General features: G+C 41.5%; 1 protein-coding gene across 2 annotated transcripts; it reads left to right on the top strand.

Moving 5' to 3' along the window:
• Positions 1 to 141,136: 141,136 nt before the first annotated feature.
• On the top strand, positions 141,137 to 273,771 carry COMP (cartilage oligomeric matrix protein). Of its 2 annotated transcripts, none has more exons than XM_089652604.1 (19): positions 141,137 to 141,276; positions 163,923 to 164,005; positions 173,349 to 173,400; positions 180,887 to 181,062; positions 186,555 to 186,692; positions 205,690 to 205,764; positions 206,179 to 206,331; positions 211,814 to 211,918; positions 219,041 to 219,148; positions 220,149 to 220,308; positions 222,013 to 222,131; positions 226,190 to 226,242; positions 232,440 to 232,633; positions 232,770 to 232,948; positions 241,333 to 241,381; positions 254,112 to 254,308; positions 267,407 to 267,579; positions 271,389 to 271,528; positions 273,471 to 273,771. In XM_089652604.1, the coding sequence occupies exons 1-19, from the start codon at positions 141,210 to 141,212 to the stop codon at positions 273,521 to 273,523; spliced, it is 2,274 nt and encodes a 757-aa protein (XP_089508730.1). In that variant the 5' UTR covers positions 141,137 to 141,209; the 3' UTR covers positions 273,524 to 273,771. The 2 variants fall into 2 exon arrangements, with proteins under 2 accessions (XP_089508730.1, XP_089508731.1); XM_089652605.1 differs by lacking the exon at positions 141,137 to 141,276 and adding an exon at positions 159,017 to 159,034.
• Positions 273,772 to 288,358: the final 14,587 nt, after the last annotated feature.

The raw sequence follows: 288,358 nt of genomic DNA, 5'->3' as shown, positions 1-288,358 counted from the left end.
CTGTGTCCCTCAGTAACAATTCTGTGTCCCTGAGTAACAATTCTGTGTCCCTCAGTAACAATTCTGTGTCTGTCCCTGAGTAACAATTCTGTGTCCCTGAGTAACAATTCTGTGTCCCTGAGTAACAATTCTGTGTCCCTGAATAACAATTCTGTGTCCCTCAGTAACAATTCTGTGTCCCTGAGTAACAATTCTGTGTCCCTGAGTAACAATTCTGTGTCTGTCCCTGAGTAACAATTCTGTGTCCCTCAGTAACAATTCTGTGTCCCTGAGTAACAATTCTGTGTCCCTGAGTAACAATTCTGTGTCTGTCCCTGAGTAACAATTCTGTGTCCCTGAGTAACAATTCTGTGTCCCTCAGTAACAATTCTGTGTCCCTGAGTAACAATTCTGTGTCCCTCAGTAACAATTCTGTGTCCCTCAGTAACAATTCTGTGTCTGTCCCTGAGTAACAATTCTGTGTCCCTGAGTAACAATTCTGTGTCCCTGAGTAACAATTCTGTGTCCCTCAGTAACAATTCTGTGTCCCTCAGTAACAATTCTGTGTCTGTCCCCGAGTAACAATTCTGTGTCCCTCAGTAACAATTCTGTGTCCCTCAGTAACAATTCTGTGTCTGTCCCTGAGTAACAATTCTGTGTCCCTGAGTAACAATTCTGTGTCCCTCAGTAACAATTCTGTGTCTGTCCCTGAGTAACAATTCTGTGTCCCTGAGTAACAATTCTGTGTCCCTGAGTAACAATTCTGTGTCCCTCAGTAACAATTCTGTGTCCCTCAGTAACAATTCTGTGTCTGTCCCTGAGTAACAATTCTGTGTCCCTGAGTAACAATTCTGTGTCCCTGAGTAACAATTCTGTGTCCCTCAGTAACAATTCTGTGTCTGTCCCTGAGTAACAATTCTGTGTCCCTGAGTAACAATTCTGTGTCCCTGAGTAACAATTCTGTGTCCCTCAGTAACAAATCTGTGTCCCTCAGTAACAATTCTGTGTCTGTCCCTGAGTAACAATTCTGTGTCCCTCAGTAACAATTCTGTGTCCCTCAGTAACAATTCTGTGTCTGTCCCTGAGTAACAATTCTGTGTCCCTGAGTAACGATTCTGTGTCCCTAAGTAACGATTCTGTGGCCCTAAAGTCTCTCTGGCCCTAACTCTGTCCCTAATACAGACAGGTCTGTTTCTCTTGAATGACCGCAGGCTAATGGAGAATTGTAAGATGGCCGCAATTTATAGCTCCACCATTACACAGTGCTGGCTGGCTGGCTGCTGATTGGCTAATGCGATCACATGTCATGAATGAATGCATTATGGGTCAGCGCGCCTTGTCTGCGCGCCTGTCAGGAATGCTTTCAGCACTGGTGGTGGGACTCTCCTGCCGTGTGGGCTGCAGTACCAGAGCTGACCAGCGGGTGCTCTCAGCACTGGTGGTGGGACTCTCCTGCCGTGTGGGCTGCAGTACCAGAGCTGACCAGCGGGTGCTCTCAGCACTGGTGGTGGGACTCTCCTGCCGTGTGGGCTGCAGTACCAGAGCTGACCAGCGGGTGCTCTTAGCAGCCAGAAGCTCACAATCAGCCAAACCTGGGGCTGATTACAGAAAGGTGTATATAAGGCATGACCAGGCCTGTGCTCTGCTCCTTGGTGTATGTTTCCCCATGTGCCCCTGTATCCTGTTCCTAGTTCCTGTGAAAAGATACCTTGTTGCCGACCCTATCTGATCCTGATTCCTGTTGACCGTCTCCTGTTCTGACTACTGGCTCATCCCCGACCATCCTTCTGCCTGATCCTCTGTACTGCGCTGTCCGTGAGTTACTGAACCCGGCTTGTGACCTTGACCATTCTCTGCCTGCTCCTTTGATACCTTGCTGCCCGCACGTTGCTGACTTGGCCCGTCTGACCACGCTCACTACTCTGCCATCCATCCATCCTGCACGGATCCAGCCGTACCTGCACATACCTCTGGCGGATCCCTCTATCGCTAGCAGGTGTACTCAGGGGCCGCGACCTGGTTCCTGTCTGCTCCAAGTCCATCCCCACCATCAGGGGCCCTGGTGAATAGCAGACTGGGACTTAGACTCCGCGCCCTGGGGAATCCTGCCCTGAGGACCGCTAGAGGTACCACCAGGCAGTCGTTACAGAACCCTACGGCCGGCCTGACCATTCCACCTCTCCAGCCCTGACTACGCCTGTGTTCCTGCACCTCCTAAGATTAGTGGAAGGTTAGTTTGTTCACTGTGCGTTTTATATATATATATCTGGGTGGCTAATAACCTGTATTATATTATACCTGAGACCTGCGTTTCCCTGTGTCAGTCCGCACCTTTCTGGTCATTCCTTGATTCCTGACAGCGCCTTCCCAGAGATCCCCGCTCCGTCGCCACACATGTCGCCGCCATTTTTGGGAAAATTCGATTCGTGCATCCGAAGTTGGCTAATTTTCGGATTCGGCGCGAATCGAATATTTCCCAATATTCGAAACGAATTCCACTTCGCCATGTTCGATTCGCTCATCTCTAATAGGGATGTTGAAATCTCCAAGAATAATAGTGGGTAGCTCAGAGGAGAGAAAGAAGGGTAGCCAGGCTGCGAAGTTGTCAAGAAAGCAGGACATGGGTCCAGGAGGCCGATAAATCACTGCAATCCTCAGAGAGATTGGAGAGAATAGCCGGATGCAGTGGGTCTCAAAGGAAGAGAAGGATAGAGAGGGAGGGTTAGGGAGGACTTGGAAGGTTCTCAGTGGTGACAGGAGCAAACCAACCCCACCACCTTTCCGACCATTGGGTCTGGGTGAGTGGGTCCAGATGAGACCTCCATAGGAGAGTGCTGTGGGGGAGGCAGAGTCTGTTGCTTGGACCCAGGTTTCAGTGATCGCTAGGAGGTTAAGGGAGCGGGAGACAAAGAGGCCATGGATGGAGGTGAGCTTGTTGCAGACCGAGCGGGCGTTCCTGAATGCGCATGAGAACGAGAGGGTGTTTTTGGGGAGCAAGGGGACAGATATAAGATTGAGGAGGTTGCGGCAGTTCACGGAAGAGAGGATCTCTTGTTTGTAGGCAAAGTAGTGGAGGACCAGGGTTCGGGGAGATATCCCCAGAGGTTAGGAGAAGAAGAAGGGTGAGAAAGGAGGCATGGGAGCGGGATGTATATGAGCGCATATGTCTTCCAGTTCTGGTGTTCAGGTCAGCAGGAGAGTGGAGTATCAGGTGGAGGAGATGAAAGCAGTAATAGGGAGATGGAAGCAGTGAAGGTGAGATGTACAGTTGTTTGGGTGGAGCAGAGGGACAGAGAAAAGAGATTTTGGGGACGCAGGAGAGAAATATGAAAAGGAGTAGAGAAGGCATTTCCAAAGGTAAACGGAGTGGGAGTCGGGTGTGGAGAAGAGTTTCCCCGGGTGCTTGATTGCAGATGGTCCAGTGTGCAGTGGAGTTTTTCATAGTTGTGTCTTCCTGCAGCTAGGGTTGTCATGCTTAAGTTCGGTAGAGTTCAGTTACGTGTCTAGTGGCCAAGGGTGGTACTGGCCCCAAGGGATCTATGGCGCCCGGTGCCGGTGTAGAAGAGTAGTGGCATAGTTGGAGTCAAGCTACAAGTTCCAATTTCTGTAAGTTCTAGATTGTAAGGTGAAATTTGACTCGGGGTGGTGAGGGATGGATGTCAGCTGTATCCACGGGGGGTAGACAGAAAGGCCGCATCATAATGAAACATTGAACATGCCTGACATGGTCATGATGTAGTGGTGAACAAGACCTTACTCGCCTCTAAAACTGTCAGTTTTCTGTTTTGGAGTGTCTGGACAGGAGACAGAAATATACACCCAGTAATCCACTTGTCTGTGAACTTACCAAGATGCTTGGGGTTCAGTCATTGCCATACTAGATTGTAAGCTCCAAGGAGCAGGGACCTCCTAACCCTCTTGTATTGAACTGTATTGTTGCTGTATTGCCTTCCGTTATATTGTAAAGCTCTGAGCAACCTGTTGGCGCTATATAAATCCTGTATAATAATAATACTAGTATGTCAAATTAAGCACCTTTTGGAACACGAACCACTGTACTTCGCCCCAGTGGAGTACATTAAGCTACAACTAATGCTCTAATCCATCTTGTGCATTGGCATGCATGCCACTTTGAACGACCTAGGAGGGAACACCTAAAATTATTGATCATAGAAATATCAGATTGCCTTAGTGATCAGGAATAATTTGTTTTCCTGCTAAAACAAATTTAATTAAAGGTTTTTGGCTTTTTCTGGGTCGAAGCTAGGGTTCTATGGAAGCCGGTTTTTATGAGGGATTTTTTTGTCTTTTGGTTGAGCTTAGTGAATATGTGTTCTTTTTCAAGATACCTATTCAAATATTTTTGTTGCAAACAGAAAAGTAAAATTACATTTTGCTTTTTCCTACCTTGCCTGCTTGTTAAGTTAAAGCCCATGCTGTGTTATGGTATAACTGTTTGTTAAAACATTCTTGTTGGTCTTGCTAGAAATCTTGTGAACTGATAATTTTCCTGTCCTGATATCAATACATAGTTATATGAAAAGTATAGAACCACACCAATTTATGTTATAGGCAATAGGAAAGGTAAGGAGTTCAGTAGTTGTTGTTCCTGTGGTAAATATGGAAAAAGAGTTTAACTTCTTCCTGCAGGTGGGCTTTAACGCCGAGATGCTGCATATATGCAGTGCTATGTAAACAGTTTTCTGTTACCAGCAGGGAGCAAAACGTTCCCAATGCATACTTGTGATCGGGAGCTTTCAGATCATGTGACTGCCAATCACAGCGGTCACATGATCAGAATGCCCAACTCCACCTTCCAGCATTTAGAACATCCTAAAGTGTTGGGGTGGCGGCAGAAAGGGGTTCAAAAATAAAATGAATGCAGCCATGCAGGGGCGGACTGACCATTTGGAAACTCGGGCACTGCCCGAGGGCCCGGGGTCAGTAGGGGGCCCCATGAGATGCCCCTGGTACCTTTTTCATAGGCTTTTTTGAGTTTGGGCAAGGACACAGGGGCCCCATGATCCCCTATTGCCCGGGGACCCCATGAGTTGTCAGTCTGCCCCTGCAGCCATGACATCTAAGGACTTGTATGCCTCATTATAGTCAATCTTTGCTTTTGGGATTAAATACACTTATACTGGCCACTTTTCATAGATGTAAATTCAAAGAATGATGTGCATGGGATCTCGATAAAGAGCATTCATTTTTTGACTTTCAAAAAAAAAACAACTGAATACAAACTTAACTCTAAATTTGTAAATTATGATGGACTTTAATACTGCAAATGATGGTAGACAGATTACACGTAGGGTGAATTTAAACTTAAAGTGCTAATAAACCCAAAAGCAAAGATTTATTATATTGCAGCTTACCAATTCTTAGATGTGATGGCTGTATTAGGTTCCTTTTGTAAGCTTTCTTTCTTCTATTTTAATCTGGTGATCTAGCCAGCAAATTTTTTTTTTTTCAGTGCACAAGCTCTCCAGCAGAATTGATCAGTTTACATGGATGAGACAAACCAGCTGACAGGGGTGATTAAAATGATCAGCTTTTATTTATTCATGTAAAACCTTTATCCAAAAAGGAAAAAAAAATCTTTGTGTGCTGGAGTTTGGCTTCAATTTGTTAGTGTATCTAAATCTGCAAGTTCATTTAGCACCACCCTCCCCCCAAACTGACAATGCTGCTGTTTGCCGTGCTTCCTGTGCACATTCATCCAGAGTGAAAGCGTTTTAATACAGGTCAGATCAGATCAGGTTTAATACAGGTCAGATCATCGAGTGAAAACAGAGCGAAAAAGCCAAAGAAATGAAAACTGATGCAGCCACCGTATCTAATGATTGGTAAGCTGCAATATATTACATATTTGGTTTTGGGTTTAATACCATTTTAAAGGTACTCTGTCATGTGAGAATCATGGAGATTGTCACTGTGAAATTCATCTTTTGAAAATGTTAGTTTCCTGGTTGTTGCATTGAGTTATTATTATTATACAGTATTTATATAGCGCCAAAGGGTTTGCTCAGCGCTGTATCTGGAACCAGTATAGAGAAACAATTTTGACACTCATATACAACATTCTTGTTCCGGGTCTGTGACTAAAGAACTAAATCGAAGAAAAGGTAAATGTGAAATGCTGTACTCTATTGTTTCATATGTCAGGGAGCATTGTTTGACTGAACCCCAACAGCTCTACCACAAAATGACTCCACCCCCCCAAATAAAAAAAACAAACAGGCAGTGGCCTCCATTGAGAAATCCAGGGGAAATAGAAAAAAAGAATGCCAGATGGTCGATATAAGAGTCTATTTTCATTTATTTTATTTTACAAAGGATAATTTCACCTTTGGGAACACATTTCACCCATTTTAAGGGGGGGGGGGCTGTAACATGTTCCCACTGCTGCAGCTGCCACCCGCTGCCCCCTCTCATTGTGACGGCAGTACGGGGGGAAGTTCCCTGTACAAGCTGTCACTTTTTGAAAACAGCAAGGCCATGCAGGGTTCTGCGCATGAATTAACTACAAGTACTGACATCCTTAGTGGATGTCGGCTTGTAGTTCTCAATGAACTACCATAGCGATGTTGCGCACTGTGGTAGTTCATAGGGTCTTGCTGTCAGTGTAAGACTGTGTCACTGTACTATGTATGAGCAAACACCTTACACTCACAGTCTGCAGGAGCCCTGCATGGCACCAGTGATCTGCTGATCACTGGTGCAATAGTTTCAAGGCTCCAAAAAAAAAAAGTTAAATGCACAATTTATTACCTGCAAAAAATGGCCATTTATTATTATTTTTAAGTGAACTTATCCGTTAATTGGTAAAATTCAGATAACAGGAACATATAAGGTAGCCAATCATTTATGGGTGGAGAGGGGCAAACAATTCCCTTTCATCGGGGTAGAAACAAGACATATCAGGAATCATGGTAAATAGGAAACAAATTAATCAAGGACATTATCCGAAAATTGAAAAATTAAAAACAGAAAAACTTGATATTTATGCAAAAGAAATATGTAAATAATATAGAGCATATAAAGCAATAACATGCCAAAAAAGAGAAATATGTATATATAATTAAAATTAATAGGTGTGTGTGTAAAAAAAAAAATAAAATTACAGTATTTAAATACTTTAATTTTAAATCATGAGTATAAAGCAATTATCAGGATATCCAGTAGAGGTCACATGTATACCCAATCATTCAGGCACTGCCTATAACTTGTAATAGATGTCTAAAAAAGCTCTCTCCGTTTGTAAGGTTGGACTAGTTATTCAACTGAATACAAATGCATCTATAAAAATATATGTATGGATAGAAAAACACAAAAAGACCCCTAATATTCCAAAATAACCACTTAACTAAAATTGTAATGAGAATATGGATAGTTAGAGTTGGACACACTTTTAAAAAGGGTGTTAGAACTTAAAGCAGGGATGCTCAACCTGTGCCACGTGGCGCCCTGAGCCCTCTGATGTGGCCCTTGACCTCAAACCAGAGAAGAACATGTTTGAGGTTAGAAACCCATTGATCGTGTTCTGATTTTGCCGACCCACCATCCCAGAGCATCAGAGTGCATCGAGCCAGCTCTGGCAGCCGAGTAAGCAGGCGACCATAGAGAGGACAGGAGCCACAGAAGCTGAGTTTCCTCTGTAGCACCACCTCCTGTCCCAGGCAGAATGATATCAAGTGCACTTCACCTGGGACCTTTCTAGCAACCTGGAGAGCAATGCCAGCAGAAGCCAAAAGTGAGTATATTAAACGACATGTACACTGAGCTTTTGCAATGAGCATATTAGCACGTATAAAAGGGTTAACTACTATAAGGCTGCTTTCACACTGATCCGTGGGTGCAGCACAGTGCACTATGGGGTTTTCCACACCCCCAAAAACACAAATGTAAATGAGTTCTTACTGTTCTAAGCCTCCTATATGGTTGCCTTCACACTCAATGCAGTGCACCTGTGGCTTTCCTGCAGGTTAGCTGTGATTTGCTATAGACTTCTATTATATCTTGCAGGTGTGGTGCACTGTCTGAAAGTGCAGTAAAAGTTCTGCATTCAGGAGTTTTGGTGCACTTCCAGAAAGTGCACCAAACCCACAGGATATAATAGAAGTCCATGAGTTAGTGCAGCTAACCTGCAGGAAACCCACAGCTGCACTGCATTGAGTGTGAAGGCAGCCATATAGGGGGCTTAGGACAGTAAGAACTCATTTACATTTGTGGTTTTGGCAGTGAAAAACCCCATAGTTGAACCCCCCAAGGGGTTACAATAGTTACCCTGCCCCATGCTCCAGAGGCACCATGCAACCTCCCTGTCACACTCTGTTTTACACTTGAATGAAGGACAGCATATACAGGAACTGATCCTCTCCATTTTCCTCCTGCAACCTCTGAAAGCAGGGGCATAGATAAGGGGGGATCAGGGGGGTCTGAACACCAACCCTGCAGCCCTCGAAATTTCCACTTGCCCACAAGTGGAAATAAGGTAGGGGTGAGCAGCGCTCGGACTAGAGGTGTGTGGGAGGGGCGGCAGTGACAAGTAGCAATCTCCTGTATGGCTTTTACTAAAGCAGCTGGAAGCCGTGGGAGGGAGAGGAGGAAAATTAGCTTCCAGCCGCTTCATTGAAAGTCATACAGGAGATTGCTACTTGTCATTGCCCCCCACCACGGCACAGAACATACCTGATTGTTCAGTTTTCTTTGTGCCCCCCCTCGCTGTGTTCTTTTCAGTGCCAGCCCCTCCCTCCATCCTCCGTACCAATAGGAGAAGAGGGGAGAGAGGCTGGATCTGCTCTGCCTCCTCCTGTGCACGCCTACACTCCAGTCCGTGCAGCTTTAAAGGATGTGTGGGCGGAAAACTGAACACAGCAGCCAACAGCTCTGATGCATCTGACTGAGTGATGTGAGTTCGACCTTAGATCCTTCCACCCCATCCATCTACCCATTCCTTCCTTCCCCTCCTCCCTTCCTTCCTTCCTTCCACCCCTTCCTCCCTTCCTTCCACCCACTCATCTCTTCCTACCATCCACCCCTTCCTTCCTTCCTTCCACCCACCTTCTTCCCAGTGCCCAGCCCCTCCCTCCATCCTCTGCACCAATAGGAGAAGAGGGGAGAGAGGCTGGATCTGCTCTGCCTCCTCCTGTGCCCACCCACACTCCAGTTTGTGCAGTTTTCCTTCCACCCACTCATCTCTTCCTTCCTTCCACCCCTCCCTTACTTCCTTCCTTCCACCCCTCCCTCCCTTCCTTCCACCCATTCACCCCTCCCTTCCTTCCTTCCACCCATTCACCCCTCCCTTCCTTCCTTCCACCCACCCCATCCTTTCTTCCTTCCCTCCATTCCTTCCTTTTTTCAAGGGGGAGAAGTTGGTGAGGGGTGGGTGGGGAGAGCAGTAAAATAGAAGCTCAGCTGCGAGCTGAAACCCCACCCCCCCCAACAAAAAAAAATTATCTACAGCCCTGTCTTCTCCTCTCCTTCCTGCCGGCACTCAGGATATTCACAATAAAACATATTAAATTCTGAACCATTTCATTTCATTGTGGTCCATGACCAGTTACCAGATCACTTAAGTGGCCCTCGCTCTCAAAAAAGTTGAACATCCCTGACTTAAAGAATACTTGAATAAGAGACCACTATCAATTTTTAATTCTTAGAATTGAAGGAAAACATTATTCCTTTATTTCAAAACAGGACATCAAAACATGTGAAATGTAACCAATACAAACCTCCAAAGAGTGGAAGGAACAAAATCTAGTTAAACATTAAAAATATACTATGTTGTTAAAATAGGACATTTAGGGGAGTGCGCATGCGCGGCCGGCGGGACGGACATGCAGAGCTAGAGCTCCGTCTCCCCGTCGGGTGACACGGCAGTCCATCCACAGATCCCGGCCAGCACAGCACCATGAGAGGGCCAGGTCCCCTCGGCAACAATCCCCAGACCCGGCTCGGTCGGCGGCCGGTGGTAGGTGTGAAGCACAGGGAGCTTCAGCTCCGTCTCCCTCACAGGCCTGACAGGGGGAGTGCGCATGCGCGGCCGGCGAGACGCTCGTACAGAGCCAGAGCTCAATATCCCTGCCGGGTGATACAGCAACCCGACCGCGGAACTCCCGACAGCACTACACAGCAAGAGGAGTAGGTCTCCACGGCAACCCCCACTAATCAAGCTCCGGCTCGGTCTGCATGACAGGTGCAGGGAGCACCCACCCTGTCTACTCCATAAGCCAAGCAGCAGCCCGCCACTACTCTCAGATTAAAGTCCGCACAGCGGCCCGCATAAATAAGGGAGGCCCCACTCTAGGAGGCACCCCCACTTGACATACCGCACCATGGTCAAAGGGGCACCCCGACACCAGGCTCCACCGCAACATAAACCTATAAAAGAGGCATTGGCAAAAGCCTCCAAGGTGGCCACCGCTGCAAAGCAGGACAGAAAACAGGCCACAAAGTCTTATGCGGCCCTACAGGCACTGCAAGACACACAGCCCAATCATCTCAGCACGTCAGAAGGTGAATTCGAAATTGATCAAGACACCCCTACACACGCTCCGATACCTGACCTTACACCCCCCGATATACTGACGCGATTTGAGAAAATGTTGCATAAAGCTTTAAAACAAACCTCCGACCGTATTACAGCTACACTGTCCAGAGAAATCCGCGAATTAGGACAAACCACAGCAAACCTGGAACAGAGAGTGGATGATCTTGACGCCTCGTTTCAGACACATGTAGATGATCTTGATCTCTTACGTGACGAAAACGCAATGTTGCTGACACGCCTCGAGGACTTTGAAAATAGGGCAAGGCGCTCAAATTTACGAATCCGTGGCCTTCCAGAAACGATCGTCGATATCCAATCAGCAGTAACCGTGCTATTCCAAGAGCTTTCGCCAGCCATCCCAATCGAACGTCTAGAAATGGACAGGGTCCATAGGGCATTAGCCCCACGACGCTCAGATGGCCCACCACGTGACATCATAGCTAAACTTCACTTTTATCGCACAAAAGATCAGCTCCTGCAAGCAGCCCGCAACGCAGAATCCCTGCAATTCCAAGGTCACATGTACCAACTGTTTCAAGACCTTTGCCCAATAACCATTGCGAAGCGTAGAGCTATGAAACCTCACCTACAGGAGCTTCAGCAGCATGCGATACCATATAAATGGAGCTTTCCCTTCGCAGTGCGCTTCCGATATCAAACCCGGGACTACTCTTGCAAAACCCCAGAAGAACTACTAGACACCCTACGGAACCTTCAACTGCACCCCCATTCAACTTCATCAGAAAGTACCAAACGCAGATCCACATCTTGCTCGCCCACGGAAATCTCATCCTCCATGCTCTGCTGATGGTCAACTTGGTGTTTACAAACGTGGGCGTTTTTCATCGCCAGGCCCTCCTCCGCAGGACACCATGGACTGAGCCACGTCCTTCACCTTCCACCAAATCACACTCCCGGGACTAACCATCTTTAGGCCAGCGTTAAGGTCATCACTAATGGTACACACGTTCCTGACCTCTAGCCCTGATACGGACATTATGTGTTCTTATACTGGTTCCCAGGTCTAGTTTGGCCTCCTTGTTTCTCCTTCTTGTTGTATATCCTTGAGAACCTTTTGATTTCTGTACACCCTGGTGACGCTATTATATCTTGGATGCCTCTTAGATTGCATACGGGGACCCCAGCTCTGACGGCTTAGAGTGCCACATCTTTTCTTTCCTGTTGGATTGCTCTCACACCGGAAGCCGCCTGAGCTTAGGACCTCTTAAGATGTTTGAGATTGGATCTACCTACTTCTGTTTGGGATCTCATTATTGTACCTTTATTTAAGCCGTTGTCTTCTCTACGGTCCGTGTACCTGTGCACTCTCCTTTAGCCCCTGTGCTATTGCCCTTTTTTTAATAGCACTTGGGCTAACACAGCTCCCCGAATCACCCTGTTTTTTAGGTGTCTCCGGGGAACGCCTCCCGGGCCCAAGATGGCCCCACACTCCCTCTCCTTGGTACCTCTCCCTGTTTATGTTCCCCCATCCCTTCCTTTATTTGGCTCCATGACTTCGCCCTGCCCTCTAGACATTCAGACCATCCTACATATCGACTACCAGCCTCATCCATGGCTAGCAACACTTTATCATCTAACACGCCACGCACTCTCCATATGGGCCCCTTAAATATTCTCACCCTGAACGTTCAGGGCCTCAACACGCCGCAGAAGCGCAACAAAGCCTTCCGCTCCTTTGCATCGCTCAAGGCCCATGTAGTCTGCCTGCAGGAAACTCACTACACCCCACACTCCACTCCCAAGTCCTTTGGCCCCCGTTACCCATAGGTTCACACAGCCTCAGCCACGGCCAAGACCAGTACTCATAGCCTTCCATCGCACGACACCCTTTACATTATGTAATGAAATTAAAGACCCTGAGGGCCGTTATCTCTTGTTAACAGGACAACTCCTAGATGCAGATGTTACCATAGTTACATATTATGCCCCAAATCAAGGTCCCCTACCATTCCTTTCCCATCTACTGTCGGTTATAGACCACCATACGCGAGGGACCCTGGTTGTCTGTGGAGACTCAAATTGTACCTTATATCCCTTTCTTGACAAATCTCCCCAACCCTCCCCCCTTCCTACCCCCAAACAGACCCTTCAAACTGTGTTACAGCTTCATTCCAAGATAGATACCTGGAGGGAACTTAATCCAACTAAGCGTCAATACACTTACTATTCACACCCCCATAAGTCTTTCTCTAGGATTGATCACATTTTCATAACCGCCAGCTCCTTCTCTCGGCTCTTGACCTCTGAAATACTTCCAATCCCTTGGTCTGACCATAGCGCCGTATTCACCTCCATGGCATCCCTAGCCCCATCCTCGTCAGAACCCGCCTGGCTCATCAACGATAATTTATTAGCAAACCCAACTCATTGCTCAGAAATTGAAGCAGCTATTAGAGATTATTTATCATTAAATCAAACTCCTGATATCTCCCCTCTTCTCCTCTGGGAAGCACATAAACCGGTTATACGGGGATTCTGCATTAGTAAAGCGTCTTTTTTAAACAAAGCAAAACGGCAACGGCGTCTCTCCCTCGAAAGAACCTACAACCAATCCCATCAAGCCTTCCAAGCGACCCCTACCCCAACAAACCGTGAAGCTTTGGAGATAGCACGATTGGCTCTCGACCTATTTCTCACAGATCAGGCGGAGCTCTCACTTCGTAGATCCCGCCACAAATACTATACAAAAGCAAACAAACCTAATACCTTTCTAGCTCTTTCGATTCGCAGGCTTGATCAGATTACTAGGCCTATCCGAATCCGCACCTCTTCTGGCGACCTCACTAGCAACCCGGAACGCATCCTACAAACCTTTCACAAGCATCTTTCTCGACTTTACTCTCCCTCCTCACCTTTCGACCCCACCCACGCCAACGCCCTTCTGGCTCCCATTTCCTTCCCCACACTTTCTGAACACCAATTAGCAGCCCTAGAGCAACCCATCACCTCAACTGAAACCTTAAATGCTATTAAAAATTTAAAGCTCCGCAAACGTCCAGGACCAGATGGTTTTTCCGCTACTTATTACAAAAAATTTGCCCATCTCCTAACGCCCACCCTCACAAATGCTTTTAATGCTATTCTATCGGGCCACACCTTCAATCCAGAAACAGTGCAGGCTAATATCTCAATGATCCCAAAATCTAACTCAGATGACACACAATGGTCCAACTATAGGCCGATCTCCCTCCTTAACATTGATATTAAAATATTAGCCAAAATTCTCTCTACACGCCTCAATATATGTATAGGTTCTATAATCCACAATGACCAGGTAGGGTTCATCCCAACTCGACAGGCCGGAGATAATGTCAGGCGCGCAACTCTCTTGGCACACATTGCCAAATCCCGCAATATTCCCACCTGTCTCTTGTCCCTGGACATCAGGAAGGTTTTTGATACGGTTTCTTGGCCATATCTACACTACATTCTGAGCCGTTGGGGCTTCGGCCCACATATTTTAACTTGGATTTTTTCGCTATATCGAGAGCCTTCGGCCAGAATTAGATACCTAGGACACAGGTTAGCTCACCTTACAATTTCCCGTGGCACGAGGCAAGGCTGTCCTCTTTCCCCCTTACTTTTTGCTTTGGCCATAGAACCACTTGCCCTCCTAATTAGAGCTAATCCGGATGTCCGAGGACTTGAGATAGGTGGCTCTCACCACAAGTTATGCCTATTTGCAGATGACGTTCTGCTATTTCTCACTTCTCCTTTGACTTCCTCTCCTGCCCTCCTCCTGCTCCTCGAGAGGTTTGGAACACTCTCTGGTCTGATAATAAATCCCCGCAAATCCATGGCTCTTAATATATCCCTCCCCCCCTCAGAACTGGCCCACTTGCAACAGATTCTCCCTTTCCCTTGGATGCAAAATCATATTCCTTTTTTGGGAATCAAATTGACCCCCAATATATCAGATCTGTATGCAGCTAACTATTCCCCTATGCTAGCGCACCTTACCGCTCTAATGACTAAATGGTCCTCTTTACCACTCGCTTGGCTAGGCAGAATAGTAGTCGTAAAGATGTCGATACTACCAAAAATTTTATATTTATTCAGAGTTCTCCCAATACCTGTACCTCCACATTATCTTAACGTACTTCAACGGCGCATCTTCTCTTACATATGGGGCACTACTCGCCCCCGTGTGCCCCGCTCCACCCTCTTTCGCTCCAAACTCAACGGCGGTCTTGGCCTTCCCAATATTGGTAAATATTATCAGGCAGTGCACTTAGCTCAACTGCCAAAATACCATGCGATCTATGAAATTCCTCAGTGGGTCGTCCTCGAATCTATAGATTGTGACCCCCTGTCTACGGCTAACTTACTTTGGCTTAGACCAATTGATCGCCGTCTGATAATGAACCCCATCACCTCTCACTTCCTATCACTGTGGGACAAAATGAAGACTCGCCATCATCTCCAATCACTGCATAACCCCTTACTCTCCTTTCTTAAAAACCCAGCTTTCCCCCCAGCATGGTCATCATCACACTCATTCAATCTCTGGACCTCTGCTAACCTACTTCGCACACATCATTTCCTACTGAGGAACAAATTCAAATCCTTCACTTCATTACAAGAGGAATATAGGCTCCCACCCTCCAAAATATTCCGATATTTACATACATTTCCCCGATATTCTGTTGTCAATATGCTGTCTATTGCCTACAATTATTGTCTTTATGTTTTGATACCAATAAAAAGTTTGAACAAGAAAATAGGACATTTAACACAGATCTTTGTTGCAGATCAGGGACTGTACTAATGTAACCATTAGGCTGCATTCACACCTGAGCATTTTGTGGCGCAAAGCTCGATGCTCCAAAACACTCAGGGGGAAAAAAAATCAATATTACTCTATGGAAATGGTTCACATCTCCACTCCAAGTCACCTGAAGCAGAACGTCTGAAGCTCAAAAAAGCTTTGGAGCTACATTTGTAGCTCAATTTGGGCAGATGTGCATGTTTTTGGCACGTTTTTACTTCCATAAAAAAAAATAGAAACGCGCAATTTACGCGTTTGTGCGTGTTTTTTGTGCGATTTTCTGCTCAAATGAAAAAATGCTAAATAAAAAATGGTAATAGTATGTGAATAAATAGATGCAAAATAAATACACATATAAATGAAAAAAAGTCATGCTTAATAAATCATAAATAAGTAAATAAATAATTAACACCTATCCTTAAAAGAAATAAATGATTATTATCATTATTATTATTTATAATAATATTAATAATAATAAACACCCAGACAAAAAATACATTATTAATAAAAAATGGTAATAATAATAATACATTCCTGTTATTATTTTATTACTTTTTTAGGTTTTAGGGTTAAGGCTATGGGTTAACTATTATTAATATACTAATTTACTATTACAAGTATTTATTTATGATTATTTTTATTTATTTGTGTATTTATTTTACATTTATTTATTCATTATTATTATTATTATTATTATTATTAATAATGTATTTTTTGTTTGGGTTTAGGTGTTTATTATTATTATTAATATTATTAATAATAATAATAATAATAATGTGTTATATTTGTTTAGGGGTAGGGGTTATTTATTTATGTATTTTTTAATACCTAGTATTTATTTATGATAATGTTTTTACTTGTATATTTATGTTACATTTATTCATTCATTTTATTATTATTATTCCCTAACAAAAAATAAATAAATAAATAATGAGAAAATAATAACTAAAATACCATAAATAAAATAATAAATAATAAGAAAATAATAAATAAAATACTAATCCCAACTCAAACCCAATCCTAACCCATTACCCTAACAAAAAACAAAATAATAAAAAATGAATAATAATAATAACAATAATAAAAACTAAAGCTGATGGAAAAAACTAAACAAAAGAAAAAACTAGCAACAGATTATATTTTTCTCTATTGGCTAATAAGAAACATCAAAGTTCAAAAACGCCTAAAAACACTGTATGAAAATGCACAAAAACACGCAAAAAACGCTCGTAACAAAATAGGCAAAAAACTCTGAAAAATGCTACACTCAGATGTGAATGGAACCTTAAAAAACACCAAAGAATTAGTAGGTAAAACCCACAGTAAAAGCTGACAGTTTGGTCTTTGTAAAGCGCTGAGCAAACTGTTGGCGCTGTATAAATCCTGTATTATAATAATAATAATAATCATGTAAAAGCATCAGAAAAGGAACATAATTCATGGCAAGGGTAATCATGTGCATACCTTAGATCAGTGTTTCTCAACCTTTTTTCAGTGAAGGCACACCTTAAAATTATGAACAAATTCGAGGCACCTCATTCTAAAATGAAAAAAAAACTAAACTAGTAGTTTTACATATTGCAGCGACATTGATACATGTAGGACACCCAACGTTAGAGGCGATGTATTGCTCCAAGGAAAATATACCTTTAAACTGACTAGCATTCCAATGTTCCTCTTCTCCATCAGTTTCTTTACCTCAGTCAGATAATGTGACCCCAGTGCTGATGGAGAGGGGCAGGGTGGGGGCAAACAAGGATGCTGTGCAGGCACCCAGCATTCTTCATATCAACTAATGCCATCATTGGTTGTTGAACTAGAACATCATAATGGTGCACAATAAAAAAAAACCTGTGACTTGATTTAGTTGATTTACTAAAACTGGAAAGTGCCAAATCTGGTGCAACTCTGCACAGAAACCAATCAGCTTCCAGGTTTTTTTTTATCAAAGCTTAACTGAACAAGCTGAAGTTAGAAGCAGATTGGCTAACATGTGCAGCTGCTCTAGATTTTGCACTCTCCAGTTTTAGTAAATCAACCCTTTGTGTAACTAAAAACAGGCTTGATCCACCTACTGGCTTGTATACAATATTTGGGCAATTTTTAAGCATTTTGCCAAGGCACCCCTGAAGAAACCTGAAGGCAACTCAGGGTGCCTGGACACCCTGGCTGAAAGAGGCTGCCTTAGATGAATGATGGAAAAGCTTCTTATCGAACTTTAAATATAAAGGTTCTTGGAAAGTGTTCTAAATTGTAGAGAAAGGATGTATCATTAGAGAGAATGAAAGAACAAATATGTCAGTTTACATGTCTTGATCTGCAACTAATGGATCTGTTTTACATGTCATAATTTAGCAACTGTCAGTGTTTAACTGGATTTTGTTCCTTCTGGTCCCTTTAGTAGGGATTAGTCAAACCTACCCAAGTTCATTTCAAGGCAGGTTTGGCAAACAATACAGAAGTTTGGATGCCAAATCCAAATCCCACTGAAGTCAATGGGAGAAAAATGTTAAAAAAGAGTAATGAGGGCGTGGCTAGCACATGGCGGTCTCCGCCCGAATCGCACACCTACTGAGCGACATATCAGACTGGATGTCACTCCACTTTCTTAAACTGAACCTCTCCAAAACTGACTTTCTTGTCTTCCCCCCAGCCCGGACACCACCCCCCATTGACTTCTCCGTCACATTTAACAACGCCACCATCAAACCCGCCCTGCAGGCCAGAGTACTTGGTGTCATTCTGGACTCCATCCTATCCTTCCAGCCCCAAGTCCAATCTTTAACAAACTCTTGCAGACTCCACCTCCGCAACATCGCCAAAATACGTACGTTCCTAACCCCAGAAACCACTAAACAACTCATCCACTCCCTCATCATATCATGACTCGACTACTGCAACTCCCTCCTCACTGGCCTGCCTCACCGCTGGCTATCCCCGCTTCAGTCGATCCTGAATACAGCTGCCAGACTCATTCACCTTTCTAACCGCTTCATCTCCGCCACCCCCCTTTGCCAATCCCTCCACTGGCTTCCGATTGCGCAACGGATCAATTCAAAATCCTAACACTGACGTACAAAGCTGTCCACCATACTGCCCAGTACTACATCACTGACCTAATATCCAAGTACCGCCCAGCACGCACACTCCGCTCCTCACAAGACCTCCTGCTCTCTAGTTCCCTGGTCTCCTCCTCCCATGCCCGCCTCCAGGACTTCTCCAGGGTGTCACCCATCCTCTGGAACTCCCTGCCCCAACCCATCAGATTATCACCTACTCTCCTCTCCTTTAGGCGCACCCTGAAAACCCATCTCTTCAGGGAAGCCTACCCCACCCCCTGCTAACCTGCCGACCTCCTCCACTCTTCCTACCACTCCATCCCCCACAGCTATCTCCTCCTGTACCACTATCCCCTCCCTCCTAAATTGTAAAGCTTGAAGGAGCAGGGCCCTCAATCCCCTCATGTTTTGCATTGTATTGGTATTGTTCTGTCACATGTTCTGTCCCCCTTTGTAATGTACAGCGCTGAGCGAACCATTGGCGCTTTATAAATACTGTATAATAATAATAATAATAATAATGATGAACACGCTTCTATTGTAGCTCTGTGCTGGCTGAGATCCGAACCACTAAGTCTAGCCCTGTCAGTGAGCAGCTTCCTATGCCGGGGGGACAGGAGACATTATTTTTTCTGCCAGCACTCTTATTATTCGCTCCTTCAGCCAAGTTGGCACAGCCACAAGTCGGAACAGCCAGACCCTCCAGCTCCAAGAGGACTTCCTTCTCTGTGGCTCAGCCTATGAATGATGCCATTCTAATCCTGCATCCATGATTTCAAACAACAGATCGACACAGTTGAAGAGCGAGTGACCACCTTGGAATCCTCCACCTCTGCATGACACTCGGTTAGAGGCACCGGAGGTGGCCCAAGCTGCATACCACCGCCATCTCTTCAATATCCAGTTCAGAATTGATGATGGTGAGAAAAGGAACTGGAGGAATAATCTTCACCTTCGGTAAATCCCTGAAGAGACGTTGGGGGATGATCTACGCTCTACCGTGGTGGCAATCCTTAAACCCCCCCCACCAGAACTGTAATTAGAAAGGGTACATTGTGTCTAGGGTCCCTGACCCCTCCTTCATCTCTGGCAGATCCAACATCCTCTCCTTCTCCCAGAGATGTCCTATGCAGAGTGTACTTTTATTGTGTTAAGAAGGAGATTCTATGCAGAGCCTGGTCCAAGGGGCCCATTGACTTTGATGGAGCTGCTGTGCGGGTGTACCCAGATGTCTCACAGGAGACCCGCATCAGTAGGGCATGTTGCACCCCTTATTGGGAGTCATTCAGGAAGCCAGGGCAACATATTAGTGGGGCCATCCTTTCCACCTTATCATGCAGAGGCAAGGCTCATCATACTACCAGACCAGCTTCCAGCATTGTTCTAGTTCCTTGATTGTCCTGCTGTCACTGTGCTCAACTGGCTGGACTCCCTTCTGCGTGCAGAAACAGCAAATTCACATCCTGAGAGACTGCAGAGAACCTGCAAGATCTCAAACCTCCAGCAGCAAGACACCGAAACACACTCCAGCCTCCTCTGAAGATTGACCATCTTGGCTCCATTTCCACCCCATCCCACTGTGTGGAGTTGATCTTCTGGTGTGTCATGGCGAGTCGTAAATTCATCACAACCTAGTCTTTTCAGAACCTGAACCCTTTCTTATGCTCTTGTCATTATACTGCTTCTTTTCTGATGTTTTTCTGCTCACTTGCGATGCCTCCCTTACCTATTTAGCTTGTATCTCCAAGCATGGGCGGGCTTCCATCTCTACATGCCCTGCCACAGTCTACTCCTGCCACTCCTTGACCTCCCTATAATCCTTGGGATTGTTGGCTGGGGTGTGGGGCTCACTGTGCAGACCACCTATACCTAGCTGGGTGATGGTGGAGATGTGTACTGATCTTACTGACCATGCCTTTTGACATACTGCTTATTGCTTTATCAATCTAGCTTTGTTTGTTATCTAGGTTTGAAATGACCCTATTGCCCATCTGGCTGATGGTCTGCTGGGTCCCTGGTGGTGTGTGTACCTGGCGGATTGTCGGATGCTCCTAACAGTGTGGATAATTATGAGGCGGCTGGTTGTTGCCTCATCTTATTCCCTACCAGCAAAGCTCCCTGCCGTGTGCATTTGTTGGGGCCTTGTGGGTTGCTGTGGGCACCATTGGGGGCCTGGGCACACCCTACTTTCAACTGCTGCCCTTTTGGACTTAAAAGTATCTGTTGTAGTACCCAATGAGAGTACTGCTAATGTTTGTGCCATGCACTCCTCACAATTTTTGAACAGTTCATGTTCCTGTTTCCCTCTTAAAGAAAAAAAAACTGTTGTTTGTCTTGTGTTCCTGTTACCTTAAGCAGTGCATATACTGTAAAACATTCCTGTGCATCGGACCCTTGGTCCACACATCTCTGCTGGTTTGATCCCAGACCTGCTGACAACCCCTTGATAGGGTTTTTCCTCCAAGGAGTACTGTTGTGCTCAGTATGGGAACTTGGTTTGTGTTAACCTTTAAAATACTCCATCCTTAATCCTTTGCTCCCTATTCCTTTTGGAGTACCCCCCCTTCCATTCTCCTTTCTCTTTTGAGGGGACTCACTTTCTTTGTCTCCCTACTACTCACTTGCCCCTCCCCCTTTCACCCTCTTTTTTTCCTCACTCTTCATGGTGCTACTCTTCCCTTCCTCTCCTCCACCTTATTCCCTTCCCACCCTCTCCCCTTCCACCCTACCACTTCCCCTCCCTCTTCCTTCTCTTCACTCCACCTTTCCCTCCTTCCCTCTGACCCCCTTTTTTCTGCCCCCTCAAATTTACCTCCTTTAATTTACAGGGCCTTAGTGTTCCTGAAAAAGGCACCTTTCTGGTCTGAAGAAAAGCAGGATGCAGGTGGCCTTTCTCCAGGAAACTCACTTTAAACTTGACTATGTCCCTAAACTAACCAATAGAGCTTTCCTGATGGCCTTCCACAGCCCTTCGTCTATATTGAAGTCAAAGTGGGTAAGCATTTTGCTAGCTAGAACAGTCCCTTGGTCTCTCAGTGCATTGTAGCAGGGCCCCCATGGCCGCTTTCTATTTGTTAAAGGCAAAATAGGTGATCTTACAGTCACTTTGACAAACGTTTATTTCCCCAATGTGGATCATCTCCCTTTTCTACAAAGCTTGGCACTGGTCCTGCTGGAATTTATGGAGGGGACTCCAGCCCCTGATGTCTCTCAGGGTAAGTCCCATCCTTCCATATGCCCGCCTGAAAGGCCTTATAGCATAACTTCATCTTCTACAGTTGGTCGACCCCTCTTTGATCAAGGATGGAGCACATCTGAAAAGGGAGAGAAATTTACAGGTGGACGCCCTGTTTGCCAGCTTTCACCACCTTGGGAGTGCTCATAAGGCTAGTCTAGTGCGCTCAACCTACAGCAACCTTCTTAAAACTCGTGAAGCTGAAATCTCTTTTCTTCGACAAAGTGAAACAGAAGTTGGCACGGTCTCAACGTATGAGTTTTCTAATAAACCTGACACTCTCCTGGTGAGGGCACTTCACACCCTTCTTCTCAGACATTCAATCCTCATATCAATTCATTAACTACCTCAGATTCCGTGGCTTCTGAATTCCAATACTTTTATCATGACCTATACAATTTACAACTGACATCTACTCAGGATGCCGATCATGTCCTCTCCTCGGACATATGCTCCTACATCTTCACCGCTGGAATGCCATCTCTCCCTCTCTCTGTTAGAAAGAAGTTGGACTCCCCAATTACAGAAGAGGAGCTCAGCATGGCACTTTCCCAGTCTAAACCGAAGACGGCACCGGGCCTGATGGTCTGACTGCTCCTTTCTATAAGACCTTCTTTGACCTGTTCACTAAGTGTTTGGCGACCATATTAAACTCTCTAGTAAAGAGGAAATCCATGCCTCTCGACACCCTTAGCGCATATATTTCCTTGGTCTCCAGGGATGGCAAGGATCCTGCTCAGTGTGGAAGCTATCAGTTGATAGGATTGCTTAACACCGACCCGAAGCTGTTTGCGAAAATCCTTGCCAACAGGCTACTTCCACATATCCCTCAGCTGATTCATAAGGACCAGGCGACATTCATCTCTCTTTGTGAACCACAGGAAAATACAATACGTGTCCTCAACTTAATCTACCCTGTCAAGACCTCTAAGAGCCCACTTATTCTGCTCTCTACAGATGTAGAAAAAACATTTGACAGGGTACGCTGCATTTTATGTGAACGACTGTTGAACATATTGAACTTGGGATCTCCATGCTCTGGTGGATTTCTGCTCTCTACTGGTCCCCCTCCACAGCTGTGAAAGTGAACAAGACCAGAACTGAAATATAAATAAAGGAGGTGCGAGCGCCTTAAATAAAATAAACCAAAAAAGCTGCTGTGCACAAAAAGGTAACCAATAGTACCCTAAAACATAGATAATAGACAAGGAAGTGCAGCGCTGGATTAAATAAATCGTCCAAAAGACTCTGCGTATACAATCAGTAAAACCACCAAATAAAATAATTCAATCTAAAATCAGAAATTGGTAAAATCAAAAAGTTCCAATGTAAACAATATATAAAGTGACTCTCCTGCTTAATGACTCTGGATCCGGTATCGATGCAGTAGTGGTAATGGTAATGTGCACTCACCGGACGCGCATAATTAATGCGCCTTATGTTATAATCCAGATGTCATCAGACAGGTATTATGTAGATGGACTTCCCTCTCAGAGAGGGTGGGTCGTCAGGTTAGATGTTATGGGGTTGGTAAAGATGGTCCTCGTCCTTTAAAGCTCCTTTACATTCAGCCTGAAGCAACTCTCTGGATATGCAGATCAACCCTCAGGGTATGGCAATCCGTCCTAGAGTAGTGGGTCTGCTGGTTTACAGATCTCCCCCAGGGGGTAGGGACAAGGAAACTCCCATAGTGTAGTAGTTATAAACAACTTTATTGTGATAATAAAGTGATAAAGCGAGCGCTAAACTTAATTGATGGAATAAGCAGCTGAACACACTAAAAGGTGAAACACAATGCCTTCAGATAACAGAGTAAATATTGGTGCAGCGCTAAAGGTTGAACAAAAAGCCTAATATATGTCTTATAGACGCATGTATGAGATAAATGCGTTAGGATATATATAGTAAACATGAATAATAACAAAAGTACACTGGAGGTGAACGAATGAATTAGTGTGTGAATATTCATGAAAAACGCATGATCCTGACATGCGTAGAAGTATTATAATGTCAAAATGTCTTAAGATCAAGTATAATCTTCAAATAACTTGTATGGAGTCCCAGAATGTTATTTCTCCTTGGGATGATGTAATAAATATACAGAGTGCGCACTTACCAGATGCGCTAATGGAAAGCGCGTTGTATATTGTACTCCTGGTATGCAGGGGTCCCTCAAGTATGGATAAAGGTGCAGCCTGGGTTAAAGTGGCCGTCGGATCCCCGTGATCCGACGGCTTGACGTCAACGGCTTACAAGGGCTCCTCCTTAACGCGTTTCAAACTCAACGTTCATTCTCAAAAGGGGTATGCCTGTGTGCAGCCTGACGTCTAAATGCAGCTATTTATAGCATCAGAAAATTTGAAAAAAGCGCCAAAAACACCCAAAAAAAACAACAACCGTGCGCCATCTTGCCGAATTCCAACGCAAGTGCGCATGCGCGAACGAACGGGCGCCATTTTGCCAGAGATGAAATATCCTAAAGATCAATCGCAGCATGAATGTGATGCTGCGCATATGCAGGCGCAATTTTCCTGTAGTTCACAGTGAAAGAACTGGTGTAAGGAACTGTATGACAGCATTCCTTATTAACTCAATGGTACGAGGAAAAAAATGAAAGAAAATGGGACTATTGGAATTAATCTTATTGTACAGAGCCAATATAAATGACCTGGATATTATGAACATGATATGTGCGCCATGGCAAATTAGGGGTACTTACACACATGCGTGCGCCATTGTCAAAACCGTGCTCGTACTGCGCACGCGCGAACGCCATTTCTCCTAAGACAGAATTGTAGCAGTACAGACGGCTATATACCAAAATTCAAGATAATAAAAAACCTGATAAAACTCGTATGGGGACAGTGCGGTTTTATGATGTAGTACTATTAGGTACTCATTGCACTTACTCAAGAGGTGTCCCAGCCGACACCAGCATCAACAGCATAACAGCAATCACATAAACGGGCCTGGCTATTTTTGTTCTCTTGTTTTTAAAGTTTTTTTTTTGCTTGTGATGGCAAATATATTGGATACATTGTATATCCTTTGTGGACTCCTGTCATCTGTGGGGCGGCTTGCTTTGCTTAATTCCCCATTGATGTCAGCTGCTCGTTTCCTGTGAGTGAATATTTAAGGAGGTTGAGACGTCTCACATCTATCCGCTCCGTGAGGACGTCGATGACGAAACGCGTAGGGCGGAGCTTGATTGATGTGACGTCATTACGTTTTTGGCTGCCAGCTACTGCGCATGTGCTGAGTAGCCAGGCTCGTTTATGTGATTGCTGTTATGCTGTTGATGCTGGTGTCGGCTGGGACACCTCTTGAGTAAGTGCAATGAGTACCTAATAAAGGAATTGGTTTTTATAATATTGCACCATGAAGTCTTTCTGTTTCTCTCGAGTGCTTGGCATTTCCCCCCATGGATACGTTTGAAGGTGGTCCTTTATCTATTGGAGAAGTGGATTTTCGATTAACTACAAAGTTTTTCATCCTGTTATTTCGATCGATGAGGATCGGTGTGTTGCAGAGTTTCCGTTTCTGAAGATATATTTATGGATGATCTGCCATTATATTATCAAGGTTTTTTGGTGAAATTTTTCATATTTAGACACTTTTTTTGCACAAAAGTTTTTTGCACTTAAAAGTTTTTTTATATATTTTTTTTTTTTTGTGGTATTGGCATATATATATTTTTTTTCTGGACTTATGATTTGATGATTTCTTTATATATATTTATATATTTATACACATTTACTAGCGCAAATTATTTATTTATTGGTACACTTTTTATATATGGTGATTTTTTGCAGCTGGTACACTATTAGTAAGTTATATAATTTTGACCATAGGCGCTATTATTAATTTTTCTTATTTTTAGTAATTTCTCTTTTTAGAGGGATTTTATAATTGGCAGCCATGGATATTTTTGGATATATGGAAAAAAGAAAAGTTGATCTTAGTGAAGTTTTCAATCCCATGGGTATTTCAAATAGTATGAATTTAGAAGAAAATTTCAAAAGTTTAAAATATCTTTTGGAGAAGCAAATTAAAATATGGTGGGATGTGAATACTTTGGAACTCTATTTAAAAGAGAAAATTACTCCCAGGAGGTTGAGATGGGATATACCTGCCAATGATGGGATGGATGATAGAGAATTAGTAGATGAGTGGTTTCAGTTTTTTAACCATTGTGAAAGTAGTTTATTGGAATTAATTATAAAAAGGCGACAGGTTAAATTGAGGAAAGTAGACTTTAAAATTAAAGAGCTGAAGGATGTGATGTTACCTTTTGCAGATACCAATGATTATAAAGATCGATCAAAGAATTTACAGGATCATATTGTTAAAGTCGATAAGGATACTAAAAACAAAAAGGTTAAAAAATATAAAAGAGACACTGAAGATTATAGGAATAATAGAGTGTATAAATGGCAAGATAAGATCACTACAGATGGGTGTGACTCCCAACTTTCTACACCTGAAAAAATTATTATACCTAATTTAAAATCCCCAAAGGTTAATCAAACCACTATATCTCCTCCTAAAAAAAAAGTGACATTTCAGAATTCTGGCAATAGAACACCTGAAAATGTTCATGATAAATCACCTCATCAATATGAATATAGTGGTAGACCTTCAAGAGGTTTTTCCAACTATAGAGGTCAAGGTGGATATAGGGGTAATGGAAATAGGAGAGGAGGTTATCAAAACCAAAATTTTTTTCCATCGAGGGGGGGTTTTTCATACCATCACCGGGGGTGGAATATGGCACCAAGGGGTTACAGACCACAGGAGAAAGATTGGAGAGAACAAGGGAATTATGGCAGAGAAGAGGGAACAAGAAATACAGAGGCAAAAGAGGAGGAAGGAGACAAAAAGAGAATAATAGGGGCAGGAATCTATAACTTGAGTGATGTTATTTTTTCTGAAAGAGAAATTAAAGTTTTGGACCTTGGTTTGAAATATATACCTAGGATGAATTTAAATAAATTCGATGTTTTTATTGATTTGCAAAAATTTGTGAGAAAACTTAATATTAAAAATTTTTTTGAATTGAATAAATCTCAAGGAAACAATCCTACTTCATCTTCTCATGGTTTTCAAAATAGTGGTTTAAAAAATGCTTCTACATTTAACCCTAAGATTTCTGGTAATGCTTTTCTGGAGGTATTTAAAAATATGGTAGAAAATGAGATTAAGAGTATTAATGTTAAAAATTCGTACTGTATTCCACCAGATATAAAATTGGGTATTGAGGATCTTGAAAAGAGAAAGAATATAGTAATTAGAAGTGCTGATAAAGGGGGAAGTATTGTTGTTTTAAATAAGAATGACTATGAAAAAGAAATGGAGAGATTATTACAATCTGAAGATACATATAAAATTTTGCAAAAAAATCCCACTAAGAAACTTAAATTACTACTTAAGTGTATTATCAACAAAGGAAAAGAGTTGGGGGTATTAACTGAAAAAGAAGCAAAATATTTATTGATTAAACATCCGAAAATACCTACTATATACTATTTACCAAAAATACACAAAAATAAGGAGAACCCACCGGGGAGACCCATTGTGAGTGGGATAAATTCTTTATTTGCAAGAGTTGGTGAATATGTTGATACTTTTCTGAAAAACATTGTTATGACAAATAGGGCTTTTCTGAGAGATGGTGGACATCTTATTAACATCCTTAAAGAATTACATAATGTTGATAATTGTATGTTGGTTACTATAGATGTAGAATCTTTATATACTAACATCGATCAAAATGATGGAATTAATGCGGTAAAATGGGCCCTTAAACATAAATCACTCCTGAAAAGATCGCAGAGGAAATTTGTTGTTGAATTACTTGAATTTGCGATGAATAACAATTTCTTTTGGTACAACAACACTTTTTTTCAGCAATGTAAGGGTGTTGCCATGGGAGCTAAGTATGCTCCCAGTGTGGCAAATCTGGTAATGGATAAATGGGAGGAAGAAAGTATTTTCAATAAATGGCCAGAGATGGCGCTATACAAGAGGTATATTGATGACATTATAATGGTATGGGATGGATCCAGAGAAAAGCTCGATTCCTTTATGGAATATATTAATATGAACCGCTATGGATTGAGATTCACTGTTATGAGTGATTTTGAGCAAATTAATTTTTTGGATCTGGTCCTATATAAAGATAATGGCCAAATTTGTACCAAAACTTACTTCAAGGAAGTGGACAAAAACAGCTATATACCTATTTCTAGTGGACATCATCCAAATTGGTTATATAGCACTCCAAAAAGTCAGTTTACCAGATTAAAAAGAAATTGTAGCGCTAACAAAGATTTTTTCGATCAATCTGAGGTGTTAATTGAAAGATTTATAGAGAAAGGGTATGATAAGACCTTTTTGATTAAAGAGAGAAATTTGATTAGTATTAAAGATAGGGAGACGTTTCTTGGAAATAGAAAGGCTCATTTGGGATTTGAAAATAATGTACCCTTTATTACTAACTATAATATGCAATACAAAAATATTGAACGAATTTTTAAAAAATATTGGCCCATTTTGTTAAAAGATGATATACTAAATAAATTCTTATCTAAAACTCCTAAATTCATTTATAAGAAAAATAAGTCTCTTAGGATGAAACTGGCTCGCAATGTCATCGAACCCCCAAAAAAGTTCGATCTGTTTCCAAATTTAAATGTTTTTTTTCCTTGTAGGAAGTGTAAAGTTTGTAGGACTGTAAAAGTTGGTAATAATAAAAAAAGAAAGTCATTCTGCTCCTCATTTTCCAAAAAAGAATATGATATTAAATCCCTGATTACATGCAATTCTACACATGTGATTTATGTTTTAGAATGTCCATGTCATTTGAGATATATTGGGAGAACTGGGAGATGTTTAAAAACAAGAATAGGCGAACATATAAGAAACATAGTAAAAGGATTTGATAAACATAGTGTATCCAAACATTTCAAATTGGTACATAATTGTGATCCGAGCTTACTTACCTTTTATGGGATCGAGATGGTAAAACCCCATTGGAGGGGCTCGGATTTGGTTAATGAGATTTCCAAAAAAGAGACGTTTTGGATTTATGAACTAAATTCCTTGCAACCATTTGGGTTAAATGTCGATATAGATATGAATTGTTTTCTCACAAATTTTTAATTTTTATGTTATTTTAAGTATATTTTTATATAGGCAACTGTTTAAAGATGATATATGGGAGATTGTATGCTTTTTGTACAATTTTTGCATTATTTTTGTATTATTACTAGAGTTCCCCTTTATTTGTGTTTAAAGTGTTACTGGCCCTTTAAGTTCCCTTTTTATAACACAGTCTTAGAGGGTGCTGGCCCGTTAATGTATTTATTTATTTAATTTATTTATCATTAGTGTTTTATTTAAATTTCTTTTTATTCTATTTTTGTTCTCTTGTTTTAAAGTTTTTTTTGCTTGTGATGGCAAATATATTGGATACATTGTATATCCTTTGTGGACTCCTGTCATCTGTGGGGCGGCTTGCTTTGCTTGATTCCCCATTGATGTCAGCTGCTCGTTTCCTGTGAGTGAATATTTAAGGAGGTTGAGACGTCTCACATCTATCCGCTCCGTGAGGACGTCGATGACGAAACGCGTAGGGCGGAGCTTGATTGATGTGACGTCATTACGTTTTTGGCTGCCAGCTACTGCGCATGTGCTGAGTAGCCAGGCTCGTTTATGTGATTGCTGTTATGCTGTTGATGCTGGTGTCGGCTGGGACACCTCTTGAGTAAGTGCAATGAGTACCTAATAAAGGAATTGGTTTTTATAATATTGCACCATGAAGTCTTTCTGTTTCTCTTGAGTGCTTGGCATTTCCCCCCATGGATACGTTTGAAGGTGGTCCTTTATCTATTGGAGAAGTGGATTTTCGATTAACTACAAAGTTTTTCATCCTGTTATTTCGATCGATGAGGATCGGTGTGTTGCAGAGTTTCCGTTTCTGAAGATATATTTATGGATGATCTGCCATTATATTATCAAGGTTTTTTGGTGAAATTTTTCATATTTAGACACTTTTTTTGCACAAAAGTTTTTTGCACTTAAAAGTTTTTTTATATATTTTTTTTTTTGTGGTATTGGCATATATATATTTTTTTTCTGGACTTATGATTTGATGATTTCTTTATATATATTTATATATTTATACACATTTACTAGCGCAAATTATTTATTTATTGGTACAATATTAAATGTTTAAAGCCATCTGAGCTGCTACATTGCATAAAATAAAACAATCTATAATATAAATGCATAGATTGTTTTATTTTATGCATCACTTTTTTCATCACTTTTAATGCTATCACAGGAAATGCAAATATCTCCTAAAACTTCAATGGGCATTGTCATATATTCTTTTTTGAGAAATCTGGGGTCTATAAGACTCTAGATATCTCCTCTGCCCTTACATTATCTAATCTCACCAAGATCGGTGTGCTCAGCTGCTTTCCCAATTTACAAATGGCGCTGTCTATACCTAGAAAATTGTATAGTGTATGGCCAGCCTATGGGGAGGAATATAAAAATGGAAAACTTTCCTTCATATGTGACTGGAAAGCAGTATCCAATTAAAGATTGTATTACATGTAGAACTGAAGGTGTTGTGTATGCCCTCAATGTTCTTTAAACCTGTGCTTTAAACCTGTTTATATCCTGCAAAACTGAAGTGATGAAATGCTCGTAGCTTCCGACTTCTTAGACAATAGAGATGATTGGCACCATTCCGTTCTCCAATCAGCTCTATGGTCAGCTGGCAGAAACACCAGCTGCATTCTCAGGTTCCACCTATGGCACGGGACTTCCTGAGAAGGCCGTGGAAGGCAGAGGGGGAGGTATAACCACTCAAAGTACAGTGATATACCAGTACGTTGCTGGTCCTTGTTTGGTGTATATGCTGTTATTTGTTTTTATGCAGCCTGTGGACTGAATGAAAAAAAGAGAAGAAATCTCTGCCAGAAAAAGTGTGTGGTATGCCCACCATTAGAATATACCGTTCTGCATCCACCCACTGCTAATGGTGGGCACACATGAAATGTTCTCCTTTTGTCATTCAGCCCATGGGCTGAACAAAAAAAAAAGAACCTAATAGATTCCTCTATTCACATCGGGCGATGTGGATGAAGAAATATATACCGAAGCATAGGGGTCATCCACCCACTGGCCACCCTAGGCCCCCATGCTTCGGCTTATATGCTTTTTTAACTGCAGATGAAAAATCTCATCCAACAGTACTGCACACATCTACTTATATATATTCTGAGAGCAACCCTGTTGCTGTCAGAATAAACAAGTCAGTGCTGCAGCTGAATGACATTCCTGCAAAGAAAACAGCAATGGTTAACAATAAAACAGTAAAATCATAACAGTAGAACAGTAACAACAACGGCAACAACAACAAAAATGACAACTATTTTTGGTTTTTAAAATTTTAATTTTTTTTGTACTTGTACATTTTATTTTATTTTTTTTCCTTTTTTAACTTAAACTTACCTGTGCAAATATGTACCCTATACTAATACCCCACTAGTGTGTGGCAGCAACAGAGCAGTCCTTGAGGCAGAGACCAGGTTGGCCAGGACAGGAGGGACAAAAAAAGCGGGTGTCATGCCTAATTCCATGTCTGCTACAGACACATCTTTTTTGGGGTGTCCTTTGGGCTGGGGTACCAGGAATGGCATCAGGGAAATGCCTCTCATACAGCCGGCTAACTGCATCTGTGTTGGGGGTTTGGGCCACAGCACCTTCTGGATACAAATCCTTGCAATCAAGGGCTTAAATATGATTACTGGTGTACCGAAGGGCAATCTGCCGCTATATGGGAGGGGTGCTAACTGACGCTATTGCTATCTGAAGTCACCGGCGACACTAATACAGTGATCAGCGGGGGGTGATCAAGGGGTTAAATGTGTCCTAAAATGTTCTAACTGTGAGTGTGTGCTGTTTTACTAAATGTGCCCAGAGAGAGATCATCCGATTTAGGCCGAACATCACTGGCCTAAATAGGATGATTGATCTCTTGGGGATCAAATCACAAGCGCTCCCCCGGCCCAAGAAAACTGCGTAAGCGCAAATTACGTATATATATATATACGTGATTTTGCTCACCTGTGCTGCCCTGCAGCAGTATTTTTGCTATAGGGCGGTCGGGAAGCGGTTAATTTTTATTTTATGCTTTCTTATTTATGTATTGTGTTCTTGGTTTGTTATATTTATTTTATTTTGCCATCTGTTATTCTTGTATTAAAAATTTTCTATATATATTTGCTGTATTAGATGAATCACTCAGTCATTGTATTAATATTGATCGAAGGTGAGTTGTATTATGTTTTTTTTGTTTAATTTCTTGTTGACTGAGTTGCCCTATTTACTTTTCTGTGGGGCCGGCTGCTTGGTCTTCAAGAAAATGCCATACAAACTGGATATTCAGTCATTAACAAGTGTTATCTGGACCTATAAAGTCTGTTCTTACTCACCAGCTTCCTATCACTGATGAAGTCACGTGGTCTATGATGCAACGCGTTGGATGGTGTGGCGATACCAGCTGCCATCTTTGTTTACCTTTATGCTTGAATAGGGCTATTAGCCTGCAGCTCCATGTGAGTGTATATATTTTTATATCTATTAATCTATGTCCAACTATTGTGTATCAAAGAGGACCCCTACTTTTATATATCCGAGTGAAGGAGGATTTCAACTGAACTCAAGTTGACCTATTTAGGTCAGAATTGGGAGGTAAGCGCACACTACTCGTGGAGGTGGACACAGCGGTGTTGGAAGTAGACATTTTGAAGAGTGTGTTTTCACATATCATGGATTGAACAGTATTTCCTTGGGACTCCTATATATAATTTATATGCTCATCTTATTTATGTCAATATGACTGTATTTGTTATATGTTGTTGCATATTGCTTAGGAGGGTTGTTATTTGGGTATCCACTTACCCTCCTTTTCTTTGCACATTATTTTAAAAGATTATTATTTTGTTTTGTATCAAATCACTATGGTTTCACATGTTTATAACACATTTTTTATATTCACCTAGAAGGGCAGCCGGGTGTTTGTTTTTTATTTTTATTCCTTGAGTTAGCACTTTATTGGCTTATATTTTGAGGCTATTTATGGTTTGCTGAGTAATTTATTATTGCCCTGGGTTGTAATAATGCAGGGCTCAGCCGGGTGTTTATTTTATGATTTATCTATTATTATTATTTTTTATTAGGTGTTGAATGTTTTAGCGCAACACGTTATATATATTTATATATTTCTATTTATATATATATTTCTTTATATTTCAGCTGGGTTTGGGAACAACTGTTGGTGTATGTGGCTTACACAATTGGAGTTAAAAGGGATTCATTCATCCTTCCTGGCAGCGCATTTGATCTAATTTTTTCATTTCTTTCAACTACCTCTCCATAGCCTATCCCCTCTCAAGTCTATTATGAATGCTGCTGCCAGGATCATTGACCTTGCTAACCGCTCATTGTCTGCCACAACTCTCTTCCAATCCCTCCACTGGCTTCTGATTGCCCAGCAAATTTAATTCAAAATACTAACAACAACATACAAACCCATCCACAACTCTGCCCTGAGCTACATCACCAATCTTGTCTCCAAGTATCACCAAAAGTGTCCTCTCCGCTCTTCTCATGATCTCCTGCTCCCTTGTCTCCTCCTCCCATGCTCAACTCCAGAGCTTTGCCAGAGCCTCTTTCATCCTCTGGAACTCTCTACCTCAATCTATCTGGTTATCCCCTACTCTAGCTGCCTTTAGGCGATCCCTGAAAACTCGTCTCTTCAGGGAAGCCTATCTTGCCTCCGAATAGACATTTTTCATTTCCTCAGCTCATTCCCACAGTTATAACCTTTTGTACCACTTGCCCCACCCTATTAGATTGTAAGCTCTTATGAGTAGGGCCCTCTTAATCCTCTTGTTTTGATTGTATTGTGTATAAGTCCTGTATAATATTAATAGTAATAATTACCAGTAGTTGTTTCTTGGAATCCCTCCAGTACTTCATTGCTTAATTTAACTTGGTTATGCTATTGCTGACCTAGATGTCACTAATATTTTACATGACATGACATTATCTTTTCATTCCAGCTGTTTACGTTCTGGCAACCTTTGTGACTTGTCTGATCTTTGCTAAATAAATAAAGGAATTATAAAAAAAGTAATGGCCAATTTATAGGAAATAGGCAAAAGAGTGTTAAAAAAAAATGACATGCGGAACAAGACTTTGACCTGGGAAACATGCACCAATGCAAAAAAAAAAGTCTTAAAAATTCTGATTGGTGGGAAACAGAAATGTTTAAAATGTTTTATTGACAATATTAAAAATGAAATGAGGGATGCATTGATCATGCCTGTAAGGTGTTGCTTTTGTTGGTTGCATAAAACCTACTACAGAAAAATTGACATTTACAAAGAAAACAAAAACCTTTAAATTGTTGGAAAATTACAGCTTCCGCTTTACTTCTGTTTGTAAACCAGACACTTATCCTAGAATAGGGTCTGGTATAGATGTTAATGGGGAACCTCACAAAAAATACACACCAAAGACTTATTCTTTATGAGGGTCTGGCATTGATGTTAACAGGGTCCAAAAGCAAAAAAAAAAAAAAACATAACATGGGTTTCCCCCAAATTCTATATACAGTAGTAGCATAATTTGTATGCTCTATATTTATAAATTATTTTTGTAATCTAGTTTTTGCATAATGAACAATGCCCCTGGCCCAGTGGGGGTTTTATCTGAATGTGGAAGCTCTCTTTAACAATAAGAGGGCACTCAGATACCACCCCAACCCATGTGAATGAGTAAGAGGTACATATCTCACTTCATTAACAAAAAAGTGAAAAGTGAATAAAAACAAATAGAAGTCTTTTAACAAAAATTAATAAATAAATAAAGGCCCACAATCTAAACCCACCATCAATCACATCATCAAGCAAATCACATCAGAATGAATGACAGCTGCTAAGCCACTGAAAGAAAGAAATCCTACCAACATGATTGTCTGCCATTGACTACTCACTTACAAATGACAGATCCAGAGGATGACAGCTGAGTATAAACAAAGAGTGGGTTCTCCTGTGTGATGTCATTGACCAAATGTATATTATGGTCAGTTCTTTTCCTTCTGGCCCTTTGAGGTTTGCATTGGTCACATTGCTATTTTTACATTTTTATGTCCTGTATAGAAACAAATGAGTAATGATTTCCTTTCTCTATAAGCAATTCCTGCAGCATTCACACACAAATCCTTAGTGCAAAAATAAACATAAAAGAAATAAATGACATGTGTAACAATAAAACAAAGAACTCACTCTATATTGCCATCAGCATGTTGCTTCTGAGCTGTGCTGCTTCAGTGTTGCTAATGTAGTACAAGCATGTGTGTGCTTAATGACAGGTTCAGTAGGAGCAGGGCAAGGAAGAGGAGCACTAATCAACCTAACAAAATAATAAAATAGAAATGAAAGGCAAAACATTTGTGTATACATATAAAAACATTATACAGTAAATACCCTTTGTTCATCTTTTTATAAGTGATCACATACCCTCTGTTCTCAGCTACATAGGGGAGGAGAAACAGCAGCACACTAATCTTTCCAGTGAATGGCTGTGCAGGAAAACTTGTTAGCAGAAGTCTTATCATTGGAGGAGAGCAGGCTGAATTTCCAGCACAGCCATTAAACTGTCCAGCTAAAAACGTACCTTTTCTTGGAGCGGGTCCGGTGTCACCCCGTATAGGTTGCATGCCGATGAGATCGGATCCATCCTGCAGGGATTGTCGGCTTGAATTACAACTTATCTTTTTGTGGAGCGGGTCCAGTGTCACCCCGTGCAGTCGGTGTCACCTGGTGTGGGATGCCACTGTGACAGAGAGTAGCTAGCAATATATTTATTATAAACATTTATAGCGCTGACAATTTATGCAGTGCTTTACATATTGTTCATTAACATCAGTCCCTGCCCTCAAAAACTCACACACTAAAATCCCTATCTCTTATACATACCTAAACATACAAGTTTGTTCTCCTCCTTCTGATAATAAAGTTAAATGAAAATAAATGAATACATAAAAAGTGTAAAAAAATGTTTAAATAAAATAAAAAAAATTAAATAATGTAAACTCCCCACCCCCCATTCCTCAGTGCATACATGCAAATGTGTACATAGATCAGACACGCATATGTAAATAGTGATTGCACCACACATGTAGGGTATAGCCACAGACGTCATAGTGAGAGCAATAATTCTAGGGTCTAATTCTGGGGCAGCACAGTGGCGAAATGGTTAGCACTTCCACCTGGAAGTACTAGGGTCGTTGGTTCAAATCCCAACCACGGCACCACATGCCTGGAGTTTGCATGTTCTCCCTGTGCCTGCATGGGTTTCCTCCGGGTATTCCGGTTTCCTCCCACACTCCAAAGACATGCTGGTAGGTTAATTGAATCCTCTCTAAATTGGCCCTAGTATGTGTATTTATGAATGTAAGTTAGGGACCTTAGATTGTACACCCCTTGAGGGTTAGAGACTGATGTGAATGCATAATATATATGTAAAGCGCTACGTAATTTGACAGCACTATATAAGTACCTGAAATAAATAAATTCATGATTACCTCTATAACAATATCCTGTAAAGGCTTTTAAAGTGCCACCTATGAAAAACATTAGGTACCGTAGTTTGTCACTACGGGGATACACAATGGGAAATTTTGACGTTTGATATCTTTTTACTTAATAGAACATAATTTGTTATATTTTATTAAAACATTGGGTATTATGTTGTGTTTGTGTACATTAAAATTCATATAAGTGTACTTTTTCCTGAACATTTGCATATGATAAATGGCTGCACTAATAGTGTGTGACATAAAAATAAATTACAAAAGCCAGCACATTATTATGCAGGGCCTTTGCTTTGGGACAATATAAAATGTTTGGGAGTTCCAGGTAAGTTTCTAGCAAAAAAAAAAAAATGCTGATATTAAAAGTTAATTCACTTGGAACATGTTACACCTGTATTTAGGGTGTAACACGTAACATTCCAGCTTTTCCCCTTCCCCTGTGATAGCGGCCGGGGTATCCTCTACCTGAGCCTGCTGTCACATTTAAAATCGGTGAAGTTGCGCGGGGCTCCATCTGCACAGTTGCATCATTCATTTATAGCAATCTATGAATGAAGAAACTACAAGTCCCATAGTCCCAGGCTACAAGCATGCCGATCAGCCCGCTTGTAGTCCATTAACAAGACCTTCAGCTTTCTAACAGAAAGCCAGTAAAAATGTACAGGAAGAAAGTTGGAGGATTATCCACTGATTGCCAGTGCAATGGTTTGCAGACTCCTGCAGGAAAAATAATACATGCACGATTATTTTCTGCAAAAATATGTACAATTATCCTTTTTACCCTTTTCCCTTAAAGGTGAACTTAGCCTTTAATGTGTGTGAAAAATTTCAAGTAAGCATTGCACTACTAAATAGATAATCAAATGTATCACAGTGTACAACACACAAGTGGAAGGAAAGTGAAAAATTCACTATCCTATATCATGTACTGCTTTTTCACACTGTGGTGGCCAGTGCTTGATAGAAAGTATGTTCATAACAAACAATTGTCAGTTGGGGCTACACGCACACTTTTCCTGTACCTGTATTTTCCTACTCACTGAAATTCAGTTTCAACTAAAATTCATTCTACATTGTACTTTACACAGCTTAAGTTAACTGGAAGTCATTAAGTACTAATTTCTAGTGCTACTTTTTACTGGAATTGGTATTAGAAGGAATGAAAATGCCCTGAAAAATATTTAATGGAGCTGGAAACTTTCGGGACATAATGTCCCTATGGATAAATCAAGGGATTAAATATTCAAAAAAGCATATGCAATACAGTGTAATATTTTACAGGAAAAGGCTGGAGCATTTTTAAAAAATGAAAATTAACTGCTACAATTTATACAGGGAATGTTTTTGTGTAGATTCCGATAGTTCAACAGAATAAAACTAGCATAAGGCTAGTTTATTAATTCTTTTGTGGACATTACTGCAGATAACATTTGATTGGCATTATTATTAAATAAATACATTGATTTTACTAAATGCTCATTTTCTTTTCTTTTTTTAACTTAAAGCAGAACTAAAGTCCCACTTTCATAAACTGTGAGCAGGAATTTGCTTTATTGCAGAAGATAGAGAAAGAGAAGGGGTGTGATACAAGAGGTGCCATCATCCCTGGAAAATACAATTGAGAAGCCCTCTTATGGATGGGATTTTTAAGGCATGGATTTTATCAAATAGTAGGCTAATAAACAATTTAAAAGAAAACAATTTTTATTTATACAATCTTAAAAAAGACATATGAATTACAATGTAAAATATGGCGGTATCACCAAAAGTGATTTTGCAGGTAGGATGTAGAGATAAGTCATGCATATGTTTGCACTTGACGCATTTCGAGTCCAATCACAATCTCTTCAGAAGCGCTCAAGAGGCATGACACATTCGCCATACAGGGGCAGGAAGGATAGGAAGAACCACCAAAGGGTTAAAAACATTGATTTTTGTGAATGCAGACAATAGTTTCATATGCCTCTAACAGCGAAGATGGACAAAAGGAAGAGAGAAAGAATAGGAAAAGACAAATGCCGCTCGGTCACCTCCTGGAGGGCCCCGCCACAACCACGTCATGCAGCCATGATGACACCTTATCTCAGCAGATCTGTCATATACTCCTAGAGATACTTTTTCCACTTGGGTCCTTTTGATGCCAAGTTACCATCAGTAAATACTAAGTATTCCTGGTTATCTTTTGCACCCCCATACCATCCCAACAACATTGGTGACCAGACAGACTATTCATATCCCTTAGTGTGGTTGTGGTGGGGCCTCTCCAGGAGGTGACCAGGGATCGGTTGTCTTTTCCTATTTTTTCTCTCTTCCTCTCATCCATCTTCGCTGTTAGAGGCACATGAAACTATTGGTAACATCAAAAGAATACTATACCTACAGTGAAGCATGGTGATGGCAGCATCATGCTTTGGGATTGTTTTTCTTTAGCTGGAGCTGGGGCCTTAGTCAAGGTAGAGGGAATTATGAATAGTTCCAAATACCAGTCAATATTTTCACAAAACCTTCAGGCTTCTGCTAGAAAGCTGAACATGAAGAGGAACTTCATCTTTCAGCATGACAACGACCCAAAGCATACAATCAAATCAACAAAACAATGGCTTCACCAGCAGAAGATTGAAGTTTTGGAATGGCCCAGCCAGAACCCAGACCTGTATCCGATCAAAAATATGTGGGTGATCTGAAGAGGGCTGTGCACAGGAAATGCACTCTGACAGATTTGGAGTGTTTTTGCAAAGAAGAGTGAGCAAATATTGCCATGTCAAGATGTGTCATGCTGATAGACTCCTACCCAAAAAGACTGGGTACAATAATAAAATCAAAAAGATGCTTCAACAAATTGTGCACACTTCTGCAACCGTATTATTTTAGTTTTTTATTTTTAGTTCCCTCCACCAGTTTATACAGTTTATAGGTCACATTAAAAGTGGAAAAAGTTCTGAAATGATTTATCTATGTCTCATTTTGTTTACATCACAGAAACCTGACATTTTAACAGAGGTGTGTAGAATTTATATATCCACTGTACATCATTGTTTTCCAGTGTAACTGGAAAGAAGTATCTGCAACCCTTCCCTTGATAACTGGCTTCAGGCTTTTTACCTCTTTACTAGTGTGTAAAAAACACATAAAAATTGCCTTATCAATAAAGTTCCAATTCTAAGCACAGTGACCAATATCCACCAGTCAAAAATTGCTTTGCTGAAATAAAACCAGCAAAAAAAAAGAAATTCTGCTTTGCTGCTGTCTTATTGCTGTTATAAACTATCACACAGAAATTTTTGATTGAGTAAAGCCTTACCTTTAAAGGTCTGTAAAAACAACTTTTAATGTTTTACATTTTACTTTAACCACCTGCCGACCGCTCACAGTAAATAGCGAGTGTGAGTGGGTGGCAGGTGCAGGCACAATCACGTATATGTACACTATACTGTCAAATGTATTGGGACACCCCACCAAATCATTGGATTCAAGTGTTCCAATAACCACCTGATAGGCCACCTGTTCAATAAGTCCATCCATGAAATTTTCTTGCTACTAAATATTCCATGGTAAACTGTTAGTGGTATTATAACAAAGTGGAAGCAACTGGGAACAACAGCAACTCATCCACAAAGTGGTAGGCCACGTAAAATTACAGAGCGGGGTCAGCGCATGCTAAAGTGCACAATGTGCAGAAGTTGCCAACTATCTGCAGAGTCAATAGCTAAAGACCTCCAAACTTTGTGTGGCCTTCAGATTAGCACAACAACCGTGCATAGAGGGCTTCATGGAATGGGTTTTCATGGCCGAGCAGCTGCATCCAAGCCTTACATCACCAAGTGCAATTCAAAGCGTCAGATGCAGTGGTGTAAAGCACATTGCCACTGGATTCTAGAGCAGTGGAGACGTGTTCTCTGAAGTGATGAATCACGCTTCTCTGTCTGGCAATAAGATGGACGTGTCTGGGTTTGGTGGTTGCCAAGAGAATGGTACTTGCCTGACTGCATTGTGCCAAGTGTAAAGTTTGGTGGAGGGCAGTTATGGTGTGGGGTTGTTTTTCAGGGGTTGGGCTTGGCCCCTTAGTTCCAGTGAAGGTAACTCTTAAGGCATCAGCATACCAAGACATTTTGGACAATTTCAATTCTCCCAGCTTTGTGGGAACAGTTTGGGGATGGCCATGTTCCAACATGACTGCGCACCAGTGCACAAAGCAAGGTCCATAAAGACATGCATAAGCGATTTTGGTGTGGAAGAACTTGAGTGGCCTGCAGAATCTTGACCGCAACCCGATCGAACACGTTTGGGATGAATTAGAGCGGAGACTGTGAGTCAGACGTTCTGATCTGACATCAGTGCCTGACCTCACAAACACAATTCTGGAAGAATGGTCAAACAGTCCCATAGACACACTCCTAAACCTTGTAGACAGCCTTCACAGAAGAGTTGAAGTTGTTATAGCTGCAAAGGGTGGGCCAACTCAATATTGAACCCTCCAGACTAAGACTGGGAAGCCATTAAAGTTTATGTGCATGTAAAGGCAGGCTTCCCAGTACATTTATCAATATGGTGTATGTAGACTGTCTTCTTCTGGTTTTGGGGCGTGCATGCGCACATTCTTTGCTGATCCATGCCGTGACTGGACACAGCATAAGTTTGGCAGCTGATTTCAGCCAATGATTTTGGCTGAAATCAGCTGATCGTCTGTGTCCAATGACACACAGACACGACACATTGTTAGGCACACAGCTAACCCCTTCATTGCCATTAGATGTTAACCCCCTTCCCAGCCAATGTCACTAGTACATCGACAGTGTACATTATTAGCACTGATCACTATTAATGTCAGTCAGTCAGTCACCAATGTCATTGGTGTCAGTCAGTTAGTGTACCTCCCAGCCAGCATCACCTAAAGCCAGATTGCCCAGCACACTATCACAGTCCTACTTTAAGTTGTTAATCACTGCCATTACCAGATGATATTCTAACCACCCCTTAATAATGGTTGGCAGAATTAGGGAGATGTTGACCTTGTTCTTATGTTGTTTTTTGTTTTGACTGTTTTAAGTTGGAGTCAGGGAATGCCCAGAGGCTCTGTTTTGTAACTCTACTCTACAAAACTAATAAAAAGGATTAAAAAAAAAAAAGTAGCTCAGTACTGAATAGCAAAAAATGCTCTAGTCATGAAGGGGATAAAACTTTCCGGAGGTCAAGGAGTTAAAAAAAATGTCTGGGGGGCGTGGCTTGGACATGGCAGCATGAGAATGTTTGTTTGAGAGCTTTGCGGGGATCGCTGCCTGGACACTCAGTCTAACCCGTTCTGACTTCCGTGACACATGCCTGGAGAGAGGAGACCTTAGTCGGCACACAGGGGACCCTTTAACAAGGAGATCACCCACTAACTTTTGCGGCAACACTCAGTGGGATTGCCGTCTCCGTCTGGTGCCTCTTCTCTAAAGATGGCGCTGGTGAAGTCTGGCCCAGCCGCTTCCTAGACCACCAGGAAATCAGTGGCCTCCCAACCCTCCTCCTCAGCGGCTTCTCCGGATACTTACCAGCACTCTTCAGACTACCCTTCCTTGCTGTCCGGCCTAGATGTCCCGGGAGATCCAGCTTCTGACTCGCTGTCTGCCACTGACCTTCGGGCCTTGTTGGCTGACCTCCCCTCCAAACAAACGTGCAGACTATGGCGTCTTCCATCGTTACTGCCCTATCCAGGGAGATCCATGACCTCCGTCAGCAGATGGACACAGTAGAAGAAAGGGTTACGGCCCTGGAGTCCTCCTCCACGGACACTGAATCCCGCCTTACGCACCTGGAATGGGCCTGCTCCGATTACCGCCATCATAGACGTTCTCCTGCATGTCGACGACGGAGAGAACAGGAGCAGGCAGCATAACCTATGTTGTGGGGCATTCCAGAGGCCACATCAGGCTTGGATCTTCGCCCAATGGTAGCTGCCATCCTCAACCAACAACTCGGTAAGCCCCCTGTTGAGGATCTGGTGCTATACTGGGTACACAGGGTGGGTGGCCTTCGGCCCTCCGAGGCTAACACCTCCCCAGCCCTACCCAGAGATGTTTTATGCTGGGTTCACTTCTTTGCTATTAAAGAGGAGATTCTTAGACAGGCTTGGGTGAAGGGGCCTGTGGACTTTGATGGCGCAGCAGTACGGATATACCCAAATGTTTCCCTTTTGACCCATGAACTATGCGGTGCGCCCGCTCCTTGATACCATCCGTGAGTCCGGTGCCACATACCATTGGAGCCATCCCTTTCATTTCATCGTAGCAAAGCTAGGTGCATCTTTTCCCTTACATTTGCCCGAACAGCTGCCTGCTCTTTTTGACTTTCTGGAGCAACCTGCAGTGGAAATTCCAAATTGGCTGGATCTGATCTTTCAGGCCTCCACCTCTGGCCCAGTGCCTCCACGCCTGCAGAGGATTCGCCGAAGCCATTCTCAAGCTCCGAGATGTGACCTTCCCAGACGATCTCCATCCATCACGGAGGACTGATCCTACCATTGGTGACTGTGGTCCCCCTCGGGCCTGCTACTTGTGATATCTCTCAGTGCCCTGTTTTGTGAGTGCAGTCCTCTGTGATGCACATGTAGTTTACCTGCGTCGCATGTCCAGCAGTCTGGGGTGCTATTGCCCCCTCTGCTCCTGGCTTGGTGACAGCCCTTTGGGGCGGTGGGCCGCATGTGCTTTGCTTCCAGATGTACCACTACCTCCTGGGACTCGCTGAGCATTTGGCTGCTATTGTTCATGGGCCGAGGGGCCAATGTTTATTCAAGTTTATTCATGTTTGTTCTTTACCTTGTTCTTATGCTTATTGTCTACCTTCACCTATGTTTTGACACCGCTTGCATTTTGGGGTTTTAGGGTCCGATCAGGGGACCAGGTTGGTCTGACATGGCCCTCCTGTCGGATCCTGCCTTCATCACCCTCTCCCCCAGATGTGTTCTTCTCCTGCTGGGATGTGAGGGTGGTAGTACATTTCGACACTCCTAGATGTTAGTGGGCAGCTCTTTTCTCCCTCTTCCTGGCATGATGACCATTGGATTATCTATATTTACCATGCTCCATGTTGTATTTTTGATGTTCCTCCTCTATATATGTACCATACATTGTCTGGCGAGTGTCGGACATACATTTCACTTATCCATATGTGTCTGGTCAGACTGTCCCTGGTATCTCTCTGTTTTTCTGTTTCCTAGTCCTACTACCCCCCAATAGGGTCCACCCTAGCGGTTGTGCTCTTGGGCATTCTGTTGGGAATCTGTGTGAAATCCACATATAGTTTGCCTTTCTCCTCTCTTCGTTCCCCTTCTTTCCTTTCCACTCCTCCTGGTCTCTTCACTTAGCTTTGGTTCTTCCACTCCCTCCTCTCTTTTTTTTCTCCTTTTTTTCCCTTCTCCCTTTCTTTCCCTCCACTTTCTTTTCTGAATCCTACCTCTTTCTTCCCTTCCTTTTTCTATTCCCCCCCCTTCTCTCTCTTTTCCCCCTCTCCCTTTCTTTTTTCTTTTCTTCGTTTCTTTCTTACCTTTTTCCCTTCCTTTCTTACTTCTCTTTTTTGCTTGTTTTCCCCCTTTCTCACCTCTTTCCTTATCTCCTTCTTCTCTCTTACCCCCTTTCTTTATTTGTTCACAGCTTCTTTTTGACTCTCCCTCCCAGGACACTCCCCTTGGTTTCTTTGTGTTTTCCTTCAGACGCTTCCTGCAGTGGACATGAAAACCATACAGATTGCGTTTCTGAACGTCCAGGACCTGGGTGTCCCTGAGAAATGCTCGCTGCTCCTCCTGGATTTCAAGAAAGATGGGTCAAAGGTGGCATTTATACAAGAGACCCATTTTCAGGCTGATCATAACCCAGGCTCTTCAACCAGGATTTTCCCACTGTATACCACAGTCCATCGCCCATTTCCAAATCGAAGGGGGTAAGTCTTTTTGATTGCCAAATCGGTTCCTTGGTCTCTTTCGGCGGTGCAGTGGGACCCGCTTGGACGCTATTTGTTGGTCAAGGGTAAGATTGGCCAGTTCGTGTTTACCTTCGCTAATGTGTACTTCCCTAACGTCATACACCTTCCTTTTTTGAGGGGGTTGCTTCCGATTCTACTAGATTTCATGGAGGGTTCCTTAATTTTCGGTGGAGATATTAACTTCGCACTTGAACCACATCTGGATGTTTCAAAGGGTTCTTCCCACCTCTTGTTTTCCTGTCTTAACCATCTTAAGGCTGAATTGCATCTACTGCATCTAGTTGATCTGTAGCATCTCTCTCATCCAACCACGAGGGATTACTCATACTTTTCAACTGTTCATCAAACGTACTCTAGGTTAGACTACCTCTTCATCCAACAGAAGGACCTCCCCAGGGTTCGATCGTCACATATTGGCAATATCACTTTTTTCGGACCATGCTCCTGTATTTCTGGACTTGGCCTTTGGTCAGAGCGTTCGTAGCCTCCCTTCTTGGCATCTGAATTAATCCATTCTCGAATCCCCTGGGGTTTGAGAGACTATTTAACACTCGCTCAGGGAATATTTTTCTTTGAACAATACTTTGGACAATAACCCCTATACGTTATTGGAGGCACATAAGCCAGTAATTCGGGGCACGCTCATGTCCACTTCGGCCAAACTGAAGAGGGAGGGCTCCTCCCAAGTGGATTCCATTTTGGCACGTCTTCATATTTTGGAGGATGCACATAATGCCAGTATAGCTAAGACACACCATAAGGAGATCCTTCGGCTTAGAGAGGAATCGAATCTCCTTATTTTTCATAAAATCAAACAGAAACTGCCATGGTCCCATCATACCATATACGAATATGCTAATAAATGAGGTATTCTGTTAGCTCACGCCCTCTGGAGTGCTCGTACTTGTACTAACATATCACTTCTCAAATCAGTTTCGGGTAAGCAGTTGTCCACTTCTAACGATATGGCCCGGGAATTTTATACGTTCTTCCAGAATCTATACAATATCTCCGCAACGCCCTCTCAAGACACGCCACGCAATATTCATCAGGCGATACATTCTTATTTGTCCACGTCCGGTATGCCCTCTCTGTGTGTGTGAGGAGCTGCAGACCCCGATCTTGGATAAGGAACTGGGACATGCTCTCTCTCTAAGCCTAAGAAGAGTCACGGCCATGTACTACAAGACCTTTCTTGCTTCCTTATCCTCTCCTATGCTGGCAGCGTTTAACTCCCTGGCACAAGAACATCAGATTCCACCTGATGCATTACATTCTTACATCTCTTTGGTGCCGAAGGGAGACAAAGATCCTGCTCAATGAGGTAGTTATCGCCCGATTGTGCTCCTCAACACGGATTTAAAACTTTGTTCAGAAATCCTGGCTGAAAGGTTATTGTTTCATATTGCCAGTTTGATTCACAGAGATCAATCAGGCTTTGTTCCTCTTTGGGAGCATAGAGACAACATTCGGGTCTTGAATTTGATACACGTTGCGTGATCAGTCAGATCCCCTCTTCTGCTACTTTCTACTGATGCTGAGAAAGCATTTGATCGCATTAACTGGCAATTTTTTGAAGCAACCTTGGCCCATATTGCACTTCAAACTTCTATGCTTCACTGGATTGCCTCTCTATGCTCTCATCCGTCTGCGTCGGTTATCGTTAACGAAACTCGGTCTGCCTTCTTTCTAATTCCCAACGGTACACGTCAGGGGTGCCCCTTTTTCCCCCTGATCTTTATTTTGACTCTGGAACCATTCCTTTGCACGATCCGGGTGGATAATTCTATCTCTGGTTTCCATAAACCTTCTGGGGAGCACAAGGTTGCTGCGTTTGCAGATGACCTAATTTTTTTTCTCACCAATCCCCTTATCTCACTACCTAATCTGAGCATTTGGGGAATATGGAGATCTTTCTTTTTTCAAAATTAAGTCCTCGGCCCTGAACGTATCCACGGAGCTCTCTGTTTTAGATCGTATCCATCCATCCTTTGCCTGTCACTGGTCTACTACCTCAATTAGGTACCTTGGAATTAATGTTATGCCAGATCCCTCCCACCACTTTGAGGCGAACTTTGCTCCTTTGCTTTATCAGTATCAAAGAAGACCTTCTCCGTTGGCAATCCCTCACTCTCACCTGGTTTGGTAGATGCAGCGCACTCAAGATTACAATTCTACACCTCGTTCTGTATGTCTTACAGGCTCTCCCCATCAGGATCCCTATATGTTTCTTCAGGAAAATTGATTTTTTTTTTCGTGCCTTTTTTTGGCCCCGAGGGGGTCTTCGTCTTGCCTTTCGTGTTTTGACTCTCCCCAAATCTTCTGGGGGGGTTGGTCTGCCAGATATTCACTCCTACTACAAGGCCACCCACCTCGCTCGTTTAGTGGATTGGCATTGCCATGGCGAGACCAAACACTGGCTTTCAATGGAATTAGAGGATTCGGCTGACATGGCCTTGAGCCTCCCACGGTTACGTGTTCCCCTTCCTCTCGGGCTGGTAGCTTATCCAACGCTAGGCGCTACCCTCGCAGTTTCTTCGTTCTACTCACATCTCCACGGTGCCCTCTCCTCATATTCCAATACGGGGAAACCTTGACTTTCCATCAGGAAATGAAGACCTCCGTTTCGCTCATCTTGCAGCCTCCGGCTACTACACCTTGTGGACTTTCTTCACACTTCAGGGGGTTTGGTTGCTACTGATGCGTTTAGTGGACCCTCCACTGAGTTTTTGGAGGGGGTTACAGCTCCTATCTCCGATCACTCTTACGCTCTTTGGGAATTATACGTAAGTTGACTCCTTTTGAGACACTCTGCCATAAGGGTGAACCTGTCCGTCATAGTCTTTCTACCATCTATTCCCTCCTGATCCAACCTGCTTCTGACTTCGTCCCCTCATTTCTCTCGCACTGGGAGTCTGATTTAGGAAGATCGTTTACTCAGGCTCAGAAGGAAAGGATCTTGCTTTTTGCTCACAAGTCCTCTCTGGCCACCAAAATTCAGGAGACTAATTATACGCTTTTGACGCGTTAGTATTGTGTGCCCTCTACCCTTCATCGATTTTCTCCCTGATGTTTGTTGGCGTTGTGGAGTGGAGAGTGGTACCATCTTCCATGTCTTCTGGTGGTGTCCGAAGCTTCAACCTTTCTGGCAAGAAGTGACGGATATTATCAAACATCTTACCTCTGTAGACGTATAGAACGATCCGGCGGGCTGCCTGCTGCACCTCTCGGAGAGACCTGTCCCCATCTCTTGGAAAACTGACCACCCTCCTACTCTTTCCCTGTGGTTTTCTCAATGAGCTTAGGGATATGGAGAACCTCACTGCCACCCTTTATGATAGGGAGGAGGCCTTTCGAGACATCTGGTGCCCCTGGCAATATTATGCTTTCACAGAAGCTTACCTGGTTGAATCTTCCCGTGCTCATTGAGCCTTTCCTTCTTTCAGTTGCTCTGATCCAACTGACCTGGAAGGGAGGGTGAATCGATGCTTGCTCCTTGTGTATGTTCCCTTTTTTTTTTTTTTACTCTCTCTCTCCTTCTGGCTCTTTGACTGCTTGTTTCCTGGCTGCCATAACATTGCCTTTTGATCTTGCTCTCCTTTTCCCTTCGTTCTCAGGGAGCTGATGGGCCCCTTTCGCTGGATCCCTCTACTCGCTGCCTTACTCATTTTCATCTTTCTTTTCTCATATTTTCTCTCTGGTACTGGCTGGACTCGTTCTGACAGTGATTTTTTATCCTCTCAACTTCATTGTACTCATTTTTCTCATAAGTCACTTTTGTATTGTCTGTTCATTGCCTTTCATCCCTTTAGGTTGATTAGTACTCTACTTGAACCCCAGAAAATCCGATGCTCTGATTAAAGTGTTTTTTTTTTGTTCTACGTACTTTTGACAATTCAGTGGAAACCTACTGTTCTCTTTTTGCACTTTTATACACAGTTGATTTCTGTAAAATATTGTTGTATATGTTGCCTATTAACCTGTTTGGTTCTCTTTGCCTGTTAAAAATAATTTCATAAATAAAGAATTATAAAAATCAATTTCTTTTTCGACAATTTATGTTCTGTTTTTTTTTTTTTGTGGATGCTACATTAATACAATATTGTGTTAGAGCCAATATTGTCACAATTAACCTTGGAGAGTTATTGCTTAAGAGTTTCCTACACATCTTTCTAAACAGCTCCACAGGCTGAACAACAAATGTTCTGACATTATTGCAACAGATATTCACTTACACCCCGGTCACATCAAACCCTACTTTGAAATCGTGCGACTTACAGTGAAGTCGCACGATTTCAAAATTGGATGACATGCCAATTTCAGGTGCGATTTGCAAGACATCTGATACAGATGTCTATGCAAATCGCACCAAAAGTAGTGCATGTACTACTTTAGAAATTGGTGCAGCTCCGACCAAGTCGGAACTGCACTGATATGACCGCTCTAATAGTGGACAATAGGCTGCGATTTGGCATGCGATTTGCAAATTGCATGCCAATTCACACCCACTGTGACCGGGGTCTTAAGCTGCTGAGAAAGTTTCTGTTTTGACCAAGGTGTCTAAAACTGGGTAGACAAATAGCCTGATTTCATTGTTGAATTATGCTACCTGGAGTTTTGGAAGCTTTCTTTTGACTTGTTTGGTTCACTGCAAAATAATGCAGCCTCTTGCCTGTTAATGGCTGAGTAGAAGTGCATTAATTTATACTTAGCTACCCTGGTTGCCACATAATAAATTATTTGTTAAGTGCAGTAACCCATGGTAACCTATAATGTTTTAGATGATGAATGCCAAATAAATACAAACTGGTTGTTTTGAGTTGCTGGTTTGTGCACATTTCTCTTTTCCTTAACCTTAGGTTCACACTTATTTGGATTTCAGTGTGTTTTCCCGTTTTGCAGAAATGCACTACAGTCAGGGGCAGACTGACAACTCATGGGGCCCCGGGCAATAGGGGATCATGGGGCCCCTGTGTCCTTGCCCAAACTCAAAAAAGCCTATGAAAAAGGTACCAGGGGCATCTCATGGGACCCCCTACTGACCCCGGGCCCTCGGGCACTGCCCGAGTTTCCAAATGGTCAGTCTGCCCCTGACTACAGTTCATTTAACATGGCTTCTTATGGATCTGTTTCACATCTGTGCGTATTAAGCTGGTGGAAAGGATCAGGAACTTTTTTTCCTGCAGCAGATTGCGTTTTGCATGTAAGAGACTCCAATGGACCCGCAACAAACATCAAGTGTTGCGTTTTTGATGCGTTTTGCAGGGGCTTTTTTGCTAATAGGAAAGTATTACAGTTCCGTTCATGTAGTGCGACATTGATGTGACTTTACCCACTCTAGCACTCAACTAGCATCAAAGTCACATCAAAGTAGTGCAGGAACGTTTAAGAGTTAGGGTTAAATGTTAGAGTTAGGGTTAAAGTTAAATGTTAGGGTTAAAGTTAAATGTTAGTGTTAAAGGCTACCCCTAACTCTAACATTTAACCCCAGCCCTTAACCCTACCATGTGGCTTTGGACACATGAAACTTCATGCACTACTCTGAGTCAATTTGAGTGGCAGAGTGTAAAATTGCATCAAAGTTGCACTATATGAATAGAACTGTCATGCTTTCCTATTAGCCAAAAAAAAGAAACGCAGTACATGGCACAAATGCACGCTCAAAAACACACAGCAAAACACATCGGAAAAATGCATCAACTGCAACCTGCATAGATGTGAATCTAGCCTAATGGATACATCTCAATGTGTATGAATAGCACACATAAGCTGTATACCGAACATAGATTTCAGATTTGTTTTAATAGCACATGCTGGTAACACTTCAGCTTGGGTAAAGGAAGGCACATCAGCTTTCCAAGGAAAATAAATGGATGAAATGAGCTCACCCTTTCAGAACAAGCTGTGCTCTGTATGACCTAGAGACAAGCTGTTTTTCCTATTTCATTCATTAAAGTGTGATTTTAAAAAAAAAAATAAAAAAATGCTTTGAAGATTTTTCACATGCTGGCCTGAAAAATGTGTTAAATGTTGGGAAATGGACTTTATCATGCTGTATTTGTATATTTGGAGACATGCAAAAGTGTTTCTAAAAGTGTATTGTTCCTTTGTTGTTTTAACCATTAAATGTGAAAAAAATATAAAATTAAAAAACACATATTGAGTCTATTTATACATTTTAATATTTTTACACAAGATTTAATACTTTACACCCAGAATTTACATTTTTCAATGAAATTTGATTAGAAAAAAAAGTGTGAATCTTGCTTAAAAGAATGTTTGGGTGAACAGACCTCATTACAAAATATGCCACTATGGGCAGAATGGTGGTAAAAGGAGGATGAACATAAATGTTAGCACTCACACCCCTAGAATAGGAGGAATGATAAGAATGAATAGTATATTAAAAGTTCTGCTCCTGTAAAAAATTTTGTAAAAATGTCTGCTGTCAGGGGAATAGATCACAGATGGGCTTTGATATGCTAAATAGTTACACATTTCACTCTTCAGAACAGTCTTAGAAATAGAAAGACTACTTTTATCAATTATCGATTACAGGGTTTTAAAATGCATTTTAATTTCCTTTGTACAATCACAAAACAAACCCACCTTATTAAATGTCATGTTCAAGTGTTTGAATGTATCCAACAGTCTTGATATCAGCACTATTCCAGTACCAACTTGATAGAAAGGTAACCTCATATTACGGAAAGACATTCCATATAAAATATAAATCCATCATCCAATCACAATGCTTATTTTAAACTTTTCAACTGACCTCTACATATCCAAACCTTGCAATATACCACATCAACGCCCATGGAGCAAATCTTTCTATTTTGACTACACTATTATTCAAACATCCATATTTACAAGTGCTTCACATGTTTGATTGTTGTACTTTGTTCTTTGTATTGTTAATTGCTGTACAATGTGAATGTACTATATATATATATATATATATATATATATATATATATAAAGCACTGTGTAAATTGACAGCACTATATAAGTACCAGAAATAAATACAACTAAATAAATAATTGCTTAACATGTTACACAAATAGTGGCTTTATTTACATGATTGACTTTACCCTAACTAGATAATGACAGCATCAGTAGGCATGTAAGTAATGTAAGATACATAAATAAAAACTCTACACAACAAACTGCTTTCAATAGATCAACTTCATCACATTTTTCATCACATACGACACAAAAGAGTCCCCTATGGGATGCTTTTTTGGTGATAGATTTTCATTAATGAGAAAGACCCCTGATGTGTCTCACCTTCCCTACACTGAAGCTAATAAAGTGCAGATCACAGGGGACTTTATTTCTAGATTATATATTTTTTTGTGAATGAGTAGGGGTACTTTGTACTCCTATTCATTCCCTCACCCACATCTTCAATCTCTCCCTCTCCTCAGGCACTTTCCCCTCCCCTCTGAAACATGCACACATCACCCCCATACTTAAAAAGCCCTCCCTGGACCCCAATGACCTGAACAACCTCAGACCCATCTCCCTGCTTCCATTTACATCTAAACTCCTCGAGCGCCTAGTCTACACCTGCCTATGCTCTCACCTCAACGACAACAACCTCCTCGATCCACTACAGTCCGGCTTCCGTCCCCTACACTCCACCAAAACTGCCTTACTCAAACTCTCCAACGACCTGCTAACCGCCAAAGCTAATGGCCACTATTCAGTGCTCCTACTCCTTGACCTCTCTGCGGCCTTCGACACAGTCGACCACCCCCTCCTCCTCAAAAAACTACACTCCCTCGGTTTCAGAGATTCTGCTCTCTCCTGGCTCTCATCCTACCTGTCACAACGCTCCTTCAGCGTTAACTATAATGCTACCGCCTCCCCCTCACTCCCCCTCTCTGTTGGGGTCCCTCAAGGCTCTGTCCTCGGGCCCCTTCTCTTCTCCATTTATACCTCCTCCCTTGGCCAACTCATACACTCTCACGGCTTCAACTACCACATCTATGCCGACGACACACAAATCTATCTCTCAACCCCCCACCTCACCCCTTGGTCTCAGCCCGAATCACACACCTATTGAGCGACATATCAGACTGGATGTCGCTCCACTTCCTTAAATTGAACCTCTCCAAAACCGAGTTTCTTGTCTTCCCCTCAGCCCGGATACCACCCCCCATTGATTTCTCTGTCACATCCAACAACGCTACCATCAAACCCGCCCTGCAGGCTAGAGTACTTGGTGTCATTCTGGACTCCAACCTATCCTTTCAACCCCAAGTCCAATCTTTAACAAACTCGTGCAGACTCCACCTCCGCAACATCGCCAAAATCCACACGTTCCTAACCCCTGAAACCACTAAACAGCTCATCCACTCCCTCATCATGTCACGACTCGATTACTGCAACTCCCTCCTCACTGGCCTGCCTCGCCGCTGGCTATCCCCGCTTCAGTCGATCCTGAATACGGCTGCCAGACTCATTCACCTTTCCAACCGCTCTGTCTCCGCCACCCCCCTCTGCCAATCCCTCCACTGGCTTCCGATTGCGCAACAGATCAAATTCAAAATCCTAACACTGACGTACAAAGCTGTCCACCATACTGCCCCGAACTACATCACTGACCTAATATCCAAGTACCGCCCAGCACGCACACTCCGCTCCTCACAAGACTTCCTTCTCTCTAGTTCCCTGGTCTCCTCCTCCCATGCCCGCCTCCAGGACTTCTCCAGGGTGTCACCCATCCTCTGGAACTCCCTGCCCCAACCCATCAGATTATCACCTACTCTCCTCTCCTTTAGGCACACCCTGAAAACCCATCTCTTCAGGGAAGCCTACCCCACCCCCTGCTAACTTGCCGACCTCCTCCACTCTTCCTACCACTCCATCCCCCACAGCTATCTCCTCCTGTACCACTATCCCCTCCCTCCTAGATTGTAAGCTCGAAAGAGCAGGGCCCTCGATCCCCTCATGTTTTGCATTGTATTGGTATTGTTCTGTCACATGTTCTGTCCCTCTTTGTAATGTACAGCGCTGAGCGAACTACTGGCGCTTTATAAATACTGTATAATAATAACAATAAGGTAGTATCTGGGGGCCCCCATTTCCTATCAGCCCAGAAAATTTACATTTTCATTTGACAGATTCTACTTCCATTCATTTCAGTGGAGCTTGGGTTTGACATCACTTTTAAGTTTATCTGACGCTGACCTTGTCTTGCCCTCTGACCATGCCTGTGGCTTCCATCCCTTATTATGGCTGCCTTCTTGGTTGTCAGACACTGGCTGTCTAGGACTCTGCCTCCAGCGTGCCATAGGCTCTGATGCCCCTGTCAGTTGTTCCAGTCTGCACCTCTGTGGTATCTTCTACTGGTTCTTCAGAGATCTCTTCATCAGTCTACCAGGACCCCTCCCTGCCATGTTACCTGCAAAAACTGATCACCTGTGGACTGGACTCTTGGAACCTGTGCCACCTTGTGCCCATTCACTCCATATTATATTTTCCAGGGGTGTTTGAACCAGAGCTGTAAGGGAAGCCCTCACCACTTCAACCTCTAACCAGGAATGTGATACAGGAATAATGATTTATCAAAATGAGGTCCACATTCAGTCCGTTTTTTCTTGTGGCAAGCAGAAGATTACAGAACTATAGAGAATTTTATATATATATATATATATATATATATATATATATAGTCAGCTTTTCTACTTATCTGACTAACAATTGCACAGTTAATGGAAATAATGTATGCGAGCGCACCTACAAATGTAATATAGCAGCTGTACACCAGGTAACCATAAACCCAATAGAACAATAATATAAATCAATTGATGCAGCGCTGGACAAGAGGTACTATAAGTATGTAAATAGATGAATATAAACAAGCAGTTCATATGGTGATATCAAGGTGACTTCAGGTGCTCTCATCTATTCCTATCCTCCAGGTGACAAGATGCTGTGCGATATAGTGCAGAAGGAATGCACACTCACCAGAACGCACAGTTTAATGAGCGTTTGTATATATATATATACTGATCCCTTGAGGTCATCAGCTGGTCAAGGTGGGGTTTGGAATCCAATGATCTCCCTCCAGTACTACTGAGTATTGTTGTTAGAACATCAGGATGATCCCTCGGATATTGGCCTGTATATTCCTCCTCAAGTGATAAGGACACTCCTTCACCAGCAGTAAACGGATGGCTGTAAATTAATACTCCCCAAGGGAGTCAAAGCAGAGACATCTCCATAGTGTAGTAAATTGGTATTTATTTGTATAAACCGAAGATGAAGATCGATGTGCAAATCAAATGAAATAGCAAGAGAAATCATGGACTGACCGTCCAATGTTAAAGATGGGCGCCGGAGCTCCACGATGCTCCGGCGGCGTGACGTCACGCCAAATCCCCCCAGACGACGTGCGTGTGCATGAAACGCGTAGGAGGAGCCAGGAACGCCGTGACGTCACGCCGCCGGAGCATCGTGGAGCGTTCCTGGCTCCTCCTACGCGTTTCATGCACACGCACGTCGTCTGGGGGAATTTGGCGTGACGTCACGCCGCCGGAGCATCGTGGAGCTCCGGCGCCCATCTTTAACATTGGACGGTCAGTCCATGATTTCTCTTGCTATTTCATTTGATTTGCACATCGATCTTCATCTTCGGTTTATACAAATAAATACCAATTTACTACACTATGGAGATGTCTCTGCTTTGACTCCCTTGGGGAGTATTAATTTACAGCCATCCGTTTACTGCTGGTGAAGGAGTGTCCTTATCACTTGAGGAGGAATATACAGGCCAATATCCGAGGGATCATCCTGATGTTCTAACAACAATACTCAGTAGTACTGGAGGGAGATCATTGGATTCCAAACCCCACCTTGACCAGCTGATGACCTCAAGGGATCAGTATATATATATATACAAACACTCATTAAACTGTGCGTTCTGGTGAGTGTGCATTCCTTCTGCACTATATCGCACAGCATCTTGTCACCTGGAGGATAGGAATAGATGAGAGCACCTGAAGTCACCTTGATATCACCATATGAACTGCTTGTTTATATTCATCTATTTACATACTTATAGTACCTCTTGTCCAGCGCTGCATCAATTGATTTATATAACAATTGCACAGTATTACCCTGCATGTAAATTTTTTTCAGAGATTGTTAATATTTTGCTAAAGGTTTGTGTATCACTACTGCTTGGAAGTTACAAGAAAGGAGTAGATACCCCGAGAATTTTCCCTGATAATAAAAATAGGTATCCCCAGTGCTTTTTTTTCAGCGGGAACACCTCCAGCACTGAATGTATGTAATGGCAAGGGGTGCTGCAGGGTCTATTGATGCTGGCTGCTGGAGGATCTATGGTCACTGGAGGGAATCTATTTTTGCATGGGGGTTTATTGTTGCTGGGGGGGTATTATGTTGCTTGTTAGTCAGTTTTTGCCGGTAGGGATCTCCTGTTGAGGAAGCAGTCTATTCTTGCTGGCTGCTGGAGCGCCTAGTGATGCTGGGAGATCTGTTGTAGCTGTTGGGGGTCTATAATTACTGGGGTGGGATTTTGTTGTGGGGGGTCCATTGTTGCTGGGGCGTCTATTGTGTGAGGGATCAATTGCTGCTGGCTGCAAGGGATCTACTGTATTTTACTGCTTTTCTTGTTATTAACACATTATATACAAATTACTTAGGAAAAAACTATACTTGGTTCTGTATTCTCTAAAAGGGGCAGTATTAGGAGGTGGGTAGGAGGTGAAACCAAGGGACGGTGCTTGGAAGTGGGTAGGGGGCAGGGACAAGGGTGACTCAAAAGTCGGGGTCTTGCACCTATTCTCTTAAAAAAAAAAGCCCTAGGTATCACTGATTACTCTTTGTTGTTGCAAGTGCAGTAATTAAGCTACAATCACCCTAAATATGCTTACTAAGATGTAGGAAGTGGTTGGATATGGTCTGTATTTCCCAATCTCTATCAAGACCCTGTGCAATGTTCTCATAGTAGCCTAATATGAATTCCTTGATGGGTTTTTTTGCATAATGGTTAGCTGGAACAGCTTGTGTCTTCTTAAAAAGCCATGTACTGACCTATTGAAATCCTTCAGTTTTGTACAGGTTTAGTGATTAGGCAATTTACTGCAGTTGACTTTTAAAGGTATTTACTTGTGCTTAGTTTTCTAAATCTATTTCTGACACAAAACTTTTAACTAACTTGTATTTAAGTTTATTGCTTCTTTAGCTTAGCAGACGTTTGACAGCTGAGATATTATGATAATTGTTATTGGATACAAAAAGCAACTCTTAGGCAATTTAGTTTAATAGCTTCCCGTAAGAGTAGTCTGATTTTCAGATGTATTTTTTTAATAATAAAAACCATCATATATTGTTACTTTATGGTTACTCAAAAAACACTTTAATAAAATCAATCTCTGTGCAGTCAATAGAACTATGTGGGCCAGCACACATTATGAATATTACATTTTAGACAGTGGATAAAAGTGTTCTAAAAACTTTTCTTAGGTTTTTTTTTGCACTACTAGTTCCAGACTCTAGGCCTTACTTGTACGTATTGATTGGATTTGTAAATGCACTTGCTGCTAACCCACAGTTCAAGTCACTACACTACATAAAGAAGGAGTGGGTAGGTATGAGTGGATAGTGAGACTTTATGGTTTATAATTAATTTGCTGTCCTTTTTGTAGATCACAATAATGTGAGCAAATGAAAAGGTGATTTAAAGAGAAGAACAACTCATGGGAGGGGAGATCCATAAATTATTTCTCTAGTGTGATAATCACAACGCATTAAGATTAAGTGATAATCATTAACGCAGTGTACTCATTATAACTGAAGGGTTGTGAAATGTAAATACAGCTGGATGTAGGCTTGCCAGTAGAGGTGGCAAAATATATCAGGAGTAAGAATTCTATGAGCTCAGCCCAAACCTTTAGGGTCATATTTATAAAGCAGTGAAACTAACATTCACCAAACATTCACTGCAGGGAAATTTTCAGGTGCATGTTTTTATTGACAGTAATTGATTCACTACCAGTGAATGTTTGGTAAAATCCCATTTACTGTTTTTTAAATACTCCCCTTAGGGATTTATTTTTAATGGTTTGCTTCAGTCAAGTAGTCTCTATTTTCAGTTTTGCTATTTTAAATGGGGCTCAGAGTAATGTAAGCAATGTCAGTGACCCAACAGAAATGACAGTAAGATGTGTTTTATCTGCTTCATAATTGCCAAAAAAAAGAAAAGCTTGCTGATCCTGTTGGAAAGCTTCTGAGCTGGCAGACTTGGCTGGAAGATCCCAAATGTTATGGTGGATAGTCCCAGGTATAATAGATATACACTATATTGCCAAAAGTATTGGTACTCTTGCCTGTACACGCACATGAACTTTAATGGCATCCCACTCGTAGTCCACAGGGTTCAATATGGAGTTGGCCCACCCTTTGCAGCTATAACAGCTTCAACTCTTCTGGAAAGGCTGTCCACAAGGTTTAGGAGTGTGTCTATGGGAATGTTTGATCATTCTTCCCGAAACGCATTTGTGAGGTCAGGCACTGATGTCGGACAAAAAGGCCTGGCTCGCAGTCTCCGCTCTAATTCATCCCAAAGGTGTTCTATCGGGTTGAGGTCAAGACTTTGTGCGTGCCAGTCAAGTTCCTCCACCCCAAACTCACTGATCCATGTCTTTATGGACCTTGCTTTGTGACTGGTGCTTAGTAATGTTGGAACAGGAAGGGGCCATCCCCAAACTGTTCCCATAAAATTGGGAGCATGAAATTGTCCAAAATGTCTGATGCCTTAAGAGTTCCCTTCACTGGAACTAAGGTGCCAAGCCCAACCCCTGAAAAACAACCCCACACCATAATCCCCCATCCACCCAACATTACACTTTTCACAATGCAGTCAGGCATGTATTGTTCTCCTGGCAACCACCAAACCCAGACATGTCCATTGGATTGCCAGAGAAGCGTGATTCGTCACTCCAGAGAACATGTCTCCACTGTTCTAGAGTCCAGTGGTGGCGTGCTTTACACCACTGCATGTAATGCTTTGCATTGCACTTGGTGATATAAGGCTTGGATGCAGCTGCTTGGCCATGGAAACCCATTCCATGATGCTCTCTATGCACTGTTGTATTGCTAATCTGAAGTCCACACAAAGTTTGGAGGTCTTTAGCTATTGACTCTGAAGACAGTTGGCAACTTCTATGCACTGTGCCTATCAGAATGCGCTGATCCTGCTCTGTCATTTTATGTGGCCTACCACTTTGTGTTGCTGTTGTTCCCAGTTGCTTTCACTTTGTTATAATACTCTATGTTTTATAATTGCTTTATATTTTATTCTGTAGGTAGCAATACAAATCTGTGCAGCTGATGTTCCTGAAGAAGTAGAATAACAACGTGAAACATGTCAAACTCTATATATATGAATGGTGGTACCACTTATTATATATAATAACCAGTTTCTAAGCCTATACTTGTGACCTTAAAACTACTAGTTACTACTGTATAGTGTGTGTCCACCACGCTAATCGACATAAGGGTGCAAGATGCTACTTTGAGTAGTAGTAGTTTGTATTTTATTTTAGTTTGAATGCTATTTTAACATTTACAGAAAAATATTGTATTTTTTAAGAAAAAACTTTTTGATGTGGTGCCCATAAAGTCTATGGACTGCAGTCCTATGTGTTCTTTTTTCCTTTGGTTGTACTAGATTTAGGATGTGGCACTAGTTTATCCTGAAGGTTAACGAGCTTCACTTTCACACGCAGTGTTGTCTCATTCTTTTTCACCTATAAAGTTAATTCAAAGGCAGGAAGTGTGTCTCTAGCAGGATCATCAGGTGAAAATAAAAGGGAAAAAAGCCTGTAAAAGTTAAATGAATGTAGTCACCACATCTAAGGACTCAAAACCGTCCATATATAATATAATTTCTGTACCACAGAGGGTAATTAGGTCGTAATGATAACAGAGTACACTACCCTAGAACTTTAGAGTACAATACCCTAGAACTTTAGAACTTTGTCCTGACCAAAATTTAATAGGTAATTACAGTAATGGCTCCATAAAATAAAACAAAAACTGTGTACTCTGCAAGCCTTCAACAAAAGGAAAATCAAGGTAAAGGTGAAACAAAACACTTACAAAAAAGGAACTATCAAATTCACAAAACACAAGTGGATCACTTGATCACTGTACTCAGCCACAATGCTGCAGGTGGGCTAAATGCATGAAGACATAAAAGGAACACTGGTTAATGTCTGTGGTCACCAAAGAGAAATCTGCAGTGTGAGGGGACTGAGCTGGGAAAACTGGAGCAGAAGGAGAAATGCCAGCAGGACTATTTACTGAAGATCAATTTGCAGCCAACCATGCAATGCCCTACTGGCTCAAATAGCCAGCCATGATACAGGAAACTGCTGACTTCCTGAAAGGGATGAGGTTCAGGTTTGCTGCTTTTGTTGACTTTCAGATTTGTGGTCCCAATAAATTTATGTGCAGATTCGCTGGTGAGAATTCTTTATAAACCATAATGCACTGTATGGCCGAGTAGATTTTCTAATGAAAGCATGGTAAACATTTGCTGGAACATTTGTACAAAAAGTCTCATCAGTACATTCAATGACATGACAAAGTCATTTAAAAGTAGCTCAAATCTGTTTGCCTTTAACATTCAATTTTAAAGTGGATGGCCTTTCCTGAATGAAAAATTGCATTCACTGCTTTAAAAATTGGTTCATTCAAGAACAAATTGTTTGTTTCATTGATTAAAAAAAAATCACTGCTGTAGAAAATGAAGGACAATCTTATCCAAGTAGTGATTAGAAAACTTTCTTAAAACAATATTTTGGAACTTTAGAAAGACATACTAGGGGGCTTTTGGAAAGCCAGGCAACTTACTAATAAAGGGGGGCACTGAAGCTTTGTTGGCTGTGTTGTAGGCTGCTGTAGAGAAAGCTGCTGTAAGGAGAGTGGCCAAACTGCATAGGAAGAGATTAGAATCAGTTAGGAAACTGTTAACTTTAACTTTGATTGCTAGCTCTTTGTCATATCAATCCCTTTGGTGCTTTTTTGGTGTGTTTTTTTTTTGCGGTTGCTTTAAGTATTTTTTTTTTTTTTTTTGGCTGCATGGCTTCTCTCTTAAAAAATTAGCTGTTGTTTCAGGGGAATGTTTTGGGGGTTTCATTTTTTTACGTAAAAAAATAAAGCTAAAGCACTCCATACCATGTAACTTCATACTATGTTACTAAAAGTGGTGAGACAGTTTCATAGCATAGCTTGTGATCTTTTGTGCAATCAATTTGTGTAAAATGTTTAACAAAGCGTCAACACAGAGTGCACAGAAACATTACAAAATCACAACTCAACATTCCATAGACAAGGTAATTTTCTATATTTTTCAGATTTAAATAGCAGTAGTATGGTACACACTGGATAGGTCTCATTTGTTATACACATCCTTCATCTTTTCAGGAGAAAAAACCCAAATATTGTCCATATTTTTCACTGTCAAAATGTTTAACATAAAATATTAACCATAAAAAAGGAAAAAATACTTTAGTGGATCCATAGACAGTATTTAAGCCCTTTTCATAGGCTGCATTTAAACACAGGGGTCAACAGTCAGCTTTTAAAGAACAAGTATAGCCAATGGATCACAGGAGTGCAGTTCGTTCTGTACTCCTGTGACCCGTTTTCAGCTCACAGTGGGCTAAAGCCTGCGGTCGGCTGACATCACTCAGCTGGTCTATATTCGGCAAAGATCCCAACTTAAGAGTCAGGATCCACCCAGATGCTTGAGCTGGCAGCTGGCTCAGCCTCTCAGAATCCTGCTGAGAGGCTGAGCCAGCCCCTCCTGCCCCTCCACAGCCCAAGGCTGCAATGAGCAGTGTAGGGGCAGAGCAGAGAGCCAGTGAATGACTCTCTGTTCAATCTGATGGACGTGTCTGGGTTTGGCGGTTGCTAGGAGAATCGTACTTACCTGATTGCATTGTGTAATGTGTAAAGTTTGGTGGATGGGGGATTATGGTGTGGAGTTTTCTTTCATGGGCTGGGCTTTGCCTCTTAGTTCCAGTGAAGGGAACTCTTAAAGTATCAACATACCAAGACATTTTGGAGAATTTCATGCTCCCAACTTTGTGGGAACAGTTTGGGGATGGCCCCTTCCTATTCCAACATGACTGCGCACCAGTGCACAAAGCAAGGTCCATAAAGACATGGATGAGCGAGTTTGGGGTGGAGGAACTTGACTGGCCTGCACAAAGTCCTGACCTGAACCCGACAGAACATGAATATGAATGCAGCTCCAGCCAGTTACAGGGAGTGGTGCCCCTGAGCATGCTGGGTGCTGGTATTTATATTCAGTGAGCACATGGGATCTGGGTTCTTCTTCCTCTTCTCCTGAGAAGGGAGTTCCAGCCAGGGAGGCAGCTGCCTCCCCGGGCACATGCTGCCAGGAGGCCTCAGGTGGGCAAGAACACTGAAACCCAGGGTGCTTCTGAGAGCTGATTAAGGGGGGTGTCTACAAATCCTGCCTGGTATCACAGAGGAAGGTGACCTGAAGCAAGGTCCTTGTGAGTACAGACCATCCATAAGGGATCCAGGGACCTACTATTTAACCCCCTTGATACCTACATAGTCAGCTGCTGGGTGTAAGCTAGAGGGGATACCGGCTGGTGTTCCAAAGAGTGACTGTACATTTAGTCTCTGCATTGCTACAGAAGGACTTTGCTCCAATCTTTGTATAGTCTACTACACAGTCCTACTAAGAGAACCCACAGATCCACTTAGAGAAAGTCGTCCTCAATTGTGAATAGTTAAATTCGGAGTATCTCACTATATCCCTTCTCTATCCCAGTTAAAAAACAAAATAACAACAACAAACACTACAACCCCTAGCCTGATCATTGGATTAATGGGCGGAATTTGTGTGCAACTGGCTATAGAAAATACTATGTGCTTGGCTGCAGGTGAAGATTTAGGGGACAGCCTGGGCTAAATACCAGCAGCTCCTACGGGGGTAGCGCTACAGGTATATAAATCATGACAGGGAGCATACATTTTCCATTTGCTCCAAGGTTTAGACATACAGGATTGGTCCTGCAGAAAAATTTAACAAATTTGCAAATGAGGGCCAGCTGCAGAAAAACTGTGTGTTGAAAGGCTAGTAGCAATGGCAGGAGAAGTTTAAGGTGTCAGGCCAACAGCATTAGTAGAAACTGGTAATGGTGGCAGGCCAACAAGGGCAGGAGATAATAACGATGTAGGTATAATAAGAAAAATTATTTGTTAATTTCAAACGCAGGGAGTTTGTGCTTATTGCACATCCAGGACTTGCTGGTGAAAAAGATCTGCTCTATACACGAGAGGAGGAATATGAGGAAGGATTGGCTATTCTCTCCACCATCTACCCCACATGCTCTAGCTGTATAGCATGCCCACTGCCAGGAGAAAAGGCAGATGTGCCCTGTCTCTCAAAGATGCAGTCCACCGAGTGTTTAGTCCTGTGGATGCAGAACCTGCTCATCCCCTAATAACTGCATGTAAAGAGCCTCTGCCTCTCCCTTTAGGTTTCCCAAACATGGTGAATACAGGGAATTGCCCAACTTTACTGACAGCTATGGAAATAGGGGGGATTGAGGATGTGGTGCTTCGGTACACTTCACAATGTAGTGACTGCATGACTATGCTGTGATGTGCTGCAAACAAAAAGCTGTGTCAGTAATAGGTTTGCACTGCTGACCCCCCCATCAAAAAAAAACAACTTTTTTTTCGTGCCACATTTTTTACTCATTCAGTGGGAGCCAAACATTATGTATAGTACAGCATTTCTCTTTTTGGTTTTGTAAGTGTTTTTATTATTTTAATAGTTTTCTTCCCATGAGCCAGCTAATGTATTTATTTTTTTTATGTGCATTATATTACCTATGTATGTATATGTATCTTATATGTATTTACTCTATTTGTAGAGATGTTATGAATATCCATCTCACTTGAGATTAACAATCTGAAGAAGCGGTTGTTACTGTGAAACGCGTAATCATCACAAACAAGTGTAACTCCATAATGTTTATTCTTTTTATCAGATGAACTGTGCTTTTAATCTATGTTTAATAAAAATTGTTGCAAATTTTTATATAATCACATTTGCAGAGTTGATTTTCCATATACATATACAGGCAGGTCACCTCTGCATACCCTTCTTTTTTGTGTTTTTTTCTCTAATGCAAGATTTCAAACACTACTTTATATGACAGATTCCTTTGCTAGCAGTGGGTGCTGGCACTCACCATGTCAGTTCATCGAATGAAAATTCCCTACCATTTAAATTAAGAGGCAGGGTTAGAATGGCATCACTGACCCAGTATGGCCAAAGGATCATATCTGGGAAATGACATTAACCAAATATGGCTATATTTTTCCATGTTGAGGGTATGTGGCTTGGTATGGTTCAGGCGGGGGAGGTGCACACTTTTCCCTTCCTTTTACTGGACAGGCAGGCTGCATGCTTGGATAAGGGTCTGATGAGAATTTTTGTGGGGCATACCATTCTTTTTTCTGTTGTTAATTGTTCATTTCCAGTCTGATATGAAATTTGGGGAAACCCCACACTTTTTTTTCTTATGTTGGGGCCCCTCATTAACATCTATGCAGCATTTTTTTTCCTTTATAAATGTCAGTTTTGCTGTAGTACATTGTGCAGACTTGCTACTTCTCAGGCAGGTTAAGCACATGTTCTTTAAAGGAATTTTTATATTTTTAATGTGGCCCTTCAAGCATTATCGAAATCGCTGCTCCTTGCCAATTGGAATTCTAAAAAATGTTTTTTACTTTAGAATATGTTCCCCAGGGCAGTGCTCAGCCTCTCCAAGAAATTTGTTTGCAATCCCTTGCCTATTAGCCAAGAAAATATAAATTGCTGTACTGTGATCCTGCCTCGAACCAAACCCAGGTACGTTCAGTTTATCCCTATTACTGACACACACACACAAAAATAGTTCTAAAAAAAAGGACTGTTGGGTCTATTCACATTGTATAAAAAGAATAGTACATAATATGTATCCATCACAATGCACACAGTAATGTAGAACAATTTAACATGAATGACACTAAACACCTTGTAGCCCACCATACTGCATTTCACAATACAGCACTGTATAGCAGTTAATATCCCTCACAAAAAAAGCTCCGTCAGTTATGCCTTTTTCCTTCAACTCCACACACAAACTAACTAATGGGAAGCATGGCACATTTAAAAAAAAAACATTATTGTTCCTTTTATGCCACTCAACCACATTTCGAAGGCCATAAATTTATTTCACGATTGGAAATTGGTTGCTATTGGCAGTAAACGATCCCGTTAGTTTGCCATTTTTACAAACTGTAAACAGTTGGAGTTGATCCAAATCTGAAGCCAATCCTTATTTTCCGTGTTACCCTCAAAGCTGTATGAAAAGACCTTCTCCCTGCAGTACTGTATTTTTTTGTATTTATATTTTCTTTTGCATTGGTACATGTCCCCATTGGCAGTGCTCAATGTCCTATTCTCCTGTTAGCTATTAAAAATGTCTAGATTTTAATAACAGGATTCCCCCCTCATAGACTTCAATGGGATTCACTGCTAAGTTCGGGTTTGCTGAATTTCTAAAAAAAATTTGCCGAACACAAGTCAAATTCTGGAGTATTTACTCATTGTTCAATTACATTTTTATCTGTTGCCAGACTGTTACATTTTGCAACCTTTCATCATATACTATATTATTACTGCAGAGTTATATATCTATAGTTAGATGTAGCATAAACTGAATATTTTAAGAAATACAAACATTCATGAAAGATGCCTTACCTGACCATTTATAAAAGACGTGTTCATAGTGCTAAAAGCAAACATGATCTCAGAATATCTTTATTTGCATGATAATGTGTGATGATGTTTGCAATTTTCAAGTTTCTAATCTTTAATAAACAGTGCACCAACACACAGCAACACATGACAGCATCATGGCCTGCTAGGCTATCAGCCGAAACGGTCTAGCCTACTATTTTGAATAACTGCAAATAGGCTTTAGTTATCTAAAAGTAAACATGAAAATTTTTGCTCTTTAATTTTTGCATTTCTTTAGTTGTTTGAGAAATGCAAATTTGTACAGAAATTCTGAAGGGCCCCCTGCACACTGGTATATACACATTCAAGCAGACTCTGCAATAAATAGGGATGTTTAGTTCACACATATTGCAATACATGTTTAAACTGGCCAACTGCGTCAAAGTAATCCTTCTATGGCCAGTCCTACTCTGCTCTGCCTACGCAAATGCAATGTGGACACAATGCCAACATAGGGGAAAAGACAAAGTGGGGGAGAGCTACCAGGTTCAAGTCTGGCTACTGACCCAACAATACAACAAATAAGATACACCTGTGCTCAAATCCCAATACCTAGTACATGCATTTATCCACCAGGTGCTAAAGGGTGTAACCACATATTAACACTAGAAATTTGTACAGGTGCTGGAAAGTCTGATTGGGACAGTTGCTATCTGTATACTGTATCTCTATCCGAACACTGACATTATATTTGTGTTGCACATCACATGTGATTCCTGCAAGCCATTATTCATTCTATGATGCCTAACTGGCCAATATTGAAAGAAAAGGCAATGCCAAGCTTGATGAATTCATGCAATAATATGGGATTTAAAAGCAGCCTTGCTTTTTCCAGTCTCTGGTTATCCAAATCAAAAACAAGAGCTAATGTTAATCCTCTGCCAAATACTGTTAATAATCTAAGGGTCAAGGGAAGTATAATCCTCCAGAGACATATAAACTTGAAGACTCAGCCAGGATGTATTATCAGCCCACAGGCATATGCAACAAATGGAAAAGCTGTACGGAATTTATTCTGTCACACTAAGGCTAACCACATCTGGTAAAATTTTGACTAGTCTAGTCAACAAATTAATCACTTTTTATGCATCTGTTGGTAAATTTATAGAAGTGTCCAATCACAATCCCTGCTTACTACTGTACTTGTTGATTTTCACCCTATGCAAGCATTCTTTTAGATTGAAAACATTGGTCAAAAATCTGAGATATGCCAGCGGATTCTTGCCACTAATGAGGAGTTAAATGCTTGTGTCAGCCATGAGTTTGATCTAATCGCAAGCTGTTTGCAGTTTTCTTAATGGGCAAACATTTTGGATAGATTTAGCCACTTTGCCTGCTTGCCTGAACCTCCAACTTTTCCAGCAGGAATTCATTATTATAGTGTTAATATTACTACTGCCAGTAAATGACATCTTTCAGCTGCCCACCAGCTTGTTTCAAACTGTAAATAAGCTGATAGACAACCTGGGTGATGTCATTGTCCAAATAGGGCCATAACCATATTTAGTTAACATTAACTGGGATCCCCTTTCCACATTGTCTTCAAAGAGGAGTGGGTGGTGAAGGAACTGTCATTTAGGGCCTATAAATATATATATATATAATTATTATTATACAGTATTTATAAAGCGCCAACAGGTCGCTCAGCGCTGTACATTACAAAGGGAGACAGAACATGCGACAGTACGAAAACAATACAATGTGATACACGAGGGGTTCGAGGGCCCTGCTCTTTTGAGCTTACAATCTAGGAGGGAGGGGATAGTGGTACAGGAGGAGATAGCTGTGTGGAATGGAGTGCTAGGAAGAGTGGAGGAGGTCGGCAAATAGCAGGGGGTGGGGTAGGCTTCCCTGAAGAGGTGGGTTTTCAGGGTGCGCCTAAATGAGAGGAGAATAGGTGATAGTCTGATGGATTGGGGTAGGGAGTTCCAGAGGATAGGTGATGTCCCGGAGAAATCCTGGAGGCGGGAAGGAGGAGACCAGGGAACTAAAGAGAAGGAGGTCTTGAGAGGAGCGGAGTGTGCGTGTTGGGTGGTACTTGGATATTAAGTCGGTGATGTAGTTTGGGGCAGTATGATAGACAGCTTTGTATGTCAGTGTTAGGATTTTGAATTTGATCCGTTGTGCAATCGGAAGCCGGTGGAGGGATTGGCAGAGGGGGGTGGTGGAAACAGAGCGGTTGTTGAGGTGAAGGAGTCTGGCTGCCGTGTTTAGGATCGACTGAAGCGGGGATAGCCTGTGGCGAGGCAGGCCAGTGAGGAGGGAGTTGCAGTAATCGTGTCGTAATATGATGAGGGAGTGTATGAGCTGTTTAGTGATTTCTGGGGTTAGGAAAGTGCGGATTTTGGCGATGTTGCGGAGGTGGAGTCTGCATGAGTTTGTTAATGATTGGACTTGGGGCTGGAAGGATAGGTTGGAGTCCAGAATGACACCAAGTACTCTGGCCTGTGGGGCGGACCTGATAGTGGCATTGTTGGACGTGATGGAGAAGTCAGTGGGGGGTGGTGTGCGAGCTGGGGGGAAGACTAGGAGCTCGGTTTTGGAGAGGTTCAGTTTAAGGAAGTGGAGCGACATCCAGTCTGATATGTCGTTTAGTAGGTTTGTGATTCGGTCGGAGACAGAGGGGGTGAGGCGAGGGGTAGAGAGATAGATTTGTGTGTCGTCAGCATAGAGGTGGTAGTTGAAGCCGTGAGAGTGTATGAGTTGGCCAAGGGAGGAGGTGTATATGGAGAAGAGAAGGGGCCTTGAGGGACCCCAACAGAGAGGGGGAGTGAGGGGGAGGTGGTAGCGTTATAGGTAATGCTGAAGGAGCGTTGTGATAGCTAGGATGAGAGCCAGGAGAGAGCAGAATCTCTGAGGCCGAGGGAGTGTAGTTTTTTGAGGAGGCGGGGGTGGTTGATTGTGTTGAAGGCAGCAGAGAGGTCGAAGAGTAGGAGCACTGAATAGTGGCCATTAGCTTTGGTGGTTAGAAGGTAGTTGAAGAGTTTGAGTAAGGCAGTTTCGGTGAAGTGTAGAGGACGGAAGCTGGACTGTAGGGGATCGAGGAGGTTGTTGTCGTTGAGGTGAGAGCTTAGGCGATTGTAGACTAAGCGCTCGAGGAGTTTGGATGAGAATGGGAGCAGGGAGATGGGTCTGAGGTTGTTCGGGTCGTTGGGGTCCAGGGAGGGCTTTTTAAGTATGGGAGTGACGTGCGCGTGCTTCAGAGGGGAGGGGAATGCACCGGAAGAGAGGGAGAGATTAAAGATGTGGGTGAGGGAGCGTAGGATGGAGGGGGAGGGAGGTCGTAGGAGTTGTGAGGGGATAGGTTCGAGGGGGCAGGTGGTGAGGCGGGTGTCAGAAAAGACCTTGGTGACCTCCTCGATGGTAGTAAGGTCAAAGGTGTGGAGTGTGGAGGGGGCTTTAGCGTGAGGAATGTTAGGTGGGGTGGAGGTCAGATCAGTGGTGAGGCCGAGGGAGAGGGGTGATGAGGGGGTAGCTGTGTGAGAGGGGACAGGTTTGGAGGGAATTAGAGGAGCGGTGATGTCCTTGCGAATTGTGTCAATCTTGTTTTTAAACTGATTGGCAATCTTAAGGGCGGTGAGTGAGGTGCTGGGTGGAGGTGGGGGCGGAGAGAGTAGAGAGTTAAAGGTAGAGAAAAGTCAGCGAGGATTTGAGGAGAGGGTCTTGCTGAGGGTCAGGAAGTAGGCTTGTTTGGCAGCGTGGAGGGCGGAGGTGTATGTGTAGAAGGCGGATTTATAGTGGGTGAAGGCTTGTTGGGATCTGCACAGTACATACATAATTTTCTAACCACTTGCCATCTAGTCCAATATTGATGTTTCTCACATACCTGTATAAATCAGCATATTTTGGTTAGAAAATTACTTGACCCCAAGAATTTTATATTTTCTGAAAGCAAAGGCCCTGTAGAATAAAATGGTGGTAGCTGCAGTTTTTTATGTCACACAATATTTACATAACCATTTATAAAACACAAACTTTCAGGGAAAATGCATTTTAGTGCACACCGACACAATATAATACCCAATTATTTGGTAATAAAGTGTTACCAAAGATGTCAAGATTTAAAATTTCACTTGCCTGTGAAATGACAAAAAAACGACAGTATCTTAAAATTTCCATAGGTCACATTTAAAAAGCCTTTATAGGTTACCAGTTTAGAGTCACAACATGAGTTTTAGACCTAGAATTATTGCTCCCACTCTGCATTCGGGGTATACCTCACAGGTTTGATGCAAGTTTACAAATGTGAGCGAATTTGCATATGCATGTGAGCACCGGGAAGGGGGGTGGCTGGGTTTACTTTTAACTTTTGTATTATCAATATTTATTCTATTTAAAGTGGAACTTCACTCTCTCAGTAACCATGGACTATTTTTAATCCATATGCTGCTAGCATTAGTCAATAGGTAGGAAAGCACATCATATTTACTTGTGTTAAACTTTTTTTTTTACATTTCTTCAGTTACTTCCTGGTTTCCATGCCTAGGAAATCATGTCATACATCCCAGCAGTCTTCAGGAGAGGAAGGAGGGTTCTCAGTTCAGCCTATGCCTGGGCTAAGGGCAGATGGATTCCAGGAAGTAAATGATACACAAATCATCTGCCCTTATTCAGGGTGGCCACTGCCAGAAATGCCAAGGGGTGTTTTTCAAAATGATTTCTCTTGGCAAAATAAAGCATGGAGACATGGATGGATGGGTGAGCTTGCTTTGAATATTAAATGTGCATTAAATAGCATTTTTGGTTTGTGGTGCTTAGATGCAGGGCAGTTCCACTTTAAATTTATTTTGTTTTTACACTTTTTAGTTTATTTTTTGTTTATTCAACTTTATTGCTATCACACTGCTTGGACAGGGACAGGTACTCTATTAGATCCCTGATCCCTCCTCTGCCCTCCAAGGTTGTCAATCAAACTGATACAGGTTTGATCAGCTGCTTCACTGGTCAGTACAAGCCAGATAAACAAACACAGAAACTGGAAATCCTCATGGCTTCCAGCTTCATTTGTCACAAAGGAAAAGGAGGAACAGATGTTCATCTTTCTCCTGTGTGTTCAGCAGACCCGATGGCTTGTAGTGATCCCAGGCTCCCCGAAGGTAAAGGTGGGCCTGGGAAGAGTGGTGGGTGGCATCAGTTGGGGGGGGGGGGCTCCTGAGCCCTGTAAAAGTGGTCAGCGGTTGTAGAGCAGCTCAGATCACTTTTACCGTAAAGCTGATCGCTGGTTGAAATTTTAATACGAGATGCAGAAAATGTAGCTGTAGCCATGATCCTGGTATAACCACTTCTTGTCCAGAATGTATATATACTATATTGCCAAACGTATTGAGACACCCTTCCAAATCCTTGGATTCAGGTGTTCCAATCACCTCCATGGTTCTACAAACATTTGTGAAAGAATGGGTCGCTCTCAGGAATCAGTGAATTCAAGAGTGCTCCTGTGATAGATTGCCACCTGTGCAATAAATCCATACATGAAATTTCCTTGCTGCTACATATTCCATGGTCAATTGTTAGTGGTATTATAACAAAGAAGAAGCAACTGGGAACAATAGTAACTCAGCCATGAAGTGGTAGGTCACGTAAAATGACAGAGCGGGGGGGCAGCACATGGTGAAGTGCACAGTGCACAGAAGTCACCAGCTGTCTGCAGAGTCAAAGACCTCCAAACTTCATGTGGCCTTCAGATTAGTGCACCAGTGTGTAAAAGAGCCTCATGGAATGGGCTTCCATGGCGGAGTAGCTGTGTGGCAGGCGCAGCACCCTTTGGTGCCTAGTGCGCTGTGGCATTAGAAAAATTATGCAATTGTTGTTTCTTTGTTTGATTAGACTGACTTTACTCTGTAATTCCTCCAATGCCGCTCTATGGATGCAGTAGGTTTAAAGAGCACACCGAATACTTTAGTTAACTTCTTTAATAACTTCAATCTTCTTCATATAACTGCTTACAATGGCTTATTTCTTTCATATTACAATGGTTTAACTTGTATTATATTGGGTTGATTCAATAGATTGATAAATTCGTTAGATTCAGTAAATTCGATTTGCTATATTCGATTCGATAAGTTCGTTCGGTGGAACTACAAGTAAAACACACACAACAGTTTCAACATACAGATCTACCTGCACTGCCAAACAATAGAGGAACACACAAGTGCATTAAATACCTATTTGGCCTGCTCTGCCTCCATAAAGCTCTTCTGATTGGAACTGTCTGTTTCCTCTTCTGTCTGGTGAGCATGTGTCTCTAGAAAATCCTAGCAGGGAGTTTTGCACAGGCATAGATGTGAAACTGGCTGGGATTGGTTAAGGCTCTGTACAGTGTGAGGCTGTCTGTGATTGGCTCAGCTCTATACTAATTCTTAAAGGCACATTTTCCTTTTCTGCTTCTGCTAACACAATGAATATATAAATGTCAAATAACAATCAAAGACATAAATTACAGCAATGATTTTGCTTTTGGCTTTAACATGTGTACATATACACTGTACTGAGGTTATTGGCAGGTTTGGTATACACATATATGTGAACCATATTAACAACCTAGGACTGGTCTTAGCTGGCCAGCTACAAGCTGCATTCAAGCCTTACATCACCAAGTGCAATGCAAAGTGTCGGATGCAGTTGTGTAAAGCACGCCGTCACTAGACTCTAGAACAGTGGAGACGTGTTATCTGAAGTGACGAATCACGCTTCTGTGTCTGGAAATTAGATGGATGTGTCTGGGTTTGGCGGTTGCCAGGAGAACGGTACTTGCCTGACTGCATTGTACAGAATTTGGTGGAGGGGGGATTATGGTGTGAGGTTATGTTTTATGGGTTGGGCTTGGCCCCTTAGTTCCAGTGTGGGGAACTCTTAAAGTATTAACATACCAAGATATTTTGGACAATTTCATGCTCCCAACTTTGTGGGAACAGTTTGGGGATGGCCCCTTCCTGTTCCAACATGACTGTGCACCAGTGCACAAAGCAAGATCCATAAAGACATGGTTGAGAGATTTTGGGGTGGATGAACTTGACTGGCCTGCACAGAGTCCTGAACTCAACCAGATAGAACACCTTTGGGATGAATTAGAGCAGAGACTGCAAGCCAGGCCTTCTTGTCTGACATCAGTGCCTGACCTCACAAATGCAATTCTGGAAGAATGGTTAAACATTCCCATAGACACACTCCTAAACCTTGTGGACAGCCTTCCCAGAAGAGTTGAAGCTGATATAGTTACAAAGGGTCAACCAACTTAATATTGAACCCTGTGGACTAATACTGGGATGCCATAAAAGTTCATGTGCTTGTAAAGGCAGGCATCCCAAAACCTTTGTCAACTATAGTGTATATGTATACTGGAAATAGGAAGTCGTTAATTGTGGCCATTTAGCTGAAAAAAATAACAAGACTTTAATGGGGTTTGGATGCTATATTGGGGTTTACAGATTTTAGGCCGGGATCATGGATCCTCCTGTGAACTGAACCCAGGCCAGTCTGCTAATCACTATTTGCCACATTAGCCAGTTGTGTTTTGTACTAAAGACTTTATTATTAAACTTCAGTGTTTAAAGGATAACTGGCGTAATATTAAAGGGGAAGTGGACGAGTCTAATAAAACAAACATATTACTCACCTCCCTGCTGCAACATTGATGTGACACTGCAGGTGTCCCCTGACAGCTCTAACACCGAGTGATCACATGAACACTGAGTTCTCAGTCTTTTCTTCACAGAGAGTGGTGACTGTCAGTCATGCTCTCTGCTCCTCCAGCGCTTACTGGAGCACCAGGCTGGGGAGGGGGTGGGAGTGGCTGTCTCAGTTGCACGCTGAGAGCCTGAGCCATCTGTCAGTCAGGCATCTGGGTGGATCTCGGCATTATTGTCGAGCAGCTCTATGATGTCAAAAGCTCCCTATCGACTGATTCGGGGTAACAGGAGAGCACAAGTATGGATAAAAAAGCTTTGGCCATACTTTTTTTAATCCAAACTTCAAGCCTCCTTACCCTCACCATGCCATTCATAGCACCTAGGATATAACTCAGATTGGTAGGCAGGCTAGACCAAGAGAAGAAGCTCATACTGGGTGGCAACACCATGCCAGTGCTGTACTGCATATATGCAGCCTATTCTTTATAGGCCCTAATGGAAATGCATGTGACCCGCCCAGCTTGATTGTGCTGCCTGGGGTAGGCCATATGTTTTGGTCCAGGTCTATTTGTTAACATAGGTACAGGGTCTGGACAAGAGGTGGGCAGGCCCTGGGCACTGTGGTATCATGTGAGTTGGGATGGGGGCACTATGAGGAGATTGAGGGGAGGGTATTTGTTCTGGGAGGGGGAATGTAGGGAACAGCAGGGGGTAAGAATTGTTCTAGGAGGAGAAATTTAGGGGGAGGGGGTGCTAGGTAATTTAGGGGGATTTGTGTTGGGAAGGGGGGTGGGGAAGATTATTTGTGCTAGGAGGGGGGATTTGGGGGGGTTTTACTAATACATTTTTGTTCAGAGGTGATTTGTGCTAGTGGGGATGATTGGGGGGTATTTGTGATAGATGGGGGGATTGGGGAAGGATTTGAAATCGGAAGGGGGATTTGGAGTAGAGGGAAGAGGATGTGTACCTGGAGGCTGGGGCGGACTGACAACTCATGGGGCCCCCGGGCAATAGGGGATCATGGGGCCCCTGTGTCCTTACCCAAACTCAAAATAGCTTATGAAAAAGGTACCAGGGGCATCTCATGGGGCCCCCTACTGACCCCGGGCCCTTTGGCAGTGCCCGAGTTTCCAAATGGTCAGTCCGCCCCTGCCTGGAGGGGAAATTTGAGGGGTAGAGGATTTGTGCTCAGAGGGGAGATTTCTTTGGGGGGGGGTCATTTGTGCTGGGGGGATTGGGGGGGAAAGATCTGTGCTCGAAGGGGGATTTCTGCAGAGGGGTGAAGTTACATTGGGAGGAAGGGGAAATTTTGCTTAGGGGGTAGGCATGCCAACTAGTGCTCAATGTTTTTTTGTGGGGGGGGGGGGATTTTGCTGACACATAATGATCATACTTCTTGGGGGAAGGGGGATCGGGGAAACATTTGCTATGTTCACCCTGGGCTCTAGTCCCTGCACTGTATGAGCATACCTATAGTTATCATTCTGTGCAATGCATTTCCTTTACAGTAATGTTTATTCAATTTTATTTTACTTTACATAACCATATTTATGTTGCTTCAGGTGACTGACTGACATAAGGAACATTAAAACATTCACTTTTTTGTGCAAATGCAAAATAATTTTTGTCCTTATAATGTGTTTTTAAAGTTAAATTATTCCTTTATTTGAGTGAAAACATTTCAATCATTCTAAATTTATGAAACAATCAGTACATTAAGAGTCTGGATTTTTTTAATCAACAGTGTGGACAGACAGCTATTTTTCAGTTAACTCTACTTACTTATTTTATTATGTGTTTGGGGTTTTCAATTTTGTAATCTTTATCACTCATATTTATAACCTGGCAAATAGCTTGCTTTCACAGCATAATGAGCTGCTACTATTTGACTAGCATCTGACATCATCTTTCAAATCCAGAGTTATTCATAAACATTAAACAGTAATATGTTTCAATGTTTCTACCTTAATGCTAAAGAAAAAACCATTGTAAAGCTGGTGAAATAAATACTGTATTTATGTCAAAACCTTGACATCCAACACTGAATTACAATTCAGTTGTCCATCACATATACAAACACACACTTGGTGGTAGATTCACTAAAATTGGAGCACTCAGAATCTGGTACAGCTGTGCATGGTAACCAATCAGCTACTAACTTCAGCTTGTTCAATATAGCTGTGCATGGTAGCCAGCCAGTGTCTAACTTCAGTTTGTTCATTTAAAGGATAACACCTCCAGTCACACCGATCCCGATTTTGAAATTGTGGGACTTACAGTGAAGTTGCTCAATTTCAAAGGTGGATGACATGCCGAACTGCACCATATTTTGCACTCTCCTGCTTTAATAAATAATCCCCTTGATTTCCTAAAGCTGAGTTAACATTATAGTGTTTTATGAACATGCACAAAATCATGCAGACCTGTAATCTACAACAAGAATTTTTAAAGTAGACCTATACTCAGAAATTACATTTGAGCTAGTTTATCAATCCGCCTCCATTTTATAGGTTAATAAGGTTGCACAGGATACCTTAGGCATCATGTAGTCTCTGCTGGTGAAGAAAAATTAGTGTTAGGTCAGACTCATGATCAGAGACCTAGAGACAGCATCTATCAATAGGGGTTCCTAAGATCAGGACATTAGGATCATATTATTACAATGTGCACCACTTTCCTCGAAGTTCTACCCAAGGAAGCAGGTTTCACTATTAACCTTTGAAGTTACAAAAATAGTTCTTTATTAAGATAACAACCTTGTTTTTAGTCTTACATCAGCTTTCCTGTTATAGAAGTTGTGTGTTTGTTTAAATATGACTGTGTAGTCCAACATGCACCAGAAAAGTGCCCTCAGTAAGCAGCATTAAGCAATAAATTTGTTCTGATGCAGCCCCTGTTTTCATCTGCAACACAATTCTGTGTGAAGATACTACTGCTGAAGTTGTGGCTGTTGCCCAGCTGTACCAACTTAGAGCACTGGAGTGGGAAGGCAAAAAAACCCAGCAATTTCACTGAGAATAAAATTTTTTGAAGGCTCTTCTAAGCATAAAATAAGTCATAAATCATAACCAGTGGGGTGTAGGATTCAAAAAGAGATAAAAAGGTTTGAGTTTTTTATTGGACTTTAAATGTATGTTTTGTACAATGATTATCACTATTTTTGCAGCTTGATATGTTTAGGTTCTACTCTTCAGTTTCAAGTTGTAAAATTACCATTTTTTAGCAAATTACACAGATATCCAAAAAAATACTCTTAGTAGCACCAAATTTAATTTGTATTAGTCTGAAAATGAAATAAAATATAAAACTTTTTTTACTTTATGTCCTTTTTATTAACTGTTAAAATAAAATACTAGTAGTCTGCTTTTCTAATTCAAACTAGCTGTCTACATTGTAAGATGGGTGACAGAGCCAAGTAAATGTTTCCACATTCACAGTGCAAGGTACATTATAAATTATTTTTTTTATTTGCACTTTTTCTTAGTAAGATCTTCTATTTGCTTTTCTTAGTAAGGTTGTTAGTGGAGTACGATACAGATATTCTGTGTAATTACTGCTTTGCTTTTCCACATTGGTCTTGCCATCCTGAAATATCCATAAATATATTACTATATCTCCTTTCTAAGTAGAAGTTATATTCTGGGTATCCAACAACATCTACTAACTGCCAGATACAAGACTTTGAAGTGCATATTATTGTTGCTCCTATGAGAAAATCAGTTATTTAGAAAGATCATATAGTCAACAGATGTTGTGCCTGTGATGGAAATAGAAGACTTGACACCATAACTGTTACAATGCTATGCTACTGAGAGGTGGAAGACAGCTCTTAACATGTTTCACCGTAAACAGCTTCGTCAGGAAACATCAAGGTGAAAGCAGAAAATACAAAACACAAACACTGGACAGTCAGCTAAAAAGTGGAGCTGTGTGGCACATGGTCAGGGGAGGGAGAAGTGGCCCCAGCTGGTGCCAGACCAAGGAGGCAGGGAAAACTCCAGAAGATCAGGTCAAAGGGCTGCCATGCCTTCATAACTAGAGATGGGCTGAAGACCGCTCTGTTCAGTTCATGGTTGAACATTCAAACCTAACGAAGGTTCGCCCGCGAACTTTGAACCGGGACAATTCACTAAGCGGTATCTTACCTCATTTGAGTATGCAGTAAGATACCGCACAGCTACTAAAATACTGCATGAGTTACGTTATTAAGTCATGCGGTATTTTAGCAATTAAAACAGTCTTTAAATTTTCAGCTGTCAGCGGGGTTCCCCAATGATACCCGAAAATAAAAAGAACTGCCGGCAATTAAAAAATGTTATTAAAAAATGGAGTGACTCCCCCCAAAATCCATACCAGACCCTTATCCGAGCATGCAGGCAGGCAGGTCAGGAAAGGGAGGGACGAGCGAGCACCCCCCCTCCTGAACCATACCAGGCCACATGCCCTCAACATGGGGGGGGGACAAGGGCCTCTTCCCCACAACCATGGCTTATCAGAATCTGGAATCAGATTCCCCAGACCCCAGCCCCCCTCTCTCCCTAATATGAATGAGTATGGGGTACATGGTACCGCTGCTCATTCACAAAAAAAAGTATAGTGCAAAAAATGACAGAAGACAGTCTTTGACAAGTCCTTTATTAAAAAAAAATAGATAAAAAAAAGTCTTCTGAAGTAGATCCAATGTCAATCACGATGCCAGCAGCCACAGCAGACCCCTCAAAAAAAACACTCTGCTCTCAATGCTAGCTCTCACCGCCTGACAGCTGAGCCAGTCTGACAGTTCTTAAATACTGTCATGACGTCACAAGGGGCAAAGTCACCCGGTTGACATCACTGGGTGGCCCCATCCACTTGTGGTGTCATCATGTGCTGTGATTGGCCAAAGCATTGCACCTGACCTATGGTCAGGTGCATTGCTTTGGCAAATCACAATGCACTGTCAGGGTGCAGTGCATTGTGGGGCGCAGCGGGTGAACAGCTCGCCAAACACCCTTACCATTTGTGTGTTTGCCAAATCCAGCCCAACTCTATTCGGAACTATTAAAGATTACTTCCCATGAATAGGGCAATAAGCAAATATAATGTAGTAACAGCTTTCCTTTTGAAACAGCAGCAAACATGCATCATCCCAAGCACAGTGATGCCAGTATTAACAAGTTGTTTACTCCATGAGGAGAGTTCAATACCGGTTCTAATATAGATTTATGAAGTCATTGTTTTCTCTGAGTCCATCCAAGTTTTAAACCTATACATTGGATAGGTCTGATAAATCCTTTAGAGTCCCTGAGTCAAAGAATGAGTCCATACCCCTGGAACCATGACTTGGTAAGTGCAAATAGTGTATCATATCCTTAGCAGCATACTTGTTCCTTGGAGCAGAGGGTGGTATTTCCCCAAAAACCCCAGGAAAACTTGACCAGCAGTTAAGGGAGTACCACCTCAGCAAAGCAAACAAAACTAAACAGTGCAACATGCTTACACTAAAATGGAAACATCTAACCACATACAAATCAACTGGGAAACAGTAGAACATTTTCAACAAAACATAAAATTTACATTTGACATTTACCTGCTTACAAACTGAATTGCACTGTGTTCTGACACATTTCTATTGGAGCCAGCATTAACATTTTCTGTAATTTAAAATAAAGGAAAAGCCTGTAAATTTAAATAAATACAGCTACCGCTTCTATGGACTGAAAAGCTACAACTTACTTGGATTTAAGTGATTACAAACTTTTATAGCATTGTTTACACATCACATTGTACGTTATAATAGCTTCTTGCATCAAAGCAAAAAACATTGTTCTGACATAAAAGCATTTAAAGGACTGAAATGGATTGGCATGCAGGGGCAGAACATTGAGGGGCCTCCTTTGCTTTCTGCCCCAGGGCCCAATTTTGTCCAAAATCAGTCTTGTTGCCATCTACAAAATAATAAGTTCTTTATTTTGTAGCATTGAATAAAAAGTAACATATCTGGCATAATGTGCTTACACCAGTGAATAAACAGAATGATGATTCTTTCAGTTCTTAACCTCAAACTATTTTCTTCAATACAATTGCTTGGTGGCTAAATTACAATTTTAATAGCAAAAAAAATCAAAAAAAACACATAAGTGCTATCTAGTGATAATTAAATCAGCAATTGCCAAATCTGTACCCATTTTCAAGCTGACTAGCCTAGGGCTGGTGCTACCACTAGGCAAATTTGGCAGCCACCTAAGGCACAGCCACAGCCAGATCCTCCAAAAGTGCAGTATAGCTGGCCCTGCCATAACATTAATTGTAATTTCCCTGGGCCCCAACAGTGAGTAAGGTGTGGTGGCCAGGGAGTGAGGTTTGTGAGTAGAATGGGTTTTGAGGGGCTAGGTTATTATCAGTGGGAGGGTAGTCGGAAGATCAAATTGCATGCATGTGTGTGTGGGCACAGATAAGGGTTGAGGAGGTTGATGTCAGGTCCCCAGGCTCTCCTGATATGGAGAGCAGAGGGATCTCACAAAGGAGCATAGCAAGGATTTCCTAGAGGCAGTAGGTAGAATATGACCATGGGTAGTATATACTGGAGGGGGTAAGGCATGGAGAAGTATGCATAGGAGAAGAGGGTTTACTTTTGGTGGTGAGGTGTCAAGGAGGCTGAGAATTATGAGCAGTTGGGGTTAATAGTGATGAGGTGATCAGGGGATGGAGGTATGCCAGCAGGGATGGTTAATACTGGTGGGTTCACGTGGCCACAGAGCTTGGTGTGTAAATGTAATGTAAGTAGAGCAGTGGCCAGATAATAAAGGCATGTGAGTGGGGTGGGGTGAGCAAGGGCATAGCTGAGGGTTGTGAAAGCTACTGCCAGTCCCCTGGGCCCTTCTGCCATAGGTCTCACACAGGAGAACATCAAGGATATTCAGGAGACAGCGAAGACACAGTTATAGGTAAGACATATCTCTGTAATGTGACCACAGGACATAAGGTCAGTAAGCAGCAGAAGAGAAGAATGTGAGCTTCCAGGAGAGATGTATTCAGGGAGGTAACCTGTTAGGTCTTTGAAAACTGTTGGGATCCCAGGAGATATGTGTGCAGGAAGGTGAAATTCCAGAGATTTGTCAACTGCAAAGAAAGATGTGTGGTTGAATGTGAGAGGTTGTGAGCAAGCATTTTAGTTAAAGTGGGAAAGGAGAAAAATCAGGTGGTGGAATCTGCAGTAGTGAGTGCTGTGAGTGTGGGGAGGGATTTGGGGAGATGCAGTCACTGGAAAAAGAGGGTTGTAAAGAATGGTGGCAGGTGCAGTGGTGGGAAAGGGTAAATATGCATATGGATATTTTCATGTAGTGTGGCAGTGAGAGTGAAGGGTGGTTGAGAGGGGTATGGAGTGTAACAGAAACATTGTTAGGCAATGGGTGATAGGATGGTGGCACGAGGAGGGTGTTATGGTGGTGTTCAAGTGATGGCAGATGTATTTTTGAAAGCAATGATGGGATTTGTGGAGGACACCACACACATAGAACAAACATCTCCATCCCACAAACATAGAATGGAGTAAGAAGGGTGTTAAACACTTACCTGATGTCTTCTTTAATGTAGATATGGAATTATAGTGGGTGAAGTTGTAGCAGGGCTGGGGGTTGTGGTGGCAGACACAGTGGTAGGTGGTGACAGTGGGATATGGGGTGGTAGTAGGTTCTAAGATCATGGGGGGTGGATGTGTGTCAACAGCAGTGGGAGGTGGCGACAGTTGTTGGAGGGTATACTGTGGTGGTGGTAGGCACATAGGTAGATGAAATGACAGTTGGAAAATGGTTTATCTCAATTTCAACATCACAACTGAACTTGGAGAATATGTCTGCTAAGGATTTATTTGGAATGTTGAAAGGATCTGACTCCAGGTCGTATCTTGGTTCCCATTATACCCTATGATCATTCTCTTTTGTCATTTACCTTTGTCATTCCACAGAAAACAGCTATAATCTCAAATTATTTTAATCTTTCAATCTGAAATTCTACTTGAGAAGACCTATGGGAAAGGTGAAATTGCTATGTTTCTTAAATTTGTCTGCAAATGAGTTTATATTTTGCTTCCCATTATATTCCATTGACATTCCTTTCTGCCATTCACTTTTGTTATTCCATAAAAAACAATAATAATCCCATTTAATCTCAATTTTTAACATCACCACTGAACTTGGAGAGTATGTCTGCTAAGGATTTATGTGATATGTCCAATGGTTCTGACTCCTTTATTCTCTATGGGTATTCCCTTCTGTTCTATTATTCTCTATGGGCATTCCACCGCCCTGTTAAAGTCTATGGGCATTCCATTCTGTCATTCCTTTTAGTATGTCCCTTTAACCAGTGTCCTGCTGGACACTGATAGAAGTCACAAGAATGCTCTAACTACTGATGAGAAAAGGTATTTAGCAATTTATATTTACCAAACTAATTGCATTTCCATATTGTGTGTACTCTGGGAGACTGGATATAGTGAATGTAGGGTCCTGGGTTTGGTAACACTTTAAGGTCACTGTTCGTACAGTGTGTGTACATGTGTATGACTTTCTATTCGTGGTTCTTTTTTCTATTTTTTCAACTTCTAGTCCCTGTATGTTCTCAGTCTATCTAACTCTGCTATCTTACCATGTCTGACATTCCCAATAATGCTGATTTACTACTTCTGACCTGCTGGAGTCCTTGGATCTGATCACTTGCTTTACCTAACCTTGCTTGTATGCTTCCTGCCCTGACCGTGGAAGTGTTATTACCAACATCCCTGATCAAGCAATGGGTAGACTCTTGGCTCTCTCTACACTTGGCACCCACTTTTTGCCACTCACTTAGGTTACTCCACAATTCTTAGCATGCCTTGCTAGGTAAGGGCCCCCGTTAAGATCAGATGATCAGCATTTTAGTCCTGGGGGCACCAGGGTACCATCCCATGAGACTGGGAAAATGATATAACCTAGTTTACCAACTTAAAGTGCTTATGACTTATTGATACTGTTACCTGCAGTGACAGTAGGCAATGCATGAATGTCAGACACTCCTTTGTCAAATACTTTTCTGATGGTATTCCAAAAATAAACGTCAACAATTCCAAAATACTCATCACTGCTGTAACCATATCTACAAGAATGGACAGCTTTATTGTTCAGTTCAACTTGGGAACTTTGTTTGGTCTATATCAGTGATGGCGAACCTTTTTGAGCCCGAGTGCCCAAACTGCAACCCAAAACCAACTTATTTCTTTCAAAGTGCCAACACTGCAATGAAACCTGAATATCGAGCTTTTGGTTTAGAAAAAAACAACTCGTACAGTAGTGCAAACTAATTAACAGCTTTTGTCTTAAAAGAAAAACACAATAACAGAGCTTTCAATTATACAGGAGATGACCAGAGACTGCGGACACAGTACAGGAGATGACCAGAGACTGCGAACAGTACAGGAGATGACCAGAGACTGCGGACAGTACAGGAGATGACCAGAGACTGCGGACAGTACAGGGATGACCAGAGACTGCGGACAGTACAGGAGATGACCAGAGACTGCGGACAGTACAGGGATGACCAGAGACTGCGGACACAGTACAGGGGATGACCAGAGACTGCGGACACAGTACAGGAGATGACCAGAGACTGCGGACACAGTACAGGAGATGACCAGAGACTGCGGACACAGTACAGGAGATGACCAGAGACTGCGGACAGTACAGGAGATGACCAGAGACTGCGGACAGTACAGGGATGACCAGAGACTGCGGACACAGTACAGGGATGACCAGAGACTGCGGACACAGTACAGGGATGACCAGAGACTGCGGACAGTACAGGGATGACCAGAGACTGCGGACAGTACAGGGAATGACTAGAGACTGCGGACACAGTACAGGAGATGACCAGAGACTGCGGAAAGTACAGGAGATGACCAGAGACTGCGGACAGTACAGGAGATGACCAGAGACTGCGGAAAGCACAGGGATGACCAGAGACTGCGGACAGTACAGATGACTGCTGACCTTTGGGGAGGGAGGGGGAGCGGGTACCTGAATTTGACAGGTACCCGCTCTTACTTCCGCAGAGTTTTTTTTTTCATCTTACCTGCTCCTTTATCCAGCCGCGCGCTGTCTTCCCGGCTTCTGTAGTGTGGGCGCTCGTCGGACAGCCGGATGCCCAGTGCGCATGCGCGAGAAGCGCTGCGCTTTGTGATTGGTCCGGCGGCTTCTGGGATCTGTCATGTGTCCCAGGTACCGCCTTACCATTCACAAAGAGCACTGCTTCTTGCGCATGCGCACTTGGGACCCGGCTGTCACGCACACTACAGAAGCCGGGAAGACAGCGCGCCGCTGGATAGAGGGACAGGTACGGTCCCACTGCAGAGCTGAGCGGCCGGCCCGGTATTCTGACATGGTGGCGGTGGAAATACCGGACCGGCCGCTCTATATTCGCTCCATAAGACGCACTGACATTTTCCCCCCTTTTTTGGGGGGAAAAAAGTGCGTCTTATGGAGCGAAAAATACGGTATTCTCCTGGCGTGCCCACAGATAAGGCTCGGCGTGCCACGGGTTCGCCATCACTGGTCTATATCATCATTAGTCTAAAGATGTTCTTCTTACTTGAAGGCTGCCCCGTTCTCTCATAATTCCATGATAGGCCTGGCTTTCATTTCTGGAAAATATTAACTGACTTTGTTTATGTTTAATCTCCTGCTGTGTTTGGATTACTAGGATTAGTTGCAAAAGTGACCTTTACCAGTTTGGAACCAAAAACTAAAGTTCTAGCCACTTAAAGCCTTTGTTCTGCTTAAACATTACAAAGGAATTACGCTTTGAAAATGCATCCAAACCCAAAATAAAAAATTTAATACAGTATGTTGCAGTTACTAGTCCCTAGATGTGGTGGATCCATGTTATTTTTTTCAGATTTTATTGGTGATCATGCCAGTAACACACCCTGCTCACTCACAAAAAGTGTAATAAACAGAGAAAATAAGAGAGCTTTGTTGTTAAAGATTTATTTACACGTTATCATAATATTTACAAGGACAGGCTTTTTCTGTACAAAACGTATTTTGGTAACAACCTTGACATGTGCAGAACACACTGTCAGGGCTGCTATTAGAAACCATGGGACCCCATACCGCCAATCTGACAGCCCCCCCCCCCCCAAAAAAAAACACAGTTTACCATTCTTCAGCTAAGAATGAACACAGTGAGTGATCAGTATTGACCACTCATTTTGTTCATTCAGGAAAGGAAGGGGCTGGTAAATGTGACATATTTACTGGACCCTTACCCCGCTCTCCATACTGAAGGATTCTATTGTGTGCTTGCAAGTGCCATGTCTCCCGTCATGACAATCACCCTCTCTTGCCTATGTCTGATTCTCCCAGTTGCCTGGGATCCCCTGATGGCATGGGCTCAATACAGGACAACTGGTGGTACCCCCTTATCCACAGCGCTGCACACTGTGGTTTACAAAAACTGACTTATTTAATAATTTTCTTCCTTGGTGGTGGAGAGTATTTGGTTAATCCTTAGTATGCAGTTCTTATACTGGGCAAGCAATAGAAAGGTTGGGTTAGCTTTGAAAAGATTGATCTAGGAAGTGATGCCATTTTCTGATTCTGGAAGTAGCAACTTGAATGCACTCCACTATTTGCAGCACACTAAACAACCAATGTTTTAGGCGCCACAAAGCACAAAGCCACTGGACAACAAGCTGATATGAGCACAGAATAAAAACAAAAATGTAGATGCCTAGAAATACAAGCATATACAGTATAAGCATGTAAATTGAACATACAAAATGACAAATACCAGACAGATACAGATTCAAACACTACTACCCAGCTGGAAGAGGCAGGCACAAAAAAAATATAGTGTGGACATGCCATCCAAAAGTCATTGAGTCTTTTCCCAGTCAATGGAGGCATAATGGAATACATCTAAACTGCATGTTGTAGTTTTCAAAAAAGTCAGCTTTAGCAGCTTTTATTATTCTCACCCTAAAAAATACAGCATATTTCTTGTAGTCATATATTATTCAGACTATTTTTGGTAAACTATGCTGTGGTAAATCATATTTTGTAGCAGTTACAAAGTAGTAACATGTTTGTATTTATCTTCCTGCCTGAAATCCTTTGACCTAAAAGTTGAAGGAGCTGGGCAAAAGCTGCATCCAGTCAGATGCAGCCATTATTTGGGTTTTCTGACAACAGCAGGTACCAGCTGTCAGAATATAATAGCTGGTAGTACAGATTCCTCAATCCACATTGTTTCAGCTGGATAAAGAAATAGATTTGTCTTGTTCAGCCCATATGGAAAAGCAAGACCCATAAGGTAAGCAGCCATATTTCATTTGGTCAAGTTTGTTGTGCTGCAACTCCTTTCATATAGTCTAGTGGAAAGTTTCTACCCCTTCTTCTTCTCCTCCTCCTCAAGGGTGCACAGCAGTAATTATTTAGCACCCTTTTGTAAGCCCTTTTTGTTCTCCTCCTCTTCAAGGGGACATAGCAGCCACTTTTTGAATGGCTGCTAATACACCTTTGCTTTGGCCTCAAAATATGCAGTATTTTTTCCCTCCTCCTCTACTTTTAGTGGCTGGGCCCTGGGAGATGTTATTTGACACTAGTAAATAACGAGATTAGATACTTCCACTGAATGATGGAATTTTCTCTTTTGGCAGGTGTTGTTCATCATGATTGACATTGATCAACATCTTTGGGCATGTGATTGACAATGGAAGTACATTGTATGCATGTACAATATACTCAATACTCATTCACATGAGGGCCAGTATCTTATTGTTAAAGGAGGTCCCCAGATTCTGATAAGACCCTCGCAGACATCTAAAACCACAGGGGCCAGGGTTGTTGGCTCATCAGAATGGGATTAATACAGTTATGTTCAAAATAATAGCAGTGTGTTGGAAAAAGTGAATAAAGCTAAAATCCTTCTAATAACTTTTATTTCCATACATACAAATGCATTCGGAACACTAAACATTCTATTCCAAATCAAAACATGAAGAAAAATATATCAAATTTGTGTTGTTCCTCTAAAAAAATTGAAGAAAAGTGAATATTAGACTGTTCAAAAAATAGCAGTGTTTGTATTCTTCTTTACAAACTCAAACATTCACTATATAAACTGAAAAATGTTTGAAGATTTTGCTTTCCTTTGAATCACTTAATTAATATTTAGTTGTATAACCACTGTTTCTGAGAACTGCTGTACATCTGTGTTGCATGGAGTCAACCAACTTCTGTCACCTGTGAACAGGCATTCCAGCCCAGGTTGATTGGACTACATTCCACAGTTCTTCTCTATTTCTTGGTTTTGCCTCAGAAACTGCATTTTTGATGTCACCCCACAAGTTTTCTATTGGATTAAGATCTGGGGATTGGGCCGGCCACTCCATAACGTCAATCTTGTTGGTCTGGAACCAAGATGTTGCACGTTTACTGGTGTGTTTGGGGTCGTTGTCTTGTTGGAACACCCATTTCAAGGGCATTTCCTCTTCAGCATAAGGCAACATGACCTCTTCAAGTATTCTGATGTATTCAAACTGATCCATGATCCCTGGTATGCGATAAATAGGCACAACACCGTAGTATGAGAAACATCCCCATATCATGATGCTTGCCCAACCATGCTTCACTGTCTTCACAGTGTACTGTGGCTTGAATTCAGTGTTTGGGGGTCGTCTGACAAACTGTCTCCGGCCACTAGACCCAAAAAGAACAATCTTACTTTCATCAGTCCACAAAATGTTGTGCCATTTCTCTTTAGGCCAGTCAATGTGTTCTTTGGCAAATTGTAACCTCTTCAGCACATGTCTTTTTTTCAACAGTGGGACTTTGCAGGGGCTTCTTGCAGATAGCTTGGCTTCACATAGGCGTCTTCTAATTGTAACAGTACTCACAGGTAACTTTAGACCTTTTTTGATCTTCCTGGAGCTGATTGTTGGCTGAGTCCTTGCCATTTTGGCTATTCTTCTATCCATTCGAATGGTAGTTTTTCGCTTTCTTCCACGTCTTTCAGGTTTTGGTTGCTATTTTAAAGCATTTTAGCTGGGTAGCCTATCATTTTCTGCACTTCTTTATGTTTTCCCCTCTCCAATCAACTTTTTAATCAAGGTACGCTGTTCTTCTGAACAATGTCTGGAACGACCCATTTTCCTCAGAATTTCAGAGAGAAATGCACTTTAACCAGCATGTATAACATTTGCTGCCTTCCTTCCTTAAATAAGGGCAATAATTGCCACCTGTTTTAAAAAGAATAGAACTTCACACTGATATTATTTTGAACATGCCCCTTTCAATTAGTGATTCAATTACACAGAATCAGCAGCATGCATGTCATGACTGTTGGGTCTGTTGGATTTCTATTACTCTACTACACCTGCTAGTAAATTGTTTGCCATGTAGAAATATAATTTCTACCAAACACAGTGATTGATCAGGTTAGTGATGTCTGACTGCTATTATTTTGAACACAACTGTATGTATATATATATATATATATATATATATATATATATATATATATATATATATAATTTTCCAATTTTCCTTGAAATTTTCCACAGTCTGTCATGTTACAACCAAAAATGTAAATGTGTTTTATTGGAATTTTATGGGATTGACCAACACTAAGGCACATAATTGTGAACTGGAAGGAAAATGATAAATGGTTTTCAATTTTTTTTTACAAATAAATATCTGAAAAGTGTGGTGTGCATTTGTATTCAGCCAAAAGGCGAGCCAGAGTCAATACTTTGTAGAATCACCTTTTGCAATTACAGCTGCAAGTCTTTTTGGGGATGTCTCTTCCAGATTTGCACATCTAGAGAGTGAAATTTTTGCTCATTCTTTTGTGCAAAACATCTCAAACTCTGTCAGATTGGATGGAGAGCATCTTTGAACAGCTATTTTTAAGTCTTGCCACAGATTCTGGATTTAGGTCTGGTCTTTCACTGGCTCATTCTAACACATGAATATTCTTTAATCTAAACCATTCCCCATTGTAGCTCTGGCTGTATGTTTAGGGTGGTTTTCCTGCTGGAAGGTGAACATCTGCCCCAGTCTCAAATCTTTTGCAAACTCTAACAGGTTTTCTTCTAAGATTGCCCTGTATTTGGCTCCATCCATCTTCACATCAACTCTGACCAGCTTCCCTGTCCCTGCTAAAGAAAAGCTTCCCCACCAAATGATGCTGCCACCACCATTTTTCACAGTGGGTATGGTGTGTTCAGGGTGATGTGCAATGTTAGTTTTCTGCCACAAATAGCGTTTTGTTTATAGGCCAAAAAGTTAAATTTTGGTCTCATCTGACCAGAGTATTTTCTTCCACATGTTTGCTGTGTCCCCCACATGGCTTCTCACAAATTGCAAACAGGACTTCTTATGGCTTTCTTTCAACAATGGCTTTCTTCTTGCCATAAAGACCAGATTTGTGGAGTGTATGACTAATAGTTGTCCTGTGGACAGATTCTCCCACCTGGGCTGTGGATCTCTGCAGCTTCTCCAGAGTTACCATGGGCCTCTTGGCTGCTTCTTTGATTTATGCTCTCGTTGTCAGTCAGTTGTCAGTCGCCTGTCAGTTTAGGTGGACTGTCATGTCTTGGTAGGTTTGCAGTTGTGCCATACTCTTTATACTTTCAGATGATGGATTGAACAGTGCTCTGTAAGATGTTCAAAGCTTGGGATATTTTTTTTTATTACCTAACCCCGCTTTTAAACCTCTCCACAACTTTATCCCTGACCTTTCTGGTGTGTTCTTTGGTCTTCATGATGCTGTTTGTTCACTAATGTTCTCTAACTCTAATTTATATTGAAATTAAAATACACACAGCTATATACTAATTAGGTAATTTCTGAAGGCATTTGGTTCAACTAGATTTTAGCTAGGGGTATCAGAGTAAAGGGGGCTGAATACAAATGCATGCCACACTTTTCAGATATTTATTTGTAAAAAAAATTTTGGAAACCATTTATCATTTTCCTTCCCCTTCACAATTATATGCCACTTTGTGTTGGTCTATCACATAAAATCGCAATAAATACATTTAATTTTTGGTTGTAAAATTTCAAAATGTGGAAAATTTCAAGGGGTATGAATACATATAATACATATACACACACACTGCCAAAAGTAGTGTGACATCCCTCCAAATCATTGGACTCAGGTGTTCCAATCACCTCTATGGCCACAGGTGTATAAAATTAAGCACCTAGGCATGCAGACTGCTTCTATAAACATTTGTGAAAGAATGGGTCGCTCTCAGTAGCTCAGTGAATTCAAGCGTGGTACCGTGATAGGTTGCCACTGTAACGGAACCGACCCAGACAGCGCTTGAGTACTTCCGTTAGAATACCCCCACAGCCGACCATACAAGACTAGATGACACCAGTCTGTCTGAACATGGAACTCTTTATTTTAAACTCAAACAGGCTTTTTATACAATACACACTGAGACTGAACACATGATCATATGCAAACGCAGCTATATACAGAAATAGACTTAACACTCTAAACAGTAAGTTAATTAGGTTAGCTAGCTGGGTGACCAAAATGAAAGGTGAATGGGAATTCACACCTAGGCAATGATTTGATGAATTAGGATCTCACTACAGAGCAGACAGTCCGGCTCCTTCAATTCACATGTCTAGTTCAGAATCAACAACCAGGAATAGTCTTCATATGGCTGATAAATATTACTGTCCCATCTGAAGTAATTCCAACCGCATTTTCAGCGTCCATTAGTCACCCTGTGCCCCTGAGAGACAGGGTGACTTGCACATAAGAGGGATATGGGGAGCTGAGACAAGGGTCTTCCAACCTCTGCAAAGTAAGCTGGGTTCCATGAGCCCCCCACCCAAAGTGACTCCCGTCACAGCCACCTGTGCAATAAGTCTATCTGTGACATTTCCTTGCTGCTAAATATTTCATGGTCAACTGTTGATGGTATTATAACAAAGTGGAAGCAACTGTGAACAACAGCAACTCTGTCATTTTACGTGGCCTACCACTTCCTGGCTAAGCGGGGTCAGCGCATGCTGAAGCACACAGTGCGCAGAAGTCACCAACTGTCTGCAGAGTCTATAGCTACAGACCCCTAAAGCACGCTGCCACTGAACTCTAGAGCAGTGGAGGCATGTTCTCTGGAGTGATGAATTACCGTTCTTTGTCTGACAATGGATGTGTCTGGGTTTGGCAGTTACCAGGAGAATGTTACTTGTCTGACTGCATTGTGCCAAGTGTAAAGTTTGGTGGAGGGGGGATTATGGTGTGGGGTTATTTTGCAGGGGTTGGGCTTGGGCCCTTAGTTCCAGTGAAGGGAACTTCTAAGGCATCAGCATACCAAGACATTTTGGACAATTTCATGCTTGCAACTTTGTGGAAACAGTTCGGGGATGGCCCCTTCCTGTTCCAACATGACTGTGTACCAATGTGCAGGTCCATAAAGACATGGATGAGTGAATTTGGGGTGGAGGAGCACACAGAGTCCGGACCTCAACCCGAAAGAACACCTTGGGGATTAATTAGAGAGGAGACTGTGAGCCAGGCCTTCTCATTCGACATCAGTGACTGACCCCACAAATGCACTTCTCGAAGAATGGTCAAACATTCCCATAGACACGCTCCTAAACCTTGTGGACAGCTTTCCCAGAACAGTTGAAGCTGTTATAGCTGCAAAGGGTGGGCCAACTCAATATCGAACCCTACGGACTAAGACTGAGATGCCATTAAAGTTCATGTGCTGGTAAAGGCAGGCGCCTCAATACATCTGGTGTGTGTGTGTCTATATATATATATATATATATATATATATATATATATATATATATACACACACACATACTCAAAGAATAAAAAAGTTATATTTTTGTAAAAATATTGCTCTACAAGTTTTTGATATTTATGCTGCTTAGGCTGACTAATTGAAACCCCATGATATTGTTTTTGTGGGATTTCAATACACATTCAACATTCAAATGTATTATATTTAAGAGTATCAAAACCAAAGGCTTTAGGTTGTGCCAGGGACTCAGGACCGAAACACTCACATATAACATGCCACTCACCTTACTTCTGAGATTCAGACTTTATTCAAACTGATTAAATATAAAAGAGTCAGTACCAAAGGCTTCAAAATGCATTCGGCCTCATCCAAAGCAATATCTAAATGCACACATCCCATCTGGATGCGTATCAGGGTAGAATTACTGGCTTCCAAAACCACAAAAGGTAAAACCATGTTTAAACTTCTGTAGTGGACATACAGTATCAATTTTCAGATGTTAAATGCATGTGGGCAGATTTCCAGCTTTAGATTTTGTCTTCGGGTTCAGGATAAAAGCTACTATTTTGACATTACCATTTCAAATAGCATACTTAGGGTGTATGTCCATATTTATGGAAAACGTCTGTGCAATATACATTTTCCATGTCTTAACCCTTTAAAAGTGCTGCAATTACAGAAAATACCCGGTAAGTAGTGATGAACCAGACATGCCTGGATTTGGATTGGTGAACATTCAACAAACCGAATTAAAATGAACTTTTATTTAACAGTTGTGGGCATTTTCTTAGCTGAAAGTCAAGGGATTGGCAACGAATGGGCATGTGAGATCAGGCACTGAGCTGGGGGACATGAACCAAAGAAAAAAGAAACATTTAATGGGGAGCGGCCATTTAAAAGAAAATGCAGTCACTTTAAATAACATGCTTGGTGGAATGCCTTAAAGTGATACTAAGTATACACTGGTAAATTTACATTATCCCTTCTCTTTTTGTATGTGGATGATGGCACTGTAATTATTTTAATTAAAAAATATCTAAGTTCCTTTTTCCTAATTGATATACAGCTGTCACATGACCTAACTCTTCCTCAGCCTAAATTTAGGGAAACAGTGGTAGGAGGATCTTCTAGCCCTCTGCTACTGGTCACATCTTCAAAATAAGAAAAAAATAGCCTTTGGATTACAAAGTAAAAATAAATAATTAATATCAATAAACTGTTTCAAATTGTCATACAAACATACTGTATATTTATTATTATTTTTTTTCAATAAGTGTGTGTGGACTTCTGGCAATCACGGGCTGTGTCACACCCCTCCAACCTATGTCTTAGAATAACAGGGAGGTAAAGCCTTCATCAATCAAGATGTTATATCCCACCCCCATTGTGTTAAGCTGGTTAGTAGGCATGGAGGAGGAGGGAGGGAGTGGACTGTAATTTACCACTGAGTATATACACTCACATGTGTTACTCTATAGTCACATGGGCTGCTCAGATGTGATAGGGAGAGACTGGGGACATGCACAAAAGCGGAGATGGAGAACAGCAGGATCAACCAGTTTTTTTTACAGAATACAGAAAATGAATCCCACAGTGAATGAGAGTATAAACAGAATGTAATACAGCATTGATTGATAGTTTTTTATGATGTGGATTTAATACCACTTTATAACTGTACATGGAACTATAGAATGCTATGATTCTCGGGGACAGTGTCAATGACACCATATTCTTGCATCATATAAATTGCACAACTAATCATTTACTTTCCTTTTACATAGTTGCTTAACCTACATACCATACAGTAGCAGTAATCCAATATATTTGCTTTCCACCCCAAAAGATATTTGTTGAAGGTAGTTTTCAGAAACAATTGATTTTTTTGTGTAGCAGTAATAAGGTGGTGTCTAAACACTATAACCTCACAGAAAACCTCTGCAGAGCACTGGATGGACTTTGATTTACCAAACATTCACTGTATCTGCAGTTGTCACACAGCTTCAAAACAATTAGGTTTTGGGTGTTGGTGGTGCCCAAATACTGTGACCTGACAGACAAATTCCTACAGAGCACAGAAAGGACCCTTCTTTAACAAACAATGCAATTGTTGCACAGCTGTGAAAACATTGTGTTTCAGTGGTGCCCAAGCATTGTAACTGAACCGAAAAATTCCTGCAGAGCACAGAATGGATCCAGCTTTAACACACTTGTAATATATCTGCAGCAGCCACATAGCTGCAAAAAAAAAATAGTTTTTGGATGTTGGTGGTGCAAAAGCACCAGCCTCTGAAATTTATTGAGACAGGTTCTCCAGTAGTGCATCCTCCAGATGTTTCATCCTCCGCTCCCTCTACTTTGCAACTTTCCAGCAGGAACAAAACTGGTGCAAGCATGATAACAACTCGCCATATTTGTTACTTGCTCAAACAGTGAAAATACAGCTCATCATGCTGTAAAAGAAAAGAAGCTCAGCTTCCCCCAGGTTGTCCTCGTGCCATACTTGCACAGGTTCTCACTGATGACCTTCTGCTGCATATGCAGCCACTTCAGAGTGGCCTGGTGGCAATATCAGATGGTTTGCAAGCTTATGAATCCCTGCTGAATTACACCAAGCTGAACACTAGCTGGTAGGACCCCCTGAAATGGCCAGAAACTATTCTGGCCTGCCTGAGATTTTGTATACCCAGTACACCTATCCAGGTACCACTGCACCACCAAATTGAGGACATGTGCCAGAGCAGACAGAAGGTTGATGTTATTGTTGCACACCACCTATACTGGCACAAGTTGTTATGAGGTTAATCAGAGAGAGCCCCACCAAAACTGGATGAAGGGGCACTGGGAATCTGGGTGGCTTGGGATGTAAATTTGTTTTTACTGTAACAGTTGGGGCAGTGAAACCTGTCTGCTCAATGTTACAGCTGGTGGGGTGGGGTGGGGTTGGCAGAATCATAGTAGAAGCATGGCCCATGCAAACCATCTTTCCTACTGGAGGAGCCATAGGGTAGACCTTTTACATCCCTTGGCATACAATCTTCTTTACACCCACTACACAGGATTCCCACGCAGCAGCCTGCGGTTATAGAGGTGGAAAGGGAGGAGCTGGAAGCATGAGTGTGGCCCTTTAGCTGATGGCATTCTGGTGCTGTTTTCAACTAGTTTGGTGAAAGGTCAGATGTCTACATAATACAAGTGCTACCCAAATGTTGCTATGTTTGATACAGATGGCAGAGACTGCAAATCGCAACAGTTTTGTCTGCTGCACAAATGATGAAAAACACCCACAGAGGTGAGCTCTGAGGAGTGAACTGGGAGACAACAGTGCCTTCATTCATGGAACAGGTTCATCTGGTGGAACAGGTTGGCTGGTCCCTTCAATTCTCTGCAAGCTGCCCCTGGATGACATCCTGCCTAGCTGGGATTGTGCTTCTCCCTCACTTTCCTCCTCTGCTCTAATGGGTACACAGGTATGGCCAGAGACCTCCATGTAAAAAATATGTAGGTGAACAAGAGTGTCCACACTACAGACACAGAGGTTACTTTCAGAGACTAACACGGCAATGAAAAAATTGTATAAACTTTATTAGTTGTCAAATGACATAACAGATACACAAAACATTTCAATACAAGCTTCATCCATCCCCACTATTTAAAGATAACATTGTCTTCCCACATAAAATATTATAGACATCAAAAAGTGATCACGCTAAAGGGGTGGGCGAGTCAGTAAGTAGAATACCTCCTTCCTTACTGGCTTACCAACACCACAAGTAAAAAATAAACCTCCCAGGAGGGCAATGTCTGCTATGGTGGCTAGCATAAGCGCTTAACAAAAGTTAGTATTGCTGCAGTCCTACTTATAGAATGGTCAAAACAGAGGAAAAAACGTGCATGGAAAACATACTGGATAGTCACTAACATAATTTGTGTAATGGTAATATGCATATGGTCTTCTCTAAGTGCTTGCATGTAAGGAGCGGCAGCAGGCAGAAAGTGGAGCACATATAGAGACACAGCCAGTGCAGTATCACAGTGTTCAGCAGTTCTCTGGATCCATCCAGCTATAGTGCTATGCTGATTGGAGTCACCTGTTTGTGAAGCAACTTTAACTACTTGACCTCCAGAGGATTTACCCCCCTTAACCCCTTCACGCCTAAGGGTAAAACAAATCTAAAGGCCTAAGCACAATTCTGCACCGTTGACATGTGATAGCAAAACCGTACATATCATCACAACTACTTTGCACATCCAGGTGGATTATACCTTGATTTTTTCAGGACAAATTGGGCTTTCATTTGGTGGTAAATGGTAATGGATATCTCCTGTTTTTTTTTTTTATTATCAAAGGAAAACTGGCCAAAAATAGTAAAAAAAAATCCTTTTTTTTAATTTAGCTATGTGTTTCTTGTTACGACCATAACCTACCACCAAAGAGCAACCCAAAATAAATTCTCCGGCTCTTGACGATCGCAGCGATACCATATATGTGTATGTTATTTGTTGTTTGTACCCGTAGTACAGCCCAGAAACCATAGTGCGCATTTTGTTTTTGTCTTTTTTTTTTTTTTTTTTTACCTAAAACACACTAACTGACACTGACATTAACACTAACTGACACTGATACCAATTTTTTTTAAATCCTGACCTTTGACCCTGACCTAAACACTAACCCTGGCACTGAACTAGATCAAACCTTGATCTAGGTATTTTTTTTTATTTTTTATTTTATTTTTTAATATTTATCTTTTTTTTTTTTTTTACAAACTTTTTTTTCTTCTCTCTGACAGGAGTTCGAGAGATACAATGTATCTCTCTTCTACATTCATAGAGAGAGAGAGAAAAAAAAAACAAGGGGGTCGGGCTGCACAGTGACTGATCACTGTGATAGCCAATCAGAGGCTATCACAGCGATCATGTGACCCGGGACCGGGAGTCATGGGTCCCGATCGTTAGAACAGGACCCGGTGCTCTCAGTGACACCGTGGTCTCGGTGATGGAAGCGCGCCGAGGGGCGCGCTCCCAACACAAAGACAGGTACGCAAATATGCGGCCCCACGGAAAAAAGCCCAGGTCCGTGAGACCGCATATTTGTGTTACGTCGGCGTCAAGGGGTTAATGACCAGGCCTCTCTTTGCTACTCGGCGCTGCACTAATTCAACTGATAATTGCGCGGTCATGCAATGCTGCACCCAAACGAAATTTACGTCCTTTTTTTCACACAAATAGAGCTTTCTTTCGGTGGTATTTGATCACCTGTGCGCTTTTTATTTTTCACGCTATAAACAAAAAAAGCCAAAAATTTTGAAGAAAAATGATATTTTTTACTTTCAGCTATAAAAAATATATAGTAAACTCAAAGCTGGTTATAAATTTAGGCCAAAATGCATTTTGCTACATGTTTTTGGTAAAAAAAAATCCCCAATAAGTGTATATTCATTGCTTTGTGTGAAAGTTATAGTGTCTACAAATTATGGTATAGATACTGCAATTTACGCCATTTTTTTGCTATACAGCGCTGCACTAGTTTAACGGACAATTGCACGGCCCTTTTTTTTCCCACAAATTGAGCTTTCTTTTGGTGGTGTTTGATTGCCTGTGCGGTTTTTATTTTTTGCGCTATAAAAAAAAAAAGGCTGACAATTTTGAGGAAAAAAAACAATATTTTGGACTTGCTATAAAACATGTCCAGTAAAAAAAAATGTAAAAATCAAATTTAGTCATAAATTTCTGCCAAAATGCATTCCGCGACATGTCTTTGCTAAAAAAAAAATCCAATACGTGTAAATTAATTGGTTTACATGAAAGAGATAGCGTTTACAAATGGCGGGAAAGATACTGTGATTTTTAGTTTTTTTTTATACTAATAACGGCGGCGATCAGCGACTTATGGCGGCGATCAGTGACTTATTGCGGGACTGCGGCGAACATTCTGACATTGGGGGGTACTGACTTGGGGTCACTGACATCCCCAATACAGTGATCAGTGCAAAAAAAAAAAAACACTGACACTGTACTAATGGCACTGGGGAGGAAGGGGTTAAGTTTATTATTCAGGGAAAGGGTTAACTGTGTGAGGGGAGTGTTTTACTAGGGGGTGGGGGTGTGTACCGCTGTTCAGGAGAGAGAAACTCTTCTGTCCCGATCAGCATGTCCTGGAGCTGTCAGGGAACTGACAGAAAGCACAGCTACTGCAGCCCTGCTCTCTGTCAACGATTGCCGACGATTGCCGGGACATAGCCGGTAACGACCGGCTATGACCCGGCGACTGACATCCGCGGCTGTGATCGGCGGGAACAGGTAGGGCGGCGGCGCGCCTCGTGCGTGCCCCCTTTCTGTTTTGAAAACACACGTTTTAAAACGTGCTTTTGCCCAGCCGTGCCGCCCTGCCACCATATTTCTACAGTGGCTGGGCGGCATGTGGTTAAGGATAAGTTCACCTTTCATAACATGTTACAGTGGGGGAAAATAATTATTTGATCCCCTGCAGATTTTGTAAGCTTGCCCACTTACATAGAAATGAAGGGTCTATAATTTTTATCATAGGTGTATTTTAAATGATAGAGACAGAATATCAATCAAAAATCCAGAAAAAAAAAACGATACAAATGTTACAAACTGAGTTGTAGTCCAGTGAGTAAAATAAATATTTGATCCCCTATTAACCAACAATAATTCTGGCTCCCACAGACTGGCTATGTGCTCATATGGTATACAGATTAGTCCTGTCACCTAAGAAGGTGCTCTTAACAACAACTCGTTATGTGTATAAAAGACACCTATCCACAGAATCTCATTCTTCCTAACCATGATTTTTTTTTTGTTGAAAAATATACTTTATTTACAATAAATGTGGTGTATTATGCAGCGCATAATACACCACATTACAATACAGTTCCAGGCATACAATAAATACATACATACAATAAATACATTCACTCAGCGGTATGATGCCTGACGTGATGCACGTGGTGGACGAATCCCAAAACCATCATGTCATGCATAGCGTCGCTTACCCTGAGACTGTTTCTGGCCCCCTAGGTTACCCCCAGGGGCACCGCCGCATAATACCGTAGCATCCGTAAAAACATTTTCAGAATATACAAAATCATGCAAGTTCAAACAAGTACAAATTACAACAAGCATTGGGTGTGTGGGGGGGGGGAGAAAGAGGAGAAAGGGGTCACAGGCCCGAAGCTTTATTGAAGGGACAAAGACAGGCAAGGGGGAGTAGGGAGAAGGAGAGACCTTCAGACCTCCTCTTCCTCCTTAAAGTCCATCAAGTTATAGTCTCTGAGCAGACTGAGGATCAGTCTGCGGCACTCCTCAATGGACATCCTCTCCCGCTGGTGGATGAGGCGCTTCCTGGCGCACCATAAAGCGTCCTTAAAACAACACAGCACCCGCCAGGTGCTGTCAATGTCCTCCAGGGTAAAAGTTCCACAGAAAAGTCCGTTCAACACCCCAAAGTGTGTGATGGCTGTCTGTGGCACAAAGTCCTTGAGTTCAGGTTCCAGGGCCCTCAACAGGTCCTGAGCAAAAGAGCACTCCCAGAAAACATGCTGAGCCGTTTCCTCATGGATGATGCAGAAAGGGCAGTGTCTGTATCTGCTCAGGTTCCTGGCATGCATAAATGTCCTGAGAGGCAACCCCCCTTGGATTGCCATCCATGCCAGGTCCTTGTGCCTGTTGGTGAGGCTCTTTGAAGAAACATTCCTCCAGACCACCTTGCAGGTATCTGAAGGCAGGCCTGAAACCGACTCCAAAATGTCACTTGCTCTGATGAGCTTGTAGATGGTCTTCGATTTCCACAAGTCAGGCTTGACTCCCTGTAGCCCCTGCTCCTTGATAAACTTAAAGGTATCCAGGTAACACCAAGGAGTGTCCCAGTTGTAGGGGATGGAACTGTCCCAATTGTCCCATCCAAGGGACCTCCAGAGAGGCAAAAGAATGAAGGAAGCGTGACATTGTGTTTCCGCCAGAGTCCATAGTCCATTTTTGTAAAGTCCTGTGGATGCAGTTGCAGGCAAAGAACACTCTCAGTTGGGTGGCAATGTTGGGCACGCCCTTACCGCCCTTGAGGGGTTCATGAACATGACTGCCCGCATTACTCTGTCCATCTTGGAGCCCCAGATGAAGTGAAACACCGCCCTGGTGATGGCCTTGCAGGTGTTGGCACGTGGGGGCCAGGCCTGGGCGAGGTAATGCAACACAGGGAGAATCTTGCTGCGGAGTACCAGTGTCTACCTTTCAATGGTAAGTTCTCCGAGGCTCCAAAGTCCAAACTTTTGTTTTATCTTCGACAGTCTCTCCTCCCAAGACTTCAGGGCTGCGCCCTCCGCACCAAACCAAACTCCCAGAATTTTGATGAAGTCCATCTTGATGCCGAAGGGCATGGATGCAGAAGAAGGCAGGAACCACTTTCCGAAGAGCATGACCTCCGACTTCCCGCAGTTGAATTTTGCCCCGAAGCTTGGCCGAAGTCCTCGCAGGTCTGGACGAGCAGGTCGATTGAGCGCTGGTCGGCATAGAACACCGTCACGTCGTCCATGTAGAGCGAGCACTTCACTTCCCTTCTGTCTGGTCCCGGCGCGGTGATTCCCCTGATCTCTGGATTTCGCCTGATGCATTCCGCGAAGAGCTCTATACAGCAAACAAAAAGCAGAGGTGAGAGAGGGCAGCCTTGTCTGACCCTGGAGAGGACCGGGAAGGGGTCAGTTTTCCAGCCATTCACCAGCACCGTACTACAGATGTCATTATACATAAGGTCGACATACAAACAAAACATTTCCCCAGACCAAACCTGGACAAGGACAGAGGCCTTTTCCTGATCAAGGCTGACCAGGGCCGCGTGCACACGGCAATCCTTGATGAACAGGACCGTGTCCTGGGACGAGCGCTAGGCTGTCCTCAATCCTGCGGCCAGGAATGCCGCAAGTCTGATCCAGGTGGATGATCTGTCCGATGACGGCCTTCAACCTGTTGGCCAGAACTTTGGTGAGGATCTTGTAGTCCACGTTCGAGAGAGAGATGGGACGCCAGTTTTTTAAATCACATCTCTCCCCCTTACGCTTGTACAGGATCGTGATCATCCCCTCCTTCAACGAAGGAGGCATTCTGCCCTCCACCACCATCTCCTCATACAACTCAAGCAGGTCCGGGCCCACGAGGTCCCACAGCGCTACATAGAGCTCTGCTGGGAGACCATCGCAGCCCGGGGTCCTGCCCTGCCTAACCATGATGGGCAAGACCAAAGAGCTGTCAAAAGACATCAGGAACAAGATTGTAGACCTGCACAGGGCTGGAATGGGCTACAAGACCATCAGCAAGAAGCTTGGTGAGAAGGAGACAACTGTTGAAGTGATTATTCGCAAATGGAAGAAATACAAAATAACCATCAATCGCTCTTGGTCTGGAGCTCCATGCAAGATTCCGCCTCATGGGGTGAGGATGATCATGAGAAAAGTGAGGGATCATCCCAGAACTACACAGGAGGAGCTTGTGAATGATCTCAAGGCAGTTGGGACCACAGTTCCCAAATAAACCATTGGTAACAGAATATGTCGCAATGAATTGAAATCCTGCAGCACCTGCAAAGTCCCCCTCCTCAAGAAGACACATATTCAGGCCCATCTGAAGTTTGCCAATGAATTTAAATGATTCAGAGAAGGATTAGGAAAAAGTGCTGCAATTAGATGAGACCGAAATTGAGCTCTTTGGCATTAACTTGACTCACCATGTTTGGAGGAAGAAAAATGCTGACTATGACCTTAAGAACTCCATTTCTACAGTCAAGCACGGATGTGGAAATATTATGCATTGGGGCTGTTTCTCTGCTAAAGGTACAGGCTGACTTTTCTGCATTGAGGGGCCAATGAATGGGGCCACAGATTGTAAAATTTGGGATGAGAACCTTCTGCCCTCAGCCAGAACACTGAAGATGGGTCATGGATAGGTCTTCCAGCATGACAATGAACCAAACCATACCACCAAGGTAATAAAGGAGTGGCTCAAGAAGAAGCACATTAAGGTCATGTAGTGGTCTAGCCAGTCTCCAGAACTTAATCCTATAGAAAATTTATGGAGGGAGCTGAAAATTTGAGTTGCCAAGCTACAGTCAAGAAACCATAAGGATGTAGAGAAGATCTGTAAAGAAGAGTGAACCAACATCCCTCCTGAGATGCGTGCAAACCTGGTAATCAACTACGAGAAACGTCTTACCTCTGCTTGCCAACAAGGGTTTCTCCACCAAGTACTAAGTCATGTTTTGCTTGGGGATCAAAGAACTGCAACTCAATTTATAACATTTGTATCGTGTTTTTCTGGATTATAGTTGATATTCTGTCTCTATCATTTAAAATACACCTATGATAGAAATTATACACCCTTCATCTCTTTATAAGTGGGCAAACTTACAAAATCTACAGGGGATCAAATCATTATTTTCCCCACTGTACATGTTACACCCATATTCAAGGTGTAACATGTTATGATTGGACCGGCCCCTGCACTTGCCCATGGCCCAGTCTGCCCCTGGTCATGACCCATTATTTGAGAAATGTGCCTTTAGAGGCTCCAGAAACAAAAAATAATAAATGCGCAGTTGTTTACCTGCAAAAAAATGAGCATTGATTATTTTTTGTTAAAAGGTAAACTTATCCCTGATCCCATTAGGGCTTAGAGTTTAAGGCTATCACTGACCATTCAAAACTGTTGTACTGCAATGTCCATGCTGAACTTATGTAGCAAAGAAGTGAAGAGTATAGTATAGCAAGTGATAGAATTGCAGTCCAAAATGTAAGCCTCTCGTGGTATGTGCGTCAGTAAAGATTAATCCACCACTCACAGGGACATCCACTCCAGCTGGTACTCAGCACTGTCAATACAGGTGAAAGGCTATAATGCATAGAAGGCTGTTCCTAAAATGTTCTGTAGCCCTGCCAACTGTCAGAGTTGTCAGCTGAATTATTTGAACACAACCTGAGCCTCATGCTGCAAGAGGATGTGTATCAATTAATGAACTTTGAAGTTGAGAAGGGTAATTAAGCCTAGAGCAAGGGGCATCAGGCAGGGCAACAGTATGACTAGCTGTGAATGAGGAGGCAGAATAGGGCACTTAAGCCGACCATACATTGGTCGAATTCCAAAAGAAAATATTTTTGAATAAAAATTCTAAGAATTTTTGTTCGAATTTCACACCATTAGTGGGCCACAGCAATGGCCGATTTTTGGAGCGACCATCGAATGTGAAGTGATTGGGCATGTTGGAATTTGTTTGAAAAATGAACAAATTTCTGGGAGAATCTTGTGAGAAAAGTAAAAAGAATTGAGCATGAGCTGTGATCTGGAAAGAAAAGAAAATTCTTGGCTATGAAAATTCTTTTCTGTAGCAACATGAAGTGAAATTAAAGGCTTTGGATGGTCAAATTTCAAAATCAATGGTGGCACCGTTGGATTACAAAATGCATGAAAATTCAGATCTTCTAAAGAAAATTTGTTCGGAATTCGACCCATGTATAAGGTCCGGGCAGTGGACTGAAATCATGTGCACCTGGATGACTGAGGAGGATAATAATGAAGGCTTTATTAACCACTTCACATCCTCCTCTGTGTGATCTGGCTGTCTAGCACACCTTCAGCGCCCAAAAGAAAAAAGTGCCTGCCAGCAGAAAATGCGACCACTGCTTTGGCCTGTGGATACAGAGACTGCTGGTCTCCTCATAACTGCAAGGGAACTTCTACCTCTCCCTGTACGGCTGCCAGACATAATGCTATGTAGGGAGTGTTTCCTACTTTTATGTACAGAATTTGAAAGGGCTGTATGAGGGTAGGTCATATTTGGGTGTTCTGTAAACTATGGTGCGTGGATACACTGTAAACTGTGGTGCTTGGGTGGACTAAACAGCATCCCAATGATCAGCTGCAAAAGGCAGCTGTTGTGGTAATACTAACAAATTCACATCAACGTTGCTGCTTCTCACCTAGGAAAAAATATAAGTAAAAGACCCTAAACTCCTAGATGCTAACAAAATAAAATCCAAATAAAATAAAGCTCAAACACAAAGGAAAGTAAAAAAAACACTACAAGCAAAATAAAACACTGCAAAAAAATTTTAAGCCTGGTGATGATGCCACCAGGAATCACAAGAACATATGAATATGTCTATAGCTTTATTAGATAACAGGAAAAACATATTATACCATGCAAATACAGTGCATTGAAAAAGTATACATACCCCTTGAAATTTTCCACATTTTATCATGTTACAACCAAAAACAAATGTATTTTACTAGGATTTTATGTGATAGACCAACACAAAGCGGCACATAATTGTGAAGTGGAAAGAACATTTTTTACAAATAAATATCTGAAAAGTGGCATGCATTTGTATTCAGCCCCCTGAGTCAATACTTTGTAGAACCACCTTTTTGCTGCAATTACAGCTGCAAGTCTTTTTGGGCATGTCTCTACCAGCTTTGTACATCTACAGAGTGACATTTTTGCTCATTCTTCTTTGCATAATAACTCAAGCTCTGTCAGATTGGATGGCGAGAGTCTGTGAACAACAATTTTCAAGTCTTGGGACAGATTCTTAATTGGATTCAGGTCTGGACTTTGACTGGGTCATTCTAATACATGAATATGCTTTGATCTAAACCATTCAATTGTAGCTCTGGCTGTATGTTTAGGGTTGTTGTCCTGCTAGAAGATGAACCTCCACCCCAGTCTCAAGTCTTTTGAAGACTCTAACAGGTACTCTTCTAAGATTGCCCTGTATTTGGCTCCATCCATTCTCCCATTAACTCTGACCAGCTTCCCTGTCCCTGCTGAAGAAAAGCATCCCCACAACAAAATGCTGCCACCGTCATGTTTCACTGTGGAGATGGTGTGTTCAGGGTGATGTGAAATGTTAGATTTCCACCGCATATTTAGGTCAAAAGGCCAATTTTGATATCATTTAACCAAAGCACCTTCTTCTGCATGTTTGCTTTGTCCCCCACATGGCTTCTTGCAAATTGCAAATGGGACTTCTTATGACTTTCTTTCAACAATGGATTTCTTCTTGCCACTCTTCCATAAAGACCAGATTTGTGGAGTGCACGACTACTAGTTGTCCTGTGAACAGATTTGCCCACCTGAGCTGTGGACCTCTGAAGCTCCTCCAGAGTGGCCTCTTGGCTGCTTCTCTGATTAATGCTGTCCTTGCCCAGCCTGTCAGTTTAGGTGGACAGCCATGTCTTGGTAGGTTTGCAGTTGTGCCATTTTTTTATAACCTAACCCTGCTTTAAACCTCTCCACAACTTTATCCCTGACCTTTCTGGTGTGTTCCTTGGCCTTCGTGATGCTGTTTGTTCACAGAACAGCTGTATTTGTACTGAGATTAAATAACACACTGATGGACTCTGTTTACTAATTATAAAAATATGAGGCGAACCCCCTATACTGAATGGGACTTTGAAGGCATAAATATATTCAATAAAATTGTGAAATCTTTATTTTGTCAAAGTTTCTACACCTATAAAAGTTATGACATAGCACACCATTTACAAACAATTATAATATCGCATAACATTACCATTAGAGAATATCATCAAATTTGTTGTTTGCAGTAATCCTACAAGAATACAAGATAGTTGTGCAAAGATCCAAAGCGTTTCGGAGAGATTTCGCTCCGTCTTCAGGGATAACAAAACTCTGCACAGAGGTGATATGATCTGTGAGATTAGAGACACATTTATGTAGAACCAACATATATGTCTATAAAAGATATTTATATAATTCTAGAAGTATAAATATACTCACAACATAGAAAAATGGACATATATGATTCTCCAATCAGACTTAAAAGCAAGGCTCCAATCTGCTGCCACCTCCCAGCCGTGGCACCGGCGGGCCCCAGACACCCAGGACCCCCCAAAAACAGAACACAAGGGCACCCAGATCACTGAAAAATTGGGTAATTTAATAATACACAGTATCTATATAGAAAAAATACATAGTGGAGAAAAAAGGGCCATGACCCCTAAGAGACACCCACCATTATATTTGCCAGCATATCGATGCTCCTCAAAGGAAGAAACTATTGGCATCTGCACAGATGAGTCAGAAAGCATACAGGTATGGATCTCCACACATATATACCATATAAGCCTTACAGGTATGGATCTCCACACAGTCAAACCATGTAAGCCTTAAAAGGTAACGTTAGTGGAAAAGCCAGTCTGTACCTATATCATTGAAACCAAAAAAGAGTAAAATTGGATAAATTCTAACTACCACGAAGCAAACAAGCCTCATCTTGGATATAACTGTTAACATACTGCTCAACATAAAGTACAGCATCATGCCACAATTTGGAGGAGTCCACACTGGCAACTATGGACAGGGAGTGTAAAAAGTGGACAAGCGGGAACTCAAATATATAGGACCTCACTAAGAGGCCCGTCCAATGACCCAGCAGTGACAATCTGTCTCCAGGTGGAAAAACGGGGAGGGAGAATGGCACCCAAATGCCTATCTCATGCTGCCCCAACGAGGAGTGATGCTGAGCTCCGCCCCCCAATACATTGCTGCGCAGCATCACCACACCATGTAATGCATCATGCGGAGTGACGCGGAGAACCACCGACACGCTGAGAGATCAGGCACGGCCATCAAAACTAAGGAGGAGTGGCAATAGCCAAAGCCCTGGGCCATAGCGGCCATACATTGCTGCACTCTCAGGGTCAGGAAGAACCCCATGGTGCAGCCCCAGCATGCCAGGCACCGAAAAGGAGGGCAAGGTACCTGGGTTCGAAACCCAACAATCCCCCAACCAGAGGTCTGAGGAAGAGGCAAGTCCTCAAAACGCATCAGCCTATTGGATGTCTACACTCCCTATTGCGGACTGTTACTCAGCGCGGTGTTGACCCAGCTGTTCTTTATGATGTGCCTTGACTATATTGTCGTTTGTGAGTACAACACATACTTTATTTTTTATTAAACATTTTTTATGGTAATGCACTAGGCCTGTACGCCCTCTGTTTTTTCTTTCCTCACACAGGTTAGCGTGTGTGAGGCACAGGAAATCCCCATCGCCCCTCCCTGTACCTGGAGGTAGTGGGATCCATTGAATGTAAATGAATTATGCTGAAGAATGAAATTAAGTGCTGAGACAATTAATTCATTATAAGCCCACTCTTGGTGCTTTCTTTGTGCTAAAATATGTTGAATTGCTGCTACTCCCCTATCATGGGGAATGGAACTATATATCTTTTCTACATCTATTGTTACCAACAAAGCCCCTTCGGGTATATGTAAGTTATCAATAATTTACAATAGATGTATGGTATCCTTTACATAAGATGGAAGGCTTGCTATATGAGGTCTGAGGCGTTCATCAACTAATAAACCTAAATGTTCAGTTAGGGCTCCATTGCCAGATATAGTTGGTCTCCCTTGGGGATTGTCTACCTTCTTTTGAATTTTTGGGAGGAAATCAAAAGTTGGAATTCTTGGGAAACTAGTTCTAATAAAGTCCCAGGTACTTTTTGTAATAATACCATTCAGATAGGCCGTATCAACCAACTCGTAAAATTTATTGTTAAACTTATCAATTACATCAGATGAAATTTGGCGATACCAATTTCTATTGGAAAGGATTTTATGACACATATTGGTCAGTATTCATTATGACACTGTTGCCTCCCTTGTCAGATGGTTTAATGATAATGGAGGTATTGGCCGCTAGATCATTTAGAGCCTGTTGTTTGCAGGGATTTACGTTATTTTTTCTTTTCTGGTTGATTTTTAATTTTTCAGTTTCTTCACATGTCAATTTCAAAAAAGCTAGTACATAAGAGTTGGAACTTGGAGGAGGAAACACATCAGATTTTTTCCTAAGCTTAGATGTGTAGGTGGAAGACTGTTGTTAATTTGTTGGAGAAGTTGTGCAATATTAACATGGTTGATCAAATCTGAGGGATCAATTTCCTCCAATAAGGACAAAAGATTGTCCAAAGCTTTTTGTTCCTCCCTATTGAGAGGCATAATTCTAGATATACATACACACTATTTAGAATCAAATTTCGAGCAAAGAATTGTAAATCCTTGATCGCTGAGAATTTGTCCAGATTTTCTGCAGGACAGAAACTTAGACCCTTAGCCAAAACATTTTTCTTCTCTTCTTTTTGATAAATGGTAAGTGGATAAGTTAACAATATTCAAACCTATTTTTCCATTTGTTTTTTCAAGTGTGTTTCTATATCTCTGTGTCCTTTGTTTATAATGGAGGAATTGGGAGTTTGTGGCTGCTTATCAGGAATTCTTTTTTCCTTTGTTTCTCTATATATTAATTAGGTGACTTCTGAAGGCAATTGGCTCGACTAGATTTTTGTTAGGGGTATCAGAGTAAAGGGGGTGAATACAAATGCACGCCACTCTTTTCAGATATTTATTTGTAAAAATATTGAAAACCATTTATCATTTTCCTTCCACTTCACAATTATGTGCTACTTTGTGTTGGTCTATCACATAAAATCCCAGTAAAATACATTTATGTTTTTTGGTTATAACATGACAAAATGTAGAAAATTTTAAGGGGTATGAATACTTTTCAAGGCACTGTAGCAGGTGAAGCTGTATACACATTGTATATACATCACCAGGGGCAGACTGACAACTCATGGGGCCCCCAGGCAGTAAGAGATAATGGGGCCCCCTGTTCCCCTGCCTACACTCAAGCCACACCCACACAACACCCTACCTACATATTGCAGCTCAGCTGCATAGAAGGAGCATTTAAATATTTACTGCAGCAAAGTCTGCATGAATGTTCCCGGCTTCTTTCCATAGAAGCCACTGGGCACTTTCAGGTTTAAAGATGGCTGCCATGTGGGGGAAGTGAAAGAGAGAGGGAAGTGAGAGGGTGAAAAAGAGGAGGGGTGTCAGGGATCACCGCGACGCATGAGTCTGCACATGCGTAGGTGTCCGACAAGACATGCAGGTAGGCGGGCACTAGGACCCAGGAGCGCCTGTCACCTATGACGGCGCCTATCAGTGCCGAGCGGGCTATTTAAACCAGCCCTGCACAGACACAAGTTGCCGTATGGTCTTCCTACCCTGTTCCTGCTAGTGTGTTTTCTGCTGATTGATTCGTTGCTGACCCTGCTGGATCCTGACTTCCACTGACTTCTCCTGATGTGACCCCTGGCTCGTTTGACTACTCTTCTGGACAATTCTACTGATCTGAACTCCTGTTACTGAACCCGGCGGGTGACTTGACTATTCTTTGTCTGCTGCCTTGTACCACGCTGATCCCACTGTTACCGAACCGGCCTGTCTGACCACGCTTATTGCCCTGCTATCCATCCGCTCTGCACGGATCCGGTCACCACTGCTCAGGCCCATCTGCCTCTTCACGTCACGTCTCTTCACACACTTCTGCCGGATCCCTCTACCACAGGTGGGTGTACTCAGGGGCCGCAACCTGGTCTCAGTCTGCTCCAAGTCCATCCCCACCATCAGGGGCCCTGGTGAACAGCAGGCTGGAGCTTAGATTCCGCGCTCTGGGGAATCCTGTTCTGTGGAGTGCTAGAGGTACTGCCAGGCGGTGTCTGACAGAACCATACGGCCATGACAGAGCCTGGAAGAGGTCCATCCCCACTAGAGGACATACAGTTGCAAGAAAAAGTATGTGAACCCCTTGGGATTACGTGGAGTTTTGCATGAATTGGGCATAAAATGTGCTCTGAACGTCATCTAAGTCACACCAATAGAAGAACACAGTCTGCTGAACATAATACTACACAAACATTAGATGTTGCCATGGTTTAATTGCACATAACATGTAAACATTCACAGTGCAGGGAGGAAAAAGTATGTGAACCTTTGGACTTAATAACTGGTTGACCCTCCTTTGGCAGCAATAACCTCAACCAAACGTTTCCTGTAGTTGCAGATCAGACCTGCACAACGATCTGGAGTCATTTTGGACCACTCCTCTTCACAAAACTGTTTCAGTGTAGCAATATTCTTGGGATGTCTGGTGTGAATCGCTCTCTTAAGGTCATGCCACAGCATTTCAATGGGGTTGAGGTCAGGACTCTGACTGGGCCACTCCAGAAGGCGTATTCTGTGCTGTTGCAGCCATTGTTTTGTTGAATGACTTGTATGCTTTGGGTCATTGTCCTGTTGCATCACCCATCCTCTGCGGAGCTTCAGTTGGCGGACAGATGGTCGTACGTTTTCCTGCAAAATGTCTTGATAAACTCTGGAATTCATTTTCCCATCAATGACAACAATCCGTCCAGGCCCTGAGGCAGCAAAGCAGCCCCAAACCATGATGCTCCCTCCGCCATGTTTCACAGTGGGGATGAGGTTTTGATGTTGGGGTGCTGTGCCTTTTTTTCTCCACACATAGTGTTGTGTGTTCTTCCCAAACAACTCAATCTTGGTTTCATCTGTCCACAGTATATTTTGCCAGTAGTGCTGTGGAACATCCAGGTGCTCTTTTGCAAACTTCAAACGTGCTGCAATCTTCTTTTTGGACAGCAATGGCTTCCTCCGTGGTGTCCTCCCATGTACTCCATTCTTGTTTAATGTTTTCCTTATTGTAGATGTGTCAACAAAAATGTTAGCATGTGCCAGAGATTTCTGTAGGTCTTTAGCTGACACTCTGGGATTCTTCTTTACTTCATGCAGCATTCTGCGCTGTGCTCTTGCAGTCATTTTTACAGGACGACCATGCCTAGGGAGAGTAGCAACAGTGCTAAACTTTCTCCATTTGTAGACAGTCTGTCTTACCGTGGACACATGAACTTCAAGGCTTTTGGAGATACTTTTGTAACCCTTTCCAGCTTCATGCAAGTCAACAATTCTTGATCGTAGGTCTTCTGAGAGCTTTTTTCTGCGAGGCATGGTTCACATCAGACAGTGCTTCTTGAAACCAGTAAACCCAAAACAGGTGTGTGTTTTTTAAGGGCAGGACAGCTGTCAGCAACACATCCAATATCATCACACTGATTGGAGTCAAGGTTGGCTCACTCCTGGCTCCAATTAGCTCTGGGAGAAGTCATTAAGCTAGGGCCTCACATACTTTTTCCTCCCTGCACTGTGAATGTTTACATGTTATGTGCAATTAAACCATGGCAACATCTAATGTTTGTGTAGTATTATGTTCAGCAGACTGTGTTCTTCTATTGTTGTGACTTAGATGACTTTCAGAGCACATTTCATGCCCAATTCATGCAAAACTCCACGTAATCCCAAGGGGTTCACAAACTTTTTCTTGCAACTGTATGCCAGCATCTGGTGGCACTGACCCAAGCCGTCAAAACGCTGCAAGAGGGATACACGCATCTCGAGAACCGCATCCAGACGCTAGCCGCACCAGCCGCTACATCTCAGAATCCGGCTACTCCTGCTTTGGCCAGAGAATCTCCGGGACCACCCACCGGAGCAGTGGCCTCGTTGCCTCCACCGGAACCCTGTGTTCCGTTGCCGGAACGTTTCAGCGGGGATCAAGCTAAATTCAGGGCCTTTTGGAACTTCACCCCTTCAGGGCCTGCTTTATTTCAGCCTGCACCCACGAACATTTTCCACAGAATGAGTTAAGGTGGGATTCATTGTGTCTCTACTCCAGAACGAACCCCAGGGCTGGGCCCACCGACTAATGGAGACCCACGATCCCCATCTAGAAATGGTAACTGACTTCTTTAACGCAATGGCAGTCTTATATGATGACCCGCAGCGGGCAGCCTCCGCAGAGATGGCCCTGTACTCTCTCAGACAAGGCCATCGGGCAGCGGAGGAGTATGCTTCGGAGTTTAGACGATGGATGGGGGATACCCAGTGGAATGATGCCACGCTACGCCACCAGTTCCGCATGGGTTTGTCCGAGGCTCTTAAGGATGAGTTAGCCCGGGTGGGCCTACCCGATTCCTGGGAGAATCTCATTACCTTGGCCATCCAAATTGACCGCAGACTGCGGGAACGCAGACTGGAGAGGACCAGCCAGGGTCAGAGATCTACATGGGTACTCCCTCGTGCCCCAGTCCAACCCTTGCCAGGGGGAAACCGGAACTTGGAGTCTGATGATGTCCCCGAACCCATGCAGCTTGGATTGGCACGACCATCACTGTCGGCCAAGGAATGCCAGAGACGACGGGCAAATAACCTCTGTCTCTACTGTGGAGAAGCTGGTCATATGGTGCGTTCTTGCCCAGCAAAACTGAGTAAGTCTGCTTCTGTTTTTTCCTCCGTATCCTCTGAATGCTCTAACCATTCCAATTATTTAGCCATACCCGTTTCTTTTCAGCTTCCAGGAAGAACCGTGTCAGCAACAGCAATAATTGATTCTGGGGCATGCAGTTCTTTTGTTGATTTAGATTTTGCCAACCAACAGAAGATCCCCCTCCAGACCAGGGAATGTGGGCTTAACATCTTCTTGGCTTACAGATCACGTATTAAGTCAGGGTTGGTGGACCGGGAAACTCCCCCTATTTACACTACAGTAGCTAACCACCATCGGGAGTTCCTCCGCTTGGATGCTATAGCCTCCCCTCTTTTCCCAGTCATTCTTGGGCTCCCTTGGTTGCGGGCCCACAACCCCCAGATTGATTGGGAAACCGGGTCCATCCAGTTCCAATCTCCTTATTGCCGGGAACACTGCTACGCCCTGACCTCCGCGACTCCCCCGTCCCTTCTATGTATAGACGGAGACGCCGACTTAATCCAGGCCATCCCTCCGGCCTACCACAGCTTTCTTGACGTTTTTAGTAAGCGAGGGGCAGACATCCTTCCTCCACACCGAACATATGACTGTCCCATTGACCTCCTACCAGGATCTGAGATTCCGTTTGGTCGGATATTTCCCATATCTGAGCGGGAACTGGGGGTTCTCAAAGAATACATCAATGAGAACCTCCAAAAGGGGTTCATCCGCCCCTCCACATCACCAGCCAGGGCTAGAATCTTTTTCATCGAAAAAAAAGACAAGTCCCTGAGGCCCTGTATCGATTATCGTGATTTGAACAAGATTACGATAAAGAATCGTTATCCACTTCCTTTGGTTCCAGAACTCTTCCAAAGGTTAAAATCAGCAGTAATATTTACTAAACTAGACTTGAGGGGTGCATATAACCTGGTCCGCATAAGGGAGGGGGACGAGTGGAAAACGGCGTTTCGTACTAGATTTGGGCACTTTGAATACTTAGTCATGCCTTTCGGACTTTGCAACGCCCCAGCCACGTTCCAACATTTTATTAACGATGTATTTTGAGACTATCTGGATGTCTTCGTGGTCATTTATTTAGATGACATCTTGATCTTCTCCTCCTCCCTTGAAGCCCATAAGGGTCATGTCAAAAGTGTGTTGGAACGTCTACACCAACACGGGTTGTACACTAAAGCTGACAAATGCAGCTTTGAGCAGCACAGTATTGCGTTCCTGGGGCTGATCATCTCCACCACGGGGGTTGCGATGGATCCGCAGAAGGTCTCGGCAATCTTGGATTGGCCAGTACCCGCGGACAAGAAGGGTGTGCAACGCTTCATTGGCTTTGCGAACTTTTATAGGAAGTTCATCAGGAACTTCTCGGGTCTTGTGTCCCCCATTACCCAGCTCACCAAACAGGGGGTCCGTTTCAGGTGGACACCCGAGGCTCAAACAGCGTTTGAGACCCTGAAGGGACTATTTACCACAGCACCTATTCTTAGTCACCAAGATTCCTCCCTGCCATACGTTTTGGAAGTCGATGCTTCGGAAAACGCATTGGGGGCCATCCTGTCCCAGAGAAAAGGCACCAAAGAGCTCATGCACCCAGTGGCGTTCTTTTCAAGGAAACTTACGCCCGCAGAAAGAAATTATGACATTGGGGACCGAGAACTTTTGGCCATCAAGGCCGCACTGGAGGAATGGAGATACTTGCTGGAAGGGGCCACGCATCCAATTTTGATCTTCACAGACCACAAAAACCTGGAATGTTTGAGGACGGCCAAGCACCTGAGACCACGCCAAGTGAGATGGGCACTCTTCTTCTCCCGGTTTGTATTCCATATCACGTATACGCCTGGGTCCAAGAATACAAAACCCAACGCCCTCTCGCGCATGTTTGAAGACCCAGAAGAGGTCCCCAGGCCAGACACTATCTTATCCTCTGGGAACTTTCTTGCCCTCCAAACCGAGCTATGCTCTAAGCTACAGAGCGTATCCGTAGAAATGCCAAGCCCACCTGGGGTTTCCCTACAGAGCAAGGAGGGTCTCTTGTGGAAAGAAGGGCTAATCGCGGTACCTGAGGAGGTTCAAACCTTAGTCCTGGGACAATGCCATGACCATCCACTGGCAGGTCATTTCGGAATGGCAAAGACTCTAGAATTACTCCAGCGCACATTCTGGTGGCCAAACATGGCTAAGGGTTGCGAGCTTTACGTTAAAACCTGCGCCACCTGTCAAAGGAACAAGCCCACCAGAAGCAAGGCCTGGGGTTTACTACGTCCACTGCCTATACCTGATCGGCCATGGCAAATGATCTCAATCGATTTCATAGTCGAGCTTCCTCCATCTCAAGACCATTCAGCAATCTTCGGAATTGTTGAACGCCTGTCGAAGATGGCCCATTTCCTGCCACTAAAGAACACGCCCTCGGCTCTGGAAACAGCACGAATCTTTGTAAAAGAAGTGGTAAGACTTCATGGAATTCCAGAAGACATTGTTTCAGACCGGGGGGTTCAGTTCACATCGACGTTCTGGAAAGCGTTGTGCGAGGTTTTGGGAATCAGATTGTCTTTCTCATCCGCCTACCACCCACAGACAAATGAGCAGACGGAAAGGACGAACCAGATGTTGGAGCAATACCTGAGATGTTATACATCCTTTCTCCAGGACGATTGGCTGGCACTCTTGCCATTAGTCGAATTTGCGTATAATAATGCAAATCATTCGGCTACAGGGCAATCCCCATTTTTTGCGAACTATGGGTTCCACCCCACATTTTTACCCGATCTGATTCCCAAAGGCCCAGTTCCTGCTACTCAGAACATGCTGAATTTTTTTTCTGCCAACAACAAGGTGCTTCAAGAAGCCACTGCAAAAGCCCAGGAGGACAGCAAAAGGGCCTTCGACAGGAAGAGAAGAGGAACTAGTCTTGCAACCTGGGGATCAGGTCTGGCTAGCGACAACGAATTTGAAGATGTCTTGTCCATCGAAAAAACTGGGGCTAAAGTTTATGGGTCCATTTCGGGTGAAACGGAAGATCAACGAGGTAGCGTATGAACTTACACTTCCGGAAACCTTTAAGATTCACCCAGTCTTCCACGTTTCACTGCTAAAACCAGCAGTGCCAGATCCTTTCCCTGATCGAAGGTCCAGACCTCCAGAGGCAGTAACCATTAATGAACAAGAGGAATTTGAGGTTGAAGCAATCATAGATTGCAGGAAGAGGGGCGGCCAGACACAGTTCCTGATTAAGTGGAAGGGTTATGGCCCTGAGGAGAATTCGTGGGAACCAGCCCAAAACGTTCACGCCCCTAGACTTGTCCAAGAGTTTTTTCGCAGCCACCCACAGAGGAGAGATCGGTTGGGCAATGTCAGGGATCACCGCGACGCATGAGTCTGCACATGCGTAGGTGTCCAACAAGACATGTAGGTAGGCGGACACTAGGACCCGGGCGCACCTGTCACCTATGACGGCGCTGGGCAGGCACTAGGACCCAGGCATCATCATCAGGGGCCCTGGTGAACAGCAGACTGGGGCTTAGATTCCGCGCTCTGGGGAATCCTGTTCTGTGGAGTGCTAACAAATTAATGTTTTATTATTTTTATCATTTTTTTTCAAAATGCTTTTGGATGGCCGTGGATGGTGTCAGTAGAGCAATGGTGTGGGTGAAAGAATTTTTAAATTTTTACAGGGAGCACTAGTATATGTTGGGCTGTCATTAGATTGGGATGAATAAACAGAACCTGTACCCCCTTATATCGGAAGGAAGGGAATGGATGGAGGGAAGGACGGAAGGAAGAAAGAAAAGGTAGGGAGGGGGAGAGAGAATGGATGGAGGAAGGAAGGGGAAGGAAGGAAGGATGGTGGGAGGAAAGTATGAAGGGAGGGGATGGAGGAAGGAAGGGGAGGAAGAAAAGGGAGGGAGGGAGGGAGGGAGGTAATGGATGGAGGAAGGAAGGAATGAAGGAAAATGGATGGACAAAGTAGTGAAGGTAAAGGAGGGAAGGAAGGAGGGAAGGAAGGAGGGGAGGAAGGAAGGGAGGGAGGAAGGAGGGGAGGGAGGAAAAAGGGGAGGGAGGAAAGAATGAAGGGAGGGAAGAATGAAGGGAGGAAGAAAGGAAAGGGAGGGAATGGGTGGAGGAAGCAATGAAGGGGAGGGAAAAAGGAAGGAAGAAAAGGGAGGGTGGGAGGAAGGAAGTAAGAAAAGGGAGGGAGAGAATGGATGGAGGAAGGAAGGAATGAAGTAAGAGGAGGGAAGGAAGGGAGGAAGGAAGGAAATGAAAAGAGGGGAGGGAGGAAAGAATGAAGGGAGGGGATGGAGGAAGGAAGAAAAGGGAAGGAATGGATGGATGGAGGAAGGAATGGGTGGAGGAAGGGATGAAGGAAGGTGAGGGAAAGAAGAAATGAATGAAGGAAGGAGGGGAGGGAGGAAGGAAGGAAGAAAAGGGAATGGATAGAGAAAAGAAGGAAGGGAAGGGAAGGAAGAAAAGGGAGGGAGGGAGGGAGGGAGGAAGGGAGGGAGGGAGGGAATGGATGGAGTAAAGAATGAAGGAAAGGGAGGGAAGGAAGGAGGGGAGGGAGGAAGGAAGGAAATGAAAGGAGGGGAGGGAGGCAAGAAGGAAGAAAAGGGAGGGAATAGATGGAGGGAGGGAGGGAAGGAAGGAAGGAAGAAAAGGGAGGGAAGGAATAGATGGAGGAAGGCAGGAAGGAAGGAAGGAAAGGAAGGGAAGGAAGGAAGGGAAGGAAGGGAAGGAAGGAAGGAAGAAAAAGGGAGGGAATGGATGAAGGAAGGAAGAAAAGAAGGGAGGGAAGGAAAAAAAGGGAGGGAAGGGAGAAAAGGAAGGGAAGGAATGCATGGATAAAGAAATGAAGGGGGGGGGGGGGGTGGGAGGAGGAAATGAAGGAATGAAGGAAATTAAAGGAGGGATGGGAGGAAAGAATGAAGGGAGGAAAGAATGAAGGGAGGGAAGGAAGGAAGGAAGGGGAGGGGGAGAAGGAGGGAAGGAAGGAAGGAAGGAAGGAAAGAAGGAAGGAAGGAAGGAAAGGGAGGGAATGGGTGGAGGAAGCAATGAATGAAGGGGAGGGAAAGAAGGAAGAAAGGAAGAGGAGGGAGGGAGGGAGGGAGGGAGGGAGGAAGAAAAGGGAGGGAGAGAATGGATGGAGGAAGGAAGGAATGAAGTAAGGGGAGGGAAGGAATGGAGGAAGGAAGGAAATGAAAGGAGGGGAGGGAGGAAAGAATGAAGGGAGGGGATGGAAAAGGAAGAAAAGGGAGGGAATGGATGGAGGAAGGAAGAAAGGAAGGAATAGATGGGAGAGAGGGAGTGAGGGAGAGAGAGGGAGGGAGAGAGAGAGGGGAGAGAGGGAGAGGGGGTAGAGGGGAAGGGAGAGGGGGTAGAGGGGAAGAGAGAGGGGGTAGAGGGGAAGAGAGAGGGGAGGAAGATGGAGAGGGGGAGAGAGAGGGGGTAGAGAGTGAGGGGGGGAGAGAGGGAGGGAGGGAAGGAGGGATGGGGAGAGGGAGGGAGGGAGAAGGAGGGGGGAGGGAGAGAGGGAGGGAGGGAGAGAAGGAGGGAGGGAGGGAGAAGAGGGAGGGAGAAGGGGGAGGGAGGGAGAAGGGGGAGGGAGGGAGGGAGGGAGAAGGGGGGGAGGGAGAAGGGGGGGAGGGAGAAGGGGGGGAGAGAGGGAGAGGGGGGGGGAGAGATGGAGGGGGAGGGGGAGAGAGAGAGGGAGAGATGGGGAGAGAGAGAGGGAGAGAGGGGGGATAGGAAGAGAGAGGGGGAAGGAGAGGGGGGGGAGGGAGAGGGGGGAGAGGGAGGGAGAGGAGGGAGAGAGAGAGAGAGAGTGTACATTCAGAAGCATCACAGAGCTGCCAGCTGATCTGGACAGGGGAGGCAGAGCAGATCCTCTCTCCTCTGCCGTGGAAGATGGGAGGAGGGGCTGGATACTGTCAGAGAAGAGGAAGCATCAGAGACCTGGGAAAGGGAGGGGGATGAGGAGCACGGGGGGGGGGGGGGCAGGAGGGAAATTTGATGCACAGCCAGGGATGATCGGTGCAGTGGAGGGACAGTGACAGCACCGATCTCCCTGCAAGGATTTCAACAAGGCAGCTGGAAGCCTCCCCTCCCGTCACCCGACTCACTCTGCCACCACCTGAAGTGACAGGTGAGCTACTTTAGGGTCAGGATCTGAGACTGCCTACTTCTCTGCTCCCCACACTTTCACTGGACAGTGATCCTCTTACGGACCCCTACTGACCCCGGGCTCTCAGGCAATGCCCAAATGTCCGAATGGTCAGTCCGCCCCTCTACATCACAGTGCTGATTACACATATTTTATGGGTACCCTATAATCTGTAAATGTGTCAAAAAGTTTATCACTGTTGTTTGAGCAAAGTTATACCTTATACAGATATCTGTTCAATAAATTTGTTGTAAATCCCAACTACAGACATTTTTTTTGTTTTAGATATAGTGGGTTAGAATTTAAAACTTTTATAAAATATCCATTTGTACTATATTGGGCCACATCAATTACAAACAGATCTAGGTCACATTGTCAAACATCTGCCTGCTAGCTGTTAATCTATCATTCATCTTACAGTATGAGTTACTATACAGTTAATCGTATTTCTATTGTGACCCTTTCCATAAAATATTACCTTTAAACCACAGTTTTTACTGCGTCCTGCCTAACCAGAATCAACATGTCCAACATCCTGAAAAACCTGAAAAAGATGTGCTACAAAGAGTCTTTGGTAAAGTATTGCAGACGGTGTCAGAACACTACATGGTCTCAGAAGATGTTAGCATAATGTTATATTTCTGGATGTAGCAATAAAAACCTACAGAAATTTGGTGCCTACAGCTGTTCTGCTGTGGATTTTGGAGTAGAAAAATATAATTTTAGTTGTAGATTACTGAAAGTTGGTTTAGTAGGCTGTATGACTCAAAGCATATCGGCTGAAAGAAAAATCATTAGGTGTGCTATAAAATAAAAAAATATTTAATTTAGCTTACTAATACTGATATTTCAGTAATTATTTTATACATATTTAAATATTTATAATAGAAAAGTGGTCTAAACCTATTCCATACCTTACCCAGGAGCTCAACAAGACACAACAGGTTAGAATTTTTTTAACTGATTAGCAGGCAGATCAATCAAAAAGCCCCAACAGTACTAACATATCCACTGCTATTGAAATGCAGTAACGAGGCACTGTGGATAAAGATCCTTCGTAAACTGGATGGTCACTACTAGTAAACATCAAAAAACTTCCAGGCAACTCCACAAGCATGTATAACACCAGCAGCAGCAACAGCTGCGATTGCAGCAGGTGCTATTTAGATAAGATAATTAAGTGGGAGGTGGGTGCCCTTTACATCAGATGTCCCAATCAGAGTGTTCCCTTACATCAGGTCTCCCAATCAAAGCACCCCCTTACATTGCTGTCTCCATAAGAACACCTCCTTACATCAGTTCCCCCCTTATATTTGATTAGCTATCTCCATCAGAGTGCCCTTTTACTTTAGGTGTCCCCACCACAGTGCCCCTTTGTATGGATTGTCCCCATCAGCGTGCCTGCTTACATCAACTGTTTGCATCAGACTGACTCATGGATCAGTGACTGCACTCTCAGAGACCTGGGGGGGGGCATGACTAAAATCTGGGGGGTCGGTACTTTTATCAGTTTATAACCAGCCCATACTTTCCTGATTATGAGTGCTCAGGAAGATCACGCAATCCGGGTCTTGGCCTTACAATTGAAACTTAGTAGCCTGCAGTGCAGATGGCTGTTGGCAATGAAACTTTGATGAAGACTGGACTGGAAAGAGTCTAAGACAGTTATTTCTGTAACCTATTATCTGTAACTAAATTAAAAGAGAAGAATAGCCAAAGCTATTTTGGCTGTACTTCTCCTGTAGGTCACAGGAGTGCAGTTCGTTCTGCACTCCTGTGACCCGTTTTCAGCCAAAAGCAGGCTAAAGTCCTTTGTGGACTGACATCACTCAGCTAGTCGAGGCTCTGAATAGATCCTGTTTATATAGTCTGGATCCACCTAGAAGCCTGGACAGGCACCTGGTTCAGTCTCTCAGCGATCTGACGAGAGCCTGAGCCAGCCCCTCACACCCTTTCCACAACCCCGCAGTTCAATGAGTGCTGGAGGGGCAGAGCAGAGTGCCATGACCAGAGTGACTGATAGTCACTGCTCTCTGCTCAGAGCAGAGGGAAGAACTGAGTGATCACCGGTGTTTGATCACTCAGTTCTCACTACAGAGTTGGTACGGACAGATGTAGCATCGGAATGATGCTGCATCCACCTAGGTAAGTATACTTCCTTTAAGTAAAGATGATACTTGTCATTTTTTTTAACTACTTAAAAAAAGTATCACTCCATCTTTAAAATATTTATTAACCCCCTCAGGTACCAAGTGCATGTAGCACTTGGTCCTATTCTAAACCATGTGGTTGCTGAGCAGCTTTGTTCACACCACCTCCTTGACTGCATTCTTTTGCAATAGGATAAAAACCCTTCAATTAGCTGCCCCCCCCAAAACCACACCCTTACCTGAGTCAGTGCTGTGCACATGTAAGAGAGGAGGAGCAGAGAGCACTGGCGAGAAATTTCAGAAGAGGAGGTAAGAGACTGCTCTGTGCAATACCATTTTAATAGAATTGAACTCATATAATTGTAGTACCCTCCTAGTTTAGCTAGGGGGAGCTAGAGTCCTGATTGACAGTGGGGAAGGCTGAGTAGTAGCCTGGGTGTAATAGCCAGAAGGTTAAACTGTGGTCAGCAGGCTCTGCAGGCCCGCACCTCTGGAAAATCCTGATGCTCTAGGGCTTTGTAGGAAGGCCCTAGAGGCAGTGGGTGGATCTGAGGAGTGACTGGCTTGCACCCTTGTGGGATTCTGACCAATCCTCAACAGGAAGTTGGAAAGGGGCCTGTTCAGCTGCAGGAGAGATCAAGTGAAAGACAGGGAGGAAGATATGAGGCTGAAGAATGGAGACTGCGGGGAGACCCAATGGGATGGGGCCTACCTGCCTGGAACTGGAAAGGGAGAAGCTCAGATTTTCACTGGCCCCCAGAACGAGGACCACCTGTATTGCAGGGAAGGAGAAGCCCAGCTGGAAAGGCCTGGTAGCCGCCACCAACTCACCAGTGGTACAGGAGAGAATCTGAGTGAGCACCCCTGCACCCCCTGGGCGGATTTTGTAGCAAGCAATGAAATTCCAAAAACAGGGGAGGGACCTCTGTATCCCATGATGTACTTCAAGAAATGGATTTTACAGGTAAGTACAGTATATAGAAAAAAATCCAGTTTTCTTTATAATACATCACGGGACACAGAGCAGGCTATTCATAACTTTGTGGGACATCCCAAAGCAATAGAACTCTGAGGGGAAGGTGATCCCACAATAACCACTGCCATCAATTCCAAAAGGAGCTACTCAGCTGTTTTCAAAATGATCAAAGGCAGAATCCTCCGTAGCTCTGACATCCACCTGGTAAAACTTTATGAACGCATGAATCAAAGACCATGTAGTGGCCTTCCAAACATGAGCAACTGACACCTGATTGCGGATAGCCCAAGATACCCCCACACTCCTGATAGAGTGTGCTCTCACCCAAAGGAGTGGGACCTTATCCTTCAAACCCTAGGCTTGAATGATTAACTGGATAAACCAAAGAGAAGTAGTTGCCCTGGAAGCCACCCTGCCCTTTCTGGGCTCTTCTGGTGGCACAAACCAGGATTCTTGGTTTCAAATAAATCTTGATCATCTGAAGTACATTCAGAGTATGCAGCGATCTTTTCCCTACCGACTGTGGACTAGGAAAATAAGAAAGGCAAGACACTGTCCTGATTTAAGTGAAAACTAAAAACCACTCTAGGCAAGAAGATGGATGAGGACACAACATCACCTCACCATTTTGCAAGACCAAGAACAGCTACTAACATGAAAGAGTCGCCAGCTCTTATACTCTTCCTGCCGAAGTAACAGTAGTAATTAAAGAAGTCACCTTCTAAGTCAAAAGGTTAAATTTCTTTAATTGGTTCAACAAGTGGCCTCTGCAAGAACAGTCAAGATCAAGTTCAACATCCAAGGACTCAAGGGTGGTCTGACATACGGGACCATCCTTGTTACAACCTACACAAAGTATGAATCAAGGAGTGAGAAACAACGGTCTCTGGGAAAAAATGGATAAAGCCGAAATCTGACTCTAAATGGCCCTTAAGGTCAATTCTATTTCCCCTCCTGATAGGAAAAAAAAAAACAATTTAACCACACACTTCTGTGGATGCCACTACCTGGCTTCACACCAGGCAAATAAGATTTACAGGTAATGAAAGCTCCCTGAAGCCGTATTCCTGGCACCCAACAGTGCAGAAAAACAGGAATCATTTACCCCTGATCCTTGCAGACCTGGGCTTCAATAGACCAGCTTTCAATCCTAACTATCATAAAGCAGGATACATTATTAGACCCAAGACAATAGGTCCAGGCGGACCGGAAGTGTCCAAGGAGCCAGACACACTATGTTGGTGTACCCAGCCCTCCTGGGCTAGGCTGTCAGTAGGACTCCTGACCTGGATACAACCTGTCTAACTTGTTGTAAAACCTGAAAGTGTGTCTCGAATGTCTCGGGATGCAAGGACCACCCTGTTGGTATCAGCATCTGACTTCTTGGGAAAACCCCCTGCCAGTTTCCTATACTTGGAATATGTACTGCCAACAGAGACAGCACATGCTGTTCTGCCCCAGACAGAATATGGTGCACCTGGTCACCTGCCGGGGAGGGGCCTGAATATCGTGCTGTGAGCAGTGTAAGCTCTAGGTTCCCACCATATATGTGTGCAGCCCGTCTCAATCTGCCCTGATCACCCAAAGCCCTGTCCTACCTGATGCCTGGGCAGGACTGGTGCTGAGTGCCACGATGGCTCTGAGTCTGGACGTCTTGTTGGTGGCCAGAGGTGGTGGCGGTAGAGGCCGGACCTATGCCCCTGGGAGAGGCGGTGGGTTGGAGAGGCCCATCAGATATTGGGAGCAGGAGGTGGCGGCTCCGGAGAAGGGGACAGTGAGAGTGTCCCTGTGAGAGCTCATGTGACTACCCATGTGACAGCCCATGTGATGGTTGACGGCATTTGTGAAAGTGACAAGCTGTTCCAAATGTCCAAGAGAGCACTGATGCTTCATGGTTGAAGAGGAGGCAGTGTATTGAAGGTGATTCACACTGGACTGAGACAGTAGTCTTGGGAGACCCTGAGACACTCCAGGTTGCCTGACGTAGAGACCCCCCCATTAATTCACCTGATCTTACTCGGAATCAGGTTCAGAGGCAACGGCTGGGACTGAATACATTTTAGGATGGAAAGATCCAAATTGGTCAGTACGAAAGGTGGTGGTGAGTTGCCGTAACGGTGGAATATCTTAATCTTGTGATACACCTGATGTTATTGCTGCAGTCTAAATGCACTTCTGAGTATTGGGGGGATGGAGGACTATATTTGCTGGGCTTCTCAGTGGTTTTCAGCAGCTGGTGGAATTGATTAGATCACTCCTGCTCCCAAAGTAACATAATAGGAGAGGTTAAAGTCACCAAAAAAAAAAGGGAAAAAAAGTGCCTTCCCTGGGGGTGGATAATACAGCAGTTGTGCATCAATAGCAAATTCTGTGGTAAAGTCTAAAGGGATGTAGAGCAGATCAGCCGGGGGGGGAGTAAAAACCCCTCAAGCAAGTGCGAATACTAGCACAATAAGGAAATAACTACCTTTGCAGGAGAAAAGCCCGAAGAATTTAACTCCGGATAAACAACAGGAGAGAGCTAGAAAAGGGGTGGGAGATCAATCAAGAATGTCTCTCGGGACAAAAGAAGCGAACCAGACCAGCGATCTGATAAATGTGGATAGTATAACAGAACAAAGTGCTGTAGAACAGCAGGGAGCTGAGTTACAAATACCTACAAAAGCTGATATGGCGGAAATGTTTGCAAAACTGGAGATGTCTATGAAAAATGAAATGGTGGCAATACGTAATGATCTGGGTCGAATGCTGACACAAGTGGAAGATGTAGAGCGAAAAATGGAGTTGGAAAACCCTGATATAACTGGGGTTTTCTGGCCTGTCTGATCGGGTGGAAAAATGGGAAATCAGTAAGACAGATTCCCAGAAGAATTAAGTGACTTTTGCAGAAAATTAGAAACAGGAAATGGACATTGTGGAGTGCTCAGGGGTGTTTGCTGAGCTCCCAGGACCAGGAAAAGAAAAGTGGCAGATGGTAAATAAAAGGAGAAAGTGGACCGGTGTGGGATGGGGAGGGGGGGTTGAGAGGGTCTACCCCCCCAATTTTTTTTCCTCCTCCCCTCTCTTTTTTCCCATGCTGGGGTAGTAGTTCCCATGTATCGGGAAATTAAGAGGACTAGATGGGCAGTGGGAACCAGGCAGATGATTAGAGGATAATGGTGGGTTGTCTGGAGGATAAATGCACTGCCAGAGTTTAGATCCCCTATATTGCGAGAAGAAGGACGGAGTGGGCATGTGTTTAGAGCCTCACCCCAATATAGGAATCGCTAGTGGGAATGTCCCACGGCAGATTCTAGTGCAAAACTTAGGCCCAAGGGCATTAGGGTGGGAGGGGGGGTGGGAATGGAGAGAGGGAAGACATCTTGGGTAAATGGATAAGAAAAGGGAATGCACAGTTAAAGAATAATGGATGGGGGGATAATTTGCTCCTTTCAGGAGTTAAAAAAGGAGGAGTTGTTTTCCTCGTTAAACGAGTGGCGATATCTCTAACTAAAAAAATAAAACATTTTGTTATTTCGCTCCCTAAGCCCTTAAGACCAATGATGGATTTAAATGCATTAGAACATCTTTTTATTACAAATAAAAAATGGAAACATGGTACTTCCCGGGTTTATAAAATTGATGGCGGAAAATATTTAGATTAGTACATGGAGCGGAAGACATGAGGGTGGTGGAAATGAATTAGAAGTGTTTGGCTAGGTGGCATATTACACCAAGTGTGGCACATACAGTAAGCAACAAATAGATAAATCACCTTTATGTTGAAGAGCATGTGGGATGAAAGGCACAATGGCACACATATGGTGGGAGTGTACTGAAATTCAGGAGTATTAGGGAGAAATAATGTATCTAATTCAGGAGATAATGGGGGTTAAGGTCCCAAAAGATCCAGGCACATGCTTATTCCATAAAACTGAGACTACAGTAGAAAAATATAACAACTCTTTGGCATTTCATCTGATAAATGCGGCAAAAGGGTTGATACCTAAATTCTGGCAAGAGCAGGAAATACCAAAAAGAAAAGATTGGATAAATAGGGTTGACTTTGTATACAAGATGGAGGAACTCTAACATCATGAAGAAGATACAATGGAGCGATTCAGAGAAAGGTTCGAGAAATGGGATAAGTTTAAAGAGCAATTTAAAGAAAAATAGAGAGGAGATAAAGGAAGAAATAGAAGGGTGCCTGGAGAGGGAAGAAAAAAGAAGAGGAGTGAGGAGATAAGGGAGGAAAAAAAAAAACCAGGGAGTAGAATGGGAAAAGGGGGGGTGGATGGGGTTTTTCTTTAGAATGAAGAGGCATAAGGGAACTGTGCTTTATTGAATATTTCAAAATTTAAAATGGTGTAATGTGATATATTCAAACAAAACGTAAATACCCGTGCTACCACGACAAATCATATACAATCAAAAAAACGCATATGTACTAGGAAAAAAATATAAAAAAATTATTACTATATATAATGCTGCTGTTCATAAAGTGAAAAACACCTTAAATAATAAATGATCAATAATACAGCACAAAAAAAAATTTTAAATGTGAAAAAATCAAAAGTCCCAAACACTTCTGGTTCCGGCGCCGGATGCTGTGACACGCGGGACCCGCGGCTCCCGGGATCCCGGCCATACAAAGCCTGCTGAATGCCTCAGGGTCCCCCGCTACTTAGCCTAAGGGTGCCCCTTACCTTCCGGCGGTGGCCCCAGCATGGAGCGGTACCTTCTGCCGGCACAGTCCGGCCATGAGTCGGCGGCTGGAGCGGAGGGATGCGGCTCTCCCCCTCCTGCAGCCAAGATGGCCGACACTGCATGTCACACAATGGACACAGGCACAGAACGGGATCGCATTGTGGGAACAGGTATGCCAGAGTCTCACATTAACCTCCTCACTGCCTCTTCACTCTCATCTGACACTGATTGCCGTAATGAGCAATATATTAAAATAGCTCAGGCAGTGTCCGCTATGTTGCTACCTAATATCACACAGGCTGTAGATAAAGCTGTCATAATGGGCATTGCACAGCTGAGAAAGGATTTGAGCGAACATTCTAAACGATTATCTGAGGCTGAACACCGCCTATCTGATTTAGAAGATGAAGTACATTCAATGCAAGCGGCTACTTCACAATCCAATTGTATACAGCAAAGTATTTTGGATAAAATTGATGATCTGGAAAATCGATCACGTAGGAATAATTTACGCATTGTGGGTCTTCCAGAATCTTTTACTGCAGGTTCTCTCCCCGACCTCTGCTCAGCACGGATCCCGGCCGCGTTAGGCCTATCCTCATCGCCTGGGGCCTCCGTCTACCGAACGCCGTATGCCACGTTCAGTGATTGTCCGCTATCTCAACTATGCTGACCGCGTGGCGATCCTCACCTCCTTTCGTAACTCACGCTCTCTGCAGATTGAGGGTCACAAATTACTACTATTTGCGGACTACTCGCAGGAAGTGTCGCGTAAACGGAAAGCATTTCAGCAAGTATGTGCCTCTCTTTACCAGAAAGGAATAAAGTTCACATTGGCGTATCCGGCCACGCTACGTTTCACTACACCATCTGGGGTCTCCAAATCCTTTGTTCATCCTGAAGAAGCTCGTCGACACAGCATGCGGGTGGAAATCGTGGTTCCAGAGATCAACGCAGTCCTCGTAAAGACCCACCTAAACGTCAACGCACCATTCCATCTTCCTCTAAATCTCGTCCGCCTTGAAGGCCTATGAGGCCATTAGTCTCTACATTAAAGCTTCAAGCTTTTTTTTTTGGTCCGATTGGTTCAGATGAGAAAGTATTTCTATTTTTTTTTTTTTTTTAACGGTATCTCTACTTATTTACTGGAATGCTCACGCATTCTAAAGTCTGAGCCTTTTCGGGTGTTCAGCACTAGTTATTTAAGCATTATTTGTTTGGCACAGTGTCTTAAAACGTTCACATGTTTCAATGTCATGTTCTATACATATGTATGCCTGAATTTTACTGCCTCATTCCTGCGTGTGCCTTGCTCCATGCATCGGCAGTGCTGCGGGGGGAGGGATGCTGGAGCCGTTGTTGGGAATACGTTTGAGGGATGCCCTCCCGCCTCTCAACAATTATAATTTGGCCCCTGGGGCAGGCTCCTCTCACTGCTACTCCCGGTCACGCTAATGTTGGTGGATACAGCATGCGGAATGACGTGAAGTCCTTTATACTGTTTTGGTATATTGTATGTTTTGAATTTTTGTTGGGCTTTCCTAGGGCCCTTGCTCCTGTCTTTGATTTCTTTTCCCTTCTTTCTCTTCAATCCCACTTTTATTTTTTTGGAGATCTCCTCAGTTTTCCGAGACCAGATTTACACCACTCCCATCCGCTTTGCATAACAGCGCTAAATGTCTCCATATCTCTAATTGGTAAGTTCCTTATCTTTTTACAACACATTTCACATCAGCTAGAATGACACGTATTTTTTCTTGGAATGTTAAGGGCCTCAGATCCCCTCACAAACGCATGGCAGTAGTACGACATTTGCGGCGCTTGCGCGCAGATATAGCTCTACTCCAGGAGACTCATCTCACACAACCTGACTTTGTCCGTATGCGAAAACTCTGGGTGGGTCATGTCTTCGGCTCCTCCTCCCTAAAGAATAAAGCAGGGGTACTTATTCTTATTCACAAGAGGCTTAATCCTGAATTGGTATCTATGGAAGCGGACACCGAGGGACGTTTTATAGTAGCGCATATCAAACTCGGATCCCAGGAGTTGGTTCTAGCTAGTATATACGCACCTAACTCCCCGACGAGGCAGGTTTTTCAAGGCCTGTCTTCACGGCTGGCAACATATATCCACAAGCCGCTTGTCATGGGAGGCGACTTTAATTCTGTCATGCAGGAGCGGGAGGATAAATTGCAGAGTGTTGACCGTGATTCTCGCTCTTCTCAGACTTCCCGTCCAATGCCTACTCTACTTTGCAGCTTCGTAGAAGCACTGCAAATTACTGATATTTGGCGCTTGACCCATCCAGACAGTAGAGATTACACCTTTTACTCTCCTGTTCATCACTCCTTGTCTAGAATCGATTATATTTTTTGTAACCCCACAATACTGCATCATGTTGTATCATCTGCCATACATGACATAGCCATATCAGATCACTCTCCAATTTCTATTACTATAAATTTTCTAGATCCTACACCTCATCCTAGGATATGGCGCTTCCCCTCATTTCTGGCGAATAATCAGGAGCTTTCCCGGCAGTTACAAGACACCTGGGTAGATTTCCAAACTACTAATGCGGCCCATATTTCCAATCCAAATCTATTTTGGGATGCGGGGAAGGCGGTACTACGTGGCAAAATTATTGCCTTTACGTCCGCTTATAAAAAAAGAATTCTGCATAACTTCACTGAGGCTAGCAACCTTCTTAGACTGACTCAAAGAAGGATGACGGACTCAAATACGCAGGAAAACAGGAAGGCTTGGGCAGATGCTAAAAACCAGTTCAACACTTGGGCGGCAGCTCAGGAAACACTTAATCATTCATTCTTTGACTTACAGTATCACAGGTTTGGTAACAAACCAGGCAAACTCCTGGCGCGCTTGTGTAGGAAGCCTTTTACCCCTACGCAATTCACCTCTCTAAAAGATTCTCAGGGGTCAGTTAAACAATCTCCGGAAGAGATTATTTCTATTCTGGAAAGTTTTTACGCAAATTTATATGGGCCGGATCCTATAGACCAGGCACGGGCACACTCATTTCTTGACAGTGTTAATCTACCACAAATAGATCCAATAGCACTGCAATCTCTAAATGCCCCGATATCACAAGCGGATATTTGCTCAGCTATTAGTTCTCTAGCCAATGGTAAAGCCCCAGGCCCGGACGGGTACACCTCTGAATTTTACAAACTTATGGCTAAATCCCTCTCTCCTACTTTACAGTTGGTATATCAGTCTATCCAGGAGAGCGGGGTGTATCTCCCATCGGCCTCGCAAGCCCACATTAAACTAATAGCCAAAAAAGGTAAAGACCCTTCGGACCCTGGTTCTTATCGTCCGATTTCTCTCCTTAATCTGGATGCAAAGATCCTCTCCAAAATCATAGCTAACCGCTTGGCCAGTATCTTACCCTCTCTTATTCATCCTTCTCAAGCGGGTTTTATAAAGGGGCGGTCGGCCACGTCAAATATCCGCAAAGTGCTCACAGTTCTACATCAGGCCAAAAATAACCCATTACAGGATCTAGCGATTATTTCCCTTGACGCTGAAAAAGCTTTTGACAATGTTAGTTTTCAATGGCTTCATTCAGTCCTCTCTAAATTTGGCTTTTCCGGTCCATTTACGCGTCTAATTCGGGCTATGTATTCCGCCCCCATGGCTCAGGTAGTTGCAGCGGGAAAAATATCAAACCCCATACCACTACATAAGGGTACAAGACAAGGCTGTCCACTGTCCCCCCTGCTTTTTAATTTAGCCTTAAAACCACTAGCCCGCTTCTTGTTGTTTCAGTCGCAACTTCATGGCATTCACATTGCCCAACAAGATCTTCGCCTAGCTTTATTTGCAGATGACATATTAATATTTACTTCCAACCCGACCCTAGACTTACCGTATATTCAGTCCATTTTTGCAGATTTTCGGAGTTGCTCGGGTCTCCGAATTAATTTTGCGAAAAGTGAGGTTCTTCCTTTATATCACGCTAGACTTCCTGATTGGGCTGGTAAATCACTTTTCAGAATTAATACTAACCATATTACTTATCTAGGTATTAAAATTGGGAAATTAGCTTCGTCCCTTTATTCTCTTAACTACTCGCCAGTAATACAAAAAATCTTAGGGGAATTAGAAATGTGGAAAGAACTGCCGCTATCACTTATGGGTAGAGCCCACCTCTTCAAGATGACGAGTTTTCCGAAGCTTTTATATCCTCTTCAAACTATCCCTCTCCTACTCAAACATACGGATATAGTCAGGTTGAACAAAGCGATTTCCAGTTTCCTATGGAGGGGGCGCCGTCCGCGTATAGCTATATATAAGCTGTTTCTCCCTAGATGTGAGGGCGGTCTGGGCCTTCCCAACATTAGGCTTTATAATTTATCTTGCATGTTACGGGTATGTATAGATTGGATCTCCCGATCGTCCATGTTTTCCAATTACCAACTTGAAACTGCCATGGTGAGTCCGTTTGATCTGGCGGCCCTTTTACATTCTAATTCCAACTCACTTCCTCCACATCTCAAAAATAACCCACTCATACGAGATACACTATTCACATGGAGGGAGGTCAGACGTAGACTAGGAGTTTCTCCCTGGTTGTCTCGTTTTCTCCCTATTCACCACAATCCTTCCTTCTCTGTCGCTCAACATTATGCAGCCTATGAAATATGGTATAACCAGGGTCTTAGACTTGTGAGCCAACTGTATGACTCTGCATCAGGATCTCCCCTTCCGTTTCAACAGATTCTTAGCTCATTTGCTTTGCCTTCCCACCATTTTTTGTATATCTTGCAAGTTAGGAATTATGTGAATTCCATAGCGCAAAACAAGTCCATTCGTTTTTGCTCGACCATGATTGAAGTCCTTGTAAGGAATCAAAAATACAACATATCTAATATTTATGGTCAACTGTCTATGCACTACGCAAAACCGTTGGAATCCTATACTTCCATCAAATCGTGGATACGGGACTTTGACAATGCTTTCACAGCGGAGCAAATACTCACAGGTTTTAACACCACCTGTGCGTTCAATACGAACGAATTTTGGAGGGAGCAGCAATTCAAAATTATGCACCATGCCTATTTGCCTTGCTTATATTCACGAGCTGACTTAATGATCTCTAAATGCCCGCTCTGTGGTTCAAACAAGCCATCACTTCACCACAGGTTCTGGAAATGCCCATTGGTTTCTACCTTTTGGAACCAACTTTTGAACTTTGTGCTTTTCATCACTACTCTTCCATTACCTAGAGATCCTCTGCTACTTCTTTTCGGCAACTTGGAAGTTTCAGTGTCTGCTGCCCCACACCGTCATCTTGCTCTGTTCAGAGCAGCCAAACCATGGCTATCCATTTGCTTGATGGCGGCGAGAAGGTCCATCTTGAAAAAATGGGTTTCCAACTGCCCGCCTACCATCTCGGATGTCAAAATGGAACTCAATTTCCTACTTCGAATGGATAGGCTCAGCATGCATATCGCTCCTTCCACATCAGGAGAGGAAAGGTTCAACCGCAAGTGGGGTCAATATATCTCAAGAGTACTCCCTACCTTGGAGCCCCAGCACCCCTCTCACGGACTTTTAAACTAGTCATAAGATAGTTTATTGGATATTCCTGATACATTGAGTTATTGTTTAGGGGGACATTTGAAGGCAAATTTATTTATTAGTGCTGTGTTTTTCTTAGAAAATTCTTTTGCTATTCCTACGATCTACTCTCCATCCACTTTGGCGCTCTGGCCTTTTACTTTCTCTCTCCTCTCCTTGTTGACTCTTTGGGATGTGTTCCCCTACTAGCTCACCTTCATACATACTGCTGCGCTGATTCCCAATATACCATACTATTCTAATACTCTATCATCTTATTATCCTTTTATCCTAATTTCTATATCTTGGTATGTTTTTCTGGTTTTCTGGCCTCAGACTTCTGGCACATAACCTCTTGTTCTCCATTCCTCCCTCTTTCCTTCCCTGTTGGCTTATTCATTCTATGCTGGCTCTTTCAGTCTCTTGCTCCTATTTTCCTTCTGCTATATTTCTACCTTCTGTTCTCATTTTTCTTTCACTCCTTAATCTTATGCACAATGACCTTCCTCTTGGTCGTTATGACAAATGGTCAACATTGCGCACATCGCTTATCCTATTTGCTCATACCTACGAATATATATGCGTGATATATATATGTGTATATATATATATATGTATATTTCTTTAAATCCTGCATATTCACCCTCAAGTCCTTGTACCCTGATTCTTTACACGATGTCTATTTTCTCTTAAGAAACTTTTAGCTCTACAAATTTCTCTACTCTTTCTTTGTCTCTTTCGGGGCTTTTGCAACATGTTTATGAGTAAAATTGTCATCCTGGAATCTATTCACCTGATTTGGCATGTTGCCACGCTATGACTACTGACAAACTTCATCGTTGGTTAATGTGTGTGTACAATAAAACCCAATAAAGTTTCTTTAAAAAAAAAAAAAAAAAAAAAAAAAAAAAAAGTCCCAAACAAACAGTGCTTCAGTGAAAAAATATTATTTTATATCCAAACCGGAAGTGTTCAGTATATGGTGTCACCCCACAATGCTTTACAATCACCACCTAATACACTCCACACTCACCAGATTCGTTGGACTCCTAGCTCGTATGGCATAAGAGCCAAAAAGGCTTAAACTGGTGAAGTGTGTTCTCAGGTATAGCTAGATACCTAGCTCAGATAGATAAACCCCAGATTCCATATACTTCTTCAGTACTTGAACATGATCCTCATGTATGCAGGAAAGTTGTAAAAAAACAAGAGGTACACACACAGTGTAACTCTGTAATACTCTTTTATTAAGCAGTAATAAAATATATGTATTACATTCAAACTGAAAGCCTTTTAAAAGCAATGTTCCGCAATCCCCACATCAATGGGCACAGAAAATGGCTCCAGAGTGTGGCACAAAGCATGCTCTCCACTCACCAGACGTGACGTCACAAAGGTCGGACCAGAACCGGAAATTACGTTGACGCGTTTTGCCTCTCCTCCAGGGCGTTCTCAAAGACAACAATCTCCGGTTCCTCCGCACTAAATATACGCTGCCTCCACTCCTCCCATCTTACTACCTCACTTCCCATAGGGTGTACAGACTTCAATTCCATACATATATACAGTGCTTCCTGGTGTACTCAACTTAGATCACATAAACAGAGGGACCCTGCTAGTTGGGAACATATTACATTTCCCGATGAACGGGCAATGTTTTACAACTTTCCTGCATGCATGAGGGTCATGTTCAAGTTTTGAAGAAGTATATGGAATCTGGGGTTTATCTAACAGAATATTTTTTCACTGAAGCACTGTTTGTTTGGGACTTTTGATTTTTCCACATTTAAAATTACTGTTTGCGCTCACTTAATGTGATATATTGAAAATAAAATATTTATATATTAACAAAAAAAACCCAAAAAGAACGTGGTACACCTTTTTTCTGAATTGCACGGCCCTTGGTGCTGCCCTGGTGGTTGATATAAGCCACTGCCGTGGGATTGTTGGACCAAACCCTGACCACAACCTGTGCAACTGTTTCATCCAATAATCCAGAGTGTACCGCCCGAAGTTCCAAGATATTGATGGCCAGTCTTCCCTCCTGTGGAGATGAAATCTCCTTAACTGTAGCCACCTCCAAACCAACCACCCTCCCAGTGGAACAGACTGGCATTGGTGGCTACTATCTTTTATACCACTGCTAGGAAAATTACCCCCTCTCCAGATTCTGAACAAACAACCACCAATTTGGACTCTGCAATATCCCAGGAACAAAGCTCTCCAGCAATCCAATGCTTGGACCTTCTTGATCCAAACAGAATGTTCCTCTACAAAGGATCTGGAGAGGAACCGCACGTGGAAACCTACTCCAGCATAAATACCATTTCCTCATGCAGAGATCTATTGAAGGATACCTTTAGTTTTATAGCTTGGAACTGACCGCTTCCTGAGCACAGGAACATCAAGATATTCTAAGATTGCCCCCCAAGACCTTAGCAAACCCAACACTGGGCTACGAGCTTTATGAACACTTGGGGGGAAGTGACCAACTCAAACAGCAGTGCCTTAAAAAACAAAAAATGACGATTGTTTACTGCAAAGAGCATGTAAAGAAAATCGGCACACAAAGATAAGCATCATTAAGGACAATGGACCCCAAAATCTAACTCTTGCAGAGAGGCCACCACTAATCGGTCCGATCCTATCAAAAGCAGAAAGACATCTAGACTTATGTCTAGTGCCTTGGGAACTAAGACAGAATTCACGTCTATTTGGTTTTGGGCCTACGAATGTGTTGAGTGCCTTAAATCATCTCAGAGACTGCCCTAGCATCCTCTGTCTGAGAAACTTCTCGACACAGCAGCCTCAAACTCTGGAGGGGAAAGCTTAGTTTCCAAGTTCAGAAGAGACCAGGCGCTTTACAGGTAATGTGTCTGTACTCAATTTCCATTGCAGCTCCACTTACCAGAAATAGCTGTAATTTCAGACCAACGCAGTGGCCCAGATACACCTGCCACCACTGGTCTACCGGGAAATATGAACATTGCAAAAATTACACCCCCCAGAATCCATTGGACCTGAGGATGGTGCATCCGCCTCCCCCTGCTGCAACCTCTTAAAATGTATAACAGGTAAATAAAGTAGCAACTATACTTGCCAAAATCTAATTATGCAGTCCTACAGGGATGCAGGCCCATAGCCATGTTGGTCAACAGCTACTAGATCATGCAGGTATGGAAGCCTGCAGATCTGTTGAAGTATGCAGTTTAATGCAAGCATAAGCATGTAGTTGATGGAAGCACAAGCATGCAGTTCATGCAAGTACAAGCATGCAGTCCACGCAAGCACAAACATGCAGTCCACGCAAGTACAAGCATGCAGTCCACACAAGTACAAGCATGCAGTCCACGCAAGTACAAGCATGCAGTTTGTGTAAGTATGAATGAGGGTATGTAGCTCATGCAAATATGCAGGTCATGCAAGTATAAATATGTAGCTCATGCAAGTATAAGTATGCAACTTATGCCATTATAAGTATGGAATTTGTGTAAGTATGCATGTAAGTATGTAGATCATTCAAATATGCAGTTCATGCAAGCACAAGAGTGTAGCCCATGCAAGTAGAAAAATGCAGTTTATGCATGTATAAGTTCACCATTCATGCAAGTATTAGTATGCCATCTATGTAAGTATGCAAATCATGCAACATGCAGTTCATTTACGTATATGTATGCAGTTCATGCAAGAATAAGTATTCAGTCTACATAAGTATGCATGTAATTATGCAGATTATGCAAATATGAAGTTTATGCAAGTATAAAAATAATTACACATGTATGTATGCAACTATACTGCACCTGCCCCGCTCCACTTTCTAGAAGTGTATAGTTTCATCAAACTGTGTCAAACTGAACTACAGTTGGCCCCATACTAGCTTTGCAGGACTAGCCATGCACATATGCATCAAACGCAGCCTGAATGCAGCCTCTATGCTGCTTCAGTGCCATAGATAAAATACAAGCTATTTTGGAGACACAGCTCCTATACAGTAAGTGCACTGATACCCAAGCAGGAGTGTATCAGAAAACAGTTGTACAAGCCCCCGAGAATATGCAGACTAATTGAATTTGCTAAAAAACTGACAACTCCAATAAGAGTCAATCCCTTAGCAGATATTGGTCTCTACATCAATGAAATGTAGTTTAACAGAATTGTACTCAAGCATAAATGTGATTGTTTTGTTTAAGCTGTTGGTTTATGCCAAAACTCTTGTAAAATCATTAAAGTGTTTCTAAACCCAGGACCCTGAATTCACTAGATCTGGTCTCCCACACTACACAGGATATGGAAATACTTTTAGTAAATATTTTAGTAAATATAAACTGCTACTTATCTTTTCTTATCAGCAGTTAGAGCAGTCTTGTGAATTTTATCAGTGTCCAGCAGAGCACTGGCTAAAGCTTGTAGGAGGAGTTTTCATTCTCCCCTATGAGGCTGCAGGAGCCCTGACCTCTGTCTTGACAGTGCTGATTGACCCTGTGCTGATCAAGTAAGCGTGTACCGGGGTGGGCTCCCCAGGATTCAGTGAAGTCACGAACGAGGAAAGCAACCCCAACACCAGCTTTTGCCACAACAGAATTTTACTTAGATGTGGCAAGTAAACACAACCACAAATGCTGGGAACATACAATAAATTTACATACACCCAGCCCAAAGGCTGAGACCCTTGTGCTGTACAGCACGGCGCCTTCTGATGGATGAAGGTAGAAATTGAAGTAATTTACCTACTGGCGTGCACAACTAAGCTGCCACACCTTACCTGTTATTACCCTAAAAGAGCAGGAATCAGTGTATGGGTGTATGGTATGGGCTAGTCTGCAGTGCAGCACAACAGCTTACAATCTTACACAACTCTACAGTATTCCCCCTCCCATAACTGGTCCTGTAGCATGTGCCTGAGTATTCCTTCTGAGCAAAACACCAGTCTGGCTTGAGTTTGTAGGATTTTATCAGTTCTCCAATGTGAAATGTCACTTTAAGTGGTGGAGTCCTTCCAATAATTAGTAACAACACTTGCGGCCTGACACAAACAGAGACCCTAACTATCGGCCTGGACTCAGTCTCTGGGCACCAACACTGAAATGAGGTGCGTGCACGATCTTACCGACACGGTTTTGCTTTGCATCCGCTGGTGACTCTGAACAGAACAAATGTTGCTTAGTTCCTCTGCTCTCATCAGCCTTCCTGGCAGCAATCTCTGGTTAGTGAGGGACGCTTTCACACCTGGATGTCATCGGATTCTCAGCTCACATGGCCCCTGCATTCAGCATCGTCCAAAACATGGCTCCTGCATTCAGCAACGTCCAAAACATGGCTGCAGTCTCCTCTTCCTGTTCACTAAAAACCCCAACTCTGTGTGAAAACCCCACCTCTTCATGAATATACAAATATCTATGCAGTCTGAGCCTGTGTTAGAAAAACAGTGACATCTTGTGGCTAAACCGCAGAATGTCAGTCAAAACATCAATTTACTCCACACCATAATTTACTTCCACACAAACAGTGTTCAAACAATGAGAGCTGTTTCCCCATCTCACAATCACATGTACTCTCCCAAAGAAAAAAAAACAGCAATACACATCAAACTGAGCATGTGCAGCTTGTTCCCAAGGCTCTGTTCTATCAGGACAGTATCTACTGCAGACAGTAGAAGAAGGGGAGGATCAGAGAAGAGAGGATAAAACATCCTTTTTACACAATGTGAAGGATTAACCCCTCAGGTTCCACAGTGAGTATAACAGGCATGCTTTACTGCATATACAGACTGATTTTTCTGTTGTGGGATTTGTAACACTTTAGCTGTGCCATCCAGATAATAAAGACATCATCTACAAATCAGAGGAAATACATTTAAAATATTTCCACATGCTTGAAATCAGATTACACCAAGCTGTTCAAATGATATTCTTCAAGATGCTACATTGCCTTAGGCTACAAAAACAACAGGTGTGTGGGTTTCCCTGAAAAATGGCACAAATAATTGATAGAATTCATTGCTAATATTACAAATAGGGATGAGCTAAATGTACCTGAATTCTGTTTGAGGCTGTGATGGTCGTACGTACTGGGTACATGACAGGCTGTGTGTAGCAGCCATTTTGTTCAAAATCCAGCCATTACATTTTACTTGTCACTATCTTTTCTGTGTTGAACCAGAGACACAGCTGTAGTGGCCTTCCCCTTCCCTCCTCCTTTAATTCATGGAATCCACAACTGTTAACTGAGGCCAGGACCTTCTTATCAGTCTAATGATATACACACATTAACCGATTCACATTTCAGGCTGGAAACCCTAATAAAACTGTACCCTCACAATCTGGAGAACTAACAGATATCCTGTCATAAATAGCTCAGCTGAAGGGAATGGCCAATATACATTCCTGATAGACTGGTTATCAGCCAACACTCTAAAACTTCAGCATATTTCATAACTCATGAAATAATAACAGCACAGCTATAGTAAGAACATATTTACTTTCCTCAATTAATTTGTAATGTTTCAAGTCCAAATGTCCCTATAGTGCCACAATTACTGTGCCGTGCTCCCCCTCCTCTTCCCCTGCACAATAATTGTGGCACTTATCATTTGGAGGAAGAAAACATCACAGCAGTATATACTGCACAATATTATGATTTTAATTTGATTGATGTTTGCATGGATATTGGCTAATTATTATTGCACAGGACAGCACTTTGAGTTGTTTTGGATTTTTGGAATATAATAGTTTACCCTATCTTAGCAGCAGCCCTAAATATTTATAATTTGGTTATATACCATTGGTAGTGATTTAGGTATTCTTGTTTAGCACTTTATATATTTAAACATTTTTGGCAACACAGTTGGTAATGTACTATAGTCCCAGCGGTTGTGGCATTTATATAAAAAAACAAATCTGACACATTCCATGCAAAACCCCACAATGGACTGGACAAAATTATTGGTACCCTCAATTTAATATTTGTTAGAACTCCCTTTGGAAAAAATAACTGAAATCAATCACTTCCTGTAACCATCAGTGAGTTTTCTACACTGCTCTACTGGAATTTTGGACCACTCTTTTTATAACAATTGCTCCAGGTCTCTCAGATTGGAAGGGTTCCTCTTCCCAACTGCTGTTTTGCGATCTCTCTCTGCAGGTGCTCTATGGGACTGAGATCTGGAATCATTGCTGACCAGTTCAGTACTCTTCAGCTTTGTCTGAAACCATTTCTGGGTGCTTTTTGACGCGTACTTTGTGTCATTGTCCTGCTGTAAGACCCATGACTTGTAGGACACTGGGTCCTACATTGCACTCTAGAATTCTTTGGTAGTCTTCAGATTCAGTGGCATATCATTAAATCAGTGGGCCTGTGTGCAGGATCAAAAGTGAACCCTGGGCATTGAGAGAAAAAAAAAATGTGTTGAGCAAAGTGGGCGTGCTCTAAACATTGACCATGGCTTAAAATGGGTGTGGTTAGAGTTTGAGATGACTTATATAGTGCAGAATGTGATAATGTTAAATAGGGAATGTACAGTATGAAGTGTAAGGCGGTGGGTAGTATGTGCAGGAGAGGAGTGCAGAGTGTATGGAGGTGGCTTTTTTAATCTCATGCGATATCCAGAGGGATGGATACCGTGGAGAAGAATTAGAATCCCTGTCAGTGTTTTTTTAAACAATCTTTTATTCAGAAAGAAAAAGCATAACATATGAACAAGAATGAGCTACAAGAAAGCATAGCATATTATCATATCATGTAATACACAGTTTACAAATTAGATTACAAGCAAACTCAGTAGTATAATCAAAACATTAGGAAGCATTCACATAGTAAAATGTTTACAATTTGCAGGTACAATCATCAAGTCTGATACAAAGAAAAGTAAGAACAGAGGAAAATGAAAAGCTAGGAAAGAAAGCAAGAAAATAGCATAAGTAAGGACAGATCTATCTCCGCAAGAAATGCCCAGGAATTACCAGCTTGACCCAAATGTCCAAAAGAGAAAAAGAGCTATTCACCCATCAGCCCTTTATATCTTTCCAAAAAAATGAAAGCATACCAACTGGACCACAATTTGTGAAAGCTGGGAACAATGTCATCAGTCATAGTCAGTGTCCGTTCCAATTCCTGAATAACATTAACCTCACTTATCCAGTCTAGAATTGAGGGGGTATGAGTGGTCTTCCAATGTCTGAGAATTAAGGACTTAGCCGCATTCAAAAGGTGCCGCACCAAGGATCTCTTGTACGATTTCATTGAGCACTCAGAAATATGGAGGAGGCAACATTCAGGAGTTAAGGGCAATGCAGTCTTCATAATAGAGTAGATCAACTGTCGAACTTCATCCCAGAATGGCCTAAGTCGTGGACATTGCCATCAAACATGGAACAAGGAGCCCTCCGCTTACATAAGCCTGATGTCTGGGGAAGCCACCTCTTTAACCTGTCCGGCGTAGCATACCAACACATTAACAATTTGTAGGAGGTTTCTTGAGTCCTGGTGCTGATGGAGCATTTGTGAGCAAAAATGCAGGTTTTTCTCTGTTGGTCATCTGAGAATTCTGAGAATTGTCGTGGGTGACAGAAAGATTGTTTTGAAGCCAAGAATAGGCCAAAGAGGTGGTTTTGCCAACGGGTTTCCCTTTCAGACATAATGTTTCTAGAGTAGTAAGAGGTCTGGAGAAGGCTGCCTTCCGTGTGTGGTTAGTCAAGTAATCATGTATTTGAAAATAAGTCCAGTATGGGAGAGAAACCTGACCACATATCTCCTGAAGCTCTCCTTTGGACCTAACTCCCCCTCGCTTGAGACAATGAGTCGCCAATAGAGATAGATCCGACTCGTGCACCGGAATCACTCCACATTCCAACCCAGGGGGAAACTCGGGATTATCAGCAATGGGGGTGAGGGGGCCTGGAGCGCTAGTAAAACCCTCAACCTACGCAAGATCATGATACGCATCTAAAGTTGCACCAATTAAGTGATGAGCCGTCAAACGCTTTGAGTAGGTAGACTTTGACAATCATGGTAAAAATCTTACAGGAGCTGAAGAATAGAAGCTTTCAAGGGAAACCCAGTGTTTATGTATGGAATGACAATTCCAGTCTATAATTCTGGTAATGTGAGTAGCATAATAATACTTTTTAAATTGTGGCAACCCTGTACCCTCTCAGCTTTTATTGCTAATAAAGAGGTAAAATGGTTTAAACCATAGAAATATGCCTCTCTGCAGAATATCTATTAATACAAAAGAAAAAAAGAGACCGTAATTCCAGTCAAAGGGAAGCTGCTTTCACAGGACAAATGTGGTGTATCAAAAACAACTAAGGTAAATTAAGCAAACACAAAATATCTTTCTAAATGTCAAATTTTGGATAGAGTGAGGATTATAAATCCTGTAAGTTTTTTATTTTTTGCCATCTGTGTCCCATTGGGGAGATTTACCTTCACTTCCAGTCCCAAAGCCAAAACAGGAAGAGAAAGGAAATCCCTTGTCACCAGAACCAGCGCACCTATTGGAAAAGTTCCCCTTTATTACTGTTCTGGAGACAACCCAAAATTTGGGATTTTCTTTTGCTTTCACTTTCAATGATATTGCTACAAATAAAGAGGATTTATCTCCCTAAAAGGCGCACATCAACAATAAAAACCTGACAGGTGTTCTAATCCATCTCTACGCTATCCAAATCTAAAAATATATTCCTTTAGTTATACTTTAAAGGGATAGTAAACCTCAGCTTAAAAAAAAAAATTAAAAATCCCCTGAAAGGTAACGGCATAATGTGGTAGTATGCACTGCATACTACCACACTATGAAGGACTTACCTTAAATTGAAGCCCTCCAATTGTCACCACTCCAGAGGCTTCTAACCTCACCCAGTCTTTCTTCTGGGTTAGCGAGCTCAGGCCATCTGACTAGCTGAGCCGCAATGACGCATGTGTGCGGGAGCCCCGGCCATGGCACAGTGCTCTGAAGGAACGGCATGGGTATGCCATTCCTTCAAAGCGTATGCACCGGCTCTCAAAAAGAGTGAAAATCTACTAAACAGTACACGTGCAGGAGATATTCATGTTACCGACAGGTAAGCTTTATTATAAAGCTTACCTGTAGGTATAAGTATCAAAAAAAAAGAGTTTACTACCACTAAGTAAATAAACCCCAATAAATTCCATATTTTCAGGTTTCTATGCATTACTGCTAAAAGAAATGATCCAAAAAGGTAAAGACTACTCCAAATTGGCTACTATATATTTACATTCCTTTAATACCACATGCCTGGATCACTACTTAATTACCACATGCATTTAATTATTTATTTCCTTCCATGAATTGATTTAACCCCATTCTATGCGGTATTTACCAAATGTTTTGACTGTTTTGGGATAATACTACAAAATGGTATAGTGAATTGACAGTTTCATGATCGCATGCGATATTTAAGGAAAATGTGTCAGATCACCTACTGTAAATACCACATGCGATCTGCTTTTGTGAATGGAGCCCACAGACCTTTATTTTTGCTATATAACTAACTTACAAATTTAAGATAACAAATAAGGATTCTTATTCTGATGGGTTAAGCTTTGTGAGTTGAGACTCTATGTAATAGCTGTGTATAAAACCTGTTGCATTAGCGAATTATATAATTTGATTACTAACATCGTTATTGATGCACATACGTAACAACACATTTTATACAATGCCATCTGCACTCCCACTGCTTTTCTAAACACTGCATAAGCATATGGATGTTTGGATGGGATACTGAACACCAGTTTTAAAATTGTTGCCAAACTTGACCTTCCTCCAAGGAAAAAAAAAATCCAGAAGTGGAATGACTTAAACTTTAAAAACAGAAACAACCTGACTTTGTGCAAGAGAAGCAGGCAGACTGTGCAACATCGATAGCTTACCATGATTCCACTAATATTTGTGATCGCATTTCATAATTTTTATGGATACTGTCAGTTATCTGGAAAAGGTAAGTCATAACATCTCATGCATTGTATAAGCTCAGCTTGCTCATTTATATGATTTTTTAAAATATAGTCTACATTTTTATGTGAATACATTACAATATTATTTAATTGAAGTAAACTATTTTCTCCATGATAGGAGGAAACGAAAATATGGTAAATAAAGGAGAAAATAAAAAGTAATACCAACTTAATTTTAGCCTTGAAATAATTCTTCATAACATATTATGGCTACACTTTTAAGCATTTCTAGACAACCATAGTCACTCTTCTTGCCAAGTATTTAGACATTTGTGAAAACAATATTTTTCTATAAATATATTTATCAGTGTTGCATGTTGAATAATTGCTCTCTATAACTTACAGCTCATCATTTCAACTATGTAAACATAATATAGAACAAAAATGTTTAATTTGTTTGTTATGGCTGTCTTCACTAATGCAAGATTGCAATTAAAGGCATGAACTGAAGGAGGTGTGCAATTGAACCAAATGACTGCGTTTGGTGAATTTACATGTGGTACAATGATACATGTGCCAATGATACAAGCCGTTTCATGATATTTAAAACACAATACACAGACTTATGTTAAAACAGGAATCTTAATAATATATCAGGAACTAATAAAACTGACTGTCATGTCACTGGACAGCCTAATACATCTAGCTAGAGCCTGAAGCAGCAAATGATATTAGGTTCAACTGATGCAGAAATCACAAGAATATTCACAGGAATAAGAGTCTTTATTTTCAGACATAAATGTAGTTTTCAAATAACAGTTAAAGTATAAATAGGGGTAAACTTTTTTTTTTATAGTTTTGTTCTGTTTGCTATTGTCATCAAAAGTAGAAGCAAAAGACAATCCCAAATTCTGTATTGTTCCCAGTACAGGATTAGAGGGAAAATCATTTAATGGGAATAGCAGTTCCAGTGACACTAGTGACAAAAAGGAATTCTGTCACTTTGGAAGAATTTCCTCTAACTTCCTTTTTTGGCTATAGGACAGGAAGTGAAGGGAAACCATGAAACAATGATGGCAAAAAAAAATTATAGGGGTTATACCCTCACCCTAAAAATTAAACGTTTTTCGTTTAGTTGTACTTTAAATAAAATAAATATTTTCATCCTTGGATTTTAGCTTTGTGAAATGAGCCTTTTTAGTTTCTTGGGGAATATATTTATATATTAATATACTTCAGACCTATATTTGTCTGCCTCTGTATTAGTGACATAATTTATCTGAATACTGTACTTTTGTTGTTGTGACAGTAACCTCTGTTAAAGAGTATTTGCCTGTTGACAATAATATTGTGGGTGTTCAGACTTAGATATATGAATTTACTTTAAAATGTGGCATACAATGTGGCCTATTTTAACCCAATCAAAATGCCATCCCTCTCTATCTGCACTGTATAGAAATAAATACCGGTACACTCGATTAGTCAAGTACAATTTTTATATGGCTGCCCAATACAGAGTTAGGAAAGTATGGATTTCAGTGGCATAAGCCCCTTTTATGTAACCTACAGCCAAGATCTTACAAATTCATTGGAAAAACAGAATATTAAATAAATGTTAGAGCACAAGCAGTGTATTTTGTTCATTCAACCTAATGTAAATTGTTGAATGTTGTTTTAACTTTGACCTATCATAAATAATATTCACTGTCACCCACAAAACCTACAGTGCACACATTAAACCCTGCCAACAACGTCATACCTAAATTATTGACTTAAAAAAATTAATCCTTTTCAATTCTGTATTTGGTGTGGTATGGTAGAAAAACCACCTACACTGCTGCGGGATGAACAAGTTGATTTGGGACACCATGTAGTTACTAAATGGAAATATTTCGTTTCTTGGGTATAAAAATCATTATATAATGTATTACAACAGTTTTTGCACTTGATAAATGGATTTTAGTGTCTGGTAATATTTTGGGTAATTGCTTCTACATGAACTGAGTTGTTAAATACATACAAAATCATTTATTTAGAAAAGCACATTTTTAAAAATTAAATTAGCTGAGCTGCTGTTAAAATGATATAAAGGGCTTTCCGTCATCTGCACTATAAACGGTGATTGCTCCCACTCTCTGAACTGCACTAAGTCAAACAACTTTGCATCATGGTAATATTTTCTGGTAATTTTCTACCCAGTTATGACATGTCTATGAGAAAAAGTTACTGCCCAATGACTACATTAAGTAGAATATAGTGAGATGAGCCATAGTACTGAACACTTTTGGTAGAGGAACACCTAACACAGCAATCTTGGTCCCAATTTAAAAGGTTTCCCATAGAAAGAAGCACAGAAACTACAAATGTTATACTGCAACAGAGACTATAGTCCTCACAGCCAATTGATCTAACACTACCAAAGCCTCAAAGAAGAGAGAGTCCCAATCTCCAAATACACGTTAGCTAGTTTTATGTCATACATCAATACAGTGGTTACAATTCTCCAACTGACTGGAGTTTCAAAGACTTTATATTCACACAACATGATACTCACCTTCCTCCAAAATTTTAAAATATATCAGGCATAATCATCTAAAGAGGGTCCTCCTTGGGGATTTCGCGAGATTCACAATCATACAGTATAGTAATATCAAAAAAATCTCTGACTAGATATGGTAATGATGGCCATGTTTTATTCATTCCACAAAGCAAGCTTAGAATACAGATAGTAAAAAAAAGATAGTCTGGAAACAAATCGGATACAAAGACATTAACAATCTGCTACTTTTGAATTAGCATTTACTGAATAAGTAGGTTGGATATCTGATAGTTGTTATAGTGATCTCCACTTGCATCTGGGTCCTGTGCTGAGTAGCTTCTCTGCTACATTCTTAAACAGGAGGTCAGCTGCTTGGCTCAGGTGCCATTCAGAGAATGCATTATATCTAAATGAATGTGAAGTGTTCTCCTATTGGATGAGGTGGAGTGCATAACATCACAACACTACCTCATCCAATTAGAGAAAGCTTGAATTTGAATGCAGTTATATATAACTTCCAGGTGGATTGGCCAGGCATGATATATGTTGGACCAATGTAACTTTGTATAAAATATCCATACCTAGAATTCTTCTTTAATGTGAACCTGTGTTTTCTCATGCGGGGCACAGCAACATGTTCACTTTATTTCCCCCTTCCAAGTAGGAATACCATCCTTGCTGCTCATTCAGCCATAGGGAATGAGGTAAGACAGCCCTATGCAAGTTTAAGTGGCATACTTACTCAGATGGGTGTCCCTGTCCCTGATAATAATGGATCAATCACCATACACCAATGGATGCTGTGTAGTCTTTCTTAAACCGATGTCAACTTTGCCATTTTTATCCTCCTGTTACACTGATTAACTTTCAAAAGTTCCCAGGTATGTTAATGAGTCTGAGATTTTGGGTGAGCCAGGATCACTGTTGTGAGTGGAGCGTGTCTCTGTGAATTGGGAGCTTTAAATGCACAGCATATACTGTGCCAACATAGCGGCAATGGTTTACTAGTGAAGCACATAGAGTGTGGAACCAAAGTATTGGGATAACAGTGGCGAACAATAAAATGACCACAGTGGCATTAATTTGGACACAGTAGGTAAATAACACAACATTAATTGAGTGTCTACATGTTGAAATTAAGCCATAATTGAGTATACAGTACCCTACAGCATTATGAGAAACATGTGAGCAATAAATCAAAATCACAAGCACATCAGCACTGTGTCCACTGAAAATGATTTCAGCATGTTGGCAGCTATAGCAATGCAGAGCAGTGTTAGAGCAAGTTAGGTTTGCAGTACTAATGGAACTCTACATCCATCAGCTCAGCTGATCAAGAATCAACTGGCTCTGGAACTGCACATGTGTTTAATCACTTGCCCTCCAGAGGATTTACCCCTCTTCCTGACCAGGCCATTTTTTGTGTTACGGCATTGTGTTACGTTAACTGACAATTGCGCGGTCATGCAATGCTGCACCCAAATTAATGTATGTCCTTTTTCCCATGAATAGAGATTTCTTTTGGTGGTATATGATCGCCTGTGCATTTTTATTTTTTAAACATGTCCAGTAAAAAAAATTTAAAAAATCAAATTTCATCATAAATTTAGGCCAAAATGTATTCTGCTTCATGTCTTTGCTAAAAAAAAAATCCCAATACGTGTAAATTAATTGGTTAACGTAATTTTTTTTTTAAATTTATTTTTACGAGTAATCAGCGACTTATAGCGGGACTTCGGCAGGCATTCTGACACGAATAAAAAGCACTGACACTGTACTAATGGCACTGACCAGGAAGGGGTTAACATGTGGGGCGATCAAAGGGTTAACTGTGTGCTGTTTTACTGTGTGCTTTCAACTGTAAGCACGCTGCTTTGCATGGCAGGAGCTGTCAGGGGAGAGAACTGTATTATTTACATACAGTTCTCTTCCTCCTTGGGTAATGCTCCTCGATCACTTGGTGCCAGCGAGTAATCACCAGCCGGGGCCCAGTGATTGACAGCCGATGCCATGAATAGTGGAAAGAATAGGGCATATTGTAGCTAACTGCATATCCACTGAACCACCCAAGGGTTAAGTACTAGCTTATATAACTATTGTATTAGTTAATTATGTGGAACTGTATCAAATGCCTTGCTGAAATCAAGATAGCCTATATCCGCAGTACCACCAAACATTAGTCCAAACATGGTCCAAAACATTAGTGATATAGTCAAAGAATTCAATTAGATTCAGTCTGAGATGATCTGCCCTCAGTAAAGCCATGCTGCTTTGGGTTCCAGCAAGTTGTGTATTTTTAAGTGATCCGTTATCCTTCTTTTCAGGAGTGATTCCATTAACTTGACTAAAATCAATGTTAAACGTACAGACTTGTAATTGCCAACTTCTACTTTACTACGCTTTTTGTGGATAGAGCAATATTAGCTGTCTGCTAGTCATGGGAAACTTCTCCTGTTAGAAGAGGATGATTAAAAATGGTCCAACAACTATACCTCGAAGTTCACTTAAACCTCTGTGATGAATACTATCAGGGCCCATTGCTTTATTAATCTTTAACAGAGTCAGTTCCTCTGCTACCTCTGTCTCCAGAAATCTTAAAAATGAACCATCATTACTAGAACCAATATGATTCCCCAATTTGTTATTGCTAGTACAATTTATTTCTGAGAAGACGGAACAGAAGTAATTATTCAGATGGTTTGCTACTTCCAGGTCTCCTACACTATATTGCCAAAGGTATTGAGAAACCCCTCCAAATCATTGGATTCAGATGCTCCAATTGCCTCCATAGCCACAGGTGTATAAAATTAGGCACCTAGGCATGTATACTGCTTCTACAAACATTTGTGAAAGAATGGGTCACTCTCAGGAGTTTAGTGAATTCAAGTGTGGTACCATACTAGGTTGCCATCTGAGCAATAAGTCCATCCGTGAAATTTCCTTGCTACTAAATATTCCAAGGTCAACTGGCAGTGGTATTGTAACAAAATGGAAGTAACTGGGAACAGTAAAATGACAGAGCAGGGACAGAGCATGCTGAGGCACACAGTGCACAGAAGCAGCCTACTGTCTGCAGAGTCAATAGTTAAAGACCTCCAAACTTTGTGTGGCCTTCAGATTATCACAACAGTGCATAGAGAGCTTCATGGAATGGGTTTTCATGGCCGAGCAGCTGCATCCAAACCTTACATCACCAAGTGCAATGCAAAGCGTAGGATGCAGTGGTGTAAAGCAGTGGAGACGTGTTCTCTGGAGTGACAAATCATGCTTCTCAGTTTGGAAATCCGATGGACGTGTGTGTTTGGTGGTTGCCAGAAGTTTGGTACTTGCTTGACATCATTATGCCAAGTGTAAAGTTTAGTGGCGGGGTGGATTATGGTGTGGGGTTGTTTTTCAGGGGTTGGGCTTGGCCCCTTAGTTCCAGTGAAGGGAACTCTTAAAGCGTCAGCATACCAAGACATTTTGGACAATTTCATGCTCCCAACTTTGTGAAAACAGTTTGGGAATGGCCCCTTTTTGTTCCAACATGACTGTGCATCAGTGCACAAAGCAAGGTCCATAAAGACATGGATGAGCAAGTTTGGGTTGGAAGAACTTGACTGACCTGCACAGAGTCCTAACCTCAACCCAATAGAACACCTTTAGGATGAATTAGAATGGAGACTGCGAGCCAGGCCTTCTCGTCCGACATCAGTGCCTGACCTCACAAATGCACTTCTGGAAGAATGGTCAAACATTCCCATAGACACACTCCTAATCCTGGTGAACAGCCTTCCAGAAGAGTTGAAGCTGTTATAGCTGCAGAGGGTGGGCCAACTCAATATTGAACCCTATGGACTAAGACTGGGATGTCATTAAATTTCATGTGCGTGTAAAGGCAGGTTTCCCAATACTTTTGGCAATATAATGTAAGTGTTGTGCCCAGTTTTCATTTTAGTGATCCCATTGTATTTATTCTTTCCATTACTGATGTACCTAAAAAACGGTTTTGTCTCCTTTCTTAATAGATTTAGCAATTTCCTCCTCTTTTTGTGCTTTGGCAGTACTGATAATGTGTTTGGCCTCCTTGTCTCTATTTTTATACACATTTACTTCTACTAATTTGCTTGACATATAATCTGGTTGCCACCAGGATGGTAGACTTTAACAGTGTCCACTGCATAATGATTCCAGTTATTTTGCTCCCAACCTTTCATCTAATTTTTTAGAAATTCTCCAATTTCAGCAAACTTTTTTCTTTAGAACTCTAAAATGTCTGTTTTTGTATATGACTTTTTCAGTTCTTGTTTTATCAAAATAAAAAACATTGGTGATTACTAGGAACTCCCATTTTCTCAACCTCAGCATCAGACAATCAATTCCCATTTGTCAGTACAAGGTCTAGAATATGATCACCTCAGCATGGACTTTTTACTAACTGTTTTAGAGAAACTCCATAGTATTTTGTATTTTATTTGTTGGGTGAGTGGAAGCCAATGGAGGGATTGGCAGAGAGGGTCAGCAGACACTGAACAGCTAGTAAGGTGGGTGAGTCCAGCAAAGGCATTCATGATGGACTGAAAGGGGGATAACCAATGTAAAGGTAATTCAATGAGGTGGGAGTTGCAGTAATCAAGATGAGAGATAACCAGTGAGGGAATCAGAAACTTTGTGGAGTATAACCAAAGAAGGGGCATAATTTGGAGATGTTGTGGAGGTTGAGGTGGCAAGATTTGGACAATGATTGGATGTGGGCCCTAAAGGAGAGTTCACAGTCCAGGACTACACCTAGTACCCTGGCATGTGGGGACAGGCTTATAGAGGTGCCATTGATCTCGACAGAAAAGTCAGGCAAAGGGGAATATGAGGGAGGAAATATTATGAGCTTGGCTTTGGATAGACTGTTTGAAGAAGTGGTGTGACATCCAGACTGATATGTCTGTCAGTAGATTAGTGATGTGGGAGGAGATGGATGGAGTGAGCTAAGGGGTAGACAGATAGATTTGGGTATCATCAGCATAGAATATATAACTCCAGTATAAGTTTTCCACAGACGTCTTACAGAACAGTCTATAGGAGAACAAATGAGGACTTACCAGCTTGGGGAGAGGGCACTGTTTGGAGGATCTTCCTCCCAAATACCTGATCCTGGCTAGACAAGAGATCCAAACCATAATGGCATATGAACGTGGAAAGATTACACTATGTAGCTGCTTTACAATGTTGTGGTGGGGTGGTACCAGCCTCTATTCCCGGTAAGTTACCAAAATGCTCATGGATTGGTAATTCACCAATGAAACAGGGTCAGCATCCATGACTCTGTAGGCTTCTACAATACACTGTGTGAACAATTATTAGGCAAGTGAGTATTTTGACCAATCATAATTTTTATGCATATTGTTCAAGCTGTATAAACTTGAATGGTTATTATATTTAGGCATATCAAGTGATGTGTATTTGTGTAATGAGGGAGGGTGTGGCCTGAGATCAACACCCTATATCAAGGTGTGCATAATTATTAGGCAGCTTCTTTTTATCAGGCAAAATGAGCCAAAAAAGAGGTTTAACTGACTCTGAAAAGTCAGAGTTTGTAAAATATCCTTCAGAGGCATGCAGCACTCTTGAAATTGATAAGATATTGGGATGTAATCACAGAACCATCAAATGTTTTTTTTGCAAATAGTTAACAGGGTCACAAGAAACGTGTTGAGAAAAATTATGTAAGTTAACTGCAAAAGATTTGAGAAAAATCAAACGTGAAGCTACCAGGAACCTATTATCCTCCAGTGCTGTCAAGCTACCTGGAGTGCCCAGAAGTAGATGTTCTATACTCAGAGACATGGCCAGGTTACACTGAAACCCGACCATCACTGAACAAGACACATCAAAACTGGGCCAAGAAATATCTGAAGACAGATTTTTCAAAGGTTTATGAACTGATGAGATGAGAGTGACATTTGACAAATCAGATGGATGGGCCTGTTGCTGGATCAGTAACAGACACAGAGCTCCACTTCGATTCAGATGCCAGCAAGAATGGAGGTGGGGTACTGGTATGGACTGGTATTATTAAAGATGAGCTAGCTGGACCTTTTTGGGTTGAAAATGGGCTCAAAATAAACTCCTAAATCTACTGCCAATTTTTAGAAGACACTTTCTTCAAGCACTGGTACAGGAAAAATCTGCATCTTTCAAGAAGGCCATGATATTTAAGCAGGACAATACTCCATTGCATACATCAAAGTATTCCTCTGTGTGGCTAGCCAGTAAAGGCCTTAAAGATAAAAGAATACGTACATTGCCCTCTTCTTCACTTGACCTAACCCTATTGAGAACTTGTGGGCCCTTCTTAAACGGGAGATTTACGGTGAAGGAAAACAGTACACCTCTCTGAAAAGTGTCTGGGAGGCTGTGGTTGCTGCTGCACAAAGAAGTTGATCCTCAACAAATCAATAAACTCAGAGACTCAATGAATGGAAGGCTTATGACTGTTATTGAAAAAAAGGTTGGCTATACTGGTTTACTTTAATGCCAGAACTGTTTATTTGTAAATTTTGAGTTGTTGGTTTATTATTCTCACTTTAACAGATAAAAACAAACAAATGAGTTGGGAAAATGTTCATTTTTCATTTAACTGCATAATATTTCTGCACAGTTGCCTAATAATTGTGCACACATGACCCTGTAGACTTCTACATAACAGTAGCAATTTTATTCCAACAGGCAAAAGTGAATTTGGAGGTATGTTTCCCTTTGTGGCTGCCTGCAACAAATATGAATAAAGCATTAGCCCTACAGAAGTTTGCCACTGTGTTTAGGTAGGCTAACCGACATCTCCTAACATCTAATAAAAAATGGCCTGTTACAGAAAGTTGGTAATACAACATCCTGTGGAATATGCTACTTTGGGAAGGAACACAGGATCTGTCTTCAAAATTATGCAATCTTCCAGAACTGACAGGAAAGCTTGAAGTTCACTGATTCTACAAGCTGCTGTTACCACAGCCAGAAAAATGATCTTCGAGATTAGATATTTTAAATTCAGGTGAAATTTTAGTTATTTGGAGATTTGGATGTATCCGAATTTCTGAATCACAATAGTAACAAATTTCAGCGAATCTGAAATACATTAATTATAATTAAACTAATTATCGAAGTTTGAATTTGAAAATGAGCTTCAAATCAATTTTGAAAATAAGCTTAAATTTGAATATGAGTTTGGTATAAAAATGCAATAAGATGATTCCTACTTAGTCTGCTTTATAAAATAGAATAAAGCAGAATAGAATATAAAATAATAAAATAGAAAGGAATAGAATATATTAGAATAGAAAAGAATATTAAAAAGTAGAATATATTAAAATAGAATAGAATAAAATAGAGTGAATATTTGTTCTATTCTATTCCTTTATTTTTTATTCTATTTTATTCTATTCTGTTCTAGTTGATTTTATCCTTTTATTATTATATCCTTTTCTATTATTCTATTCTATACAGCAGTTTAAGTCTGGATTATCTTATTTCACATTTATACCTTACTGTATTTATAGCAATAGGTTTCCATTTCGAATTAATTTCCAAATTCGAATTAATATCAATTATTTTCAAATAGACTATAAAATAAGGAATATACAAAACAAATTTGAATTAACAAAACTAATTCCGAAAATTAATAATTCTCACATAATGAATATGACAAAACTAAACTGAACGAACGAATCTGAAATAAATCAAAATGAAATTTTCCGTTGTGCACATCCCTATTGATAATACTTCTTAAGACTAACAACAAATCTCACTTAAAACACATTTTAGTCTTGATTTGAAAAGTCTTGAAATTAGTCGATCTTCCAGAAGAAATTTTGAAGAGATATGCAAAGAACTGCCACCTGCACTTTCAGTGTACTTGGAGCTAAACCCTTGTCTGCCCGATCTTGAAGGAATTCCGAAATTGAAGGAGTATCAAACAAAAAATGATCATCCTTAGATTTCCAAGAATTGAAATTTCTCTACACTTTACTATATATAGTTCTATATACAGTGGGGATCGAAAGTTTGGGCACCCCAGCTAAAAATTTGTATTAATGTGCATAAAGAAGCCAAGGAAAGATGGAAAAATCTCCAAAAGGCATCAAATTACAGATTAGACATTCTTATAATATGTCAACAAAAGTTAGATTTTATTTCCATCATTTACACTTTCAAAATAACAGAAAACAAAAAAATGGCGTCTGCAAAAATTTGGGCACCCTGCAGAGTTAATATCTTGTACTGCCCCCTTTGGCAAGTATCACAGCTTGTAAACGCTTTTTGTAGCCAGCCAAGAGTCTTTCAATTCTTGTTTGAGGTATCTTTGCCCATTTTTCCTTACAAAAGTCTTCCAGTTCTTTGAGATTTCTGGGCTGTCTGTCACGCACTGCTCTTTTAAGGTCTATCCATAGATTTTCAATTATGTTGAGGTCAGGAGATTGTGAAGGCCATGGCAAAACCTTCAGTTTACGCCTCTTGATGTAATCCCCCGTGGATTTCGAGGTGTGTTTAGGATCATTATCCATTTGTAGAAGCCATCCTCTCTTTAACTTCAGCTTTTTCACAGATGGCATCAAGTTACCATCCAAAATTTGCTGAAATTTTATTGAATCCATTTTTCCTTCTACTCGTGAGATGTTCCCTGTGCCACTGGCTGCAACACAACCCCAAAGCATGATTGATCCAACCCCATGCTTAACAGTTGGACAGAGGTTCTTTTCATTCAATTCTGTGCCCCTTCTTCTCCAAACAAACCTTTGCTCATTCCGGCCAAAAAGTTCAATTTTAACCTCATCGGTCCTCAGAACTTGTTTCCAAATCGCATCAGGCTTGTCTATATGTTCATTTGCAAAGTTCAAATGATGATTTTTGTGGTGAGGACGTAGAAGAGGTTTTCTTCTGATGACTCTTCCATGAAGACCATATTTGTACAAGTGTCTCTTTATAGTAGAATAGTGTACCACAACTCCAGTGTCTGCCAGATCTTTCTGGAGGGATCGTGCAGTCAAACGTGGGTTTTGAATTGTTTTTCTCACAATCCTGTGAGCTGTTCTGTCTGATATTTTTCTTGGTCTTCCAGATCTTGCTTTAACTTCCACTGTTCCTGATGACTGCCATTTCTTAATTACATTCCAAACAGAGGATATTGACATCTGAAAACGCTTTTACACAAAGCGTTTACAAGCTGTGATACTTGCCAAAGGGGGCAGTACAAGATATTAACTCTGAAAACGCTTTGCTATCTTCTTATAGCCTTCTCCAGCTTTGTGAGTGTCAACTATTTTCAGTTTAAGTTTTCTAGACAACTGCTTAGAAGAACCCATGGTGCTGATTGTTGGGGCAAGGTCAGATGAGTCTGGGCATTTAAAACCTTTGAGATTGACATCACCTGGTCTTCCCAGACGATGATTGAGAACAATCCATGACACTGGCAGGTCTCAGCTTTGCCAAAGGGGCAGTGCATGCTATAAATTCTGCAGGGTGCCCAAACTTTTGCAGACGCCATTTTTTTGTTTTCTGTTATTTTGAAAGTGTAAATGATGGAAATAAAATCTAACTTTTGTTGACATATTATAAGAATGTCTAATCTGTAATTTGATGCCTTTTGGAGATTTTTCCATCTTTCCTTGGCTTCTTTATGCATATTAATAAAAAATTTTAGCTGGGGTGCCCAAACTTTCGATCCCCACTGTATATTAAATATTTAGTTACAACTAACAAGCAGGGTCCTATCAACCTGATCTGACAAATTTGTAGCTTTTAGGATATCTTCTTCAATAATCAAGCAGCCAGGTTCAAGGTATGTACTCAACGGTGCAAGACTGGCTCTTGTGAAATCAGGCCCTGCCTGGTTGGAATTACCCATGGGGGAACACTATACAGTGAAAAAAGAAGAGAGGACAACACTATTTTTAGCCCAAAGGGAGCAATCAGAATTTAATTCATGTCCTTTTGGGGAAAATTTTGAAGAACCCAAGGAAGAAACTTGATAGAAGGGAATGCACTGTAACCTTGGTCTTCTCTGGGGCCTGCGACCATCATTAAAAATAAGGATGGCATTTCCTTCCATCCTAACTGCACCCTATACCTAATGCCCAGGAGTGAAAAATAAAATATATTCTCCTAGTGGTCTGTCAACTGGAAACCACTAACAAAGGACCCTACTACAAAACCTCAACAACATACAGGAAAAATCAGCAGTAGGAGACCATCTTCCTATCTGTGAAGTGCTGATGCCTGCAGCTGTGAAGAGTCTATACAGCCACTCGCTCCTCTTCTACTGCTCGTGCAGCCTATGATTTGAGTGCAAGTTGACTAGCTCCAACAAAGCTCTAGTTTTCCCTTCTGTGCCAGAAGGAGGCTGAAACTGAAGCCACTGGCACCCGGGGATGACATCACATCATCCAAAAATGATGCTGCCATCTTTTAGGAAAAGGACCTGCCCACAAGCCAGAAAAAGGAACATATATTCTCTCTTTCCATCACGTAAGCATGGTACAGCACCCAGCTGGCCACTGTGCAACTGCACGCCTATGAAAGTCCTCACCAAGGGGGTGTACCTGTCAAGAGAGTGAAGACCCTCATTGGGCACAGAAGAGGGGATGAAACCAGGTTTCCTCCTGCTTGTAACAAGAAAGGATTCAACGAGCATCAATTTTACATGTGCTACCCTTTGCCAACAGGCCAGGTAACAGACTTGAGGAAAGCTGCCTGTCAGCCTCCACCAGGACACCCTTAAAGGCATCCCCCACCAGGTTACAATCAACATGTCCCCTTCAGACGGAGGAAACACAAAAACTGGAGTGAGCTCCTGAAAGACTTCCTTTAACTTTTGACCTGGCAATGTATTTACTGGCCTAGTGGGAGGAGATCTATATATCAAAGGCTGTCCTGCAAGAAAACTGGGGAAAGTGATGAACATACTTGATCTGGTCAGCCTCACTGAAAGTATTAGAGACAGAAAGTCAATATTACCAGCCAGGCTAATTACAGTTTCAGGAAGTTTACAGTTTCAGGTTTGCAAAGGTGGCCTACATGCTATTTCCCTGACACAAGTTTTAGTACTTTTCATGGAAAGTTATAAATTTCTATCAGCCTATGAGAAACGAAAACTGGCCTGTGTGTTTCTCAGACTTGAACATTTTCAGAATATTTTATTACAGAAATAGCAAATGAAATAAAGGAAAAATCAAACAAAGTGAAGCAAAATGAGAAGCCATGATTTTAGTCTTTAAAAAATGCCTTCATAGACAAAATGTAAGAAGCTGGATTGTTTGCATATTTAGATTTGTGTTTTTTGTACTTACAAACACCATGTTGCCTCTTTCATGTGGTGTGCAAGGCAAATTCTTTATGCTAGCTATTTTATAGAACCAGTTGTTCAATTAAACAATGGAATCAACAGCATTTGTTTAAAAAATTCATTTATGACAAATCTGTCACACACCTTGGCAATTCAAACTGAACATATGATAAAGAAAATCAAAGACAGAAGATACTTTCAGTGAAATCCAGATATTAAAGTATAGGGGCAGCACAGTCTTTACATGTTTAGCACAGGGTCAGGCAACCCCCACACTAGTGCCAGAGCATCAAAGACTGCACCCAAGGGGTTTCCTGGGAGGCCCAGCTCCCAAACAATAAAGCTGTCCAACCAGAAAAGTTTAATACTCCTGCGCTTAGAGAGTAGGCCTAAAAAGGTTAGTAGACTGCAGTCATGTCTTGGCCCTCATAGGATGCACTCGCTGCCCTCACAAGACTGTAGGAGTCTAGAGGCACTGCAATAACAAACAAACAGAGGGCACACTGGCCTAGTGCATTATCCTTAAAATATGGCTTTAATGTATAAAATGGTAAATATTATACCTACAAAATGGACTAAAGTACATGTTCATCTCAGGAAAGCAGCACAATACAAACCGCAAAACATCATGATGTCATGTGGTGACAGAACGATGGAATCTCAACAGGCTGGTGCATTTTGAGGACTTATTCTCTTCCTCAGAGCCCACAAGACTGTTGGCTGCTCCCAGACTGATATATGGTGTATGATGTCAAACTCACCAATCAGTCCAGGGGTGTTTCCAAACTGCCTGTGGGTGGGGACTAACCCTGTGTATTCCATAAAACTAAGTGACAGCCCCTATATGTATTTCTCTTACAGACTGTAGGGAGCATGAATAAACCCAAAAAAAGGACACCATCCTCCAATCTATCATATTCGGCCTCTGACTCTTACCATGTGGGCTCCTGTCTGGAGCACAAGCTCACATGGAAATGTGGGCTCTCTACCTGCCCCAGCCCCCACCTGCAATTCAAGCATCCGGCCATACTGAAGACATGTGGTGATCATCCTCTGGAGCAATCTCGCCGACATAAGGCCACTTCGGTATAATGACAGGACTCCAAACAGGGAGTGCCCGACCGCCACAGATCCCCTATGCAACAGAGCACTCCAGCTTGGAATGCATATGCTTCGCAGAGGGCGTGGAATTGTGATGCTTCTGTCATCCCTTTGGTCATTTCATGCAACTCACAGTAGGCAAGACAGATGTAAATGAAGAAACACATATGTGAAAATCAATAAGAACGTAAAAATAAATAGTGAAAATATATAAATGCATATAAATATATACATTATGTGTGCATGTGTGCACATTCGATAGATAACAGAGCAACCTATTGAAAAAAAAAACAAATGCATTCCTGTGTAATGCTAAATAAGTCAGAATAAATACATGTAAAGTGTGCAAATACGTGTAGGGGGCTAGTTACCTAAATGGCACGTGGCTGGATAGTCAGTGCAACATGCATGTCTGCGCACACACACGTGCATACACCCATACCTGTCCCACAACATGGAATCAATAATGGGACAATGGAATAAATGGGTGCCCCCTCAAGGACCACTGACTGGCAAATATGGGAACATGGATGCAGCTACAAGGTCCAAAGGTTACCCATAATGTTGGAAAATATACGTTAATAAATAAATAAATGCAATCACCCTATCTGCCTTGTTCGCTTTGTTCATCTACCTGAAAAAAAACAGAAAATGGAAGATAGTGCCAAATTAAAGGCACCACAATGTTTAAACAATAATGACATCATAGTATAGTAAGTAAAAAAATTATTATATAAAACCTCTAAACTCAAATACACAAAACACAGGGAAAAAGTAGCCCACAATCGAGTGTGGTCAATATATGACTCACTATAGAGCCCCATGGATCTCTAAATCTTCATTGAGGCCTTCAGGGGCAAGGGACCCCAAAGTAAATATCCAGTAGGTTTCTCTTGTACATAGTTTCCGGAACTTCCTACCATTATCAAGATCGTCACCGACTGATTCCAAAAACTCTCATACCCGTAGGGTCACTATTGTGCTTTTCCTGGAAATATCTGGATACTAAGTATTTGTCTCGTTTGTTCTCCTTTTTACAGATATTTATACTACATTTGTGCTCATTTAATCTCACTTTTAAAGGGCGTATTGTTTGACCAACATAGAGGAGACCACATGGGGAAATGAGTCCATATACAACGTGTGATGTACTACAGTTAATAAACTGTTTGATTTTATAAATGCGGCCATCCCTCCCTACTACCTCTTTCTTGCGGTGCCACATGTATCTGCATGCCCCACAATTTTTAACTCCACATTTATAATTTCCCATTTGGTCAAAGACAGTAGACCAAGGGCCAGGACTATGCTTCCCAGTAATATGGGATTTCCAAATTCTGCTGGGTGCAATAAAACTCCTAAGATCTCTGGGTTTCCTAAACACAATATCCGGTCTCGGGGCCAGAACGTGGCCTAAAACTGGATTCTGTTTCAGAATTTTCCAGTTTTGCTGGAGAATGCATTGATTATCAAATGCCTTGGTATTATATCTTGTGCAAAACCTGACCTGGTTCGTATTTCTAGATATAGCACTTCTGCTTTTATATTCTGCCCAAGTGCAGTAAAAGTTTCATCTAGATATTTCTGATAGGCTTCCTCTACAGTATATGCGGTGCAGGATACCGGATACGTTTTTCCAAGAACTTCTTTTTGAGTATCTCCCCTGTTCCTCATAATCCTTCCTCCTGGTACAGGTCCTTTTAAATCTACAAAATTGTCCGAAAGGTACCTTTCGGATCCACCACGGATGATGATTACCACTCTCATGTAGATAGGAGTTGCTGGCGCTTGGCTTAAAATGCGTCTTGGAACATATACTCCCATCTGCTTCTACTCGTAGTTCTAGATCTAGAAAGGCTAAATGGTGTTCATCAACTTCATGCTTAAATCCAACACCAAACAGATTGTTTTTGCAATGTAGTAAAAAGTCCTTCAGCTCAGTGTCAGACCCATTCCAGATGATCAGAATATCATCTATGTATCTGGCATACAAAGCCAAATTCTTTCTGAATGGGCCCAAATGTACTCCTCTTCCCAGTATCCCATGAACAGGTTTGCATAACTGGGTGAAAATCTAGCACCAATGGCAGTGCCTCTGATCTGTCTGAAGAAGTCTCCTAAATAGAAGAAATAAGAGTCAGAGGCCAAATATGGATATGGGACAAGCAATACTTGCAATTGGATAAGGGGTAAGCCAGATCCACTTATTTTTGATGAATACTAGCATGATTATTGTTATATTTAATTGTTTTATCATGGATTACTTTTAGATTGCATGATGGTGTCATTTTTTGTGGGTCATTCATGCTCCCTACAGTCGGTAAGAGAAATATATATAGGGGCTGTCACTTAGTTTTATTGAATACACAGGGTTAGTCCCCGCCCAAAGGCAGTTTGAAAACACTCCCGGACTGATTGGTGAGTTTGAGATCATACACCATATCAGTCTGGGTACAGCCAACAGTCTTGTGGGCTCTGAGGAAGAGGATAAGTCCTCAAAACGCATCAACCTGTTGATATTCCATCGTTCTGTCACCACATGACATCATGATGTTTTACGGTTTGTATTGTGCTGCTTTCCTGAGATGAACATGTACTTTAGTCCATTTTGTGAGTATAACACTTACCATTTTATACATTAAAGCCATATTTCAAGGATAATGCACTAGGTCAGTGCGCCCTCTCTGCTTGTTATTGCAATAAAGCTGGCCAGTGTCTGCATACAGAAGAGGCAGCGTGGCTGGTGCCCGCCCACCTCTATTTCCGCTGGTGTTGATTCCAGCGTTGTGCTCTGCACACTGAAGCTGAATCGAGTCAGATTCCCCAGGCTGCTTGTTCTCACTTTGAAAGGGTAATTATATTCAGTATTGTTCCTCCTCTGTGATACAGCACTCTTTTAGCCTGAGCCGGCTCATGGCCAGGCTTTTCTGACATAACAGCTATTGGTAACTACTAGTTTAGGCTACATTCACAGGAGCATGCAGCCACAGTGCGAATGGTAGTGGCAGGAATCTGTAGATTCCTGCTGCTGTTTTTGACACCAGTGAGCAGTTAGCTGCAGCCACCAAGCCTGGATAGTACACTATAATGAAAGGTTACCAGGTGCTGTAGCTATCCGTGACTGTTCACAGTCACTTTTTGTGCATTCAGTAAAGAGGTGATTCTGGCGCATAGAGATGAAGTTATATATGGAAAATATAAATGTATATAAACTAATGCAGTAGATGGCAATGACATAAAATGTATAATATTCATAAGTGCACAAGGAGTCTATTAAAAGTCTCTTAGGCAATCAACCCAAAGGTTATCACAAATTAGAGGCAACCATCCTTGAAGCACAGATGGTTCTATATGCAAAGACAAAATAAAGGAAACAACCAGCCTGGAGTGCACTGGCAGAAGTGACGTCACCGGAAGAAGCGGAGAGTCAGCAGGATCTGAAGATACAGACATGGGACAAGCAGGCTACGCATTCAGAGCCTCTAGCTCCTTCTATTGGCCTATTGGTGCTGGGAGAGGTTTCAGCTAATATAGGAGACGCTGTCAATCGTGGGACAACATCGCTCAGCAGGGATTTAAAGGTGCAGTGCTATACAGAAAAGACATTACTAATGTGGAATACAGTAAATAATATCGGCGAAGCACTGATGTTATAAACAACATTAAGAATAATAATAAATAATAATAAAAGAGGAATTAATAAGGGAATTGGTAATAATAACACATAAAAGTGTCTATACACTAATAATGACAGAGTATGTATGGAACTAAAAATGATCATGAATAGGAACTGCAGTAATTGGGACTCAGTACTATTGCATGTTACAGAAGGTGTTGTCTTGACTGGAGCATTGGCTAATGTTCATTTCTGGAGCATCTATGTGGAGATGGCTTGGTTCATTTATGCCAGAAGGTGCAGGAATTGGGCTGATCTGGGCTGTGAAAATGCAGGATTTGGAGTGGGCTGCGGTGTGAAGGTGCAGTAATTGGGGTGATATGAGCTGTAAGGGTGCAGGAATTGGAGATAGTCAAAGGTGTGAATGTGCAGGTATTTGGGTGATCTGAGGTGGATAAATGCAGGAACTCAGACTGATCTGAGGCCTAGAAATTGGGGCTGATCTGGGTTGTAAAAATGCAGGAATTGGGGTGAACTGAGGTCTGGAGGTGCAGGAATTGGGAATGACCTTATGTGAAAGTGCAGAAATTGGAGCTGATGTGAGCTGTGAAGGTGCAGGAATTGGGGCTGATCTGAGGCCTTGAGGTGCAGGAATTGGGGCTGATCTGAGACATTGAGGTGCAGGAATTGACGTGATCAGAGTTGTGAAGGTGCAGGAATAGTGATCAGATTTCTGGGGATTCAAGAATTGGGGCTTATCATGGGGCCTGAAGGAGCAGGAATAGGGCTGATCTGAGGCCTGAAGGCACAGGAATTGGGGCTGATCTGAGGCCTGAAAGTACAGGAATTGTTGCTGTAGAAGTTGCAGGGTGATATGAGCTGTAAGGGTGCAGGAATTGGAGATGATCAGAGATGTAAAGGTGCAGGTGTTTGCTGATCTGAGGTGTGAAAATGCTGGCATGGGGACTAATCTGAGGCCTGAAGGAACAAGAACTGGGACTGATCTGGGTTGTAAAAATGCAGGAATTGGGGTGAACTGAGGTCCGGAGATGCACAAATTGGGGTAACCTGAGGTGTGAAGGTGCAGATATTGGGACTGATCTGAGGTGTGAAGACGCAGGAATTGGGGTGATCTGAGGCTTGGAGGTGCAGGAATTGGAATCTGATTTGTGAAAGTGCAGGAATTGGATCTGATATGAGGTCTAGAGGTGCAGGAAATGGGGTGATCTGAGATGTGAAAGTGCAGAAATTGTGATCAGAGTTCTGGGGGTTCAGGAATTGGGGCTTTTCTGAGGCCTGAAGGCACAGGAATTGTCGCTGAGTACTGGATTGTTAAGTTGTAGGAACTGGGGTGAGCTGAGGTGTGAAGGTGCAGAGAACAGAATTAATGTTAAATACAGTTTTCTAGAAATCATAGTCAAGTTTAAATCAGTAGCCAAAGCCATTATTATGTATATTTAATACACTTTTCTGCCCATTCCTATTCTTTTAGTCACAACTGTACTTTCCATTTGGATAGACATTTATGTGTAAAAAGAAAAACATTTTCTGGTTAGCGGAAGCGTTACTCTCTTAGAAAGCAACATAAAATTCCCATTATCACTGTCTCAATCTTCCTGTAGAAACCATTTTTAAACGCATGCAATAAAACTATGTAAAATGTATTTATGCCAAGAAAAACATTTTTAATGATACCCAAGGGGAAATCTCAAATATTTGATGGTACTTGCAACCAGTTGAACAACAGAACAGTGGTTCCTAACCTTCGGAATAATGCCAGAATAGCAATTATCTTGATAACTAAATTACAGGTTGATTTGCTATATAGCACTAAATTACATGGCTGCTTGAAAGCACTCACCAGATCATTAGTAATGTGCCATTATGCACTGTTCACTTGCAAACAAGTGGAAAGGAGTAGAAAAATAGATGCTGGGCTTAAATCAGCAATAATGTCTGCTGTAATCTGTTGTCTTTCTTGAATGTAAAAAAGCATAAAGGGCTACAGTGCACCTGCACAGTACCTCCAACTGTTTGTATGATTGCTCTTCAATTGTATAGGAACATATTTCACTACAGATTTGTATAGTATTGACCTGGAATTTGAACATAAAGTGACAAAAAGACTTTTGCAATATTTAAGTACTGCATTAAAAAAATCAGGAGTACGCACCTATATAGTGACTTGAGCCTGTGTACTAGCTAGTTTCTGCTGAATGGATAAAGTGTGGTTTGTAATACCTTGTAAATGTCAAAGTGGACTTATCATTAATTTACATTTCACATGAACCAAAAAAGGGCAGATGTCATCGTTACTAAATCATGTTTGCCCAAAATGCTATGGTTTTTTTATTTTCAATTGTTTTAACAAATGAAAATAAAAAAATTTAAATTAAAATAACCAGTTCCCCTTTAAACTCTAACACTTCTAGCAGCCTGTGTTTGTAAAAGCAAGGTTTTCAGCTCATTTTCCCACCCCTCTCTTATTTCCTGTGAGAGATATGTACCAGCTTGTAGCTAGAACCTTTATCTGCAGCTGCTATTCCAAGGTTATATTTTGCAGGGTTTAGAAAGCCTTTTGAGTGTATAGAAAGTGAAAGAAGGAATGTATGCATTGTGATGTAATCATTGGTATATATGCTTGTAACAAGTTTTCTACAACTCACTTAGCAGATGAGAGCATGAGCCATCTGTTGGGTCAAACAGCGCTGTTGATACTAGCCCCGTAACTTTCATCTTTGGGGGAACGCGTTTAGAATTTTTTCCCAAAATAGGCATGCACTCCTCCAAAAGCATAGGTGCCAGATACTAACGAGCGTTGCAATTGTCGCCATCTTCGGTAAGGGGGCTTATATGCCACCTGCCTGATGATCAGTAGCCCATGTTTGGAAATATAGAGAATTACATCATTGCCCATTTGGGCAAATACCAACTATAGTCTTGTATTACTGATCTCACAGGGAAAGTTCCCTATGCACATAAAACTGATCCAGGTCTGGGATCCTCTTAACGTGAACATTGGGCGCTGGTGTTTTTGGATGGGTGCACACTATTTAGGAAAACCCTCTCAAAGAAACATTCCCTTAATGCTGAAGGGAAGGCCAGCAGGTATAAACCTGGCAGGCAGCTGCATGTTTCCTGTCCCCTTGGCATGGAGATAAGAACTGGCATGCCTGGTGTTTCAGGCAATTTCTGGAGTTGTTTTAATTAAAAAAAAAAAAAAGTAAGTTCACCTCTGGGTCAAAATCTATTTTAAGTTGATCTCTCTCACACATGTATGAAATGCTGCTGAACAATGATGTTGCCAGCTCTCTACAGAATTTTCCTGGGACTCTGGGGCAGAGGGAAAAGCCATGATATGCCCTGGGTTCACAAGAAGTAGGTTGGATGTCATTCAACTCAAAAGTGGACCGATGGATCAGTAAGCCGGTGAGTCTTTTGGGGACAACACCATAGAAAAGGTGGGCATAGCAGCCAGAGCTGTGCTTTTATTTTTAAGAGCTGCTGGGGGTCTCCTTTTTTCTTTTTTTGCCCAAGCTAGAATTGGTCTTTAAAGGCAATGTATAGTATTTTGTGTATACTTTATGCTCTGGACTAAAACCTAATCTTTTTTTTAATTTCTTATCAGATAAATAGGAAATATTTAAATCTGAGTATTTCATATTTATGATTTTCAGCCAGCCAGCATTTTGAGGTATAGACTCCATTTCACATCTACCAGGCTAATCTTAGCCTCTCTGCTGAAAAGACAACATTGGTTTAAAATAGTAGTTCCATGTTAGATTACACACATACAGAGTATATGAGTTTGTCAGAGGAATGACTCCCAAATCCCTTCCCCACTCATGCAACTCCCACAGGTTTTTAAATTCTAAGAGACGGTCTGGAAGGATACAGTTGCAATTATGCTCTCTTTAGAAAACATACTGGAGAATTTATCTAAAGACACGCTTTAGAATTCTGTCATGTCTCCTTAACAAAAACAGGGAGAGCATGTGTTTCAGCACTTCTGCCACCCCTGTTCGCTAACAGTAATCCTTCCTACACATTGGTTCTACCAAAAGACCTAAAGTGAATGCCCTCTTAATGTACTAATGGCTAAAATAAACCATTATTATTTTAGGTGATGTTGGTCCTCAAATGCTTGCAGAGATGAAAGAAACCAATCTTGTGCTGAAAGACGTCCGGGAACTCCTAAAACAACAGGTAATTAGCAACTGTTTAAAAAGATATGAAATGCACAGATGCTAAACAATACATTTTAAAGTACATACTCATGAATTCCTATCAGAATCAATACAATTAGTACTAACGTAATAAATCTTTTTATGTGGACCACATAATTTGTATATATTTATGTTTTCCCAATATGTGAACAATATGTTCTGTTTAAAATGTTGCTTTGTGCATTATAATGTATCGCCTTAGAACTAGTCGGTCCAGAAAATGAGGTCACCTGTTGACTTGGTACCATCCACAGGCAGCTTAACTCTTCATTAAAAAGCACATCTGTTAAATCAAATGCAACTTTACTTCAGCTTATTGCAGTACAGAGGATGTCTTTCCAGTCTTGTGAAGTGTAAGAAGGCAATGACTTTGCTGAGTCCTGTCTCTGAATAGATAACACTGACTGAAGGAACATGGAATAAGTGGGGAGGGTCTAGACAGAACTAAACCAACTAGCACTAAATAGGAGGGGAGGTCAGACGAAGCTACTAAGATACAGGTAAACAAGTTGTAGTGGCCTAAAATGACAACTAGATGTCAGCATACTACAAAACAATGACAACCTAATGCACTTCAATACAGCTCAGATTACATGAAAGTGGGGCAGTATTGAAAAAGCAGTATTGAAAATTATATGAAAATGCAGCAGAACAAGCTGTGTTGAACTTCAGATTTAACACTTTACAACCACCCTATATCAGTTTTACTTATACAGGGCAGCTCTCCTGTGCAACATTATGTATATATGTGATTTTGCACTCATGCCTCATGTGGGCGCATGCGCTGCACTGGCAGATAGCTTCTGCTGTGAACTGTCACAGCAGAAGATGATCTGTAAGTCCCAGCAAACAGATCTTCACCGGCACCCACAGATCCTTGGGCCTATGTTTACATAGGCACAGCTCTGTTGTGACAGGAGAAAGTGATTGATCATGTCCCTGCAGAGCTGGGAATACGATCCATCACTTCCTCTTGTACCAGCGCCATCTAATATACACCAAGCACATACTGTAGCTAGGCCCACACTTAACCCTTTGATCACCCTAGATGTTAACCCCTTCCTAACCAGTGTCATTAGTACAGTAATCAGTGTATATTTTTAGCACTGATCACTGTATTAGTGTCACTGGTTCCCACAAAGTGTCAGTTCATGTAAAAATGTCCGCCGCAATATTGCAGTCCTGCTATAAGTTGCTGATAGCTGCCATTACTAGTATAAAAAAAAAATTTTTTAATTCCAGTACATGTCCCATAGTTTCTAAACATGATAACGTATGCGCAAACTATATGCTTATTGGGCTTTTTCTTTTAAGCAAAAATATGTAGCAGAATACTTTTTGGCCTAAATTTATGAAGAAATAGATTTAAAAATTTTTTTTATATTGGATATGTTTTATAGTAGAAAATAAAAAAAAATTCAAAATTGTTAATCTTTTTATAACGCAAAAAGTAAAAACCACACAGGTGATCAAATACCACCAAAAGAAAGCTCTATTTGTGGGGGGAAAAAAGACATTATTTTAGTGTTGCATAACTGCCGAATTGTCAGTTAAAGTAACGCAGCGCCGTATCGCAAAAAATGGCCTGGTCAGGAAGGGGGGTAAATCTTCTGAAGCTGAAGTGGTTGAAGGATAACTAAACCTTTTAGAGCTTGTTACATGTTACATCACCTGCAGAGTCTCAGTGACTCTGTGAGAGTGGTGGTAAATAAACTACAGATCCCAAGGAGCTGGAGTCTGCAGAAACAGAAAAATAATCTATGCATTTATTATTATTATTAAAGGGTGGACTTAGCCTTTATGTTTTTAGTGCAGGGCAGTGTAGGATGGGTAAAAAGCTTTTTCCAGGAAAAAAAACAAAACCTTTTTTTTTTTACATATTTCTTTTTTCATGTTTATCACACCTTGACTCTTCAGGCAAGACCACATAGCTAGAGTGGTGTTTTCTAAAATAAAATATCCATTCAGCCAGGCAAACATTTAGACTTAGCCATCATGGACACTCATTGGTGGTTAAAGGTTGTATGTATTGGTGTATGTAAATCCACACTATGTTTGCTCCCTTTCAGTATGTCAAATATCTTTCCAAAATCGTTTTGTTTTTTTCTGTTTGATAAGTGTAAAAAAAACAAAAATACATGTTGATCCTGCCAAAAATCCAGTGCTGCCCTGCATCTTGTGCACCACCCTATAGTGTTAACTCAAAAAATCTTAATAGACCTGCCCAGCTCACCACTGTGAACCACGAAGCATCCGCCTCCTTTATGGTAAGGAGATAAGGAGAAGGGGAATGTGCTCTGCAGTCCTGCCCTAAGGTGAATGCTTGCATACATAACAAAAAAAATATGTTAGAATATACTGTATATTGCTGTAGCAAGCTCTCTCCTGAGTAGTCAGGGGAATATACAGTATAACATACTGCCGTTGGAAATGGTAATCCCCTTGACTATTATCTGTAGTGGATTTAGAATAGTTCAGCTGTACTGCATGGGAAAATAGAACTCTGAAGTAAATTAGGCATTCAGTATTCACTTTACAATTCTAGAAAACAGAAATTAAGAAGCGAAAATGATTCTCAAGGCTAAAGTTTAGTTTTTTTTTTCTTTCTCCACATTAAGATAAAAAAAAAAATCTTTCAAATATTGTTCCTCCCCAGTCCCCCCTACATTTCTACCAAATCTCGATACAGCACTGTGAGTGAGAACAGTAGGCTCTCCATTCTCTCTCTCCTCGCTGGACATGGGGGCAGCAGCAGCATTGGGAAATCCAGTGAGGTAGTGGGGGGCAGGGCCAAGCCACACTATGTATGTCTATAGTCACACACATCTGCCTCCATAGCAAGCAAATTGCTATGGGGCAGATGGAGAAAAGGGGAGGAGAGGAGAGCGTTGGCGGAGGATCCCAGAAGAGGAGGTTTGGTGCTGCTCAGTGCAAAACCATTGCACGGAGAAGGTAAGTACAACATGTTTGTTATTTTAATTTTAAATAATGAAAATGTGTACATGAAAAAAAAATGAAATATAAAGGGAAATTAAGTCAAACAAGAACGTAAACACAGAAGATATGATAAACAGCTTAAAGGGTTAATCAAACCAAAAGTTAAAAAATCAGTTCTATGCGAATTACATATATGATGTTAGTAAGACTTATACCAAGAGACAGAGCAGACAGTTACATTGGTCCCCAGTGTGTAATTCTTGATAGAACTCATTTCCGTTTCATTTGTTAGGCAAAATTATCGATGATAGTAGTTTATATTATTATCTTCTGTGAAACTGTACAAAGGAAGTGTGTAAAAAAAGGGTTACAGAGGCTCAAAGAGACACTGTCACCTTGCCCCATGGGCCCCACAAACCCCTGATACTCAAGTTGCCAGTGCTCCCTGGCTTCTCCTGGTACTGGCATAACTGGTACTAAAATGTCTAGTGTCAGTTGGTGTTAGACATGTGCAGAAACAAAAAAATTTGTTTTGTTTCGCTTTGTTATTTAAATAATTTTGTTTTGTTAAATCTATTTATTTCGTTTTCAGAATTCATTTTGTTATGTTTTGTTTTTTAATTCAAATTCTAATTTATTCTATTCGAAATTCAGAAGATGGTTATATTTTATTTTATTCTATTCAATTTTCTATTATTTTTTTTTTTCTATTCTATTCTCTTATATTCTATTATTTTCTAATCTATTCTAATTCAAATTTAATCTATTTGAAATTCGAATTTCGGCAGGCGGTTATCTTCTATTGAATTCTATTGTTTTCTCTATTCTAATCTAGTCAAATTTATTCTATTTGAAATTTTGTTAGACCCAAGCATTGTCACAGGAGAAGAGGCCACGTGCCCCTCCTAATTTTTCTATTCTATTCTTTTATTGTCTATTCTATTCTTTTTATTCTATTCAAAATTCTAATTTCAGAAGACAGTTGTATTCTATTCTTTTCTATTATATTCTATTCTAATCTAGTCTATTATTTTATATTGTATTCTATTCTTTTCTATTGACTATTCTTTTCCATTTTATTCTAATCTATTCTTTTATGTTCAGTTCTATTATTTTCGTATTCAAATTTGAGTTGAAATTGATTTGAATTTTGTCCGAATTTGAATTCAGATTCATTACTACCGGTATTGTAATTCGGAAATTCGGAGATATTTGAATAATGAAAAATTTGTCCGAATTCAAATTCAGAACGAAACAAACCACACAAGTCTAGTTGGTGTCAGAGTCTAATGGGAGTGGTGACACCACTTCCTCAGCCATGTGACTGTGCTTGGGCCTAGCGCTTGGCTCTTAGACTCGGACATTGTCACAGGAGAAGAGGTCAAGTGCTCCTCCTATACCCGAAGCACTGGGAATTATTGAAGCAGAAGTGGTGAGGGAGTGCTGGCAAGGGGAATACAATTGGATCAAAGAGGTTCTTTATAAAGGCACTGTCACTTTGCCCTAATTGAGACATTGTCTCTAAGTCATTAAATACCTTAAGGGTGCATTAAAGGTTTGAAGGTTAAAAAAAACGATCAGTGAGACAGTCAGGAAAACCAGATAGAGAGAGTCTTTTCTATATTATCAAGAATAGAATCTAAATAAGTTCATAAACCACCCAAGACCAGAGGTACTGAGCTGGGGTAAAAGACAGAGCTTTGGTGCCAGATGCTGTCCCAGGTGGCCATTTTTGCCATTTCTCCATGGCAAAGATGGACAACTTGACTAGTGGTAGCACTGTACCGGTCACACAGGCAGGCACAGTAAGTGGCAGTGCCTTGCTCAGTGACTCTGACCCTGCACTATTTAACTGGCTCTACATAACTGAAAAGGCTTTATTGCTGCACCTGGCTCAATGACAGGCTCAGCAGGGAGTTCAGTAGCACAGAGCCTATGATTTTATCATGTTCATCTTTACTAGACAGAGGACAGAGTGCTACTCCCAACTGTGCCTTCATGAGTGCCACCTGAGATGGCCACTCCAATAGGTATTCATACCTTCCAACTTTTTCAGATGGGAACAAGGGACACTACCGAAAGCATGTAGGCATAGGACACACCCCTTTAAAGGATTATTATACAATTATATTTAAAGGACCCGTTAATCATGAGGCCGAAATGTCTTAAAAATACATGGACAAAAAAATGTATGTACATCATTCCAATATTTGTGAGTCTCTTTAAGCAATGAACAAAATGTTGGGTCAACTGCACAACCATATATCCAAACTTTCCAATCTAGACATACAAATTTCCTCTCCAACCACACATGAATCAATCATTTGGTCTGATCCCATCTCACATACAGTATATATGTCAGGAAGAGAAAAGCACTTATAGTGTAAAACCATTAAACATTTATTGACCACATAAAAAAATTGCACTTACAATGCATGAGTGTCTACCCGACACTTAGCATTAATCACTCAGTCATAATGCGTGCTGCATACTCTGGCGATGTTACCAAGCAGTGAGCTGGGCAGGCTGTGCAGTGCGACGTCACGATCCCAACCACAACTTATGCTTTTCAGTGTCAATTCATCATTGGATGTCCATCTTGACAATTTTGATTATTGATCCATTTGAAACACCTATGTTTACATGATTAATTTGTTCACTTGTAATTGATCATACGTGTATATAGAGATTGGTCCTTAGAGAGCGCAGTTACATTTTTTAAATTTTGAATTCCAGACTATTTGTCTTTTAGTAACTGCAGCCTATATTCCATTTAGACTGATATTAGGTACAGTTGGTGCAGACACTAATTAATAATCACTAATGAAAAGCAATAGGTTAAAAGGTGTTGAGGCAGGAATAAAGGATAAGGAGAGAAAAGGAATATGATCATGAGAAACAACTGAATGAAGAAGACGTATTAAATGGATAAATTCTCCTTTTGACATAAAAATAATAAATGCACGCTTATTTTGCAGGTAAAATAATGGGCATTTATCATTTTTGGCTGCAGGAGCCTGTAAAGCATTACACCAATGATCAGCAGATCACTTGCGCCATGCAGGTCTCCTGCAGACCTGTTATTATATCTGCTTGCCATACGGGATGTACGAGCAAGCAAATATACTGAGAGGAAGAAACAATAAACTACAAGCCGCAGCTGCTAAGGCTGTCGGGACTTGTAGTTCATTCATTCACAGAACTCCAAGAATGAATGCGGTTGTGTGGGCAGAGCCCTGCATGACCCCGTGGCTTTTAAAGTAACAGCTTGTAGGGGGGACTTCTCCCCATTCTTCTGTCACAGGGAGGAGGGGCAGCCAGGATTGGGAACATGGTACATGTCCCACCCTATAAACAGGTGGAACATGTAACATGTTCCCAAAGGTGACCTTATCCTTTAAGGCTTGACTTTACATTAGGGAAGAAATCCATTGTTCAGTTAGGGGAGTGAAACATGTCAGAAATAAAAACATATGTGGCAGTCCGGAAGGGCAAACTTACTTGCAAATGTAAGCTTTTCTAGTGCTGTGATGTGGTCAGTTTCTAATTTAAAATATACAACAGTTTTCAGGGGATAAATCAGGATGTAGGAATCTTATGTTTGGCATGTAAGGTTTAACGTATGGCACAATGAAGGTAGGCTTTTGTAAAGAGAGCAAGCAGGAGGTTTTTGTTCAGTAAGGAATGGGTGGCCACTGTTTGTGTCAGTGCAGTATGACATAATGAGTAGAAAATCAGTCTCAAAATACCAAGAAAATGGGTATGATTATTTTAGCACATTTGAAGTCTGAAGAATGTGCTGAAGAAGACTGTGTAAACATGATTCATCATTTATTAATCATATTTGCTCCAAGATATGCATTCATCGATTTTAAGACACTAATGGACAGAACAGGAGTCCTATATTTCATACAAATATTTGTTGTACATCTACATTATTATTCCTACTGTAATTATTCTTCTTATAGATCACTTTTTATCTATTGCCAGAAATGCATACAGCATGCCATTGATACCCTTATGGTAATGAACATTTTAGCTTCTCATACAACAATGTATGGAATTAGACTTTCACTCTAGTCCATAATAAATCTACCATCCTAACTCACTCTAACAAAGTGGTATTAAACTTAAAAACTAAAATTTAATAAATTGCAGCTTACCAATTCTAAGATGTGGTGGCTGCATTTGTTTTCTTTTTTTAGGCTTTTTATTTTCTACCATGGGACAGCAACTTTATGAACAAGAATAGAAAGGAACCAGAAGGAGAGTAGAGGGTAAGAAGAAAGGATCATAGTAAAGAGAAAAAAGGGGGGGAAGGAGACATAGACTCGGAGTCTCTGATGGAAGCAGTCACAAAAGGACTAAGCAGGCCAGTTGGAGTAAGGGGAAAGGATCAATGATTCCCAGACCTTGAGAAATTTGGAGTGAGAGTTATTCAGAATACTGGACATCTGCTCATAGAGCATCATAGCAGTCATGCATGTCTTCACTCCTTGGAAGGCATTGCGCGTGGCCTTCCAGGCCTGGGCTATGGTTACCATTTGGCTGAAATAAAAATATAAGTAGCCAGCTTCTGCTGTGGTGAGTATAAGCTGGGTATTGAACAATGGTATAGGGCCAACTTTGCATCTTTGCAGACCGTTAGATGGAACAGGGTCTGGAGCAGAACCCCACTAATCTTGGACAAGATTACCAGATATACAGGACATCCCCCTGTTGACAATAATTATGAAAACATCTGTCACTACACCTGGGGTAAGCATGGGTGACGCAGGCAGGGACCCAGTGCCACCTAAAAAGAACCTTATACACAGCTTCAAACATATTTGTGTTGAAAGAGCATTGGTTAACTGTTTTCCAAGTCTTACCCCAATTCTCCAGATCTATGGGGGCCTGGAGTTCCCACTCCCACTGAGACATATAATAGAGGGATACTGATGACGGGCGTCCATTTAAGGATGCATAGATGGCCAGGGGACCCCAGGGCATGCTGACAGCCATGTTCAAAGAAGGTCTTTCGATATGGGTGGGTGGATGTGTGGCAAAGAGCAACAATTCAGTGCTTTAACTGGAGGAAACAGAAGTGATCCTTGGCTGGGGCCTCATGCGTCTCTCGGATGGCCTCCCAGGATGGAAAAGAGCAGGCGGTAAAGAAGTTTTAAACACACATGGAGAGCCACCAGGAGAACACTCGAGGCTCCTCCAAGCCTGGGGGAAAAAGGGGTTGTAAATGATAGGAAGTAGCAGGAAAAAAAAAAAAAAAGAGGATATCAAATTACCCAAGTAGCGAACCAAATCCCATATCCTCAGAAGGGGGCCGTAATTTGTGGGGAAGCCAGAGTAAAGCCTTTATTGAAGATGAATCACAGTTGGGCAATTCAAGCAACACCCAGCGAGGGACATCTGAGACTGAGTGAAGCATAGCCAACTGGGAGATCTGTGCTGCTGCATAGTATCTAAAAATATTAAGGACCCCCAAGCCACCTTGCAGCCTATGGACATAGAGAGTGGATCTATGGACTCTGGAGTGTTTCTTGGCCCAAATTATTTGAGTATCTGGTTTTGCAGGAGAGGAGAGGAAGAAAGAAGGGGCATTCCCACTGGTAGCATGTGAAAATAGTAGAGGGCTTTAGGAAGGATCATCATTTTTGATGGCATACATCCTCCCTACCCAGGAGAGAGAAGGGTTTTGCCAGGAATGCATAAGTGAAATCAGAGTACGCAAAGTGTAGTAAGTAGAGAACAGGAAAGAGTAAGAAGGTATCAATTTAATTCTGAGGTAATTGATCAAGTGGGGCTCCCAGCAATATGGAAAGTGCTCTTGGAGACGTTCCATAACTTTTTATTTTTACACAGTGATCCAGTCAGTAAGTCTGGTATTTTTCAATTTCCTTTAACAGAAGTTGCAGTTAGAGGGTTGAGACAAACCATTTAACACTGACAAGGGTGCTTGCAAGTGGCGATGATAAATTTCATTTTCAGAGTTGGTGTCTCGTTTGAGTTGTTACATGAGATTTGAGAGGAGAAAGAGCTGTCTTGAATTCCCTTAACCTGGAGAAAGGAACTCCAAAAATCACTTAACCTAGGGTGGTCTTTTGAGCGTCACAGTTCCAATCACTGCACTGTTCAAGTACATTGTGCACTCTTTGAATGTGTCTTCCCAGCAAATGGTGAGATGCAGCTTTTATTCATTTACATGAAACCGTTACCCCAAAAAGAAAAAATTTATTTAACTGCTTATAAAGTGTTAGCTGGAGCACAAATTCAATTTCTTAGTCTAGTCCTTCTAAATCTGCTAGTTTAACACTTTACTAACATTTTTTTATGTACATTTAATTACAAATCTAAGTTAATATATGAAAATCTTTTTTTCTGCTTTATAGATAAAAGAGATAACATTTTTGAAAAACACAGTAATGGAGTGTGATGCTTGCGGTAAGTGAATGCTCGTACTGTGACATGAAAGTATATTTAAAAATGAGGTTTACTGATGAGAAACATATGGGAACTTGTTGGTCATTGGTACAGAAATGGTTGGTAACTGGCAGTGAAGTATTTGTAGGAAAAGATAATTTGTGAGGAAGGTATTTAGATTCAGGTATTCCAGTGAATGAGTCAGATGGTCTAACTACGTCAGGTGTAGGTATTAAAAGGGGAAATCTGGGTTACTTGATATGCAGCCATGAAGATTAGAGTTTGTCAACTGAAGAAGCATTGGGCAATGTATGACATCTGCTTCTACATGGACAGTTAATATAATCCTTTGTGTATATTAGGCGAATTTCACATTACTCTGTATGAAAAATGCATAAAGAACGCATATGAGTTTTTGCTGTGTTTTTCCCATGTTGCGTTAAATTTTAACGCAATGCATTGTGCATTTTTGATGCAATTTTGCCACATTTGCTTTGAGTTTTCACCATGTTTCCCACTATTCAAATGCAATTTTCATGTGATTTCCAGTGTGACTATTGAGCGATTTTGATGAGACTTCAATGCGGCTTTAGAAGTTCTCAAGCCTGGGTTCACAGAATTGACAAGAGAAATCACATTATATTCTGACTTCGGTGCAATTTCAGCCTCATAGACTTCTATGTTATCTCACAGAAGTCACATCAGCATAGATAAGAAACATTTCTATTCGACTTTGATGGATCAGTGTTTTCTTCAATCCTCACCTCTCCTCCCTTAATCTTGCTGCCTAAAACCTAGCTGCACACTGAAGTGGTTTTGATCTTTCTTTCCTTCCTTCAATTGATCAATCAATCCTTGCGTTGATCAACTGAGACTTCCCTTAATCGATCGCTCCTTCAGACGAAAAATCAATCCTTCAGTCTATTAAAAATTCCTTTTATCAACTGATCGATCCTTCCGTCAATTGATCGATTAATCCTTCCATCGATTGATCCTTCCTCTGACCAAATGATCTTTCCACTGACATCGACCTATTAATCCTTCCATTGATCGATCCATCCTCTGATCGAATGATTCTAACGACCGATCAATCCTTCCACCAATCAATAGATCCTTCCATCTATCAATTGATCCTTCTGTCAATCGAATGATTCATCTGTCGATCAATCCTTCTGTTGAATGATCAATCCTTCCTTTGATTGATCGATCTTTCTTTCAATTGATCAACTAAATGAAGGCTCCATCAATCGATTGAAGGGTTGATCGATTGAAGGATAGGTTGATCAAATGATTGAGGTAGCACAGTGGCTAAATGGTTAGCACTTCCGCCTGGCAGTACTAGGGTCATTGGTTCGAATCCCAAGCACGGCACCACCTGCCTGGAGTTTGCATGTTCTCCCTGTACCTGCGTGGGTTTTCTCCAGGTACTCCTGTTCCCTCCCACACTCCAAAGACACGCTGGTAAGTTAATTGGATCCTGTCTAAATTTGACCTAGTATGTATGAATGTAAGTTAGGGACCTTACATTGTGCGCCCCTTGAGGGTTAGGGACTGATGTGAATGTACAATATAGAAGTAAAGCACTGCGTAAATTGACAACACTATATAAGTACCTGAAAATAAACAAGAGAGGGATAGATCAATTGAAGAAATGATTGATCAAAGGAAAGACTAATCGAAGGAAGGGTCGTTTGATCAAAGGAAGGCTCCAAAATCACAGCTGTATCAAAATCTATGGATGAAGGCTGACCTGGGAGGAGAGGTGAGGGTTAAAAAAACACTGAATCCATTCAGTGTTGTTTAGGAATGATACTTATCTATGCTGATGCAACTTCTGTGAGTTAGAAATCTTTGGGGCTGAATTCGCACTGAGGTCCACCAGAAACCTTTTCTAAAATCCTATGCTTGTCTCCAGGACTTCTCCAGAGCTTCCCCTATCCTCTGGAACTCTCTACCCCAATGTATCATACTATCGCCTACTTTGCTCACTTTTAGGCGATCTCTGAAAACCTATCTCTTCAGGGAAGCCTATCCTGCCCTCAGCTAATAATGGAATCTTCTACTCCTCCTACTAGTCCATCCCCCACAGTTACTACCTTTTGTACCACTAGCCCCTCCCTCCTAGATTGTAAGCTCCAAGGAGCAGGGCCCTCCTATCCCTCATGTATTGAACTGTATTGTTGCTGTATCATCTCCCGTTATATTGTAAAGCGCTGAGCAAACTGTTGGTACTATATAAATCCTGTATAATAATAATAAAATTGCACTGTGCTGAGTTGATTAGAAGGGCACCTTTGAATATAGTGTGATATCCCTTGTCATGCAATTCTGTAAAGCGGGACTTGTGAAAAAGTGAACAACAATACAAGTGTGTTGTGTTCTGGATGTATTTTTCCTGCAGTTTCCATTCATTTCAATGAAGAGATGTGTTTTTGGTGAATTTTTTTACAGGATCAAACATGCACCAAAAATCCAGCAAGCAGGATTTTTTTTAACCGCAATGTCCAGTGTGAAGAGCTACACGGGATTTCAAGGGATGCAATTCTCTTTCGCTTTTTCTTTAACTTAAGAATGCACCATAAGCAGATATGTGTGAAAGCAACCTTAGTGTTTGCTTTACAGAGATGGTATGATGAATAACACAGGAATCTTGCGCTTGGGTACATTTAGTATGTCTTGATGTATTTTCTTCTCAGGTGTTAGCAGCTCTATGTTTAGTTTTATTCCACATTAAACTACAGGAACAACTAAACCAGAGATTAAGACAGCTATGAAATGTGTATGGAAAACAAGCCATATTTCTAAAGGTGATACCAAATAGGAAATAATAAGTGGTTGTGAACTATCCAGAAGTGATGTAGGTTGGCATTTAGCTAGCCTGTGGACACAAAGTTGTTCTGCTTTGGCAGAAGATGCTCATTCCTTCTCTTAGCGGAATATCTTTAGTTTTCCTTTGACTGCACATTATGCCAAGACAAAGTAATATTACTGTCTCATTCAGTCTCCGATGCCAAAAAGGAAAAAACAGAAAACTAGTTATTTCCCCTGATACCTACATATAACGGAGCCAAAAAGACAGACGGAAGGCAAATTATAAAAAAAAACAAAAAACGACATGTTATTACACAGAACATTAGTGAAATAATGAAAGGAATTACAGGAAATGGGTACTGTGTTCTGTTGACTTAAAACAGACTTTAATATGTTCTGCTAAATTAACATTTGATACAGATTCTGCATATGTATTGAATTGGCTAATCAAAATATTTTTGTAAGAATGGTAAATACCGATTACCAATACCTTTGCGGTGCTTTCTGAGCCCATACAAAATCAATGAATTGCAAGTGATTTGAACAGGAATACAGTGTCTGGATCACATGTGGTTTCCCTGCGGGTGCAATTTCAGCCATACAAAATGAATGGCACAATATGCACCGCATCTGCAGGGAATCTGCATGCAATTCAGACAGACTCGCACCGCATTCCTGTTCAAATCACATGCGATTCTTCACAGTGCGATTTGAGCCCATCCATTCATTTTGTATGGGCTCAAATCGCACCGCATAGGTATGCGTTTCAGGTATCGGAGCATTTGCATGAGTACTCGTGCAAATGCACAGTATCGGCATTGGTGCAACCCTATTCAAAACCAGTTTGTTTGGCAGGTCAGAGGATAGGCATAAACAGATGCAGGGAGATGAGGGTAAAAAAGGTGACAGAGTGTAGGAAAATGAAGAGCAGGCAAGAACCAGATTTCAGATGAGCAAGGAAACAAATATGAAAATTACAACAGACTAGCAGAGTATGGACTATGGTACTTTTACAGAGATATGGACACATTTGGAGGGATGCACTTGGTTATGCCCCTTCGTGTGCCTGAATTGATAACTAGGGCAGGTATTCTTGCACTTGAGCTCAGGAAGGAATCCAGGAGTGAAGAAAAACCCACAAAGGACTGCAGGAGAGTTTGAAGTACAATGAAAGAACAGGTGGACCAGCAGCAAGTGCAACAGGTAGACAACAGAAAGCAGCAAGGAAAGCAGGAGACAACAAAAGACTCAAAGGGAGGAAAAGGAGAGAAATGCCCACCATCAGTCAAGTGTCCCAGCCCTGATCAAGCCATAAAAGGGGGACCAGGTCACAGACAAGCTCAGAGATCATCATATAGCCAAGATGAGCAATCCTGTCATTTCTGATATATACTGTATATTATATTGCCAAAAGTATTGGGACACCCTTTCAAATCATAGGATGCAAGTGTTCCAATCACCTCCATGGCCACAGGTGTATAAAATCAAGCACCTAGGCATTCAGACTGCTTCTACAAACATTTGTGAAAGAATGGGTCACTTTCAGGTGAATTCAAGCATGGTACTGTGATAGGTTGCCACCTGTGCAATAAGTGCATTCGTGAAATTTCCTTGCTACTAAATATTCCACGATCAACTGTTAGTGGTAATATAACAAAGTGGAAGCAACTGGGAACAATAGCAACTCAGCCACGAAGTGGTAGGCCACGTAAAATGACAGAGCGGGGTCAGCTCATAGTACGTAGAAGTCGCCAACTGTCTGCAGAGTCAATAGCTCAAGACCTCCAAACTTTGTGTGGCCTTCAGATTAGCACAACAATAGTGCGTAGAGAGCTTCATGGAATGGGTTTCCATGGCTGAGAAGCTCCATCCAAGCCTAACATCACCAATGCAAAGCGTCAGATGCAGTGGTGTAAAGCACGCCGCTACTGGACTCTAGATCAGTGGAGATGTGTTCTCCGGAGTAACGAGTCCCACTTCTCTGTCTGGCAATCTGATGGACATGTCTGGGTTTGGCAGGTGCCAGGAGAACGGTACTTGCCTGACTGCATTGTGCCAAGTGTAAAGTTTGGTGGAGGGGGGATTATGGTGCGGGGTAGTTTTTCAGGGTATGGGCTTGGCCCCTTAGTTTCAGTGAAGGGGGCTCTGAAGGCATCAGTATACTAAGACATTTTGGACAATTTCATGCTGCCAACTTTGTGGGAACAGTTTGGGGATGGCCCCTTCCTGTTCCAACATGACTGTGCACCAGTCCCCAAAGCAAGGTCCATAAAGACAAGACATGGATGAGCAAGTTTGGGGTAGAGGAACTTGACTGGCCTGCACAGAATCCTGAACTCAAACCAATAGAACACCTTTGAAATGAATTGGAGTGGAAACTGCAAGCCAGACCTCCTTGTCCGACATTGCTGCCTGACCTCACAAATGTACTTCTGGAAGAATGGTCAAACATTCCCATAGACACACTCCTAAACCTTGAGGACAGCCTTCCCAAAAGAGTTGAAGCTGTTATAGCTGCAAAGGGTGGGCCAACTCAAGACTGGGATGCCATTAAAGTTCATGTGTATGTAAATACTTTTGGAAATATATATCACATTGGGCATGTAGTTACACCTATTATGGGAAATCACACTTTGAGATTTGCTGCACAAGCATGGGCTTTGTAGATCTTTGTGTCTCCCTTCCTGGGGAGCACAAGCTTCAGTAGGTGTTTCATTGCCTGGCTTCACTGCCTTTTTGATTGCAGTCAAATGTTCAAAAAATGGTGTTCTCCATTAACAGGAAGGAGGCTGGCTGTCATTCAGCCTTGAAGTTTTCTTTATGCCTAACCAAACGCTAATAGCAACGTCCTAAATAGCCAGCTAAGAGCTGAGAGGGAATGTAAGAAAATACAAGAAGATATACTGTATATCTGGGCAATAACTGAACATTGAGTGAATGGAAAGAAAATACATGGGTTCTGAGAATAAGGAGGTCAACAGAGACATTGGAGCAGAATATTGTTTAGTAAGGCCCCCCCATCAATGAGGCTGCCCATTAAAAGTGACATAGCAAGTAAAGGTAGAACACCAGGAAGAGGAACTGCCAGAACAAATCTCTTAGAACGTCTCATGGGCATTCTACACTAAAGTTATTAGAGCTGTGTGTACATATATTGGTAGAGAGAAAACACCTTTTTCCAAGTTAGGTTAAATAGGCTGGTGTTTTCTCAGGAGAGAAGAAGGGTGCAAGTCAGAAACAACTCCGCATCTAATTGCCTTTTCTGCATTTGTAAATTAGCAGAAAGTAACTGATTTTTATATAATAAAAATGAACAAGACAAACAGCAGTTTAGCAGTTTTAGAAAATAAAAAGTTCTCTAAAAATTGTACAAATAACATTCCTAGTGGGCGCTTAAATAAACACACCAGATTTTGCAGTGAATGTGTATTCTTTGTCCAGTCTTGGCTTTAAATATTAAGCAATGGCCAGACATCCAACGACATTAGCCATTTATCAATAACAATAGTTATTCTAATTAGTTGCTTTATTTATGCTCAACTTGTATTAGTTTCATAGTGGGCTTTTTATTTTATTTCACAGCCATCACTCACAAAACACCTTAGCTTACTCCCATGTTCTGCAAAAACAAGGTTTTTGTTTGGTTTTAAATTTCGTAATAATAATAGTAATAATTGTTGCAGCATTTTTACTATTAGATTAACAGAGTTTACTATTTGGGACTATATAACTGAGTTTAACAAAAATACTCTGTAAAAGTAAAGCTATCTCGAAAAAAGAGACTACAATAATAATATTAATAATAATTATTATTATTAATAAAATTCTAGTTGTCTGGTTGTTATCTCAACACAATGGCTTCAAACCTTCCTAAATCAGCAACCTTAAGTATTAGGATCAGGAAAGTCAAGGAAATTCAGAAGTTTTTATTTGCACACATGCTTTGGGTCATTGAAATGGAAAGTACTGAAAAGTGGTAAGTCAGCAATGGATGAAAGACAACTAGTATTTTCAGAGGTCAGCAATTTCAACATCCATGTTTTTCTAATGACAGCTCTATAACTGATCTGACTCATCTGATCTAAGATGTAGCACCCTTATTTCTTAGTCCTAAAAATAAGTTAAGTAAATATCAGATGACAACAGAGGTCATGTATTTTAAGAGTTATCACTGAACTTCCCCTGATTTGTTTACCATTAAGGAAATTGCATTAAAACTCTAGCCAATGTTCAGTACACATAATTACATAAACCACCACTTCTGCATGGGGTACAGTGATAGCGGTCTTCGAAAGGGAATTTTATAAGTACATTCAAACTGCATTTTGAAATATTTAACTTTTTGGACATAACTCTTTTAATAATACGCTAAATTAAGGTTAAAATAAAAAGCTGGGAAGTTGATCGTTTAAGCATGGAGGGAAGTGCCACCCAAACAGCTAACTACACATTTAAAATACATATGTTTACAGTTTTACCTGCCTGATTTGAAATTCTGATCACACAATCTTCTTCAAAATATCTCTATAACATTTCCAGGACTAAAAAAACCACAAAACAATACTGATAGAAACTTAGAAACCATTTTTAATATTTTTTACAAGCCTCACCTTGGGTACCTGCAAAACCCACCCCAACTGATCCCACAAATGCTTCTATTTTTTTTCTTTAACTTTTTCTTTCACTATTTCCTCAGGACTTCACACAAAAGCCACTGGCCTACAGATTGCTGTTACAGCTTTTGAAAACGGATGTGTACCTAATCCCTGCTTTGCTGGAGTTACCTGCACAAAAACAGGATCTGGATTTACATGTGGCCCATGTCCGCCTGGCTATTCTGGAAATGGCACACACTGCACTGATATTAATGAGGTAATCACTGTTCACTACAAATAATCATAGAAGAATCATGTAAAAAAATAATTCTTCAACTGGAATGACATCAGGGTCAGGTAAGTATGAGGGGGGGAGCTGCACACAGAAAGTTTTTTTACCCTAAAGTGTTACTAAATCCATGACTCTGCATTCACTCTATCTGGTCTCCCACAGTGCACAGAACATGGAAATGCAATTATTTTAGTATATATAAACTGCTAAATACCTTTTCTCATCAGCAGTATATAGCAGTCTTTTGACTAATATCAGTGTTTGGCCAAGTGCTGGTTAAAGCTTGTAGGAGGAGTTTTCATTCTCCTAAGACTGTCCTATGAGGCTGCATTACCCCTAAGCCTCTGTCTGGACAGTGCTGATTGGTCCTGTGAAGATCAAACGCACCCTCCCTGATATAATCAATTTCTGTCTGTAGCCCTGTCTTCAATTATTTTTAACCTCTATATCCAGGAGAAATAATGCTCCAGACACCAAAGTGTACAAGCTAAATCTCTGAAAGTTTAACGCGTGCATGCACTATTATACAAGAGTAGTACAGGAGTTACTAGGCCAAAATGACCAATGAAATATTATACTCTTATCAAAAAAGATAGAAACTACAAATGGTTGATGAGTACCATAGAAGCTGATTCCGTTTACTGAGAGTAGAAACTAGACTCAGGAAATGAGAGAGGAGTTACAAGCGAAATTCAAAACCAAAACTAACTGTTTACAGATCTAGAAAAGGAGGCATTATACAAAATGGATGCCAGTTAAATAAGATATATTTCCTTACACTCCCCCCCCCCTTCCCCAAGAAAAAAACCTCTCTAGCAATACACACCAAACTGAGCATGTGCAGAGTGTCTCCCAGGGTTCTGTGCTATCAGCAAATTGATTGGGGACTGTGGACAAAGGGGAAGGTCAGAGAAGACAGGATCAACCAGCCTTTTTACACAATGCTCCTCTGATTAACACCTTAGGTTCCACATTGAGTATAACAGGCATGCTTTACTGCATATACTGGCTGATTTTACTGTTGTGGGTTTGGTAACATTTTAAATGTAACACAGTAATATAAAATCTCAAAAATCACACAAAATGTATTCTTCACACAAACATAAATCACAAACATCTACAAAGTCCTAGGATATTACCCTTGAAATGAACAAAATGTATTACAAATAGTCTTCATGGGAACATGATTGGTGTTGTAATGGAATGATCACAAACAACCAATATTATCTATCAATTAATCCAAAAGTCACATTCAAAAAAATAATTCAGTAGGTTGTTACATAATAATATTTTGTTTGATATACAATAGCTAAGTTCAAGTACAAAATAAATACCCAGAGTTAAAAACTACAGATGGTTGAGGTTCACTAAGGTCATTGGTACAAGCACATCAGTTTGGGACCAGTGTAGCTGATCTGCCACTCCTTCCAGTGCTCCTATCATACTCGCTCCATTACTGTAAGCCGGCTGGTGGCTGCTGATCACTGTGGAGCCCTTCTCTTCCCATTCATTAGTGGAGGAAGGTAATGTCTGACTCTGTGTCTGAGTGAGTGTGATCCAGCTGGCTGGCCATCCATCACAAGTACAATGAGGCAGTGAGTGATGACATCATCACGATCCCACGGCCTGCTCGTCTAGTCAGTGTTGGTGGTGTGTTGTATTGGATCTGTCACTGTGTGGAATCGCTCAGTTTAGGTGTTCTCTCTGTGTGTTGGCTGGACTGGGCTGCCTGCTGTCACAGCGTTTTATCTCCCCCCATTGCCTGGGGAATTCCAGCCTGGAATCTGTCAGAGTGTGGATCCATCATCCTCCACTCACTGCAGCTGTCACTCTGTCCCTGCCAGCCACAGATACAGTCTGTCCTTGACACTGATTTTCTCTTTAATATTGGTGCTGGTGGCATCTTATGGTACTTATTTTTGCAAATTAAAAGCAATTTCATGTTTTGTTCATTTAATATTTTCTACTGGTCCTGCCTAGTGCACAAATTAGTGTAGCACCGGCCCTGTGTACATGTACACCAAATATTTTTTTTTTAAATTGTTTATGCTTTTTTTTTTTTTCTACAAAGGCAGCAGCTAAAATGATTAGGTTACTGTTTTCTGAGATATGTCACAAGGAAAAAGAGAGGTATCAAGTGACAATAAAGATTAATTTCATATGATAAGCAATAAGACATACAGCACATAATGTTGTCATTCTCTTCTTACTACCTGAATACACAATTCTTTTAAAGGATAAGTTTACCTTTGTTAAAAAAAAAAAAGTAATAAGTGCACATCTATCTGCAGGTAAAAAAATGTGAATTATTTTTTTTGCTAGCTGCTTGCAAAACATTTCACCTATGATCAGCAGATCACGGGTGCAATCGCAGGCTCCTGCAGACTGTCAGTGTATCTGTCTGCTCATACCTTGTACAGGCAGGCAGTTACTGAATGACAGGAAGCATCAATTAACTACTTGGAGCACTCACCAGTGCCGCGGTAGTTCATTGAGAACTACAAGCAGCCAGTTGCCAAGGCTGTCGGAACTTGGAGTTCTCCCATTCACAGAACTTTGTGAATGAATGACATGGCCGAGTGGACAGAGCTCTGCATGGCCAGACTTTTTTAAAATTGTGAGCAGGTACAAGGAGAGGATCCCTGACCTGCTGTCACAACGGGGGATCTGGGGTTGCAGGGGGTGCTGCAACTTTAACATGTTACATGCAGCATGTTATAAATGGGGAACTTATCTTTTAAATCAAATGGTACATCATTACAAAGCTCTGTGAAGAGAGAAAAGACCTAAACAGTAGAAGAACTACATGTTTGTGGGCTACGTAAAAAGAGTCTCCACCTTCATTCTGAATGTAAGCATGCATTTCCCCTTTTCTGTACCATACCAAGTCATATGCTTTTCAGGGGGCTTATGGTTGAATCTAGAAGCCCCCTTTATAGTAATAGAGTGACCATTTTTCCACCTCCTAACAGTGGAGAGAGCAAAGGCATGCATTAGTGACCCCTACCCATTCCCATGTAAAAGGTAAAAAGCAAAAATAAAAAAAATGCCATGAATGTGAATTAAAAGTCCTTTCAGGAACACACAAACGCCTATTTACCGGCATTTAAAATAAAGCTTGTTCATGTAACCAGAAGGAGATCTAGCGTCAATCATGGCATCCAGCAATCTACACATTAATCACGTTTTCTAGCAATCTAATTGATACCAATCACAATGTACATGCTGCTCTCCCATCACTAAATGACAGATTCACAGCTGTGGTCATTTAAAATTACTGCAAGGGATCCCAAGTAACATCACTGACCAAATCTGGTTATTGATATCACTAGGAATTCCTGGTCATATTACTGCAGCCAGCAATCTGTAATTTTGCAATGGGAGAATGACCTGTGCATATCAGCAGGCAATGGCTTATCGTGATAATAGTACTGCTTTTGGAACAGCTGCAGTCAGGAAAATCAGTATCAAGTCCCTACCTCCCTTCTCACCCTAGGGGTGGACCTTCAGATGTAAACAAAGCCTATGATAGCCTGCCTAGATCACTGGTTGTCCAGGGAATCCTGGTCAATCAGTGGCTTAGCTGTCAAATAGGTGGCCAGTTATGGCTTTAGTGAAAAATAAGCAGAAAATACTCCAGCACAAATACTTATCCCATTAACCTCCTTTAAGGAGTATGTGTATTGTGGCTGACACTATAGAGGGGATTTACTAATACTGGAGTACTCAGAATCTGGTGCAGCTGTGCATGGTAGCCTATCTGCTCCTAACTTCGGATTGTTTAGTTAGGCTTTGGCAATAAAACCTGGAAGTTGCTTGGTTTCTATGCACAATTCAGTTTTAGTAAATAACCCCCGTAAGTGTTCTCACAGTCTACTACAGTAAATATAAATTCAAAAACAGTGCCGTGCAGTATATTTATATTTTAGAATACAAAAATGCTACCAATAAACATAAATCACACTGCAAATCACCCCTTGTGTAAAGTATATAATGTGGCCATAAATCACAATTCATATTCACGTTTACTGTTCAGTTCTTCTCTGGGGTGAAGTCACAATGTGATGCTCAATTTGCATGCAATTTGTGTGCCTATACACGGTGCAATCCCATCACCACCACAATTCTGCACTCACCTAATTTATTTAGCCCAAACTCAATCGGGTCTATTGCTCTTTCCTCTTTAAATGGGGTCTGTATGTCCCAACTGGTATCTCCATCAACTCTAGAAACCCAGTCCGCCTCCATCCCCCGTTCACCCCCAAAAAAATTATACTAAAAGTGTTCACTATATTCCCACCTTTATTTTTGTTTAATATGTACTTCTCACATAGACTTGTGCACTAATATTGGGAACGCCAGAGAACTCAGCATGTGTTTAAGATTACAACCTGTTGCTACCTCTCCAAGATGCCGTTCCACTCACCTCCGGTTTCTGTGTGATGCCATGAGCTTCTTCCTACAAGTTACGTCACTCGATCACGTAACTTTTACTTTTATGGGCACATGGCTACTTTGCACAAGGGGTGATTTGCAGTATGATTTATGTTTATTGGTATCATTTTTTTATTATAACATATAGAAATATTGCACGGCACAGGTTTTTAATTTATTATTATGGCGTTATTTTCCTCTGAAGGCCCATCCCTAAGCTTAGGAACATTATGAAGGAACCAGATCGCATAATTATGGTTGATGGCAAAATGGTGGCTGGACAGGAAGTACTTTGGTGATCCTCAGGATCACCACAGATCCTGTGGAAGCCCCCATACAGGGTTGTGGCAGTCTTCCAGAACAGAACAGCCCTCCCAAATTCAGTCACCGTTGATATCAATAGTGTTTAGATTCAGGCAGGGGCGGACTGACAACTCATGGGGCCCCCAGAACAGAACAGCCCTCCCAAATTCAGTCACCATTGATGTCAAGTGTTTAGATTCGGGCAGGGGCGGACTGACAACTCATGGGGCCCCCAGAACAGAACAGAACAGAACAGCCCTCCCAAATTCAGTCATCGTTGATGTCAATAGTGTTTAGATTCGGGCAGGGGAGGACTGACAACTCATGGGGCCCCTGTGTCCTCACCCACACTCAAACCACACCCAAAAAAGGCTATGAAAAGGTACCAGGGGCATCTCATGGGGCCCCCTACTGAACCCGAGCCCTCAGGCAGTGCCCTAGTTCCCAAATGGTCAGTCCGCCCCTGGATTCGGGTTTAGGATTTGCTGATTTTTGGCCTGTTTGGACAAACTGCTGACAAATCGTACACACGTGTTTGAGCAATATAATTTACAACTGCAGGCTTCAATCAAAAGGGAGCAGAATTATAAAGGCAAGGCATTTACAGCATTTTCTGCACACGGATTTTAGCCTTTATAACAAAACTTCAACTGGGCTTTAATTATTTAAAAACTATCTTTAGTAGATGTGAAGGTAAACTTTTCCTTATACTTGCACCAATATTTGCTTTGTCTTTCCAGTGCTCTGTGAATCCATGCTTTCCCCGTGTCCGCTGTGTCAACACATCTCCTGGATTCCACTGTGATCCATGTCCTATTGGTTACATAGGGAAGAGGGTAGAAGGAGTTGGCTTGGAGTTTGCTAGAGCAAATAAGCAGGTAATTATTGCTGAAGATTTTACAGAAATATATATTCCTCATAATATACATGTGCTGTAGGCCACAGGGGAGCTCCATAATCATATGAATTTGACTACACAATACATAGTTGTTAAAGGTATTGAAGTAATGCTAATTTGTTTGAATTATATCATTATAATATCTAGCACAGGAAATAAAAGGCTGTTCAGATACATTAAAAAAAGAGACTACACTTGTGCATATCATTGGAATTTACAAAGCCCAGTGAGCACTATTAAAATTAATGAACTAGCACCAATGATGACTCATTAATGGCACAGAGCAAAATGTGCATTTTCTGAAGCATTTATATTCATCTTAAAAATAGGCCTGTTTAGGGTTTAGCAGCTCACAGTAACACATGTATATAATATTTATATTAAAATATATTTACTGTGATAATATTGTGTATATTTTTAAAACCGTGATGAGCATCTAAATTGAAATAACATAAAACTGTCCCTGCCAGTGCTGTCTGCCTCTCTCCACAAACCCCTGTCTGTTTGTGAAAACAAAACATTTGGAGATTACAGTATATTTTGTTTGTGTGCATTAAATTAGAATGTATATTTTATGAAAATATAGATTTGATAAGCCGTTGTGCAAAATACGATTCCACATAAAAAAAATTGCAACTACCATCATTTTATTCTACAGGTCCTTTATTTTCAGAAAATATATAAATTATTTTGGGGGTTCTAGGTATATTTTATGTAAGAAACTTGCATTTTAGAATGTGTGTAAGAAAAAAAAAGGAAATAGTGGTCTGGCAGTAAATAGGTTATTGTGATAATCCAAATTCAGGGGTGCCCTTGTAAAACAGTGTTGTATGAACGATCTAGACCACAGATGGTATAGATAACCATGGAAAACTTTCCTCATACAGTACATTCACAATACCAGTATCCTGCAGGTATAGATAAATTGCCGCGCTAAATCAAATTACATCAAGTGACATGAACCCAATCCTGTGTAAATAGCGCAATATAGCCAAGGAAAAAATAATGCATATATAAATATATATGTAAAAAAATTATATAAAAAAATTAAAGTCGCAGTGATATTGTGCAACATAATTGAAAAAAAAAAGTCCTTGTGCATCCGCACATCTTCCAAACACCACTGTGCATGGCCAGGGCTGTGGATAAGGGGGTACCACCAGTCCTCCTGTATGGGGCCCAGGTCAGCAGGGAGGCCCAGGCAGCTGGGTGAATCAAATGTAGACAGGGGGGGTGATCGGCACAGCAGGGGGCAATTACTGGATCCGATCCCCTGTATGGTTCTCTCTGCAGCAGCTGAAAGCAAGAGAAGAAGCCAACTTTCAGCTGCTGCAGAGAGAGAGCCATACAGGGGATTGGTAATTGCCTACCCACCACACCCATGACCCTCCCCGTGTACCATACATTTCCCTCTGCTGCCAATGCCCCCCCCAGTGCTACCGGCCCCCCTCCTCTCCTTCCCACCAGCAGCTGAAAGCACACAATAGGATTCCTCAGAATGGAGAGTGGGGGAAGGGTCCTGTATATAAGTCACATTTACCAGCCTCTTCCTTTCTTGAATGAACACAGTGAGTGATGGATACTGATCACTCACTGTGTTCATTCATAACTGATGCATTGTAAACTGTATTTTTTTTCTCTTTTTTAGGCTGTCAGGTTGTATGTATGGGGCCCCGTGTTTTCTAACAGCAGCCCTGTGCATGGCCACTATAGATTTCAAGGAGTCTTACCAGAGCATATGGACTCTTTCCTTTCGACAGTGTATTGTTCATGACATTTCTATAGGATGTAATATTCTATTGATATTGAGGAGAGGTTTGGAGGAGATTTGAAACAGGATGTTCACTTCTGATGGCCTTACTTGGAGATGCTGTGGAGTTGCGAGATTCATTTCAGATTATTTAAATTAATGCCTTTCTGATCCTTTTCTGCCCAAAAGAGTTCACATGCTCTTGTAAAAGTCCTTGAAATCTATAGTGGCGGTGCACTTTGGTGTTTGGAACATATGCAGATGCACGAGGACTTTTTTTTATTACATAGCACAATATCACTTGGACTTCAATTTTTTCATATTTTTTACATATATATATATATTTATTTATAAATGCACTGTTTTTTCCTTAGCTATATTGTGTTATTTATACAGGATTGAGTTCATGGCACTTTATGTAATTTGATTTAGCGCAGCAATTTACGTATACTAAGTTGTACACAATTTATCTAATTGTTTCTGCCAGCTGCTTTCTCTGACCTACTAGCGTGATTTCTGTAATTATAGAATTCTGCACGTATATTGCCTACATCTTGGATACAATTAAAACAGAAGTAGTTGATGACACATAAGCCTAAACTAAAATATACAGTATTTACATCATATACTTACAGTATGTTGTAAATATATGGCAAAAAAACATACATGTTAAACATGAATTTGATTTCTAAAGATGTGATTATTCACATCATAAATGTAACAGTAATTATGTAAATATAAATCATCAAAATCATAACAGATTTCAAAAGAAATAAATCACTGTTATTCTCATAAATATTATTCAAGCTTTCAAAAATAAATGAGAAAATCAATGCCTAAGACAAACGATTAAGGTGAAAAATCTATGTGCCTGCTGCCTAATAGAAGAATTTTATGTTAATTTACACATATATTTGAGCAATTCCTAAGTAATGCAAGATGCATGACCCTTCATAAATTATATGTATGTATGTATATATATATATATATATATATATATATATATATATATAGTTAGATAGATTTTATTTATCAACGGTTTGTGGCTTACACTCCCCATTGGTAAACCACTCTTTCTTTACTATTTTAGATTTGTATTTCCATATGATTTTTGTATTTTTTTTTGCAGGTTGGTCAATATTCTTAAGCAGTTAATTCATTTAGGAATTTGAGATTTTACCCGCAGGTTAAAAAACTGCTAAGACATAGCGATTTAAAACAAAGCCAATTAGAGATATTTTGGCCATAAGTCTGACCTGACTTTTCATTTCAAAACAATAACTGCATCACAATTTTATATGAACTCTATTATGCTCTGCATGCTCCTTAAATGTGGTATATAGGAGCTTTTACTCTAAGGGTTCCTTTACAAAAGCAAAAAGGCTGTACAGTTTGCAAGGGAATTTTCCCTTAGCTTAGTGCATGACGTGAAGTTTTGTTGATTTCCATCATCCAATCATGTGCAAACATAAATACTGTTTTATTTTCCTGGCAGATGATTGGGTATTTTTTACATCACTTTAAGCTAAAGGAAAACTCCCTTGCACATAAAAAATTTCCGTGCAAAGTGTACATCATATTTACCTTTAGTAAATAAACCCTAAATGTATAAAATAGCTAACTTAAAACAACTTTAAGCAACACACAGCATGTAAGTGTAAGAAGCAAATATGGCTTCCTTGTCCTTTATCTTATATTATCTGAAATAGGATTTATTAGTGTTCCAAGAAAAAAAGGAACCATAATTGTCCAGAGGGGTATTTAGGCTCTCTGCTAGAGTGGCATGGACATAAGTGAGAAAAGCATACTATCATTCTTTCATCCCAGATTTCCACCAGCTTCTTATTTCAACAATCCCACTGATTTAAAAAATGTTAAACATTTACAGTATATTTTGACCCCAATTCATCTCAGTAAACTCCCTTACCCGATTTCCCTTTGCTATGCCTTAGCTGCAATTAAAGTACAATAATTTTGTAGGCATTTCTTATTTCAGCTTGTGTTCTTACCCATCTATGCCATTGCTACACAACCTACTTCTAAGAAGAATCTCACCACCTCATATGCATTTCTTGTATATATATATATATATATATATATATATATATATATATTGAAGGAAATAAGTATTTGATCCCCTGCTGATTTTGAATGTTTGCCCACTCACAAAGAATTGATCAGTCTAAAAATCGAATGGTAGGTGTATTGTAATACTGAGAGACAGAATAGCAACAAAAAATTCAAAAGAAATGCATGTCTAACAAATTATGCACTGATTTGCATGTTCATGAGGGAAATAAGTATTTGATCCCCTATCATTCAGCAGGATTGCTGGCTACCAGGTGTCTTTCATACAGGTAACAAGCTGAGATTAGAAGCAGTCTCTTAAAGGGAGTGCTGCTAATTTCATTTTGTTATCTGTATAAAAGACACCTGTCCACAGGAGCAATCAAACAATCAGATTCCAAACTCTCCACCATGGCAAAGACAAAAGAGCTGTCCAAGGATGTCAGGCACAAGATTGTAGACCTATACAAGGTTGGACTGGGCTACCAAACTATCGCCAAGCAACTTGGTGAGAAGGTGACAACAGTTGGGGCAATCATTCACAAATGGAAGAAACCCAAAACAACTGTCAGTCTCCCTAGGTCTGGTGCACCATGCAAGATCTCACCTCATGGAGTGTCAATGATCATGAGAACAGTGAGGAATCATCCCAGAACTACACGTGAGGATCTTGTCAATGATCTCCAGGCAGCTGGGACCACAGTCACCAAGAAAACAATTGGTAACACACTACGCCGACAAGGATTGAAATCGTGCAGTGCCCGCAAGGTCCCTCTGCTCAAGAAAGCACATGTACAGGCCCGTCTGAAGTTTTCCACTGAACATCTGAATGATGCAGAGAGGAGGACTGGTTGAAAGTGTTGTGGTCAGATGAAACGTCTGACCTCTGTGATTGCCAACAAGGGATTTGCCACCAAGTACTAAGTCATGTTTTGTGAAGGGGATCAAATACTTATTTCCCTCATGAACATGCAAATCAGGGCATAATTTGTTAGACATGCATTTCTTTTGAATTTTTTGTTGCTATTCTGTCTCAGTGTTACAATACACCTACCAGTCGATTTGTAGACTGATCATTTCTTTGTTAGTGGGCAAACATTCAAAATCAGCAGGGGATCAAATACTTATTTCCTTCACTATATATATATATACATACACACAGTTGTGTTCAAAATAATAGCAGTGTGTTGAAAAAAAGTGAATAAAGCTCAAAATCCTTCTAATAGCTTTTATATCCATACACACAAATGCATTGGGAACACCAGTGGTGTATTTTGGTTTTGTCCTGTGTAAGATCCACCCCTTCATCTGTAAAGCCCACTCCTTCCTATTTAAGTCCCACCTCTTCCTATTAGAGCTCCGCCCACTGACAATGATGGGGCACTATTCCTCCCGCTGACACCAACAATGGGGCACTATTCCTCCCACTGACACCAACAATGGGGCACTATTCCTCCCACTGATACCAACGATGGGGTACTATTACTTCCACAATGACACCAGTGATGGGGCACTATTCCTCCCACACTGACACCAATGATAGGGCACTATTCCTCCCACACTGGCACTAATGATGGAGCACTTCCTCCTACTGACACCAATGATGGGGCACTATTCCTCCCGCTGACACCAACAATGGGGCACTATTCCGCCCACTGACATCAATGATGGAGTACTATTACTTCCACACTGACACCAGTGATGGGGCACTATTCCTCCCACACTGGCACTAATGATGGAGCACTTCCTCCCACTGATACCAATGATGGGGCACTATTACTTCCATACTGACACCAACGATGGGGTACTATTACTTTCACACTGAAACCAATGATGGGGCACTATTCCTACCACACTGGCACTGATGGGGCACTATTCCTCCCATTGACACCAATCAGAGAGAGAGAGAGGAGGGAGAGAGGAGAGAGAGGGAGAGAGGGGGGGAGAGAGGAGGGAGAGAGCGAGGGGGGAGGGGGAGAGAGATGAGAGAGGAGGAAGGAAGAGAGAAGAGAGGGAAGAGGGAGAGAGGAGAAGAGAGAGGGGAGAGAGAGGGGGGAGGGAAGGAGAGGGAGAGAGATGGGAGAGGAGGGAGGGAGAAAGAGAGGAGGGGAGGGGGGAGGGGTGGAGAGAGATGAGAGAGGAGGAAGGAAGAGAGAAGAGAGGGAAGAGGGAGAGAGGAGAAGAGAGAGGGGAGATAGAGAAGGGAGAGAGAGGGGGGAGGGAAGGAGAGGGAGAGAGAGGGGGAGGGAAGGAGAGAGAGAGAGAGATGGGAGAGGAGGGAGGGAGAAAGAGAGGAGGGAGGGGGAGAGGGGGGGGGGAGGGGAGAAAGATGAGAGGGGGGGAGAGGGGAGAAAGATGAGAGGAGAGAGAGAGGGGAGAGGGGAGAGGAGAGAGATGGGAGGGAGAGAGAAGGGAAAGAGAGAGAGGAGAGATGAATAGGGAGAAAGAGGGAGAGAGTGGGGGAAGAGAGAGAGGGGAAGAGAGAGAGAGGGAGAGACAGGGGGGGAAGAGAGGAGAAGATAGGGGGGAGAGAGAAGAGAGGGGGGGAGAGGGGGGAGGAGGCAGAGAGAGAGGAGGAGGGAGAGGAGGAGGGAGAGGAGAGAGAGAGAGGGGGGAGGGGGGGGGGAGAGGGAGAGGGAAATAGGGGGGAAGAGAGAGAGAGAGGGGAGAGAGAGGAAGAGAGAAGGGAGCATACAGTAGCTGACATATGCAGGAGATGGATAGGGGAGGTGACTGGTGGCACATAGAGCAAACGAGAAATGCACGGTCCTCTATGTGCCGCCCGGCCCCCTCTCCAGCCGGCTCCATGGCTGACAGGTTCTCTGTCTCCTCACCCATCCTAACCGCCGTGCACAAACACGAGCCCACCCTAGCACGCCCCCCTGGCCAAGCACAGCCCTTTGCAGCGACAGCACTGGTCCCTTCTGCCTGGGGGCGGTGCCGCCCCCCTGAAAAATGCTGCCCAAGGCAGATGCCTTGTTTGCCTCATGGCAGATACGCCCTTGGGGAACACTACACATTTTATTCCAAATCAAAACATGAAGAAAAATATATCAAAATTTGAGTTGTTCCTCTAAAAAATTTGAAGAAAAGTGAATATTAGACTGTTCAAAAATATAGCAGTGTTTGTACTCTTCTTTATAAACTCAAACATTCACTATGTAAACTGAAAAATGTTTGAAGATTTTGCTTTCCTTTGAATCAATTAATATTTAGTTGTATAAGCACTGTTTCTGAGAACTGCTGTACATCTGTGTTGCATGGAGTCAACCAACTTCCGTCACCTGTGAAGAGGTATTCCAGCCCAGGATGATTGGACTACATTCCACAGTTCTCTATTTCTTGGTTTTGCCTCAGAAACTGCATTTTTTATGGCACCCCACAAGTTTTCTATTGGATTAAGATCCGGGGATTGGGCCGGTCACTCCATAACGTCAATCTTGTTGGTCTGGAAGCAAGATGTTGCACATTTACTGGTGTGTTTGGGGTTGTTGTCTTGTTGGAACACCCATTTCAAGGGCATTTCCTCTTCAGCATAAGGCAGCATGACCTCTTCAAGTATTCTGATGTATTCAAACTGATCCATGATCCCTGGTATGCAATAAATAGGCCCAACACCGTAGTATGAGAAACATCCCCATATCATCATGCTTGCAAAACCATGCTTCACTGTCTTCACAGTGTACTTTGGCTTGAATTCAGTGTTTGGAGGTCGTCTGACAAACTGTCTCCGGCCACTAGACCCAAAAAGAACAATCTTACTTTCATCAGTCCACAAAATGTTGCGCCATTTCTCTTTAGGCCAGTCAATATGCTCTTTGGCAAATTGTAACCTCTTCAGCACATCTTTTTTTCAACAGTGGGACTTTGTGGGGGCTTCTTGCAGATAGCTTGGCTTCACATAGGTGTCTTCTAATTGTAACAGTACTCACAGGTAACTTTAGACCTTCTTTGATCTTCCTGGAGCTGATTGTTGGCTGAGTCCTTGCCATTTTGGCTATTCTTCTATCCATTCGAATGGTAGTTTTTAGCTTTCTTCCACGTCTTTCGGGTTTTGGTTGCCATTTTAAAGCATTTGCGATAATTTTAGCTGAGCAGCCTATCATTTTCTGCACTTCTTTATGTTTTCCCCTCTCCAATCAACTTTTTAATCAAGGTACGCTGTTCTTCTGAACAATGTCTGGAACAACCCATTTTCCTTTAGAATTTCAGAGAGAAATGCACTGTAACCAGCATGTACAACATTTGCTGCCTTCCTTCCTTAACCATTAGCCGCCCGGCCAATGGCCGTTTGGCGGCTTCAGATGTGCCTCTTCATTCCGGGTGCACGCCATTTGGCGTGCTCCCGCACATGCGCCGTTTGCGGTAATGCAGAGCGGCGCAGCAGAGGGATCTGTCACGGGCCGTGACCAATCACAGCAGGTCACATGACAGTTGTATACAATGGATGGCTTCATTCATGATGCCATCCATTGTATACTAGTGCCTAGCTGTGAATGGTCACAGCTAATCACATGCACATGTCATGTGATTAGCTGTGACCAAATCACAGCTAAGCACAAAAAAAAAAAAAAAAGCTGAATGAATCGATTTCATTCAGGTAAATGCTTGCTTATAGCAAAGTAATTCTTTGCTATAAGCAAATTGTGTAAAAAAAAAAAATACTGATCACTTCCCCAAAGTAGTACAGTGTTACTATGGTAACATTGTACTACTTTGGTCATAGTAAAATATGAAAAAAAATCTTTAAAAAAAAAAAAAATGTAATAAAAAATTAAATATAATTAAAAAAAAAAAAAATATATATATATATATTTTTTTTTTCATACTGTCACCAGTCAGTGTCCCTGTTAACCGCCATGCCAGTTATATGATGATGCTGTTCTGCACTGGTGACAGTATGTAAAAAAAAAAAATAGTGAAAATAATTTTTTTAATTTTTTCATTTTCCGAAAAATTATGACATAAAAATACAACTTCAAAAAACTCGCTATGCCTCTTATGAAGTACGTTGGAATGTCTACTCTGCAAAAAGGGGTCATTTGTGGGATATCTGTACTGTTCTGACATTCTTGGACCTCAAGAAATTAGATTGGCTGTCAGTACTTCAGGATTGATCAATATTCAGATCTATACCATAGTTTGTGAACTCTATAACTTTCCTACAAACTAAAAAATACATCCTAATTTGGGTTATTTTCACCAAAGACATGTAGCAGAATACATCTCGGCCTAAATTTATGAAGAACAATTATTTATTTGTAAACTTTTATAACAGAAACAAAGAAAAATTTGTTTTTTTTTCAAAATTTTTGGTCTTTTTTTGTTAATTTAGCAAAAAATAAAAACCCCAGCGGTGATTAAATACCACCAAAAGAAAGCTCTAGTTGTGTGAAGAAAATGATAAAATTTTAGTTTGGGTACAGTGTTGTATGACCGCGCAATTGTCATTCAAAGTGTGAGAGCGCTGAAACCTGAAAAATGGCCTGGGCAGGAAGGTGTAAAATTGCACGGTATTGAAATGGTTAAATAAGGGCAATAATTGCCACCTGTTTTTCAAAGAATGAATGACCTCACTAATAGAACTCCACACTGCTATTATTTTGAACATGCCCCTTTCAATTAGTGATTCAATTACACAGAATCAGCAGCATGCACGTCATGACTGTTGGGTCTGTTGGATTTCTATTACTCTACTACACCTGCTAGTAAATTATTTGCCATGTAGAAATATCATTTCTACCAAAACAGTAATTGATCAGGTTAGTGATGTCTGACTGCTATTATTCTGAACACAACTTTTTTTCTGTTTTTTTTTTTTTAATTTGCTTATGCATGATTACTTTACCTGCATTAATCGGTTCATTTATTCACTCAATAGACACATACTGTAAGGTATCTGACGCCCCTGTGATAGGTGCATAGAAACAATGCTTAAGGCTAAAATTCTTTCTTGTATCAGATGTGCAGTAATTGTGCGAGGTAAGGAGCATGTGGGACTGAGTAGAGCAGATTCTTCCTAGGAATCAATATTGAGTCATTAATAACATCAGTGTCTAGCTTTGAAAGGCAAGAGAATGTAAAATGAAAAGCTTGAGGCCAGTAGCTTTTGGCACATAAATATTTTACTGAGAACTGAATTTTTCCCTGAAGAACACAAAGTCTAGATATGCAGTTAACAGTACTTGATTCCATGAATGTGTGGGCAGTAAATGCACTTATAACTTTGGAGAACAACCTGAAGGGAACTTTGATGACAAATGAGCAGAAAATGATAAGCAAATCATCCAACACTTCATAAACATACCCCATACATGAAACTTACCCTGACAAATATTTTACTATTTTATGTTTTTTTTTTCTTATTTAGTCATTTTTATAATCTATAACAGTGGTCTCAAAACTGTGGCCCGAGGGCCAGATGTGGCCCTTTGCTAGCCTTTATCTGGCCCTTGGGGCTCACTTCCTCCACCAATGGAGCACTATTCCTCTTACTGATACCAATAGGTCACTATTTCTCCCATTAACACCATCAATAGGGCACTATTCCTCCCACTGACAATAACAATGGGGCACTATTCCTCCCACTGACACCAACAATAGGGTACTACTCCTCCCACTGACACCAACAATGGGGCATTATTCCTCCCACTGACACTAACAATAGGGCACTATTTTGCTCACTGATACCAATGTGGCACTATTACTCCAACTGACATTAACAATGGGACACTATTCCTCCCACTGACACCAATTGGATACCATTCTTCCCAATGACACCAACAATTGGGCATTATTCCTCCCACTGACACCATCAATACGGCACTATTCCTCCCACTGACACCATCAATACGGCACTATTCCTCCCACTGACACTAACAATAGGGCACTATTTCGCCCACTGATACGAATGGGGCACTATTCCTCCTACTGACATCAACAATGGGGCACTATTCCTCCCACTGACACCAGCAATGGGGCACTATTCCTCCCACTGACAACAATTGGACACCATTCTTTCCAATGACACCAACAATGGGGCACTATTCCTCCCACTGACACCAACAATTGAACACCATTCCTCCCATTGACACTAACAATGGGGCACTAATGCTCCCACTGATATTAACAATGGGGCACTAATGCTCCCAGTGACATTAACAATGGGGCACTATTCCTCCCACTAATACTAATGGTGCAGAATTCCTCCTCCTACTGATCACCAACCCTGTGGCGATGTTTATTCTCACTGTTGCTGGGTCCAGGGCATTTTCCACCCCCACTGGAAACAATCCGGCCCCCCATAAGTCTGAAGGAAGGTAAACTGGCCCTTTGTTTGAAAAGTTTGGAGACCCCTGCTCTATAGCATACAACTGTTCCATACAAAGTTTTGTATATTTTGCCATATTTTCTGTCCACTAGATGCCAGGGTGTAGAAGCATTTGTATGCTACAGTTTTTTTTACATTCAACCATGTGAAAAATTATGTACACCTCATTAAAACTGTTGAGATTTAAATTAATCATTGGCTCACCAAAATATCAAAGCATATATGGTATACTGTGGAGAAAGTAAGAACACCTTTGGCATCAAAAGCTTATATTGCTCCTTGTAGCAGAAATTACTTCTTGTAGATATTTCACATAGCAGTCCACCAGTCTCTGAATTGGCTCAGAGAAATGTTTTGACCCCGATCATCCTGTTTTAGGTTCTCCCCTCCACTGAATGTTCCCTAGCAAGCCGCTTGCTATGGAGGCACCCATGCGAGCTCGGTCCTGCTCCCATTGCTGCCCTTGAGCCAGTGAGATGAGATACAGCAGCGATGAGAGGGGAACTGCACACAGAAGGTTTTTTACCTTAAAGTGTTGCTAAACCCAGGACTCTGCATTTACTATATCTGGTCTCCCACAGTAAACAGAACATGGAAGTGCAATTTTTTTAGTAAATATAAACTGCTATAAATACCTTTTCTCATCAGCAGTTACAGCAGTCTTGTGACTTCTATCAGTGTTCATCAGAGCACTGCTTAAAGCTTGTAGGAGGAGTTTTCTTTTTGCTCTAGGAGGATGCAGAACCCCTGACCTCTGTCAGCAATAGACACCAATTCACCACCTTCCTGCCCAGGCCAACTTCCAGTGCTGTTGCACTTTGAATGACAATTGCGCGGTCATGCAACACTGTATGAAATTTTGATCATTTTTTTCACACAAAAAGTTTTCTTTTGGTGGTAATTGATCACCACTGGGTTTTTAATTTTTTCTAAACAAACTAAAAAAGACAAACATAAAAATTGAAAAAAAAAAGTTTTTTTTAGTTTCTGTTATAAATTTTGCAAATAAGGCATTACTGGGACTGCACAATAGGTGGCACTGATGAGGCTGCACTGATAGGTGGCACTGATACGGAAGCACAGATGAGCACTGATTGCGCTGCACTGATAATCAGTGCCCTGATTATAAGTGTAAATGCCCCGTCATAATCGCTTGACAGCGTGAGGAAAGGACCGCCAGTAAGTGGCAAGTGAATTTACAATGTGATCAGATGTGATTGGACACAGCTGATCACATGGTAAAGGACCACTGTGATTGACCCTTTACTGCAATATGTGATCAGCTGTGTCACAGTGATCACAGAGCATGCCGGATGCATACCCCAGGGGACGTGTGGTTCTGGGAGGATATCTATAGATGCTCTCCCAGAACTGGACGACCACGCTGTAGATGTGTTTTGGCTATATAATATAATAAGGTGCAGCTCTAAAATGATGTAAATCTCAATATAATAAAGTGCAATACAATGATGGGAAATGATCTTAATATTATATAAAGTGCAAGTAGTGCTTAATTCAAGTGACAATTCTATCAGTAGGGCAAATGCATAAAGTGACTACAGTGTAAATGCACATCCATCAAAGTGCAAATAGTGCCTATAAGGTGATAAAGTCCATATATCAATCACTGAATAAACGTGAAGCTTCAAATATAAGTGATCCTTAGTGAGTCTTCTGGTGATAAACAAATAGCAGAATTACGCACTCACCAGATGCGTAATACCATCATGCATTTGAGAATAATTATACCTCAGTGGGTCAGCTGGATCATCAAATAGACACCTTTACCCTGGTATGGACTCCCCTCTGGGCCATCAATGGGATGCAGTACCTTTCACCTCTTCCTCCTCTGCTGCCAGTTCCAGCAATGTCTCCTCTCTACTTCCTCCCTCATGGAACTTTCAAAGTCAAAGGGCAGAGGAAAGTGTTTTTCATGGTTCCTGAAAACAGACATCCCGCCAAGAGTAAGTAGCTGTTTACAGCTCTGGAGCTGATGTCGATTTGTCTTTGAATTAAGTTAAGAGGCTCTTTTGAAGTTCGTTAAAACTTACAGCTAAAAGTCCCAGTTTTCAGGAGGAGGAGAGGAACATTATTGCTCATGAAAAACAAAAATGGCTGTCGCATAGAGGTTCCATGTCCCTATTGCACACAATCGTTACATTCTACATGACATATTCTGGAAGCAGTTGCTGTGTTACATCATCAACTATCGCAGAGTGCTAGGGGCTGCATGTACTCTGTATGTCTTTTAACAAAACCAGCTGTTTTTAATCACAATCTGCCCTACAATTAGTTTGATCAACCATTACCAATTTCGGGGCTTTTACATGTATAGGTAAATTGTTGTAGAGCTCACCTCCGACAGAGCCTCTGTGTATTGGGTCCCCCTATAACCTGCACAGCCAGGCAACACGCATTTTCCAACTTCCATTCAAAGTCAGTAACTAGTCCATGAGCTTGTTTTTGTTGTTTTATTTAGAGGACAAAATTCTGTACAAAAAGATAGATCCTGAACTTTCTACTCCAGCCAGAGTGGTATAGTCTTTTACTTAATCATAAGCACAGTCTGTGAGGAGCACCTGGTCCCCTCTAGGTGAAATCTCTTCAGACCCCAGCAAGGAATTGCCCATCCACCTGGCTGTCTTTTGAAGAATATCCTGGAGCAAGTGATTCCAGGACAGGCATGCAGCACTGTCCCAGGGTGAATTGGTTAAGTAATGCAGCCAACAACCCTCTCTCCTGTAGGCCCCAGTCATATCAAGGATGAAGAGTGATAATTATTGTTGGGGAAAGAGTTTGCTAGCCAATATGGAATGTTAAACTCCTCTATCCAAGAAGTGAATTTTCCGACAGTAATTTGGTTCTTCCAGAGAGAAACATTTGTTTGGTTCCGTTATAGACCAAAATATACTTGCAACAGATCGAAAAAATCCAGCCGAGTATTTGTAAATATTACAAAGAACAGCAGCCCCTCAGAGCCCCATTTAAGATACTTCATATCAAGCATAGAGACACAACACAATCCAGCATACAGTGGGGATCGAAAGTTTGGGCACCCCAGCTAAAAATTTGTATTAATGTGCATAAAGAAGCCAAGGAAAGATGGAAAAATCTCAAAAAGGCATCAAATTACAGATTAGACATTCTTATAATATGTCAACAAAAGTTAGAGTTAATATCTTGTACTGCCCCCATTGGCAAGTGTCACAGCTTGTAAACGCTTTTTGTAGCCAGCCAAGAGTCTTTCAATTCTTGTTTGAGGTATCTTTGCCCATTCTTCCTTACAAAAGTCTTCCAGTTCTTTGAGATTTCTGGGCTGTCTGTCACGCACTGCTCTTTTAAGGTCTATCCATAGATTTTCAATTATGTTGAGGTCAGGAGATTGTGAAGGCCATGGCAAAACCTTCAGTTTACTCCTCTTGATGTAATCCCCCGTGGATTTCGAGGTGTGTTTAGGATCATTATCCATTTGTAGAAGCCATCCTCTCTTTAACTTCAGCTTTTTCACAGATGGCATCAAGTTACCATCCAAAATTTGCTGAAATTTTATTGAATCCATTTTTCCTTCTACTTGTGAGATGTTCCCTGTGCCACTGGCTGCAACACAACCACAAAGCATGATTGATCCAACCCCATGCTTAACAGTTGGACAGAGGTTCTTTTCATTAAATTCTGTGCCCCTTCTTCTCCAACCATACCTTTGCTCATTCCGGCCAAAAAGTTCAATTTTAACCTCATCGGTCCACAGAACTTGTTTCCAAAATGCATCAGGCTTGTCTATATGTTAATTTGCAAAGTTCAAACGATGATTTTTGTGGTGAGGACGTAAAAGAGGTTTTTTTCTGATGACTCTTCCATGAAGACCATATTTGTACAAGTATCTCTTTATAGTGGAATAGTGTACCACAACTCCAGTGTCTGCCAGATCTTTCTGGAGGGATCGTGCAGTCAAACGTGGGTTTTGAATTGTTTTTCTCACAATCCTGCGAGCTGTTCTGTCTGATATTTTTCTTGGTCTTCCAGATGTTGCTTTAACTTCCACTGTTCCTGATGACTGCCATTTCTTAATTACATTCCGAACAGAGGATATTGACATCTGAAAACGCTTTGCTATCTTCTTATAGCCTTCTCCAGCTTTGTGAGCGTCAACTATTTTCAGTTTCAGTTTTCTAGACAACTGCTTAGAAGAACCCATGGTGCTGATTGTTGGGGCAAGGTCAGATGAGTCTGGGCATTTAAAACCTTTGAGATTGACATCACTTGGTCTTCCCAGACGATGATTGAGAACAATCCATGACACTGGCAGGTCTCAGCTTGGCAAAGGGGGCAGTGCATGCTATAAATTCTGCAGGGTGCCCAAACTTTTGCAGATGCCATTTTTTTGTTTTCTGTTATTTTGAAAGTGTAAATGATGGAAATAAAATCTAACTTTTGTTGACATATTATAAGAATGTCTAATCTGTAATTTGATGCTTTTTGGAGATTTTTCCATCTTTCCTTGGCTTCTTTATGCACATTAATACAAATTTTTAGCTGGGGTGCCCAAACTTTCGATCCCCACTGTATGTTCAATCTATAATATGCACCTAGGTAGCTTCCATGCATGCAATAATGTGTGTTCTAATCTATATCTGTGCTCTCATATTGAAAAAATTAATGAATCTCATCTTAACAGCTAAAACTTCCCTGCATATACTGCTACTATCAGTAAGCAGAGCTGGAGGGATTCTGATTGGCCAACAAAAACCCTTTTGATCTTAACATGAAAAGACTTCAATTTCCATTACCATAAATAGCAAATACATTCACTATAGTGTTTACCAGGTAAAGAAGTCACCCTTTCACCATTTCCCAAGGATACCCCCTGGAATGTATTTACAATCAATAAATACTTATTGTATGGTCAAATCACACTCTTTATCATTCTAAATATGTGAACAATGTACTGTTTGAAATGCTTACCCATACAAATCTGCATTTTACAATAACTTGTAGGTAATCTTGCAAATATCCTCCTTTGAAAAGTTTAACTGGATAGCAGAGAGCCATTAGCTATCCTTTTGTTGTGTTAAACATAGTTGACCAGTGTGAAGACAGGGCCTGCATAAGAATGTGTATATGTATGAATATATCTGTATACTGTATGTGTATATATATTTTGGGGGGTTATTTTGTTTACACACAATATACTACATAGGAGGTACTGACACTGTCCTTGTATGCAGTAGCTCTGGGTAAACATTGTTCAGGCTTCTTCTCCAGGGACCCCTCCCAGGCTACACAGCAGCACCCTCAGTAATCCATCCTCCATCTGACTCTAGACCCTTGCTGAGATGGCTCCTTATATCCAGGGGCAGTTTTTCACACTACTAAAACCTCCTGCCTGGGATTGGTCAGACTCCCATGAATATACAGATCCAGGTCTTTTCCCCTCCGTCCACTGGCTTCTAGAAGCTTCTATGGACCTCCAAAACCAAAAAGGGAGGTGATAGAGGCCCAACCTGCTGAGTCATCCAGCCTAACTTTGACTTGACCCCTACTCAGACATGCTTACTCCAACTACCAAATGAGCCATTAATTCTTCCTAACGCTCTAGCAACACTAGAGGGTGCTACATTGTTATTGTGAGCATTTTTTAAGGAAGTTGACGAATAATATTTTAGACATATCGATCTTTAAATGCATTGTCAAAAATGTTTGTATTCACTTACTAATTAAGGGATTACAATGAACATTGTACTGATAGTGTACACAACTGCATTCACATATTAAAGGTATTGTTAGCAAGTCATCCTTAACTTTTTTATTGGCATTACAGTATTCCTGTATTTTTTAAATTAGGCTGCATACTAAGAATGTTGCACATTGACCCTGCTAGGACAGTGGGGGGGGGGGGGGGGTTACACAATCTGATGGCTGCAGCCACAGGAAGTGAGTGTAAAACTGAGAAGCAGACTCCTGCCTGTCAGGTGGAAGCATTCAGGTGGCTGCACAATTACTTCCACGCACTCTGGGTAACAGCAACCCCCCCCCCCACGTGCCCCCTGCTTGCCCATCTGTAGGCCTGGGACCAACATAGCGGGTGCCGCCCTCCTTGTTGCTGACCCAGAAAGTTTGATGGCACTTCTGGGCCTGACTCTCAGTGTCCCTGGCCAGCATACCCGGGAAAAACTGTAGTGCAATGTGATGTCCATTGCATTACTTTTAGTGGCACACAGGAAAGACATTAAAGAGAACCTGACACCTAAAAATAATCCCATAGGGAACTTTTTGTCCCCTATGTGATGAAAAAAAAAGTTAAGCAAAAAAAATGTAGTTTGTATTGCATAAAATTAAAGTTACATCGAATTCCACCCCCAAAATTTTTTGAGGGCCCCCCCCTCACTTCCACATATACACATGTACCCATTGGGAGTGCCTATGCATGGAAATGTTCATTGCGATACATGTTACATATTGCAGCACACGCCCGAGTGAGAGCAATAATTCTAGCACAAGACCTCCTCTGTAAAGCTAAATGGATGACTTATAGAGGGCTTTTGAAGTGTCACCTATAGAAAATATAGGGTACTGAAGTTTGTCGCCATTTCATGGGCACACACAAATTTCAGGTTTGACATGTTGGGTATCTATTAACTCTACAAACCCATTTTTTATATTTTACCAAACATTTTGGTAATCAGCTGTGGTTGTTTGCCCTATAATTCACTTAGTGGAACTACCACTATTTTATTTTCTAAGGCACAGGTGTCAAACTGGCGGCCTTCCAGCTGTTGCCAAACTACAAGTCCCATGAGGCATTGCAAGATTGACAGTTACAAGCATGACTTCCAAAGGCAGGGGCATGATGGGACTTGTAGTTTAACATCTGGAGGGCCACCAGTTTGACACCCCTGCTCTAAGGTGTCTGCTTTCTGAAAATACATAATGTTTGGGGGGTTTATGTAATATTCAGGCCTAAAATTATTTTTTTAAACGTGTGCAAAAAACGCAAAAATGGCTCTGGCAGCAAAAGGGATAATAGGGAAAAATATAATTTTTTTTAAATTCTGTTTTATAAAATGTTGTGCATTCAAAAACAACCAATTAGTGAATTGCATATTGCAGTAGATTACAGAGATTATTAGTGGTTTAAGACCTCATACTCATTCACATGAAGGAGGCTGATATCTGTGTGCCCTCTTCCAGTAGCTTCCAGGTTTCGATAACCTCCTTGTGCACAGACCCCCCACTGCCACTGACCAGGGTTGTGGGAAAGAAGCTGTTGTTCTCATCAACTTGGAGATAAGGTACTTTGGCAAGGCACACCGCATGTTGAGGGCAGGTGGCCTGGTATGGTCATGGGGGGACACATGTTGTAGACTCCTTTTTTGAGATGAGACTGAGCACAGGAGCATAAAAAGTAGTGCTATCTCCGGAGTTGGGGTTACAGTGTCTATTGTAAATGGCAAAGACCAGTGTCCAAAAAGTCCTTATCGTATAGCAGTCCCACCAGTTGTACAAATAGAAGCCCCTCTCAGGGAAAGGCTACGGTTTAATTACAATAGGGCATGTGCATATCTACAAATCAAAAAACATCCTTATAGCAAAGTAATTATGCAGTTTCTGGATCATAATCCATATATAAATTAAGTCAGGGAAGTTTTTAAACTCCAGTGTAAACATAGAAGTGGTCTAATACATAAAAAGTGGAAAGCCATTTCAAAAGTGTGTGCCCCCTTGCCGTAGCTAACAAAGTATTGTCAAACTGCTGTGTGTATACAGTATTATCAGAATATACTGAAGGTGTTTTGAAATGTAAGAAACATTGACAGTGGGTATCATTCACAGATGTGTCAGGATATAGATGAATGTGGAAGTGGAAGCAAAGTGTGTCCTGCCAACACTGTCTGCACAAACACTAAAGTAAGTATGCTCATATTTGTTTTATTTGCAGCATGTTCTGCAGTCACTCAAATCACAGTCAAGTAGTATATGTTTCATCATTTAAGAAATGGAGTAAGATTGTGAAGTTGTAGGTAGAATGGAAAATTAAAGACATATGATTTGATTTCTAATGTGACCAAAATAAGTGTTGTAAGCGATATTTCTCCACAAACATTGACCATGCAAGAGAGTCTGCATCATGAGAATCCATACAGAGAAAGTGAAGTCTCAGAAGTCTGTGAAAAATAAAAATAATATAGGATAGTAGGAAAGGTGATGAAAGGCAATGGAGGCAAGTTTAAAAATGACAAGAGAAAGGTAGACATCTGTACTTATGTAACCACTGTAAATTCTGGAAATCACATTTATTGTTGTATTTTTTTCTTTTCCTAGGGTTCATACAAATGTGCAGCCTGTAAAGCAGGGTCAGGAGGTAATCAGAATTCTGCCTGTAAAACAGAAAGAAGGTGCCCAAATGGAGAGATTAGCAAGTGTCATGAAAATGCAGATTGTGTTATGGACAGGGATGGAACCGTAGCATGTGTGGTAAGAAATTTGTTTCCTGGAACTTAGTAGAAAATGGCAAGGTTAACAAGGGCAAAAACAGAACCAATTTAACCAATAGGCATTTATAGCCATCCTACTAAAGTATCCATATGTAGACATGATTTGTCTGTGATCCAATAAATTCCCAAACTATTCATATGACAAGCTGATCATGATGAAAGTGTAAAGTTGCAGCAATGAAGCACTGACCATTGAGAAGTTCCTTTTTCAGGATAATATAACATTCTCTGTTGATCAATTCAAGGTATATACATTGGGGTTGATTTACTAAAGCTGAAGCACTCAGATTCTGGTTCATCTGTGCATGGTAGCCAATCAGCTTCTAACTTCAGCTTGTTCAAATAAGCTTTGGCAAAGAAAGCTGGAAGCTGATTGGTTTCTCTGCAGAGTTATTCCAGATTTTGCACTCTCCAGTTTTAGTAAATCAACCCTAACATATTGATGCTATGTAGAGAAGAAAAGTAGATAAACAGGGCCCTATGGAAAAAAAAACTACAAGGTATTTTTTTTAGACGTAACGGCTAATGAAAAAACATAAATACCAACAATTAAATGTTTGCTAGGAGGGAACATATTACTTTTGTTATTCTCTAGACCCTACAGGTTACCACAACCCTTCAGGCTATCACAGTGGAGAAGACTTACAATTAGCAAAATAACAGCTTGAACAGACTTAACATCAGATCTGTATAATAAAGTTGTTTCAACAATTGTGTTAGGAGTTAAAAACATCTCATGAATTTGATCATCCCCAAGGATACTTAAAGCTTATTTCCAAGTAGATAATAAAAAATGCTAATACTTTAACACTCAGTTGTGTACTTATTAAAAATCAGTACATTTATTACATGTAAAAAATCAAAAATGGGAATGCGCTAAATTATATCAAAAATTCATATGCTGTGCAAAAAAGTTCAAACACCATAAATTCAACATATGTAAAATTCCCCAGTGAAACAATCCATAAATTATTATTAGTGCAAAAAGTCCAACTCCCCAAAGAAATTTCTTCTTAAACGTATAAATACACTGGTATAAAAAACGACAGGATAAAAGGAATGGACGAGCCCCGCTCACCGCGGACACCTCGCCGACAGCCACAGGGAATGTCCTGACGTCATCCAATAGGCTCCGCCCTACGCGTTTCATCACTCTGACGTCCTCACAGAGCGGCATGGATACAGACGTCAATTCAACTCATATATACCACTCGCACTCTGCATAGCGGTACTTCTTAACCAATAGCAGCGGCGCTATAATGACACACCGCCGCTCAATTGGTAAGGATACAAACACAAAGGCAAATCTATAACAGCATATATAACAGCTTATTCATATATTTTAACATACAAGACATATATTAAGAAGAGTGAACTACATTTTAAATCAAAACATTCACTTAAAAGGGGTTATCACTCAATAGCAAGCCCTGTAAAGGGGAACTCTATAACCTAACATTCAAAAAAGTGAATTTCATTACTAACCAGTACTAACCAATACAGTACTGGTTAGTAATGAAATTCTCTTTTTTGAATGTATCCATGTCGCTCCGTGAGGACGTCAGAGTGACGAAACGTGTAGGGCGGAGCCTATTGGATGACGTCAGGATGTTCCCTGTGGCTGTCGGCAAGGTGTCCGCTGTGAGTGGGGCTCGTCCATTCCTTTTATCCTGTCGTTTTTTATACCAGTGTCAGGTGGACACTTGACTTGTGAGTAATATGAGATTTTAAATAAATACAAACAGTTTTTACTTACTGCACCATCATGCCTTTCCTTTATTTCTGAGTGGTATTGCCATATATTTGGAGGATGATCGATATATAAAGGGTCCTGGCCATATCTCAGAGTGGCTGCAGAGTATTGCTCCTGGTATCTGGATGATTTCAAACTACAGAGTGTTGCTTCACGATTTGGATTCTCTCATCGCTCCCAGAGCAAATACGCTTGTGCTGATTTATAATTTGATCAGCATTGAGCTCTGGTGAGTTTATTCCATTCATCTGGTGGTGGATTGAGCACGGTGTATTTATACGTTTAAGAAGAAATTTCTTTGGGGAGTTGGACTTTTTGCACTAATAATAATTTATGGATTGTTTCACTGGGGAATTTTACATATGTTGAATTTATGGTGTTTGGACTTTTTTGCACAGCATATGAATTTTTGATATAATTTAGCGCATTCCCATTTTTGATTTTTGATTTTTTTACACCAATATTTGGGTTAGAGGTTTGCTGCTTTATAGGATTGATATTATTGTTTGGAGCTTTCTTTTTCTTTTTTGTGTTTTTTTGACATTTATTACATGTATTTACCTAAACTGCAGCCCTCAGACTAGAAGAGGACCATTGGTTGAACAAAATAAAATACTGAATTTCTAAACATAATTCCTTGTGGTATGAATGTACAATACAGTGTACAGATTTAATCAGTCTCAGAAATGTAATGTATAGTGCAGCAGATTGTGGTACATGGTGTGCCTATATGTTGATAGCTATCAGGAGAAAAGTGTGCTTGCACTGACAGCTAGCAAAAAAAGGTGAATGTGTACAGTGAAGAATAGTGGAGTGTGGATGTTGACTGTTCCAAGTAACTGTAAGACCGCCAGGTTCTTCTGGGCAACGCTAGGCACCGTGGATGAGGTCACTTGTCCTACACATGGGGTACCCTTGCTGTGTTGTGCTTATCAATGCCCTGGGAAAAGACAAGGACCACTTTCAGGGAAGGTCCACCATAAGGCAGTCCTTCAGCTTAAAGATGGCCATACACCGTGAACACTGAGTGAATAAACTGGACTCCAGTTAACTCTCCTGTGTCAATGCACACTTTGATTGCAACTGTTTGCATTTAGGAGGGATACAATCTGAGCCTATGCCCACTCCACCCATCCAGCACACCTCTGTCACCTCACTCCCAGTGGCAGAATGGGGCTCCGATGTGCACCAAGCGAGGACCTCATGTGTGCACTTTTTTACTCTCCTGTACCTGGCGGCTAGGCTGAAGAACTCAAGGACAGTGATCTGATCCCATTGCTATGGGAGAAGGACCACTGGGGAAGGGAGTCACAAGTATGCCTCACCTGACAAAGGTACCATGCCTCATGACAGGCTCCTTGTGAAGGTTACTAGAACTCCATTACCCTTGGAAACTACTTGTTTTAATTCTGTACCATGTTAGCTCTTGCAGAGCTATCTTCATACCTCAATGTGCTTTAACTGACCGAAACTGAAGATGATATGTACAATACTTACTTTCATACACCCCCGAATAACTTCAGACCAAGCAAGATAACACTTCAAGACTTTACTGTAAAATTGTCATGACAGTTACAACAGAGCAAAACATCCTTACCCTAACTAAACCTGACTCTAGCTGTGACTGCCCAGCATACCAGCACAGGTGGAGCTCATATAGGCCATAGTGGCGGTATCCCCGATACTGTTGTACGTTTGAGTCAGTGTCTTCTTCTCAAGCAGCAGCTCTTTGGAACTCAAGGCTTGGCCATGCTATTGGATTAGGAACCCTGTCCCTTTTATAAGAACACAGGACCCAAAAATACCATGTGACTTAGACTGGGAACAGTAGCAAAAGACACTAACCCCTGGCTAGAGCAGTCATGATATCTAGCTTGCAGTAGGTAACATGCCTACAAGTGCAGTGGCAATTAAAAAAGAATTGTATATGTGTAGTGATGGTCAGTGAAGCCTGTGGGTGCACTGGTGTAGTCAAGAAATACATGTAAGTTAGGCTCCATTCAAGCATGTGCTTTATATGTGCCTGTGGTGCGTTAAAAAATGTACTGCAGTTGCAGCTTTGAGGCTTTTTCATCAAAATGCAGGTTCTATAGAGTTCAATGGTAGCATACCTAAAGCAGGTGTAAAACACATCTAAATTGCAATGCATCAAAAATGCATAGCACAGATATAAACCAGCCCTTAGGGGAGTATTGTCAAAACTGGAAGTATTCAAACAGGCTTGGGCTGATTATTCCACCTGCACACTGTACAGACATACTCTCTTGACATTTTTCTTTCAACAGTGTCATCCACCTAAATATTGCCAGGGATTCAGTGTGGGGAAGGATACAGCAGTTCACAGAAAACCAACCATGCATGTTGGTATTGCAAAGACTTGTGGCTAGGCTGAAAAGCACCCACTCTCACTTTCTGGTTTTAGCTTTGATATACAATGCAGTCAAAGGTATTACTACCTAAAGAATTTTAACTTACTACCATTTTTTTTTCAAAGTCCACAGAGTTGAAACTATATTTTTGATTTATGACTTAGAATATTATTCTAAATATCGAAACAAACACAAGTGGCATGGACATATTTGTTGGTAGCCCTTAGAAGAAAAAAAAAACTCAATATTTTCACAATGATCTTCCCAGCAGCCTAATTCAATTAATTAGCATTATAATGAATAATTATTTTGATGTACCAATCAAGTTTTTTGTTTGTGTACAGGGTTTTATTTTAAACCTTTTTGAATCGGTGTTATCATTTGGTTAATGATGTTTACTTGGTAAATATAATATAGCTATTAATTTTTTTTTTACAAGTATTAAAGTGATAGCCTAAGCCTTTTTCACTGTTGTTTCCCATATATGTATTGCATTTGAAAGCTGGGTACTATTTTATTGCACATATTTTGGATGCCGGTGCAATTTCTAGATTGGCAGTACCTGTTAATTGATACAGGTGTGTTTAATTACAAAAACAGGAGCATCACAAACTTGGAATGCAATGATTTCCTACAATTTTGAGAAGGTGCAAATAAGTTTGTCCAGTCCATTTTTGGGGTCTTGCATAGAATGTGTCAGATTTGGCTTTTTTGTTTTTCCACTTTTGTGTGTCATACCAATACAAACAAAAGAGATAAACATGAGAATGCCTTAACATTTGTAATTGCAACAATTTTCTGGGCGAAGTGGTGCATTATCAGAAATGCAGGGGTGCGAATAATCGCGTCCATGAATATATATATATATATAGATATAGATATAGATATAGATAGATAGGCAGATAGACAGACAGATAGATAGGCAGATAGATAGGCAGATAGATAGATAGACAGACAGACAGACAGACAGATATACCATTTACGTGTGTCAATTTCAACTTATTTTACAGAAAAATAAAATTATTTCGGAGAAAGTACCAATAATTTTGGCTACAACTGTAACTGAAGTATTCACACTTCTTTAAGCGATATTTTGCCAGATTTTTTGCTACATTAAAGTACTTGAAATTTGCACTTATCTCTTATTCAGTGTCCACCACCCTTTAAATGTGGAGTACACTGGGCAGTCAATCAGATTAAAATAATAGAATATATGAAGAATACTTCTTCACATTAGAAAGTGTGATTTATTGCACATTGAAGATACAAGTTATGACTAGATTGTTTACTTGGTTTTTATTCTGCTAAATTATATTCAATACATGCATATTTTTTCACAGTGTAAAGTTGGATGGGCAGGAAATGGACTGATGTGTGCCAAGGACACAGACATTGATGGATTCCCAGACGAAAAGCTGAGATGTTCTGATTTGAGATGCAAAAAAGTAAGAGACAAAAATATAACTACATCCATAGTATCCCAAGGAATTGCAATGATACCCAATTGTGAGGGAAGGACCAGCAAGGTCAAAGGTCTTTTGTGATAAATTAGCTGACTCTTATTCATTATTGGAAAATTCGATTTTACTAAACTGCAAGCCTGTGCTGGGAAGGATGCTCTTCTGTCTTCAGCGTAGATTTACTACAGGGATCCAATCCCTTGAAAATGACATTGCAAGGCACATGCTCGGGTCTCTGCAGTCAACCAAAAGAAAAACTGGATGCTACTGTAGGTCAGTAAGTGAGCCAATCCCATTCCTGAGGGCTGTGCCTCTCTACCTAGGGATCTCCATGGTAGATGTGTGTGTGTTGGGGGGGGTAACCACATCACCACTCACCATAGTGTACAACTGGCATCACAGGCAAGAATGACCATGGTAGAGATCGTGACATAACCATTCTGTCTCTACACCTCATCCAATTAGAGAACACTTGGCATTCAGTGAGAAAATACAAAGCATTCTCTGAATGAGGCCCATGCCAAGCAGATGATCTCCTGTGTTCACAAAGCAGTATGGCAGCCCCTGAGCACAGAATCCTAAACCTAGCGGAAATTACTGTAGTAGCAGTGACTACTTCATTGATTTCCAGCTTCTACTGGAATCGGCCAGGTATGTTATATACATTCTATAGCAGTGCATACTAGAGTGAGAGTGATTGTTTTATCGTTAAAAGTAGCTTACATACAGCAGCTCCCCTATCTAACTCATTACAGTTTTCAGAAAAAAAAAAAGGCGGTAGTTTATATCATTAACTCATGTCATTGAAGACAGCATTGTCTTCCAATTACTCATCCCACCTATGTGTGATGCCTAGGTTTTGGGAAGGTTAAAAAAAAAACCCAAAGATTTCTTCCTCCCCTCCTCCAGCCCCAAAGACTTCTCTTCCTTGGCCTAATCATGGCACCATCTACCACCGTAGAACTGGCACAGCAGATCTCTTCAACTGGCTCTGCATTGCTCAAGAGTATAGGTCTTTTTCAATGTCACTACCACCAACAGTACCCCTTGTGATCAACAGCCTCTGCCTGCAAGCTGATAAGCAGATGCACTGCTAAAATTGTAACAGATCTTTTAGCACCCCAAAAGAGTAATAAATATGCATCCTTGTACCCATAAAATATGCTTTAATTGCTGTGCCACAAGCAAAAGTTTCACAGACATGCATAAAGCTCTGCACAATCGTTTAAAAAATTAAACACTTTCATTACAAATGCTTTTGCGCTCACTAAAACTAGACAGAGAGCTAACACTTTGACTCTACCTTGAAGAATTAAAAAATTAAATTAATTTATACAGGAACTGTTTAGCAACCAGCAACTGTTGGCACAATTAACACTTTTGTCAGAAGTATGTAATGTACAATATAGTGTATAAAGGACAGCTGCATGTAAGTGGCAGAGTTCAATGCAAAGAGTTTCTTAAAGGCCAAGTTTAGATAATTAATCAGCACAAGGGACTGTGCTTATATTTAAACTGAAGCAACCTTGTGCTGGTGCCAGCTGTCATAGTTGAAATCCTCTATCCTCTGCCCCACACTATACCTCCACAGCCATAGGATTTATTAGAGCCAAGGAACCTGTCACAGGCACTTACAAAAAGGGCAGACTATATTGTTCACCACTGCTACTGTTGCCTCTGTGGCATATTTAAGGTAGATTTCCACTGTTTGGGGTTTTATATATCAATCTTTTGTCAGGCATCTGGTTTGGGCATTGCATTTCTGCAAAGTGAGCGCTGACTGGGTAGGATGCTGAAGGTGCAAATCCTACTGGCATGGTGAAGGATGTCTTGAAAGCCTTAAACAGCAAGAACTGCGCTATGAGACTTAGGGCATAGGCAGACAAAGTTTGTGCCATTATCACACAATCTTTCCATGGTGTTTATAGGTTTTTATTGCCGTTTAATGTGTATATACACTGTATCTTGTTATCCATACACTCCATATCATTTTGCTTGATAAAGAGATCCTCTGTAGGTTCTGAAACTTTGCATTTTTTTATGTGACATGCCTGATTAACACTAATAAATGCAGTTTTCCAAGAAGACTGTGATGTGCTGCGTACACACACAGCACCTCAATCTTTCATTTTAGAGGTGTTTCTCACTGTAGTATTTTTTTGGGGGAGGTGATTGTAGCCGTATTAGTGCATTTTGGACAGAAACAATTGAGTACTGTCCGTGATACTTTTTTTATTTGCACTAACATACAATTTTGAGCCAAGCTTTCGGGGTATGTCCCCTTCTTCAAAGTCCAAGCAGTACTGTTACAAATCACAAAATGTAAGCAGAATGTTAGAAGGGATGAAAAATCCTAGCTTATAAAAAAACTATGGCAAAAGGGAAGGGTGTAGATGTGACATCTGATGAACACTAGGTAGCAAGCTGTAAAGGGCAGTTCCAACTGTGTATGCTGCACACTTCAAACTTAAAAGGCCTTTGCAGGACAAAACCAAATAGAATTTCCCCCCATCCAATATATATGTAAACCCTAAAAGACTAGTCACCCAAAGCAAAAGCCCGCTTGCTGATAATACTGAAACTTTAAAGTCCTAAGAAGGAAAGTTAAGTCTATAGAACTGTGAAAGTAGGGGGTATATAAGGTTATGTAGCCCACCACACTGCAATCCACAAGATAAGAATGTATCACGATGTATCTAATCCTACACTTTAGGCAATTCTGTAAATTTTTCTATATTCTGACCTAACCTTTTGCTATCCTGATTTTGATCTGAATTGTGTTTGCTTATGGCCTGATTGCCTCTCCTTTATAATAATCTGGCTGTAATTGACCCTGTATGTGTATCTGCTAATAATTTTGGTCTCTTTAGGCCTCGTTCACACGGGGTCTATTAATGTGTACTCCTTGCAAAAGCCATATTTACTCACATGGGGATGCACAGGTGTTATGTGCATCCCTATGCAGGCAGTTCTGTTGATGTCTATTGGGATGCAGAAGCTGCACTGACACAACTGCTGCTCTCGGACAACTGGCCCTAAGCATAGACAGTGTGCATTCAGGGCTGTGCACCCACACAAATGTTAAATTGGGAGAAATGGCTGTGTCCATGCAGCTACTGCACCCCAACAGACATCAGAGAGATGGGCCATGCAGGTACACATGGCCCTTGCACAGGGTATGCAGTGATACAGATTGTGTGAATGAGGCCTTACTAAACTATCCTTCTGCTTACCAATTTTACCCTACTTATCAAGCATGACTTATCACTGTTTTGTTCAGTTCACTACAATTGTGGTTTGATCCTTTTTCTCTGCTGTCTGAATATGTTGCTGACCTTTGGCTTGTTCTCCTAAAGGTACTTCCACCTGACCACTTTGAACTCTTCCTGCTCTGCTTCACTTGAATTGCTGATGCCTAGACCATCTTCCTATGGTTTCTATTGTTTAGTGCCTGTACGGTCTGCTTTTAAATTGTTGGACTGCCTGTAGGTCACCTTTCATCTCATCACCCTGCCATCCAGCTACATGATATGCTGTGCTGTGGCAATGACCCAATTAAAAGCAACTATATCAAAGTAAGATACAATATCCATTAAATCACAGGGCTTAGTAAATGAGGATGAATGTCATCTGAGTCAGATGCTTATGAGTTTGACTTTGCTTATGAATAATTTAACTTTTACTTACATTAGACCGGTAATATTAAACAGAGAAATATAGAACTAAAGGCACTTTTATTCTTATTTTGGATAGAGTAAGGGAAGGTTATAAGCCCTGTTTTTTTTCTTTTTGCCCTCTGTATCCTATTGAGGAGAATTATCCTTCACTTATGCTCCCATGGCCAAAACAGGAAGTAAGTGGAAATTCCTCCAACATGAGGGTATCCCTAGTTGTCATGAGGGTCACCAAAACTAGTGTCCCCATTGGAATATTTCACCTCCATTACTTTTCTGGTGACAGCCCAAAATTTTGGATTTTCTTTCACTGATAACAGTAAATAGGACAAAAAGGGAGGGTGAATCTTCCTAACTGGGAACAGGTGTTCCAGTCCCTCTCCAATCTATCTAAACTAAAAAAAAAAAAATTCTGCATTTAGTTATACTTTAATTTTAAAATATCAGGATCATATATTAGGGGTGCTCTAACTGTGGTCTTCCAGCAGTACACTTGCCCTTAGAGAAACTCTGTAAACCAGTTCTGAAGATCTGCAGCAGTTGTCCAAAGGTGCTGTTGCCCCATCTGCCTAGCAGAGCACCAGCACATCCCTTGGGAAGTACAATGCAAAGAATTAATATTTTAAAGTATATAAAATGTCTTGTCTTGAAATCCGTGAATAAAAACACCACATGCCATATTCTATAGACAAATTACCAACCAACTAAGCAGGGAATTTGTAGGGTGTCAGAAAGTACAGGCATCAACAACAGATCTCTAAAACGAATGTTTGTACCATTAAAAACCATAACTGCATAAAATTTAAATATAAACAGTATCAAATGTATATAAGATTTATTTTTATGTATTATTTACATATTTTATGGAATTGTGGTTTTAAAATGAGTATATGAAAATCGTTAATTGTGTGGAAACAGCATGCCTTCCATGACTCAGATGACAGTGATCAGGCCTGGTGATATGTTTCTTTGGTACACAGATCTGTATTGTAAAGGGGAAGGGGTGTAATTTAGGCTTCAGTGCTTCAGGTCTACTCTGCTGAATTAGTAGATACTTGCTTTAACCCTTTCGCAACCACTAACATAATTGTTACATTGGCAGAAGCGTTGGCATGTAAACAATATTACATCGGAGCAGTGCATTTCTGTCAAGGCACCCTTTTAAAAATCTTTAAAAATCTTGAGGCATCCCGTTCTAAAATGTAAAAAAAAAATAAACTAACAGTTTTACATAATACAACAGCTTCTACACATGTAGGACACTCAACGTTAGAGGAGATCTATTCTTCCAAAGCAAATAAACCTTTGCACCCTGGTACTAACTAGTATTCCAATGTTTCTCTTGTCCCTAAGTTTCTCTTCCTCACTCAGCTAATGTGATCCCAGTGCTAATAGAGAGGGGTAGGGAACAGGCAAACAAGGATGCTGTGCAGGAGCTTGGCCTCTTCCTTATCAACCAATGACGTCACTAGTTGTTAGGATGCCTGTGGCTGAAAAGTTGTAACAGTGAACCTGAGAAAACCTGTGGCTTTGTTTAACTAAAAGGCAGGCTTGATCCATCCATAGGCTTGTATGCAGTTTTTGGAAAATGGTTAGGCATTTTACCAAGGCACCCCTAAAGAAACCTGAAGGCACCCTAGGGGACCTGGGTACCCTGGTTGAAAAATGCTCCATTGGAGGAAGTGCAGGTATGTAAACAAAAAAGAAGAATTAGTTAACCTTTGCTATGCAGGCTGCTGCCTTTCAAGTAGCAGTGATTGGCTGCACAGGACATTTGAGGAGGGTGTCAGGATTGAGAGCATAAGAAGATCAGTGAACATTAATTTGCTGTATTCCCCTGGTAGCATGAATCCAGAAGTGCTCAGCACTAAACACTGCCAGGTTCAGAGCAGTCAATCTCTGAATAAACTGGTAGTAGAAGAAGCTGATCAAGCACAGTCTGTTTGATCAACTCGAGTTTGGGTACTGATCAGCTTCAAATAATGTCTCCAGAAAAGAGAACCTGTCACCTGCACTATGCTATCACATACAGTAGGTGGAAGCAAAACAAAGATACATTGGAAAAAAAGATTAGAAAATTAAAGTTTCATAAAATAAATTTTAAAAATGCCCCCCCCCCCCATTTTAAAAGTTCCCTGCCTCCACGTACACGCACATATGAACACAAATGAGCATCAGGTGCCTGTGTGCATGAAAACAATGATTGCCCATACATATCAGGTGTCACTACGCATGCTGGAGCAAGAGCAATAATTTTGTAGCCATAACTCACAGTTATCTCTAAATTTATGAGCTGTAAAGGTTTGTCACCTATAGACAATTCTGGGTACCATAGTTTTTGCCATTTCACCTGTGCACACAAAATTGATCTTTAGCATATTTGGTATCTATGTACGCAACTTCAACTTTTATATTTTACCAAAAATTAGGAATTATGTTGTTGTTGTGTTCACTAAATTTAATTCAAGTGAATTTCTTACTAAAAATATAGATTTGATAAACAGTAGAATAATTGTGCGACATAAAAAATGCTACTGCTATAATTTTATTCTACAGGGTCTCTGCTTTTAAGAAACATTTAGAGGGGAATTTATTAAGGCAAAAGTATTTATTAAGACATAAAGATTTCATTTTCAAAGCTCCATTGAACAAGCTGAAGCGAGAAGCTGATTATTTGCTGATTGCACATCTGCTCCAGATTCTGTCTGTAGCAGTTTTAGTAAAGTCTTCCCTCCTATTAAGTTTTCTGGGTTTAAAGTAATCTTTAAGTCTAAAATGTGTATTTTAACATGTGTGCAAAGGAAAAGAAAAAGGCTTCAGAAGCAAAAGAGCTAAGGCTTGACATGCCTACCTTTAATCTGCTGGCCAGAGGTTTTGTATTTAGGACTATAGAGTGGGGTAGCAATGAGCTCAACGAATGCACCAATTCCAGGGCAAACTCTGAGTAGTGGATAATCAGAGGGAAATCCAGAAGGGAAATCTAGAAAACAATAATCCAAATTATAATTTACAGTGTAAGGAATGGAAATTTTGGAGATTACTGTATATTGAGTCTTTGTGCTAAAAAAAAATATTGTGTTTTTTACTGAAAATAATCTAAAGATTTACAACTATCCCAGAATGCATGAATGAAATAAAATTATCTTTTTTTTTTGTAGCTCCTCTGGCTTCAGAAAATGTGTGATTTCAGAGGTCTTTGGTGAATTTTATGTCTATATTGTACACTTTAGTATTTATAGAAAAAAATGAAAATCTGCCCTGGCATAGAAAGCATTAGTTCATTTTACTTACCTTTTAAAATTAAAATGCTTTCCTTGAGTGGCTTATCACATTCAAAACCATTTATAGTAATTATACTGAGTTATATTATTTAATAAAAAAAGTTCTGTGTTTACCAGGTTATTTTTAATGGACTGAATGTTCTTGCTTACAGGACAACTGTGTAACTGTGCCTAATTCTGGCCAGGAAGATGCTGACGGGGATGGAATTGGAGATGCATGTGATGATGATGCTGACGGAGACGGGATACCAAATATTCAGGTTCAAAAGTTTGTCTTCTACAGGATGATTGTTAACACAGTTGAATAAGGAAATTAAATCTGTTTTATTTTCCCTTATTCTGATGCATTGTTATATTAGTCCAGTAAAAGAATGAGTCAGCTCAATGTCAGACCATGCTGTTCTATTGTTGATTAAAGGGGGCTTATCCATAAAATACAATGTAATTTTCTTATAATTTATGCAAGGTTGTTCTAGGTTTAATTTGAATAATAAAGTGTTAAGAAAATTACTTTATGCAATATTTAACTTAATTCCAGTAAGCTCAAGAAGCGCCACATGTGACCAAAAGGCATTGATAACTGGTATCTGTTGAATGAGTGGATCATTGTGTATACAAGGTCCAAATCCCCTTCTGCAGAATCCACATGACCAATGTCTCACCACTGTTGATTTGACTGGAAGATGGAGGTAGTCTTATTAACAGCATATCTAAAAGCAAAACTACTTATTTTTTTCTAGTTCTGATAAGTGTGGAGAGGGATTAGAAAACCTGTCAGTTCTTAATTGCTTTCTAGGTGCCCATTAGGGAAAGTAACCCTCACTATTTGTCCTGTTTATCTTTACCAATGAGTTGTATTTTTATTGTGTTTATGATTTTATAATTGTATATTTACTTTTAGAAGCAATCTACTTAATTACTTGTTTACCAATGAGAATGAAAATTAGAGAAAATTCCAAATTTTGGGCTGTCACCAGATAAGGTTTAGAAGGGGGACCAATGGGGGCATTAGTTTTGGTTACCCTGGTGACATCCAGGGGTTCCCTCATTTTGGAGAGATCTCCTCTCACTTCATGTTTTGGCTATGGGTCAGGAAGTGAAGGGAAACCTCCATAATGAGATGCAGGTGGGAAAAAAAAGAAACCTGAGAGATTATAACCCTCCCTTACACTATACAAAAGAAAACAGTTTTGCTTAGTTCTATCTAAAGTGAAAATGACGACGGGCAAGTTGTTCAACACTTTCTTTCTATTGGTGCAGGATAACTGTGTCTATGTTCCCAATGTGGATCAGAAAAATGCAGATCAGGATAATTTCGGTGATGCTTGTGATAACTGTCGTAATGTGAAAAATGATGATCAGAAGGACACTGACAAAGATGGAAAAGGAGACATATGTGATGATGACATAGATGGAGACAGTATGTTTATATCATTTTTATAGTTGTACTTTTTTGTTTCTGTTTTTTGGTTGCACACTTCCTTCAGTGACTGCTTTGGATTAATCTGATTTTAAGTATACACTTTGATTAGAAATATTGCTTACAGCTTTATGAACCTTCAAAAATACACAAAGCACCCAAAAGCTTAAATTTCTGAAATAAATTATTTCATAAATTCTGTGGTCAAGAATCATCCTTCAGACCAGATGAAAAAATTAACAAAATCAGTTTATGGATATAAAAAATGTAAAATATGACAGACTAAACTTACTTAAAAATGCCGGCAGGTATAAAGTCAAGGTATCTAGAGATGCCTGTATATACCTACAGTAGCATCTGTGCTGTATTGCCATATCAAACCCTGTATCACTCTGATTGGGAAAGCCCCTTTGCTCCCTGATAGTGTCAGAGGTAGCTGTAATGTCATGCCCACCACATATTCCTATTGGCCATTATTGTGGGCTGCCTCAAAGCCATAAAGGAAAGGGCAGAAAGCAGCAAGGGCTTGGCAAACAACAACCAGCTGGTTGAACTGGATGGGCATGTGTCTTTTTTCAGCCTGACAAAGTCAGGCAATAGATGATACAATTTTCTTTCACGTAACCACGAGTTGCAGGAAAGAAAATTCCTTGACAGTCATTGTTGATGGTGGAATTCCTCCTGCAGAGCTATTGTGTTCTCCTGATGGGGTGAGCAGAGACGCTGGCAATAATTGCATGAAGAGTCTGACAGGCTGGTTGTACCCAAGTCGTACAGCAATCGAATTGGGTACAATTAGCCTGCTCATAGATGGTTCCAATTTCTGCCGCTCCCTGCTGAACCAGCCTAGATTCAAACAATATATGGCCGGCTCAACTATGTAACACTACCGAGTGCCATAGCTTTGTCCATTACAATGGCCATAGTGGCAGAGTTTTAGTGGATGCTGCAGGTATGCAGCAATCGGCCTGGGAAGAGTTTGAGAAGGGTTTGTTTTAAGTCTGAAAAACCAGAACCTAGTATTGAATCCCATTGAAGCCTACAGGAGGAAAGCCTTGTTAGTTTGTTCTGGCCACTTTTAAGGATAATAGGCTAGGTAATTGTGCAGGGGGAAGATGGGCATTGGGCATTCCAATGAAAAAAAAAAAACATAAAAAATACCGTACAATGGAAAAGGGTCTTTTCATGCAGGTTTGAGGGCAACATTATAAACACAAAAATCCATTAAATATCATGTGTGGGGAATGCTTTAAATTTGCACAGGTGTCCATAGACATACACCGCTCTGGAAAGCCAAGCCCCACCTTACCCCTCACAGGATTTTAATTGACTGCAACAGTAGCCGATGGCTCTACTGCCCTCAGGAAGTTAGAGAAGCAATACTGGAGATGGGGCAGTGGCTTCGGAGCCAGCTACGTGTTTAGGGTGGGTGGGGGATGGGGGGGGGTGTAGTAGGACAGATAGCGGAGTGTTTTTTTTACCTTAATGGCAGCTTTGCAAGAAAAGTGACATATGTCACAACATAAAAACGCAAGAATGATGTGCTCTTTATTTTACTAACAAAGTACTGTATCTTTTATGGGAGGCGTGAACATTTTTGGAAAGTGTAATTCAAATAATGAGACTACTGTGCTTCTTTATTTAAATGTTTGTATACAGTTGTGTCAAGGAAAACACTGTTGATGATATGCACTTTTTTTTCAGAAATTAAGAATGCTGTGGATAACTGCAAAATTGTCCCAAACACAGACCAGAAGGACACAGATGGCGATGGTGTAGGTGATGCATGTGACAGCTGTCCCACTATTCGCAATCCAGACCAGGTAGGCTATAAAGCTTTAGAAAAACTTAAAATACATTGAGAAAACATAATTGCAACATCAATGTTCTTTCTTCTGGGCCCTAAGCACAAAGTTCATAGAAATCCAACACTTCTATTGTCTTTGCAGCCTCCCGCCCTTCCCTCTTTAACCGGCTAGATCACTGGTTCTGTGGGCATGGCAATGACAGTGGGAGCACACAAAGTAGAGCCAGCAGTACAGGCCAAAATTACACCACCACAGAAGTGTATTTAATGTAGTATGGCAGCAGTGCGTGAGCTATTTCAGCTCCACTGCATTATAGCTGCACTCCGTGCATTTGTATACATTTGTTTGGTCATGTGAATTCCTTACTGCCAGAGCAGGTGTGCCTTGGAGCGCACATTCTATGTGAGCAATAGTGAGCTTCTGGGGCCACTGCCATCTGCCACCGTCATCACATCCAAGATGGCAGCAAACAGCAGCAGTCTTAGGTCTGTTTGACCACAAGCAATAATGAAGATTTTCAGAATAGCTTGCAATCATTTTATTGAGGGCACATACATATGATTTTCTAATAAACATTTTTTTTAAAAATGAACCATCTTGAGATTGAAGGGTCCTTTAAAGGTTAAAAACACAAATGTAGCTCAGTTAAATGAAATAGGAAATCATTACCTTATTCACTGGATCGGGTATTAGAAATGTTCTGTACTGCTATGCAACAAAGTGCTGCTTCCTGAGCTATAGTCGGATTGAAGTATATGGAAAGAAAAAGTGAGCGCCTGGAGTAAGTATGAACGAGCGACTATGCACATAAATGGGTAACCAAAAACACCATAAATAAGAACATCTAAATAAATTTGCAGAGCGCTAATAAAAAAGGTTAACAAGTATAATGTCTGAGACAACAATATATCAGCTCATATATATTCCAATGAAAGGGGGTGCAATGAATAAAATATATATTGATGAATAAATAAATAAATGTATGAAGATCAATGATCAAGTAAAAAGTTCCAATCGGGTGACTGCGGTGAATCCTGATCCAGCAAAAGGTGCTAGAGTGGTGTGAGAAATGCGCACTCACCGGACGCGCATATTGATTGTGCCTTATGGAGGTAAATACAGGTGTCATCTAATGGGGCCTGGAGCTGAGAAGGTCTTCCCTTTGGGGGATGGGTCATCAAATGTGAAACCAGTATGCCAGGTGTCAGGGTATCCTAATTCCTTCTGGGAGTGGTCATATATCACCAAGTATCCATGAAGCGTGGTAGCCCGTCCAATGGGTCTGCAGATTTAAAGTGCTCTCCCAAGAAGTGGGAACAGGAATACTCCCATAGTGTAGTAAGTTATAATATCTTTATTATAGATGCATCAAATCAATATCAATAGGATCAAGTGGATAAAAATAGATAGCAGTATGACTGACCATCTAGTGTTAAAGATGGCCGCCGGAGCTCCACGTTGCTCCGGCGGCGTGACGTCGCGCCATGGCTCTTCCTGTGGCATATCGTGTACAAACATGTCCTCAGAGGGGGGTCGCCAGGAGGATCCACACCACGGCGTGACGTCACGCCGCCGGAGCAACATGCAGCTCCAGCGGCCATCTTTAACACTTGATGGTCAGTCATACTGCTATCTATTTTTATCCACTTGATCCTATTGATATTGATTTGATGTATAGTCGGATTGAGTTTTCTTAGTACTGTGTCACAGGAGCTGATTTATGGAACCTGGAAAAAAGAAAATTTTTTGTTGCATATTTCAATAAAATGTACAGTGAAACCTGATTAGTTGTTGATGGAAACAACTCTAATGTGATGCTCATGTTCTTTTTTGGTCCCCAGGTTAGGTACTCAGGGACATTTTGTGTGTAATGTTGACTAATTGCAGTGCGCTCAACATCACTTCCCCGTACCTTCCCTGATAGAGTATCCTTACATTTTATGCCAACCTTTTTATGGGTTCTGTATACAGTATCTGTTCTTGTCGCTAGGAGTCATTAACACTTAAACCCCCTTCCAACACTAAACATTAACTATTGGTTTGTCTTTTAAAATGTAACTATCACTTCAACACTTATTTCAACCTGTAAAGTAAGCCAATAATACCAATAATAATGTCAATAATACTGAAACTAACAATAATACTTCCCAAAGTCAATGTTTCCTCCTAGCAACAGTTCAGTCCAACAAACATGTTATACTAACCTGCCCCTGTGTAATGGTTTTGCACATGGCAGCCCAGATCATCCTTTTCTGGGATCCCCTGAGAGTGTCCATTAAACTTAGATATATTGCCCAACCGCCTGCATGTCAGAACTAAAGTGAAAATAACACCAACTTGGTATATGTGGAGGTGGTGGGGCATGTGGATACATACTTTAGTGGCAAAGATTTCACAACACCAGTTTTGGGAATTTTGGACTTTGAAATTGTGGTTGGACTTTTTGCACTGTTAGGGAAATATCTATATATGCACCATATTCACGCTAAATAGAGAGCATGGAATTTATATATATATATATATATATATATATATATATATATATTTGTTTTTAATTGGTTTAATTTTTATGAATTATTTATGAATTGCTTGGCTGGGGGGAACTGAACACAAAAGGGTTTTTTTTACCTTAACGCATAACATGCATTAAAAGACAAGGGAGGATTTTAAAAAACAATAATTCTTGCCTAAGTGACTGCAGCATTGAGCTCAGTTCCCAGGTCCACGCTAAGCAGTCACTGGCTCTGTGATCTGCCCCTCCAGCGGTCAATGGAGCGCAGGGCAGGAGAGGGCATGGGATCAGCTGGCTCAGGCTCTCAGCAGTGCGGTGAGAGACTGAGCCAGCTACAGGTCAGACATCTGGGCAGATCCTGACATTATTGCCAGGATCCCTGCAGAGCTTGGACCTGTTTTGTGACATCAGTTGAAGCAGACTTTAGCCTACTGTCGACTGAACATGGGTCACAGAAGTGCAGAACTAAGTGCTACAGAATTAGGGCCAAAAGAGCTTTGTCCATACTTTTCCTTTAAGGTAAAAAACCTTCTGCTTTTAGAACCCCTTTATTAACCCCTTGGAGCTGGCGCCTACAGGCCCTTTAAGGGTTTCAGAAGCCGGGAGGCGGGACGGGGTTTTAGGGTCATGTGACCGCCGTGATTTGCTGCCACATGATCGCGAAAGAGGAGATCGGGACCTTTCCATGAGTACCGGACATGTGTGCTGTGAGCACGCAGGGCGCGCACTCTCAGCACATTTTTCTTAATTGCACGGAAATGTGCGGACGCTCGGCGTCTAGGCCCAGACGCCGGGAGGCCACACGTTTGCATGCGGCCGGCATGAAGAGGTTAACATAGTAACTGTTTTTTAAATTTCTTTTATTTATCTGTCATTCATTCTGTTTAGGTATTCTTAGTTCTTAACATAGTTTGGTATATTGATTATAAATGTTACATATCACAAAATGGTGGATATAGAAAATGTTAAGCTTTCTTTTATTTTCACTTAGTGATTTGTCCAGTAAGTCTGTTGTTTTTCAATAGAACAAGCTCTCCTGCAGATGTAGCAGTTAGAGTTTTGAGATGAACCATTTACCACCAACAGGAGGGCTTACAATGATCAGCTTTTATTTATGCAAAATGTTTATCCTAAAAGGAAAAAAACTGTTAATGTAACTGCTTATAAAGTGTTGGCTGGATTTTGGCTTCAATTTGTTAGTGTATTTAAATCTGCTAGCAACACTAACACTCCCCCAGATTGACAATGATGTTGTCAAAATGTGCCCCCTGTGCTCCTTCATCCAGAGTGTGGGCATTCTAATACAAGAGGTGTGCTACTGGCCAGATCACTAGGTGAAAACAGAAAGACAATGATTGGTAATCTGCAATATGTTACATTTTTGGGTTTAATACCGCTTTAAGCTGAAACCCAAATTTGAAGAGTTCAAATCTCTGTTCCCAAATAAAATTATTTGGTTGATAGCCCCATGTTTGCCTCTGACTTTAATTGTGTTTCAAGTGCAAAATATTGTGTGCTTCCAGAAAGAATGTGTTCTTATCCTATTTTCTGTCATTCTCAGGCAGATGCGGACCATGACTTAGTCGGAGATAAATGTGATACCAATCAAGATCGGTAAGAAATCCACATATTTATTTGTTGAAATGAACAGAAATGTAACTTGCAAAACATAAAATATATGCTTTATAACTGAACATTGTTTTATTTTTAGGAATTAGAGTCCTTCCCAAATATTATAAAGAGGAAAGTTAATTTGTAGGATTGTCTGTAGAGAGTGTTCAATGCGCCTGTCATACTAGATTCGTGAATATTTTTGACAATTCACATAGATCCAAGAATGGTGGGGAGGTGCCCATAGTGTGTACATTACAGCTATATATATATCCGTGTCCTTTGTACACACGTGTGCTTTGTTTCATTCCAAATTCAAATTTGTATGAAATTTTAGTTATTTAGAAATCCAGATGTATCCAAATTTCCAAATACAATAGTAATAAATTTCAACGGATTCAAAATAAACAATAACGAAATAGAAACTCATTTCTATCATTCAGACATTAGAAGCATCCAAATGAAATGAATGATTCAAATTAATTTGATAATAGCTGGTTGATAAGGAGAGGGAAGGCCAGCCAGTAACGGCATCCTTGACAACCATGACTCATCTGTTGTCAGCATGATTCCCTGTGGAAAGCAGAATAAAAACAAACCAGTGCCAGCATTAAATTTTTGTACGAAGAAAAAAAAAACCCAGCGTGCCCCCTCCAGTGCATGCCAGGCCCTTCGAGTCTGATATGGATTGTAAGGGTAACCCCATGCCAAAATTACAAAAAAAAAAAAAAAAGTGTGGGGTCCCCACAAAATCCATACCAGACACTTATCCAAGCTTGCAGCCTGGCAGGTCAGTAAAAGGGGTGGATAAGCGAGTGCCCCCACCCCCTTAATTCACACCATGACACATGCCCTCAACATGGGGGGGATGCTTTGGAGCAAGGGGGCTCCCACCCAAAGCACCCATGTTGATCTGAGTCTGTGGCTGGGGGGCTTATCAGAATCTGGAAGCCCCCTTTAACAAGGGGGCCCCCAGATCCCTGCTTCGCTCATGTGAATGAGTGTAGGGTACGTTGTCCCCCTACTCATTCCCCAAAAAACGTGTCAAAAATAAAGGAAAACATGTTGACAGTTATTGACAAGTCCTTTAATAAAACCAAAAACAAAGTCCCTCAAAGTAACTCAGAGCCACCGCCACCAACCCAATAAAAAAAAAAAACGCTCCACACTGGTCACTTGCCTCTTGGCATCTTACATGTCCTGTTCCTGCCAATGGTAAATAAAGGGGGGGGGGGATTACTAGAGACAACGGATGACCCTACCCCTTTGTTTATTTAGCATCGCTAGTCACCTGCCGACTGACAGCTCCAGTTCCCAGTGCCGACAGTAAATGAGGGGGCAAGGTTCACCTGTGATCAGATGTTAGGAGGAAAGCAACAAGTATGGAGATTTTTTTTTTTTGGGTTGGGGGTGGTGGCGTTCACCATAATTGATGCTGGATTTACTTTGGGGACATTCCTTTTGTTTTTTTAATAAAGGTCAAAAACGTCCTGTTTTTTTTTTTATTTTGTAAATTTTTTCTGGTTTATAAGTAGCGGTACATCATTCACATAGGTGATAAGCCCCCCCCCAAAGGCAGACCCCCACAACCACCACCCAGGGTTGTGGGGAGGAGGCCCTTTGCTCTATAAACATGGGGATAAGGTGATTCGGGTGGGAAGCCCTCCTGTCCCAAAGCACCCCCCATGTTGAGGGCATGTGGCCTCGTATGGCTCAGGAGGGGGATATGCTTGCTTGTCTCCCTCTTTTCTGACCTGCTGGGCTGCATGCTCAGATAAGGGTCTGGTATGGATTTGTTTTTCACAGTTTTTTACATTTTGGCATGGGGTTCCCCTTAAAATTCATACCAGACCTGAAGTCCTGTTAAGGCTTTAGGGTGGGGGGGAGGGGGCCCATGCTGTTTTTTTTTTTCTATTGTTTATTTATGTCGGAACGAGTTTGTTTATAATCTGCTGTAAGAAGAGGATTCTCGCTGACAACAGATGAGTCATGGTTGGTAACTGTTTGGCGCCGAGCATACACAAATATGCGCCCTGCACACTCCCGGCACATTTACTGGCACCTCACGGAAAGATTCCAATTGCTACTTGCTGTCGGGTGCTTTCCGATCATGTGACCACCCTGACAGCCAACAGATCACATGACCCTAAACCCCGCCTCCCAGCATCACAAACCCATTAAAGGGCCAGGATGCGCCAGTGCCAGGAGGTTAAGGACATCACAGCCCTACTCCTTAACAACCAGCTATTCTTCACAATGAATAATGAATTTGAATGGATTCAATATTTGTTATTTGACTTCGACTCGAATACTTCTAATCCATTGGAAAAAATTTGAATCCGGTCGAAAACAAATAGACAAAATTAAATTAAACTAATTTCGTTATGAATGCAACTAAACTAGTAACTTAGGAGAAGTACAGCCAAAGCTAGGATCACAGGAGTGCAGTTCGTCGGCTGTCAGCTGACATCACAGCTGGTTCAGATTGGGCAAAAATTGCGACATATGGTCGGGATCCACCCAAGAGCTAGAACCGACATTTAGCTCCGTCTTTCAGCAAGCCGCTCCAGCGAGCGCTGGGTGGAGGCAGAGCAGACAGTGGTGACTGACAGAGCAACAGGGAGAATTGAGTGGTGTGTGATTGCTAGTTCTCAGCCTTAGGGCTGGGGAAGGACAGGTGTAGCATTGCATCAATGTGCTCCTGTGTTCAAACTACAATTAGTCACAATGGATCATAGGCAAAACCTACAGCACCAGTCAAAGTGGTTCTGTACCACATGATTGCTATGACCAATCACAGTGCATCACAATTTTAAAACTTGGCTGCGGTTTGTGGCCTGCTCTCCTATACACAGACCGACTGTGAGAGGAAAGGCAGGGCTTTACATCCACATTGCCAGCCACATCAGTACAGTGTAGGCCAGCAACAGTGCCCTGATCACCAGTAAGCAGCAGTACAAGTGTTCTTACACCAGCTCCAGCAAGAGTCCTGATCACCAGCCAGCACAGTGTAGTAATACCAGTGCCAGCCAGTGCCCTGATCGCTAACCAGCAGCATTATAATAACCATGCCAGCTGGTGCCCTATTCACTAGCCAGCAGTGTTCTAATACCAGTGCCAGCTGGTGCCCTATTCGCCAGCCAGCAGTGTTTTAATACCAGTGCCAGCCAGTGCTTGAAGATGTGTTGCGAAGTGAATTTAATTATGGAGACAAACCCAAAGCAGCTGTTCAGACTTATTCCACTATAAGTTATTATAAAGTGAAGCAGTCATCTGAAAAGAATATTTGGATATGTAGAATATGTACTTTCAAAGATGAAAATATTCCAGCAGAACAATGCAAAAATAAGAAAGTGTTTCAGCCCAAAACTTAATTTGTTGTTGCTAAAGAGCTCAGGTCCATGCTTTGAAAACCCCTAAACTCTGACCTAAAGTATCCCTCTTCCATAGCTGTAGATCTATGTTCACTTACAGAACAAAGGAACGATCAGTTAGGAGTTTGGATCTTACTACATGTGGATTAAGACTATTTTTGCCAACTTGTTTTCTAATTGTAGTATCATGATTCCCAGCTTCATTTCTGATGGTAAAGTCGCAACCATTGACCTGGGCCGAGACAAAGGAAATCTGCAGCTCAGCTGCCTTAGTGATGTCCTGATGATTTTACATGGTGCCCTTGAAATAATATTCCTAGGCCAGCGACCCTAGGGAAGAATCATTACTGTTCTAAGTGTTTTCTATGACTGTCTCTCGATTCGGGTTGGTAAAGTTTTAAAGCCTTATAAATGGCTCTGCAGCCCTTTCCAGACTTGTAAATAAAAATATAAAATATCAAACAAGAAAAATCCTACATTGCAAAAGGGAAACACACACTTTTTGACCTACTCAGTTCCTTAAAACAGACTTATAGATATTCAGACAGCACTCACATTTGTCTCTAGCAGGATAAATGTATCTTGACAAAGATTGCTGGTCCCCAATAGAAGTGCATCTGAAGTAGGGTCTAATGGTGAGGTCACCTGGTGAGGGGAGGGGATTTTTTAATTTTAATGTGAGCAGTAGTGCATTATAGTATGTGCATACCACACTCCACCAGGGTTTGTGTCCAGGACCCTTGTGGTTGTAGCACTCTTCTCACACCCAGTTTACTTCCCAGTGACTGCTTACGCATATATGGTGCAGAGCAGTGTTGGACTACTAAGAAAAGTCCATGGCGTCCAAAAAGTGTCCCTTTAGGTCAAAAGCGGTTTTAGACCAGCTAGAGAACAGCAATAGTAAATTAGAACCACTTGCAGAATTGAGTGATGATTTGTGGGGAAATTCGTCATCAGAAACTGAAAACGATTTTGCGACTTTGCTCAGTGATGTGCGAACTTGGCGCTATATTTCAAATTTCAGTGATTTTAGTTTGATTATATTATTGAATTAAATTTATTATTATATTATTATTTTTTAAATAATTTATGATTTCGTATTTCAAATTTTAACATACCCGGGATGTTTACTAGACTTTTGTTCGGACAGATTTCAGTGAGTTATTCCTAAAAATTACAGGCCTACAATAAAAAAAATACATATTTCCATGGAAAAAAATGTACCGCTTTGAGCACAGAAATACTGACATAATCAGACCGCTAGGGAGGTTAAGGCATTGCTGGAAAATAATGGCGGCCACACAAAATAATGACACTTTTGGCCCAATTTGGACATATTCACTTAGGGGTGAACTCACTTTTGGGCACAAGGGGGAAAAGGATTATTCATAGTCTCATCTGTAAATGTCCCTGAAAAAAATGTGCAAAAAGAGGTAATTCAGCAACCTATATTCCGGACACAAAGGAATTACAAAAATAATTATTCTTTTAACGAATACCTCTGAGGTGATCAGTACAAAAATATGTTAACTCAAATTAAACCATAATAAACAATATGCATAAAATAAATGGTGGAATAACAGTTTCATAACATATAATTTACTTATCAAAGAAAAATATATAATAATCTCCAAATGATAAGAGATCAATAGCGCAGAAACCATCCAATTGGGGGACCACCACTCAGGATACCTCCATGGTCCTTCACTGGTTGTCCAAAGACAGCACCTCAAAGTAATAACGGGTAGGAGAAAGAACAAAGGACCATAGAGTAGTATGCTAAAACCATATGACTTATTAAAAGTAGTTGTACTAACAAAAGTTAGAGCAACACAGGCAAAACACACCACTCCAGGGATTAACAGCGGCTGTACAACATCATATGGGTGAGGCCAGTGGCATATGATGTTGTACACTCGCTATTGATCTCTGGCAGTGGAGTCAGTGGTATCCATGAGTTGTGGACCCCCCCAATTGGATGATTCCTCCGTTGCTGATCTCTTATCATTTGGAAATCATTACTTAGCGGGACGAGAATTGGCACACTTGTCTGTGAAGTGGTTTAAAAATCATTACACATAGACAATCATAATTTTCAAAATTTCACATTTGGACTTCTATATATTTGTCTTTGAAGTTCATTTCTTTGCGATGCATAAGTGAATTATATGTTATGGGAATGTTATTTCACCAATTAATTGATGCATATTGTTTATTAGGGTTTAATATAAGTTAACTTTATTTTTTCAAATATTTTTGTATTGATCACTACAGAGATATTGTTTTTTTGCTGTATTGAGTTTTCTAATGGAAAAAATACATTTGTCTTATCTGTCTAAGGCCCTGTTCACATCTGAACATAGCAGAATCATGGGCAGAATAGCACAATTCTGTCCATGATACCAGGAATGCAGCAAAATCTCAGCAAAACATGCAACGTGCATTTGAGTGCCATTCATTCTTCATGGCATCCCAAAAGTGTTTAAAAAAAAAAATGGGTGTATTGGGCAAAAGAATATGTGCAAAATCGCACTGTCCAAAAATAGTACAGAAGCTACTTTGGCACGCTTTTGGAGCCGAGAGCAGCCCATTCAAGTGAACGGCGTTACTCTACAAACATGGCAAAAAAAAAAGCGCAAGAAAAAAGTGATGCCCTCACATTGCTAGATGTGAATGGGGCCTAAGAGTAATAGAAGTGCTGTCTGAATATCTATAACAATATAGATCACTTATTTCCTTTGAATGTGAATTAAATGCTTGTTGGATCATTGTGTTGGCAACTTGAAAGCAAAAATGTTTTGTTTTTGTTGTTTTGTTTATTAACAGAGATGGTGATGGCCTCCAAGATTCACGTGACAATTGTCCATCAGATATTAATAGTTCACAGCTAGACACAGATAAGGATGGTTTAGGAGATGAATGTGATGATGATGATGATAATGATGGCATCCCAGATACTGCACCACCTGGCCCAGATAATTGCAGAAAAGTACCAAACCCAGACCAAGCAGATTCTGATGGTAAACAAAATGTGTCTACTTTGGTGATTTTGTCATAGAACTTTTGTTTGTATTGTAACAAAGCAAGGAGTGTATTATTCGTAAAGTTTGTAAACCTTGTGCAAATATGATCTCTTGCATTTTTTTTTTATTTTAGGGAATGGTATTGGTGATGCTTGTGAAGGAGATTATGACAAAGACATGGTGGTAGATAAAATTGATGCTTGCCCTGATAATGCTGAAATTACCCTAACAGACTTCAGAGATTTCCAGACTGTTGTTTTGGACCCAGAGGGAGATGCTCAAATCGATCCAAATTGGATTGTATTAAATGAGGTATGTAGTAGATAATTTTTTCTCTCTCTCATATAAATATATATAGATAAGTAATATAAAATCTAGAAGTACATTACCTGTCTAAATGTAAGTACACCATTAAATATGATTGCCAGTTGTTTCTAATTCACATATTTAGAGGTTTCTGGTGTTTTTTATTTTTTATTATACCTACCAAATTAACATATAAATGAATGCTGTCAATGCATAATGAAATATTACCCTAGAGTGAGTCTAGGTCAGGTCTACAGCCTAAAACCTGATTTGTGAAGTGAGCTGTTTATAACTGTTGGTGAGGATGCATATATGTATATCTCTATCACTTCCCATATTCTTGTATATTGTGGTCAATCTAAAAGATTTTTCAAATTAGTGACACTTCCCTTTGAAACCACTGATTGTGGAAGGGTGTTCCACCTCCATACAATTCTAACAGTAAAGAACCCCTTAAAGTATAACTTTAGGTAAAAAAAATTAAAAAAGGCAAACAGGCAGTAATTTTAATGCAGAAGAGACATGGTTTGTATCATCGGCAAGCACAGATATTGAACTATTTATCCCAATCTCTATATAATGTATGAACAAGTTAAACAAAATTAGTCCCAGAGCCCTGTGGTACCTCACTTATAACTCCAGACCATTCAGAAGATGTGCCATTTATTACAAACACTCCTGTAACCTGTTTTCTATCCATGTACTGTACATACATCATCGTTAATGCCAGCAGATCTAAGTTTGTGGATTAAGCATTTATGGAGTACCATACCAAATGCTTTTCCTTTTCCAGATTACAGCTCCCTTCCTCACAGAATGTTAATAGCTTGGTCTGACAAGAACAATCTTTTATAAATCTATACTGGTTATTACTGATTCTATTCTTATCAGCAAATTCTTAAAAATTATATTTATGCACAGCAACAAATCACCTTATAATATCCCAGAAAATGCTCCAATTAACCTACCTGCATGTCTTTGGAGTGTGTGAGGAAACTGGAGCACCCAGAGGAAACCCACGCAGGCACAGGGAGAACATGCAAACTCCAGGCAGGTGGTGCCATAGTTGGGATTTGAACCAACGACCCTAGTAATGCCAGGCAGAAGTGCTAACCTCTAAGCCACTGTGCCGCCCAAATAACAGTCTAGCAATCACCTGGCAAAATTCTTTGAGGACATTCAGATGAAAGCCATCTGATCCTGGTGATTTGTTCACATTAAATTTTTCTAGACTTTTAGAACACTGTGTTGCTAATAAAAGTGTCTATTATACCCCTCATTTTCTATAGTAAAAACTGAGTACAAGAATGTATTTAATACAGCTGCCTTCTCCTTGTCACTTGTAACCAATATTCCTTGATTATCCTTTATGGAGCCAATATGCACTGAGTTTGTCTTTTTACTATGAATATACTTTAAAAAATTTGGGTTTTTTTTTTTTACTCTATGTGTCTCTCATAGTCTATTTTCACAGCCCTGATGGTGCTCTTACAACTTATTGCATTCTTTGTAGTGCTGACGTGTTGACGGTGTCCCCTCTGCATTTTTTTAAAGGATCAACCTTAGTTCTTTTATATTTGTTGCCTATTGGATTACACTGAGTAAAACAATTTCCAAAATGTTCTTAAAGCACTACCACCTTTCCTCTGTGCTATTTGTTTCTAGAATATCTTCACAAATAATTTCAAAGTATGAAGCACAGTTTGTAAAATTTGGATCAATTTGGTTAATGTTCTTTTCCTACCCTGTCTGTTTTTCCTGTGATTTACAGTGAACATAATTGCCCTGTGATTGCCGTTTCCCAAGCTTCCACATCTGCTGTCAGCTCTGGGTAGTTTGTGATTAGTAGGTCAAGCAGAGTCATGTTTCCAGTTTGGGTATCCACCGACTGACACACAAAATTGTCCCGCAAAACATTTAAGAAGCACTGAGCAGTTCCATCTGCCCAGTCAATATCTGGATAATTGAAGTCCACCATGATGATAACATTGTTCTGCCTCACCACCATTACTAATTGTGAAAGGAGATCAGTCTCCTCTTCATCCTTCGGGGCCAAGGAACTTGTAGCATTCACCCACTATTAATTTCCCTTTTGTTTCTTCCCTTTGAATTTCCATCCACAAGGCTTCCACTCCCTCCATTGCCACATTAGTATTGTTGTCTCTTATGTTCACCAGCAAATTACTCTTGACATACATGCACACCCCTAAACCCTTTTCTACCTATCCTGTCCCTTTTTCAGAGGGAGCATTCCTGGATAGTCATAAGCCAGTCCTGTGTGCTGTCAAACCAGGTCTCCCACAAAGTCAAAATCCTCATGTATCAGTAGTTCCAGTTCCTCCATTTGTTCATCAATCTTCTAACCTTAATGAGCATACCCTTAAGTTTAGTATGGCCATATATTATTTTATTTGTTTTTTTTTCTGAGGCTGCAGTTGGCTTTTGCCAGTCCACACTTGTTGGTCTTAGGTACCCCAGTTACCTTGACCACAGTAGCCGTTATGTACCTGGATAGTGAGCCTGTCATTAAGAGGAAGGCCTCTTATACAACTCTGGCTCGAGGGCTACTGATAGTGGAACAGCAGCCATGGTAGCACGGTGACGTATGAGTATCTATGATCAGTCCAGTAGTGTTCATGGCAACAGTAGTCAGCACGTAGGTGTAGCAGCCGGACAGGCTGGTGGCAGATGAGCTGACATGGAGCTTTGGCTGGCAGTAGACTGTGGAAGTGCAGCATGAAGCAGGGCCCAAATGTGGACTTGCTGGACTGAAGAGCTGTAGCAGTCTGGACAAGCAAGATGCAGGGTCAGGCAAGCTGGGTAACAGTCAGGCAGATCAGGCATAGATGGCAGACAGCAGAGTCCAAAGGCAAGCCGAGGTCAGGCAAGTAGCAGACAAATGGAGGTCAGGAACAAGCTGGGTCAGGATCAGAGGTCTGGCACAGGAATCAGGAATAAACACAAAGAACCTGTAGAATAAACAGCAATGAGAAAATACTGCAGCCTGTTAAATAGCCCCTTTGGCGCCAGCATTAATAAGAGGTGCATGCCTGTGAAAGCGAGTGCACATGCGCGTGCTAATGCCCACAGCCATGCACATCTGCCCGGCCAGTTGCCGGTCTGCGCATGTGCATATTTATGCTCTGAGAATCTTCATTTATACTATGAGCAAGCCTTCCCTGAAATTGCCCTCTCTCTACAGGCAGCCTCCTGATGCCCTACTGGTTCTTCTTCTGTGGGTGACTGCGGAAGAATGCACAAATCAAGTCTGTGGCATGTACATTATATATGGGCTCCCAGGAATTCTCCTGTGGACTATACCCTTTCGATGTAATTAATTACTGTATCCGACCCCTCTTCCTTCTGCAGTCCAGGATGGCCTCAACTTCAGATTCCTCACCCCCATTAATTACAGGTTCAGGAGGTCCTGATCTCCGTTCAGGGAAAGGATCTGGTACTGCAGGTTTCAGTTATGACACATTAAATACTGGATGGATACTAAAGGATTCTGGTAACATTAGTTCAAAAGAAACATCATTAATTTTTCTTCATACTGGAAATGGTCCCACAGACTTACATTCCAACTTCCTCAATTGACATGCCATTTTCAGTTTCATTGTGGCAAGCCAAACTCAGTCTCCTGGCTGTAAGATCAGCTCTCCCCTTCTTTCTTGTTGAATGGCCTCTTGTTGTCTTTCTGAGCCTTTGTGACGATCTCCTGCAACAACTTATTATTGTGAGTAAAAAAATCCAGGGTGCTTTGGATGGAACAGATAACTAAGGTCAGGTGAGGTTGGGTGAAACCCATAGTTGGTGAAGATTGGGGACTGCTTGGTGGCTGAATGATTGGAGTTGTTGTAGACGAACACCGCAGAATTGACACCCAGTCATCTTGGACAAATGAAATGAAATACTGGATGTATTGCTCCAGCATCTGGTTAGTCCATTTTGTCTGCTCGTTGGTCTGCAGATGCTTAAGCGGAAGATAGGGACAGCTCAATCTTTAAAGTTTCACACAGTGCTTTCCAGAATCTTGATGTGAATTGGACACCTCGGTCAGAGACTATGTTTGCGGAAACTCCATCGAGCCTGACAATTTCCTTAGCAAATACCCAAGCAGTCTCAATAGCAGATGGCGTATTTTTCAGGGGAAAGAAATGAGCCATCTTTAATAGTCGATCCACTACCACAAAGATAGCAGTTCAACCTTCAGATGGTACAGGTTCCACAATAAAGTCTAAAGAGATCATTTTCCATGGTCTATCAGGTACAGGCTGATACAAGGTACAAGGTGTGAGCAATCCCCAAGCTCTGTTTCGAGTACTCTTACTCCAAATACAGGTTTTACATGCGTTTATGTAGGCCTTGCAATACTTCTCCAAATCAGGCCACCATAATATGAGTTGTGCCAAATCAACAGCCTTGTGCACCTCAAAGTGGCCCGCCAAAGGGTGATCATGGCAGAACCCCAGGACAACTACCCGAACATTTTCAGGCTCAAAAATGTGCTCACCTTTCCACACTAGTCCATCTCTACTCTGCAAGGTGACACCAGAACTGGGAGTTTCTGCAGAAGCTTGCTGCAACTGTGACAAGCGGTTAGTCTGTAATAGCAGAAAGTTCCCTACTGGCAGAATAGTGTCTGGTACCAGAGTGTCTTTAGGATCTTCAAATATGTGTGACAGCACATCCGCTTGGTATTCTTTGACCCAGATCTGTAGGTAATATGGAAGGTGAATCTTGAGAAAAAGAGTGCCCACCGAGCTTGACGTGGCTTGAGGTGTTTTGCAGTTCTCAAATATTTGAAGTTCTTATGGTCTGTGTATATTAGTATTCGGTGGACGGCTCCCTTAAACAGATATCTCCATTCCTTCTGGGCTGTTTTAAACGCAAGAAGCTCCTGGTCTCCAACATCATAATTTCCATGAGAAAGTTTTCGTGAGAAGAATGCGACTGGATGGATCAAGTCCTTGAGACCTTGACGCTGAGATAGGACTGCTCCTACTGCATTTTCCAATGCATTCAGTTCTAGAATATAATGTAGTGTGCAATTTGGATGACTCAGGACCAGGACAGTGGTAAATAACTTTTTTAAAGTCTCAAAAGCAGTTTGTGCCTCAGAAGTCCAATGGAAACGGATACCTTACTTGGTGAGTTGTGTGATGGGAGTGATGATAGTTGAAAAGTTCTTGATGAACTTCCGGTAAACGTTAGTGAATCCCACAAACCGGGGGGCTGGCCAGTCCAGAATCGCCGACACCTTCTGTGGGTACATCTTAATTCCATCAGTAGAGATGATAAAACCAAGAAACTAAATGCTCCGCTGCTCAAAGTCACATTTCTTGGCCTTGGCATAAAGTCCATGCTGGAAGAGCTGACTTAGTACACTTTTAACATGCCCCCGGTGCACTTCCAGGGATACAGGGAATATCAAAAAATCGTCCAGATAGACGATGATAAAGATATCTAGAAAGTTTCTGAAAATGTCATGGATGAAGTGCTGGAAGTAGCTGGTGCAATGCATAGGCCGAATGGCATGACCAAATACTCAAAATGGCCAAATTGAGTACAGAACACAGTTTTCCACTCGTCCCCTTCCCGGATTCGGACCAAATTTAAGGTTCTCTTAAATCCAGTTTTGTGAAAATAACTGCAGATTTAAGTCATTGGAATAGTTTAAAAACCAAGGGAAGGGGGTAACGATTCTTTACTGTGATCTTATTCAGGTCACAATAGTCCACACATGGCTGAAGGGAACGGTCCTTTTCCACAAATGAATCTCTTCTGGAGGTTCTCATCGATATAGTCCTTTAAAGCACCCAATTCCCGTTCATTAAGAGGAACAATGTATCCAAAGAGAATCTCCACTCCAGGAAGAAGCTCAATGGAATAGTCATAAAGTCTATGCAGAGGAAGGGTATCTGCCCCCTGAAAACATAAAGGTACTCGTGGTAGGCCCTTGGGACTACTTGGCAAAGCTCAATGTCCGAGTCCATGCATTATAAGGTGGTGGGTGACAGAGATAATCCTGACATGCAAGGTTTCTGGTAATATGGAGACAGGAACTGAATACTTCCAGAATGCCAGTCAATATGTGGGTTATGAGGCTGTAGCCATGGTAGGCCCAAGATGCCAAAAAATAAGCTGAAGAAAGGGAGAAACACTTACGCAGCTTAGCTGGGTAGCTGCGCACACAGTGACTGACTTCTCCACAGTACAGGCAGAAGTTGTTCTCTGGGGTTAATGAAGGATGGATCAGGCCAAGCTGCATGGGTTCAGGTGCCTTCGGTGTGGCTGGAGCAGAATTTCCGAGCACTGGGCTAGGATGAACTGGAATCTTAGGTAGCATCTATACAGAACGGGACTGCTGCTTAGATCTTTCAAATCTGCGTTCGAGTAAGCGACGATCAATCTGGATCAGCAAGGTGATCAGAGCTTCCAAAGAGCTTTGCACAACAACTCAAGCAAGATCATCCTTGAGGCCTTCTGAGAGACCTAAACAGAATTGATGAGGAAGGGCTATGTTGTTCCAGCTGGTATCTGCACTACAGCATCTAAAGTCTGTGACATAGTCCTCAACCACTAAGTGGCCTTGCTGTAGTGCGTGTAGAGCAGCCGTGGCGGTTGTGGTTTGCTGTAGGTCATCATAAAGCTGAGCCATAGCATCGAATGAGGATATGGTGTTTAGTTCTGCATGGTTTTCCTCCAATAACCGATGAGCCCAGGTATGTGGTTCACCCTGGAGCAGCGAAAAGATGAAAGTCACCTTGGCAGATTCCTAGGAAAAGGTCCGTGGCTGTAGAGTAAAATTGTTGACGTGTTGCAGAACACTATAAAAAATTACTCAGATCACCAGAGAACCTCTCAGGAGTAGGTACTCGATGTTCATGGGATAACATCATTACAGCAGGGTTAGTAGGAGCCTCTGTTGGAGCAGCAGCTGCGGCAGAAGTAGGAGCAGATGCAGAGGTAGTCACTGATGTGGCAAGGGACTATCCATGTTCCTCCGGGTGGAGGAACGTGAACTGCATGGAGGTTCTTGACTGCATGGGTAAGAGCAGCAAGGTGCTGACAAATCTTAACCAGTGGAGAGGGTTCTCTTGCAGGCTAAGGCATGGCTGTTTGATACTGTCTCGTACCTGGATAGAGAGCCTGTCGTAAACAGGAAGGCCTCTTGTACAGCTCCGGCTCGAGGGCTACTGGTAGAGGAATAGCAGCCATGGGAACATGGTGAGGTATGAGTGCCTGTGATCAGTCTAGTAGTCTGCATGGCAGCAGTAGTCAGAAGGTAAGTGTAGCAGCCGAACAAGCTGGTTCCAGATGAACTGGCACAGATCTTTGGCTAGTAGCAGACTGTGGAAGGGCAGCAGGAAGCAGATGTGGACTAGCTGGACTGAAGAGCTGCAGCGGGCTAGACGAGCAAGATGTAGGGTAAGACAAGCCAGGTCGGTAACAGCCTGGCAGATCAGGCATAGACGGCAGACAGCAGAATAGTTGGGTCACAAGCCAGGTCAGCAGCAGAGGATCAATCAGGCAAGAACAGGAGGCATAAGCAGAATCCAAAGGCACAGGAATCAGGAATAAACACGCAGAAGCTGTAGAACATACAATAGACAATACTGCAGCCTGTTTAAATAGCCTGTTTGGTGCCAGCATTAGACAGGCGCAAGCCTATGCCCATGGCCATGCACATCTGCCCAGCCATATTTATGCACATATTTATGTGTCGAGAACCTTTATCTGTATTAGGGGCAAGCCTTTCCTGACAATAGCACTTTCTGCCCTTCATTCAATACATGTTTACATTTGAGGAAAAACAAACTGCAGTATTGGGTTTTGTCAGTTTTGATAAGATCACAGGAAGTTTCTGAGGCCTGGGAGGAAATGCAGAGTAAAATGAGCCTGTCAACTTATCTCTCAAAACTCAATTTTCTTTTTGAAACACCAGAACCAACCTGTTTCTTACTGACAGGTAGGTGTAAAATTATGGATTTGGAAGTTGTGACTCTCTGACATGTTTGATAATTCCACCTTGTAATTTTTATATAAGTGTTTTGTTAAAATAATTCTATCTTTCAGGCATTTGTGGTATTCCAAAGTAAATAATAAAAGCATTATATATTTAACTAGGTTTTAACTGCCATATCCTTTTAGACTTAGATTAGACATTTGCAGGTCATTTTAAGTTTAATATTAACATAAATAATAATATAATTGATCTTCAGTTGGAATGATATTGATTTTCAGATAATGTCTGGCCAGTGTGGTAAAAGCAGCAGACAGGCTTTGCCGAGTTAGCCAAGCTTAATGCATTATCCATTGGCATTTACTTGGCAATTAGTAAAGAAATAAGATTGAGTATGCTCAAATAAGGTCTTTGTCTTTCTCAGGGAATGGAAATTGTCCAAACAATGAACAGTGATCCAGGACTGGCTGTTGGTAAGAAATTTTTTTTTTTCCTTTTTGCTTTTAGTTGAGTTATGTACTTTATATTATTTCCTAAAATGTATCTTAAAGTTCTGGGAAGACTCACCCTCTATATTGTTTGCTACTATTACTGGAGAAGAAATTGACTGGAAATCTAAAACTTTACAATCGTCACCAAACAGAAGAGAGGAACGTTTTAGGTGAGAAAGATGAGAGGAAAGTTTCCAATGGGGACATCCATTTCAGACAACTTTTATAAAGAGAAAATTTCCCCTTTATGTTGTGTCTCCTGGAAAATTAGGTAAGGAAAATCTCCCCATAATACAGATAGCAAAAGAAATGTCAGTGGTTTAAACCCTTCCCCACTGCAATCCAAAATTAGAAAAAGGTTTTGGATAGAGGTCCATTTTAGATCTACTGTGTTCCTGTAACACATATAACTGAATGGATGAAAATCACCACCAACAGCTCTAGTTGTATATGGTCCAATACTAGCAGAAATCAAAATAAACAAACATTCATAATACTTCTGTGTGCTGCCAAAAGAAAAAGTCAAAACCTTACCAAGCCCCCAAGACCTTTTTTTTGTAGAATGTCTAGGGCATCCTTTCGCAACCTTTTTTTTTTTTTAAAACATCAATAGTAATATCTTTCTGGTCTCAGGAAACCCCTGCTAATAATATCTACATCTACAGCTCATGATGGTAAGTGGAAAAAATGCACCTTACATTTGTGGTCAGTGCTAGGAATCCCCCCTTTATAGATAGTTAAAAAGATAATTGCTGACAGTGGTTACATATCGGAGAGGCATAAACTGCTCATTGCTCAAGGAACCTCTAGCAACCCCTGGAGGAACCCTGATTGAGAAAGGCTGGTCTATAACAAACACTAGACATGAGCATTTCCATTAGTTACAAATAGATTTTCGGAGATTCGGATGTATTCAAATCTCTGAATGGACATCTTAATCTCAACGAATCAGAAAAAATAGTTATAACAAAATTAATAAATGCATTTTTTTCATTCAGATGACATCACATGATGTGATAACAGTTCGGGCCCATGGGGAAATGAATTAAATTTTTAAATTCATTCGGTAAAGGTATAAAATATTTGGGAGCACTGAATTTTGCATTATTTTTATTCCTTTACATCTGAAAAAATTGCAAATTATCTGAAAAAAATAGCAACATTTTGCACATCCACCAAGACCAACGAATATATAAACAAATACTGAGGCTACAAAACAAATTACAAAAACAATATGTTCAACATAATGAATGTGACAAAACGAGATTCTTCAATGAACTAATGCATCTAAATCAAAGCGAAAATTTAGGGCATGCACATGACTAGCAACCACAGACTGGGGAAACCTTAAAGTGTAATATAATATGCATTAAATCAATCCAAGTGTGGCTATTAAAAGTAAAGAACAAGAATATTCATAAATAGTGAAAATATTTATTAGTATGCTAAAATGAATAACTTGCTTAAAGAGTAACAAGAATAGCCCTAGGAATTGTCAGCAGACTCTCAGCATTCTTCTTCCCTGTGGAAGTGAAGTGTCAGTAACATGCTTTAATACAAGAAACTGTTTAACACTTTTGTAGAATCCCATACTCTTGTGAATTTATATCTGTTCAAAAAAATGGAAGAAAAGGAAAAAGTACATCATATTGAGGTGTCCTATATTTAAAATCTAAAGTTTGGCTGTCCAAGGGGGAATAGACATAGAAGTTTATCGTGACATAGCAAACGTTAAAAATAAATGAATCTTTAATTTATAATTCCCAGATTAGAAGCTATAGACACTTTAGTGCATATGACAATAACCATGGCTTTTTGGAATTCAACCACAATACCCCAAACCCCCGCTTCCCCCCCCCTCCCACACATACACCATCCAAATCGCATCATATAGTGGGTATGGTTCAATCTGACTAACAATGGGAGAGTCTTAAAGGGGCATTAAATACCAGGAGTGCATTATGGACAGAGTGCAGGGGTTTAGGGGTGCACTACACACAGAATGCAGAGTTCAGCCTTCCTCCACATCCCCCATCCACATCTCACTTTCCTCCCTCTTCAGCTCTGACCTCTGCATGCAGCATCCCCTCCACTACCCCAATCTTCTCCCCCTTACTTAAAACCTCGAACATCATCCATATGTCTTACTTTTGTTGTTGTATTAAGCAGAAGCACCCAGCTGGCTCTAGTACCTTACTGCATACTGCAGGTGGCTCTTCCTCTCTCACTTGCAGGGGGATCATCGTTGCCAGCATCCACTGTACCCCAGGTAGCTGCATCTCCCTTGTCCCTATTCTGCATTCAGTGGGAGCCACTCAGGAGATCAGAAATGTGGGAGACCAGCAATCACTTGTAAAACACAGAAACCAGACTTCAGTGTTTATAAGTGAAAGTGTTGAGCACGGAACATAGATCCTGAGCCAGAGGTGATGGAAAGGAGTTCCACTAAGTTCTAGCTGAAAAAAGTCCTGCCAAGATCTATGGGTCTCAATTCTTTTAGCCTCACATGTGTTTTTTGAGACTTTGACCAGATTAAAGACAATTCTGCCCACTCCTTCTGGGCACTGGATTACACTGATGCTGTCATCAGGGGCTAAAACTGTGACAGCTTGCACCTCCACTAAGACAACTGCAATGCAGTTGTACTGCTCTGTGGAACAGATGATAAACGGAGTCTGTGACGAAAATCAGCTGCCAAATGTCTACTGTAAGTGCTGTAACACTTACAGCTGACATGTCTTTCCCCACACTAATTTAGGATATGGTTGCCTAAGTCTAGGCTTACACTATTTCGGGGGGCCAGAAGGTGTGTAAATTGTACACATTCCTGCACCCGCAGCAAAAACACACTGCTGTTTAGTAGAAGTGCAGGGGTAATATTAATTCTTAATGCCACTCTTACACATTGGAAACTGTAACATGTTTTCCTATGCACACAAACGCATAGCACCATAGGTCAGGGACTTTTTTCCTGCATTTCAAATGAATAGACTGTTGTGCTCATTCACACATGAGTGTGAACCAAAGTATTAGACATAAAACCATATCTCTTCAGACACCAAAATGTTAGCACACTAAGGAAGGCATTGTCAAAGTAAATTCTCTTCAAGGTTTTAAGATGACATCACCTGTCTATTCCAATGCAAAAAAAATGCTGATGGCCCTTTCACACGGGCAGTCCAATCAGATCAGCATGTCAGTTTTTCAAATGGACTCTATCGGAAGTTCAGTGCATTCCTATGGATCGTCAGGTATAAACAGACTTGAGTCTGTTTACACCTGCACACCTCCGGGTCCAACTAGGCCAGCTGGAAAAAAAAAAAAAAAAAAAAAAGGAGGACTATGTGCTTTTCCATTTGGGCAGATTGGATTGGAGGCAGCCGGTTGTAAACAGACAGTGGAGTCCCTTTACTCCCAACTGCTCATAGAGCAGACCAAGTTCTGTCTGTGCCGACTCTGCAGATACTGAGTGGACATGGACTTATCTGCCCCACTCTGCTCCAATCAGCAGGTGTCAGCTCGCAGGTCCCCTGCTGATTGGAACCAAAACGTATCTGTGTGAAAGGGGCCTAAAAGTGTTGATCTGATTGCCACAATTAAATATCATGATTTTGATTCTGCACACTTGGATTCATTTGCAGGTGTGGAGTCAGTAAAATATAATGATATATGGAGGGGGGAGATTTACTAAAACTTGACCACTCAGAATCTGGTGCAGCTGTGCAATTTAGCCAATCAGCTTCTAACTTCAGCTTGTTCAATTAAGCTTTAAAAATAAAACATGGACCCTTTTGGAAATTACTGTTCCAATGTGGTACACTCTCTCAGTTTCATGATATTCTTATGAGCCCTGGGGAAGACTATACTCCTTTTTTGCGCAAGTGGGAATCCGACATGGGTCTTACTTTAATGTTGGAAAACAGAGACCATGTTTTGTTCTTCACCCACAAATTTACAATCTCTACAACAGATTTCAGGAGGCCGGGTATGAATTTTTGATCAGATGGTAAAAATTGCCGCTTTTGTTAAACAGCATTATTCCAAGGTGTTGGAGGTGCCTTTGAGATCTCAGGATGCTCTTCCACATCTCTTGGCAGTACAGTTGTGGCCAAAATTATTCAACCCCCAATGCTGTAAAGGGGTTTAGGGACTATAGTGTACATTTGGAATTGTATTCAGAATCAAATCCTACAAGGACGTTGTAACTACCCAAATGCAACTAAAATGACATCAATTGTTTATGTAATACAGTAGTAAATGGTTCTTATGTGGTTTCTTCATTGCCACAATTATTCAACCCCTTAAAGACTACCACTCTGAAGAACAGAGGTTCATACAGGTGCTTTCCATCAGGTATTGAAAACACCTGTGGATGTCACCGAGCAGCAATCAAGCATAATAAGCACCAATTAGGCAGCTTTAAAATGACTGTGATACTCAGCTCCTTCTAGACATTTACTGGTGTGGTTACAAACATGGTGAAGGCAAGAGAATGGTCCAGGAAGACAAGAGAAGAGGTGATTTCTCTTCACAGGAAGGGCAATGGCTATAAGAAGATTGCAAAGATGTTAAACATACCAAGAGACACCTTAGGAAGCATCATTCGCAAATTCAAGGCAAAGGGCACTGTTGAAACGCTACCTGGTCGTGGCAGAAAGAAGATGCTGACTTCGACTGCTGTGCGCTACCTGAAGCGTAGAGTGGAGAGAAGTCCCCGTGTGACTGCTGAGGAACTGAGAAAAGATTTGTCAGATGTGGGTACAGAAGTTTCAGCCCAGACAATAAGACGCACACTGCGTAATGAAGGCCTCCGTGCCAGAACTCCCAGGCGTACCCCCTTGCTGTCTCCAAAGAATAAGAAGAGTCGACTGCAGTATGCCAAAAGCCATGTGGACAAACCACAAAAGTTGTGGGATAGTGTTCTGTGGACTGATGAAACAAAATTAGAACTGTTTGGGCCCATGGATCAACGCTATGTTTGGAGGAGGAAGAACAAGGCCTATGATGAAAAGAACACCTTGCCTACTGTGAAGCATGGTGGAGGGTCAATCATGCTTTGGGGCTGTTTTGCTTCTGCAGGTACAGGGAAGCTTCAGCGTGTGCAAGGTACCATGAATTCTCTTCAGTACCAGGAGATATTGGATGGAAACGTGATGCAGTCCGTCACACACCTGAGGCTTGGGAGACGTTGGACCTTTCAACAGGACAATGATCCCAAGCATACCTCCAAGTCCACTAGAGCATGGTTGCAGAGGAAAGGCTGGAACATTTTGGAGTGGCCATCGCAGTCACCAGACTTAAATCCGATTGAGAACCTCTGGTGGGACTTAAAGAAAGCAGTTGCAGTGCGCAAGCCTAAGAATGTGACTGAACTGGAGGCCTTTGCCCATGAAGAATGGGCGAAGATACCCGTAGATCGCTGCAAGACACTTGTGTCAAGCTATGCTTCACGTTTAAAAGCTGTTATAACTGTAAAAGGATGCTGTACTAAGTACTAAGATTGAATGTCACTTGGGGGTTGAATAAAACTGATAATGCTGTGAGCACAGAAAAGACATTTGTGGTTATTTCATTATAACTGTTATGTTATATTTGTCTGACCTACAAGTGCCTCTTTAATGTAAATGTAAGCAAGATGACTGAATGATCAAAAGCAATGTCAAACTGGCCAAAACACTCAATTTCAGTGGGGGTTGAATAATTTTGGCCACAACTGTATGTCCAATTTGAGAGAAAGTTCAGAAGGCGATTTTCAAGCTTACAGATTTTAGGACTGAAGACCACCCCAAGGCATTTTGGTTACATCTGACCCCGATGACTAAATGCCTCTACAAGAAGTCACCGTTCGTGCATCTAATAAAGGTGACTAGGGTCTGCATATTTCAGATATGGAAGCATACTGAGTGCTCCTCACTGGGTCAATGGTTCCCTGTAATCAAAGAGATCCACCTGATGGAGGAACTCACCGCATCTATGAAGCGAAAAGAGGAACAGCAGCAGAAGACCTGGGTCTATTGGACTGCTTTCTTTTATTCACAAGACTACCACAATTACCTTGCTACTGATGGGTAAGCTGGGTTTACAAGAGAACCCATCTGACTTTCTCTGGGATTATGCACACATCTGTTACTTTTCAGTTGGTTATACTCCCCCCCCCCCCCCTTTACACCCCCACACCCCATTTTTATTTTCCCCCTTCCCTCCAAGTTCTAATGTAGTGTACCTCCTCCATTCTTTCCTGTGGATGTAGTAGGTAGTTCTCTCTGTCTATTAAATAGAATATTCCAGATCCTCCCACCTAGCCGTATATGAGGCTATCTTTGGCTTATGTAAGAATTAGTCACCTTACAACCCCAAGTTCCTATAGCCACTTTGTTTTCTGGTTCCTACTTATGATGTGGTTGGCTAGTGGTATGGGAGTGACTAGGAATGTTGTGTACAGATGTTACTATTCTGTACTGTATGGCTTTGTGGTTGGTTTCAATAAAAGCCTATATTTAAAGACAATAAATCATGGAAGTTGATTGGTTTCTCATAGAGCTGCACCAGATTTTACATGCTTCAGTTATAGTAAATCTGCCCCAAGGTGTGCAATATAATTTGAACTTAATGTGCACTTTATGGGTGTGATTTTGCCCTTTCCGTACCTACATATTGGTAGTAGTTCACTATTCAGATAGTAGGCAGGTTGCCTACTTTAGGCATTTTGTTGATGGTTGGCCCAGGCAGGGGTAGGGGCTAAACTATTTTGGTACTGTTCACAGGCTTTTTTGGCTCACTCTACCCACCCTGTGAGAAGGAGGACCACTGGTCCTGCAGTCCTCATGAAGACAGACTTAATGGAGAACTGCCACATCATGGACTTTTACCATGTTATGGACTCTCACCTTTGCAAGGTATGCCTGGGCAGGCACAATCTAGAATAGATAGTTTGGGATGGATGCATTGGACTGTGATGTTTGTGTTATGTACTTGCAGTACAAAGTTCAGTAAATTTTGTTAAACTGTTTCCTGAACATGGACTGAAGCTACACACAAAGGGCTGCATGAAGGTTAGTGGCAATTACAAGAGCTTAGAGTAATAAAGCACATAGGGGGTATGAAGTCTGGGGTTAACTCAGAAGGGGGGGGGTGGAGGAAGAAAGGCCATGGATAACCAAGAACTGGTGTAGTGTTTCAGCTGCATATCGTGAAGTGTGGTACCTGGGTGAGTTAAGGTTTCCTCCAGTAGTGAGGGGGTCAGTGGTCTGGCTCACTCCCCAGCATTCAGTTTGCCATAACAACCGGGACCAAACCCACGTTATGCCTTTGCCACACAGTACGGTTGGAGGCTAAATGATGGGAGGGGTTCTTTTGCGGCAAACAGGCACCCCTGTAGATGAGAACAGGAGGTTCTAGGCTCAAAAAAGCACAGGTCACCTGCTGGAATGAGTGAGGATGTTTCGACTGGAATGTTGTCTGACAAAATGTCCAGTTAGTCAGCTGAGGCACTGAAGTAGTGACAGTAGGCAGGTGGTACCCGTAGTAAGAAGCAGGTCTCAGGCAGAGTGGAAGCCAAGTAACCGGTTCAAAGCCAAGGTCAAGTTCCAGGTGTGGACAGAAGGGTAAAACAGAGTCATACATAAGAGAGCAGAATAAGTAAGTTTGTTAAGAAAGCCAGGGTCAAACCAGGAGGAAGGCAGAAGACAGGTCCAAGAGCAAACCAAGTCATTAACGGAGAATACCCAGATACAAGGTTCACAGGAACAAATTCACTGGAGAGATGATCAACCAGAAATCCCTGGAGGCCGCTAACGCCTTTATAAAGGCTGCATGGCACAAATCAGGGATGAGGGTGTGCGCAACCATGCGCCAGTGTGTGTCCTTGCATATTCCTGTAGCCATGTAGAATACTGGCAGGAATGCCAGGTCTTTGTGAGCCGTTACTGCGGACAGCATCCTAACGGATGTCCCTCTGGTGTGTAGTGACATGGAAAGCAGTGCTCCAGTGAGGAACTCTGTACATTTAATTACTAGAAACAGTGTCTGGCTCATCTCTAAGTCAGCGGCTATCTTAAGTTTTTTTTCACCTGAACACAGCCTCCGCCCAATCTCGGGCATTGCTGAGTGTGTGCACACACAAAAAGGTACCCCAGGTGCAGAGCAAGCAGCCCACCCACTACCTGGCATAGCCCAAGAACCCTGTGGGTTTACAACCTGGAGTAGCCATCAAGGATGTGCCTGCTCCCAGAATATGTTTAGAAAAGACTGAGAATTTTGCCATCCGGTAAAAAAAACATTTGGTCATAGGATTTAGTTCCTACATGCAGTCAACATGCCTTTTGGTTTGACAAAGTTGTAATTTGCTTTGATTGCACTGATACTATGGTGTACGTTTGATGGGGGGGGGGGGTGACAAACAGCCCCTCTCAGTCCAGGGAAGAGACATGGGTGGATTGTACCTGCTGCATAGGTTCCAGCATTTCATAAGATAAACTGGTGGCAATAATAGGTTTGTAGCAGTATACAGGGGGGTTAAACACTGGCCAAAACTTTCCCCCACCAAGGGTAAAATTTGTCTTCTCTTGGGATGGCCAGAGTGAGTGTGTGTTGGAGAAAGGATGCAGGAAAGTGTTAAAGGCTAAGTTCACCTCCGCAGCATGTTACACCCCCATATTTAGGGTGTAACATGTTCCAGTTTATGTCCCACTCACCCCCTACCCCTTCCCCTGTGACAGTGAGTGGGGGCTCTTCTCCGAGGACCCGCTGCCACATTTTAAATTAGCACAGCTGTGCAGGCGGAGCATAGGAAACTGAATGTAGAAACTACAAGTCCTGTCTGCCACCACAACAGGCCCTAATAGGTCATTAACACTTTCTCTAGCTTTCTAACAGAAAGCTCGTAAAAAGGTATGGGCAAGAAAGCTGGAGGAAGTAGCTGCAGGAGCCTGACATTGTGCCCACAATCCACTGTTCAATCCAATGTTTTGTAAGCTCCTGGAGGGAAAATAATAATTTCTTCTGCAAAAATATGTGCATTTAATATTTTTTCCTAAAAGGTGAACCTAGCCTTCAAGGAACATACAGTTAGGTCCATATATATTTGTATGTATCCTATACTCATTCACCAGGATCTGGGGGCCCTCTTGTTAAAGGGGGCTTCCAGATTCTGCTAAGCCCCCCCGTACAGACTCAGATCAACATGGGAGCTTTGGGTGGGAGCCCCCCCTACGTTGAGGGCATGTGGCCTGGTATGATTCAGTGGGGAGGGGGCACTCGCTTATCCACCCCTTTTCCTGACCTGCCAGGCTGCAAGCTCGGATAAGTGTCTGGTATGGGAACCCCACATTTTTTTATTTATTTTTTGGCATGGGGTTCCCAAAAAATCCATACCAGACTCAAAGGGCCTGACATGCATTGGGGGGGGGGGGGGCACGCTGTTTTTTCTTTGGCACTGTTTTTTTTTTATTCTGCTTTCAACGGAGAATCCTGTTGACAACAGATGAGTCATGGTTGTCAAGGATGCCGTTACTGGCTGGCCTTCCCTCTCCTTATCAACCAGCTATTATGAAATTAATTTTAATCATTCAGTTCATTCGGATGCTTCTATCATCTGAATGAAAGAAATGAGCTATTGCATTTTTTTTTTCCAGATCCATTCAAATTTGTTACTGTTGTATACGGAAATTTGGATACATATGAATTTCTGAATAATGAAAATTTAATACAAATTTAAATTTGGAATGAAACAAAGCACACGTGTGTACAAAGGACACGGATATATATATAGCTGTAATGTACACACTATGGGCACCTCCCCACCATTCTTGGATCTATGTGAATTGTCATAAATATTCACAAATCTAGTATGACAGGCGCATTGAACACTCTCTACAGACAATCCTACAAATTAACGATCCTCTTTATAATATTTGGGAGTGATGCCGATTCCTAAAAATAAAACAATGTTCAGTTATAAAGCATATATTTTATGTTTTACAAGTTACATTTCTGTTCATTTCAACAAATAAATATGTGGATTTCTTACCGATCTTGATTGGTATCACATTTATCTCCGACTAAGTCATGGTCCGCATCTGCCTGAGAATGACAGAAAATAGGATAAGAACACATTCCCTCCGGCAGCACACAATATCTTGCACTTGAAACACAATTAAAGTCAGAGGCAAACATGGGGCTATCAACCAAATAGTTTTATTTAGGAACAGAGATTTGAACTCTTCAAATTTGGGTTTCAGCTTCAAGCGGTATTAAACCCAAAACCAAAAATGTAACATATTGCAGCTTACCAATCATTGGATGTGGTGACTGCATTTGTTTTCTTTTTTTTAAGCTTTTTTTCACCTGTTGATCTGGCCAGTAGCACACCTTTTGTATTAGAATGCCCACACTCTGGATGAAGGAGCACAGGGGGCACATTTCAACATCATTGTCAATCTGGGGGATTGCTAGTGTTACTAGCAGATTTAGATCCACTAACAAATTGAAGCTAAATTCCAGCCAACACTTTATAAGCAGTTACAGTAACAGTTTTTTTCCTTTTAGGATAAATATTTTACGTAAATAAAAGCTGATCATTGTAAGCACTACTGTTGGTGGTAAATAGTTTATCTCAAACATCTAACTGCTACATCTGCAGGAGAGCTTGTTCTACTGAAAAACAACACTTACTGGGCAAATCACGAAGTGAAAATAAAATAAAGAAAGCTTAAACTTTTCTACATCCACCATTTTGTGATATGTAACATATGTAATCGATATACCAAACTATGTTAAAAACTAAGACCACCTGAACAGTATGAATGACAGATAACTAAAAGAAATAAAAAACAGGTACTATGTTAATAAAGGGGTTCTAAAAGCAGAAGGTTTTTTACCTTAAAGGAAAAGTATGGACAAAGCTCTTCTGGCCCTAATTCTGTAGGTCAGAGCAGTACACTTAGTTCTGCACTCATGTGACTCATGTTCAGTCGAAAGTAGGCTAAAGTCTGCATCGACTGATGTCACAAAGCAGGTTCAGGCACTGCAGGGATCCTGGCAATGTCAGGATCTGCCCAGATGCCTGACCTGTAGCTGGCTCAGTCTCTCAATGCGCTACTGAGAGCCTGAGCCTGCCGATCCCGTGCCCTCTCCTGCCTGGTGCTCCATTGACCGCTGGAGGGGCAGATCACAGAGCCAGTGACTGATAGTCATTGTCTCTGCTTAGCATGAACCTGAGAACTGAGCTGTCAGTGGTCTTGGATTGCTCACTTCTTGGTGTAGAGCCGGCAGGGCACAGATGCAGCATCAGATCAATGCTGCAGTTACTTTGGTGAGTATGAATGTTTTTTAAATCTGCACTTGTCTTTTAATGCATGTTATGCCTGAGCCCGAGTTTAATCCAATGCTGTGCCCAAGGAGCTATTTATTTAAAAATGAGCTCTCTCTTTAAATATCAAATAAATGAAATGTGATGAAAATCTCAAATGAATCAACTCAGTTAATAAACAGAAATTCATGCAGCAATTCATAAAAATTAACGGATTAAAAAAAAAAGAAAAAGTGTTATATATATATATATATATATTCATATATACACACACACACACATTCATATATATTCATATATACACACACACACATTCATATATACACACACACACATTCATATTCATATATACACACACATATTCATATATACACACACACATATACACACACACACATATATATATACACACACATACACACACAGTGAGGAACAGAAGTATTTTTACACCCTGCAATTCTGCAAGTTCTCCCACTTAGAAATCATGGAGGGGTCTGAAATTCACATTGTAGGTGCATTCAACTATTCAAATAATTTTATATAACGCAGCAACATCCACACATGTAGGACACCCAACACTAGTGGTGATTTATTCTCCCAAAGCAAATACACTTTTGCACAGTGCTACTGACTAGTATTCCAATGTTTCTCTCCTCTCTCAGTTTTTACCATCACTGAGCTAATGTGACCCCAGCACTGATGGAGAGGGGCAGGAGAGGGTCAAACTAGGATGCTGTGCTAGCAGCTGACATCCTCCTTATCAACTGATGATGTCATTGGTTGTCAGGACACCGGCGGCTAGAAGGCCATAAATGGTGCGCAATGAAAACCTGCGACTTTGTGTAACTAAAAGGCAGGCTTGTTTCACCCGCTGGCTTGTATACATGTTTTGGGCAATTTTTAGACGTTTTGCCAAGGCACCCCTGAAGAAATCTCAAGGCACCCTGGTTGAGAAAGGCGGCTTTAGATTGTACGCTCCTTGAGGGTTAGGGACTGGTATGAATGTACAATGTATGTATGTAAAGTGCTGCATAAATTGATGGCACTATATAAGTACCTGAAATAAATACATAAATAATATGTTGATATAAAACACCTGTTACATGTTAGTGTTTTGTGTCTACGCAATATATGAGTGAACTCATTTTAGTTACTCTGTTGTTGGCAGGCCTATATTTATTTGTGACAGATGATATGAATTTTCAGTTATCTTGTAGTAAAATAATCAACCCCTTATATATATTATCATTTTATATTTCACAGCACATATTCTTTTCCTATAAAATTCTAAAAAGCGATATAATTGCTTTATATGTAAACTTCTGCCAACATTCGAACATTGCCCTGTTTTCAAGCTTATCAGTGCGACGTGACACGTTTTGTATTGGTCTTTTCTACGTTTAGGTTACACTGCATTCAATGGAGTAGACTTTGAAGGAACATTTCATGTTAACACAGAAACAGATGATGATTACGCTGGTTTTATATTTGGATATCAGGACAGCTCCAGCTTCTATGCAGTTATGTGGAAACAGATGGAACAAACATATTGGCAGGCGAATCCCTTTCGGGCTGTGGCTGAACCTGGCATTCAGCTAAAGGTAAATAATAAAAAAAAAAAAGGACGAAATACGCACTGGATTTTTCTGTAAGAAATCTCTGGGGGAGTTGGAAAACCAAATATTAAAGTGACAAAAAAAAGCAAAAAGCCTTTGAAGGAAACATGAGCAGAAAAAAAAAATATTGCAGCTGTCTACGCTGCTTTGTTTTTAGAAACATAAGTTCTCATGCACACGAGATTTAAGGCTGGAATTTTTCTGCCAGAATTTGGCAGAAAAATATTATTATTATTATTATACAATATTTATATAGCACTAAAAGGTTTGCTCAGCGCTGTACATTATAGTGGGGGACAGAACATGAGACAATACAGTAACAAAACAATACATGAGGGGTTCGAGGGCCCTGCTCTTTCAAGCTTACAATCTAGGAGGGAGGGGATAGTGGTACAGGAGGAAGTGGCTGTGGGGGATGGAGCGGTAGGAGGAGTGGAGGAGATCGGCTGTTAGGTGAAGGCGGGGTAGGCTTCCCTAAAGAGATGGGTTTTCAGGGTGTGCCTAAAGGTGAGGAGGGAAGGTGGCAGTCTGATGGATTGGGGTACTGAGTTCCAGAGGATGGGGGAAGTCCTGGAGAAGTCCTGCACTCAGGTGTGGGAGATGGAGACCAGGGAGATAGAAAGTAGGAGGTCTTGTGAGGAGCGAAGATTACAGGTTGGGTGGTATTTGGGTATCAGGTCGGTGAGGTAGTTTGGGGTAGCATTATGAATGGCTTTGTATGTCTGTGTTAGTAGTTTGAATTGAATGCGTTGGGCAATCGGGAGCCATTGGAGGGAATGACAGAGGGGGGTGGCAGAAGCGGAGCGGTTGGTAAGGTGGATGAGTCTGGTCACTGAGTTCAGGATAGACTGAATCGGGGATAGTCTGCGATGAGGTAGGCCAGTGAGAAAGGAGTTGCAGTAGTCCAGACGTGAGATAATAAGGGAGTGAACGAGTTGTTTAGTAGTGTCTGGGGTTAGGAACGAATGTATTTTGGAGATGTTGCGGAGGTGGAGCCTGCATGAGTTTGCTAACGATTGGACATGGGGTTGGAAGGACAGGTTTGAGTCTAGAGTGACACCTAGGACTTTGGCTTGTGGGGTGGGACTGATGGTGGCGTTGTTGGTCGTGATGGAGAGGGTGGGGGGGGGGCACGGGCTGGGGAGAAAATCAGGAGCTCAGTTTTGGAAAGGTTCAATTTGAGGAAACGGAGCGACATCCAGTCTGATATGTCGTTCAGTAGGTGAGTGATACGGGCGGAGACTGAAGGGGTGAGGCAAGGGGTGGAGAGGTAAATTTACGTGTCATCGGTGTAGAGGTGATAGTTAAAGCCGTGGGAGTGTATCAGTTTGCCAAGGGAGGAGGTGTAGATGGAGAAGAGAAGGGGCCCGAGGACCGAGCCTTGGGGGACCCCAACAGAGAGGGGGAGAGAGGGGGAGGTGGTAGCATTATACAGTCAGGTCCATAAATATTGGGACATCGACACAATTCTAACATTTTTGGCTCTATACACCACCACAATGGATTTGAAATGAAACGAACAAGATGTGCTTTAACTGCAGACTGTCAGCTTTAATTTGAGGGTATTTACATCCAAATCAGGTGAACGGTGTAGCAATTACAACAGTTTGCATATGTGCCTCCCACTTGTTAAGGGACCAAAAGTAATGGGTCAGAATAATAATCATAATTCAAACTCACTTTTTAATACTTGGTTGCAAATCCTTTGCAGTCAATTACAGCCTGAAGTCTGAAACGCATAGACATCACCAGACGCTGGGTTTCATCCCTGGTGATGCTCTGCCAGGCCTCTACTGCAACTGTCTTCAGTTCCTGCTTGTTCTTGGGGCATTTTCCCTTCAGTTTTGTCTTCAGCAAGTGAAATGCATGCTCAATCGGATTCAGGTCAGGTGGCCATTCCATAACATTCCACTTCTTTCCCTTCAAAAACTCTTTGGTTGTTTTTGCAGTATGCTTTGGGTCATTGTCCATCTGCACTGTGAAGCAGCGTCCAATGAGTTCTGAAGCATTTGGCTGAATATGAGCAGATAATATTGCCCAAAACACTTCAGAATTCATCCTGCTGCTTTTGTCAGCAGTCACATCATCAATAAATACAAGAGAACCAGTTCCATTGGCAGCCATACATGCCCACGCCATGGCACTACCACCACCATGCTTCACTGATGAGGTGGTATGCTTAGGATCATGAGCAGTTCCTTTGCTTCTCCATACTCTTGTCTTCCCATCACTCTGGTACAAGTTGATCTTGGTCTCATCTGTCCATAGGATGTTGTTCCAGAACTGTGAAGGCTTTTTTACATGTCGTTTGGCAAACTCTAATCTGGCCTTCCTGTTTTTGAGGCTCACCAATGGTTTACATCTTGTGGTGAACCCTCTGTATTCACTCTGGTGAAGTCTTCTCTTGATTGTTGACTTTGACACACATACACCTACCTCCTGGAGAGTGTTCTTGATCTGGCCAACTGTTGTGAAGGGTCTTTTCTTCACCAGGGAAAGAATTCTTGGGTCATCCACCACAGTTGTTTTCTGTGGTCTTCCGGGTCTTTTGGTATTGCTGAGCTCACCGGTGTGTTCCTTCTTTTTAAGAATGTTCCAAACAGTTGTTTTGGCCATGCCTAATGTTTTTGCTATCTCTCTGATGGGTTTGTTTTGTTTTTTCAGCCTAATGATGGCTTGCTTCACTGATAGTGACAGCTCTTTGGATCTCATCTTGAGAGTTGACAGCAACAGATTCCAAATGCAAATAGCACACTTGAAATGAACTCTGGACCTTTTATCTGCTCATTGTAATTGGGATAATGAGGGGATAAAACACACCTGGCCATGGAACAGCTGAGAAGCCAATTGTCCCATTACTTTTGGTCCCTTAACAAGTGGAAGGCACAAATGCAAACTGTTGTAATTCCTACACCGTTCACCTGATTTGGATGTAAATACCCTCAAATTAAAGCTGACAGTCTGCAGTTAAAGCACATCTTGTTCATTTCATTTCAAATCGATTGTGGTGGTGCATAGAGCCAAAAATGTTAGAATTGTGTAGATGTCCCAATATTTATGGACCTGACTGTAGGTAATGCTGAAGGAGCGTTGGGATAGATAGGAGGAGAGCCAGGAGAGAGCGGAGTCTCTGATGCCGAGGGAGTGTAGTTTGTTAAGGAGGGTTGGGTAGTCGACTGTGTTGAAGGATGCAGAAAGGTCGAGGAGTAAGAGGACTGAGTAGTGGCCATTAGCTTTGGCGGTTAGCAGGTCATTAGTGATTTTGAGTAGGGCAGTTTCGGTGGAGTGTAGGGGACAGAAGCCAGACTGTAGTGGATCGACGAGGTTGTTGTCAGTGAGGTGGGCGCTTAGGCGATTGTAGACTAAGCGTTCAAGGAGCTTGGAAGTAAATGGCAGCAGGGAGATGGGTCTAAGGTTGTTCAGGTCGTTGGGGTCCAGGGAGGGTTTTTTGAGTATGGGGGTAATGTGCGCGTGCTTTAGGGGGGAGGGGAATGCGCCAGTAGACAGGGAGAGATTGAAGATGTGGGTGAGGGAGCGTAGGGTGGAGGAGGAGAGTGACCGGAGGAGTTGTGTGGGGACAGGGTCAAGGGGGCAAATGGTGAGGCGGGTTTCTGAGAAGACCTTAGTGACCTCCTCAGTGGTAGCAAGGCTGAAGGAGCGGAGTGTTGGGGAGGTTATAGTGTGCGGGACGTTAGGTGTGGTGGGGGGTTGCGAGGTCAGAGGAGGGAAGAGTTGGTGGGGTTATGGTGGGAGGGAGGCTAGGTGGGGAGGTAGGTTGAGCATTGGAGATATCCTTACGGATTGTGTCGATCTTATTTTGGAAGTGATTGGCAATCTCGTGGGTGGTGAGTGAGGTACTGGGTGGGGGTGGGGGGGGTAGGGAGTTGAAAGTGGAGAAGAGCCGGCGAGGACAGGTGGAGAAGGTATTAATGAGGGTTACGAAGTAGGCTTGTTTGGCGGCGTGGAGGGAGGAGGAGTAGGTGAGGAAGGCGGATCTGTACAGGGAGAACGCTCGAGGGGATCTGGTTTTGCACCATAATCGCTCCAGTGCACGACTGCGTCGTTTAAGATTTTTAGTGTGGCCATTCTGCCAGGGTTGAAGCGGTCGGGGTCTAATGCTACATGTGGTTAGGGGTGCTAAGGAGTCTAAGGCAGCGGACAGTGAGTCGTTATACGCAGTAGTGGCCAGGTCAGGGCATGACAGTGGAAGGATACTGTCGTACAGACGGTCAGCTGCAGAGTGGAGAGGGGCCGGGTTCAGGTTGCGGAGGTTACGGCTGGTGATGGTTTGACATTTGGGGGGGGGAGGCGTTATAGGACGGGGAGATGGAGAACATAATGAGGTTGTGGTCAGAGAGAAGGAAAGGGGTGTTTGTGAGGTTGTGGAGGGTGCAGAGATGGGAGAAAACTAGGTTCAGGGTATTCCCATTGGTGTGGGTGGAGGACTGTGTGCACTGTGTGAGTGCAAAAGAAGAGGTTAGGTATAGTAGTTGGAATGTGGCTGGGTTGTTGACATTGATGTCTCCAAGGATGATGGTGGGTAGCACAGAGGAGAGGAAGAAGGGCAGCCAGGCGGAAGTGGGATATGACTCTAATGTCCTGTATGTACGTGTGTTTAGGCACATATTGCATTGCGGGTAAACATGCATTTACATGTTATTCTGACCATTGGAAAAATAATTAATATTCAGGATTTAACCATTTGCTGACCACCCCATAGCAGATGTACTGCTACAGGGCACCTGCGCTATGCAGAATCACATATATAAACAGGATTCTGCACATTCTGGTCGTGGGTACATGTGTGCGCTGCTTCTGCCTGCTGTGACTGGTCACAGCAGAAGCTGATCAGTGAGTGCCAGCCAATGGATGAGTGCTGGCACCCACTGATTGTCTAAGTCAGAGACTGACAGAACACAGCTTTGCCTATGTAAACAAGACAGAGCTGTGTCCTGTCAGAGGCAATGTGCTGGATTCTCTTTTCCTGCAAAGCAGGGAATAGAATCCAGCACATTACTTTGTAAAAACACCAAACACAGTAAACATTACACATAGCTAGGCACACAGTTAACTCTTCATCACCCTAGATGATTAACCCCTTCCCAGCCAGTGTCTGTGCATATTTTTAGCTTTGATCACTGTTAGTGTCATTGGTTCCCACTAAGTGCTAGTTAATGTCAGTTAGTGTCCAATTGTCCACCACAATATCACTATAAGTCGCCGATCGCTGCCATTACTAGTATTAAAAAAATTAAAATTAAAATTCCAGTATATGTACCATCGTCTGTAGATGCTATAACTTTTGCACAAACCAGTCAATATAGGGTTATTGGAATTTTTTTACCAAAATATGTGGCAGAATACATATTGGCCTAAATTTATGAAGCAATTTGTTTTAAAAATATTTTTATTGGATTTGTTTTATAGCAGAAAGTAAAATATTGGGGTTTTTTCAAAATTTTCGTTTTCTTTTGTGTTTATAGTGCAAAAAATTTAAAACTCAGAAGTGATCAAATATCACCAAGAGAAAGCTCTATTTGTGGGCAAAAAAAATTACAGAAATTTTATGTACATTGCATGACCGAGCAATTGTCAGTTAAAATAATGCAGTGCCATATTGCAAAAAATGGCCTGGTCAGGAAGGGGGTAGTTTCCAGAGGTCAAGTGATTAAACAGCACTAACAGTTTTTGTAGCCCTTTAGAACATGAGTGCAGACAAGATAGGTAAAATACTCCATCCCTGTTGTGGGCAAAAATGGCTTTCACACAGGTGTACGCCTAATGCAGGCCATAGACGGGTCGTTTATCGGCCAAATTTTCATCCGCATGAAAAATCGGCCGATATTCACGCTGTTAGTGAGGCAATGCTGTCGGCCATTTTTCGTGTATCTTCTCATTTCTTTTTATCAGTCATGCTGAGCACAGCCATACAAAGCAGTGTGCCCGAGCTGACAGGGAGGAGAACTGTTAATAAAATAAACAGTCCCCCTGCCTGTCCGAGATGCTCGGTAATCACTGGAAGCATCCGGTACCTACCCTTTGGACTGATTTGGATCAGTTGATGCAAACCCCCAGAAAAATGTCCAAATTCATCAATAACCTTGAATGCAGTCCACAGAGAAGAGTTTGCGTCACGTAAATACAGCATTGTCATCAGCATAGAGTAAGATTTTCTCCTTCAACAGACCGACCCACAGGCCCTCAATGGATCGGGAGCTCCGCACCAGAATGGCCAACGGCTCCAATGGCAGAGCAAAAAGACCAAGCGAGAGGGGGCACCCCTGCCGAGTCCCTCTGCTCAAGGGAAAAAAAAAATCAGACAATTGGTCATCGGTTCTGATCCTTGCTCAGGGAGCATTATAGAGCATGGCCAACCATTTAAAAACCCGAGGTCTGACTCCAAATCTATGCAGCTACTCCCAAAGGAACACCCACTCAACTGAGTCAAAAGCCTTTTCAGCGTCTAAAGAGGCTTTGACTCGAGTTCCACCATTAGCGTAGGTGGTAGACAAATTAAGAAAGAGGCGAGGAATATTAATGTCTGTGTCCTTCCCAGGCATAAAACCCGTGGATAAGATCGTCTATCACTGTTGCGAGGAGAATAGCCAAACTTTTGGCCAAAAGTTTGGCATCAGCGTTGATCAAAGAGATCTCTCGATAAGAAACACAATCTTCGGGGTCCTTGCCTGGTTTGGGCACCAACACTTTAAGGGTCTCAGACATAGACTTTGGGAGAGACCCAGTGAGGTGAACTGAGCAAGGAGGGAAGTGAACCCGAGCGCCAACAGCTCCTGATAAAGGGAGTAAAATTTGATGGGTATCCCATCAATACCAGGGTCCTTTCCGATTGCATATGGCCCAACGCCACCTGCACCTCCTCAAGGGAAATATCGCAATCCAGCCTGTCCCTCGCCTCCGGGTCAAGGGTAGTAAACTCAATGCGGTCATGATAAAGCACAGAGGTCAGTCATACAGTAGGTAACTGTAGAAGAATACAGCAAGCTATAATATTGTAGGAATTTAGCATTTATATAGTCAGGAGTTGTCAGTAAAGCTCCATTCAGTCCCCTAATTCTACCAACATACGTAGCAGAAAATTGTCCCTAAGCCAGCTAGGCTAATAGCCTGGACAACTGGACCAGCAGAGTCCACATTATGCAACTAAAATTCACAAATGGCCTCAGGGATAGATTCTTGAATCGATGCGTCCATGAGCCAGTATCTAGACAGCCTTCCAAGACCCCTGGCCCCCAGCCGCTGTCAGCCGCATGGAGATTATGATCGGGGCATGGTTCAAGATGCCCTTTGCCAGAATCTCAGCCAAGATCACTCGCCACAGGACAGAGGAGAAGGCAAACACCAGGTCTATACAAAATCGATGAGTGGCAGAGTGACATGTATATTCGTGATCAGAAGCATGTAAATTCCACCACACGTCAATCAAAGTAAAATAGGAGGCCCATTGGGAGAGGTCCAGGTAGCAGAGTTTGAGAGCCTGTCAAGGTCCCGCGAGGGCACCAGGTTTAGGTCCCCCTCAATCAACACACTAACTGCACCATATCGAGCCAGCATTTGCATAAGCATATATAGAAGAGTAACATCAGCAGGTGGAGGTAAATATAGACCCACTATCCCAAAGGCAATATCCGCTATTAAAGCATGTAAGAGCAAATATCTGCCCCCCGGATCAATCATAACCTTTAAGAGCTGAAATGGTAAAGACTTGTTCACCAAGACACTAACTTCCCCTGCATAGTTGGAATTTGTGGCGTGATAATGGGCACCCGCCCAGGCCTTTTTTAAACTCACTATATGGGAACCCATAAAGGTGAGTCTCCTGTCAGAGACAAATATGAGGGTGGAGTCTGTGGAGATAGGAAAAAACTAGAGACCTCTTCATGGCTGAATTAAGACCATGAGCATTCCACGATACGAGAGAGGGCTTAGCCAGATCGTGGTAGAGGTAGATAGTTAATAAGGATTAAGGCACAGAGGACTCTGCTACTAATCTTGGGGCAGAGCCTGGGGGGGGCACCCTGGGAACATACCAGTTCCACACAATAGGTGCACTACAGCCCTGAAAGGCGGCCTCACAAATCAATAGAGTGTACATGCCATTAAATGAACTAAAACAAAGTAAACATTGTAAAAAGCACATGATAAAGCCCACACAAGTCCAAACAAGCTTGGCAACGGTCAGGCCCCCAACCCGCTTCACTCAGAACACCGGGAGATGCTTAGATCCCAAAAATGTGCCCCGTAGGAGCCAAAACTAGGTGGAAGACATGGTTACAAGTCCAGGCCCCAACCAGAGAAGTGGAACAACTTCAATTCTCTATGGAGATGCAGGAACATACAGGGTAACTTGAGTCACAGTGTCCTGTGTCAAGCCAGGGGCAGAGGGAGGCCGAATGTTCCCCCACCGTATTCTCCACATGACCGACCCACTGTTCAGCAGTGGTAAGCCGGGAGCAGATCTTATCAAGGTGCTGGTGGAGCAACCCAATGTCCAACTGAACCACCTCAATCTTAGAAGTCAGCACCGCATGGCAGGTAGAAAAAGCAGCCGTCACCTCGGTAATGCCAGGTGGCGGAGGAACCGCAGCCTCCTCGTGATGTTTGAGACGCCATATTAGAGAAGCGTGCCTGTGGGGCTGCCACAGAAGAACTGTGGCTGACCACGACGGCTGCAAAGGGGGGGGGGAGTTTTTTACCCCCTTTCAGGCGCCCAGAAGACCTATAAGGCATCCAAAGCCTGGTCACCTCTACTCAATAGCCACTAGGTTCAGGATAGGAGAAAAGAAGGATTACTGTCTGTTAGGTATGTCTGTTCAGTCTGCCAACTTGGCTACTCCCCCAAACATGGACTATTTTTAATCCTTATGCTGCTACCATTAGTAAATAGATAGGAAAGTATAGTATATATTATTTGTTTTAAACTTTTTTTTACATTTTCTCAGTTACTTCCTGGTTTCCATGCCTAGACAATGTATGTCATACATCCCAGGGGTCTTCAGGAGGGGAGGGAGGATTCTCAGCTCAGCCAATGCCTGAGCTAAGGGCAGATGGATTCCAGGAAGTAAATACTACATGAATCATCTATCTGCCCTTTCACAAGATGGCCACTGCCAAAAATAACTAGGGGGTGTTTTTCAAAATGAATTATCAGCAAAATAAATCAGGAGACATGGATGGCTGGGTGAGTTCACTTTGAACATTAACATTGAATTAAATAGCATTTTTAGTTTGTGGTGCTCAGATGAAGTGCAGTTCCACTTTAATGCAGGAAAATGTGAACATTTTCAAAAGAATAGGTAGACTTTGGTTGTGAAAAAACTATCCCCCCCCCCCCCCCCCGCCCCCCGGGTTATATATATAAATTGCAAAGATTTTAACAAAGTTTGTTGCAAACTCCTGCCTGCTTCTACTCTAAAGAAAAAACTGTTGTTTTTCTCTCTTTGGGATAAAGATTCTGAAAGGGAGCGACTTTCATTATTGATCAGCTGATGCACTTGAAGTGCTCTAATGAGGAAAGCTGCAAAGTCTGCATCCCTAAAAGTGATTAAGCCTTTAAGAGCATCTCACCAAAATGACACTTTTGTTGCAGAGTCTAAAATCTGACTTATATCTTAGTGCAGACTTCTGGGAAAATCTGTCAGCCAATCACACAAACAAGAAGACATTTCCAGAGGCATTTCGTACACCAATGGTGTACAGAATGTCTTCAGGTAGCCATATTGTATTGCACTTTACAGAACAGCGCTGAAGATTGAAAAGGAAAAATAATTTTTAACATTAAATTCCAATATGTCATGTCAATATATACTATTTTATAGTAAAAAAAAAAAAAAAGTGGAGTTACCCTTTAAACTTATTCTCTTGCATTCAGAAAAAGCTAAAACACAAGAGGGCCAGTGTGAATGAGGACTTAAAACAAATTACATTATATCTAAATTTTTTCCCTTGATATACATTGCATTCCTCTGGACAATTAAGTTTTGATTTGGCCATTATGACTCACTCTTTGGATCTGGTACCTGTTTGTTTGTCTGTATACAGCCTGCTGGCATTACTGTCCTGTTGGCCTCCCATTTTTTTTCCTCCTGCAGGACAATTACAAAAATAACAGGAACTCTTAAGCAAACATACTTCTAAATGATTTATGCTTAGGTTCTTCACAACAAAATATATTGGTACATTAGCTTTCTGCTTGCCTTAAAAAGGAGAAAAATGTGAGCAGTCACTGTACAATTTCTAAATTAACTGTCTCTTATTAATGCAGTGCCTAAAAAAAAATCACAATAGCTGCATCATTACTTAAAAAAATAAAATAAAAACAGTACAAATAAATCAATCTAATAAGAGTATAGAACAGTAAAGGCACGACACATTCACTGCCAGGGGCGGACTGACCATTTGGGAACTCGGGCACTGCCCGAGGATCCAGGGTCAGAAGGGGGCCACCATGAGATGCCCCTGGTACCTTTTCATAGGCTTTTTTGGGTGTGGTTCGAGTGTGGGCAAGGACACAGGGGCCCCATGATCCCCTATTGCCCGGGGACCCATTAGTTGTCAGTCCACCCCGTTCACTGCTCAAAGTCAATCATGTGAGTGATGCTATTTTTTCAATAAATGCTTTAAATGTTTACCAATCCTGTGCCCTTACAAAAAGGTAAAAATGTCAAACATGAAAATACATAATAAAACAATACAGTTGGAATAACATCAACCAAATATACAATGTTAACTAATATAAACAGAAACCTAATGAAACAGAAATGAAATGTAAAAATATACAAAAAGGTATAGCAAACCTTTGTTAAAAGTATATGTACTTATGAGTGAAAGGGCACAAGGGTCAGATTAGTTTTCCTAACCATAGTCAGGACAAGGTTTCCTTCTCTTTTGGAATAGTTCCTCCTTCTTAATGTGAGCATAGTAATGTTTTTCCATATTAATGAAAGTAAAATGGTTTGTTCCATTATCTGACAGTTTCAGATGGTATTTAATTGTAATATGAGAACAAAATTCTCTCTATTATCAGTAGATACTTTTAGAGGTATAGAGCTTTCCAGAACAAATACTATAGCTGCTGAGTTAAAAAAAACAAAACAAAACAAAAAAACAAACAAAAACACATAATTAGCATACTGTGAAGTCAGGCACTTTCTTCCTCACAACCAAAATATTCACAGCTCTTTTTTTCCCCCATCTTGTACTTAGGAGTGGGCTGTCAGTTCCTTATCACCCAGTCCCCACTGCTTCACAGAGAGAGAGAGATTGGACGACTAGGGAGAATGTCCAGAAGCCTTCAGGGATATGCAATATATAGGCCGGAGGTGTGGGGGGGAGACTAGCCAAAGGTCTTGGAATAATGTAGCTTAAGAGATTGCCCACAGAAAAAGGTACTTGCAAATGTGTAACAGGGAAGGGGGAGAATTAGAATGATGTTATATGTAAACTCTGAATGAAAGTCTGCTTTGAGTATTACTGCACAAGCAGAAATGCACTTTAAAGCAAGCCATCATTCACCCCCTGTAGCTATAGACATTGTGGAGGAACTCACTTTCAGAAATTCACAGCAGAAGCACTAAAATCACAACTCCTTTCTCTTTACAGGCCCCATTCATACCTGAGTGTTTTGATGCTTCACCAGAAGCACATCGACAATTGACATATTACATGGCGCTCGCTCGCATATGAATGCAATAGTCCCTTGAAGCTTGTTGCCCATTAAAGTACGTGAGCTTTTTTTGGAGTAGAGTCATATTTTGGCCTTAAACGTCAATAAGAGCACCTGAAAAATGCATGGAAAATGCGTGTAAAGTCCCTTATTTGCCTAGTAACTAGCTTTGCATTAGCTAGAAAAAAAAATAAAAAAAAAAATAGCTTGAGCTTAAAACACCTGTACAAAAACTCAAACACCTACCCCCCCCCCCCCCAATGATACTCAGCTTAAGTGTGAAGCTGTTCCGCCTGCCAACCTTCCATTTTATAATTCCAATAGGTAGTGGTGGTGGACAGGAACGTTTACAGGTTAACAAAATGGACAAAATCATTACTGGAACCCAGTTGTGCTATAATCTGCAGCTCGACACAAAGACAGGGATTCCCCAGAAGAGGACATTCACCTGAGTTGAGAAATCCAAGTGTAATAGGCCAACGAGAGCACCAAATGGAAAAGCATTAGCAGTCCAATTTTTTATTGTTCAGCTGGTCACAAGAAGCAAGGCAAATGTTAATTAATGCCTTTCAGGGGCCATACAACCCTCCTTATCATGGCTAGGTGAATTGGCAGAATGTTAAATTATTATTATACAGGATTTATATAGCACCAACAGTTTGCTCAGCGCTTTACAATATAAAGGGAGACAATACAGTTCAATATAAGAGGGTTAGGAGGGCCCTGCTCCTTGGAGCTTACAATCTAAGATGGACCCAAAGCTCTCCTAAGCAGATCCTATCTGCAGGCAGAGGGTGTTATAAAACAACAGTCAGGACAAGGGCTTTTGATCTTTGGTTTGGCACTCTTATTGCTTTTATTTACATTTTTTAATTTACCCTGGTCCTCACTGCTTCATGGCAGCAACCTACTCAGAGCTAGTCAGCTCTTTATAATGAACTAGTCTTTTTTATTATGACACATCAGTAACTAAAAACTTACTTTTTTGTTATCTGTGTCCTCATTTGGGAGATTCACCCCACTGTCACCGTGACAGATAGTGAGGGGAAATCCAAAATGATGAAGTCGTCTGAAATGGTAACTTTTTAAAATGGGAATTCCCTTACTTTGGAGAGACTTTCTCTCATTTCCTGTTCTAGTTCCAGGACAGGAAGTGAAAGTAAATCTCCCCAATGGGACACAGACAGCAAAAGTAAACCGAGACAGGTTTTTAATAAAAAAATGATAAATACATTTTCCTTTACACACACTTATGTCAACAAGAAACAGCTAAAAGTCTTACATTTTCAGGTGAACCAAAAAAAATCCAAGCAAATTAAATGATTTCAGTTAAACTAGGAGCATTTGGATAACAGTCTAGTTGATACAACTCATACATTTCATCAACTGTTTTGTAACAGGCTATCAAGTCCACTACAGGGCCTGGAGAGCAACTTAGGAATTCCTTGTGGCATACAGGAGACTCCGCAAACCAAGTCAGACTACTATGGAAAGATCCCCGAAATGTGGGCTGGAAAGATAAGACATCATACCGCTGGGCCTTAAAACATAGACCTTCAGTAGGATATATTAGGTAAGTACAAAGCAGAGTTGGTAAAGTATATATTTACCTATAGAACACATTTATAACACATAGAACAGTGTATTGATTAATATTTAAGTCTCGTTTTTGCATTGTTTTTGTGCCTAGTAACATTTTAAATTCGATAGCATACAAATCACATGCTCAAAATCTCATGAAAGATTTTGAACACCCAGCTTTCTCAGAAGGCTGTGGTGAGGCAAGGTCTCCTGCACCTTCCAGAAGTGTCAGAAGCTGGGTTTGCGGTAAGTATTTTTTTGTAAGCACCGCCTTTTTTAGAGTTTTTTTCCAAACTAGTTGTTCTTGGGGGGTCTGTCTGTAAGGCAAACTTTTCATAGAAAGTCTACTATAATTAAAACCCAAGTCCAGACATTTTTTATTTTTTAATGAATATTATTTTTTTGTTAGAAAGGATAGGACGGTGAAGCATTAAAATATCTGTCAAGTTGCCATTGTCTTATGTAACTCCATTGGGGATGTTTTCCCTCACTTTCTGCTCCTTTGACATCCACACAAGAAATGGTGGGAGCAATTTCATCTCATTATAACTCTTTAATTCTGTTTATGTCTGCATTCCCATTGGAGAGATTTCTCATTACTTCCTATCCTGACAAGGAAGTGAGGGAAAATCACCCAAAAGAAGAAAATAAGAATCTGACAGAGGCTGTTTTCCTTCCTCCAAAAGAATACAGAATGGTTTAGCTGGATTTTGGCTTTAAAATATTAGCTAAGCAATCAGTTAATATAGTTAAAGCAATTGTAAAGGTTCATTTTTTTATTTTGTAAAATGACAAACATGTCTATACTTATCTGCTGTGTGCAGTGGTTTTGCACAGAGCAGCCTGGATCCTCCTCTTCTCGGGTCCCCTGCAGGCTCTCCTGGCTCCTCTTGCACGTTGGGTGCCCCCACAGCAAGCAGATTGCTATGGGGGCACCTGCTGCTCCATGTGTCCATTCATGCTCCATGAGCTTGTCCCAGCTCCCTCTCTCCCCTCGATGGCTGACTGGCTGTGATTGACAGCCAATGGCTCGCTCTTGCTGTCTCAGCCAATGAGGAAACAGAGACCCGGAACAGCCGAGGTTATCATTCACATTGCTGAATCTTGATTGGGCTCAGTTACGTATTGAGGGGGCTGGGGGCGCTGCTGCACACTGAAGGTTTTTACCTTCATGCATAGAATGGATGAAGGTAAAAAACCTTGAACCTTTAGAACCACTTTAAGCCTAGTACTCACAATCAGAAAACCGTACAAATAATACCATTTTCTAAGTAATCGTATGATAATCTGATCATTAGTACACAGCTTTCGTCCAAAATAATTTGAAGGTACAAGCACAAATATTTTCTCCTATGATACCAGATCGTACAGTTTTCGATTAAGCAGTAGTTTTTAATCTAATCTAATTTAGCTCCTTAGCACTATTTCTTTATTCCTGAAAATGTATTGTGAAATGCAAGTATAATATGAGCTTATTTTTTTTTTAATATGGTCTTAGGGCCCACTCACATCAACATAATCATGTGTTCAATTGAAAGGTGTGACTAATTCACCACAACAGACCTAAGCTGTGTATGCTCCATTTTTTTCCAGTGCAGCTCACTGCTAAGCACAGCAACATGTTACCGCACATTGTGGAATGCTGTAACAGAGGTGCATTAGGAAGGTACATTCAAATGCCATTCAGAAAGAGTATCACTTTATCACACCAGCATGCATAATGCACCTTACCATGCACTGTGACAACATATCAACATATGTGTTACCACAGTGATCTGGCGTGAATGAAGACAGTTTTTTGACTCTGATCCAGAGCTGATAAAAAGAAGGATTTTTTTTTTTAAAGGTAACCTGTTTTCAGGAAATACAGGGGATGCTGTTTCTAACTTTGTTTTAAAAATTCTCTAATTGCTTACTGTATTTTACCTCAATATACTTAGTAATTACATAGTTACATGGTTAGTCTGGCTGAAAAAAAAGACAAAAGTCCATCCAATTCAACAATATTAAAAAAAAAAAAAAAAAGTTATAATCTTATACCCACAGTTGATCTAGAGGGAGGCAAAAAACCCAGTAAAGCATGATCCAATTTGCTCCTGAAGGGGAAAACATTCCTTCCTGATCCTCTGAGTTGCAATCGGATATTCCCTGGATCAACATGTTAGTATCCAGTTATATTCTGTGTATCTAAGAAAGAATCCAGGCCTTTTCTAAAGCAATCCACTGAGCTGGCCAGAACCAACTCTTGAGGAAGTCTATTCCACATTTTCACAGCTCTTACTGTGAAGAAACCTTTCCATGTTTGGAGATTATATTTCTTTTCCTCCAGACGTAAAGAGTTCCCCCTTGTCCTCTGTGATGACCTCAGCGTGAATAGCTCTACACCGAGTTCACTATATGAACCACTGATGTATTTATACATGTTGATCATATCCCCCCTTAATCTCCTCTTCTCAAGAGAGAATTCACTTCCTCTAATCTTTCCTCATAGCTGATCTCCTCCATGCCTCGTATCAGTTTGGTTGCCCGTCTCTGTACTTCTCCAGTTCCCCAATGTTTTTTTTGTCAATTGGTGCCCAAAACTGAACTGCATATTCCAGATGAGGTCTTACTAATGATTTGTACAGGGGTAATATGATATCTCTCTCTCTGGAGTCTATACCTCTTTTAATAAAAGAGAGGATTTTGCTCGCTTTAGACAAGTACCAAGTATACAGAACGTGGTCAGAGTAAAGTTGCAAATATTTTTTACAATTCTATATTTTTAGTCCTGACCATACTAAACAAAGAAATATGTTCAAATCCATAGCTATTTAAACCATTTAAAGACTATTTAACGATAAACTTGGCAAGCTCCAGCATATGGCATGATTTTTGGGATAACATAAGCAATTCAATGATTGATTTACTTGCTATCTACATTTTGGCTAAAATGCCTTCTGTGAAAAATGAAAGCTCCATTTAAAACAGAGCCCCCCCCTCTTAAATACAAATGTTATTGAATAAAATTAATTATACAAGAAAACAAAATGCATTTTTCCAGCTTCCAACACACCGAAGAGGCACAGATGTTGTCACTGTGTCTAGCTGAAGCGCACGAAAATGCACACTTGCAGTAGGCTGAAACCTTAAAATCATAGGATTTTAAGTCTTGGGCTTTCCCATGATGTCCAACTTCAATGTGAACTTCTTACATTTTAAAATATCTAAGGTTCCTTATGTGGAATAGAGAGCCTTTGCCAATGTTCTGGTTATCAACAGCTTTTGATTCTTTAGCTATCCATTATCTGCATTCAGCATTTAAATATTCTAAATGATTAGGCTAATACAACATGTACAACACAAGTACATAATATCCCAGTGCACAGTTAGCAATACATTTTTGAATTCACAAACCTTCATGTTTAATTAAGTTTTTCAGTAATGCAAAAGACAAAGTGCAATAACATACAGCAGCCCTTCTAATATAAATATTCTATCGCTGTTCTCACACCATGTCACTGTGGGTTACTGCACTTTGCCTGTCATCAACACTCTGCACTGCCGTAATTAAATGCATATGAATTCCATGTTGGTTAGCCTTGGTGAGTTTTCCGTTCTTGATAATTGTGCTATTATTATTTATTATTATACAGGATTTATATAGTGCCAACAGTTTGCTCAGCGCTTTACAATATAACGGGAGACAAGACAGTTCAATACAAGAGGGATAGGAGGGCCCTGCTCCTTGGAGATTACAATCTAGGAGTGCTATGCAAGTTTTTTGTTCCTGTTATGTATATGTGAGTTTTTGTTTTTCAGAGTCAAGTTTTTTGAGGGCCCTGAGCTGGTAGCAGACTCTGGGGTCATAATTGACACCACAATGAGAGGAGGACGTCTTGGAGTCTTCTGTTTCTCTCAAGAGAATATAATTTGGTCCAACCTTCGATATCGTTGTAATGGTAAGTTTGATATTTTTGGATAGGAGATAATGATTTAAAAAGCTCAGGCCATTATTTTGAATCATTGTGAAAAGATGTACACACCTTCACAGGAAGACACTGGCTTGTCAGTTATACCATGTTTGAAAAACCACTAAGTAATGTGTAGAACAGCAATGGGCAAACTACGGCCCGCGGGCCGTATACAGCCCGGCGGACCTTTTAATCCGGCCCGCGGAGCTAGGCTCCCGCTAGGCTCCTCTCACAGTCCGCCCTGAAGACCGGTGTAGCATGAAAATCTGTCTCCTATGAGGATCTGTCCCCCTCGACGTATCTGCGCATGTGCCGGAGATCGCCGATCGGCTGCTAATGCCTGAAACTGGCACATGCGCAGATACGTCAACGGGGACAGATCCTCATAGGAGACAGATTTTCATGCTACACCGGAACGGCGCGGGAACACGGCGAGAGGACCGCGCGGAGCAAAGGTGGGTGAATTGACACAGGGGGGACTTGGGGACTTAATATGGGGGATGAATTAATATGGGGAATTAATTACTATAGGGGGGATGAATTACTATAGGGGGGATGAATTACTATATGGGGGATGAATTACTATGGGGGATGAATTACTATACGGGGGATGAATTACTATACGGGGGATGAATTACTATACGGGGGATGAATTACTATACGGGGGATGAATTACTATACGGGGGATGAATTACTATACGGGGGATGAATTACTATATGGGGGATGAATTACTATATGGGGGATGAATTACTATAGGGGGGATGAATTACTATAGGGGGGATGAATTACTATAGGGGGGATGAATTACTATAGGGGGGATGAATTACTATATGGGGGATGAATTACTATATGGGGGATGAATTACTATATGGGGGATGAATTACTATATGGGGGATTAATTATTATGCTTACTATGGGGGAATATTACTATACTTACTATGGATGACACATACACATCATTCATCTACTCTTGGTCCGGCCCCCGGGTCCAAAATATGAACCCATTGCGGCCCTCAAGTCAAAAAGTTTGCCCACCCCTGGTGTAGAACCTTCAGATGAAAGTATGAAGGCTGACTCTTTTGGCCTCCCCTTCTGAAAATACTAATTCCCTGGCTGTCCACTAAGCATCCTTAGCTTTCAGGTCTGCCAGTCTAAAGAAAGGTGCAATTTCAAGATTCTTGAATCTCCACTCAATGTGATTCAATGCAATCACCCTTGGCAAACATACCAAGTAGATGTTAAGGAGTAAAAAGCAGGAGACCAGGAGTCTTGAAGTGCAAAGTAGAAGTCTTGCTTGCACTTTAGATCTTTATTCTACAGGTTCACCAGAATCAGGGAAATCTACTTACAAATAGGTAGAATGTGATATTGTATGCAGATAACACTGTTCAGTATTTGGAGAAATTCCCCGATTCCCTATTGGATCACTTCACAATATTTCACTGTGATTGCCATACTTATATCCTTACAGACAATTTATAGCTCTTACTCCACTGATATTTTAGGACTTTATATATTCTCACGTTTATGCTGCACTTTACTGTTTCACATTTATTGAACATTTTTTATATATGATTTTTATATGCTGCACTTGACTGTTCCGCTGATTCATTTTTTTTTTCTTTGCTATATGTCAGATTGACTTTGCATTTTATTTTCACTATAATATCATTCACTTATTTTAGTGCTGAACTTTCTATATATTTGGAGAAATGTTGTCCGTTTCCTACATCCTTCATTTGACACTTTTCTCTGCTGATCATAAACTAACCTATCAATTTGACAATGTCCGAGCAAGAAATTTGTTCATAGATTGAGAAATAAGCTTTATGCAAATTCTAGTTTAAATTATGCCTACCCCATTATCTATGTTTGCATGGTTTTCTAATGGTTGATGAAGCTTTACAAATTTTTTTTTTTTTTTTACAGATACAATACCGGATGACTATGAGACATTTAAAGAGCAGAGGAGAAAAGCCTGAAATGAAAATCACTTTTATGTCTTCATATAAATTTAAGAGTGTATGCCCAGTGCATTTTTTCATAAACATCTGTCATACCCTCACCTGTCTCAAATACCCAAATACAATATAAAGACTGGTTTCTGCACAATTTATTTTCTATGCAACTGCTAGTGCAAATTCTACACATATAAGAGAAAATGTACACTTGTGATTGTAAATTTCTCACAATTACTAAATAAAGGGCATAGTATAGAAATGAAAAACAATTTGTCATAAGATCATTGCAAATCTTACACTGGGATTAGCTGATTTTGCTAAAAGAATAGAGACTTTGTGCTTTACTAATTGAATGTTCACCTAGCAGAGTAAATAAGGTTAAAGTGTTACTAAACCCACAACAGTAAAATCGGTCTGTATATGCAGTAAAGCATGCTTGTTATACTCACTGTGGAACCTAAGGGGTTAATCCTCTGCATTGTGTAAAAGCGCTGTTTGACCCTGACTTCTCTGATCCTCCCCCTCTTATCTTTTGCTAACACATATCCAGTGTATCTCCTGATAAGACATTGTGTGAAGTCCCTCTGCACATGCTCAGTTTGGTGTGTATTGCTAGAAAATGTTTTTCTTTTTTTGGGAGAGTGCATGTGATAAGCACAGGGACAATCAGCACTGTCCAGACAGAGGTCAGGGGTTCTGCATCCTCCTAGAGCAGAATTAAAACTCCTCCTACAAGCTTTAATATGTGCTCTGCTGAACCCGGATAGAAGTCACAAGACTGCTCTAACTGCTGGTGGGAAAATGTATTGAGCAGTTTATATTTACTAAATTAATTGTATTTCTTTGTTCTGTGTACTGTGGGAGACCAGATATAGTGAATGCAGGATCCTGGGCTTAGTAACACTAAGTTTATTTTCCCATTTTCTTTGTTCCTGAGAAAAAGACAAGCAACATGGACAACCTTATAAGCTTAAGTAACAATCTAATGGAGAAAATTGTACACATGAGTTTCCAGCTATACAGTATTGGGATTTTTTTTAGCAAAAGACATGGAGCAGAATACATTTTGGCCTAAATTTATGATGAAATTTGATTTTCTAAATTTTTTAATTGGATATGTTTTATAGCAAAAAGTCAAAAATATTGTTTTTTTTTTTCAAAATTGTCAGTCTTCTTTTGCTTATAGCGCAAAAAATAAATGCAGATGTGATCAAATACTACCAAAAGAAAACTCTATTTATGGGGAAAAAAAGGACATAAATTTCATTTATGTACAGCGTTGCATGACAATTTGCAACTGTCAGTTAAAGTAATGCAGCACAGTATTGCAAAAAAATGGCCTGGTCAGGAAGGGGGGGTAAATCCTCTGGAGGGCAAGTGGTTAATTAATCCTCTGTTTGATGCAACTGCAATCAGTTCTCTTGGCACTGAAAGTTATCATTGGGTTACTGTATGAACCTGTGTTTTTCCATTGCAGCCTTTACTACATGGTTGACTTTCTACTAGAGCTGTCACATATTTAAATGCATGCGACATTGTAGCGAATGTTATATATATATACACATATATATACAGTGGGGATCGAAAGTTTGGGCACCCCAGCTAAAAATTTGTATTAATGTGCATAAAGAAGCCAAGGAAAGATGGAAAAATCTCCAAAAGGCATCAAATTACAGATTAGACATTCTTATAATATGTCAACAAAAGTTAGATTTTATTTCCATCATTTACACTTTCAAAATAACAGAAAATAAAAAAATGGCATCTGCAAAAGTTTGGGCACCCTGCAGAGTTAATATCTTGTACTGCCCCCTTTGGCAAGTATCACAGCTTGTAAACGCTTTTTGTAGCCAGCCAAGAGTCTTTCAATTCTTGTTTGAGGTATCTTTGCCCATTCTTCCTTACAAAAGTCTTCCAGTTCTTTGAGATTTCTGGCCTGTCTGTCACGCACTGCTCTTTTAAGGTCTATCCATAGATTTTCAATTATGTTGAGGTCAGGAGATTGTGAAGGCCATGGCAAAACCTTCAGTTTACGCCTCTTGATGCAATCCCCCGTGGATTTCGAGGTGTGTTTAGGATCATTATCCATTTGTAGAAGCCATCCTCTCTTTAACTTCAGCTTTTTCACAGATGGCATCAAGTTACCATCCAAAATTTGCTGAAATTTTATTGAATCCATTTTTCCTTCTACTCGTGAGATGTTCCCTGTGCCACTGGCTGCAACACGACCCCAAAGCATGATTGATCCAACCCCATGCTTAACAGTTGGACAGAGGTTCTTTTCATTAAATTCTATATATATACATACATACACACATATATACACACACATACATATACACGCTATACACGGTGTTCCAAATTATTATGCAAATTCTATTTAAGTGTAACAAAGATTAAATATTTTGTTTTTCAGTTTAACTCATGGATGGCATTGTGTCTCAGGGCTCTTTTGATCACTGAAAACAATCTCGGACACCTGTGGTAATTAGATTGGCCGGTGAGCCCAATTTAAGGAAAAACTACTAAAGGACGGTGTTCCACATTATTGAGAAGAGCAACATTTTCAAGCAATATGGGGAAGAAAAAGGATCTCTCTGCTGCCGAAAAGAGTGAAATAGTTCAATGCCTTGGATGAGGTATGAAAACATTAGATATTTCACGAAAACTTAAGCGTGATCATCGCACTATTAAGAGATTTGTGGCTGATTCAGAGCACAGACGGGTTCATGCAGATAAAGGCACATTGAGGAAGATTTCTGCCAGGTCCATGCATCGGATCAAGAGAGCAGCTGCTAAAATACCATTACATAGCAGCAAACAGATTTTTGAAGCTGCTGGTGCCTCTGGGGTCCCACGGATATCAAGGTGTAGAGTCCTCCAGAGTTTTGCAACTGTGCATAAACCTTCTATTCAGCCACCAATAACCAATGCTCACAAGCAGAAATGGCTGCATTGGGCAGAAAAATACATGAAGACTAATTTTCAAACAGTCCTGTTCACTGATGAGTGCCGTGCAACACTGGATGGTCCAGATGGATAGAATAGTGGATGGTTGGTGGATGGCCACCCTGTTCCAACAAGGCTGCGACATCAGCAAGGCGGTGGTGGAGTCATGTTTTGGGCTGAAATCATGGGAACAGAGCTGGTCAGCACCTTTAGGGGCCCCGAAGGTGTAAAGATGACCTCTGCAAAGTATGTGGAGTTTATGACTAACCACTTTCTTCCCTGGTACAGAAGGAAGAACTATGCTTTCCGTAATAAAATCATCATCATGCATGACAATGCACCATCTCATGCTGCAAATAATACCTCTGCATCAATGGCTGTTATGGGGATAAAAGGAGAGAAAGTCATGGTGTGGCCTCCATCCTCCCCTGACCTCAATCCTATTGAGAACCTTTGGAGCATTCTCAAGTAAAAGATCTATGAGGGTGGGAGGCAGTTTACATCCAAACAGCAGCTCTGGGAGGCTATTCTGACATCTTGCAAACAAATTCAAGCAGAAACTGTCCAAAAACTCACAAGTTCAATGGATGCAAGACTTGTGAAGCTGCTATCAAATAAGGGGCCCTATGTTACAATGTAACGTGACCTGTTAAAATGTTTAAAAAGTTAAAATGTTGTTAAAAGTTTGATTGAAATTGCTTTTGATTTCAGTAAATATGCTGAAAACACAACAAATGACAATTTTCAGTTCTTTACAACCTATAAAGTGTTTTGAAACTTACTGTGCGTAATAATTTGGAACAGTGCATTGTACGTTTTTTATGTTTAAAAAAAATACTGTTATCATTAGGAGGTTTGTTCAATAAAATTTGAATTGTACGCTTAATAGTTGATAACATGAGAATTATGCTGACTGTTATTTACATCAATTATTTAGGTAAATGAGAAAACTATCATTTGCATAATAATTTGGAACACAGTGTATTGCCAAGTATTGGGACACCCCTTCAAATCATAGGATTCAGGTGTTCCAATCACCTCCATAGCCACAGGTGTAAAAAATCAAGCACCTACAGTAGGTATGCAGACTGCTTCTACAAACATTTGTGAAAGAATGGGTCAATCTCAGGAGCTCAGTGAATTCAAGCGTGGTACTGTGATAGGTTGCCACCTGTGCAATAAGTCCGTCCATGAAATGTACTTACTACTAAATATTCCACGGTCAACTGTTAGTGGTATTACAACAAAGTGGAAGCAACTGGGAAGAACAGCAACTCAGCCATTAAGTGGTAGGCCATGTAAAATGACAGAGCGGGGTCAGCGCATGCTGAAGAGCACAGCGTGCAGAAGTCGCCAACTCTCTGCAAAGTCAATAGCTAAAGACCTCCAAACTTCATGTGGCCTTCAGATTAGCACAACAACAGTGCATAGAGAGCTTCATGGAATGGGTTTCCATGGCCAAACAGCAGCATCCAAGCCTTACATCACCAAGTGCAATGCAATGCGTCGGATGCAGTGGTGTAAAGCACGCCGCCACTGGACTCTAGAGCAGTAGAGACGCGTTCTCTAGAGGGACAAATCACACTTCTTTGTCTCGCAAGCCAATGGATGTGTCTGGGTTTGGCAGTTGCCAGGAAAACGGTACTTGCCTGACTGTGTAAAGTTTAGTGGAGGGGGAATATGGTGTGGGGTTGTTTTTCAGAGGTTGATCTTGGCCCCTTAGTTCCAGTGAAGGGAACTCTTAAGGCATCAGCATACCAAAATATTTTGGACAATTTCATGCTCCCAAATTTGTGGGAACAGTTTGGGGATGGCCCCTTCCTGTTCCAACATGTCTGCACACCAGTGCACAAAGCAAGGTCTACAAAAACATGGATGAACGAGTTTAAGGGGGAAGGAACTTAATTGGTCTGCACAGAGTCCTGACCTCAACCCGATAGAACACCTTTGGAATGAATTAGAATGGAGACTGACCTCACAAATGTGCTTCTGGCAGAATGGTCAAACATTCCCATAGACACACTCTTAACCCCTTCATGACTAAGGGTAAAACAAATCTAAATGCCTAAGCACAATTTTGAAACGTTGACATGTGTTAGTAAAACCGTACATATCATCACAACTACTTTGTACATCCAGGTGAATTATACCGTGTTTTTTTTCAGGACAAATTGGGCTTTCATTTGGTGGTAAATGGTACTACGGGTACAAACAACAAATAACATACACATATATGGTATCGCTGCGATTGCCAAGAGCTGGAGAATTTATTTTGGGTTGTTCTTTGGTGGTAGGTTATGGTAGTAACAAGAAACACATCTAAATAAAAAAAAAATGTTTTTTTATTATCAAAGGAAAACTGGCCCAAAATAGTAAAAAAAAAAAATCTTTTTTTTATTTAGCTGTGTGTTTCTTGTTACTACCATAACCTACCACCAAAGAACATCCCAAAATAAATTCTCCAGCTCTTGGCATCGCAGCGATATGTGTATGTTATTTGTTGTTTGTACCCGCAGCACAGCCCAGAAACAATAGTGCGCATTTTGTTTTGTTTTTTTACCTGAAACACACTGACACAGATACCAATTTTTTTTTTTTAAATCCTGACCTTGACCCAAACAATAACCCTGGCACTGAACTAAATCAAACCTTGATCTAGGTATTTTTTCTTTATTTTTTTATTTTATCTTTTTATTTTATTTTTTTTACAAACATTTTTTTTTCTCTCTATGCCAGGAGTTAGAGAGATACAATGTATCTCTCTCCTCCAGTCATAGAGAGAGAAAAAAACATGGGGGGCCGGGCTGCACAGTGACTGATCACTGTGATAGCCAATCAGAGGTTGCCACAGCGATCATGTGACCCGGAATCGGGAGTCCCGGGTCCCGATCGTTAATGGGACCCGGGCTCTCAGTGAAACCACAGTCTTTGTGCTGGGAGCGCGCAGTGCGGCACACTCCCAGCACAAAGGCAGGTCTGCAAATATGCGGCCCCACGTAAAAAAGCCCAGTTCCGTGAGGCCACATATTTGTGTGATGTCGGCATCAAGGGGTGAAAGGATAAGTTCACCTTTGGGAACATGTTACATATTCCACCCATTTTCAGGGTATATAGTGTATGTGCATGCATGTATGTGTGTGTGTGTATATATATATATATATATATATATATTTCACCCATTGTATATTAATACATTTGAAGTCTTTCCATAGAAATGTATTACCATTCATCACACCCAAGTACGAATGTGTTGCGGTTCAAAATCCTTTCTATGTGGCTTGCTGTTTCCATGAAGATTAGACATGTCACATGCTGCTTCTCACCCCCGTGTTCTCACCTAGACAACAAGAATTATTTAGCACATGTGGGATTGTGAACAGAAAGGACAGTTTAGGTTGTGTTTGAAATAGAAAACAGCAGCAAGTTGAAATCAAATGAAAAATAAATGCTTCCTTTTATAATAAATTTAAATGCTGCTTTGCTGCATTATTTGATTTTATGCTAAGTAAATTCATAAGATAATGGAGAGAGAAAGTGGTAGTAACACTACAGAGTATTCTGTTCTTTATGTATTGCTCCTGGCTGTGCTGGGAGAACACCCTGTCTGTCCTCCAATTGTCACCCCCCCCCCGCACAGCCATTCACTGGGAAGATCAGTGTACTGCTGATCTATAAGCCCCTTATGCAGCTGAGAACAGAGATTATGCGATTAGATAGACCAAAAGAAAAAAAAAAAATAAAAAAAATAATAATATATATATATATATATATATATATATATATATATATATAGCGCTACCCCACCAGGGGCCGTTTGAGAATGCTTGCCCCCAGTACTTGCCCTGACCTTGCAAGCCTCCCTCCTATGTTCAGACAAACTGTATTTCAACAGTATAGAATAATAATGCAAGAGGCACAATTCTTTAGTAACACCTCTATATTAGACTTGTTCAAAAGAGTAAACTACAGGAATAATGGGTTTAGGATATACAACCCCAGTTAACACATAAAAGCAATACATTGGTAAAATAGGAATAATCAATTAGCAACGTTTAAGAGATTATAAAGTCATGAGTAGTAAGCTTCAACTATTTATTTGCAACATCAGCAATAAGAAGGGGAAGAAAAGGCTTGTTGACTTATCAGCTACCTCTGTGCCACAGGCACCACAATGGGGCATGCAGGGAATTATGTAAATGTATAATCTGGCTTAAATAGACATAAGTACCCTAACATGAATAACAATGGTCTTAGAAAAGAAAATGTCCCTTTAACTAGAGACTGCAACTTAGTCCTGCGATGTTTAAAGTTCCTGAATAGTGGTGTCTGCTGTCTTCTGCTAGCAATGGTGGGGGCCCAGAAGCATTCGTGAATATAGGTAAATTCAATAAAGTTAAACTGATAAGCCGTGGCACTGCTCAAAGCAAAGATCTGGTAACTGAGGTGTAAAGTGTCTGTGTGCAGTGTCTCTAGAATGATGACAGAATAAGGTTGGGCATCTGCCCACTCACCAATCCCATGGATAGCACAGCCTTCTAGAAACAGAGTTCTTACTCAGGCTCTTGGTAGGAATGTGCAGTTACTGCCTGACGGCATATCAACGTGGCAATCAGAGATGTCTGAGTGAAGCTGATGTGAGTGAAACTTCAGCTCTGAATCCTGCACCCAGAGAGAGCCAGGAACTCAGCACTCAGGAATACAGTATGTATTGGTTATAGAACTACAGATCCCAAGATCCTCTGCTGTCAGAAGAATTGGATCCACTCTGCTAACAGGAAGTGATGTAGCAGTCACAGTACGGGCACTAGGGGCAAAAGGAATAACCTTAGCTTCATCAGTAAATGTCCCTGAGTAGCATAATGACATAGCTGGCACCTGGCTACATGCAGTATATAGTGTGTGTGTTTGTGTATGTATATATATCACACACACATATACATATATATATATATATATATATATATATATATATATATACACACACACACACACACACACACACACATATACACACACATATATACATACATACATATACATATATATATATATATATATATATACATATACACACATACATACACACTTATTATATACAAACATTTTTCTTTTCTATTTTAAACTAAAAGTTGTTTTATAAAGTAAGGGTTCACATCTTTCAGGCTTGTAATCTTTTGCGAATTATAACATAACATGTAGTATGTGACATTGTGCAATTAGGTTGGCATTACACAGTAAAGAGTTGTATAACACGTAAAGCACTTCTCACTTAAAGGCAGGATCCAATTGCATACATTTTTAGTTGTGCATCTAGCTTAAATGTAAAAAGAAATAAAAACCTTTCAGCTGTGCGATAAATGCTGAAAAAAAAAAAAAAACACTTTTTTACAAACTATATAGTCAAACTTATTTTCGGCTGCATTTTTGTGGATTGTTTATATGTTGGCAACTCTGCAGCTAGCTGTTTACATGCTTCAATCTCTAGGTTTATAGCCAGTACAGAAAAATTGGAAATATTTTTATATTTATTACATTTCACCATACTATCGTCATTGATGATGTAAAGAAATGCCACAGATCTGAGTCGGATAACCGGAAACTGCGGCCAGTCAGGATATGGTGTGCCCATATTATCAGCATAAAGTGTGCTGAAAGCTGTGGAATGACAAAAGCTATAGGAGAGACAGAACTGCAGAGCCATTTCACTCTTAAACCCACTTAGACTCCCCCTCACTCTTCCTACCCCTTCTGTTTCACTGCATGACAGTATTTAGAGTCTAGGAGTAAGTGAGGTAAACTCTTAAAACTTATCCTTAAGGAAGAATTCTGCCTACCTTTTGCAAAATAAAAAAAAACAATAAATGTACCCATATTGAAAAAAGCAAAAAATGTATATTTAAAATTTTTTGCATTGAAGTCTGCAAAGCTTTCTGGTGCAATGTCCTGGCTCCTACAAACTATTCCTCCAACCCCTGGTGTTTACGGAGGTACAAACCTTCAGATGTGGAGCTGGAGGAAGTATCAATGGGCTACAAGTACAGTGAGGGCACCACACTTTTTCCCTGTTGAGAACTACAGTCCTACCACACTGACAGATGGGACTTGTAGTGTTTCAAATCAAAGCTCTCTGTTGAGCCACGTACAGACCGCCAAATTCAAATATGAGAGGAGCTGGCAGACAGAAGAACCCACAGATTCTGTAAGGGGCTGTGGCCTCTGACCGTTTTTTCCATGTTACACGCTAAATATGGGTGTACCATGAAACATGGTAATAGTTAAAGCTTCTGAACTAGGTGGATGTTTGTAACTGTTAAAGTCCTATTAACCACTTGCTCTCCTGAGGATTTACCCTCCTTCCTTACCAGGCCTCTTTGATTGCTCGTTTTGCTGATTTACTGCAACGCGAATTAGATAGAGCTACTACTAAATTGGCGGCTGATCTTAAGCAAGATTTTCAGGATTTAGGCCAACGCCTGGACAGTATCGAATCTAAAGTTGATGCGACGGTCCTCAAAGTATCCCAAAATTCAAATATGATTACCGACCTACAAGACCGGCTTGAGGAAGCTTATTCTAAAATTGATGATCTGGAAAACCGGGCTAGGCGCTACAATTTCCGTATTCGAGAGCTCCCTGAGTCAGTTAAAGAGCTCACTAGCTGCGCCCAATCCCTTATGCAATCTGCAATGCCTGATATTGATGATCTCCACACGGAAATTGAACATGTACATAGAGCGTTGCTCCGCCCCCAGACAGGGAGGACCACCCAGGGATATCATTGTTAAGCCACATTTTTTCCAGGTCAAGAAAGCGTATAGCAGAGAGACCCTGGAGCTGGAACTTGCAGAACATAAAATACAAATATTTGCAGATGTCTCTCCAACCACTATCCAGAAGCGGCGGTCTCTAAAACCACTATTTTTCAAATTTAACGGCAAGCCTTATGGGTTCTCTACTTTTCAGGAAGGTGAAGGACTCTTGCTTCAACTGGACATTATTTCCCGTAGTCCCTCATCTCATCTGCTTCCCGGCCCTCGTCGCTTTCCCCATTGTGGACTGCTCCGAACTCCAGGAATATGAAATCTCCGAAAAAGGCATCTTGAGGCTCATATTTCATTTGATGGTCTCGTAAGGTTATTTTTTTTATGTGGTGGCTTCTCAGTGGTTTCTTGGGAACATTAGTCGCCATTTTTCAGATTTTTGAGGGGGGGGGGGTGCTACGCCTTAGTGGGAGGGGGGTGCTACGCCTTAGTGGGAGGGGGGTTGGTATTTTGTTTTGTTTAGGGGTTTTTTTTTTCTGTTTTTCTTTTTCTCCCCCTCATACTATTCTGGTGGTTGTAATAAGTCCGTCTGATGATTGGTAATATTATGGGGCTCGGTTATTTCTATATTGCACTGTTTATAATGGGTAACTGTTTTTGATGGTGTCGGGGAGTGTCTATGGGCCCTCCCTGATTTGGCAAACTCTTCCCTGAGTTGTCTCTCTGGGTAGATCCATTCCTCTACAGGGCTTTAGTCCTGATATTTTTGGTATATTGTTTGAATTGACTTAATTATTATGTACCATACCTTTGATTACAGGACACGAGGACGTTTATATTCCGAGTGTCCCCTTTTGCTTCTTTTTTCCTTCCGGTCTTTTTTGTTTTTTCCTTCTTTTTTTTTTTTGAGGGTCAGCCGCCCACGTTCCTGGTTTCTCTGGACCATTCCTGTGCTCCGAGAGCGAATAGTTCCCATCGTACACCGAGCATCGATTGTCCACCATGTCACCTCAACGGTCTAACAGTGGGGTCCTCCGCTTATTATCCCACAATGTTCAGGGGTTTAACTCTCCCACTAAATGTATTAAGGCCTTTAATTCGTACCTCTCTTTTGGGGAGGATATTGTAGCCCTACAGGAGACACATTTCCCCCCCATCTTTTGCACCACAATATGTTCATAAAGACTATCCCCTTTGTTACTTTGCTAATGCTACAGAAAAGAAGCGAGGGGTTGCCCTTTGCTTGTTCCGCCGTTTGTCGTTCACTGAATCTAAAATTATCCGGGATTGGGAAGGGCGCTACCTACTGGTGAAGGGCCACTTGGGCGGACATTTACTTAATTTTTTGATTTATTATGCTCCAAATACCAATCAAGTGGAATTTTTTTACTCTTTGAGTTCCTTGGCCTCGGAATTTGAGGGCGATGTTATCTTGGCTGGTGATTCTGACCCAACATTGGATCATATTTTGGATCGCTCCTGAACCGCCATGCTTCAGTCCCCTTCTAGTCGTAAGTTTGCTCAGTTACTATACCGTTTTGACTTTATTGATGCCTGGAGAGAAGCTAACCCAACTTCTCGAGATTACTCCCATTACTCTAGGGCCCATAATTGTTACTCGTGTATCGATCATGTATTTCTTTGTACACACTCACTTCCCAGACTTCTTGCAGCTAAAATCCTCTCTACACCTTGGTCCGATCACGATCCGATTTTTCTGACATTTCTGTCCGGGACCACGGTAGGACTGCTCCTCATTGGCGCCTAAATGAAGCAATTTTGGGCAATGTTTCATACTGTCAGGATATATCGTCACATCTACAAACGTACTTTGAAATCAACAAAGCAGATGATACGAATCTGGCTATTAATTGGGCAGCCCATAAGGCTTCGGTTAGGGGGTTTCTTATTCAGCTTTCCTCAAGGCTTAAAAAAAGCTCAACTTGTAACGATTTAATCCTTACTAAAACTCAAATATATACTGACCTGGTAATTCGTCACAAACACAACCCCGATCCGAACTTATTGGTTAAACTTGACCAAGCCCATTTGGAACTTAACCTATGCCACACTACTACCGCTGACAAGCAGTTGCGATGGGCTAACCATAAATTTTTCACTTGGAGAGATAGGCCAGGTACTTTATTAGCAGGTAAATTGTCTCCTAAATACTCCCAAAAGACTCTCCCTAAACTCAGATTAAATACTGGTACTTTGTCTCAAGACCCAAGTAAGATCCTCCAAAAATTTCATTCCTTTTACACTGATCTATACCGATCTTCTCAAGGAGACGTTTCCTTATCCTCCGACAACTTTCTGAGCTCTGTTGCTCTTCCTTCTCTTCAGGAGGCCCACAGGGAGTCAATGGAGCAGCCATTTTCTTGTGAGGAGATTCGGAATGCCTTGAAAACTCTTGCCCCTCATAAATCCCCAGTACCAGATGGCCTTCCTCATAGTTATTATAACACCTTCTCTGATCTTCTGATTCCACACATGGCCCACTATTTCAATTATTTACAGGATGGGGGTCTTGTACCTCCCAACAAAAATAAAGCATTTATTAGTGTTATCCCTAAACCCCACAAAGATGCTACCTTGGTTTCTAATTACCGCCCTCTCTCTTTAATTAATTGTGACCTCAATATTCTTACTAAAATCCTGGCTTTACCCCCCCTATAAATTTCTGGCTCTTTATATCCATGATGATCAATCCAAATTCATCAGCGGTCGACAAATTTCGGACCAAATTCGACAAACTTTGGCGTTATCAGCTGTCCAATCCAACTGGGATAAATACTCACCAAGGGAAATTCTACTATTATCACTAGATATCCATAAAGCATTTGACAGTTTGTCTTGGGACTATTTATTCCAGATCCTGGGAAGGTTGGGGTTTGGCCCCTCTTTTCTGACCCCAATACAGGCTCTTCATTCTAATCCTTCAGCTTAGATTTCCCTCCGTGGACACAAATCAGCTTCTCTACCTATTAAGTGAGGTACTAGACAGGGCTGCCCCCTGTCCCCCTTACTTTTTGCTTTGGTAAGGGAACCACTTGCTATAGCTATCCGTTCCGAACCCACTATTTCTGGTATCCACTGTGGCCAACGAGACCATAAATGTGCCTTATTTGCTGATGATGTTCTCATGTATATATCTAACCCTCGAACATCTTTACCTAGTCTCCTCCACCTGTTCCGTCGTTTTTCTACGGTCTCTGGTCTCACTCTTAATCCCTCCAAAAACAACCGCTTTAAACATTTCTCTACCTGATTGAGAGGTTCAACATTTGCAGAATAACTTTGATTTTCAATGGGCCTCCCGCTCTCTCCCTTATTTGGGAATTCACCTCACAAGCGCTATCTCATCACTTTATAAGACTAATTGTCCCCCGCCCTTCAAACGACTTAAAGCTGACTTGCATGACTGGGAGGACCTTCCTCTATCCTGGTTTGGTAGAATTCATTCTATCAAGATGACTTTCTTACCGAGACTCTTATACTACTTTAGGACTTTACCGATCATGGTACCCAAACGTGAACTACTTTTACAAACAGCAGTCTCTAGATTTATATGGAAAGGAAAACACCCTTGGGTTAACTTTATTCTCCCTAAAAAAGCATGGTGGTCTGGGACTTCCTAATCTCCAGATTTACTTTCAGGCGGCTCAGATGGCACAGCTCTCTTGTACAACCGCTAGGGGCTATGTTCCCCAATGGGTTCGTATTGAGGCCTCATGCTATAGGCGCTCTCATGGGGCTTCCAAATCGGTTGCGTCCTCCTATCCTGTGTCCTACATTATCCTATTCCTTAACAGTCTGAGATAGATGGTGGGCGCGTAAACCTCTCTGCTCTCTACATACCCCATTAGCTCCTGTCTTTTGCAACCCGAATTTATTCCTGGCCTATCGCCCTCTATATTCAAATGGTGGATAAATAAGGGTCTTTTGTGTATTGGGGATTACCTGGAAGGTCTTCGTCCTCGTTCTCTCCAACACTTTTTGACAGCTTTTCAGATGCCATCCTGTGAACGGTTCCGTTATAAGCTTATGTCCTTTATTACCAGTAAACTCAAGCTATTCACAGAGCCTTGCACACTCACCCCTCTAGAGATCTCCTGTGGGGCTACTGGAGGGATGAGGGGTCGATTATCCGCTATCTATGCCACCCTTGTGGATCCACTCACCAAGCTATCCTACATGATTCAATGGGAAAGGAATTTGAACAGCTTTCGATTTAGACACCTGGCGGACTAAGGCTAATACCCTATCTAAAATTTTGATGAATACTACCCTTATGGAATCCAATTATAACACATTTCTCTGTTGGTATCTAGTTCCAACACGCCTTGCAAAATGTACCCATCTGTGTCATCCAATTGCTTTAGACGCTGTGGACAGGGGGGCACTATGCTCCATGTATGGTGGAAATATTTAATTTTATTTATTCAGTAACGGGAATTAACCTTCTCAGCGGTCTGATTATTTCCGATTTTTTGTGCTGAAAGCGGTACCATTTTTTTGCATGGAAATATGTAGTTTTTTTATTGTAGGCTGTAATTTTTAGGAATAACTCACTGAAATCTGTACGAACAAGAGTCTAGTAAACATCCCGGGTAGGATAAAATTTGAAACACGAAATCATAAATTATAATTTAATAAATAATCATAATAAATAATAATATAATAATAAATTTAATTCAATAATATAATCAAACCAAAAACACTGAAATTTGAAATACAGAGGCAAATTCGCACTTTGCTGAGCAAAGTCGCAAAATCGTTTTCAGTGTCTGATGACGAATTTCCCCACGAATCATTATCACTCAATTCTGCAAGTGGTTCTGATTTACTCTAGCTGGTCTAAAACCGCTTTTGACGTAAAGGGACGCTTTTTGGACGCCATGGACTTTTCTAAGTTTCCAGGCAGAAAGAACAGTCAAAATGCAGGCAGGGCACAGGAGAAAGCAGTAGGGACAAAATGTACGTGAAATGCATTGAAACAGCAATGTTGTACTATGTAATAATCATTTTTTAATAAATGAAATTTTTTTTAAAATTTCAAATTTGCCGCCGGTTCCGGCACCCGTACGTCCCGACGTCACAGGGACCGGAACACGGAAGCCGGATGCCGGCATCGGCCGGAGGA

The sequence above is a fragment of the Staurois parvus genome, unplaced genomic scaffold (assembly GCF_062004578.1).
Source record: "Staurois parvus isolate SC_StPar_1 unplaced genomic scaffold, SC_StPar_1.0 ptg000688l, whole genome shotgun sequence".
Taxonomy (NCBI): domain Eukaryota; kingdom Metazoa; phylum Chordata; class Amphibia; order Anura; family Ranidae; genus Staurois; species Staurois parvus.
Note: the sequence above shows the minus strand (reverse complement) of the source record. Positions and strands in the feature narration are given on the sequence as shown.

What these genes read in the sequence shown, in the direction of transcription:
- COMP (XM_089652604.1), top strand. Translation starts at nt 141,210, where the DNA reads ATGATTCCACTAATATTTGTGATCGCATTTCATAATTTTTATGGATAC. An exon ending in ACTGCACTGATATTAATGAG is followed by an intron (nt 181,063 to 186,554) that starts GTAATCACTGTT and finishes TTGTCTTTCCAG; the next exon opens with TGCTCTGTGAATCCATGCTT. An exon ending in AACCTGGCATTCAGCTAAAG is followed by an intron (nt 254,309 to 267,406) that starts GTAAATAATAAA and finishes GTTTTGTAACAG; the next exon opens with GCTATCAAGTCCACTACAGG.